Source organism: Mya arenaria, chromosome 15 (genome assembly GCF_026914265.1).
Source record: "Mya arenaria isolate MELC-2E11 chromosome 15, ASM2691426v1".
In the NCBI taxonomy this organism is placed as follows: Eukaryota; Metazoa; Mollusca; class Bivalvia; order Myida; family Myidae; genus Mya; species Mya arenaria.
The window spans coordinates 13,116,065-13,354,556 of NC_069136.1; the positions used below are offsets into that span (position 1 = coordinate 13,116,065).

A 238,492-nucleotide genomic window follows, 5' to 3' on the forward strand; every position below is an offset into this window, starting at 1 on the left:
AAATATTGCCTTCCGACGTAGCATTTATGACGCAATGTATCACGTGGTATACACACACTGTACAAGGAGTGTACGGAATGTCCGAAAGTAAGTTCAAGCATACAGTCTACATACGAGTATGTTTGGCTCTATTATTCAAAGGTGCCGTCCATGCTGTCATCGTCGACCTCGATTACCCTTCTTATGAGCCTGGGGATGGATGCAACCGAGGACAGTGATCCAGTGGATTGTTAACATTTTTCAGTTCATCTACTCATAAATTGTTCAGTTGGTAGAAAGAAATCCATCCAATCAAAGGGCATTAATTCTGTAAAAATCCTGAGCAGAACATGCGGGGTTACTTACTTTTTCAATTTTACGATACAAGTCATTGCAGCCTGTGGGGTTAAAAGCCAGGTAGCGTGGTCATGACACTCAGTAAGTAAGGTGCCAAGCTATTGCATCGGCAGTCTTGCATTCGAGTCACCAAATCAGGCACACTTTTTCTTCCAGGTTTATACTACACTAGTGTCAGAAGTAAAAAGCAGGAGTTCCTGGATGGACCTACAAGGTTAATGCATGGGTAAAACAAGTCACATGTATACTCCCACGTCAGTAAAGCACCATTTTAATGTTTCAGCAGTCATGGGCTCGAACACCACATCGGATGCCTTTTTCTTCCAACTTTACCTTAACGCTAAAAATATCCCAAAACAAAAGTTCTATGGGTTACCTTAAAATAAGCATGACGGCCTGCACTTGTCTACATGTTTTCTCACAAATGCGCGTCTATTTTGCGTTTGACGGTAAACCCAAATTGAGATTAATAAACATGACAGTATGGCCATTTTCAACACGGTGAGAGAAACAATAAAACAAGACATTCTTTTCCAATTAAGATATTTACCTTGGTAGAACAGACTTTCTTAAATTGAAACTTTGATAAAAACAACCCAACAACAGCCAACAACAACAAATCCCCGTCATCGGTTTGTTTACGGACGATCTCGCTTTGAATTTTGATCATCGTATTAAATGACCTGTCTATTTGCGAACGCTCCTCCTCCTCCTTCTCCCCCTCCACCCCCTCCTATTCTCCTCCTCCTCCCCCTCCTCTTTTAGTCATCTCCTCCTCCACCTTCTCATCCACCTCTTCATCCTTTCCCTCCTTCCTCTTCTTCCTCCTCCTCCTCCTCGTCTTCTCCTCCCCTTCTCCCTCTCCCCTTCTCCTCCTCCTCGTCTTCTCCTCCCCTTCTCCCTCTCCCCTTCTCCTCCTCCTTCTACTCCTCTAATTTTCCTTCTACTCCTCTCCTCCTGCTCTTCCTCCACCTCATCCTCTCCTTCTTCTCTTCGCCTCCTCTCATCCTCCTCCTCGTCTTCTTCTCCTCTTCCCCCCCTCCCACTTCTCTTCTTCTCCTCCTTCTACTCCTCTCCTCCTCCTTCTACTCCTCTCCTCCACTTCCTCCTCTCCTCCACCTCCTCCACTCCTCCTCCTGCTCCTCCGCCTCCTCTTACTTTAACGCCATAACCCTATGATGACATCAACGTTCCAACATAATGCATAATAAGAAAATAAAACACAACAACCTTTATACCCTAACTGTTTTGGACCCTAACCACACAATTCAGTTTTTGGCCTCAAGATACAAGAGACATGAATCTTTATCTGAATGAGGAAATATAACGTTACAATAAACATTAGCTCGATAAGCATTATATAACAAAATGTGTTCAGAAGTAAGCTATGAATGATAATAGTTATAATCGAAGCGTAGAATTTCGTTTACAAAGTTAATGAAGAAAATAGGTTGGTAGTGGATAAGTATTAAGCGTTTAATGTAAGGAGGCAAGCATTCTGATAAGTTTATTATTTATACAAAACTAGCATTAGACCAATAGCGGATCTGGGGACAACTAAAATTGTCCAAGTTTACTATTTATTTAAATTTAGGAGAAAAAAAGTAAAATACAAAAATACAACATGCACTATGCACTAATAGGAACTAGAAATGGTGTACCCCTTGACCCCACTGCCAACATTTTAAACAACTTAAGTTAAGGTTCGGAGTGAAAGGCGCAAGTCGGTTCAGACACACATAAACATATACACTCCCCCCAAAGTTATGCACCAGTCAATTGTAACCACGGCCCCCCAGGTCTGGGGAATAGCGGGGACTTTGACTTTCGGTCCAGCCAAGCCCGGGCAAAGTCCACGCCCTGCGGGGACGAACTGCTCGTGAAACCCCCGCCAAATGCCCCCGCACCCAAGGGACTCTAGGTAAGGCCCATTCCCCGCTATATTTGGCGGGAAGACAAAACCACCGCATTCACCCGGCACTGCGGGGCCACCTGGATGGTAAAAACACGGCCCATTTCCCCGGCTATCCCCGGTATACCCCCGGACCTGGGGGGGGGGGGCGTGGTTACAACGGACTGGTGCATTACGCCAACCACCCTGAATCCCTGCAGACGATCATACACAGCGCTTTGTCAACTTTTAAATGAAATGTCAATTGTCAAAGAGTTTATTCGCTATAAATAGAGAATAAACCTCCGATGTAAAACGATACTGTGAGGCAAATCATTACTGTATTGGGTTTGCATTTTATGTTTTTCGCCTTTAAGAGGAATAAGATTACAAAAATCAAAATATTATTAACGAACATAGTTTAAACAAGCAATCCAAGAGGATTTTTTTTATTCTAAAATACATGTCAGTATTTCACATTGTGTCATTTGATGTGGGGACAAAAAAACAGATTTAAATTGACTTATTGTGTCCTTACTGAAAGACCAGTGTTTTTCAACTATAATTGAAACAGGACTTATTCTTTCCAAATGGATTTTCTACTGGTAAGTCCGAAGTTTTGTTACACTATTTATGCATATTTCATCATTAATATTATTTCATATCATTTCAGTGGATATTATTTCTGATATAGGTGTCACCTTCAGCATGTCTAAACACATTCGGAACTATCAAAAACAACCTCGGATGTATGCCGGTTCATCAGTTGAAGTAGTTCGTATAATTTTTAAATAATAGTATTGATTTATAAGACTGTTTAAACGTTAAACTTGTATTACATAGTCTAAACTGATTGTCAGAGATGAATATAAGTGCATAAATAATTACGAATCCCAAGAGTTAACCATAAAGTTTAACTTTTTAATTGAATATACTACGCGATCCACTTGCAGCGCAGTTAAACTGTATAGATTTCTGACATTGTAAACCGTCCATATACAGCCGTGGTTGTTTTCGGTAGTAAATGACCGAGATGTTCCGAATGTGTCTAAACATGGAACAGTAGGTGTATCGGTAGATGATCTTTATATATGGCATCCTGTCTGGAACTATCTGCTGTCAAAAGCCTACTATTACCCATAGTATTTTTTTCGTGAATAAGAAGCGAAGCGACACTGGTTTCTAAAATTTATTTGATTTAAAATGTTTGCGGGGGGGATTGTTTCTCGATATATACATATTAAGTAAACTTTAACGCTTAAGGTGGATGTGTGGGGAAGGGGGAGGGGGTGTCGCCGGGTTCGCTAGTGATAACATGTTAAAGCATATACACATACTCATATATTCACATTGTTCTTGTGTGCTTTTTTTCGAGAGAGAAACACTGACGTACATTTTGCACGAACCTGTCGGCGTTATGACGTCATTGTTTATTTTATTGCTGCACTTCGATTTAGCATTACGAGGTGAAATATATTGCAAGCTGAATCAAATATTTTTGTTTATATGTAGCTTAAATTCATTAAAATTATATTTAATTGACAATACTACTTGAAAAACTACGCCAGAATTTGACTTTGTGACGTCATTTTTATGTATTCTTCTTCGTACTGTGACAATGAGAGAGAGTATCGTGTTATACTTCACAGCTATTTTTGATAAACCACCGATCGACATGAAATAAAATATTACTAATTTTACTATTTCAACCACTACCACTACCACTACCACTACAACTACTACAACTACCACCACCACTACCACAACCACCACTACCACAACCACAACTACCACAACTACCACCACCACTACCACAACAACCACTACCACAACCACCACCAACACTACCACCACAACTACCACCACCACCACCACCACTACCACTACAACTACTACAACTACCACCACCACAACCACCACTACCACCACCACCACCACCACCACTACCACCACCACCATCACCACCACTACCACCACTACAACTACCACCACTACCACCACAACTACCACCACCACCACCACCACCACCACTAAAACTACTACAACTACCACCACTACCACCACAACTACCACCACCACCACCACCACTAACACTACAACTACAACTACTACTACTACTACTACTACTACTACTACTACTACTACTACTACCACTACCACTACCACTACCACCACCACGACCCACCACCACGACCACGACCACTGCCACTGCCACTGCCACTACCACTACCACTACCACTACCACTACTACTACTACTACTACTTTTTTTTGAATTCCAGTTGTTCATGACAATGTGATGACCATTTTTTTTCTTTTTGGAATTGCCAGTTCATGACAACCCGTTTATTTTATTTATTTTATAAAACGAACATAACATAAATATATATAAGTATATATATATCGAAGTGGAAAAATATCATTTAACAATTGAGGTAAATATTAAACATTTTGAAAATGCCTTAACATTAAATTGTAATTTTATTAACAAAATCGTTTAAAAAACGTTTAGAAATGCTTTTATTGTTCAAGTGAGTTTAAAGAACTTTCAAATCATTATATAAATGGTACATAATATTTATCGGTTTGGATCTCCTTTCACAAATAAAGTAGGTCTTATAGATGCAATAGGCAATCTGACTTAAAACAATGTTTACAATATTATACTCTTTTTGGTTGATTTTGTAACCTATTACTATATATCTTAAATTCTTAATTTCTTTCTGTATTCCGCATCTTTTAAAGATATCATGTATAGCATTCCAGAAAGTTGTCAAAAATGGACATTTAATAAAGAAGTGTTCGTAGTCTTCTACTTCATTATAATAAATACATAAAGGGCAATCCTTCAATTTCCAAGTAAATAAATTTAAATTCGTTGCTACAAGATTATGCAATAACTTTATTTTAAATTGTTTTACTTTATTATCCACAATGGACTTATGAACAATATAGTACCAAGAGTTCCAGCAAATATGCTCTTGCAACCGCCGATCCCAATAACCATGAATGTAAGGCTTTTCATAAAATTGCTTTATATATATTTGATATATTTGCTTATTCGTCATATCTTTAAAAGGTTTATTTTGGATACTTATTAGTAATTTTGGATTGACGTTTGTTTTTGTAGATATATCCGATGTAAGAGTTTCATTCCAAGTGTTAGAAATTGCTTGTTTTAAAATATTTACTTCTGCAATCCAATTTTGTTTATTTTTTAGCTTATCAAGAATACAATTAGCGTCTAAGTTGCCCGAATTCGAAAGAATATCGTTTATGTATAGTATGTTGGAATCAATCCAGTTCTTAAATAGAAGACTTTTATTTTTTATTTTTATGAGTTTATTACCCCATATTATTTCTTTTCTAATATTGAAGTAACTTTTGGGTGTTTTCGTTTGATTAACTAGAAGTTGCTTAAACTGAATCCATATTAATAACAAATGCTTATAGAACAGTGTGATTTTGTTTGTTTTAATAGGTAAAGACTTAATGGAGTCTAAATTCATATAAAAAATAAGAAAATTCTTTCCAAATTGGTCTAATATTACTGATGGTATAATTTTCCAATTTGCATCAACTGTATTAGTCAGATTAATCACCCATTTTAATGTCATTGTTTTAGAATAATATTCAAAATCTGGCATCTCTAAACCACCTTCAAGTCTGTTTCCCATAACTGTTTTACGCTTGATTTTATCTTTTTTTCCACTCCAAAGAAATTCAAAAACCATGGAGTTTATAGTCTTTATAATTGAATCAGACGTTAATATATTTTGAGCAAGATATACAAGTTTTGGAAAAAGTAAAGATTTTATAACAGTTATTTTGCCAAAGACAGTTAGATTTCTTTTACTCCAATTATTTATCAATTGTTTACATTTATCTATTTTTTCATTCCAGCTTAAATTTATACATTCATGTTTATCATTTCCAAAATATACTCCAAGTGATTTAACGTATCTTGACGTAAACTTTATGTTATTCATAATATTACTTATATTATTTTTTGATTTGCCAATCCAAAGGCCTTGGGTTTTTTCCCTATTTAGTTTCAGTCCAGAATAATTTCCAAACTGATCGATTATATCAAGAACAATTGGTATTTCATTGTGATTTTTTAAAAAGACAGTTGTGTCATCAGCGAGTTGAGTAACTTTAAGATGTTTCCCTTGAACTTTTATACCTTCATAATTTTCACATTTTCTTAACTGTGTTGATAAGACCTCAGCTACTATAATAAAAAGCAACGCAGAAAGAGGACAACCTTGCCGTACACCACGTTGTAGTCTAAATGAGTTTGTGATCCATCCGTTGTTTGAAATTTTTGATGTTATGTTACAATACAGAGTTTTCACCCAATTAAGAAAGGAGGGTTTAAATCCATATTTATTCAAAATTTCGAACAGGAAAGGCCACTCGACTGTATCAAAAGCTTTTTAAAATGTAAAAATAGAATAGCACCGTCTAAATCAGTTAAATCCGTATAATCAATTATATCATCTATTTGCCTAATGTTAAAACATATATTGCTATTTTTTATGTATCCTTGTTGGTCTTGACTTATGATGCTTGGTAAAACGGATTGAAGTCGTTTTGCTAATACCTTTGCTGCTAACTTATAATCAATATTTAAGAGAGAAATAGGTCGCCAGTTTTCAAGATTTTCTGGGTCTCCTTTTTTATATAATAGCGAAAATACACTTTGTTTTTGAGTAAAAGATAATTCACCTTTTTCATAACTCTCATTTAAGGCTGAAATAACTAGGTCTCCAATTAAATGCCAAAACGTTTGATAAAACTCTACCGTAAGACCATCGAGTCCAGGACTTTTGTTAAGTTTCATATCATTAAGTGCTCTTGTAGCTTCTTCATAAGAAATTTCTCCCTCACAATTATCGGCTAATTTTGAATCCAATGTTAAATCTAATTCGATATCATTTAAATACTGGTTATAATGTTCGTCGTTTTTAAAGTTTGATGTGTATAAATTCTTATAAAATTCGACTTCTGCATTTAGTATATCTTGAGTTATAAGTATTCTGGCCCCATCAATCTTGAGTGAATTAATTACTTTCTTACTTTGACGTGATTTTTCAAGATTTAAGAAATATTTTGAATTACTTTCTCCTTTTTCAATAAAATCTACCTTTGACCATATCTGTGCGCCTATGGCTTTATTTTTTATATATTTCTTTTATTTCTCCTTCAATTAAAATAATACCTGCGGAAATTTCAACATCTGGGTGATTGTCATTCGATTCATATAATATTTTAAGTTCCTTTTCTAATTCATTCAGACGGTTATGGCGAGTTCGCGATTGTTGTTTCGAAAATTCAACTGTTCGATTTCTAATTTCTATTTTACAAATTTCCCATTTTATCTGAGGTTTAATATCTTGTTGAATGATTGTATCTAAAGAAATGCCGATAATAGTTTTGTACTCATTATTTTCAAGGAGAGAATTATTAAATTTCCAATACCCAGGACCTCGTTTATTAGGTATTTTGATTTTCATTGAGATAGCCATATGATCCGTTGTTTTTATGATGGCAGGTCTTATATCTGTGGAATATATTTTGGGTACAAAGTTATGCTCAATTAGCCAGAAATCTATTCTACTTTTCTCAATATCATTTTTACGCCTCCATGTAAATTGTTGTTTCTCTGGATTAAGTAATCTCCAAATATCACACAATTTATGCGTTTTTATTAGATTCGATAGGTTTTTAACTGTATTGATCTCGGTCTTTTGTGACTTGCTTATTCGATCGCTAATTGTTAATGTGTCATTATAATCACCCCCAATAATCTTAATCCTGAACTATTTTCATATATGATATTTGATAATTTGGTATAAAAGTCATTTCTTTCTTTTTTACCATTTGGGGCATATAAGTTCACTAATGTGTATGTATTATCAAATATGTCTAAATTGAGTAAAGTATATCTGCCTTGTATATCGCTTACGTAGTTCAAAATATTTATTTGAAGTTCATTTTTTATCAATATTGAACAACCCTTACTATTCGATTCACCATAACTATTTATAAGAGTCCACCCAATGAATTCATTTTTAATTATTTTGTCGATATTATCAGTAAAATGTGTTTCTTGTAGAAAGGCTATATCTGCTTTTTGGTTCTATAACCATTGAATTAAACGGGCGCGTTTACTACTATCCCTTAAACCTTGAACGTTAAGAGATATAATATGAATGATTCTTTGTCTGTGTTGCATTATATAAGGATATTCCTAAATATAGATGATTTAAGAGAGAGAAAAAAGAAATCGTTCTTTGACAGATTTCTAAACTGAAAAAAGGAAGTAATATGATGTAAGCCCGAAGTACATTCTTATCGTAAACAAATGCGAAAGGATAAGAAGTGCAAAAAGGCACCATACAAACAATTATTTCTAATACACAACAGAAACAAACAATACTTCAAAAAGTGAAGTAGAATTAGTATGTATAGAAATATTGCATTTAGACATCTATCAAAAAACCATCTTGTCAATGGACAAATACGTAGAACACGCTGAAACGTGTATTGTTGTACAAATATAATTATTTCAATAATAATGATACAACAATTAATGCTTGTGAATGCGCCATGCGCCACATTAGTGTATGCTATCGTTTGAAAAATTTCAATTAAGCGTATAGCAACGAACAAGTAAGCGTACAATATAATAATAATGCCCTTATCTAACAAAAGTATAGACGTATAAACATTCATTGCTGTATACTAATGTGGAAGGGATTATTCGCCTCAATAAACAATTGCCACAGTAAACAGACATAGACAGTCACGTAGTATTAGTTACATGTTATACAGTGGTTTAAGTATTGAACCGTATATATATATATATATATATATATATATATATATATATATATATATATATATATATATATATATATATATATATATATATATATATATATATATATATATATATATATATATATATATATATATATATATATATATATATGTAGTACAAAGGTCTTTGTAAACGTACAAGTGTTTAAATTATAAATAGCTTCAACAGGCGTGTTTTTAAATACATGTGAAGTGCGATTATCAAAATAATCACTACTACTACTACTACTACTACTACTACTACTACTACTACTACTACTACTACTACTACTACTACTACCACTACCACTACCACTACCAATACCACTACCACTACCACTCGTACTACCACTCGTACTACCACTATTACTACCACCACCACCACCACCACCACCATCACCACCACCACTACCACTACTACTACTACTACTACTACTACTGCTGCTGCTGCTGCTGCTGCTGCTGCTGCTGCTGCTACTACTACTACTACTACTACTACTACTACTACTACTACTACTACTACTACTACTACTACTACTACTACTACTACTACTACTGCTGCTGCTACTACTACCACTACTACCACTACCACCACCACTACTACTTCTACCACTACCACTTCTATTACCACAACCGCTACTACTACCTCTACTTGTACCACCACCACCACCACCACCACCACCACCACCACCACCACCACTATCACCACTACTACCACTACTACTACCACTACTACTACCAATACTACTTCCACTGCTACGAGCACTACTACAAGCACTACTATTACCACAGCCATTACTACCACTACCATCGCTACTACTACCACTACTTGTACCACCACTACCACGACTACCACCTCCACCACTACCACCACCACCATCCCCACTACCAACACCACCTCCACTACCACCACCACCACTACCACCACCACTACCACCACTACTACCACTACCACCACCACCACAACCACCACTACTACCACCAGCACAACCACTACCGCTACCACCACCACCACCACCGCTACCACCACCACCACCACCACTACTACCACCACCACAACCACCACCGCTACCACCACCACCACCACCACCACTACCACCACTACCACCCCTACCACACCACGTGACAAATTGCGTTATAAAGGCTACATCGGACGACAATACTTTGCTTCATATGATAACTTTAAACTAAGATAACTTGACTATTTCTTCACCATTTTAAATGAAACATAGCGCTGTCTACGCCGCTTACAAAGCCCTGCCTTCGATCTTTAACCAGAGTTTGATTGAGAGTTTAGTTTCTTAAAACACTTCGACAAACCTTTTCAAAACACGGTCGCCTGACAGAACACTGTCAAAATATTATTTTGGAAAAAGGTTTGTTTAAGTGCTTGATGAAACTAATTATCTTATCAAACTCCGGTAATAAAACGAAGGCGGGGCTCTTTAAGCGGCAAAGACTGCCCTTTGTTTCATTTAAATTTGTATAGTAAAAGAAAAGTTGTCTTTGTTTTATGTTTTTATTTTAACATTGTTTTAAGCAAAATGTTGCCTTCCGATATAGCTTTTATGACGTAATTTATCACGTGGTATACACACACTGTAACTGTAACAACTTTAGTAAACAGGCATGGCAAAATACAAAACAATGGAAGCAACAAGTGTTTACTTCATATAGTAGTCTACGGTGTAAGGGAGATAATTATGTACTGGCGTATGCTGTACTGATTATCTCGTACAAAATCAGCCCCAAAGGAAAACCAAATGGTCAAACAAGTCCTATATCATGTCATTTGAAATGTCTGTCTTTATAATATAATTAATGCAACAACCATGGACTAAATTACCCAACCATAAATCACCTTTTACATGTCAAATGTCAACAATAAAGCATTGTCTACGGCTGGAAAAGAAATGAACTACAAGCGAATCAGCCTGATATCTAACAGTGAGAGAGATGTAATACCATGAAAAAAACTCTGGCACTTGGTAAATGTTTTTAATTTTGATTTTAACCTTAACCAGGATCACTTAATTGGCAAAGCCCTTAAGGCCATGAATTTTTATTTTGCAAATGTCAAGAGTATGACTTAAAACCAAAACTATTGTGTCAGTTATTTGACGCATTTGCTGGTTCAATTTTAAATTATTCAGCGGAGGTTTGGGGATACACCGAATCTAAGGAATCTAAAAAAGAATTCATCTTAAGTTTTGTAAATGCTTGCAATGCGACTGTTTACGGCGAATTAGGTAGATACCCGTTATATATTCAAAGATATGTACGTATGTTGTCATATTGATTTAAGGTTGCTACAACTGATCATAATATTATTATTAAAAATGTTAATTCGCAAGCTAAGTATGATTGTGATTGTGGTAAAGGTTGTTGTAATTGAGTGTATATCATTAGAAATATATTAAATGATTTTGGTTTTAGCTGTGTTTATGATGATATTCACAATATTAATGTTAATACATTTATGGCAGTCTTCAAATGTAGAATAAACGATGCGTTTAAACAAGATTGGTATGGTACTTTAGAAGAAGCACAGTGTTAGATATGTATAGAACTTTTAAAACTAGTCTTGAAGTTTGGGGCTTCACAAAATCCATAGAAATTGAGCGTATACATTTGCGTTTCTGTAAACGAATTTTAGGTGTTAAATTGTCTGCAAGTAATGCTGCTATCTATGGTGAATTGGGAAGACGCCCGCTATTCATACATAAATATTATAGAATAATAAAGTACTGGTTTAAGTTGCTGTGTTCAGAGAATTGCATAATGAAAACATCATATGTATGGATCTTGAATGATTTACTGAATAACAAAAATAACTGGTTGACAAATGTGAAAAACTTGTTGTATATATATATGGTTTTGGTGAGGTGTGGGAATAGCCTTATTTAGTTGATAAAGATAATGTTTTACTAAGCTTTAAACAAAGATTATTTGATTGTTATATGCAAAACTGGAGAGATGATATGATGATAAATTCAGTATTAAATGTGTATACGGAAATTAACGTTAGCTTTGAATACGAAATTTATCTTAATAGTAATATTCCCCACTATTTGTTAAAAATATTTACACAAATGAGAATATCATGTCACAGTCTAAGAGTTGAAACTGGGCGATATGAAAGAAATCGCATTGACAGAAATCTAAGATACTGTGAACTATGTGATACTGTAGACATAGCAGATGAGTATCACTTCTTGTGCATTTGTAATAAATATAAAGTTATATGCAAGCGATATTTACCTACATACTATATTGAAAGACCTAACATGATATTTATTTTAGAGTTAATCAACACAAGAAATGAGACACTAATTCTGAAATTAGTGACTTTCATAAATTGTGCGCGTAAAATACGTACTAATTTGCTAACTCAATGATGTGTTGTTGTTGTTTCGTTGATGTTTTGGTATCATGTATGTTTTATAAAAGTAAGACTTAAAACGATGCTAAATGTTTATAAATTGAATATTTGTTATCATCGATACATGTATAATATTTCCTTTGATAATATGTTTTGATGCATGTTCTCCTTAGTAATAGTATATATTTGATGTGTTTGTAATGTATTCTAAATGTAATACTAAATGGTATACTAGTATTGACTATTGTTTATATATATGATCATGTTGATGGATGATGAACTGTATGTTTAAATCCAAATAAACTATTCTATTCTATTCTATTCTATTCTTGAATATGAAAGTTATCTGGACATTTTGCCCAAACGTTTACGATTGTTCTTTTGTAGACAACGACTGTCTGTGCACCAATAATAACCAATTTCTTGTAACGTATTATTTTTGTGTGTGTTATTGTTTTTGTATATATACTCCTTGTACTATATTGTATTAGACTAAGAAAAAGTAGAATATGATAAGATGACTGTCAATTTTAGTATGGTGCACTTCTGTTTAACATGAAAAGTATTTTATTTTTATTTATACAGACAAATTTGTTATTTTTGGCAGAATTGCATTGTCAGAGAGTAACTGACAGCTGAAGTCACCATGTCATATCTTGGTTGGAGAAGCAGGAGAGGAAAAGTGAAAAGCTACAATAACACGGCAGAGCTCTGCTTCAACCTGGGTCTATGTTATCCACCAGATGGTAAACTATTGTTGAAAATAGTTTTTATAAATATGGAAATGTGTAGATCATTGCAGTTATCGAATCTCGCACAAGCTTGATTGTAAACACTTAAACTATTAATTGGATAACTAGTAGGACATTTATGACTTCCTATATGATTTACCGAAAAGCGTGCTAATACGTTTTATGGTAGTTAACATAAGCACAAATATAGAAATTCGGAATTTATAAGACTGACATTATTTATGACGTCAGTGATTTTCTTTATGAAGGAAAAATAATAATGATATTCTTGATGACGATGATAATTAAACTATTGCAGCATGCCAGATTAATGGATTCATTCAGGCGTATAAGGCCAGTGCTAAGATAAATCTAAAAGTTGGGTATTTTAAAGAGGCAACGAATTGCTACACCAAGGCCCTGCAGGGTTACGAGCTCTGTCATAATGACCCTACAGTGGCCATCAAGAGGCATAAGCTACTCTGTAAGAGGTAAAACATACTGTTGCCATGGTTAATGGAATCATTACGGGTGCAACAGGTATTTTTCTCTGTCTATTGGGAAAAGGACCAAGCCCGGTAGTACTTGGAGTGTGGGGAGGGGAAAAGAGCGCTTGAAAGTCTGAAATGGGAATACATTTTCTAGAGTTTACGTGAAAATGTGAGGAAAACTGCATGTTTTGAAAGAAACTTTCAGATAGGGAAACACCATGAACGACCCTGTAATAAAGAGTAAAAAACCTGTACACCTTCTTGTAGCTTTTGCAGATAAGAATATTCCCGGGATGTGTTTTTTTTGTATTATGTAAAAATGTACATGTGTTTTTGCAATAGGTTATAAGATATTTTGACCTGTTAATGTTCTAAAGGTCTTCAGCTTACCTGGGGATGAAAAAGTTCAAGGAATCGCGACGAGATGCAGCCCAGGCAGTAGATCTTTGTCCATCAGACATAAAGGTATAATACAAGATGTCTCCCAGTCAATAGCTGTCTGTCCATCAGTCATAAAGGTATAATATAAGATATCTTCCAGACAATAGATGTCTGTCCATCATGCATCAAGGTTTAATATAATATGTCTCCCAGTCAATAGCTGTCTGTCCAATATGAATCAAGGTTTAATATAGGATGTCTCCCAGACAATAGCTGTCTGTCCATCATGCATCAAGGTTTAATGTAAGATGTCTCCCAGTCAATAGCTGTCTGTCCATCATGCATCAAGGTTTAATATAGGATGTCTCCCAGACAATAGCTGTCTGTCCATCATGCATCAAGGTTTAATGTAAGATGTCTCCCAGTCAATAGCTGTCTGTCCATCATGCATCAAGGTTTAATATAAGATGTCTCCCAGGCAATACCTGTCTGTCCATTATGCATCAAGGTTTAATATAGGATGTCTCCCAGACAATAGCTGTCTGTCCATCATGCATCAAGGTATAATATAAGATGTCTCCCAGTCAATAGCTGTCTGTCCATCATGCATCAAGGTATAATATAAGATGTCTCCCAGGCAATACCTGTCTGTCCATCATGCATCAAGGTATAATATAAGATGTCTCCCAGGCAATACCTGTCTGTCCATTATGCATCAAGGTTTAATATAGGATGTCTCCCAGTCAATAGCTGTCTGTCCATCATGCATCAAGGTATAATATAAGATGACTCCCAGGCAATACCTGTCTGTCCATCATGCATCAAGGTTTAATGTAAGATGTCTCCCAGTCAATAGCTGTCTGTCCATCATGCATCAAGGTATAATATAAGATGTCTCCCAGGCAATACCTGTCTGTCCATTATGCATCAAGGTTTAATATAGGATGTCTCCCAGACAATAGCTGTCTGTCCATCATGCATCAAGGTTTAATGTAAGATGTCTCCCAGTCAATAGCTGTCTGTCCATCATGCATCAAGGTATAATATAAGATGTCTCCCAGGCAATACCTGTCTGTCCATTATGCATCAAGGTTTAAATTAAGATGCCACCCAGACAATAGCTGTCTGTCCATTATGCATCAAGGTATAATATAAGATGCCACCCAAGCAATAGCTGTCTGACCATCAGTCATAAAGATATAATATAAGATGCCACCCAGGCACTAGCTGTCTGTTCATCATTAATCAAGGCGTAATATAAGATGTCACCCAGACAATAGCTGTCTGTCCATCATTAATCAAGGTATGATATAAGATGCCACCCAGGCAATAGCTGTCAGTCCATCATGCATCAAGGTTTAATATAGGATGTCTCCCAGACAATAGCTGTCTGTCCATCATACATCAAGGTTTAATGTAAGATGTCTCCCAGTCAATAGCTGTCTGTCCATCATGCATCAAGGTATAATATAAGATGTCTCCCAGGCAATAGCTGTCTGTCCATCAGTCATAAAGATATAATATAAGATGCCACCCAGACAATAGCTGTCTGTTCATCATTGATCAAGGTACAATATAAGTTGCCACCCAGGCAATAGCTGTTTGACCATCAGTCATAAAGGTATAATATAAGATGCCACCCAGGCAATACCTGTCTGTCCATCATTAATCAAGGTATAATATAAGATGCCACCCAGACAATAGCTGTCTGTCCATTATGCATCAAGGTATAATATAAGATGCCACCCAAGCAATAGCTGTCTGACCATCAGTCATAAAGGTATAATATAAGATGCCACCCAGGCAATAGCTGTCTGTCCATCATTGATCAAGGTACAATATAAGATGCCACCCAGGCAATAGCTGTCTGTCCAATAATCATAAAGGTATAATATAAGAAATCTCCCAGACAATAGCTGTCTGTCAATCATGCATCAAGGATTAATATAATATGTCTCCCAGGCAATACCTGTCTGTCCATCATGAATCAAGGTATAAAATAAGATGCCGCCCAGGCAATAGCTGTCTGTCCATCATTCATCAAGCCTTCAAGGTATAATATAAGATGCCGCCCAGGCAATAGCTGTCCGTCCACCAATCATCAAAGTTTAAAATAAGATGCCGCCCAAGCAGTAGTTTTCTGTCCATCAAGCATCAAGGTATAATATAAGATGCCGTCTATGTTTTATATGGTGTCACACATGCAATAACTGTCTGTCCATCATCCATCAAGGTACCATTCTAACGTTCTTGAATTTAAGTACTGAAACATATTGCTTGTCGTTTTAAATTCGTGTGCATAAAAATTCAAATTGTTCTAGCACTATTGTTGTTAAACATTCAAGAAAAGCGCTTAAAAAGTGAACTATGCTCTTAAAGAAAATACTATGATTTGCCATGTTTGAGTACGTAGTAGCATACTCTCTGGTCTGAATCTGTGAAAATGTGTCTTTTTTCTTGTAAATTATTAGCTTATTAAAATGTTTTGTAAAGTAAAGGTACTTTCATAGAAGGCCAGTTTCTTTAAGGCGTTAGCATGTATTGAGAATATATTCTGGCTGATAAAGTGAATCTTTTAAACATTTTAAAATAATTCCGTCCTTGATGATGATACAAGAAGCATTTTGCTCACAGCTACATTTACAGGTCCATTTTCTCAACTGACCAATCAGCCTAGTGTGGTAGATTTAACATTTATAATAACAGACAAAGAACAACAATGTTAAAAAAAGCTTTGGTGTGGTGAAAACTGGCTCGTAATAGTGATGACACAATGTTAATTTGATGTATTTTACATTACTTCAGGGTTACTGGCGATATAGCGAAGCAGTAAAGGGAGGATATCATGGCGTACAACTTGCCATGCCGTACCTGACAGAAGGTCTGAGACGCGCCCTTGACGTAAACACGGTGAAGCAGAATGATGTTGTCAAATTCATCACAGAGATCTGTGCTCTTATACCGGAGGCCCCTCGTACAGGTTGGAGAACAGCTTGACTGTGTGCTTTTCTCATACAATTTTAGTTTGTTTGGTTTTATTGTGTTGTCAAAGAAAGAGTTGAGGTATTTAAGTTGCGGTATTATAATTCTCTTGGTTGAGATATTGTAAGAGGTTTGGTTGAGGTATTATAAAAGTCTTGGTTGAGATTTTGTTATAGTCTTGGTTGATGCATTGTAATAGTCTTGGTTGAGGTATTGCAATAGTCTTGGTTGATGAATTGTAATAGTCTTGGTTGATGCATTGTTATATTCTTGGTTGAGGTATTGTAATAGTCTTGGTTGAGGTATTGTAATAGTCTTGGTTGATGCATTGTAATAGTCTTGGTTGATGCATTGTAATAGTCTTGGTTGAGATATTGTTATAGTCTTGGTTGAGGTATTGTAATAGTCTTGGTTGAGGTATTGTTATAGTCTTGGTTGATGCATTGTAATAGTCTTGGTTGATGCATTGTAATAGTCTTGGTTGAGATATTGTAATAGTCTTGGTTGAGGTATTGTAATAGTCTTGGTTGATGCATTGTAATAGTCTTGGTTGATGCATTGTAATAGTCTTGGTTGAGGTATTGTAATAGTCTTGGTTGAGGTATTGTAATAGTCTTGGTTGAGGTATTGTAATAGTCTTGGTTGAGGTATTGTTATAGTCTTGGTTGAGGTATTGTTATAGTCTTGGTTGATGCATTGTAATAGTCTTGGTTGAGGTATTGTAATAGTCTTGGTTGATGCATTGTAATAGTCTTGGTTGAGGTATTGTAATAGTCTTGGTTGAGATATTGTAATAGTCTTGGTTGAGGTATTGTTATAGTCTTGGTTGATGCATTGTAATAGTCTTGGTTGATGCATTGTAATAGTCTTGGTTGAGGTATTGTAATAGTCTTGGTTGAGGTATTGTAATATTCTTGGTTAGTGCATTGTAATAGTATTGATTAAGGTGTTGTTATAGTCTTGGTTGATGCATTGTAATATTCTTGGTTGAGGTATTGTAATAGTCTTGGTTGATGCATTATAATAGTCTTGGTTGAGGTATTGTAATAGTCTTGGTTGAAGTATTGTTATAGTCTTGGTTGAGGTATTGTTATAGTCTTAGTTGATGCATTGTAATAGCCTTGGTTGATGCATTGTAATAGTCTTGGTTGAGGTATTGTATTAGTCTTGGTTGAGGTATTGTTATAGTCTTGGTTGAGGCATTGTAATAGCCTTGGTTGATGCATTGTAATAGTCTTGGTTGAGGTATTGTAATAGTCTTGGTTGATGCATTGTAATAGTCTTGGTTGAGGTATTGTTATAGTCTTGGTTGAGGTATTGTTATAGTCTTGGTTGATGCATTGTAATAGTCTTGGTTGATGCATTGTAATAGTCTTGGTTGAGATATTGTTATAGTCTTGGGTGAGGTATTGTAATAGTCTTGGTTGATGAATTGTAATAGTCTTGGTTGATGCATTGTAATATTCTTGGTTGAGGTATTGTAATAGTCTTGGTTGAGGTATTGTAATATTCTTGGTTAGTGCATTGTAATAGTATTGATTAAGGTGTTGTTATAGTCTTGGTTGATGCATTGTAATATTCTTGGTTGAGGTATTGTAATAGTCTTGGTTGATGCATTATAATAGTCTTGGTTGAGGTATTGTAATAGTCTTGGTTGAGGTATTGTTATAGTCTTGGTTGAGGTATTGTTATAGTCTTAGTTGATGCATTGTAATAGTCTTGGTTGAGGTATTGTAATAGTCTTGGTTGAGGTATTGTTATAGTCTTGGTTGAGGTATTGTTATAGTCTTGGTTGAGGCATTGTAATAGCCTTGGTTGATGCATTGTAATAGTCTTGGTTGAGGTATTGTAATAGTCTTAGTTGAGGTATTGTAATTGTCTTGGTTTAGGTATTGTAATAGTCTTGATTGAGGTATTGTAATAGTCTTGGTTGAGGCATTGTAATAGCCTTGGTTGAAGCATTGTAATAGTCTTGGTTGATGCATTGTAATAGTCTTGGTTGAGGTATTGTAATAGTCTTGGTTGAGGTATTGTTATAGTCTTGGTTGAGGTATTGTAATAGTCTTGGTTGAAGTATTGTTATAGTCTTGGTTGAGGCATTGTAATAGTCTTGGTTGATGCATTGTTATAGTCTTGGTTGAGGTATTGTAATAGTCTTGGTTGATGCATTGTAATAGTCTTGGTTGAGGTATTGTAATTGTCTTGGTTTAGGTATTGTAATAGTCTTGATTGAGGTATTGTAATAGTCTTGGTTGAGGCATTGTTATAGCCTTGGTTGAAGCATTGTAATAGTCTTGGTTGATGCATTGTAAAAGTCTTGGTTGAGGTATTGTAATAGTCTTGGTTGAGGTATTGTTATAGTCTTGGTTGAGGTATTGTAATAGTCTTGGTTGAAGTATTGTTATAGTCTTGGTTGAGGCATTGTAATAGTCTTGGTTGATGCATTGTTATAGTCTTGGTTGAGGTATTGTAATAGTCTTGGTTGATGCATTGTAATAGTCTTGGTTGAGGTATTGTAATAGTCTTGGTTGAGATATTGTAATAGTCTTGGTTGAGGTATTGTTAAAGTCTTGGTTGAGGCATTGTAATAGTCTTGGTTGATGCATTGTTATAGTCTTGGTTGAGGTATTGTAATAGTCTTGGTTGATGCATTGTAATAGTCTTGGTTGAGGTATTGTAATAGTCTTGGTTGAGGTATTGTTATAGTCTTGGTTGAGGTATTGTAATAGTCTTGGTTGAAGTATTGTTATAGTCTTGGTTGAGGCATTGTAATAGTCTTGGTTGATGCATTGTTATAGTCTTGGTTGAGGTATTGTAATAGTCTTGGTTGATGCATTGTAATAGTCTTGGTTGAGGTATTGTAATAGTCTTGGTTGAGATATTGTAATAGTCTTGGTTGAGGTATTGTAATAATCTTGGTTGAGGTATTGTAATAGTCTTGGTTGAGGTATTGTAATAGTCTTGGTGGAGGTATTGTTAAAGTCTTGGTTGATGCATTGTAATAGTCTTGGTTGATGCATTGTTTTAGTTTTGGTTGATGCATTGTAATGTTCTTGGTTGAGGTATTGTAATAGTCTTGATGGAGGTATTGTTAAAGTCTTGGTTGAGGTATTGTAATAGTCTTCGTTGATGCATTGTGATAGTCTTGGTTGAGGTATTGTAATAGTCTTGGTTGAGGTATTGTTATACATGTAGTATTGGTTAATGTATTGTAGTAGTCTTGTTTGAAGTATTGTACAAGCCTTGTTTTAAATATTATAATAGTATTGTTCGAAGTATTGTACGAACCTTGTTTAAGGCATTGCCTTGGTTGAGTTATTGTAAGAGCCTTGACATCATTGTTATCATGCAAAAGTTGAGGTACTGTTATACCATTGATTAAGTCACTGTAATGGCATTTGTTGAGGTATTGTAACAGCGCTGTTTGATCTATTGTAAAAGCCTTTGATGAGGTACTGTAAGAGGCGTGGTTGAGATATTGTTAGAACATTGCTTGAAGTATTGAAAGAGCCTTAGTTGAGATGTTGTAAGAGCGTTGGCATTATTGGTGTTGTGCAAAGTTTAAGGTATTGTAAGAGCTTTGGATGAGGTAATGTTTGTAATGTTTGTAAGAGCCCTAGTTGATGTTTTGTAAGACCCTTGGTTTAATTGTTGTTATAAAAATGGTGAGATATTTAAGCGCCTTGGTATTAGTATTGCTAAAGCGTTTGTTGAGGTTTTGTTAATTCCATGGTTTTATTGTTGAAGTGCAAAGGTTGAGGTAGTGTAAAAGCCTTGTCATCATTGTTGTAATGCAATGGTTGAGGTTTTGTAAGAGACTTAGATGAGGTATTGTAAGAGCCTTGGCATCATTGTTGTCATGAACAGATTGAGGTATTGTAAGAGCCTTGGTTGAGAGCCTTGGTTGAGGTAATGTTAGTACCTTGGTGTTAAAGGAATGTACGAAACTTGGTTGATGTATTATAAGAGCCTTGGTTGAGATATTTTATTAGTCTTGATTTGGGTATTGTAAGGTCCTTGAAATTATTATTGTCGTGCAAAGGTTGAGGTATTGTAATAGCCTTGATCGAGTCATTGTAATAACCTTAGTTTAATAGTTGTCATTTGAAGATTGTGGTATTGTGAGAGTTTGGGTTGAGGTAATTTAAATGCCTTGCTTGAGGTATTGAAAAAGCCTTGATTGAGGTCTTGTACTTAAGGTGAAATAAGAACTTTGGTTTTATTGTTGTCGAACAAATATTGAGGTGTTGTATGAGCCATGTCATTTGAAGGTTGTGGTATTTTGAGAGTTTGAAAGATTTGGCAATTGTTTGAGCCTTGGGCGAGGTATTGAAGGAGCCATGTTTGAGGTAATGTGCGAGCCGTAGTTGAGGTATTACCAGAGCTTTGGATGAGGTATTGTAATAGCCTTGGTTAAGGTATTGTAATGGTCTTGGACGAGGTATTGTTAGAGTCTTGGTTGAGATATTGTAATAGCCTTGGTTGAGATATTGTAATAACCTTGGTTGAGATATTGTAAGAGCCTTGGTTGAGATATTGTAATAACCTTGGTTGAGATATTGTAATAACCTTGGTTGAGATATTGTAATAGCCTTGGTTGAGATATTGTAATAACCTTGGTTGAGATATTGTAATAGCCTTGGTTGAGATATTGTAATAACCTTGGTTGAGATATTGTAAGAGCCTTGGTTGAGATATTGTAATAGCCTTAGGTGATGTATTGTTATAGCCTTGGTCGAGCCTATAAAACTCGTTACACTTATTATGAGTAACTATACACTTATGTAGCAGGGGGGGGGGGTGCTATCTAAAAAAATCATGTTTTTCCCTGCAGAGAAAATGAGAAGAATATTGTATGATATGTGCATTCCGGATGAGAAGGACGTCCAAATATGGTATAAAGTTATCGCGAATCTGGCTGCCGGACGTCACTGGAAAGGGCTCGGAATGGTGTATGGCTTTTATAACAAGTATGTATTAGCAAACTATATGTTTTGTAGAATGCTTAAAAATCGCAAGGGTTCCATATTCACAACTTAGGAAATCGATAAGGCGGGCAATCTAAAACTTTTCAATTATAATTTCACCAATTAGACAATGGTGTCGCAATTTTGTACCACACTTACTGGTCAAAACAAAAGCAACAACAACAAAATGGCCTCGTGATAAAAATAAAAATATTTAATATACTACTGTATTATTATGCTTTTTAGGGGGTACTTAAGCCAGAGATTTGATTTTGGTTTCGTTTTACGGGATTTCTCTCAAACATGAGCATAAAGAGGTGGACAAAATACAATGGAGGAAAGTTAGCATCGGGAATAAAAATAAAATGTTGTTTTTCCGAGATTTGTTTTTATTATGACAAAAAAATGGAAATAATTAGTTCTGATATTCTGCATGTGTGTTTTTGCAGCGAGTTGCATGTTATATATTTGATCTATGTTTTAAAAGTTACATATGCTATAATTTTTAAACATTATGAACATAATCTGTCAACTCCATATGACTGTTTAAGACTTCACTGTGATATTATTAACCCGCGGCGGAACTCCGCGACTGATAAAGTTCTACTGTTGGGATAAGCATGAGCATGTACTAAGTATTGTTAAAATAGCTATATAAAATTGAGGAATTTGCCACAAAAAAACGAGGCAAGAAGGCCTTCAACTATGCACTGTGACCTTTCAATGTGGGTTTGACGCCACCATTTTTTTATCCGATTTTTTAAAAATAATAACATAGTGTTTTTCGTCGAAATGTTATGTATTGCACTTGAACAAAAGTTTTCAGTTACATGGGCAAATACGTAAGTCTCTATTCTTTTGGTAAGCTAACTTCATGCAAACGTAACGTTTTAAAGAATAACAATTATTTTCTCGGGAAAGTAACTGAAAAATAAATAAAAATGGCAGAGGAATAACAATTACAGCAAATAGGTGTAGCCATCATAACCGATTTCCATTGTCATTCAAACAAAAATAATTTTAATGGAGATTCTTATCAAACTTTCGGTGGAGTACACTCTTCTAACAGTGCTTCTTATCAAGTTTCCGCGGTGTTTTTAGGAGTTAACTCTTCCGAGGACCGCCGCGATCGTAATTCTTTGGTCGACTAATCAGCTGCCGAGGGCCGAAATATATCCGTAAAAAGCGGACAGACGATAAATTCATTGTTTTGGTCGCTGAGGCGAAAATCCGCGGAGGGAAACGGAAGGTGGTTCTAACACGATGAGTAAACTGTAGCAATATATTTAAACCCAAGAACACCAATAGTGACATATAACTTTTGGTGCTCACTAATTTAAGAAAGGGAAAAGGTTTTTCAGGATGTTATCACAAATAGCTTGATGAATGTGACAGGGAAAGTTGTTGACAACTTATATGCATCATTTCCGCAAGAATACTGTGCAATTTGTGGTAATTGTGAATGTTTTTATAGTAATAATGTTTTTGTATGTAAAAGCAAACCTTCTATTTTTCCACCCACAGCTGCCCATCAAGTCGGATACGCGAACTGGACATTGATTGGATCGGAAGGCAAGATATTCATTCTCGCAATATTTTGTTTTTTATTTGAAGAAATAAGAAATTCTTAAAGCCTTGAATTCATTGATATGTATTTGCGTGCAAAAACTTTAACCTTTACCATTAGTCAATGAAATAGCTGAAAGCGTTGAAAATCTGTAGACGCAATAAGCGTGATTTACGTTATTTACAATTATGTTCACAGGCAATCAAAATCAAATTCAAATATTTTGAGTGGCCCCAAATTGCTTTCGATAAGTGCCTGTGTTTACCTAAGAAAACGTAAAGTAAAGTAATGAATTACTTAAACAATTAGCTAGTTCCATTACAATAACTGATAAATCCTTAGATAGTTTATTCACTATAAGCTTACAGTTCATAAGTAAACATATTTCGAACAATAATAAAGAGAATGAAACATTTCCGGTATGCAAAATGATAATACTTATCTGATACATTTTTCATCAATTTCTATATCAGACAAAAAGTTATTTTCAAAACGATTATCAATTGAATGTGAAAAGATGCAGTCAAATACAATTTTCAACGGAATATACTATTTTCAACAATAGTTAAAAATATTTTTTTCCTTTAACACTAAGCTGCTTTGAAATTGCTTGACGATTTGAAAGTTATTCTGCTTTGGGCCGAAACAGCCTCCCGCCAGTTGCCAGCACTCTGGAATAGTTCGTTTCCTCCACACTGCACGCAAGAGAGATCACAGTGTCCGTACAATGTTACGACATTCCTTGTACACCTTGTTTGGGATACCACTGGGACCTGGAGCTAAGCCTGAACGTGTCTTTTTCACCACATCATAAACCCATCTCCATGTTTGTTCATTCATCTCCAAGAGGATGAATGGGTCCTCCACCGGTTGACTTCTATCACATTCTTCCAGGGTTTCGTTTGAGTGTGAATCAGAATGAGATTTCCGAAGGTGTTATTCAACCTCATCCTAGCTACCATCGAGCTTTTCTGACTTCTCCTCGCTCTACAAACTCCTCGTGAATTTGCATTGGTTTGAGATAAATGCCGTTCTCTTCTTTGCCTTCCCCCACACACTTTACGTCGCACTCAATCTGCTTTAGTTAGTGCCTTTAACTTTGATCTTATCTGTTCTCTAAGACGCACTGTACATTATTTCTCTCCATCATTTGAGTACCTATACCTCTTCCTCAGATACCACAATTCTGCTCTTATCTTCTTCTTTATTACACAGATTCTCCTGCTCGGAAGTAGCGGCATTTTTAGGCGGTTGGGTTTCTTCTCTGGTCCAAAAATCTCTCTTTTCCTAGTGCATATGTAAGTGTAGGTAGTGCATGCAACTTGTTTACAACTGACCCTTTCAGTGCTGACTGCAGGATTAGTCCTCATCGAATCGTGCCCAGCTCATGTCATTCATCTTTGGCCAAGCGATTCTGTGCCTACTTTTATTGGTAGATGGTTGTTTTCTTTCCGTCGCTGAGTGCTATATCGCCTAAGTATTTCCAGGTTATGTGCGCCATGACTCAGGGTCATTCATGACTTTTTTCAGATAATTGACCATTCTCACTGCTATGGAACAAATATTGAAGTGTCTTCTTTAGTAACGATCTGTCTGAAGATTGGTGAGTCTTTTTCATGTTCTTGGCCATCATCTTCCTGCTCCTCAGGAACAGTACCTTGTGAACTGCTCTGTATACTCAAGAAGTCATCTACCGCCTATGATACCCCGACTTTGAATTTCTTACAGCTAGTGAAAATACAGGAGCTGAGAGATCCTCAGAACCGTGGTTGGACCCCACACCAGATAGCTCCCCCTTCTCAACAGGTAAACTTGTGCAGTGCTGACGATTCTCATGTCACACGTGCGTTACAGCCGCTCTTTGTCTGATGGATTTTCAGACCTCGATTGTGCTTACGTACTTTTTCGCATCGACTGGTTTCGCCAGTCAAACCCAACCGTTTGCGTCTGTTCGTTGTCAATGAATCCATCCTGTTTTGCCCTGCATCCCCCTTCCCCTTTTCTGGTGGCCATGGTGATAATTTTCTATTCAATTCTGTTGTAGCTGTCTAGTATATGGTTGTTTTCTCACATATACTGCAAAGATGGGGTGCGAACCAATGTACACCGTTTCCTAGTCTTTCCTAGGTGTCAACTGTCTCTCTAGCGTCACCAAACCTTCTCGGTTGTCATCCAGCCTTTCCTGGAAGTCCCCGTTTTAAGAGCATTGAAATTACATTGATAAGCCCTATTTTAACATTTTTTACATTCATTGTCCATTGTTTAAAAGTGGCATTTTTTCTGTATTTCAGTTGCCGGTCAGTGAGTTTGGGGACCATGCTGTGTGATCTACAGGACATTGCAGTTATTTCATGGGGAGAAAAGTTGGCGACGTATCTGATTGACAATGGGGCTTCTGTGGACGAAATCGGCCAGGAAATGGGCATACCGACTATCCACTTTGTGGTCAAACTGTCATTGAGAATAAGTGAGTGTTTCAAGTATGAAGGCCCCATGGTCTCATTAATTGTTTATTGTGTATTGTACATGTATTTTATGATCGCTTTCAAATTTTTACGCTGAGAATTAATGGTAGTCCTTGCTTAGTGTTCGTCAAGCTCATTTAATATGTGTTTTATTAATATTTGTGCTCCATTGTTATCATTTTGTTTAACCAATATATATTTCACTATAACGACTTTCCGTAAATATATGATATGATATGAACGATGTTGTTACTTGCATATGAATGATTTTCATTTCGCAGAATTTAGAATTAATAAAAAAAACTTGGTGTTCTTTATTTACTGAATATCATTGGATAAATGTTAACATGCAGTGCGTAATGCCAGTTGAGTAGGAACAAAATATTTGAGGCGGAGGATTCGGAATACAAATTGAAATACATTTATCTAAATGTAGCATATATTCGAAAAGGATGATACTGAGTCATTGTAAAGTGGAGCTTTTTACTACCATTTTATAAAATTGATTATATCTCCATGCAGACTCTACACATCTGCTGGATAACGTTCTTGCCAGATTGAGTGGAGACAAACAGAACGCCCAGAACGCGGACGGCAACACAGCTCTCCACATACTTACCATATTGGGCAAGGCCAACACAGACATTGGTGAGATGCATATGTAGGAAAAATCACATCCTCCAGTTCTAGTGCTGTTATTAGACTATTCTTTCCCCTTTTTGGATTTGACTGGGGTTTTTTCAAAGAAATAAAAGTCTGGATATTGTGATAACCTTGTTGGCGTCATAATTTGTCATAGTGCAAAAGCTTGATGTGAACCTCATAACGTTCAAACTGTTTTGATGTGAAGTGGCGAAAAAACGGTAAAATAATTCAGAAAATGCTGCCATAACTTTTTAATTCCATTCCCAAGAAGGCAAATACTGATGTCAATTTTATTGACCATCTAACATTAAAGGGGCTGCACTCCGTATGATGAAATAGCGAAAAATAAAAAAAAATTGTCGAAAAATGACAACTTGGTATCGATGTGTACAATGCATTGAAACTTACTAACTTAAGTACCACATTATTTACAATTTATTTATTTTCTCAGTTTTTTCGTATTTTTCCATTAAAAAAGGTTACCATGTATGTCTACCTAGTAGAATTCATTCCTTATGCGTGATTGGCTAGTCGATGTTATGACGTGATATTACCAAGCTAGGTATATAGTTTAAATATTCCAACAGTTTAGGGAAAGCCTTCGTAGCACAGTGGATACAATACTGCATCGCAATTTTGGCGACCCCGGTTCAAACCCGGTCTCCGACCCGATTTTATTTTACATTTTGGTATTTCTTTTACAATTATGATATCAAAGAGTAAAACATTTTATCAAATAATTGTCTTGATATTCGTTACATAAAAAAACTTTTTTTGATGCCAATCTGGTGTATAGACCCTTTAAGCAAACATTTTCTACAGCCTAATTTGTATTATTGTTGTTATATTATTTGAGTGGTCTAGATGGAACTTGTCCAAATAATGAAAGCCATACAACACATCGACAAATCAGTCTTGGAGTAAGTAAATTGGTGGTTGGGGATGAATCATTCAAACTCTTTTTTTAATAATTAACCAAGAAAAAATGGATTAACATGTAAATGAGCAATCCGCTTCAGCTCTGTTATTACACAAAGATTCATAGTTCTTAACGGCCCCAGACACTCTTGTTTTCCTCAAAATTACTTTTAATTGTTTTTCAGGTTTGATGGTTCTCGAGAGTTTGCTACGCTGTAAGTGCAGTGCCACAATTGTGAACAAGGACATCAAGAAACCGATAGACTATCTAAAGGAGGGGGATAAGGCCTACGCCCTACTCCTCAATACTGAAACAGGTAACTTTTGAGTCAGTGTTAGCCTTTCTCAGTAAGGATTCTTTAGCTATCGGAATCCTGTAAGGTGTTGCATGCTGTGAATGATATAATTATATATAACTTTTGATCTTTTCATACTTTGTATATCTTTTGTGCTTCATGGGCCTGTTTCAATACCGATGTCAATCGATCTTAGTTATTGATTGATTTTTTTTATAAATGTGTGAATCAAACTTAAGCCTTAAATACAATAAATCAACTTGTTGTAAATTGTGACGTTCATTAAAGATTCATTGTTTTTTACTTCTCCTCATATGTTTTGGGGGTGCCACTAAAGTCCTTGAATGACACCAACCCCTGAAAAAAATTTCTTTCAGAATGTATTCATGTAAAATTATAATACTATCGCATGTACATGTGATTAATTAATAGGGACTGGGTTAAGTGGTTGTATTTAATGGGGTGCCCGTTTTTTCGGGGTCTACGACCATTGAATTAAAGAGGAAAAAAGATCGGGTTTGAAAAACAATCGGCCTTATTAGCGGGTTTGTCGTGAACACTTTTATTTTCATTGTTTCTTAATGATCTACATGAAGACTTGCAGTCAAAGCCAACCATAAACGGAATTTCAATCCGACTAAATGAAGACAATGAACTTCCCCAGTTCCTGAAGCTTTTTATTCTGTTATATACAGATGAAACAGTAATAATGGCAGAAACGGCACGTGACCTGCAAAATGCTCTCGATGCCTATTCTAATTACTGCACTGACTTGAATTTACGATCAATACAACAAAATCAAAAATACTATTTTTTTCAAAAGGCCGACAACCAAATCTGTTTTTTCACTAAACAATCAACCGCTTGATATAGTGATACCTAGGTGTGTTGTTTAGTGGAACAGGTTCTTTCTATAAAAACAAAATACATGTTGCATCGCAGGCAACTAGAACAACTTATAGTCTCCTCAGAAACTCTAATAGACTCAAACTACCGATCGATCTTCAAATAGACTTATTCAATAAAACCAATTTTACTTTACGGGGCAGAAATCTGGGGTTACGGGAATCTTGATATTATAGAAAGAGTTCAGCTGAAATTTTTCTCAAATTAAAAAGCTCAACTCCAAATTATATGGTTTATGGCGAAACTGAAACAATACCAGATATAGAAGAGAAAATGATGTTATACTAGGTACGTTTGTGTAATAATAATAATAATAATAATAATAATAATAATAATAATAATAATAATAATAATAACAGTAGTAGTAAACTTTCATCGATGATATATAAATGCATTTACAAAACAGTTCAGACTTTACCTCCATACATAATAAGAACACGATATCAATGGTTCTTCAATATAAAGTCAATACTAACAAAAGATGGATTTATAGGAATATGGGAATATCAACAAGATGTAATTCCTAAATGGCTTGAACTTGCGGTTAAGCGCAAGCTGAAAGATCTATTCTTTCGCGGTACTCCCTTTTTGAAAATGCTAGCAATAGTCAATTTTATAAAATCTTCAAAACGTCATTTGGCTATGAAATGTATCTTCTCAAGTTTAGAACAAGAAACCACAGACTACCAATAGAAACGGGCAATTGGAATAGAATACCAGTCAATGAAAGGAAATGCCAAACATGTAACAAACTAGGGGATGAATTCCATTTTTTATTTGAATGTAACATTTTTGATAACGAGCGTAAGCAGTATATAAAACCATATTTTAACAGACATACAATCATATATAAACTTGAACAATTGGTATGATTTTTTGAACATGTGTGAAATGGTATCTGTTATTCTTAAACAATTTCGTTAAACATTACTGTTCTTATTTATCTTAGACATTTCTGCATATTAGTTGACTCTCCCATTGTACTTTACCCATTTTATAACTCTTAAACTATACCACTGCTTGACTCCAATGATCCATGTGCAATTTATTATGTTAAACGGGACTATCTGGTCTTTCAATATTTGATAGTTGATACACTTGAATGTATGTTATGTCTTTGAATCCTCAATTTGAGCTTCTGAAATGTATTGTGTTTAACAATTACCTCAATTGTTCATGTTGTGCGTGAATTTGAGTGAATAAATGTGTTGACTTTGACTTTGACTTTGAAAACGGGATGGTCGCATATAGGGTTTTTACTGTTCAACAAGTCGGTTTATGTATACTATCGCATGCACATCATTTGGATTTATGTATATTATTGCATGTACTTCCTGTGTATTTATATACGCTTTCGCATTTACTACATGTGTTTTTATGATTTATATATACTCTTGCATTTGCTACATGTGTATTTATGATTTATGTATACTGTTGCATTTACTACTTGTGTATTTATGTTTGATTTTGTATGCACGACATGTTTGTTTTATACTTTCTTCTAACTGTAAAGCACATGTTTTAATGCACACAATGAACAAATAATGAGCATAAACTCTCGGTTTTGTGATATAACGGTAGATAACCATTCTTCTAGGCCATTCATTCACATTTAGGGGTTGAGAATTTCGGGAAAAGTCTTTTTTTCTTGAACCGTTATACTCTATTTTGATCAACCTTATTAACATGACTCGATTGGGAGCCATGCTTCCCCGTTCTGTTGTCGGAGATTTTTGGTCAGAGGTGGTAAACGATGTCAGTAATTTTTTTAGAGTTATTGGCCTTTTTATACTTTTATACTTTGTTTTTCCCTCTCTTCATAATTCCATATGTTCTTTTAGTTATTGCTTCAAACTGCATACACATTTTGACTGTGTTGAGAAGAAATGCTGTGCTAAAGAAACATCAATTCGTGTATGGAAATTAAAGACTTATTACCCTTTTAATTTTTAGCCTTTTTGTTTTTCTCCAAGACTTTATATTTTATTCTTCATATTTTCGGTCACTCTCTTTACACTGATTGAACAAATACTATTGAAGGTTATACTTAATATTTAAAACATGACACACAATTGTATTACTACAGCAACGGTCAACCTAACAGTCAACTCGATTAAAACATTGGTGTGCTTTGAAAACAACTTAAAGGAAAATTTAAATGTTATAGTCCTTATTTCTATAAAGTAGAATTAAAAACCATCTCCCTTGTACTGTTTCCCGCTAACGTCATTCACAGTATGAACTGGTTTTACTACTACCATGTAGGATATAGTCTGATTACAAAAAAATACACATCTGATATTTTCCCCAATGTTTATAAAGAATATCCGTTTAATATAAAGCTTAAATGTAAAATCCACAGCTTGTGGGCACGTGCTCATTTTGAACAATGTTTCAGATGGACAATCGGCTATCAGTTCAGCGGTACAGGAAGAACCTTTTCTTTTGGGATGTGAACAAGTCAATCGTAGTGTCGAAGGTGGCTCTCCCATTCAGGCTGCCACTCTCATCGTCCCGGAAAAGGAGAAATGTAAGGGCTTATGATCACACAGTTTACATGCCAAAAGCGAAATAGTACTAAACATGAAGAATACAAGCTCATAGAAATCTTGTTTTCTCACCATGGTGGTTAAAATTAATAAATCTTGTTTTCACCCATAGATGGTTATAATAAGTAGAATCTTTTTTTCACCCCGTGATGGTTATAACGGAATAAAGCTTCTTTTACTCCCGATGATTGTCATGATAGATATAGGCTTGTTTTCACCCAACGATGGTTCAAACGAGTGAAACCTTTTTTCCCCTAAGGATTGATTTAATGGACGAAAGTAAGTTTTTGCCACATTTACCAGCCTTAAAATCAATAACATAACAATAGGGCGATGAAACATTTGTCTGAGGAAATTGAAGATTGTTTTCCAAAAAAGAATAACATTTTCAGGGAGCCGTTTCTATGAAGCTCTTAGTCGTACATTCAAATGATATAACTGCCGTAGTTTCATCACTTTGCTAAACATTTGCGAGAATTGAAATGAAAATGAACACCAAGTTGAGGAATAAAAAAAATTGTTTTGCTATTTGTACCGTTATACAGATTCAAGATAATTGCTGTTACGACTTAAATCTTTTATTGAAACGGCACCCAGAGTTAGAGAGTACCTTCTTACAGTTCAGAGCTACAGTTGAAATATTTACTTTGTTTTGTCCTGTCAGTGTTCCTCACGAAGCACCAGCGTAAGGGGGACAACTCTTCCTCCAATCTCGAAGAGCTTAATGACAACTCAATGTCAGTTTTCAGTATTGACTCCATTCATTCTCCTGAGAAAGGTGCAAGTGATTGTGCTGGAGATATTGGAAAAATTGGTTTAGCTGGTAAGACAGAGGCTTGTGAAGATGAGTTAGGAAGCGAAGCTAGTGCTCTTAAAGATGAACTGGGAATTGAAGCAAGTGCCTTTAGAAATGAACTGGAAAGCATAAGTGGAGCAAATGTTGTGAAAAAAAAGTCGGAGAATGAACTGAGTGGTAATTCTGGAATATATATTAGAAACGTGTTCAAAGAAAACCCTATTCCTAAAGGAAATGATGTTACCAAACAGAGTGTTGACAGTATTAACACATTTGATGACTCGTCAGATAATGATAGTTTTGTGAGTGCCTTTGAGGAATTAAGCAATGAAGATGAAGGCTTTGAAGTAAATAGCAACATAAATCTTATTAAAAGAAACATTGCTTGTGATAATATTGTTATTAAGACAGATGCAGAACCGGAAAACATAAGTGAAGCAGGTGCCGTTAAAGTTAAATGGGAAGATAAACGGAGTAGAAGTTCTGAAATCGATCATAGAAAAGTGTTTAAAGAAAAACATATTGCTCAAGAGAATGATGCTACGTCTACCGAAGAAAGAGAAGACAGTATTGACACACTTGATGAGTCGTCAGATCAGGACAGTTTTGTAAGTGCGTTTGAGGAAAATGGCAGTGAAGGCACGGAAGTGATTAACAAAGGGAATGTTAATGAGAGTAACATTGCTAGTGATTATATTGTTATTAAAACAGTTGATGCAGTAACGGAAAAGGGAGATCACAGTTTTGCTAAAGAAAAAGCTGTTGATTTTGTCGACAAATCAGAAGTAAAAGACGATAACAAAGATGAAAAACAAGCTGGTGCTGTCAGTGAACGAGAACTAAAGGGAAATGACAGAAATGAAGTTGTAGATGAAGATATAGACGTGGAAGAAGAGCAACTCGTTGAATCTGTTGATGACAATGATGATGATGATGATGATGATGATGATGATGATGATGATGATGATGATGATGTGGATCAGTTTATTATTGATGCTAAGGTAATGGAAAAGTTCCAAAATTTCAATAAAGATTGAATGTATGTAGGCGTTTGTAGATTTAAGTAGCTTCTCTTAGTTTATTTTGTCGTAACATGGTATTTGAATGAAATGATGGTCCAATATACACTTTTGATTTAGTATAATATCTCATTATTCAATCATACCATCCAATTATTATGCCCTCAAATTTGACAACCAGGAGTTGGAAATAAGTAGAGTTGTCTTAGATTTGAAGGGGGAAAACGCTACAAATTAAAGAAGCTTATGGTAGGGTAAATGCCTGTCATGTAAACCAAGCTTTACAAATTTATTATATGCTGTGTATACCCAAGGTATTTGACAACTTGGAATGGGAAGTTGAGTGTACGGCTGAAGTGTGGAAGACGTTGCGAGACCGACGCGTAACCAAGGAGCTGAAACAGCGCATCGTACACAAGATCCAGCTACTGGCTAGCGGGGACTGGCAACCACATTTGTGCAAGAGACTGAAAAATGCGCCTGCCACAATTAACTTGTTTGAGGCAAAATTCAGTAAAGGTTAGTTGGATTTAAATATTTCAATTATAAAACAACTTCTACTGCACAGGATTCAGTTTCTGGTTAACAAGGACTGGTAGTTTCATCTCTGACAGAAACTATAGAACATGCCTCACACACTTAACGTGCTTCAGGCCAAGTTTTTGTGCAATTGGGTTCAGTTAGTGTTATAACTGAAAGGAACGTGCCTCCCACATTAACATTTTTGAGGTCAAGGGTGTAAAGATTGGTTTTATTTAGCAATGAGCTGTTTAGGAAAGTGCCTCCCACATTAACACGTTTGAGGCCAAGGGTGTAAAGGTTGGATAAAGATGGTAATGGACTTAAAAGGAAAGTGCCTCTCACACATACATGTTTGAGGCCAAGGGTGAAAAGGTTTGTTTAAGTTAGTAATGAACTGTAAGGGAAGTGTCTTCCACATGAACATGTTTGGGACCAAGAGTGTAAAAGTTTGTTAAGTTATCAATGAACTGTAAGGAAAGTGCCTACCACATTTACATGTTTGAGGTCAATTCTGTAGGTGGTTAGAGTTAGTAGCTAACTGTAAGCAACGTGCCTTCCACAATCAATATGTTTTAGATTAGTTTGGTTCAGGTGGGTTGAGTAAGTAATAAACTGTAATCTTAAAAATAAACATGCATGGAATTGGTGGAAATATAAACTTAGATTCAAATACGATGAATTGCTTTTATCTCACTTATCTCGTCAAAGGTTAAATTGATTTAGATTAAAGTACCTGATGAGTTGTATTTCAAATCTGTAATGTATGTTAGGAACTGTTTTCTCTTGCTAGTAGGTTCATCTTGAGAATTTAACCTATTTTTTCAGTCTTTATTTATATCCTTTAGGACTAAGAAGTTCAAATTTCAACAATACCTTTCGTCCAAAAATGTTTTTAACAGACAGACTATATACAATTCCAGCCCCAGCTTGTTAAACTTAAGGTATTTCAAGAAAAATGGACCAGATTTTGACGGACATTTCACAAGTGTAGACATTGCAGATTTAACTTATTTCAAGCTTCAAATTTACTCTATTATGTATGTATACAGGAAGAAGAATCATCTGGGAGCTAGCTGTAGCCTTCTCTCCAAGGCTGAGTGAGACAGCAGAGCGTCGTCAACATCCAGAGCAAGAAGAGATAACACAGGCAGTGAAGGGAGGAAGAATCTACTCTGAAATCATCCGGGTCTGGGACATTGTACTGGACCATGACAAAATTTACAGGTATGTCAATGTTTAAGCTTATAGGCAACACATTTAAATTTGCAAAGCTGTTTTGACAAAAGACAGTGATGAAAGTAATGGCGGAAAAAAGTTTGAAAAAGTTCCTCTTATATTGACACTGTTTCTGTTACATTTTAAGTATTTACAATGAGCTAAGTGATATATTAAACAATGATTCACTTTTATGTTCAAGTCATATTACTGTAGGGAACGCCTTAGCAGAGTTATATCCTAGATAAATCGAGCTGCGACGTTGACAGAGTATCAAAGCCTTTTCAAGATATTTCATTATCAGATTGCTTCTGCTGTTGATTTGAGTTTATAAAGGTCTGCCCACGCACCATTGGCTGCATTATGGCTCAGATTACTTTTTAATGCCACTTGTGTACCTGCTTGTGACGTCGCACACAAAATTGAGATTTGTCAAGGCTGTTGGGAAAAACACAAACCATCCTAGTGTTTGGATTGATAAATCAAACGGATCTCCATGCCTTGAATTAAATAAATGATCAGATGTTCAAAGTATTTCAAATAATTAAATGCCCTGCTTATTGAGCATAATAATCAATTGTAAATTTCACTGTTTTTTCTTCCACAAGATTCATTTTCCCTGACGATGTCATATTACCTTATATTGCCTGCTTAACCCTTTATCTCGTGTGAACGCGTTTGCCCACTTCCGCATCGACCCATCTCGCATACAATCACGTTTGGTCGCGTCTATCGATTACTGGATGTAAACGCATTTGACCGCGTTTCAAATGGGTTATTTTGATATTTCAATTTTCAAAGTATCTTATTGTAAACTTAATCCCGGATGTTTATAAATGTAATAGATAACGTCAGTTAAATTCAGTGTTACAATATTAATAAATATTATAATTATTTAAGATTAAATTTTAATTAGAAAACAATAGAAATAGTATGTCGCTGAGAACATAATAGATACATTTCCTAAATTTTATATTCAACAAAGGGTAAATTTTCATCTGGGTAAAAATTTAATATTACACCAGATGTAAAATAGGTCAGTAAAAAAGGTTAGGAAAGTTGTCTCTGAATGACTCGACCGGGCTTGTAATGGTGCATGTTTATAAAATGGTACTCGATCACTGTGCTAGATAACACGGGGTATTCAAGCCAGACTTCTGTGTAATATAAACCGGAACACCAATCGTCTGCTGTATAGCTCACCTGAGCTAAAGATTTATAGCGTGAACTATTGTGATAATGTGATTGTTCGTCGTCAACAATTTCCTTCACACAACTTCTCCTAAACAAATAGAACAATTTCATCCAAACACCACAATAATGCTCCTTAGAAGGCCCTTTTCAAGAATTCGCAATAGCAGTCGTTTCCTGTAGAACTCTGGTTGCCATGGCAACTGAAAGGAACATCTTTTTTTTTTTCTCAGAAACCGCTGTCCGGATTTCAAAATAATTTCACAGAAATGTTCCTTAGGTAACCCTGTATCAAATTCATTAAGTCCAATACGTTAAATAAATTCCCGCCAAGGGGGGCACTTTTCACAAAATGACTATATGGAGAATTTGAAAATAGTTTCCTTATTATCTGCTGGCCCGATTTAAAAAAAAACAACAATTTCACAGAAATGTCCCTTAGGTTAACCTCTATTAAATTCCTTCACCCCCATTGCCAACTTTAGAGAAATCCGCTGAAGTGGAAGTGCCTATAGAGTTATACAGGGAAAATATGGTTAAACAGTTCTCACGACATAATCCTTCAACAGATCAATTTACTTCCTATATATATATGTTAGGATAATTCTTGCCCTCGAAGATGATGGTTCTGTATTAATTGTATGATTTTTACATTTTGGTCCTTTTTAAGAGTTTCATTGGTCATTAAAAGTTACATTGAAATATGAAGGAGCTAAAAATTGTTTTGCTATTTGAAGTTATTATAGACATCCGATCGCTTAGCTTCCAGTGGATAACGATGCAGATTTTTTTCTCTTTCAAATGCACTTTTCGAAATAGTGAATTTTTAAATATCTTTTGGTCCTTTTTGAACATTTATGTAAAATTTGTAAAAAAATCGATACTAATAAATTATATATGATACTCGATTATTCATTAACATTTGTTGCTAAGAAATGTCATATACTGTTTTTGTGTTAAAAAAAGAAAGTCATATATTTAGCAAAAATTATTCCCATTTTTAATTGGAATCACTATTACAGACAGTTAAAACGTAACATTTTTCTATAAAATAATAATGTTTCAAGTTTCATTGGCAAATTTTGAAATACATATGGGCTATGAAACATAATAAATAAGGGTATTTAAAGATAATAATTTACATATCTACATCGAGTCAACATGTTCATTTGTAATGCTGAAGTTCTAATTATTAATGGTAAACATTGTTGTTTACCATTTTGCACTCAACCAAACATGTTTATAAATTTTAATAGCGTAAATATAATTATTTTTATTCGGCAAGAAATTTTTAACATGGAATTTTGTTAGAATATTTTTAGTAACGAGTGGACTAGGTTTTCATAACGTGTCAAAATGCCATTAAATCAACAGACAGAAATGTTTATTGTCTGTCCATTTAATCAACGTGTTGTTATGGAATAAAAGGGTATACCTGTCTTATTGTCAATACAACATTAATGACATTTTAACTTGTATCGTTTAGGACCGGTACTATATGATAGCAACTGCAGTTAACATTTCATTTTAGCTGTTCCTTTCCGAAATTTCACACCCAATTTTATGTTACACTGCTATTACAAAAATTACCAAACTGTTAAAATAAAGTGTGGAAATTGCCCCAATTAAATGTATTGATAAACGATCAATTATAGACTTCAACAAAAAAAAACACGGAATATAATATGTAAAAGAAGTACATGTAAGTTTATCAGGGGTGATTTGATATTTCAGTACTTTATCAACTAACGTTTTCCCTAAAAAAAATCCCTAAAAAACAGCTCTACCTAATTATGGCTAAATCTAAAATCGTCCAATATTTTCTATCGCAACTTATAATAAAAGGACGGGTTAACTTTATGACCCTCATAAATTCTGTATTTCTTATCTGCCTTAATCTTACACTGCGTCCAGTAGATAAATAGGTACTAAACAATCGTATCTTAACGCTACTATTGCACTGAGAGGAGAAATCGATAAAGACCGTCGTTACCCCGATAAGCTCCAAAGTTGGCAATGATGTTCGCAAGGTGGCGGGGCTACCTTTCATTATGTGTCTTTATTGAGAAAAACTTCCATTAGAATCTGCTGGGCTAAGACTAAGCATGGTAAAGGCCTTTGGAAGTTTAATAACTCACATATATTACATATAGAGAATGTGGAGTGCATTAGAAAGAAAATTGACGATGTAATTTTAAATATTGTGTGCCTATCTATGATGATTATGCTGAATTAGAAATGAATAGAGAAGAAATACAATTTTTGATTAACGGTGAATTATTTCGGGAAACTTTGCTAATAGAGATTAGCGGTAAAACTATTTCATATGCTAGTTATAAGTCAAAAGACCGATGTAGACATGAAGAACAATTAACTGATATATTAGAATTACAAAACAATTTGTCAGGAAATAACAAGGAGCGCTTAATAGTTTTAGAGGCTGAGCTACATGAATAAAGAAATAATAAACATAAAGGTTTTGTAATTAGATCAAGAGCAGCATGGATATGAAATGGAGAGAACGCCACCTCATACTTTTGTTATTTAGGAAAGAAAACCATTGCTGACAAACATGCACCATTCATTGAAAAAGATGATTGTTCCTATGTTTTTGAACCAGATGACATTTCGAAAGAAGCTGATAAATTTTATGAAAATCTTTTTAGTAAACAAGAATCTATTGATGTTGATTTAAAGACAGAAATGTGTGATTGTGTGTACAGGATTCTAAACGATCAACAGTCAGATTTCTCAGATAGGTCTCTTATCATATGAGGAAGTGCCATATACCCTAAAATGTATGAACAATGATAACAGTCCTGGGTGTAATGACTTTACAATAAATTTTTACTAAGTGTTTTGGAAATATATTGAGAAATTTGTTGTTAGAGCGAAAAATCAAGCATTTTTCCCTTTCTTTTTTGGAACCATTTCGAATGAACCGTTTATTGGTAAAAAAAAAACAATAATAAAAAAACTTATAGTAATGTAATACATCATATATCACAAAGTGCAATACATTTTAGTGCAATAATAATTCCATTCGTTCAAACACTTAAAATCACATTATTTACAACACATGAGTATATTTTTTCAACCAGTATGTTGTAAAAACAACATCTCTTTGTTGTGTTTGAGTAAGTTATATCCATCATTTATAACAATGCATATTAAACAAATAACGTCGTAAAGCGAAGTCTAAGTACGTTAAACTAAGTCCAATGTCATTGTATTTTGGACAGTTATAAACGAGTATCACAAACCTTAAGTCTAGATTTCTTTGACTCATCGTTTAACACTTCAGCAGGAGTCGGCGGTGACCGTTCCGATGCAATGGGCTTTTTCCCTTTGTTTGGTGTCTCTTGACTATCCGCTACGATAAATACGAAAGCATCGATCGACTTTTGACCTTTAATCGCCTTTTTCTGGATACTGTCCTGAATCGGAATGACTTCTTTGTCTGCTTGAGGGGTGCTCGAAGGGTTACTTCCTTATTCGCATTCGCCCTTCTTTGTGACCAAATTATTGGAAATCAAGGCATCGCCAGTCGTTGTCACAGTCAATTATTTTGAGCCCAGTTTCTAGACATTTTTTACATTTAAGTTCTTTGTTCTACGAATATTGCATAGGATGAAAAGCACGACCCGTATAATGTCGAAAAGCCATAAACTTCGGAAGGGTTGCTGACAGTAAGCTGGATTTCACAATGCACAGTCTATCACCATTCTAACAATTCGTTGGTTTACCCTTGACACGGAGTTTCTCCCGAATGATAGTGATACCCTCTTTATTCTCTGCAACTAGAGATCTTAGAATAACACTATCGTCAACGGAGAGTGGTATATCTTTTACTCTTATTATTCTAACTGTCTGCTGACCGTCTAAGCGATTGGGATTGGTACTTAGCAAATTTATTATTCGCCCCCCCCCGCCTTAATTTTACCCCTTCAGTTACCAGTGAAACTTTATCGTCGATATTTCCAACGTATATTCGTCACATACACCGAACTCTATGTAGCCCTGTAATGTGGGTGCATACAATTACATCAGGCAGTGTTTTATATAACTCCTCATGTTTTAGCCATTCTTGTTTTGTAGGAATCCTTTACCTAACAAACTTGTTTCTCGCATGAAAACAATGGGAGGTCCGCCATATTGTTTACTAATATCATTAACCATAGTATCCATTTTCACTAATTTATGTAATTCATTTTCTAGAAGTATTAAATTAGGAACAATTGTGTGTATTCAATACGAAACTAAGCATAAACAGTTTTTGAAAAATTGGTGACCTGTTACTTTGTTAAATGTTGTATACAAATTAGCTCCAGGTAATATTGCAAATAGGTTGAAAACAGCTTAAGATATTTTAGTTATTAAAAGACCAAACTGGATTTGGTTAAAGGTAATGATATAAGTGAAAACACAAGATTATTGTATGATATAATGAAACTTACTTTGTGATGAAAAGCATATTCCTGGGTTGATTATGCTGATAGATATTGAAAAGGCGTTCGATTCTATATATTTTATGAAATTTAATTTTGGTGAAATGTTTAAAAAATGGATAAGAATATTTTTTTGTACAAAACAGATGTAGCTGTTCAAAGATTGTTCAATTAAATGAATTATTTTCAATTCTGATTTTTTTAAATAGGTAAAGGATGTAGACAGGGTGATCCAATTTCTGCATATTTATTTATTTATTTATTTATTTATTTATTTATTTATTTATTTATTTATATATTTATATATTTATATATTTATTTATTTATTTATTTGTTTATTCTTTGTGCTGAAATTCTTGCTATTAAGATAAAGTTATGTAAAAATGTAAAGGCATACTGGTATGTATTGATGGCGAAGAATTTAAGATTTCACAATTCGCTGACGATACATCATTATTGTAAGATGATACAGAGAAAACAGTAAAGACTGTGGTATATTTGTTGTGCAAATTTTGACAGTTATCTGGATTAAAAGTAAATTATGATAAGACCAATTTAGTTTGGATTGGAACATTAAAATACTCTTCCAGGTCCGTAAAGACAAATTATCATGGGGGATGCCAGATTCAGGTTACTTGGGATATATTTTGATGTAAATCTAGATAAAATGTGTGTGTTAAATTTTGATGAAAAAAATGTTAAAAGTGAAGGAATGTATAGGTTATTGGAAAAGAAGAAAACTTTCTCCTCTAGGCAGACTCACAGTTGTTAAGTCAATCTTATTACCATTGTTTACACATGTTTTAATCAGCCGACCAAGTTCACCAAATGTTTTTGTTAAAACGCTCAATGAGATATTTTTAGAGTTTGTATGGAATGGAAAACCAAAAATAAAGAGCACAGTGTTTGTAAATGACTTAACCGAAGGTGGTATAAATGTGATAGAGATTGCAAGTTATAGTATACTTTACAGATAGAATGGCTTAAAAACTATATATATTTTTAGTGACAGTAATCGATACAAAGTGACGGGTAAAATGTAACATGTAGGTTAGATGTTTAATTGTGGTAAAATATTTAATGAAAATATTTGCCACAGATTATCAAATATGTTTTAGACAGATGTACTTAAAGCTTATATACTATACATAGATAAAGTATGCATGGCAACTGCAAAATGTTTCCTACATATGCCATTATTTTATAACTATTGTTTTATAATTAAAATAATGTTTTTCTGGGCTTTATATAACAAAGAAATACGTTATGTAAAATAATGTATAGCCTTAGAATGTTTAAAATGATGGTAGATCTTAAGTTTATTTTTTGCATTATAATGGTTTTTGTCTGCAATTGAGACCTATTTAAGGAATGTAAATATTGTGATAATTAATATTGACCTCTCGATTTGTAGTAACCCATGTATGCATTGTTATATATGCCATATTTTTAGAAAACAGGATATAAATAGATTTTATTTAAATACAAAACACTTGTTTACAATTGTGATGTTCCTACCAGTCAGCAAAAATGGTTGTTATTGCATGAAAATATGAATTTTAATTGGAAAGTTGTACATAGTTATATATTCAAATGTACAAATGACTTGTATATTCAATGGTTGCAAACACGAGTAGTCCACCGAATATTACCAACCATTTCTTTGTTATATAAAATGAAAATTGTTGACAATAAACTATCCTTTTGTGAAATCTATGAAGAAACGCTTATACATTAATTTTGGAATTGTCATAAAATACAACCTTTGCTCCCAGCATTACTATTAATAGTACGTTAGTATAACTTTGGTCTTGAAATAAAAGAACGTTAAGATAGATTTACTGTTTTTAGAATTAAAAAAAATCATATTTCTTTGTAAAAGGAAAAACATATATTCCAACTGTACCTGGTTTTAAAAACAGTCTTCATTTATCATGGATAATTTTTAGCGATACAAATTTACCAGAAACAAATAAGTGTAATTGGACAAGTCTGATGTAACTACATATCTAGTATTTATGTATTATAATAGTGTGTTTTTACCAAATTTAATCAAATATAATGTTGATATACTTAAATGTTTTTTTTTTTTGTTTTGTATTTTTTCCCTTTATTCTAAATTGGTAAAAAATAGAATTCATGGATATTTTAGAAAAATTATAAATATCTTGATTCATTTTAATGTATGTTACACACGCATAATGTTTTATTTTATGATGTATATTTTTAATTATATATTGTTGAATACATGAAATATCCATGAAACAAATAATTGCTGGCGCGATTATAAAACAATTTTACCGAAACGGTCTTGAGGTTACCCTGTATCAAATTCCTTCACCCCATGTCGATTCATAAAAAATCAGTGCCGCCAGGTGAGGGGCTACTATGCACTATAAGTATATATGAACATCTTCTCTTCAAAAACTATTGGCCCGATTTCAAAATAATTTTACAACCCTCCGTCAAATTCCTTCACCCTATTTTGATTCATAAAAAATGGTTGCCAGGGGTTGGGCTAGTTACCACTATATGTCTAAATAGTAAACTTTGAAAATCTTCTCTTCAGAAACCATTGAGCTTATTTCATTTTTTTCTCACAGAAATGTACCTTGGGAGACAATATATGAAATTGGCTACACCCCATTTGTATTCATAAAATACATGGCCACCTGGGGTGGGGCTAGTTTTCACTATAAATCTAAATAAAAACCTCTTCAGAAACTATTGGCCCGAGATCAATTTTTTTACAGAAATGTTCCTAAGGTGACCCTTTGTCTAATTCCTAAACCCCATTTTAATTAATAAAACAAATGGTTGCTAGGGACGGGGCTAGTAACCAATATAAATGTTTGTCTAAATGGAAAAAAATGAAAATGTTTTCTTTAAAAACCATTGACTTGACTTCAAAATATTACACAAAAATGTTCCTTAGCTTAGCCGACCCTTTCATCATTTTATATATACTTTTTTCTCTTTTAATTTTTTGATTGTTTAACACTCATCGAATATATCATCTTCAGACTCCATGCACTTTTGTGACGAGTTATATAATTCCAGTTTGAATATTTTAAAAGTTATGGTCATTTGTAGCTTTTTAAACAAATACATAATTTTCAAGTTTATAAAACGGGACGTATTATAGATTCACCTGCAGCGTACGGACGAACGGGCGTTTGGGCGGGTGGCGTCCAGAATTTTGTCCGATCAATAACTTTAGAACCCTTGTCCAACCATGGCCAAATTTGGTCAGTATGTGTATGGGCATTATATCTTGGAAAAGATTGATAGCCAGCCATGCCACTCGAAAGTAATCGCCCTAATTATATAAATTACCTAAAATAGGTATTGTCGGATCAATAACTTTAAAAGCTTCGTCCAATCATCGCCAAATTTGTTAAAATGTATACTGGCATAGTAAGATAACCAGCAATTTCGTTTTAGTCACTCATCAGTTATCACCCTTTGATTATAGAAATTATCGAAAATTGGCCATGTAAATAAATTTAAAAGTCTTAAATCAGTCATCACCAATTATTGTCAGAATGTGTATGGACAAGTTTGATTTATTACTGTAGTCACTTTAAAGTAATTGCCTATAATAGATAATTACCTAAAATTGGTATTGACAAATCAGTTATTTTAAAAGCCTTAACAAGTTTGATAACGATCCATTTCGCTCAAGTCAGTCATAAGTTAACACCCTTTGGTTATAGAAATTACCATATCGGATTAATAAATTTAAGACTTTGTCCAAATTTCTTAAGTCAGAATGTATATGAAATATAAATATCTCCGACAGGTTTGATAACAAGCGTGTTGGCTTGAGTTATTATATTATCACCCTTTTATTATTGAAAGTGTCCAAACATGTTCGATTACCTGCAAAATCGATGTTGTCACCCGAGAGGTATTGCCTTTTTAATATAGAAAATGCACAAAATTTTCATTTTCCGAAAAATAATTTTACACGTATTTGTCCAATCATCACCAAAAATAGTCAGAATGTATTGTGGCATAATACCCCGGACGAGTTGAATAACTAGCCAAATTGCTATAGTCACACGAGAGTTATTCCTATTGAATTATAGAAATTGCTTAAAATTGCTCTTTTCCGATCAATACATTTACAAGCATTTGTCAAATCATCACCAGATTTGGTCAGAATATGTTTGGGCATAATACCTCGGAATAAAACTAGCCAAATCGCTGTAGTCACCCGAGAGTTATTGCCCTTTATTTAAAGAAATATATAGAGCACTGTTAAAGTTTAAACGCAATCTAGGATGATCTTGACCTCCTGCTTTTAATCTTGATATGGATATGTTTCTTGTTATGATGGGTAATAAATTTAACATTTATCCTTGGCTCGATCCCAGCACTTTATTGACCGAATGGTGGAATGAAATTATAAAATTTCAAATCAGTGGTACAAATCCATCTTCGAACTGCATTTTAGATGAAATGATCATTTTATATTATTGACATCATTACATAGATAATTTTACTATCTGTAAATAATATATTGACATAAATTAATGTCAGTGATTTAGAAGGTCATGCGGGCATATAGTTTTGCATTTTTCCAATACCCTAAAATACCCTTTACAAATTGAAAGTTTGCTATTAATAATTGATTATCTATCCACTAAATTGGGAATTTGCTGGGACGGATTATCCGGCCAATTAAATTAATTGTAAATGTCACATTTTCCATTAACAGGATTTAGTTTTGCAATTATGTCCTATCAATCTTATCATCCCTAGGAGTGTCAAGCGTAATAAGAAGTCACATCAGAGGGGTGAGGATTGTGTAATACAAAAGAACCTCCGGGGAATGAAGTTCAAGTCCCCAGCTTTAGCCCTTGGGGTGGGAAAACGCTACCCCATGTTGTATGCTGAAAAGGGAGTTTCTGGAGAAGAGGTTCAGAAACAACATCAGGTGAGATTTGTTGAGTCTAAAGTCCTTAGGTTTACTGTATTGCATTCAAAGCGTGACAAACAGTCTCACATTTGGCTAACTTATCAGCGTAAACACTTTCAATTTTGATAAAGTACTTTTTAATGTTTTTTGTAGTGTCTTCAAAAGTGGTATGCATATTGGTCATGGTAAGTCCATGACCCCTTATAAATATGCGATCAGTAGGTTTTGGTGACATTTACCCAACAAATGATGAAAATCCCAACAGGCAACACGCCCATTGCAGAATTCTGGTCTGGAAAGGCTGGGGTCAGATTGTCCTGTGTTGTCCCAGGGGGCAGTGAAACAGTACCAAATTACTGTCTATGCCAAGTAGTAGTTTTCTGAAGAAGTGTGGAAATAATATCAAGATAGTTTTAATGTTAACTTTACAGTCTGCTTAGTCATATGTGTGTTGATGTGGTTGGAGTTTAGATCCGACAGAACCCCATGTTGTATGATGAGTGGGTGTAGAAAAGTTATTAGCGAACTGAAAGTTTAATGAGAGCTTGAAAATCATTACAAATTTTTATTTACTTGCAGACTTACACATATTTAAGCAAAAACACCGCTTCTTCTTATAATAAACTGGACAGATATATCTATTTCAGAAACTGTCATTTTTTCTTCAGGTAATACGGAGCCTTTTCCCACCAGCCAGTTCCAATGACACAGAGCACCACATTCGCAAGTTCTACTCTTTCTCATCCATACTCGTGAGCCACGTGCTTCACAACATAGTGACCAAGGTGGATTTCCCGTTCAAGGTGACCGAACTCGAACAGGCTATTATCAACTTGAGGTCAAGCGCTCCCATATTACTGATAGGCAGGAGTGGCACAGGTGGGTTAAGTAGAACACTGGTTTGATGTACAGTTTCATGTGGTTTAGGTTTAAGAAGAAACGTCGTGGTATAGTGGTGTCGGTGTAATGCAACAGCTCTGACATTGTCAATTACTCATAAACCATTCAAGATTTTCAAAATAATCTTAGTTCATATGTTGCCAGAGATTATATGCAAATGTATAGAAATGCTTTTTAGAACTCATAAATTACAGACGAGTGTTGGCGTTTCTTCTTACCAATTTCTTGATTTCTTTTTCATGTTTTTAATTGATTTAAAAGATGTTTTTATATAGGAAAGCCTAGATAGCATAAATGTTGTTATGCTTAATTTATTTCGTATTTTATGTGCTTTTGGTATAGTTATGTTTGCAAATTCTGAAAGTGAACTACAATGAAGTCTAAATGCTTTGTTTGAATATTGTTATAGATGGAAGATTGTAGTCAATACGAATAAAACTAAAATTATGAAAGTTGATGAGGGTGGACGATTTAGGAGGGGCATGAAGTTTTATTACAGTAATGTTGAAATAGAAATTACGAACAAGTTTCCGTATCTTTGTATTGTGTTAAGCAAAAGTAATCTTTTTCTGATGTTCAAACAACATTAGCTGGCCATGCACTGAAAATTATATTTCAAATGAATTAATATCTCTAAATGTTTATTAGCATATCAGTTAAGCATAGAGTTAATTTATTTGACAAACTTATTCTGCCTACTTAAATTATGCTGGAAAAGTCTAGGGATTTGCTCAATGTTGAACGGGCTCATTTGCAATTCTGTAAATGTCTTCTTGGTGTCAAAAAGACGACACAAAATGTTCTTAGTTTATCAGTAATTTGGAAATGTAGAGTGTTTTTTTTTTTTTGGTTTTAGTGACACAAAGGTTTAAATATAATTTCATATGCAAGATAGATTAGACATGTCCAGTAGGTCTAGGTTTTACCAAAAAAATGTCAGATTTCAACCATTTCTCAACATATTAATTATCATTTAATTTAAAAAGTCAGTGTCGAAACTGCAGCTATATATATATATATATATATATATATATATATATATATATATATATATATATATATATATATGTTTATGTATGTGTTTATGTATATGTAATTGTATATAAAAGATATTATCACTAACAATGACATTCATATGCATTATATATTGTTTATTACTGTTATTATATGTATGTAATAAGTTGTCTGTTTTGTATGAATTTGCATATTCATTTAAACATTTCGCCAATTTGTATGATATTCGGCCATATTGGTCTATGATCTACTGGTAAACACATGTTCTGTTATGTTCTATATGTTGACTCTCTACTGTGTTTGTTCAAATTATGCCCGTTGTGTATAACTGGCCCCGCCCATGGGGCACAAAATTCCATTAGCCTTACATAGGGATTTGTTTTTTAATTTCTTCTCCTCAAGTTTGTTCAAAAAGTGCCCGTACAATTGAAGCTGGCCCGTACCTGGGGGGTCACTATATCCTCAATAGAATTTTATAAAAAAAAATCACAAGCCCAAGACTTTGTATGTATCATCATATGATGGACCTCTACCAAGGTTGTTCAAATAATACCGCTGGGGTCAAGGCTGGATCTACCCCATTTAACCTATTTTTTTTATTCTGAAGCCACAGGAACGGAAATTGGACAATGTGTACAGTTTTGAACAGAAATATCAATGTTGTCCTCGGATGAACCTGACTGTGACTTGTTGACTGACTTTCTTCTTTTACAGATACAGTAATGAAAATGGGACAATGTACACAGTTTTGAAAACAAAGACCAAAAATTTCACTTGTGTAACAGACAGATATAAACGACATTATGTCGTAAACCGAAAGGCCTAGAGCTTAGATATTTGGTGTGTAACAATGTCTAGTGGTATCAAATGTATAACACTTTCACACAGTTGGGCAATTTAGGGTCAATATGGATCTCTTGTTTTCCGTTGGGTTTAAATGCTTTGCAAGGTGCAATTAAATATTTGCCTTTACAGGAAAGACGCTTTGCTGTTTGTACCGCCTGTGGAGCCAGTTTCACGCCTACTGGATGAAGGCACGCGAGGCAGACGCACCGTTACTGCCACGATGTGTAGAGTCTGTAAACCAGTCAGTCTCGGACATACTCTATGATAATCAAGAGGAGGAAAATGATGACGGTACCTTTACATTAAATTAGACCTATTAGGGTCTACTCCCACATTTATTATTGTAGTTTTTACTTTTCAATTTAACTAGAATCAACAGCGTCATTGTGCCCAAACTGCAAAGTGGTGTGGGTTATATTGGAATAAACTTGTCCCGTCCATCCGTCTGTCCGACCGGTCTTGGACATCAAAATAAACATTACCTTAATTACAGTATTTTTATAGTTATTTCTCTTTCATTATTTTTATACTTATTTTATTCCCTGACTCCAATGGGCAGTCTTGTCCGGAGCATAAATTGAGCCCTCTTTGGGGTATTTGCTTCAAACTTGCAACTAACTAGAGTCTGTTCATGCATCGGACCGTAGTCTGCTCTGGCATGTAACTAGAGTTTGCTTTTGCATCTAACTAAAGTCCGCTCTTACATCTAACTAGAGTTTGGTCTTGCATATAACTAGAGTCTGCTCTAGCATCTCACCAGCGTGTGCTCTTGCATATAACTAGAGTATGCTCTAGCATCTAAACAGAGTGTGCTCTAGCATGTAACAAGAGTCTGCTCTTGCATCTAACTAGAGTCCGCTCATGCAGGTAACTAGAGTGTGCTGTTGCATCTAACTAGAGTCTGCTGTAGCATCGAATTAGAGTCTGCTTTTGCATCTAACTAAAGTCCGCTCTTACATCTAACTAAAGTCAGCTCTTGCATCTAACTAGAGTCTGCTCTAGCATCTAACTAGAGTCTACTCTGGCATCTAACTAGAGTGTGCTCTTGCAACTGCCTACATTCTGCTCTTGCATCTAACTAGATTCTGCTCCAAAATCTAGCTACAGTCTGCTCTAGCATCTAACTAGAGTGTGCTCTTGCAACTGACTACATTCTGCTCTAATATCTAACTAGAGTGTGCTCTTGCATCTAACTAGAGTCTGCTCTAGCATCTAACTAGAGTTTGCTCTTGCATCTAACCAGAGTCAGCTTTTGCATCTAACTAGAGTCAGCTCTTGCATCTAACTAGAGTCTACTTTTGCATCTAACTAGAGTCTGCTCTTGCATCGAACTAGAGTATGCTTTTGTATCTAACTAGAGTATGCTCTTGCATCTAACTAGAGCCTGCTCTTGCATCTAACTACAGTCTGCTCTTGCATCTAACTAGAGTATGCTCTTGCATCTAACTAAAGTCAGCTCTTATATCAAACTAGAGTCAGCTCTTGCGTCTAACTAGAGTCAGCTCTTGCATTTAACAAGATTATGCTCTTGCATTTAACTACAGTCTGCTGTAGCATCTGACTCTCGGTTCCTTTTGAAAACTAGCCAGATCCACCCATGCATGACGGTTATGGACCTTAAAATTGTCACAATTTCTAAAATTTAACACAAAAAAGCTTTTATTTATTATCAGATGTTGATTTTGCTTGTACAGTTGATATATGTTAACTAAATCACGGTTCCTTTCGACCAGTTTAATCCCCTCTCCTATGCATGAATGGGTCATAGCCTACTGACATTTATAAAAATAAAAATGACCAAACAACATGCCAGTAGGGCATGCGCCTCCTGTTAATAAATCATTGCTCAAAAGAGTTTATAGTTTCATTTCTGTTTTCTACTTTAGTTTAATTGTAGGTACATTTTTGTTCTTGATTGAACGAACAGGCAACCATAACAGTGTAATATAAGTACTAATTCTTGATTTGGTTTGGTTTTTAGTTATATTTGGTAAAGGTCAATATTAGAGCAAGGATGCTTGCTAATGCGGGATATTGAAAATCATACACCATCTCGGCGAGTATTGTCATTCAATCGGGAATCTACGGTATGCGCCTATCTGTCTTCATTTGTTTATCAATTCAGAACACAGTGGAATTAGAATATAGTTAACTCGATTTCTTTTTTACATTTTGCTTTCTGGTTTGTTGTGGGGTTTTTTTCTGAAAAAAATGCGGGATTTAAAAGTCTATTAATTTCTAAATGTTTTTTTTTTTTTGGGGGGGGGGGGGATTGGGACTGGTATTACAAGAATATACATTTAGCTTTAATTTGCACTTGTAATTTACTTACTTTACTAGCCGTAGCTCTTTCTAACGCTTGCTCTTGCATTATCAGCTGTTATAAAAAGCAAACTATCTTTCAGATTCCAACACAAGCAGATATGAGAGTGAAGGAGCTACGGCAAGAACAAGTACACCGGACCCAGGAGTTGAGCCAGAGGACCAGGAGGGGGAAGAGGACACATTTTATGTCCATCTACACCAGGTAAGAATGTGCCTTTTATATAGGATGATATTTTTATCTAACAGTGATTGGCATAGGTATTGTTGTGACTGAAAAATCTACGTAAAGATATTACTTTTTGGCGTCGGTTGCGACGACAATGTCGGCATCAGTAAAACTTTTGCGGAAAATACTTAAGTACTTATAATCCAATCATGATGACCTTTGGTAACAGTGTTTGTGGGCATAATTTCTCGGTCAAGTCAGATCGATTGGTAAATGCACCAGTAACTCTTAGAATAAACTCAGATTGATGAATTGAGCCTAGTCAGGACATAAGTGCTGAAGAGTCGGTCGTTTTTTTAAGCTGAAGTTCAGAGAATTATTATGTATGCTTATTCCAATTTCTCAGAAATAACACAGCGGGAGATTCTGAACTGCATAGCAAGAAGATGTTCTCTTTGGATGCGATTCTGAACTGCTTCGCAAGAATATCATCTCTATGGTTGATATCCTGAAATGCATAGCAAGAATATCATCTCTATGGTTGATATCCTGAAATGCATAGCAAGAAGATCATCTCTATGGTTGAGATCCTGAACTGCATAGCAAGAGGATCACCTCTTTGATTGAGATCCTGAACTGCATAGCAAGAGGATCATCTCTATGATTGAGATCCTGAACTACATAGCAAGAGGATCACCTCTATGGTTGAGATCCTAAACTGCATAGCAAGAGGATCACCTCTATGGTTGAGATCCTGAACTGCGTAGCAAGAGGATCACCTCTATGGTTGAGATCCTGAACTGCATAGCAAGAAGGATCATCTCTATGGTTGAGATCCTGAACTGCATAGCAAGAGGATCACCTCTATGGTTGAGATCCTGAACTGCATAGCAAGAAGATCATCTCAATGATTGAGATCATGAACTGCGTAGCAAGAGGATCACCTCAATGATTGAGATCCTGAACTGCATAGCAAGAGGATTATCTCTATGGCTGAGATCATGAACAACATAGCAAGAGGATCACCTCTATGGTTGATATCCTGAAATGCATAGCAAGAATATCATCTCTATGGTTGATATACTGAAATGCATAGCAAGAAGATCATCTCTATGGTTGAAATCCTGAACTGCGTAGCAAGAAGATCATCTCCATGGCTGAGATCATGAACAACATAGCAAGGCGGATTATCTCTATGGTTGTGATCCTGAACTACATAGGAAGAATATCATCTCTAGGGTTGAGATCTTGAACTGCATAGCAAGACGGATCATCTCTATGGTTGTAATTCTGAACTGCATAGCAAGAAGCAAGAATCTCTATGGTTAAGATCCTGAACTGCACAGCAAGAAGCAAGAATCTCTATTGATTGATGACTCAATAGAATGGATAAGTATTTTCCATTGACAAGTCTTTGCAAAATGTTCTGAACATATCAACATGTTCATTATTGTTATAGGTCTTCATCACAAAGAATGCTGTCTTATGTAATGAGATGCAGAAAAACTTCAACGAGCTGAGTCATGCTAATGAGTTCATGGTAGAGCACGTGAAGCATGAGGGCGAGGCCCTTCCTTCTAGACTTCAGGTATTAACGAGGCCCTTACAGGGGTGTAACCATTTAGATACTTTCACTTGCTGGACAACATGTACATACTTAATATCTGAAATGCTCAATTTAAATTAAAACATGAAGATTACATGTATTTAAACTCACATTTTAGAAATCCTTAATCCCTTCACAACTTACATCGAAAAAAATACGATGTCAATGTATTTTTGTTGTAATGGAAAACATTAACTGATAAACTTCACAGTTTGCTGAATATTTCAAGAATGTAAAGTACACAAGATTGGTTCTCTTACAGTATCACTCAGTATCAATATTTAACACTGCAGGATGTTACGGACAATGGTTTCCCGATGTTTGTGACGTCTAGACAGCTGCTTCTGATGCTGGACGCGTCCGTGGGACCTCCGTATTTCTTTGACAGGAACAAGGATGGTAGTCTGAAGGTTGGCGGGATTATCTTTCAACTTAGGGGAGTGGGGTCGAGGCTCTTTAAAACGAGAATTTATCTAACAAATAGGGAGTTTTCAATAAACATGAACATGAATTATACATAGTCTCAGATGAGAGCATATAAATTGTATATATACTGAGAAAAACAATTCGTGGTAAGTGGTAAGTGAGAGGCCGATTTTAGTCAATTTTTGTTTCTTCATAATATCAGAATCTGAATTGGTTTTGGCACAACTTAAGGAAAATATTTTCTCGTTGGATGTGAAGACAGCTATGGTAATAATGATATATTTGGGGATGTATATTGTACCTACATACTTGAATCAACATAGATTTTCTGGTCAGTGGGTGTTGTGTACCTGCCTTTTCTGACACATTTCACAGTGACTGGCTTAAAAGTTTTATTGCCATTGACTTGGTAAAAATTGGTCTGAAATATATTGTAATATTGTTTCACATGTAGTTCACCAATACACTAGAAACATCATAGGAATGTTGATCAGCATGGGCTGTGGCATTCCTGACATTTTTTTCTCAAATTTTCACTTGGTCTATCATGAGTTATGGCCATTGACTAAGATGGTCTGGATAATATTGTTTTGCATGTAGATCCAAAAGTAATGCTCCTACACACATGCAGCAGCAAAGGATTTCTGGTTAACATTAAGTGTTGTTCACCTGATATTTCTTTCACAATTCACTTATCAATTCCACAATTCGACATTTAACCACAACTGTGTCCAGGTAATATCTGGATTTATTCGCCACGACTGTGATAACTGTGATTCCACATTTCGACATTTAACCAAAACTCTATTCAGGTTACATCTGGGTGTATTCGTCACGACTGTGATAGCTCTAGTTGCATTTATGTAGGTGGAAATAGCTGGATGGACAGGCCTAGATGGTCCCCTGAGTTTCCTGCCCCTGCTTCATGAGGACTCGGACGCGGAGGAATACCTTGAAGAAGAAGAGGTAGAGGAGATTCGAGGCGGAGCCAGTGGAAAGAAACTTAAGGTTAGCTTTGTATGTTTTATTACAGTAAAATGGAACTGCTTTGAGCTGACGATCAGACAAACGGATTATTCTAGTAATACCCGATTGTTTTCACACTGCTAGATATAAAAGAAGTGACGGAGGTTGCTTGTTTTGTTTTGGAGAAAAAAGAAAAGGTAATGTGCTAGCCTTGTTGTTGAGAATGGTAGCGTTTTGCAATTGGCCGTGGCTTAAAATAGCATAAGATATTCACATGAAACTTGGTACACATGGTACCAGTGCAAATGTTTAGCAAACTCCATACCTATGACTGTAAAAATAGTCAAGACGTTCCATTTATTGACTTGACAAAGAACAGACGAGCATTGATATATGCTTACACTGCTCTTGTTGTATGATGCTGAGGTAAAATTGTATTAAGCGCCATTCTGACGAGAAGAACAGAAAAACTGTATTAGAAGTCCATATACTTCTTACCCCGGAATGATGAGGGTTCTGCCCTTAGAGTGAGACATTAAATGCTTTATACATTGTAACTGTACAGTACAGGTACACGTGTATGGGGTTCTAATGTTCGCGATTAATACTAAAATTGGGATTGGGAACTTTTAACTTCAGACTATTGAACAGTTGAAAATATCGTTTTTTGCTGTGACATTTGCATTTAAAACAGTAAGAAGTACCTTAAATGAATTTAATTGACTTGATAAACAATATCAAAAGGGGTCTTGGACTCTTTAAACTGCTTTGGGCATACATTCCTCATACTCAAACAGACCCACGGCTATTTTTCAGGATTGACAATTATAAGGTGTTAGAACCCCATGGTATAAGATCTGTATGACATGAAATAAGAATTAAAGTTAGGACATCCTGTAAAAGATCTAGCACTAAGTACATAAATAAAACGTGTACAGAGATACTAGTGGTTGTCTTGTTGTGCTTCAAGGTTGATCCTCGCCGGGAGATAACGTATACTGTGTTTGTGGAGGAGATCTGGCCTCGCATCAAGGATAAGGCAATCTACCATCCGTCCCTAGTATGGACAGAGATCATGTCATTCATCAAGGTATGGGGCTAGTCTCTTCAATTATTTTAACTACCATTAATAATATCTGACATGTGTTTCCGATCCGGAAAGAAAAATCCAAACCGAGGGTACCTGCGTTGCCAGGTAAGGAGGCTTGCCTGACTTGGATATTATATTAAATTCACTTATGATTTGATGAGTGTGAAATCATTAAGTCATAAGTGCATTTTCACTCTCAGCAATAATGACTAGTATCATAGAACAAAAGTGACATAGGTGATAATTTGAATTTGCAAAACATAAAATGCTTGAATAGCTTACGGGCAAGCAGTTATTTTAAAAATAATACACATAAATGCAGACATTTATTAAAGATTATTGATGTAAGTTTTCGTGCACACCCGGCGTCCATGCATTTTCTAGTGAATCAAAGTGATTTCCTTGTTTAAATAGCCGAAAAGATATTTGAGTGGAAAGAGAAAATAAAGTAAACGGAAAATTGAAGAAAGCGAATTCTGCAAATCATTGAAAAAAGAATTTCTCTAGACCCTTTTTATGAAGCGTCATATAGAAATTCTCTATGAAGTTTTTTGAAATCGTGCCCCTTGGATTAAAGATGGTCCCGCGCCAGGGGTCATAAGTTTTATGTAGATTTATGTAATATAAACTTTGAAAATCTTCTTGTCTCAAAACACAAGCCCCAGATCTTTGTAGGTAGCATCATATAGTTGTCCTCCCAAGTCTGTTCAAATTAAGCCCATGGGGTAGAAACTGACCATTCACCGGGTTCACAAGTTGCCTATAGATTAATATAAGGCAATCTTTGAACATCTTCCTGTCTGAAACCACTAGGCCGAGATCATTGTCATTTTGTACGTCGCATAATGTAGTGGTCATCTACCAAGTTTGTTCATATTTTGCCTCTGGGGTCACAAGTTTCCTCAATACTTTTATAGGATTAACTATATATATACTATTATCAGAAAATGAAACTTGGTTATTAGAATGACGTAGGTTGTTGTTTGTACTGGTTGGCTGAGCAAAACCGAATCACTTCGGTTAGGGTTGACACATTGTGAGGGAGCTGGGTAAATATGAAAAGTTTATGGATACTTTAAGTTTATGGATACTTTTTATGGGATTGCGTTTTGGGCCTAAAGAGCCAAAGTCGTGATCATTGTAACTAAAAATGAAAGACATCTGGTATTGAATAACTTTCGTTTGGGATGACATTTTGTAACAAAATTGGTATTTAGTAGGGATATAAAAACGAAATTTTTTGGTAATTTTTTCGATCAAATATTCGAATATTCGATAACCAAACCTACTCTTTTAGAAGTTGTAGTTATCTTTTATTATTCGCTATAGTAATAACCGGGTCTCTTGAACCATTCTTTGTCCGTGGAACGATTTCTTAATGTCTATAACACTGCATGTAATGATGCTGTACAGGGATACAGGGAGATATCCTATGCGCATGTATGTTTTAAAACGATGTATTAAATGTTAGTTAAGGTTACTCTATTTGCCCAAAGATAAATATACAGATTGTGGTATGAGATGTTTATATAGTATGACAATATAGGTTATAAAAAAAACTGGGTTATTGATATTAAGCGTAACTTATACAGGAATGGGTTTGGATATGTGTGGGAATAGCAAAATGTTGCCAACCTAAGGTAATATTTTAATAATTATGCTCAAACTTTAAAAGAACAGTCCATACAAAACGTGCAGTCAAGGTGTAGAGTGAATATTAAATTTTAATATCATTGTAACTATAAATATTGTGTTGAATTTGAAAAAAAAATATTACTGCAATAGACGTGAGAAATTTAGACATTTTATGGAAAGACGCCGTAGCTCTTTACATTGCTAAATGATAGAGAAAGGTACACATTATAACATCTCATGAGAATATCGTGTATGTATGTATTATGAAACTGTACTGGAAGATGAATATCTCTTCATGCTAGCATGCCCTTTATATTCTGATATTCTAACGAGATATCTACCTATGTATTATTGTCATTTTCCAAATCTTGAAAAGTTTTATGCTTTGATGTCAAACGAAAATGTGAATCTTATTCGAAACGTTGCCATGTGTCTTTACTTCTCTTTGCTAGAGAGGGACAAATACCTAGAAACTTTCAGATAAATATGACTTTCGATGTGCACTGTTAACTTAAATACGTCAACAGTGTTTAAATTGATTTTGCTGTTTATCTGTTTATGCCATAACTTCATGCATTATGCTTAATTCAAGTTGTATAGTGTGTAATTAGGACCGGAGGCCATAATATGCAAATAAATTAAATGAATTTAATTGTCACAGCCGATACCCTGATTTCTCTAAAATTAGCTCTGAAATTCACAATTTACAGAAAAAACTAACTAACAAAAAGCAATACATTTTGAAGAAACTTAAAAACAAATTCGATTTATTTTAATTCCATTGCGTTCATACTTTTGACAATGCGAAATTATATTGGCGAATATTGTAAATTCGCGGTTGAATGACGTTATGCGCCTACGGAGGGTCGTTCCGTTGAACGATCCACAATACCGTGGAGTTTCGTTCTAATGATTCATTCTCATAAAAAACAAAGGTCTTAAACTTTCACTCAGGTGAGCGATATGGGGTCATCATGGCCCTCTTGTTCTATTAATCGTTACCGCCCACCACTAATGTTAACTATTATGAGCAAATTAAACATTAGACTCCTGCACAATTGTCATCATAAATTAGACAACAATGGTGTGACACAAGGTTTTATCTTATAACTAGCTTTTTAAATAAAAAACAGCAGACGATTGTTGGAGTTTATTCTCCATGGCACTCTTGTTGTATGCATGGCAGTAATTTAAATAACAACAATCTGACACGCACAAATTGAGCTTTAGCATAAAACCGCTGGTGATTTATTGCGGCTTGTGGGAAATAACTTTGAAATATTTATACGAACATCTAGTATCCAGGTTTGACAAGGCAAATTTTGATTTACATGTATTGTAGGGTTCCTTTGAGGCGCTGTCCAAACCCAATGGCTGCCTTGAAAAAGAAGAATATTTCAAACTAGGTCGTAAACGAGCCCAATATTCCTCTGAAGAACAAGACTCCATCTACGCCTACTTCTTGAAATATGAACAATTCAGGAAGCAGAACTCGCTATTTGATGAAACCGACCTGGTTCACGACACGGTCCATCGCCTTTATGTCTTAAAGAGGCGTCCATGGGTTTTCCACCAGATATATGTCGACGAGACTCAGGATTTTACCCAGGCAGAACTGCGTCTGCTCATCACACTGTGTCAGAATCCTAACGACATGTTTCTTACGGGTATGTACTAAGTATTATAATAGTATTGCATAAAATGTGTGATTTCGGTCCGTTATCGTCATGTGTTAAAACGTGAAAACCCGGGCGTTATTGGTAGAAAACGTGCATTATTCAATAAATTCATTTGCCGTTAATGACCGGCTATTTGTTTTACATAAGATGTACCAGGGCCCGTATCATTACAATGGACGCTGCATTTCTAACCGAAAGTGTGTCAACGATGCAATCTTTTGCACAAAAACATATTTCAGCATATATAGCTGCATACATATATTATAGAAATAAATAAAACCACATTTAACTTACATATTTTATTCTGAGTTGTCTTTTCCTGGGAAGCTTAGGTGTGTTTACTAGATACTTTCTTCAGTTGTTTAATGTTTTGATTATTTGATTGCTTTAAAAGCACTAAATTAAGTCTATAACGTTTAACTCCTTCCTACTTGAGTTATATCTGTCGATTTTATTCAGAACAAACGACTTATTTGGATATGATTCCATTACGTCGTAGGTAATGAAATAAGAGTTCAAAGTTTTATTTCTCTGATGCTTAAGATGCTGATAAATTTTATCCGGAACATTTTTTCCGGTTTTAATTAGTTGTCAAAACATATACTGTTAAAGTAGGAATATATCGGTAATTGATTGATTACCCGGTAGGTATTGTGTAAATAATCCAAGTAATCCAGTAAAATTCTAAATAACGCACTTTCAAATCGACTGAACTCTGAAAATAATGTCGTCAAAACAAAAATGTAACTGTCGAGTTATGTTGCGGCCCTTATCGAGCTTAATGTAAAACTATTTCAATGACATCGCTCGTGACGTCACACAAGTACCTGATATGGAGTTTTTTTTAAACTAACTGTTTTTGCATTTTCGTGGCATTAAACAGCTTTTGTAACACAAAAGTTACTCATGGTGTCTGTTTATGCAATAATAGCGATAATACACCTTTTTCTCGGTCATTACCATCTGCAAAGGCCCTTAAAATAGTTCAAAACCTCGTGCTACGCACTCGGGCTGTAAGGCATTTTGCGGGCCTTTGCAGATGGTAACACCCTCAAAAAAGTGTATTAACCCAATATTAAAGCCTTTCTGAATGGTTAGAATAGATTGTTTTCACAAATTTCAGCGAATGTTTTACGATTTTGCCATCTTTGAGATTGTTTTGTCAGGAATTTACGTCCGAGCTGTGGGCGTCACAGTTTCGTTTCTGAACAATAACATGACTATTTGGAATACAGCCTTCTAATCTTATATTGGTTTGGTCAATAGATGATTCCTTTTGATTTTGGGTTTATAAAGGTCAAAGGTCAAGGTCATGGTGATGTTTACTTAAATAAACTATCGGAGTTTTTGTTTTAATCAATAACTTTTGAACGACTCGGTGTATACATTTCTGATTTGGTTTGGAAATTGGAAAGGTAGTAAATACGAGTATGAACAATGATACAAAATTTTAGAATTCATATAAAAAGTTGGCTTTCAACTTTTTGTTATCTTTGATAAAAAAAATAATGTTTAGCTCCTAATAAACACGTATATTTTGTTATGTCCATTTTTGTTTCAGGTGATACTGCCCAAAGTATCATGCGAGGCATCTCATTTCGATTTAGTGATCTTCGGTCGCTCTTCTTTCACGCAAAACACTCAATGGGCAATACTTCAGCTGTTGAGGTCCCAACGCAGGTATTCATATACTGTAAATGCCTGTCACCTTACAAGGGTTCTAGTTTCTTATGTTGTGTCACCATTTCTACATAAAATAAACGCATGTTTCCCTTCAGGTCTACCAGCTTAACACCAACTACCGTTCCCATGCCGGTATTCTCTCCCTGGCAACCAGTATTCTCGAACTCATGGCTGAGTTCTTCCCCGAGTCGTTTGATCGCCTCCAACCAGACCAAGGCTTGTTTTCCGGTCCCCAGCCTATACTACTGGAGTCGTGCAGTTTTGGGGACCTTGCAGTTCTCCTCAGGGGGAATCGGAGGAAGACGTCAGATATCCAGTTCGGGGCCAATCAGGCTGTTTTGGGTTGTTTTTACTTTGCATATATTCATTCCTGATATAGTGTGCATGTACAAATGTTATTATGAAAAATATGTAAAATAGTTCTCAGTTTAACAAAAGTATTCGTGTTTTAACCAGATATTTAATTGGTTAAATTCAAAAATAAATGAAATGAGGTTTCTCGAATCCATACATTCACTAACAACGTTTTTTGAATGTTTTACAGTCAAGTGGTTGTTGTCAGTGTGTGTAAACCACGTGATAAATTACGTCATAAATGCTTCGTCGGAAGGCAACATTTTGATTCGAATGATGACCTAAAACAAAGATAACTTATCTTTTTTTCACCATTTTAAATGAAACAAAGGGGGGGGGACTCAATGCCTCTCCTAGAGCCCCGGAACTTCTCCAAACGTGTTTTCCAAAGTAATGTGTTGACACCGCTCCATCAGGCGACGGTTTTGTGAAAAGGTTTGTCGAAGTGTTTTAAGAAACTAAACCCTCAATAAAACTCTAGTAAAAGATCAAAGACGGAGTTCTGTAAGAGGCGTAGAGTGCGCTTTGTTTCATTTAAAATGGTGAATAAATAGATAAGTTATATTTTTTAAGGTTTTCATTTGAAGCAGAATATTGCCTTCCGACGTAGCATTTATGACTAAATTTATCACGTGGTATACACACACTGTTAGTTAAATGTATGATTGCAGCGGTGAATGATGCAGCTAGCGATTAGATTCACTATTCTAGAACTCGTTATGAGCCTGCTTTACCATTGACCGGTATTAAAGGCGTACAATAAAGGGTGATGCAAACATCTTATTACATTGAAATAAAAAAAATGTTTTGCATCAACCTATTATGTGTGCCTTTAAATCAATGTACAATAATTGTGACAGTGGTATACTAGTATATAACATGTCCAATGTTGTAATGTTAAAGTGGCATACTAGTTATAACACATGTTTCATGTTGTAATGTTACAGTGGCATACTAGTTATAATACATGTTTCCTGTTGTAATGTTACAGTGGCATACTAGTTATAACACATGTTTCATGTTGTAATGTTACAGTGGCATACTAGTTATAATACATGTTTCCTGTTGTAATGTTTCGGTTGCAAACTAGTATACGACATGTTCTATGTTGTAATGTTACAGTGGCAAACTAATGTACGACATATGGTACCGTGGGAAACTAGTGTACGACATTGTCCATGTTGTAATGTTACAGTTGAATACTAGTTTAGTATACGTTCCACATTGTAATGTTACTAGTATAGTACATGTTTCATGTTGTAATGTTACAGTGGCAAACTAGTGCAGTACATGTTCCATGTTGTTATGTTACTGTGGCAACGTTGGGTATTATATGTTCCATGTTGTAATGTTACAATGGAAAACTAGTGTATTATATGGTCCATGTTGTAATGTTACAGTGGTGAATGATGCAGCTAGAGACTCCATACCAGAAGAGCTGAGACTTGGCCTTGTGTTGACCATTTATGAGGCCAAGGGTCTCGAATTTGATGATGTACTACTGTACAACTTTTTCAAAGACTCGGAGGTAATGATGCAATTTGACACATTCACTTTGGTCACGAAATATGGTTTCATTAGCTCAACGCGTCCGTTTTTCAAGATGAATAGTCAGGATTTTGTGATAGTATGTGCGTCATTGGCTTCATCATGCAAAACGTTTACCTTGGCAAAATCTTAGATTAAATATTCATCGGAAACTTGTCAAACATCTTGCCAGAAACAAAACGCACACTCATGGCAAGGCCCATAACTCTGACATTAAGAATTGTTGACTGACACCACTTGTTCTAATGAAAAACAACAGACAAGGGTTCGCATTGATTTTGCGGCGCTCTTAATCTTAAGTTGAAGTGCGTGTTAACATTGCATTTGATTTATTCAAATAGTAAACATTGTATATATTTTAAGCTGTCTAATTAGATCTTGTTTGTATCCGATAAAGATATTTTGAAGCGTATTTTTCCTATAGCACCCAATTAAGAGTGGAGAGTATTTGAAGAGACAACTAAGCCAACAGGCATATCTAGGCTAGATATGTGCATGATATCTTGTGCGAATTTTTGTGTCGCCAGCAAAATATGACAGACACATAGGAATTCATATGTCCGGAGGCCACGTCCGAAACGTGTAGAAGAATTTCCTTTTGGGTTCAGTAGGTCAAAGTCCTGGTGAGCTTTACTAGAAAACTAGCACACCGCACAAAGCTGCGCGTCCGATTTACAGAATTCTAGTGTGTATATCCCATACCTTCCTGTGTACTTTCTCGCCAGGCAAACAAGGAATGGCGAGTGGTTACGGAGTACCTGGAGAGACAGCTAAGCCAGCAGACAAAAACTGGAGCTCGAAATGTGTATGACAATCCTGTGCAGATTGATAAAGGTAGGTTGCAAAGATTCTGCCGAGCTTGCTGATCAGGGCCCTGTTTCATTAAAGGATGTTATTTGTTTTATACAGAATATTAGATTTGTAGGTACTATTTTAATACTTGCACAAATTCGAACAAAAACCATTTCACTTTACGTCTATGATTTTTAATGAAACAGACCCAAGATTGCAACTTTGACTTGCGAATACACAAATGATACTTAGCTTGATAAAACGAGTTGTTGATCAATAAAAGTTAATGTTATTTCTGTGCTAAGAAGTTTTGTGCTTGAATAAAGTAATATTCTCATGTACATGATTGTTTGTAAAGTGCAAAATTTAAACCCAAAGCAATAAAGCCTCCTTATTTAAAGCTAATTAACTATTGTATCACAGGCATCCTGACAACTCAAGACACCATCCAAATAACAACACAATAGAATAAATGAATTCTCTTTTTAACAAGATGCCCAATTAGTGATTGATTCTAATTTTTCGTTATTAATGCATTATAAACACAAGGGTGCAATGTTGCAAATCCATGAAGCGATATAGTACCTTTGCGTTCATACAACGCCTGTGATATGAACAAGGCGGATATTTGAAACGGCCTTTACCGTTAGTCAAATGATGTCATCCTTGTCCAGTCGAACTGCAGCAATGAAATAACCAATGTCATTTGAAACGCTTATCAGTTTATGCAGAATGTACATAAGTTTTTCTATAAAGAAAAAATATGGCAATGTAAATATTCTTTAATCACAGACATCCTAGCAGCCCCAAACAGACCACGGCCCCTGAAGTTTAACCACAACCAACACAAGGTGCTCAACTCTGAGCTGAAGCGCTTGTACACGGCGTTGACACGAGCCCGCGTGAACGTGTGGATATTTGACGAGGACAATGTTAAACGTGCGCCCATGTTTGAGTACTTCAAAGCCCGCAAGCTGGTGAAGGCACTGCAGGTCGAGGAAATTAATGAGAAAAGTGAGTACGGCCAATTATCTAATATATCTGGTTAGCGATGGAATGACCCAGACCTTTTCATTTCATTGCTCGGAAGACAATTCCCGTATCTTAGCTGGTCTGTTCTTGTTTGTAATGGGGGAAAGGTACTGCTGGTGTCATTGTTGACAGTACTGGTACGCAAAAATGTTAATCTTTTTTATAAGCAAAACAGGGTTTGAAGAATAAAATAAAATATAGAATAGTCCAATTTCACGCCGTGAGTAGTGAATGTTTTTTTTTGTATTTATAGATATTAAAGTGAACCCACAGACGGGTAATTTGCTTATTACAAGAATGGAGCATAATGGTAAAATTATAACTGTTATTCACCTGGTGTCGTGGCTGTAGCGCTGGATTTTCAATACATGCTACAAGTGAAATTAGCTCGAAACTCATATTTTTCCTTCTTTTAGTGTCCTAATTTCAATATCTACATGTGAACATCAAGGGTCGGTTTAGTCATGATTATGTGCATGCGCGAGGGACGACGTCACGGAGAGAATTTTCAAATAATTGTGGCGGGAATGTTAAATTTTCAAGCGGAATTTTCAGAAAACTCTATGGAGGGAATATTTTAAATACTCGGCGTTTATTTTGGATGACGTCAGTTTCTGTGGTGGGAATTATGGAGAACATGAGCGCAAAAAAGTAAGGTGACGTTTCGAATTCCTCACTAAGCAATGTGTTTAGTAAAATAGGTATCAATTATTACAACGTTATTTTTTGAACGTCAGTGACATTTTCTAGACACTCAGAATTACCGAACGTATAAAGTGCTGACTTGTATACACGATCTAGGGCTTTACAGAGTCATACTAAACAGTAGTCAATTGGTGACTTAACGATGAAGTTGACACCTGGTAAGTTGTATTACTACTTTATAACTTAATGTCGAAAACCTTTAGTGTTTCTTTGATGATATAACACATTTTATCACTACGTTATTGTGTTATATTCTGACATTTGCTATAGTCGTCTTCGTCTTGGGCAGAGGATCTGATCCTAAATGTCCGCAATCAAGCCCTTGATCGTTTATAAAAATTAGCTCTGTATACGTTTGGTACTTAATAGTGACTAGGAAAATTCACTAACGTTTTAAAAATAACGTCGTAATACGTTGTACCTGTTTTTCTAAAAATATTGCATAGTGGGAATCTCGACAAGTCTTCTACTGTCGTGCACACTTGTTCTCCACATTTCCAACTACAAAAATTGCTGCAGAGTATTTAAAATATTTTCTCCATAGAGATATTTGAAATTTTCTGCAAAAAATATTTGAAAATTCCCTTTAGGACGTCTTCCCTCCCGTAGGCGCATGCTTGAAGTTAAATCGGCCCTTGTACTATTGACATCTCACAAAATGTCTGCGAAAGTTATGCAAATTAAGAGTTAGTTTTCATCAAAACATATTAAGACCATTTGTTATTCAAATCATAAAAACAAAGATGTTGTGGCCAAAGCTTACTGAACGTTATTTAAAATATAATTTAATAACTTATAAAAAAGTTATGTTTTTTAATTTCTCTGAAATTAATATTGTAATTTAATGGATAAAAATAGAAAAAATAAATAGAAATTAAAAGTTGACAGGGTTTATTTTAATAAAAACATTTGTTGGAATTGTGAAAAGCATGGAAAAGATCTAAAACATTACAATAAGACATGTTACCCTCAACGGATTTGAACCCTTAATATTTCGCAGTACAATCCTAAAAGTTATCTATTACACTATATGACCTAAGTATCGTCTGATTTAAGCAGTTCAATAACTAGTTTTATAACAAAACGTACGACACAGGAGTAATATTAACCCATATAATATTTTCCACCTATTACTATTGTTATGACTATGCAAATAAGGTAACCGCATAACCGATACATGTATTCATACGCGCTGTTAAAACACTTAAACAAGCATCAGAAAAGTGTTCTAAAAGAAATCATGTCGGTTTCAACAAACTCAGTTCCAGAATGATGAAGAGAGCTAGGCTTAATCCAAATAAACGACTCTCTCAACCCTTTGTCCAATCAGAAGAGCCAAATAAGGCCATCTTTGCCCTTTTGTTTCTTGTAAATAAAAGTTTTTTTTATGTCGGACTATTTTCCTTCTTGCGGTTGAAGCATCTTTACAAGCCACAATGTAAATTATTCGCACTAGGACACAAAATGGGTATTGAAAAAACTTTGACCTAGATTCAGACCGTAAATGAGAAATGTTATTCATCGAAACTCGCATTCTTGTGTATTTTTTATCAAATTTATCAAACTGGTCTTTAAACAATAAAAACTCGATACAGTCTCTTTTTTATCGTTCTAAAATGAACTTGTTTGATAAATTTGATACAAAAAAAACACTCATTTGAGATCCTCTATATACACTATTAAGAAAGTAAATCTGAAAAGGTAAATATAAAATGACACACTTAACCTATTAAGGAACAGTGGATTTGATAGGCTATCTTTGCAAAGGTTTTGCATTGCGTACTTTGAATTATATACCTTCGTCTGCAGATAGAGTCGGGAACCCTCATCATTGAAGTACTTGGGGTTTACCTTTTATTATTATTATTTGTTTTATAATTGAGTTTCCTCAAGTTACTGCATACTTTGATAAGATTTACCTTTTACGTTTTTACTTTATTTGGGATTGTTGGGATAAGAGTGATATAGTGCACACAAACTGGTTTAAACCCCGAGTAAATTTACATTTTACTGACAGTTCCAAGGCGGTAGTTAACAATCCTTGATAAACATACCTAGTTTTATATATAGGATATACGTACTGTTTTGTTTGTGGAGTTTTGTGCTGTTGTTCCATGTTTATGGTTTGTGATTGTTTATTGTTGTGTTCTATGTCTTTGGCGTTTACCCTGGTCCATCTAACGGGATTTATGTTTAAACTTTCGGCTACTGAGCTTGTTTCAGTAGTTTTTCATATGAATATTGACAAAAAGGTCACAGCTCACGGGTCAAAATTAAACTATAACATGAACATTAGTACATATCGTGTGTTGATATTATTATGGCATTATATAAAAAAACAGATATATCATTTTCGCTTTAGCCTTTAGACATGTTCCATTTGACAATATTCAATCTAAATGACGGAGTGTTAAGTTATTTATGCATTACATGTAGGTGTATTATTTGGGTGATTTAAAATTTGAAGATTTTATGGAATACAGCGAAATTTAATGTGTTTTTCATTATATTTATTGAAGCTAATTTCCTTTCAACATACACTTATTTAAATCTATTATGATATATTTCGATAGTTTTGTTAGCAAACTGCTAAATGAACCTGTTTTCTCACAAAGATTTGCCCATATCACGTTTTTTTCTTGTAGGACTGTCTAAGATAGTGTTTGCTGAGAAGTCTAGCCCGTCAGACTGGCTGAAACGTGGTAAAGACTTTATGCGCCATTCTCTGTATACTGTAGCGGCCAAATGTTTCGCAATGGGTGGGGATCATGGTCAGGAGGCATTAGCCCTCGCCAATGGACAGGCACTTAAGGTAGGTCTTATATCATATAAATTTATAGTGGACTCTCACAGATTGAACGTTTTGACAACTTTTATTTTGTCTTGGAACGAGCCACTTTTTTGCGGAAATGCATGGAAACCAGTTATATAAGACTGCTGACAAAAAATAGATCGCAGATTTTTATATTCACAAATTGATGTTTTATGCATTTTTCTTAAACCGTTAGTAACGCTTTAAGCCATGAAACATTAATTAATCGAATGGAAATATGAAAATCTGCGATCTGATCTTTTGTCAGCAATTTTTTATCATTGGTATGCAGATATTTACGCAAAGAGTTGCTCTTTCCAAGACAAATAATAAAAAACTTTGTAAAAATTGATTATCTGCGAGAGTGAAGCTTTAAACATCGCATTATTAAGTTGGAGCCTTTATGTTTGATAAATGCATTTTTTTTTTTTTTGTTGTGTTTAACAAACCTGTGACAATGATCTCACCGCATGAAAAGTTCCTGAAATAGCTCTGTTGTTAACAAATATTTAAATGGTGACAGAAAATGCTCTATTTTGCCAAAATCGTTAGTAATATTATTAAAAACTCATTTATCTTTGGCTTTTATATACCAAAATCGTTCAAGTTGCTGTTTGATGTTAGTATTATTAAAGTACATATTAAAATAAGTTAGTGTATGTGAATGAGTAACTGAACACTGACAACTAGGTTGAAGTTGTCCAATTATTAATTATTATTAACAGACGTACATGTATATAATGATGTACCTTACCTTTGTTGAACATACATTTAACCTCAACTTATTTGGTCTGGAATGTTAGGCTTATTTGTAGGCTAACATCTACATTATTCTGTACTATAGACTGGCCTGACTTTCTCCCTTGTTGTCTAGATTCATCAATGCTGGCATTTTGCCATTTTGTAATACAGACTCGCCAGCCTTTCACCCTAACTGGCATGTAAACATACTATATTACAGATTGGTTTGAATTTCACTGTTGCTGGCTTCTTAACATTCTTGTCTCAACATTGGCTTGTCTTTCACCCTTGCTGGTATCTATAAAAAATATACTACAGACTGGCTTGAATTTCCACCGTTTAAGCATCTATATATTCTGTATTAAAGATTGGCTTGACTTTCACCCTTCATGGCATCTTCACTTTCATCCTTGCTAGCATCAAGACCTACTTTACAACAGATTGGCTTCAATTTCAATTGTTTTGGCGTCTATGCATTATGTACTACAAATTGGCTTGACTTTCCCATTTTCTTGCATCTTTACCATCACCCTTGTTGGCATCTATACAATATTACAGAATGGCTTGACATCTTTTCACTCTATACCACAGATTGGCTTGACTTTCACTCTTGCTGGCATTTAGGCATCTAGACATTCTAAACCATAGATTGGCTTGACTTTAAGCCTTGCTTGAATTTTTGTAAACCATCTTTACTACAGTACAGATTGTCCTGATTTTCTCCCTTGCTGGCAACTTGACTACAATACTGTAGATTGGCATAACTTTCACCCCTTGCTGGCAAGTGGATTACTATACCATAGATTGGCATTATTGTCACCCCTTACTGACATCTAGACTACACAGTAGCCTACACAGATTGGTTTGACGTTCACCCTTACTGGCATCTAGACTACTATTATACAGATTGGCTTGACTTTAACCCTTACTGGCATATAGACATACCAGTATACAGATTGGCTTGAATTTCAACCTTACTTGCATCTAGACTACTACAATACAGATTAGCTTGACCTTCATCCTTAATGGCATCTAGACTACTATAATACAGATTAGCTTGAAAAGTCAATGAGCTAATGCAGTTGCAGGCAAAGAAAATGAGACACTTGGCAGATTCTGGAAGAGTTTCTGTATGCGGAAGAGCTATGCCTAGAGTGTAACCAGCCTGCAAAGTCTGGCCTCAGTCTCTAACCTAAAACTAAATTTATCCTCCTTACAGGCATCCAAAATGAAGGACAACTCCCGACAAATGCACGATGAGTTTCTATGTGCTGCAGAGCTCTACCTTGAGTGTAACAAGCCTGCGAAAGCTGCCCTCTGTCTACAGAATGCCAAGGAACAGAAACTGGCTGCCGAAATGTTCGAGAAACTGGGACAGGTTTGTGTCCATGTTATCAAGAAAATATCCCTACGGTAGAATTTTCAAGTAGAATCCTTGAATTTAAATGTTTTCTTTAGCGGTACATGTACAAGTATATGGTAGAAAAAAATGATTTAATGCGCTGACGTTGACAGGTTAGGTAATTGACGTTAATAGTTTAACTTGTTATATTCACTCACTTGACAGTTCAATTTACTAAAGTTGATTGTTCAATTCCCTGTCGTTGGCTGTTCAATTCACTGACGTTGATAGTTCAATTCACTGACATTGACAGGTCAATGCATTGACACCTGTTTACAGTTTGAGAAGGCTGCGGAGATCTACCGATGCATAAAGCAGCCTCGTGACAGCAGCCGCTGTTACGAAAAGTTAGGGAACTTCAACAAGGCTCTAGATGTGCTCTCGGAGAATGAAAATTATAACATGGCAATCGATACACTGCGTCGATATAGCATAAACATCGAGGTATTAGAACTTGTATTCTAATTAGCTGGTGTGTTTTTCTTTGATGGAGTGCACAAACTTATCTTTAGATGTATCAAGGTACCCAATGGATGAAGTCTTTGTCAATAATGCTAATTTTGGGTGCCTGGTAACGCCATTTAATAATATTTATATTATTTATATGAAAGGGCAATGCCTGCTGTTTGTTAATATGTATACTCAGTCAATCAAACTACACTACAGGGAAATTCATTGCACTTTTTGTTTTAGTTCTTTATTTTAAGTTCAGTTTGAGATGATCTGACTTATTCTGCCATGTTTGAAGGCTAATTTGTTTTATTTGTAACAGTAGTTTTAGTTCGAAATAGTCTCATATTCACATCCCTTTCAAATGATAAACAAAATAATATGAGGTCACCTTCCAGTAATACATCGACATAAAATAGGTCTGCTATATGGGGGGGGGGGGGGGAATAATTTGAAAATATCTGTATTCATGTTACTTTTTCCTAATGAACAAAATGTCCGATTTTATTGTATGCAATTTCAGGGGTGAAATCATGCTACTTACAATAAGGTACCACTGCTGCTCTACCATGTCCCCCCATGCTACATGTATGTAGGAATTTGTATTGTACAGTCCGTCTGTTCGTGTGTCGCACTTTCTTGCCATCTCCCTATCTGGTAAACCCTATAACAGATTTCCATGAAAGTCGGGTCAAATGCTCACCACATCGAGACATCATGCAGAACCAACATATCAGGCCTATAAGGCTGGCTGATTGTAAAGGTCGTACTTCAAGGTTAAAGGTTCGAGCAATATATTTAGTGTCCGTACCTTATCTCCTAATCGCCATGACGGATTCCCATGAAATTCTATGATAGATTTCCATGAAAGTCGGGTCAAAGTTCACCATATCGAGACTTGGATAAGCCAAATTGTAGGCGTGCCGGCTCAATGTCGAGTTCAAAGGTTTGAGCCAAAGAGCTCAGGTCTGCTTTGTATCTCCAAAACCCATGGGAAGATTCTCATGACATTAAGGCCAAATGTTTCCTTTAGCGAAACGATATGGAGAAACCACATCCGAGGCAACTGATAACCGTCAAGGTCCCAGTTATAGTTAAATTTTATATTTTAATAGTAGAATATTCCCCTCATTGACACAACACTCAAAGTCTTCATCATATCCCCCAAAGTCAAATGTCCACGAACGGAATGAGACAAGCATAGGGGAGGGGATGGGTAATTGTGTAAAAAATGAAATTCCGATTATATTTCAGAATTTGAGACAGATGGGCTTGTCAATACCCCAGCAGCTGATTGAGCCGGAGAACCACTATACAGAAGAAAATCTCAGTCACAGGTTAATATGATAGAACTTTGTTTACTACAGGAATGGTGTCCTACCACTACATTATGCTTTGCAGAAATGTTTTAGAATAGAGGCAATCATAAAAACGGTACAAACTAGCTTTTGGATACAAATACTTTTCATGAAGTAAACGTGAATAAATAAATGTAGAACATATTTGTTGATTTCAGTGTTAGATCGTATTTTATTTCACGAGTGTCATAGAAAACATATTCTATGATCACGATGGCATGAATATACATGACCGAATTACTACGCCGCCATTAATAGAATGAATATATGAAAGGTCAAACGTAATTTATTTATTTTTCTTAGTTAAATAGTTTTTTTTTCATGATACCTGGATATTCAATAATCCCTTACTGTCAGGTTCAAGTCTGATTCGCAAGAAAACGATGAAAAGAGTGATGACCACGCTAGGTTGTTGATTAATTTTGATGTGTGGGTGGGGTAAAATCTGTTAATCTGTTTATTGTTGTGTGGATATTCCAGAAAGTTCGAATAACCTATAACAACGACAAACAGTTCAAAACATCAGTATTATGTTTTAACACTTCAAAACCGCTTTTGAATGAAGCCATTCTCGTCTGAATTGTACCCCCCTTCAATGAAGAAGCAAGGTATGTTGCTTTGAATATGTGGGGTAGTTGGTCGGTAGACTATTGATAACTATTGTATGTTTGGCCATACTATTCTTAAACTGGGTAGGGTGGCTGGTCATGACAAGTCGAATTTTAATATTACTGATTTAACTTATTCACTGCTGTCAGCAGGAAGCATACATGTTTTACTGGAAACTCCTATAATAACATTTAGAATTAGTCCTACTGTCCTCAACCTTGGAACAACGGTTGATCATAACCTTAAATTACCACAAAAACATTAAATGCAAAATGACAAACTGGCTGCCGGTAGGTGTGTATACATGTTTTATAAACATCGTTTGTTTCAAATAAATATACAAGGTCACCATGTAACTGCAGGGCTGCTGAGCTGTACCATAAGTACAACAAAGAAGCCAAGATGATGGAAGCCGTGGAGAAATTCCAGCATGTGGACGACCGTGTGGAGTTCCTTCTTAACCGTGGATACATACTGCAGGCTGCTAAGATAATGGAGTCCAATGGTATGGGATAAGGCCGGAGGGTTATGATGAATAAGCATTCTGGATCTAAACTGTAGAAAACAATGGTTTTGGCATTTTATACAAAACCTACCTGATATCAATTAATAGCAAAGTGGTTTGGAATTTTCTATTGCTTTATAATAACAGCAACAGTCAGTATGTCCTGTTATATTAAGGCGACCTGGATGGAGCTGCGAAGGTGTTACTGATGCACGGTTGGTTGGAGGAGGCCATATTAACGGCCCGGAAAACCTCTGACAAGCATATCATAGCCACGTGCCTGCTCGTCAAATGCCGCCATCTGTCCCACCAACTTCAAAAATCAGACACTGATCTTGCTGCTCTCACCAGCTGCTTCAGCGCGGCAGCACAGGAGGCAGCAGATAAGTTCCAGGTTGATAAATTTGATTTAAAAGCATATACAAAATGTGCACACTTTTAAAATTGACTTAAATAACATGAAGTCGGTCGATAATAACATGCTGACTACCTCAATTATTTGACACGTAACTGTGATGCTTGACATAAGTTTCATAATACCCTGTCAGTATTATCTGTCAGGATATATATTTTGTAGTTTCTTTGGGAACTAGTGTATTTCTGCATACCCAGTATTCGCTAGACGTATTTAACTACCTGACTACCAATATTTAGGGTATTTCTGGCAATCTTAATATGAATTTAATGGTATTGCTTGACATTACCCTTCTATATATTTATATAGTTTCAATTTACTACTTCCCAAACAATTATAACAATTTAGACATTATCTGATCTTAATGACCTACATATTTTAAGCATTTCAGTCTAACATATAATGCATTTGTGAGTTGAAATTACTTAGCATTTTACTTTTGCGAGATTTAGAATCATGCAGATATTCATTAGTATTTCTATTGGATATGTTTTTCATATAATCATTGATGTGATTTTTCCGCGGTTTCGTCGAATTTAACGTATCTGATGGCTCCAGGGACCAATAAAAACATATAAAAGCAATAACTTAACATTTTGTTTCTCTGATTAAACTGCTTTATGCTTCCCTAAACCCCTCCCCAAAATAGTTCAGCCCTTAAGCTGCCATGTCAATCACATCGCTGATAATATAGTTATAATAAATGCAGCCGTTCTGCCAGGATACATGTTTATTATTTTTGCCTAACATTCGTCATGTTTGGGACACTACTTGGTCACCTTAAGGGTTTCACTGACATAGTTGTATGAATAAATATTGTTAGAGATATTAAGGCATCTTTGACTTTTTTTTCAACACCTTAAACTGTTATAGGCTAAATGCCCAAAGATACCAATGATATATATACAAATTGAATTTTAATATCATTGCCTAAACGCCCACGATACCACTGCTCAATATATATATATATATAATTGACAAAATATGCCCATTGAGTTAAAAAAAGTCGTGCAAAAACATGAACTTTGTCATAACTAGATAACCATTCAAGATATCCACATGAATTGTACACATATGTTTGTTACTAGTGAAAGTATGCACATGTGTAGTAATGCCTATAACGCTTGCTAGTGTTAATTGTCAAGTGATGCTCCTTGATAATTTCACATTATGGCGAAGATCTTTAATGAAACAGGCCTCTGGTTTTTACCCAGGAAACATATAACTGAGTGATTCATATCCCCTCATTCAGGTTTGAATGATTAATATATTAATCTTACTAAGCCCACAAACAATCTTTCCCCTAGGCTTGTGGAGACCAGGATGGATTGGGATGTGTGTTGCTTCTACAGGCGGATATGTCCCGTGACGATGACTATATCTGCAAGGCACTCCAGGCTTTCAGGAGAGCTAAGCCGTTTAAAAACATCGCTGGCAGTGTGGCCTGTTGTGACAGGCTGGTAAAAAGGCAACGGTTGACATATGATGAGAACCTGAAGACAGTAATTAAAGGCATTAGACAGATGTTCAAAGTGTGCATAGCTCTGGTAGATCCGCACGCATCAGTCAACTTGGAAAGAGTGAGGAGGATTGAGCAGTTCTATGGCTTACATCCATGCAGCCAGGATAAAGTTGAGATTCACCTTAAAGAAAGGCCGCTGTGTTTGGGTATGTTCAAAACTAAGGCAGATAAAAACAAGAAAAAAATTGAGGTTAAGAAGACTGCTGCCCATGAATCTGTTGTAGAGTATTTACTAAAGCAGACGACTGTGTGGCTGGAACCATTGTGGAACAAGCTGAATGCGAGAAGGAAACAAGTCATGGTATGTAAAAACTTCAGCATGGGTATGAAATGCAAACAGAGTGGAAATGTGGACAACCCATGCAACAAACTGCATAGAGTACAGACAAAAGATGACTTTCAGCGCATGATTGAATTGGATTTGTTGATGATCGAGTATGAGGCGACAGTGCATTCTGGAGCTATAAACTTTCGAAAGAACTGTCCAGTTAAACTGAAACCAGTTGTTGCGGAGTTCATCGGCGATGGGGAGCGAGATTTCAGCTGGAAGTACCGGGCTGTGACGAAACTCTGGGAAGATCTGATGCCCAAAGGAGGTCATCCCACCTTGATAGATTCCAACAGCAAGCAGCTACTGGACTTCATAGTGAGGAATGACAAGGTTCATGGACACTTGAAGAGGTACTTTCATGATAGGTGGATGAAATCGGTCAATGGGGACGTTAGATTGAATTGTTCAGCGGTACGAGAGACGGATGTGTTCTTGGTCTTCCAGATGGGGTTCTATATGTTCAACCTTGACTTTGGCTCAGGACGACTCGAAAGGACACCCGATGCTGAGATGTCAAAACTCGAGAATGAGTTAGACAGAGAAATGTCTGCGAAGAAGGTACTTGCTAAGTTCAAAGGAAACTTGAAATCCTACTCGCTGATGATGGACACAGACAAGAATGGAAGCATAAATGTCCAGTGCATTGCAAGAAGATTTGCCGATGCCTATAAACATTTGATCTTTTATGATCCGTATGAGGCTGTTTTCAAGTTTGGCAAATTTGTGAATCTGCTTCGCGGCAAAATAAATTTAGATTTCCATGACATTGGCCTATACCTCATGTGGATGGAGTTTTATGTCGTCCTGACATTTCTTGTGATTGCCAAGTTCAATTCCATAAATGTTGGAAACTTTTGCTTTGTAGCTCCAAACAACTACATCAGTCTGCTCAAATTCATAGGAGCCACGCTATCCTCAAAAGCAAGCAACAAGTCGACTGTAGAAATTGTACATTCTTGGAAGCCTAGCTACTCCCAAAAAAATGATGGCCGTATGCAGGAGAGGCTGAAGTGTATAGCATTTGCAGTTGCTGGAGTTTGCTTCGGCAAGTTTGAAATGATGAGGATGCTTGTTGAGAGATGTCAAGGAGAGCCGACATTGTATGCATGTATAGAGAGACTTCTGATACTGGCCATGACCTTGGTATGCAACATCGATAAAACCGTGCTAATTGAGAATGAAAGCAGCCTCATGGGGATGATGTGCCATGCAAATTTACCTGCTGATGCCCCTGCAAGAATGCACCGAAGTGTCAGATGCCTGCAAGAATGCAATGGCGTTGCTGATGTTGCAGGTGTACTGATGCACCTTTTGAAGGTCCGGGGAAGAGGAGAAGAGATGCTTGTTTGTTCATGGAAGGGCGAAAGGAATAAAGACCCTCTAGAGACGGTTCCTGTAGCTGCCTCAATGGACCTGTTCCGATCCTCTTTCTTCAAGACAGAGGACACTTTCAATGCAATGCGGCTGCTAAACCAGGCTGAGCAGAAAATCAAGGAAAATGTGGAGGGAATGCCCGAGGCTGATGGGCAACTGACTGAGGAAGAATTGAGGCAAAGTCACCAAGAAAAACAGGATCAGGCACAAAGAGAGCGTGAAATCTGGGCTGCTACAGGTATCGCTAGATGGTACCGTAATATCAGGGATGCACGCATGTCTAAGGATGTGAAGAAGCCGGAGATTCAGGCCATGCTCTCTGCTATTAAAGTTGATGAGACACACTGTGGGGTATGTGGAGTCCTCTATGAAGATATTTTGAAAGAGCGCCTGAAGTTAGAAAGGTCGGTAGTCGTAGGCGATGATTCTGTGTTAAACAAAACAAATGTTGATGGGGCAAGAAAGCAGCGCAGTTTGGAAACAGCACAAAATCCCTGGGAAAAAGAATTAGATGTAAAGCCTATCAGTAAAAAACAGAGGATACAAATGATGGTGGGAATCCATAAGGCACATACGATACAGAATTCTCATTCACAGAAGTGTCAAGAATTCCACAGATTTAAGACAGGCTACAATGAAGTCATAGAACCACAGCTGAAGAAAATTCGAGAATTTGTGTATGACTCTGGTGTTGGACTGGATAAACCACAGTATGTGGAGCAGCATTACAAGAGACACAAAATGGAGATTGAGCGCATGTTACGATTGATACCCCAGATTGAACAGGAAATTCACTTGCAAATCACAAGCCATCATTGGGCGGGAGCTGGTCTTGTAAGGCAAAATCTGACGGAACTTATAACAGACTACCAGACAGTGGAGCCTTTTGTGAAAGATGTTCACGCTAAACTGAAACAGGTAAGTATTATGTTAATGTTTTCATAAATTATAAGTTTTGGTTGTTTTTGTGATTAAATCTTTACATACGCTTGAAATCGTCACAGTCATTGGGTATATATATATATATATATATATATATATATATATATATATGCGTGTGTGTGTGTGTGTGTGTGTGTGTGTGTGTGTGTGTGTGTCCCTTAACTGTGGCTATAAAATAAGTGGCGTTATGTCCCTTGATTTGGTGAGAAAAAGAGGTGATTTTGCTACCTTAAATGTTTCTTTAAAGAATTAACTAAACGTATACGTACATTTACTACACACTTCATGGAATTGCGAGATTGTGTAAAGGCAACGAATATGAAATCAGTGCTTTTTATTTACTTAAAAAGGTGAAATACATAGCATATGTTTTAATTAAACCACGAATTCTCAACTTTACACGTACTCTTCAGGAGGGAGAGTACGATGCCTGCAAAGCAACTACTGGATTGACCAGGCAAGGTCGTGTCAAGTCAGAAAATGACGATGTAGGGGATATAGAAGCTGTTGTGGAGGAGCCGTCTGTGCCCGTCAGGAAACAGACCCGCAAGCAACGCAGAAGAAAAAAACAACGATTCCAAAACCGATAGACCATCGCACCATCCATAATCTTGGCCGAGGAACTGGAATCACATGACTAGTATTTAACTCAAAGGCAAATTTGTGATCGATGGAACATTTTTAATGTTTAATTTCACATTTTGTCTGTTATTTACCCATGGTGGAATACATTTTTGCATTAAAATGAGTTGTTTTATTAGAGCTACATGAATGTATGTGGTGTCATTGACATTATTTCACTATTTGCTTTTAACTTGACTATGAATACAATTGACCAGTCGCCTAGTTGTCATTTAAATTAGTTGACCAATAATAGGAGTATGTGTTTTTGAATAAAGTAGAGCGCATGGTTGCATTATATAACAAACTGCTGCCATGTGATATCAACAAGTTGCAATAATGAACTTGACGCTAAAAAACCCTGAATTTTCATAACTGCTTAACAAATGTTTTACTAGTGAAAGATATCCCTGGGAAAAAAGGCACTTCTTGAGTTAAAGTAGGTCATTAGGGCATAGGGTGTTGTAATCCGATTCTGCTTTGGCAACTGTTTAATTACTTGGACTACTTCAACCAACAGAGTCTAACTGCTGAATTGTGTGTTTTCTGCGCTTTATTCTGACATGAGATCTCAATTTTATACATTATTTTCCATAATTTTTTGTGTGGTTTGCTAGACTATTTAGATTCATGTTTTTTTCAACTGTAGTGAGTTTGTTTTATCAAGGTGAGCTACTGTAATCGGCCTTTGCCCGGTGTCCGTCGTCAAAACCCTCTTCTAAACCGCTTAAACAATTTCAATGAAACTTCGATGGGATGTTCCTTTGGAGATGCCCTTTCAATATCGTTCAAAGAAATGAATTCCGTGCACAACTCCGGTTGCCATGGCAACCGAACCCATTGCAAACGAAAGGAAAAACATAAACAATATTCTTGACAAAAACGTTAAGGTTAGGAATTAGATATTTGGTGTAGTATTGTCTAGGGGCCCTCTTCCAAGATTGTTCAAATTAAGCCTGTTGGGTCAAAACTCCAATATACAACGCCCGTTGGGGTCACCTGATTTACATAAAGATATTTTGGGTAATCTTTTGAAGATACAGCTTTAAAATTTAGACCATGGGTACAGTTTTGAAAGCAAATAGCAATGTTCTCTTCGGATGACCTTATGTGTAGCATTGTCTAACGATACTCTACCAAGTTTAAATAGGAACAGCCTCGAGGGTCATCTGTGTTACATAGGGAATAACGGGAAAAAACCTCTTCTTGTCTAAAACCAAAGGCCTTGCGCTTAGAGAATTGGTGAGTAACAGTGTATTGTGGTAACATAGGATTTAAACATTCACCCTGGTGAGCGATACATGGCCATCATGGCCCATTTGTTAACATGAAGTTCTATGACAGCCATTTGATTTAACACCCATGATGAAGCATTACATATTCAACTTAAAATGATGCTTGTCAAAGTTAAAGTAAATAAATGTTATTTAGACAAAGTAGCGGTATGACAATTATATAATTATGAAAGTGTTAGTCCAAAATCCTTATAGAGCTTACTGTATATTGCATACTTAAGAATTTAGTTGGTTTATATTCATAAATATAAATTGTATTCCCTTCATCGTTTAACAATTTCTTTCCATTTTTATTCGCCTTTTTTTTATAAATTTAAAAGTGCCTTATAGCATATGCTTTATTTTATGCCTAACCATATTGATAGTATGTGCCATTTTCATTCCATTTCATCTGTAGTCCATTTTAATGTTTAAATCATCATTTTTAATACCATGCATTGTGATTTTGGATAAGCAAGTTTTGTGCTGTGGATTGTTTCGAAGTGATAGCTTTGGTGTCATCGTTATAGTAGCATCACCTTTGACCTTGGTAATGACTCAAAAACCGCTCAAGATATTTAGCTGTGACTTGCTACACACTACATTATGACTTTTGTTGTGAATATAACCAAGTTATGACAACCAAATTCTAAATCTGTTAGGCTCCAATTTAAATAACAAACATTCGATGATGTTATATATGATTTTCTACCATTATTTTAAGATCTTTCAATAAAAAATATATTTGTATATTTCGATCTTTTAATAAAATATCTCTAACCACTTGTTTTTCTTGAAATCACATATGATACCATAAAGAAAAATACCATATACATTTTAGATTCAGGTTTTAATATGTGGCCAAAACTTTCAGGATATCGAAGTTGATGGAATTCAGCGTCTCCATATAGCTCATCTAATTGTGAAAACGTCTGACAAAAAAGGTCATTTTTAAAATGAGAAACACTTAATATTTATTCTAAATTATTCTGTATTATAGTTGTTCCTTGTTTTCTTAATGATTGGTTAAGTGTTCATTTTGTTCCTACTTTTGTTGTTTAAAGTTACTCCACAAGCTATTCTCTTTTCACTTTGTTAACCATTTAGCTGTTGTTTAAGTTTCGTTTTGCCTCAAAATTCCTGTTTGAAGTGTATAAGCACTGTCAAAGGCCTAGGTTAAGCCTTCTATAAGTGACCCCCCCCCCGCCCCTCAAATTCGTGTATAATACAAAACTTCTGTGTATTGATCTTTACCTTATCTGCACGGTGCTGCTTATCAGATCTACCATCTGAGTGTCCTGCTGTGAAGATATAGAGGTTTTATTATAGAAATGGACAATACATCCTGTCTTTTAGTTGTTTTTGTTGTTTTCAAATGATAATATTAGTTTTATTACAATGCCTTTGAATAAGAATAAGAGTTATGTTATTTATAATAGCCCATTTATATGATTTAACCATGATGCTTCACAATTTCGATATAACAATGGTGACCATGCATTTAAAATGGATTTAAAATCCATGTTATATAATTATTTAAAAACTTATTACTCTAATTTGTTTACGATTTATTACCAATCGGTTTAATTAATAAATACATTAGCTATGCATATTGTTTATTTGTATAAGTGTGACAATGAGATTATCTACTCCAAAACTGTCAACACTAAATTGTCCTGAGCCAATAAACAAATGCACAGGAAATGGCCTCTACTATGACACCAGTGTATTAAACGGGAGATTTTCATGCCAAACATTCCTTAAAGGCCTAGTTTAATCCTTCTATAAGTGACACACCCCCCCCCCCCCACGCAAAAAAACAACAACAACAAAAACGTGTATTATTCACACTGTCTGTGTATTGATCTTAATCTAAATGCCTAATTGCCTTATCAGATATGCAGTTTGGGAGGTTTTATTATAGAAATGGACCCTAAATGGCCCTGAGCCAATAAACAAATAAACAGTAAATTGGCCCCTACTGTAACATCAGTGCAATTAGTAGGAGATGCATAGCAGGGGATTGTCATGCCAAACATTTCTTAAACTTGACCTTTAAACTAGGCACAACATCCACGACGTGACTCCCGTGTCTTCTTCGTATTTCAAACTTTAAAAACTGTCCAAGAGTTTCAAATCAGACTGGGTACACACGTGCTAGAGATGTCACAAAGTTCTTCATGTGGTGTTATATCTAAAAAGAAACATTATACAGATCTAGATAAACAACATTTAACGGGGTATAATTACACGACAATGAACGCGTCATACACGTAATGTCAAAATACTCGTATATGTGAGGTCACAGTATTCGTATGCCTGTACCTCCGTCTGATCAATCTCCTACGCGGTAATCTCCTCTGACAGTGCCAGTTATTATTTTACTTTGTAATTGGAATAAGCAAAGCATAACTAGATAACCAGTTAGGGCTTAAATCCAGAAATGCATTAATAGATAACTGGCAACACGATTCGTTTCTAGTTAATGAGTTATTACGTTACTTATTAAGTGGAATTCGAAAAAGGTTCATGCAGACATTCCATGAATGTAGGCTATGATTCAAAGGAGACGTTCATGCTGTCATCGTCGACTACGACGCCCTCATTACGACCTTGGAAATGGATGTAGCTGAGGACGGTGAACTCATGTTCTCACAAAGGGACTAGATGGTAATTAGATGGTTCAAATCGGCAAATACAGTATTTCCTTAAAACAAGCAAATATTTGTCAATATAACCTAGTATGATGACAAATATAAACGTCATATTACATGATTAAAAAAATATTTATCGCTGTGTTAGCTTAGTTTACCCGTTTTAAAATAGCGAATAATGATTTCCCAGTGTATAATGGTATACTATCTAGCATGTGAAAGTCACGTGATGAGTGCAGATAAATATACCGACGCTATTTGTAAATTTTCTGGCATTTACGTGGTAGGCAGACACAGTAAATTTCGAATTGTAACATAAAATGCGAAAGATTAAAGATTAACTTGTCCACGAAGTCGCTGAGCTATATTTAGACTAACCCTTCTGTTTAATGGCATGATTGGTATTACGATAGTACATTTATTTTTTATAAAACTGGGGGTTAAAAATGACAAAAACGCTAAGAGAAATCATATGGATGTACATTTTGTTTACATTACTGTGTGGTTTACTTTAGATAAATACATGAAAATTACTGTTATTTCTATACTGCAGTTAAAAGATAATGAAGTTGTGAAAAAATATCTTTTTTTTCATTTTTATGGGGGCATGCTCTCTCAGGATTTTTTTAGGACTTCTCTTAGTTCGTCATTGACGAAACTTCGGGCATGTTAAATCAATATTCGCATTATTACCACTGTATATACATTTTCATAGATCTAAATATTGTTATTAGGACCCAGGGACAAGCTCGGCGGAAAAAAGGTAGGATTAAATTGATTTTCAGCGATTTCTAATGATTGAAAGACAAATGAAATAAGCAAACACTGAGATACACCAGATATATTTAATTTAATTTTATTTTCTGAATTGAAAACAAAAAGTGTCTATGTCCGGAACCGCAATCGCAGAATATACGTGCGGTCTATTGGAATGCTTTTGATGAACAAGCATTAAAGCCGAACGATTAAGACGAGAGTCTATCATGGTTTATCGTGTCTATGTTTTGATTCTTCTTAAAGAAATGAAACTGCGCTCGCATGAACAGGAACCCACAGATATGCTTGAAATTACCTGAAAAACTGCATTAATGTTCGGGACCTTGTTCTTGTCACACATTCCAAATCCTTCTTTGAGTGACACCTTTTTTGTTTCATTAGAGTGTTTCCATCTTATAACTTTGGTTTGAAATTGGCTAATCATAGGAAGTTTGTTTGAAAATGTTGTTTTAAATTTGTATTCAATGCTTCACGTACGGTGATCATGGTTTCAAGGTATCACACATGTTCCCACTTTAACGTCTTAAAATTGTTTATGTGGACGATTATCCCTATGATTTTGTCTGGTTTCCCTGGCAATATATTTATTTGTACAGCTATTCTAACTGACCTGTCACGAATCTTTTCAAAAGAGTCGGATTTTACTCCTACAGGTCTGAGAATATCTGCAAAATTGATAGCTCTAAATTGAGCTCGTAATAATTCACACTCATTGGCTTGCTATGTCACAGACAGTGGTCGTATACATTCAAACATATACAGCTTCCCATTGACCTCAAATAACTGGACGCATCAGGTTCGTTAACAATATCACTCAATGCGTCGTATATATGTTTATATTGAACAGCGTGCTAATATAATCCTTTCTTGATAACCATCTCGTATCCGATAAAACAGGTAGAGTCTGTCCTTTTGAAGTATACTGAAATATGACATACATGTATTCGTTTTCCTCCTCACACTCTGGTAATTCGGCTAAAAGATCGGACTCTGCACTTGTATATTTTATGTGTCTTTTGCGGAGTTGTAAATAAAGAGTAAGTTGTTGAAATGTGTTCATAAAATTACGAATTGATGGAACCTAAATGCGTGATAAGACAACTACTAGATTTAAACAATAAGTCTTACAATGAGTAATGTATTTAGCATGAAGACTGAGGTCATTACTCCGAACGTGAACGCCACTTACTTGGCCACTCATTGTCGATGCACCATCAAACACTTCGGTTTAGGTTCCATTGTTGTTGGCGGCGGCGATGTAAACTTCACAATCTTTGGTGTTATTTTCAGGTATTTAAAAAGTTTTTAATCATATGTGCTTATCCATCCCAAAAAGAAGTTATAATTGCCGTTCTCGCGGACTTGGTCTTTAAAAACAATCTTCCTCTGAGAAGAATTCCTCGTGATGAAAAGTTTATATAAACTTTAACAATGTCCATAAGAACTTGTATGTGTTCGCTTCTTTTATAACGCGCTTCACCTGCTTGTTACGCAAGCGTGCTTTACACTTAGAAACCGGAGCTTTCAGGTTACAGTTTTTATATAGATCCTTCATGTAGCCTAGATTTAAGCATTTCTTAAATGGAACATGCAATAATTTATTAATCAAATTAGTATATGTTGTTGTCTAGGCTATTATAAATGTAAATATGTGAAATTCATGCGGAATCATTTGACCAATACGGATTCCCATTCTATACATAGAGAGTTCTATCAGTGCGCGATAAAAAGGCGTTTCTATAGGGTTTCATACATTGTACAGAGTCCCGACAGTGTTGAATGACAGCAAAGAAGGTGCCTCGGCTTGCCTCATTGTCTGTTGCTTTGGCATTTCTCATAATTAAATGTTACATTGTAGTCGTTTCACGATTTCAGAAGTCGATTTTATTAGTTTTCATTGTATAAGTTTTTCTTTATTTTATTTTACTTATTTGCTCTCCAAATTTTAATAGAGGTGGCGGAGGCCTCCGTGCGCTTCAGTGTGGCTACGGCGCTTTTTATCACATATTCAAAACGAGAATAAGACGATCGATCATACCCGGCGTTTGGTCAACTTTTAATGGGAAGTAACAAATCATAGTTGAAAAGAAGACGAGACGAAGTTTTATACCTTTAAAGGTAATCGCTATAAATAGTACCGAAATCTCTGACGTAAAAGGCATAAGGCAAAGTATTGCTGTATTGGGTTTAAGTTATATGTTTTGATCCTTTAAGAGGAATCAGATAATCAAACACAAAATAATCTTAACAAAAATAATTAAAACAAACAATCCCATAGGAACTCTATATTTAAAAAATACATGTTAGTATTTCACATTCTGTCAGTTGGTGTGGGGACCAAAAACAGTTTCATTTTGACTTATTGGGGCCTTACGGAAAGTCCCGGAGTTTTTTCAACGATTTACTCAAACATGTACTTTTCAATCACAATGGAATTTCTACTGGTAAGTCCTAAGATTTTGTACACTTAATATGCATATGTTATCTTTCAGGTTTTTAACATACATTTTGATTAAGGTAGACGCTTAAACATGGACAAATGTATATCTAAGAATGAGTGATACGAGTGCTTACCAGGAAGTAAGTGCGTTTATTTGTGTCATTATATTCAATCAAGATTGATGATTATTATTATTATTATTATTATTATTATTATTATTATTATTATTATTGTTATAATTATTATTATTATTATTATTATTATTATTATTATTATTATTATTATTATTATTATTATTATTTTATTATTATTATTATTATTATTATTATTATTATTATTATTATTATCATTTTTATTATTATTATTATTATTATTATTATTATTATTATTATTATTATTATTATTATTATTATTATTAGTATTATTAGTATTATTAGTATTAGTATTATGACTATTATTAGTATTATGACTATTATTAGTATTATTAGTTTTATTATTAGAAAATGCAATAAACACGTATGTTAAATTGACACAGCTTTATGCAATAAACAATGATTACTTTTTACTTCTACTTTTACAAATACTGCTGCTGCTGCTGCAACTGCTACTGCTACTGCTACTTCTACTGCTACTGCTACTACTGCTACTGCTAATGCTGCTACTACTACCACTACCACTATTGTTTCTCAACCACCACCACCTACCGAGCAGTCTTTAAACAGACTGCAAATGCATATAAATTTTCCTCTGCACTTCCTTGTCCTTTGATTATTAAAAAGATACATCAAATGGTTGTATTTAAAAACAATAATTTCCTTTTAAAATCATAACGTATGTACAAATGATTCTCTCTGACAACTACTAGAAAAATCACTGAGTTTAAATAATGTCCAGCATTGTTATTCTTCAAAATAAAAAGGATAACTTAACTGATCAAATGTAAATTCACTTAATTTACATCTTTTAAAAGGTCATTAAACGTTTCTTACTAATACGGAGAGTCTTTTCTACACCTACTTCGGTCAACACAATAAAGCAACATAGTTCACATAACTTCTAAAACTGTACGGGGCCATCCTTATACTCTAATTGCTGCATGTTTTCTTATTACCCTAATCAATGTTGCACACAGCGTGAAGCGTTTAGTAACCTATAATTAAGTCTAGTAAAGCCTTTTTAATTTTATGTTATAACAATTGTTACAGACATAACGTGTCGGAGGGGAGGAAATGAAGATAAAAATAAAATCACATTTCTGGATTTTTATTGATTTTATTTGTTGTTCGGAAAAATCCCCCCGCAGAGAAGCAAAAGCTATGATGTATACTTAATAATTTTCGTTTTGAATGTCAGTATGTGCACATTTATTTTCGTTTTACCTGACAAGTTCACTTCATATTTTCACTACTCACTCTTAAAACTTTGTAAATGCATGTTATAATATGTTTCTTATATGAATCATGCTAATATCTCCCCCATTTACCAACATGACGCTAGTTTTCCCTATCAAAAGGCCCCGCCACCATTCTCTTAAAAGTGGAAAAACACACTGGAATTCAATTTTGGTGTCTGTTTTCAACAGTGCAAAGTCAGAAGTATAGTTGCGAAGCGCTCTTGCCAAAAAGCGAATATACAGAGGTGATGTAATCAATATAATAGACGCCGACTGTCAAAATTTGTTTCAAAAATTACTCAAGATTTATTCATTGATTATAACATATACGATTAGAAAAAGAATATAATTAAACTATAATATAATTGAAAATATATTTCCGATGAATGTTGATGTTATAAATATGTTACTTACCCTAAGGAACGACATGTTTATTGAAAGTTTCACGTTGACATATGCGAGAGATATTGTAAACAAGTGATACCGGAAATGCTCTTCAGGAACTAGATATTCGGTTTTTCGGATTACCTCGATTATCGTTAACCATCGGTTATTCGTAAGTTAGAGATTCATCTCTTTACCAGATAGTTCTCTTCCTCATTGTCCGATACCAATTCACCAACCGTGTTATGATTGTTACAGATCAAAGAACTTTTTATCTGTTTGTTCCTTTCTAGACATCGACTTTTTATCCACCAAGAACTTTTGGGGGCAGCCATTTTATCAATGACGGTGCAAATCCGAGATATTTAGACGTACATTTTCACAGCTATTGCAACGTCCGCCGCTTTTAATGATTTGCCGCGATATAGTTTCATTTGGGGAAAAAGAAATCACAATTTTATTTTTATTTTAAAAAATAGTTTTTATTGAGCGGCGGTGATTGTAAAACATAGATTACAAAGCATTAACCACTATCGCATGGTATGTAGGGAAACATGTGGACAAGGATCTATGGATAATATTTTAATGTGTAAGAAAAGTGAATACAATTACTCTCTAACCCTGATAAGCCTTATCAAAAGATGATAGGACTCTTTTTACACCTTTTGGTATTGACAGACTTGAAGTGTCCTTAATACACCCCCACCCCCTTTCAACACTTTTTACCAAATTTCGGTTCAGAGAGAGGAGCGCAGTTAAAAAAGTTATGCCCCTAGGTAACACCTCCTCTAACGTCAAAATCTGGATCCGCACTTTTGGTGTGTAAGCTTGCATAGTGCACAGACAGATTGTAACCCTGGTTAAAGCTAACCTGGTTCTTTAACGTGCACCAGTGTATAGCACTGTCACACGGGACATCCATTTAACGAAGACGATTAGTATTTTTTGTGATGCGACGGAGAATCCAACAATGCGACCCCTGGATTAATAGAAAAGTGTGTCACAAGTCGAAATAAACTGTCTGTCTGTCTGTCTGCCTGTCTGTCAATCTGTCTGTCTGTATGTCTGTCTGTGGAAGATGATTAGATGACTGTCAATTTTAGTATGGTGCACTTATGTTTAACGTAAAAAGTATTTTATTTCTATTTATACAGACAATTTGTTTTTTGGCAGCATAGCAGTGTTTGCTAGTGTGTACCTGACAGTTGAAGTCACCATGTCATATTTTGTTTGGGGAAGCAGGAGAGGAAAAATGAAAAGCTACGATAGAACGGCAGAGCTCTGCTTCAAGCTGGGACTTCATTATCCACCAGATGGTAAACTTTTGTTGAAAATAGTTTTTATAAATATGGAAATGTATAGATCATTGCAGTGATCGAATCTCGCACTAGCTTGATTGTAAAACCTAGTGCAGCTGTTAATTGGACAACTAGTAGGACAGTTATTACTTTCTATTTGATTTACCGAAAATTATGCAAAAACGTCTTAAGGTAACTATCATAAGGCTATATTTTAAAATTGAGAACTTTTAAGACTGTCATTGTTTATGACGTCGGTGATTTTGTTTATGAGAGAAAAAATAATAATGATATTCTTGAAAACGATGATAACTGAACACTTGCAGCGTGCCAAGTGTATGGGTTTATTCAGGCGAATATGGTCAGTGCTCAGAAGAATGTAAAAGCTGGGCATTTGAAAGAGGCTACGAATTGCTACACCAACGCCCTGCTAGGATACGACCTCAGGCATAATGACCCCACAGTGGTCAGCAAGAGGCATAAGCTGCTCTGTAAGAGGTAAATATACTGTTGCCATGTTTAATAAACATATTCAGGGAATATAAAAATCCAGAGTTTACCTGAAAATGTGCGGAAAACTTCAAGTTTCCAAAGAAAAATTCAGATAGGGAGACACCTTAATGAAGAGTAAAAAACCTGTACACCTACTAGTAGCTTTTGCGGATAAGAATACTTCCGCGATGTGTTTTTGTATTATGTAAAATTGTACATATTTTTGTGCAATAGGATATAAGATATTTTGACTTGTTAATGTTCTGAAGGTCTTCAGCTTACCTAGGGATGAGAAAGTTCAAGGACTCGCGACGAGATGCAGCTCAGGCAGTAGATCTTTGTCCATCAGACATAAAGGTATAATATAAGATGTCTCCAAGGCAATAGCTGTCTGTCCATCGTTCATCAACTCATGATATAAGATGCCATCCAGGCAATAGCTGTCTTTCCATCATAAATCAAGGTATAATATAAGATTCAGCCTAGGCAATACCCGTCTGCCCATCAGTCATTAAAGTTTAATATAAGATCCAACCCAAGCAGTAGTTATCTGTCCATCAGTCACCAAGGTTTGATATAAGATGCCGTCCATGTTTTATATGGTGCCACGAATGCCATAACTGTCTATCCATCATTCATCAGGATAAAATCCAGCCTAACTTTCTTGAATATAAGTACTTATAAATTGTCTGCATGTATGTGCATACAAATGCAAATTGTTAAAGCATAACCATTGTTCAACTTTCAAGATAGGCTGAGCTAAGTGAACTTTGCTCTAAAACTATGAATAGTCATGCTTGAGTACGTATTAGCAGCCTCTCTGGTCTGAGTCTGAAAATGTGTCTTTTTCTTATGATTTATTAGCTTATTAAAATATTTTGTAAAGTAAAGGTACTTTCCTACTTTCCTTTCTATAAGGCTTTATCATGTAATGAGAATATATTCAGGGTGAAAAAGTGAGTCTTTTTAACTTTTTAATATAATTGCGTCCTTGATGATAATACGAGAAGCGTTCAAACTGCTCACAGCTACATTTAAAGGTCCAATAATCCAACTGATCATTCAGCCTAATGTGGTAGATTTAACATTTATAATTACAAACAAAGAACAACACTGTTGAAACAATTATTTGGTGTGTTGAGAACTTGCTCGTATTAGTGATAACACAATGTTCAGTTTATGTTTTTTACATTACTTCAGGGTTACTGGCGATTTAGTGAAGCAGTGAAAGGAGGGTATAACGGTGTAGAAACTGCCATGCCGTACCTGGCAAAAGGTCTGAAACTCGCCCTTGACGCAAAAGCGGTGAAGCAGAGTGATGTTGTCAAATTCCTCACAGAGATCTGTACTCTTATACCGGAGTCCTCTTTTACAGGTTGGAGAACAGGTATATTTTGTGCTTTTCTCATATAATTTATTTGGTTTTATTGTATTGTCAAAGAAAGGGTATTTAAGTTTCCTATGTTGTGGTATTGTAGTAGTTTTTGTTGAGGTATTGTAATAGCCTTGGTTGAGGTATTGAACTAGTCTTGTTTGAGGTATTGCAATAGTCTTTGTTGAAGTATTGTTATACATGTAGGTTTGTTTGATGAATTGTAATATTCATGTTTGAAGTATTGTACGAACCTTGTTTAAGGCATTGTAATAGCCTTGGTTGAGTGATTGTAAGGGCCCTGCCATCATTGTTATCATGTCAAAGTTGAGTCACTGTTATACCATAGATTAAGGCACTGAAACAGCTTTGTTTGTATTGTAATAGCCTTTTTGAGGTACTATAAGAGGTTTGATTAGTTGCAGTATTGAAAGCAGCTTAGATGAGATGTTGTTAGAGAGTCGGCATTATTGTTTTTGTGCAAAGGTTGAGGTGTTGTAAGAGCCTTGGATAATGTAATGTAAGTGTCTTTGTAATGTATCGTAAGAACCCTAGTTGATGTTTTGTGAGACCCTTGGTTTTATTGTTTGTTGTAAGACATTTAAGAGCCTTGGTATAGCGTTTGTTGACACTCCAAGGTATAAGTGTTAAAGTGTAAAGGTTGAGGTAATGTAATAGCCTTGGCATCATTTTGTCATGCAATGGTTGAGGTATTGTAAGAGCCTTAGATGAGTTAATGTAAAAGCCATAGCGGAAGTTTGTCATACAATGGTTGCGGTATTGTAAGAGCCTTCGCATCATTTTGTCACACAATGGTTGAGGAATTGTAAGAGACTCAGATGAGATATTGTAAGAGCCTTGGCATCATTTTGTCATACAATAGTTAAGGTATTGTGAGAGACTTAGATGAGGTATTGTAAGAGACTCAGATGAGATATTGTAAGAGCCTTAGCAAAATTTTGTCATACAATAGTTAAGGTATTGTGAGAGACTTAGATGAGGTATTGTAAGAGACTCAGATGGGATATTGTAAGAGCCTTGGCATCATTTTGTCATACAATAGTTGACGTATTGCATGAGACTAAGATGAGATATTGTAAGAGACTCAGATGAGATATTGTAAGAGACTTAGGTGAGATATTGTAAGAGACTCAGGTGAGATATTGTAAGAGACTCAGATGAGATATTGTAAGAGCCTTGGCATCATTTTGTCATACAATAGTTGAGGTATTGTGAGAGACTTAGATGAGATATTGTAAGAGACTCAGATGAGATATTGTAAGAGACTTAGGTGAGATATTGTAAGAGCCTTGGCATCATTTTGTCATACAATAGTTGAGGTATTGCATGAAACTAAGATGAGATATTGTAAGAGACTCAGATGAGATATTGTAAGAGACTTAGGTGAGATATTGTAAGAGCCTTAGCGAAATTTTGTCATACATTAGTTGAGGTATTGTGAGAGACTTAGTTGAGGTATTGTAAGAGACTTAAATGAGGTATTGTCAGAGCCTTGGCATCATTTTGTCATACAATAGTTGAGGTATTGTAAGAGATTTAGTTGAGATATAGTAATAACCTTGAGTGAGCTATTGTAATAGCCTTAGTTTTATAGTTGTCATACGAAGGTTGTTTGTTTGTTTATTTGAGTTTATCAAGGTCTGCCCGCGCCCATTGGCTGCATAATGGTTTGAACCCGCCGTGACGCAATCACGACTTAAATTGTGTTTAAATGCCATAAGTGACATGAGATAGAAGTTACAGCAATTCGCAGTCAAATCCAAACATTTGAAGACTTGAAGAAACAGAGTGAGGTACAAGAGATCCGGGTGCGATACCCTAGCACTTTGCGAAGAGACCTCTTGGTTCGTTAACGTGCTCGTTGTAAAGCACCGATACACGGGATACAACTTTCCTGGGTTGAACCAGTACTGAGTACACCACTTTTCCAAGCATTACCCTATAAATGGTATTATGAGAGCTTTTGTTTAGGTAATTAAAGTTGGGATATTGTAAAAGCATTGATTGTGGTATTATAAGAATCTTGACATTATTGTTGTCATAAAAGGATTGTGGTATTGTTGGAGCCTTGCCGAGGTATTGACAGAGCCATGTTTGAGTGAATGTAAAAGCCTTGGTTGAGTTATTGCATAGCCTTGGTAGAGGTGTTTTAAGGGCCATGGTTGAGATACTGTTGGAGCCATGGTTGAGGTATTGTAATGGCCTTGATTGAGATCTTGCAAAAGCCTTGGTTGAGATGTTGTAATAGCCTTAGTTGATTGTTTTCGTGCAAAGGTTGATGTATTGTAATAGCCTTGGTTGAGATATTGTAATAGCCTTGGTTGAGATATTGTAATAGCCTTGGTTGAGATATTGTAATAGCCTTGGTTGAGATATTGTAATAGCCTTGGTTGAGATATTGTAATAGCCTTGGTTGAGATATTGTAATAGCCTTGGTTGAGATATTGTAATAGCCTTGGTTGAGATATTGTAATAGCCTTGGTTGAGATATTGTAATAGCCTTGGTTGAGATATTGTAATAGCCTTGGTTGAGATATTGTAATAGCCTTGGTTAAGATATTGTAATAACCTTGGTTGAGATATTGTAAGAGCCTTGGTTGAGATATTGTAATAACCTTGGTTGAGATATTGTAATAACCTTGGTTGAGATATTGTAATAGCCTTGGTTGAGATATTGTAATAACCTTGGTTGAGATATTGTAATAGCCTTGGTTGAGATATTGTAATAGCCTTGGTTGAGATATTGTAATAGCCTTGGTTGATATATTGTAATAGCCTTGGTTGAGATATTGTAATAACCTTGGTTGAGATATTGTAATAGCCTTGGTTGAGATATTGTAATAGCCTTGGTTGAGATATTGTAATAGCCTTGGTTGAGATATTGTAATAACCTTGGTTGAGATATTGTAATAGCCTTGGTTGAGATATTGTAATAACCTTGGTTGAGATATTGTAATAGCCTTGGTTGAGATATTGTAATAGCCTTGGTTGATATATTGTAATAGCCTTGGTTGAGATATTGTAATAGCCTTGGTTGAGATATTGTAATAGCCTTGGTTGAGATATTGTAATAGCCTTGGTTGAGATATTGTAATAACCTTGGTTGAGATATTGTAAGAGCCTTGGTTGAGATATTGTAATAACCTTGGTTGAGATATTGTAATAACCTTGGTTGAGATATTGTAATAGCCTTGGTTGAGATATTGTAATAACCTTGGTTGAGATATTGTAATAGCCTTGGTTGAGATATTGTAATAGCCTTGGTTGAGATATTGTAATAGCCTTGGTTGAGATATTGTAATAGCCTTGGTTGAGATATTGTAATAGCCTTGGTTGAGATATTGTAATAGCCTTGGTTGAGATATTGTAATAGCCTTGGTTGAGATATTGTAATAGCCTTGGTTGAGATATTGTAATAGCCTTGGTTGAGATATTGTAATAGCCTTGGTTGAGATATTGTAATAGCCTTGGTTGAGATATTGTAATAGCCTTGGTTGAGATATTGTAATAGCCTTGGTTGAGATATTGTAATAGCCTTGGTTGAGATATTGTAATAGCCTTGGTTGATGTATTGTAATAGCCTTGGTTGAGATATTGTAATAGCCTTGGTTAAGATATTGTAATAGCCTTGGTTGAGATATTGTAATAGCCTTGGTTGAGATATTGTAATAGCCTTGGTTGAGATATTGTAATAGCCTTGGTTGCTGTATTGTAAGAGCCTTGGTTTGTTGTTGTCGAGCAACGGTTTGAGATATTGTAAAAACCTTGGTTGAGATATTGTTATAAACATGGTTGATGTATTGTTAAAGCCTTGGTAAAGTATTTTTGTGCAAAGGTTGAGGTCTGTAAATAGCCTTGGTGTAGGTATTATAATAGTCTATTAAACTCGTTACACTTATTATGAGTGACAATACACTTATGTAGCAGGGTCGGTGCTATCTATTTTTCCCTACAGAGAAAATGAAAAGAATATTGAATGATATGAGCATTCCGGATGAGAAGGACGTCCAAATATGGTATAAAGTGATCGCGAATCTGGCTGCCGGACGTCACTGGAAAGGGCTCGGAATGGTGTTTGGCTTTTATAACAAGTATGTATTAGCAAACTATATATTTTGTAGAATGGTTATTTTTTGCGAGGGTTCGATAGTCATAACTTTTGAAATGAGGAAGGGAATTCAAAACTTTCCTATTATAATTCTACCAATAAAAGCAAAGGTGTCACAATTTTGTACCGTCCTTACTGGTATAAACAAAAACAACAACAAAAAATATTATACTACTCGTCTGGATTTTTCATGGGGGACTTAGACCAGAGATTTGTTTTTAGATTCGTTTTACGGGATTTCTCTCAAAAATGAGCGTTAGGAGGTGAAAAAAAACAACGATGGAAGCGTCGGAAAAAAATAAAACTTTGCTTTTCTCAGATTTAAAGGTTATGAATAGAGTCGTTTTAACACATTATGAACATTTAAGAGATTGTATCATTTCCATATGAATGATAATACATGTTCTGCATAATTGTGAAAAAACTGCTTTTTAGTATTTTTTATGACTTCACTGTTAAATATATGCATACAATCAGCTTTTACGACATTTTAACTGACCTGATTTCCATTAACTAATCAAATATAAAACAAAAGCAAGATTGATTTTCATTAACTATTGTAGAGACCAATTCCGCCTGAAGTAAAGTATATATAATGTAGCATATATGACCGTTTGGTGTGCTTTCACCCTCTGCATCGGAATGAATCCAACATCAACAAATTGAAGGAAGTTAGACATTTAGATTTCTTATAAAAAAGCATTTTATTTTTCCTGGTAATGTCTTAATACAAAGTGAATATGTTTTTGTGTCAAAATAGTCAGTACTTCCCAATCAACAATGTTTTGAGGCTTTGTGGTAATTGCAGCTATTTTATGAAAGATATTTGCATTTTTGTTACCAGGAAATGGATTTAATCCACTATTTTTCATAATATTATAGATAATCTTTCTAATTTGAAAATACATCTTCAAAAACTCTCAAGACATTGTTTATTAGGGTGACTGGGGCATTCCATCACAAAAACATATTTGTGACAAACCTTTCCGAAAAAATGCCAATGTTTATTGGTCCAAACTAAAATGTTCTTTCATAAAATTTGGTCAACTCCTGATTACACTAAAACATGTCACAAATGATGTTTGTTTTACTCCCTAAAAAGATTACTCCTGAAAACTAAATTAAATATGAACTTTAAAGCAATTAAGTTTTTGGCCTTCTCCACCCACTTTTGCATTGTGAAAGGCCCTTAAATCGCCCCGAGTAATATGAAGAGTAGCGACGGAAATCGTCCGAAATTATATTTTTTTTACCCCGCGCCGGCGGCGTAACTCCGAGTCTATTTAATTTCTACTGTTGTGATACGCATGAAGTATTTCTTGTTCAGGAGCTTTCGTTTTTATCTTAAATGAAAAACTACAGTACAGTACATGTTTTTATTTAAAGTTGATGTTTTTAGCCAACATTTTGACACGATTCTGAACCATGACCAATGACGTCATGCGCGTGATTAATAGCTTATAATTATTATAATTATACAATCATTATCATGTATAATTTGTTGTTAAAAACAGCTAGTGTCGATTTGGGGAATTTTCAACAAAACGAGGCAAGAACGCTTTCAAGTATGCGCTAGGAACATTAAAGGTGTGTTTGACCACACCAGTCACTTTGTGATTTTCCGAAAATCTTTAAATAGTAACATACTCTTTTATCGAGTATACTGAATGTAACTAGAACAAATGTTAAGTTTTCAATTGCATGGGCAAATACGTCTCTATTCTTGTGCTAAGCTTACTTTATGCAAACTTAACTGTTTAAAAAATAATAAATATTTTCTCTTGAATGGAACTGAATAATAAATAAAATGGCAGAGGAAAAACAATAACAGCAAATAGGTGTAGCCACCATAACCGATTTCCATTGTCATTCAATCAAAATAAATTTTAACGGCAATTCAAGTTATCAAGTTTTCGCGGTGTTTCTTGGAGTTAACTCCGCTACCGGTGCTTCATATGAAGTTTCCCTGGTGTTTTTAGCAGTTGACTCTTCCGAGGACCGCTGCGATCGTTATTCTTTGGTAAACTTATCGGCTGCCGAGGGCCGAAAATCCATCAATAAAGTGGACAGACGATAAATTCATTGTTATGATCGCTAAAGCGATAATCCGCGGAGGAAACGGAAGGTGGTTCTAACACGATGAGTGAACTGTTGTAATATATTTCACATCGTGTACACGAATAGTGACATATAAATGTTCGTGCTCACTAATTTATCAATCATATTGTTTCAATGAAATCACATCTGTTAGTCTTTGCAGCAGGTTAGAACGCATACATGTATTGAAAAAACAACACAAATTGGTTAAATGTAACCGAAGAACTAATTTAGAATTAAAAGAGAGACATCTCGCGAGTATAGTGACGGCGGTTACACAGTTCTTAATTGGCACTATGTTATAAAAGTAAGAAATATGATATATAATATATGAACTTATATACATGTGATAAATTGTGTTAAAATGCATCTAAAGAAACAATGAGGTTTTTCAGCATGAACTCACAAATAACTTGATGATGAATGTGACAGGGAAAGTTGTTAACAACTGATATAGATTTTTTTCCGCAAGGATACTGTGCAATTTGTGGTAACTGTTAATGTTTCAATAGTATTTAATTCTTTGTATGTACAAATAAACCTTCTTATTTTTCTACCCACAGCTGCCCATCCAGTCGGATAGGCGATCTGAACATGGATTGGACCGGAAGGCAAGATATTCATATTTTAAATTTAGATGGGTTTTATTTGGAAGAATATATGTTACAAGTAATTCTCATAGCCTTGTATTTATGATGCATTTGCGTGCAAAAAACTTACCATAACTCATTAAAAGCACTGAAAGCGTTGAAAGGCTGTAGTCGCGACAAGCCTGATTTTTCATGTACTTATATATATAAACATTGCTCTCGTTTCGCAAGTTTATTGCTAGTGAAAAGAAAATTAAATGAAATCTTTTCCCCACGGTTCCGTAATCAGATTTATTTACGATATTTCGGATTGCTTTTAAATTTCCATAAACGTTGCAATCTTATGAGCGTATTTAAATAAAGTGTTTTTAATTTGCACTATTTTAAACCCCATACTATCATTTAAAAATTGTCGATTTTTAAACCTTTATCTGTTTTCCAAATTGACTGTTATTATTAAACCCCAAAACATCGTATATGGAGATTACATTGTCTCGTCCATTCGTACGTCCTAGGACTTCGAAACAAGTCTACTTTTCTCCATTGCTCCATAAACTTTTGAGGTATTGGCTTCAGACATAATGAACAGATATATCTCATTTATTGTTTTAATTATTGTCCTTAAATTAAGGTCAAACGATTTTTTGTCCGGAGAAAAACTTAAAATGTCTTTGAGTTATTGACTTGAAATGTCATACACAGATATATGTCGTTGAGGAGAAATTCAGTCTTGTAGGTATTGACTAAAATCTTCATAAGCATATATTTATCACAATGAGGAGAAGTACAGTACATAGTTCGATAACTCTTTCAGACATAGTATTCAAATAATTGCCCTTTATTATTTGATATATTAATTCTGGTTTATAGTTTTGCATGTAAGCACACATCTAATATATCAGCAACTATTTGATGTATTGCATTGAAACATTATTCAACGGTTCCCAACCTTCCAACCATCTTGAAAAACCTAGTAGGATAACTGTATTTTGCATATAATGCAAAATAATGGCCCTTTATTATTCAAATTAGAAATTCTTGTGACTGTTTTGCATGTAATCATAGTTAAGTCAATATCTGGCTGCAATATGTTCTTAAGTTGCCTTTTGTGATTTTTTATCCTTTTTTATTTTAGTGCGGAGCATTACTTGAAAAGTAGTTGAGGTATTGACTACAAAATTAAAACAACAACAACATATATAACTCATTTGGATGAAGAGCAGTGCCATAATTCTTGGTGCAGATATTACATCTGTGTCTGCCTTTGTTATTCTGTTTTATTTTCACTTCCCGCAGTAACTTTGCGATTCACATTCAATAGCTCGTGGACGTATAGGCCCAGGGACCTCACACTTGATATTTCTCGTGACCAGCAAATGAAACCTATTGATTTTGGGGTCAGTGAGTCAAAAGTTAAGGTTTTGGTGACATTGAGCTGCAAATCAGTTTCCAATCAATGACTAAAGAAAGCTTTGGGCACCGATCAATGACTGAAAACGGCTTGGGCCTAGGGACTTTAAACTTGACAGGCTGGCCATGGCAAGTAGATGAACCCGATTGATTGTGAGGTCAGACAGTCAATGGTCAAGCTAGATGTGACCTTAAGATAAAAATCTGTTTCCTAACAATAACTAGCACTTTGGCAAAATGACCTTAGACCTTGTTTGCAGGTTGTTTATGACCAGCATGTAAGGTCAGTGGGTCAAAGGTTATGGTCAATAGCTAATGAACACTTGGGCTATGCACCGCATATTTTGAAGTGACTTGGAACACTCACAGGGGCTGATCCCTATTGGTAACAGATACCAGGAGTTTAATATGGTAAACATGATTAAAACATTTACCTAAATGTTTCTCTCAAAAATTATCTAACTCTTTTTTCAATACCTCTTTTCTGTTCAGGATTTCATCATAAAATCAATCCTGGCAAAAAATACCTATAACATTAAGTGATCACATACATACATATCGAATCCAACATGCTCATTAAAAAGTACAACAGGCATGAGTTGACAACCAGTCTATCTTGCAAAGTCTAAACAACTTCGTCTTAAATTTTGCTCATAATTTCTAATGGCTGGCTATCTGTCAATTATTATGTTGTGAAGATACAGATGTTCTGCTTAACATAGACGTCCTCAGCCAAGTGCCCTACTTTCACTGGGTTGTTCGCCCCTTATTTCGATACAACCTTAAGATGACGAGGCAAGAAGTGCAGATCAATCACTACCCCGTCTATGTTAGCTTCCAAGTTGGTTCACTGCCTCGTAGCCATTCTCTGCAGCTCTCCGATGAGAGTGGACGGTGGTCTTTCTGTCTCGTCCCTTGTGTCCGTTCGGGGACTTTGTTAATTTTTTGTGACAGTTATTGTTTCAAAATAGGCAAAACATTCTGAAATATGGCCCCTTTCATATTATTCTTAAAGAGTACTTCTTTAGTTAAGGCTGTTCCAGGCGAAAGGAATTTGGCTGATCGAAATGCCAACGTTTTTAAATTGTGCGAGGGTAGTGGTGATCCAGTGTTCGGTTTGGATGTAAAGGTTATAACGCAGCTTATATTTGGAAAAACGGAGTGGTAGTTTATGACGACAACAAACTTATTGATTGGCAACGGTCGCCTTGACAACGACGCAAACGTGGGCAAATACACTTTCAACGGTCTAAACGGATCAGGCACTGTAGATTATTTGTGCTAAACCGGAACGACTTTGACTTCACACATGACTTCGAAACTTCAGCTCCAAACGAATTTTCAGATCACTGTGCACTCATTTTTACATTGAAGAGCAACATAAATTCAAACGAAAATATTAATGATGATTCCGTGCCAGAAACATATATAAAATACGATGCAAATCAAACAAAACATTTTAAAAACGAAATCAACTGCAAAATTAACGTAATTACACAATTAAGATTAAACTTAGATGATAGGCAAATAGATGAATCAGTGAATAGCTTTACTGAGATAATAAAATCATGTGCGGCTGAATCTTTTGGTAAAATAAAAACACCAAAAAGTAAGGAAAGCAAAACAACCAAACGAGCCAGAAATCCATGGTTCATTGAAGAATGCAACAATGCAAGGAAAGAATATAATACCCATAGAAATAAATTTATTAGAAACACATCCCATGGAAACATAGCTTATATACGGTACAAAAATGATTATAATAAAATAAAAACTAAGTATAAATTAAAATATAGGAGGGACGAGGGAATTAAAATAACTAAACTAGCAAAAAAAGACCCAAAACAGTTTTGGAAATACATTAAAAAACAATATCAGACAAAAAAAGCATCAGAAAAGCCACCGCCAACAAATAATTTATTCGATTATTTCAACTCTACTGAGACGAACCAAACAGAAACAACCAACAAAATGAAAAAACAACAGAAGGAAATATACAAAATGAAACACTCGATAGTCCTTTTTGAATCACAGAACTAAAAAATGCAGTATTTTCACAAAATAATTCAAAAAGCCCAGGGCCTTATCAAATTACTGCAGAAATGTTTAAAGATACGTTTGAAATACTATAACCATTTCTGTTAGATTTATATAATATACTATTGCGCGAAGGAGAATATCCTAAATCTTGAGGGGGGAGGATAGGCATTATTGTTCCAATTTTTAAAGGGGGGAATCCAGACGAAACCAAAATTTATCGTGGCATTACGCTTATAAAAATAATTGCAAAACTATACTCAACTCTATTATCTAATGGATTATCCAAATCGGCAAAGGAAACACACAAGTTTATCGACAATCAATTTGGATTTCAAAAAGGCAAGTCAACAATCGACTGTTTCTTTATTCTACACGCATTAATTACTCAAACGCTTGAAAAAAAGAAGAAATTTTATGTTGCCTTTTTGGACTGGGAGAAAATAATTTACATGGCAAAAACTACTGAAAGAGAATGTTAGTTCAAAGTTAATTAAGGCACTAAAATCAATGTATTTATCACTAAAATCGTGCGTCAAAATAAACCAAAACGAACATACAACGTATATAACTTCAAATATAGGGGTTAAACAAGGGGATCCTGCAAGTAGAATTTTGTGTTTATTTTTTCTCAATGATATAATAGATAGCATAAATGTAGAAAATGAAAACATCATAACACTAGACCAAACAAAATTATTTATGTTACTGTTTTGCCGATGATGCAGTGGTATTCGCCTACTCTCATCAATCGTTACAGAACATACTTACACAAATACAGGATTACTGTGATTTGTAAGGATTAAAACTAAATACAAGCAAAACTAAAATAATGATCTGCACATCTGTTAAACAAACACTCGGACTTTGGTGAATTACTTGTTTAAAATTTTGTTCTATCAAATTGTTAATAACAAAATGTTTTATATAAGCATTCTAGATTTACCTTTAATTGCAAAATAGTTCTCTTCTACAGACTAACAATTATTTATCTTTATGTTCACATTTTATTATTATGTTTCTAGCTAAATTTTACCTGTTTGCTCGTAAACTGTTTGAATGCTATAGACATTATTGCCTAAATGCATTCAAAGTTGTTATTGTTGGTTGTTGTTGTTGTACCTAAATGCAAACATAATTGTTTGAAATTAAATGGCCTCACTATTTTATATCCTTGATGTCGGTGCAGTTTTATTTATTACCCTTAATTTACCAATTAAGCGATTATCAACATGAGATGAGCGCTAATTGTCATATTGTTCTACTGTAGCAAGTGTCATAAACTGCGGACGTACATTACAGATAGCAGTAAATTTGCAGACGATTTAATATCACAATTCCGATTTGTTATAAAAACAAAATCCAAAAAATTAAGAATACGTGCAAGTTGTACTTTTTCCGAAAGACAACTCACCAGCATAACAAATAAAACATTATTCAAAATATCTTATGTTGGCGGTGAACACGTACAATTCTCGTGGCGGGGTTATTGGAAAATTTCCAATTCAGATTTTTTGGTTCATTGTAAAGATTGAGCATAATTTCAAAACAATCATGTACATTCCTCTGTGTATGTTTTATAGCATTGAAACCACTTTTATAAGCCCCAACTTTTTATTAAATGTTCATTGTTCATTTTAGCTTTTCACAATATTCATTTAGTATTTGTACAAGTATTCTTCTGCATTTCAGTTGTCAATCAGTTAGTTTGGGGACCATGCTCTGTGATCTACAGGACATTGCGGTAAAGTCATGGGGAGAAGAGTTGGCCACGTATCTGATTAGAAATGGGGCTTCGGTGGACGAAATCGAACAGAAAAACGGCATTCCGACTGTCCACTTTGTGGTCAAACTGTCATTGAGAATAAGTGGGTGTTTCAAATATGAAGGACCAGTGATATAATCTATTGTTCATTAATGTAATGTACATGTATTTTTTGATCGCTTTCAAATTGTTACGCGAGTATTAATGGTAGTCCTTTCTTAGTGTTTATTTTAATAGCCAAGCTCGGTTTAAATGTGTTTTATAACTATTTGTGCTCCATAGTTATCATTTGGTTTAACCAATATATATTTCACTATGACGAGTTTCCGTGAATTTATGCTATGATATGAAATAAAACGAAAGACTAAATTGAACGAGGTTGTCACTTGCATACGAATGATCCGTATTTCACAGAATTTTGAGTTAAGCAAAAACACATTGTGTTTTCTCTCTTCGGCATATCATAAGATGAATATTAACATGCAGTGTATAATATCAGTTGAAGTAGGAACAAATATTTTGCGACATCGGATTTGGAATACTAGTTAAAATTAATTTATCTTAAATGCGGCATTTATTCGGAAAGAATGATACTGGGACGTTGTTAAATTGTGCTATTAATAATCATTTTGCGAACCTGATCTTCATGCAGACTCTACACATCTGCTGGACATCGTTCTTGCCAGATTGAGTGGTGACAAACAAAATTCCCAGAACGTAGACGGCAACACGGCTCTCCACATACTTACCAAATTCGGCAAGGCCAACACAGACATTGGTGAGATGCAAAAGAAGGAATCATCCATCATGTCCTACCGTTCTAGTGCTGTATTGAGATTATTCTTTCAACTATTTTGATTTGTATGTTTTTCAAAGGAATAAAAGTCTTGGAAATGTTACTTGCAAATTGCTTTTCAGGACTGATGGTTCTCGAGAGTTTGCTACGCTGTAAGTGCAGTGCCACAATTGTGAACAAGGACAACAAGAAACCGATAGACTACCTGAAGGAGGGGGATAAGGCCTACGCTCTACTCTTCAATGCTGAATCAGGTAACTTGATGATTCAGTGTTAGCCTTTCTCAGTAAGAACTATTAGATATCGGAATCCTGTTAGGTGTTGCATGTTGTGACTGATGTGCACCAAGTTGATTTGAAATAAATAAACCAACTTGTTGCAATTTGAGACGTTCATTCAGATTAAAGATGATAGAAGTATTGAATGAAACCAGCCGCTGAAAGAAATTACTTTCAGAATGTATTTATGTAAACTATCAATACTATCGCATGTACTATACGTGAGTTTATGTATACTATTGCAATTCCTACCTGTGGGCTTATGTATACTATTGCAATTACTACCTGTGGGCTTATGTATACTATTGCAATTACTACCTGTATATAAATATGTACACTGTGGGTGTATGTACACTATCACAGGAACTACCTGTGTATTTAATATAGGGATGCAAACGAATATTCGAATATTCGATCAAACGTTTGGTATTCGAATGTCGAAATCGGTATTCGAATATTCGAAAAAAAGTTCAATAAAGAGAATAAAAATCATTTTGCCTATACCACTGTTGGTGTTCGTTTGTCTTGTTTTTCAACGATTGGCCCCTAATGCCAGAGGTGTGAATGTAATGACAATACACAAAACACGTGTCATATGTCATTCAGGGACTTATTGTTGGGTACTATAAGAAGTCCCCCTACTTTTAAAATTACCAGCAAGTAATCGGCTTGTAATCGGCTTTAACACCATTGGCTGCAAATTAAGCTGTGCAACATAGCTCAAATCGCCGTGATGATATGGATGCCATGTGCTACAATAATGTTGTTACATGTGTGTGCTTTAAACTGTTTTCAATGTTTCGATATAATGTTCGTGCTTTGAAATGTAAATGTATAGTGTAGGGTTTTAGGATATATTTCCTCCATTGTTGTAATAGATGAGTCAAATCCACATATATTTCCGTTTTATTATTTAACTAGTTCTCGAATTGTTTCCATACTTATATTTGGTCAATTTAGAGTTCAATCTCAGAACGAGGCTGAACGTCCTACGGAAAGACCCTCCATTGGTGCAAAACGCTGTTTGACTTAGAATCCATCTAATTTCACATTGTTAAAAAAATAATGGCAGGGTAGTTCACATTATTCGATATTGTTGTATGATTGCTTATAATGTATTGCTTATTTCTTAATGAAAATCGAGAATTTCAAAAACACATTTGGGGAAAATCAGGGTTCGCCGTGCATACTGGCTACAACACATTAAGGGATAAAAAATACCCCGGCTATAACTTAAGCGAATGATGATAGAGATTTAAACATCTTCTAAAGTATGTATTTCGGTACTCGAATTTTCGAATATTCGATCGAAAGAATTACCGAATATTCGAATATCAAGTTTGCCATTCGTTTGCATCCCTAGTATTTATATAGTATTGCATGAACTACATATGTATTTATTATTTATGTATACTGTTGCATTTACTGCATGCTTTTTTATGTATGCTGTTGCATGTATGTTGTGTATGTATTGTTTATACTATTGTATGCAATACATTTGTATATTATATTTACTTCATTGTAAAGCACATGTTCGTTTTTAATGCACTTAAATTAAGAATTCATTTATTTTAAAGGAAATTGCACACAATGAACAAGTCATCAGCATAAAGTATCTTTTTGTTATATGATTTAACGGTAGATAACCATTAGCCTAGGCCATTCCTTCTCATTAAGGGGATTAAAACTTTTGGGGGGGAAAATTACTGACCAATGAGACCCAATTTTGATCAATCTTATTAACATGACGTGATTGGGAGCCATGTTTCCCTGGTCAGTTGTCGGAGATGTTTGCTCAGAGATGTCAGTGGAACAACCATTTTATATCTTATTTATGACAAACTGTAATCACTTTTTTGGTAAATTCTATTGTTGAATGACATCCTGGGCCATTAATGCAGCCCTTTTTTCATTTATCAATTGACAAATTATAATCAGTTAAAATATTTATTGATAGTTGAACAAGGCCCAAATTTCACGAACCATCTTTAGTCTCTTAAACAATGATTAAGCTAAGCTTAGTATTTCTGTTCTGATATAATTTGAGTTCTTATCTACGGTTCTTATACAGTAATTGTCCTTTTTATACTTAGTTTTTTTACTTCTCTACTCCATACGTTTTTTATATTGACTTGAAACTACATTCACATACTGACTGTGTTGAGGAGATATGCTGTTCTAAAAAACATCAATTTGCGTTGGAATTTAAAGAGTTATTACCCTTTGATTTTTTTATTTCTCCCGATAACTATTTACTATATTCTTCATGTATTCTTTCACTTTCCTTACACTGATAGAACAAATACTATTTAAGGTTATACTAAATATTCAAAACATGACCCATACTTTATATATTAATACAGCCACGGTAGAACTAACAGTCAACTCAATTAAAACTGTCGTATGCTTTTAGAAACTAAAACATAAAATTTAATTTCTTATTTCTCAAATGTTATAGTCCTTATTTCTATAAAGTAGAATTTAGAACCATGACTTATTTTATGTCTTTTAACTGACATAGTCCGACAAGCAGCAAACATCACTGCCAGTGATACTTATTATTATAAGAAGGTGGTGTGGTGGGGGTATTATTTACGTCCTTTGATGTCTCTAGTTTGAATTCTGAAAATAGAGACATGTTAATTGTGTTCAGGTTTGTGTACAAATAAGCTTGTCACGTCATCAAGCCATTGGCATTTTTTTACTTGTTTGTCTTGGTGATCCCATATAACTTTGGTATGTGAAAGTGTCCTAAAACAAGTTGTTGCAAATTGTTCTTTGTGTTCCAATTTGCAACTTAAGAAGTGAAATGGATTATTTACTTTTCAAGCTAACAAGCTAATGCAGCTTGTTGTTATATTATTTTCAATATAATCTTTACATCATTATCCGCTCAAAACCATTTTAAATGAGGCCAAAATCATATTGGGTTACCAGGTTTTCAAAATTCACATAATTGACAATTAGGAATACGTGTAGTAGTAAACACAACGTATGTAAACAACGTGGCGTCATGGTCTTTTGGTACTAATACTAGAACATCATATGATGGCATGTTTATTGTTCTTGGTACTGAACATCTGATATGATATGAAAATTAAGACCTGTCAACTATATTGTGCTGTGATGCTAAAAGACAAATCATCGAGATAGCAGATGTTGCTAATGTAAACATTCATTGCACGACTGCACTTCGATTATTGCTTAGCAAATCAAACTAATCAACAACAAATGTTATATAAAATTTACTATTAAGTCCCATTTTTGTGTTTTGAGGTATAATTCATAGATAACTACAGCATGTGACAATTTGACTAGCTCCCGCTGACGTCCTTCACATTATAAAAAAGATACTGGTGTTACTGCTACCATGTTGGATATAGTTTGATTGCAAAATGCCGAAAAAATACGGACTTTTCATTTTGTTATTAACCCTAATGTTAATAAAGATAATCCGTTTAACACAAAACTAAAATGTAAAAGCCCAAGTTTGTGTGTTCGTGCTGATTTTCATTATTTTTTCAGATGGACAATCGGCTATCAATTCAGCGGTAGGGTTGACATCTTTTCGTGTGGGATGTGAGCAAATCAATCGTGGTGTTGAGGGTAACACTCCAATTCAGGCTGCCACCCTCATCGTCCCAGAAAAGGAAAAAAGTGAGAGCTTATTGATCACACAGTATACATGCCCAAATCGATACAGTTCTAAATATTAAGAATATAAGCTCATGGAAATCTTGTTTTCACGCCATGGTGGTTAATATTGATAAAAGCTTTGTTTTCACCTCATGACGGCTATAATTGATAACAGTTTTGTTCACCCTATGATGATTATAACGGAGAAAACCTATTTTTTTCAACCCATAATAGTCATGATGGATATAAGCTTGCGATGGTTAAAACGGATAGATCCTGTTTTCACCATATGATGGTTAAAAGGATAAAGCTTTTTTCACTCTGTGATGGTTTTAAATAGTTTTGCATAAAAGGCAGTTTTAACCACATTTACAACTTTAAAATCAATAACCTAGTAATTGGGTATTAAAACTTTTGACATCATTCTTAGGAAATTGAAGCATATATTCCAAGAGTGAAAAGCAGTTCAGAGTTAGAGAGTACCTTCTTACAGTTCAGAGCTACAGTTAAAATGTTAACTTTGTTTTTGACCTGACAGTGTTCCTCCCGAAGCACCAGTGTACGGGGGAAAACTCTTCCTCCAATCTTGAAGAGCTAAATGACAACTCAAGACCAGCAGATAGTAAACTTAACACAAAAACGGTTCAAAAGGTTGTGAACACAGTTGGTGCGAAAGAGAAAATGAGGACAAACATTAAAGATCGGATCAGACTACTTCCTGAAAGCAGACATTCAGTATTCAATATCGAATTTAGACATTCTCCACAGAAAGGTATAAGCGATTGTTCATGGGATAGTGGAAATGTTGGTAAAGTTAGTATGGCTGAGGTTGGTGAAAATGAATTTGGAAGCGAAGCATGGGCTTTTCAAAATGAATTGGGAAGCAAACCGAGTGCCTTTAACGATGAACTGGGGAGCATAGGTGGAGCAAGAGCTGTGAACAAAGCACGAAAAGATGAACTCAGTGGTAGATCTGAAATCGATCTTAGAAAAGTTCTCAAAGAAAAACCTATTGCTCAAGGAAATGTTGCTATGTCTACCAAGGAAAGTGACCAATCTATTGACACATTTGGTGAATCGGCCGATAAGGACAGTTTTGTTGAAATTAGCAGTGCATGCACTGAAGTGATAAACAAAGGGGATGTTCTTAAGCGTAACATTGCTTGTGATAATATCGCTATTAAGCCAGTTGATGCAGTGACGGAGAAAGAAGACCACATCTTTGATAAAGGAAAAAATGGTGATTTTGTCGACAAATCAGAAGAGACAGTAAAAGATGATACCAAACATGAAGAACATGCAGGTGCGCTCAGTGAACACGAACGAACGGGAAATGACATAAATGAAGATGATGCAGATATAGACATGGAAGAAGACCAACTTGTGGTATCTGATGATGACGATGATACTGCTGCTGCTGCTGCTGATGATGATGATGATGGTGTGGGTCAGTTTATCATTGACGTTCAGGTAATGAAACAATAACGAATTTTCAATAAAACTTGTATCTGGATGATTTTAATTGAACTTGCTCACACTATACTGCCATATGCCTTTGCAGATACAAGTAGCTTTCTTAAGTTTATTTAGTCTTAAGATGGTTAATGAATGGAATGGCATCCATATATAGACTTTTGATCTAGTATAATATCTCATCATAAAATCAAACCATCAAACTATTATACTAACACCTTTGACAACTCGGAATGGGAAATTATTGTTCTGTTAAGATGCCTAAAATTATATGAAGAATCACCATTACAAAGTGAACAAGCCTAAAGGAAGAGTTGTAATGTAAACCAACCATTTAAAACCTGTATATGTTTTGTATACCTCAGGTATTTGACAATTTGGAATGGGAAGTTGAGTGTACTGCGGAAGTGTGGAAGACGCTGCGAGATCGACATGTAACCCCAGCGCTGTAACAGCGCATCGTTCACAAGATCCAGCTATTGGCTAGCGGCGACTGGCAACCGAATCTGTGCAAGAAACTAAGAAATGTGCCTGTCACACTTAAACTGTTTGAGGCCAAATTTAGTAAAGGTTAGTTTGAATTAGCTATTTCAAAAATAAACCAGCTTAGCCAGCACAAAATTCTGGCTAGTGGTGACTGTCAGCATCATCTATGAAAGAAACTCAGGAACATGCCGCCCACACTTTAACTGCTTCAGGCCAAGTTTTTGTGCAATAAGGTGGAGTAAGTTAATAACTGTAAGGAACGTGCCTCCAACACATATCCTTTATGATGCCAAGGTATATTTAATTCAAGCCCCAGCTTATAAAACGTAAGATATTTAAAGAAAAATGGACTAAATATTCACAAGTGCAGTGATTGCAGATTTTACTAATGTCAAGGTTGAAATTCATTTTATTTCATATAAACAGCGCGGAGAATCATCTGGGAGCTAGCTGTGGCCTTCTCTCCAAGGCTGAATGAGACAGCTGAGCGGCAAGAGGAGATAACACAGACAGCAAAGGCAGGAAGAATCTACTCTGAAATCATACGGGTTTGGGACATTGTAATGGACCATGACAATATTTACAGGTATGTCAATGTTTAAGATTATAGGCAACACATTATAATTCGCTAAGCTCTTTTGACAAGATTGTTTATTGAAAAACGACAGAGATGAAACACAGTTTTGTTATGGCTGGAAAACGTTGGAAAAAGTCCCTCTTATATTTCCTATGTTTCTGTAATGTTTTAAGTATTAACAATTAGCTTAGTGATATGTTATACAATGATTCACTTTTATGTTCAAATATAATCACTCTAGGTAATGCCAGAGTTATATCCCTGATAAATCCAGCTGCCATTTTGACAGAGTATCAAAGTCTTTTCAGCAATAATGCAACTTACGTACCTGCTTGTGACACCTCATACAAAATGAGTTCTGTGGAGGCAGTCATGCTTTTAAGAAGAACAAAAATTATCCTAGTGTTCGGATTAATAAATCAAACGGATCCCAGTGCCTGGCATTCAATAAGATATCAGATATTCAAATTATTTCAAGCACAATGACTAAGCACACTACCAAATTGTAAACGTCACCGTTTTTTCTTCCACAAGATTTATTTACCCTGACGATGTCACATTACCTTCAATTGCCTGCTTAACCCATATCTCAAGTAAACGCGTTTGTTGCCATTGCCCCTACCGCAGGCAAACGCATATCGCCGCATTGACCCATCCCGCATACAATCACGTTTGGCCGCGTCTATCGATTACTGGATGTAAACGCATTTGACCGCATTATAAATGGATCATTTTAATATTTCAAGTTTCTTATTGTAAACTCAATCCCGGATGTTTATAAAAGTAATAGAAAACGCCAGTCTATTATAGTATTACAACTAATAAAGATTATAACTATTTTAGATTAAATTTTGATTAAAACAATAGAAATATTATTTCCTACGTTTAAATGAAAAGAATTAGAAGGAAATTAATTTCCCTTGTTTATAATGAAATAATCCGCAAGGTGGCGTTTGATAAGCACGAGGAATTCGTGCGAATATGAATGTAAAGGCATTCAGCTTTATGGAACCGATCCGTTTACATCGATTCAATTGATTGTTAAATTTTGCAAGAAAATGTTTATTGTGAAAGGTTTCTGTAACTTTGCAATTTCATCATATGAATGATAAATGTTTTTTTTTCATTTTCATCAAAGAACATAATCATGTAATATACATTTGTATAACTTGATAAACTAGGTATACATACAAATGATATGTTTTCTATGGACCGGGCTATTCATGGTGCATTTTCATGTGGGATCATAAATGTAAAACAGACACCAGATACTCGATCACTTTGCTAAATAATACGGGTTATCATGCCAGATGTCTGTGTATTATACACCGGAACATCATTCGCCGGCTATTTAGCTCACCTGAGCACAATCTTCTTAGCTTTAGCTAATGTGATAAGGTGATTTTCCGTCGTCCGTCGTCAGTTATTCTTTCAACAATTTTGCTCCTAAACCACTTAGACAATTTCAACTTCACATGAATGTTCCTTAGGTGGTCCTTTCCATATTGTTTCAGAACGCTGGTTGCCATGACAACAGAACCAAACAACTTTGAAATCCGCTTTCTCAGAAACCGCTGTTCCGATTTCAAAATAATTTCACAAAAATATTCTTTAGGAAACCCTGTTTCAAATTCCTTCATCCCATTTTAATTCGTAAATCAATGGCCGCCAGGGGATAGGGCTACTTTTCACTATAAGCCTAAATGGAAAACTTTGAAAATTTTCTTCTCGGAATCTGCTGGCCCGATTTCAAAATAATTTCAGATAACAGTGTCGATTCATAAAAAACAATGTCGCCAAGGGCGGGGCTACTTTGCACTATAAGTCTTTATGAAAATCTCTTTAGAAACTATTGGCCCGATTTCAAAAACAAATCACAGGATTTTTCCTATGGTGACCCTATATTAAGTTCCTTCACCCCATATAGGGAAGGTGCTAGTTGTGATTCATAAACCAACAAGACCACCAGGGACGGGGCTAGTTTCACTTTATGTCTCTATGAAAATCTCCTCTAAAGAAACTATAAGCACGATTTCAAAATGATTATACAAAAATGTTCCTATGGTAGTTCCTGCACCCTATGTTGATTCAAAACAAATGTTTGCTAGGGGCGGGGCTAGTTAACAACATATGTCTAAATGGAATACTTCGAAAATCTTCTCTTCAGAAATCATTGACCTGACTTCAAAATATTACACGCAAATGTTCCTAAGCTTAGATGACCCTATCATCATTAAATATATTTTTTTCTTTTAATTATTTTTTTAACAATCATTGAAGATATGAACTCCAGACTTCATCAACTTATTCACAGTAACAATGAGCTCTTCAATGACAAGTTATGTAACTCCAACTTTAAAATTGTAGGAGTTATTGCCCATTGTAGATGTTTTAACAAATATATATTTTCAAGTTTTTAAAACGTATTATGGATTAACATGCGCCGTACATGACAAATGGGCGCTTGAGGGGGGCTGCGTCCAGTATTTTGTCCGATCAATATCTTTTGAAGACTTTATCTAATCATGACTAAATTTAGTCAGAATGTGTATGGGCATTATATCTGGGGCAAAATTGACTAACCAATCATTTCGCTCACGTCACTCGAGATTTATCGCTTATAAATTATAAATATTAACTAAAATAGATATTGTCAGATCTGTGGAAGCCTTTGTCCAATCATCACCAAATAAGTAAGAAGTTTATTGGCATAATAAGTTTGATAACCAGCCATTTCGCTGAAGTCATCAGTAATCAAACTTTGATTATTGAAATTAACTAGAATTGTCCATGTCCGATCAATGAAGTCTTTGTCCAATCATCACCAAATTTTGTCAGAATAAATATGGGCAAATATATTGGACGAGTTTTATTTATCGGTGTAGTCACTCAAGAGTTTTCACCATTCAATGATAGAAAAATAACTAAAATTGGTCTTGCTCAATCAAGAACTTTAAATGCCTTGACAAGTTTGATAATCAGCTTTAGTCACTCATCAGTTATCACACCCTTTGATTATAGAAATTACCTTTTGTTGGCCATGTTCGATCAACAAATTTAAATTTTTGTTCAATCATCACCAAATTTGCCAGAATATGAATGGCCAATATCTAAGACCAATTCGATGACTATTGTCTGGAGTCATTCTAGAGTTATCGCCCTTTAATTATAGAAGGAGTCCACACATCACCAAAATTGCTCAGAACGAGACTGGGCATAATATCTCGGAAATTTTCGATAACCAGCAAAATTGCTGTAGTTACCCGAGAGTTATTGCACTTTTAATAAAGAAAGTGCTTACGTTGTGCAACGAACTTAACACATTTGTCTAATCAACACCAAATATGGTCAGAATGCTTTTTGGCCTAATACCTCGGACAAGTTCCATAACTAGCATAATCGCCAAAGTCATCCGAGAGTTATTGCCCTTCAATTATATAAATATCTAGAGCACCATTAAAGTTTTACTCAGGTGAGCAAAACAGTGTCATCTTGTCAAATCTTTTTTATCTAAATATGGATATGGGTTCTGTATGATGGGTAAAAAATTAAACATTTCGTCACCTTAGTGCAATAACTCAATAACTGCATATAGATATAGAAGCAGATATTGAGTTCTTGCACTAAGGTGACGATTTATCCTTAGCTCGATTGGCAGCACTTTTTGACCGATTGGTTGAATAAAATTATCAATTTTTAAATCAATGGTACAAGTTCATCCTTGAACTGCATTTTCAGATGAAATAAAATCATTTAATATTTTATCGTTGACATCATTTCTTAGATAATTTTATTTTTTTGTAAAAATAATATCACATAAAAACGATTTGGTTTCAATGATTGTCAGTGATTTAGATCTAAAGATCATACCAGTCTTTTATTTTGCACTTTTTCAATACCCGAAAAAATACCTATACAAATTGGATGTTTGCTATTGATAATTGATTATCTATCCACTGACTATGGAATTGACTGGGAGCTCTTATCAGGCCACTTGACTATGTGTTAAAGGGTAATTGGGTATTATGAATTGTAAATGTCACCGTTTCCTCTACAGGGTTCAGATTTGCTGACGACGTCACAATTATGTCCAATCAATATTATCTTCCTTAGGAGTGTCCAGCGTATCAAGAAGTCCCACCAGAGGGGAGAGGATTGTTTAATACAGAAGAACCTCCGGGGAATGAAGTCCAACACCCCAACCTTGTCCCTGGGGGCGGAAAAACGCATCCCCATGCTGTATGCTGAAAAGGAAGTTTCTGAGGAAGAGGTTCAAAAACAACATCAGGTGAGTCTTGCTGAATCTAAGGTCCTTTGATTAAGTCTGTTGCCTTCAAAGCATGTCAAACAGTCACATATCGGCATAAATTTGTCCATTAGCGTTGTCAATGTAAACTGCGTAAACACTTTCAATTCTGATCAAAACCCTTTAAATGTCTTGTTGCAGCGTTTTCAAAAGTGGTATGCACTTTGGTCATGGTAAGTACATGACCCCTAATAATTATGCGATCAGTAGGTTATGGTTACATTTACATTAACAATGATGGGCAATCCAAACAGGCACCAAGCCCAATTACAGAACTCTGGTATTCATGACGGAAAGGTTGGGGTCAAATTGTCCTGTGTTGCCCCAGGGCGCAGTTACACAGTACTAAAATCATTATGTTTGCCAAGTAGTAGTTTTCTGAAGAAGTGTAGAAAGTATATCAGGGTAGTCATAATGCTGAATGTGATCAAAACCTTTATAATGTTTAAGGTTTTGATCAGCTGGGTCATTCTTTAGTGTACGTATGTTGTGAGGATTGGTGTTGCGATCCGACAGGACCCAATGTTGTATGCTGAGAGGGTGTAGTAGAACAATTTTCCAGCTAATTGAAAGTTTTAGAGTTTGAAAATCATCAACAATTTTAATTGCTTGCAGATTTACACATATTTAAAGCAGATAAACTGCACAGATAATTTAATTTCTCAGAAATTAAGGTGTCACATTTCTTCAGGAAATACGGATACTTTTCCCGCCAGCCAGTTCCAACGACACAGAGTACAACATTCTCAAGTTCTACCCTTTCACCTCCATACTGGTCAGCAACGTGCTACAGAATATAGCAACCAAAGTGGATTTCCCGTTCCGCGTGACCGACCGTGAACATACCATTATCAAGATGAAATCGAGGGCTTCCATATTGCTACTAGGCAGGAGTGGCACAGGTGGGTTAAGTAAAACATTGGTTTGGTGTACAGTTTGATGTGGTTTACATTTTAGTTTTTCTGTTTTTCAAAGACAGGTAGGTCATCTGTTTTTTCGAAGAAGAAACGTCGAGGCATTGTGGCGTAGGTGTAATGCATTAGCTTTAACTTTTTCTATAACTGGAGCACATTCGGACAGGCCAAGACAACTCGGATTCATTACTGATTTGGTGAGAGGCAGAGACCTGCTCCTCTAAATATAATAAGTATAATTTTCTGACAGTTTGGTCTTTGATAATATGATATCAGTTGTAACAGTAGGGATGAGAGAATAGTTCATAATCTTGATATCATCGTACACCATGAATATTAGACGATTGTACTGTGATTATGAAATTCATTGTCATCAGTGATAGAACGAGTTTTTTTCTGTTTGTAGCTTTTTGCATATATATTTAAGTCATAAAAGGCATTGCTATACAAACGTGTATTGTCTCTGGCAACATATATACCAACTTTCATGTGAATATCTTAAACCTTTTCAGTTATGGTCGATGTTAAACCTTTGACATGACTCTATTATTACTGGCTTGCCCTGACTACCAAATGAATTGTATTTACCCATGTAAAATGTTGATTAAGAGGGTATTATCAAATGAGATTTGTGTGGCATGGGATTTTGTTAGGTACGTTGGCCTTGATTTCTTACCATTTCTAGCTCACGACCTACTGAAGTTGAGCTATTGTGATTGGTCTATGTCTGGCGTCCGGTGTCCGTATCTCGTCGTTCGTCGTCAATAATTGCTTTGAACAACATCTCCTAAACCGCTTGAACAATTTTGATTAAATTTCCAACAGTGGTGCACTATCAAATTTGTTCGAAGAAATGACCCATGACGAATAAAACTAAAATTATGATATTTGATAAGGGTGGAAAATTTAGGAGGGGTATGACGTTTTATTACAACAATATTGAAATAGAAATTACAAACAAGTTTCCGGACCTTTTGTTTGTGTTTAGCAATGGATGATCGTTTTCTGATGCTCAAACAACGTTGGCTGGTCAAGCATTGAACGCTAAATTTCAAATGAATATACATCAGTATATGTTTACTAGCATATCAGTTAAGCATGGACTTGATTTATTTGACATGTTCTGCCTATTTTAATTATACTGGAGAAATCTGGGGATTTGTTCAAGGCGATAAAGTTGAACGGGTTTGTTTGAACTCGGTAAACGTCTTCTCTGTGTCAAATAGACGTCAGAAAATGATTTTATTTACGGAGTGTTAGGGAGGCTTAGTTAGTTTAAACATTTAAATGAAAGAGTATGAAGGTTCATAACATGCTGAAAACAGATATGGAACAACATCCTAACAAATCCAATCGGTGTTTTCTAACAAAATACCTTTTCTGTAGTCTAAGTCTATATGATGCCTGATTTTATTAAGAAATTGAAATGTTAAGTGTTTTTGTGTGAAACAAAGGTAAAAATCTAATTTCATACAAGATTGGCAAAGTAGATTTTGACAAGTCCAGTAGGGCTTGATTTGACAAAAATGTGTCAGGATTTAGAATTCAACAGTATATCAAGGATTTAGATTCAACAGTATATCAACATATTAGATATGACTATATTTGGAATGTCGGTGTCAAAACTGCGGATATCTTCACATAGATTAAGCATTGAAACGGGTCGATGGAATAAACCGCATTGGACGCCCCCAAATGATGGTATATGCACTGTTTGTTCTTTACTAGAAGATGAATACCACTTTATTGAACATTGTATAATAAACTAAGAGTGATATATATACTTAGGTTTTAAATACAACATACTCACTGTGTGGGAACGGACACCGGATATAGCTCAAAAAGTGATCAATCGATAAGCGTTTGATTTTGACACATGGACAGTTTTCTATCATTTTTTTTTGTATTTTATGGTGATATATTTAACAAAATCGAAGAGTTTTGAATTACTTGATACTGTGCAATATACGACTATGATGAAAATGTGTCTCCTCTTTTGTATAATAGCCCAATTCTCGCCGAAAGTTGCATGATCGCTCACAAATGTTTATTTATGTGGTACGATTTCAAACATAAATCAACAAATTAAAAATAAGAATAAAAACTGAATCGAGCGATTTCATTGTAATTACATAATCTAGTAATGTGTAAAATATCAATATGATATCTTTTGTTGTTAGGGAGATATTCATACCTTTTGATGCCCTGGCAGTGTACTGGGGATAGATGAAGCAAATAAATAACTGCACAGGGGATAGCTATTAAGTGGAATGAGGATAGTAACGATGTATTTATAAAAACGAGACTGTGATAATGATTACGGCTATTTATCTATACGCGAGCTCGAGGGAAATTGTTTGATCTTGTCCATACCGGGTGATGAGAGCAAAACCATTTTGTTGTTCTTTGTATCTGTATGCACTTAAAACTGTTTCATTCATACATATTAGTCAACCATGGTGTGTTTTTCACAAGCATCAATATCTAAATATTTGAAATACGCCGGTAATCTGATGTATTGAGTAACACAAAACATATGGCCGGAGAATTTATGTGGTGTTGGCTATTAATATATATAATATTGCCTTGTAAATCAAGTAGGTACGTTTTAGCAAACAGAAAGTCACCAGTAGGGAATGCGATATTGTGATCAAATTTGGAATACGTAAAGCTTTTTTCTAAGCTTGGATCGATGTTGGTATTACTTAGAACAGAATAATGGTCTCTGCTCGTTCACTTCAGTGACCAACCCTGATATTTACGCAGCTTGCATATATACGTTCATTTAGGAGAGTTTAGGATTGTTAACTAAAGTTTGTTCAATAATTTCTTATCAAATTCTATTCTCACTTTTTGCAGATTATTTGAAAGTTCGAAATAGACATATACATGTATAGTGTATATTAACAGTGTTACAATATTTTTTTGTCCCATTTCACATGTTAACACCAGGACACACATTTCTCATTTTTGAAACTATCCCCAGTACATAATACGGCTATCCCCAGTACAGTACTGTGAACATTTCTAAGGGCATATCTTTAACAGTTACATTGCCATTTCTTACAATAAAAATAGTTGAGCTTATTCTTAAGAAATCCTTCGATTCAGATTTTTTATTTATTCGATATATTTCCTAAAAATAACAATACTTGTCGAAATTCAGTAAGTTTTGAGGTGATCATCTCAGATTTGAAGAAACATTTTACGGGGTCTGCTAAATCGTAAGCACTTTAAAGTATACCATAGGCCAAATTTAGCATTCAGCTATTAGTTTAAACACTTGCTTCATTTGCGGATACGGTAGATAAGCGTAAACACAGAAAGATCTTACCTCTGGTAAATTAAAACAACTGCATAATTGTCTGTTTACTTATCACTTTTTGAGCTATATCCGGTGTCCCTTCCCACACAGTGATCCTAGTGTATAAATTAGTTGAGTTGATCAATACAGAAAATGAAACTATTTTTAAAAATCAGAGTGTGTTTATAAACAAGGCTTTCGAACTTAGAAATATTACATTATATCCAATATAATGATATGTGTGTATATATGTGTATATGTATGTGTTTATGTATATGTATATAAAAGAAATAATCACTTATAATATCATTCATATGTTAAATTGTGGATTCATATTATCATTTGTACGTTATTTGTTGTCTGCATTGTATGAATTTGCATATACATGTAAAAATATGTACACATGTTTTGTACTTGTTTCAATTTTGTATGGTATTCGGCCACATGGGTCTATGATCTTCTGGTAAATAAATATTCTGTTCTGTTCTGTTCTGTATGATGACTCTCTACTGTGTATGCCCATTGGGTATAGCTGGCCCCGCCCCGGGGTTCACAAGTTTCCTTCAGCCTTATATAAGGATTTTTTTTAAATTCTTCTTACCCAGAACCCTTGATATTTCGTATAAGGCATCATATAGTAATCTTATATCAAGTTTGTTAAAAGAGTGTCCATAGTATTAAAGCTGGCCACAACCCAGAGGGTCACTATATATATCTATATATACTTTCCTATGAAAATCTTCTTATCTTAAATCACAAGAGCAAGACATTTGATAGTTGGTATGTAGCATCATATAATGGACCTCTACCAAGGTTGTTCAAATAATGCCCCTGGGGTCAAAGCTGGCCCAACCCATTTTAACTTTTGTTCGGAACCCACCGGATAAAAATTGGACAATGTGTACAGATCTGAAAATGTTATATATCAATGTTGTCCTCGGATGAACCTGACAAAGTCTTTTGACTGACTTTCTTATTTTTGAAGATACAGCAATGTGTACAGTTATGAAAATTAAGATCAATATCGAGGTACACTTGTGTAACATAGAGATATAAAGGAAAACTTGTCGTAGACCGAAAGGCTAAGCGCTAAGATAATTGGTGTGTAACAATGTCTAGTGGTAACAAAAGTATAAAGCTTTCCGACAGGTGAGCGATTTGGGTTAACATGGCATTCTATTTTCTTTTCTTTTTTATTAAAAATGCTTTGCAAAGAGAAATTAAATATTTGCCTTAACAGGAAAGACGACTTGCTGTATATACCGCCTATGGAGCCAGTTAAACGCGTACTTGATGAAGTCACACGAGGCAAACGCACCATTACTGCCCCGATGTGTAGAGTTTGTACCCCCGGAAGTTGTGGAGATACTCTCAGAGGATGAAGAGGAGGAACCTGACAAAGGTACTCTCCACTACTCTTACATTTAACTAGATCTACCAGAGTCGGCTCCCATATGTATCTAATTTTCTCTTACATTTACCAAAGGCGGCTCTTGCATTGAACTGAAGTCTGCTATTTTATTGAAATACAGAACTTTTGAATTTAACTAGAGTCAACATCGTCATTATACTCCCGCTACATATAACCTGTATGAAGTAGAAGTGCTGTGTAGAGAAACATTACTTTGATTATATGATAATTTGTTTATTTTGTTACTTGATTCCAATGGGCAGTCTTGTCCAAAGCATAAATTGAAATGTCTTTGAGGTATTTCAAACTTCATATAAATCTAATGTAGGAGAAGTGCAGAACACATGAACCATAACTCCAGCTGCAGTATTGAATTATTGCCTTTTGTTTATTTTCATATTTATTTTCTGTCTGCAGTATCTCTTGAAAAATCCTTGAGGTATTGCTTTAAACTTCATATACAGATAGATCACGTTGAAATGAAGTATACAGAATCCATGACTTGGGTTGTATTTTTCAGTTATTGTCAATTGTTAATTTGCAGTATTTTTTTCCAGTGAATAATTTGGAAAACTTTTGGGTATTTACTTCAAATTTCATATGCAGATATATCCTATTTATGAGAAGTACAGTGCATATGAACCATTACTCTTGGGGCAAATTTTTTAAGATATTGTCGATTGTTTAATTTAAATCCTTTGTCCTAAGAAAAGTTGATACTGTTTTCTAGAAGACGTGGGATGTGACCGTCTTTGGCTACCCTTGTTCTACTCTTTATTCATTTATTTATTTCAATATATCCTCCGCGTGGGAGATTAGAACACAATGTAATATATATAAGCATGTTTAAATATGTCAGTAGAAAAAGTTAATTCATGCAAGAAGTAGCATGAGAGTAATACATACATGTATACAATGGGTTCAAGTCAAACACATTATTTATGACAAACTAACAGCAATTGTATGATCATACAATATAGACATAATCATCTTACGCAATATATGCACAAATGCCACTGTTTCAGTATTATTTAAACACTATTGAAAGTATTGTATACATTGAACGCATCTTGTACATAACGGAAACTAAGCTTGCATAACAGCAATTGATTATAGTCTTCATTTTGTATGTACTTGCTCCCTAAAACAAAATCTCTGAAAATTGTCGAATCTTTTTTAGCTAAGTCGGATCCGACATGTTGACCAAATACCATGTTTATATCACAATAAAAACTCTCGCGTACAGCTGCTGTACACGGACAAGCAAACACGATATGCTCGGTTTTGTTAAAGAACACGCGTTTGCAAATTAAGCAGACGGAGTGCAGTAAAGAGGGCTTGTCTAGCCACAATTTAGCAATAAAATGCGCAAGTTTTAAGTCCGAGCGATTATTTGCGGACTGCCACACAACACATGGCTCAATTTGTTTATGGAGATTTTTGAATAGTAAAAAATCCCTGTCGCTAATAAGTCTTTCGCGCCATAAAGTAAGTTCTGTCTGTTTCACGGTTTTATGAATAGAGCTTTTCCAGCTCGACTTCGAACGCGCGACATTATGCAATATGAAATCGTTAAGGCTACCTTGCAAGCGGTATTTGTTTACCAAAGCGCATATGTCAGGTATAAAGCCAAGCATTGGATTACTTGTTCGGCGATTAAGAAATGTTATATATTTCCTTATAAAAAGTTGTCGCGTTAAACTATCGGAAGGCAACGTCATTAGCTTTTGCAGAAAAGATAATTTGCGGATCTCGACTAAGCTTATAAGACGATAAAGTCCCACCATTGACTCACACATGTCGGAACGAGTGTATTTATTAAAGCCTTGAATCATTTTAACAACGTAATGTTGAGTCCTATTGATAATATCGAGATCCGTTGGCTTGAGGTTATTCCACAATTCGCTTCCATACAAAATAGTTGGAATAATGACTTTTTTATATATGCTAGTGGCAGTTAATGGACTAAGACCTTCGCCATGTAGTCCATAACCTTTCATAGCATGGAATGAGTTTTTGCCCTTTTGGCACCGTTCTTCAATACGTGTTGTAGACCGCATCCCATACTTAGAGTTAACTAGTATCCCTAAATGAGTGGACGATTCGACGTAACTAAGCGGTTGTCCGGCAAATGTTACTATTAATGGAACTGACAAGCGTTTTGTGGAGAACGACAAGCAACAAGATTTTGTAGTATTGATTTCAAATTTGTGAAGAACTGCATAGTCTTGTACGATATCAAGCATATGCTGAAGACCAGAGGGAGTTAAAGCAACGAGTGTAATGTCATCTGCGAGAGAAGGATTCCCTGCAGCAATTGTACCAACTTTGGCGCCATATCCGGATGTTTCTAATCGATTCAGCAGGTCGTTAATGTGCACTAAATAATAAAAACCTGATAATACGCCGCCTTGGCGGACAGATCTACGTACATTTATAGAGTCAGACGTTGAACCAGACAACCTCACGTATGTTGTAAGGTTTTGGTAACCATTAAGTAGAGTTTTCCATAGCTTCCCTTGAATGCCAAGATCGTGCAATTTCAAAAATAGGGAGTCGTGCCAGACAACATCAAAGGCGCCTTTCATATCTAACTGAGCTACATATACATTACTTCCACTATCGAGATTATGCGTAATTACTTCCTGTAGATTAAAAGCTGCAGTTATACAACTCAGTCCTTTTTGGAATCCTTGTTGTTGTTTATTCGGAAAATTGGAAAATGACATTTTATCAAATCTATTTACGATGACACGCTCGAATATTATGCAAAACGTAGAAATAAGTGAAATCGGCCTGTAGCTACTAGGACTTGACCGTGGCTTGCCATTTCCTTTGTAAATAGGGATGATGTAACTACGTTTCCATGACGCTGGATACTCTTCGTAGCGTACTATATCATTGAACAGAACCTTAAGGGCCATAATAACTGGTTGCCCACCGTATAAAACGTGTTCATTTAAAACCGAGTCTGAACCGGGCGCTTTTTTACGTTTTAATCTTTTAATCGCGATCCTAATTTCATGTTCTGAAATGTCTTTAAATGTAGTGTTATCTGGTAAAGATTCGCGAATCTTTTCATTAATTCTGTCTTTAACTTCGCGCTCAAATTCTGAAAGCGGCACATTATAGCTAACATCAAATACGGAACGGTAAAAACTAGCAAAACCATCCTTTATCATCTCACCCTCGTACTTCACGCCATCAACCTCAAGTTTTGAAACACTGTTAGGGTTTTTATTTTTTAACTTTCTAAGAAGGCGCCAGAATAACTTGTCATCTGTTCCTGCCGCGTTATCGATTTTATCGAAAACATTATGCACATATGTTTCGGCGAGCCTCCGCTGTGTAGCTCTAAAAAGGGATTTTGCTCGCTTAAATCTTTTAAATGAATCATCGCTTGGATTGCGCGGACGACCATTTCGCATCCATTGTAATCGTTCGTGTTTAGCAGTTAGATATAATTGTTTTATTTCATCATTCCAGTAAGTCTTTGGTTTGTGTATCGGGTTGTGTGTTGGTAGATATTTGTCACACGTTGATACTAGTACTGATACAATGGTCTCATTTAATGTATTAACGTCTGGGAGTATGGATAACTCCTCGTTTATAAACGCTTTATCTAACATTGTTAGATACATGCAAATGTCGTCAGGTGTAAGTTTATCCCAAGCGACATGAGTTCGCCTTACATTTGTATCGTTAACGGCATTTCGACTTTGTGTATCTGCCGTAAGGGTCATGACCAATGACAAGTGATCAGACGTAAGTATTTTACTTTCGTCAATGACTTCAAACGATGTAACACGTATATATAAATCGGAGGATACCAACATATGATCTATCATTGTTCGGTTAGTTACGTAGCTATAGTCGTGTGAGTTGCTATATGGGCGAAGGTTAACAGGTATAAGGTTATAGCTTTTTACGATTCTTGTCAATGCCACAGATTTTGGGCTATAGTCGTATAATTTAGCATTAAAATCACCAGCAACTATTACATGGCCCTGGGTACAGTAAAATGAAATAAGCGCTTCTAATTCGCCAATAACTTCACAATAAAATGTTTTGTCGTTTTCAGCCGGTAAATATACACCAAAAATGTACGTTGGTATATCTAGAACATTGCATACCTCGATACCAATTACTCTGTTATTGAGGCACGCATGCACTTGCGATATATTAACAAGCAGTCTCTTACGAAACATGAAAGCGATGCCAGCTCTCCCGCAGGATACTGCATTAGTTTCGCAAGATGTATCATTATGTTCCATAGACAGATAACTAAAATCAGCATGAATACTGTCTAAGAACAGCTTGTTACCAGGCTTTAGCTTGTGCTCAGATATTATAGCGATGTCAACATTGTGCTCGTCAAGCATGCATGAGAGCGAGAAAGCTGACGACATTATACCGCGGACGTTCCATGAGAAAATATTAAGCTGTGTAGGAGCCATAAGCAAAGCTAAGTTGAGACATAGAATACTAAGAAGTAAAGTTTTATTGTTATAATCCATGTTTGATTAGTAACGATCGTCATGCCTGTCGTGTTCGTGGTGATATATATCGGCATCATTTTGTCTATCGTAACGATTGTAGTAATCGTCGGAGTATTCATTCTCATCATAGTCATCGTACCTTTCGTCACGACTGTCGTGATTTTAATTGTATCGAGTCATGCCTTTTGACTGGGATGCTTCAAAATTGTATGAGCGTTGTTTAACACGCCTATTAGTTCTAAGTTTTGCATTATTTTTAATCCTAGATTGTCTTTCTGTCTCCCAATCTGATCTGGTCTTCCAACGTCTAAACACCATGTCAGCCGGCCAAAAATCATCGTTTTCTACGTCTTCGGAACTATCCGAAGGCAAATTAAACCTTATAGATACTGATTCGCTGCCATAAAACATTCTAATGTTTGTCGCTTGAAGCTTTTTTGATTTCATAAAATCAACAACATCCCCGTATGTAACTGAGGAGTCGATATTGCCCAAATAGTAGGCTATTTTACGGCGCTTACGCTGGGCTATGAACCCTGAACTGTCTTTTTCGACGTTGTTTATCACAGAAAGTGATCGCTGCGCTTTGTGAACATTAGTATCGGCAGTGTCGTGATCAATGTTAGAAGTCGCATTACACCTAGATTTAGTTTTCTCGGCATACGTTGCAGTGTTGTAAGTATCATGCCTCGATTGGTTTACATCAGAGAGGCTTTTCGCTTGCGGTTTTAATAACTGCGTTTCGTCTCGGTCTACGCTAGAGATTGATTTCTCGTGTAAAACGTGAACCGTGCTAGTACCATTTGCCGTTAACGGGATGTTTTGTTCATGCAAGTATGCGCTTACAACAGACTGGTCGTTATGACTTTCGTCATAAGACATATTTGTATGAACATCATTGGCTAAGTCAATAGTGTTTTGCTTTTCAGCAACATAAGTGTTATCCGAACGTGCGATTGGGCTGTTACTTAGCGTATCTGATACATTGGCATTTTGGCTAATCAATTGTGATTTAACATCAATAACATTTGCATAAATAACTCGGCACGATTCCTGAATACCGACAGAGGTTTTCTGTAATTCAACTATTTGTTGGCTTACATCCTGCGTAGGCAGGCGTGCGCGTATTCCATTAATTGAGCTTATTAAAATGTCCTGAGAGGAAAACACTTTCGTAAGTCTCTCTTTCACATCGGAGAATAAGTCTGTTGACTTCTTTTGCTGAAACTTCAAGTCATCAACGTCAGCCTGGAGCTTGAGCAATGTGGCTAGGACATCCGGTTCTTTAAGGCAGCCGGAAGCGGTGTGACCGTCATCGGTGTCGACATCTCGTGTGATTGACAATGAGTCATTTAGTAATACGTTTGACGATACAATGTCGTGAATCTCTGAGGTGCGTTCGCCGTCGATAAAGTGTTGTAACACGTAACAGTCAGATGCCAGCTTTGCGAACTTCGAGCTCTTATTTGACGATTTTCTGGACTTCAGGCGACCGGACGGGCACCCAGAAGATCCCCTAACGCGGTCCCATAGGTATTGGCGGTATTGGCTGAGCTGCTGAGTGTCCCTTTTGCAGCGCGCCTCTAGCGTTTTTACATAGTCCTCTCGCGGTAAAGCATAAAGTTCGTCATTAGTTTCTTGAAAGAACTGCTGCCCAGGCGGTATCTGTGACAGCTGAAGTTCATCATCGTCGTCGTTGTCAGACAGTTGACTCTCGGACTTGAGTTTAAGCAATTTTTCGTTAATAATCTGTCTTTCCATCACTGCTTTATGGACGTTTTGGCTAGGCATAGCTCAATCACATAAGTGATGCCCAACGCACCATACTATGTTCAGTTATTACCGTTAATTGGATTGAACGTGAACAGTTTTAACCGAGCGCCGGGTTCAACGAGTCGGTGGTTTCGTTGATTACCAAAGAACAATGCAATTATCAAATGTTACCTCGTAACTTTCCAAATCACAATTATATCCATACGAAAAACACACAGTTCAATTCTGCACTTCAAATGCAACACGTCCATATAAATATTGTAATATTCCGTTCACAAAATATCAAGATATTTTAGCTTATAAGTGCGAGCAGAAACGCTTGCTTCTGTCCGCCGCCATATTTAATCCATTATCCATTATTTCGTACTATAATTTTGACATCTAACAAGGAACATTAAACTGGATTAAACTTATACGGATATAAAACATGTTTACTATAACTGAAACGTGTGCAATATAAGGTGTAAATGAGCTCATGCCTTAATTTCCATCAGAACTAATATATTAGTGTGGAAAGATATTAATGCTAATATTGGGACTTGTTCCTACTAAAGTCTACCCCTGCATCTTATTACAGTCTACTCTTGCATCTAACTAGAGTCTGCTCTTTCATCTAACTATTGTCTGCCCGTGCATATGCTTAAAATCCGCTCTTGCATCGGACTAGAATCAGCTCTTGCATTTAACTTCAGTGTGCTCTTGCATCTGACTACAATCTGCACCTGATTCTAACTACAGTCTACTGTTGCATCTGACTAGATGCATACCTAACTATAGTCTGTTCTTGCATTCGTCTAGAGTCTGCCCCTGAATCTAATTTGAGTCTACTCTTACATTTAACCAGAATCTGCTCTAACATCTAACTAGAGTCTTCTCTTGAGTCTGACTAATGTCTGCTCTTGCATCTGACTAGAGTCTGCTCTTGTATCTGGAATCTGCTCTTGCATCTAACAAGAGTCTACTCTTGCAACTAACTTGAGCCTAACTAGAGTCTGCTCTTGTATCTGACTACAGTCTTCTCTTGCTTCTTACTACAGTCTGCTCTTGTTTCTATCTGGAATCTGCTCTTGCATCTAACTAGAGTCTTCTCTTGCAACTAACTTGAGCCCAACTTCGAGTCTGCTACTGCATCCAACTAGAAACTTACAAGAGTCTTCTCTGGCATTTAACTAGAATCTGATAATTCATCTAACTAGAGTCTGCTGCTGCATCTAACTAGAGACTGCTGCTGCATCTAACTAGAGTCTTCTATGGCATCTAACTAGAATCTACTCTGGCCTCTATCTTGTGTCTGCTCCTGCATCTGACTAGAATCTGTTCTTGCCTCTAACTAGGGCCTGCTGCTGCATCTAAGTAGAATCTGCTCTGGCATCTAGCTAGAGTCTTCCTGGCATCTTACTGGAGTCTGCTCTTGCATCTAACTAGAGTCTGCTCTGCCATCGTACTAGAGTCTGCTATGTATCTTACTGGAATCAGCTCTGGCATCTTATTAGAATCTGCACTGGCATCTTACTCGAATCTGGTATGGCATCTTTCTAGAGTCTGCTATGGCATCTAACTAGAATCTGGTATGGCATATAACTAGAGTCTGCTATGGCATCTTACTAGAATCTGCTATGGCATCTTACTAAAGTCTACTCTGGCATCTCACTGGAATCTTTTTGGCACCGAACTAGTTATTACTAGCACGGCACTGTCATAGCATTTTACTAGAGTAAGCTATTGCATCTAACTAGAGTCTGCTATGACATCTAACTAGAGTCTGCCATGGCATATAACTAGAATCTGATCTGACATCTTACTACAGTCTGCTTTTGCACCTAACTAGAGGCAGCTCTGGCATTAAACTAGAGTGGGCCCTGTCCTCTTACTTCTGTCTGCCCTGGCATCTTACTACAGTCTGCTCTTGGATCTAACTCCAGTCTGCTCTAGCATCTGACTTCAACAGTCTGCTCTAGCATCTGATTTCAACAGTCTGGCATCTTACTACAGTCTGCCCTGGAATCTTACTTCAATCTGCTCTTGGATCTTACTACAGTCTGCTCTTGCATCTGACTACAGTCTGTCCTTGCACCTGACTACAGTCTGATCTGGAATCACACAGACTACTCCTGCATCTTACTACAGTCTGCTCTTGCATCTGACCACAGTCTGCTCTAGCGTCTTACTACAGTCTTCTTCTGCATCAGATTACAGTCTGCTCATGCATCTGACTACAGTCTACTCTTGCATCTGACGACATTCTGACCTGGCATCTTACTACACTCTGCTCCTGCATCTTTCTAAAGTGTGCTCTTGCATCTGACTACAGTCTGCCCTGGTATCTTACTACAGTCTGCTCTTTGATCTGACTACAGTCTGCCCTTGCAACTGACTACAGTCTGATCTGGAATCATACTACAGTCTACTCCTGCATCTGACTACAGTCTACTCTTGCATCTGACGACATTCTGCCATTACATCTTACTACAGTCTGCTCCTGCATCTTTCTAAAGTGTGCACTTGCATCTGACTACAGTCTGCCCTGGTATCTTACTACAGTCTGCTCTTTGATCTGACTACAGTCTGCCCTTGCAACTGACTACAGTCTGCCCTGGCATATTACTACAGTCTGCTTCTGCATCTTACTACAGTCTGTTCTTGCATCTGACTTAAGTCTGCTCTTGCATCTAACTACAGTCTGCTTCTGCATCAGATTACAGTCTGCTCCTGCATATGACTACAGTCTGCTCTTGCATCTGTCAGCAGTTTGTCCTGGCATCTTACTCAGTCTGCTCCTGTATCTTGGCACAGTGTGCTCTTGCATCTGACTACAGTCTGCTCTAGCATCTGACTACAGTCTGCTTCTTCATCTGACTACAGTCTGCTGTTGCATCTTATTACAGTCTGCTGGTAGATCTTATTAGAGGCTGCTCTTGCATCTGACTAGAATATGTTCTTGAATCCAACAAGAGTCTGCTCTTGCATCTTACTAAAGTCTGATATTGACTGTAAACAAAGTTAATATATTCTAGTGATGAGACCTCGGTACATTTTGTAAACTAGCCAGGTCCACCCATGCATGACGATTATGGCCCTTAAAATTGTCAAAATTGCTATAATTTAACTTGAACCCAAAAGGTTTACTTTCCTTAAACATTTGTTAGATGTTGAATTAATCACGGTTTCTTTCAAAAAGCAGCTAGATCCCTCATGCATGTCTGGGTCATAGCCTTTTGAAATTTATCAAATTGAAAATGACCAAAAAATATGCCAGTATGGCATGGGCCTCCCGTTAATGAATCAATGCTCTAAAGAGGTCTGTTTAATTGTAGACACAAACATGCAACTAATACAGCGTAATATAAGTACTATTTAGTAACGGTCAATCCCTGAGCAAGGTTGCTTGTTAATGCCGGATATTGAAAAGCATACTCCCCTCTCAGCGAGTTTTGTCATTCAATCGAGATCTACGCCGATCTGTCTTCGATTGTTTAACAAATAAGAACACAGTGGAATTAAAATCATGTTAACTCGATTTCTTTTTCATTTCATATTGCTTTTTGTGATATTTCAAAGGCTTTCTATTGGGGGGCGGGGGGGGGAGGGGTCTGTAGCTTGGGGAACTAGCTACGTACCGGCTATGGCAGAGAATGGTAAAAAGTTCTGGTATTACCAGAATATACAATTAACTATAATTTGCACATGTATTTAATTCACTTTACTGGACGTAGCTCTTTTGAACGCCTGTTCTTGCATTATCAGGTGATATAAAAAGCAAACTATCATTCAGATTCCAACACAGGAGGATGTGAGAGTGAAGGAGCTACGGCAGGAACAAGTACACCGGACCCTGGAGTTGAGCCAGAGGAACAGGAGGGGGAAGAGGGCACGCTGTATGACCATCTACACCAGGTAAACTTGTGCCTTTTATTTAGGATGCTATTTTTATGTACTTATTATCCAATTATGATGACCCTTCGTAGCATTGTTTGTGGGCATAATGTCTCGGTCAAGTCTGATCGTTTGGTAATTGCATTAGTAGCTCTTAGAATAAACATAGATGGATTGAGCCTAGTCAGGACATACGTCATGAAGATTCGGTCGTTGGTTTAGGCTGAAGTTCAGAGAATTTTAATATTTGCTTATTCCAATTTCTCAGAAATTACAGAGCTATTTGACGGGAGATTCTAAACTGAATAGCAAGAAAGTATTCTCTATGGCTGCGACCCTGAACTGTAAAGCAAGAAGGATTATTTTTATGGTCGAGATCATGAACTGTATAGCAAGAATGATCATCTCTATGGTTGAGATCCTGAACTGTATATCAAGAAGGATCATCTCTTCGGTTGAGGTCTGGAACTGCAAAGCAAGAAAATCATCTCTATGGTTGAGATCATGAACTGCATAGCAAGAGGATCACCTCTATGGTTGAGATCCTGAACTGCATAGCAAGAGGATCACCTCTATGGTAGAGATCCTGAACTGCATAGCAAGAGGATCACCTCTATGGTTGAGATCCTGAACTGCAAAGCAAGAAAATCATCTCTATGGTTGAGATCATGAACTGCATAGCAAGAGGATCACCTCTATGGTTGAGATCCTGAACTGCATAGCAAGAGGATCACCTCTATGGTTGAGATCCTGAACTGCATAGCAAGAGGATCACCTCTATGGTTGAGATCCTGAACTGCATAGCAAGAGGATCACCTTTATGATTGAGATCCTGAACTGCATAGCAAGAGGATCACCTCTATGGTTGAGATCCTGAACTGCATAGCAAGAGGATCACCTCTATGGTTGAGATCCTGAACTGTATATCAAGAAGGATCATCTCTTAGGTTGAGGTCTGGAACTGTAAAGCAAGAAAATCATCTTTATGGTTGAGATCCTGAACTGCATAGCAAGAGGATCACCTCTATGGTTGAGATCCTGAACTGCATAGCAAGAGGATCACCTCTATGGTTGAGATCCTGAACTGTATATCAAGAAGGATCATCTCTTCGGTTGAGGTCTGGAACTGCAAAGCAAAAAAATCATCTTTATGGTTGAGATCCTGAACTGCATAGCAAGAGGATCACCTCTATGGTTGAGATCCAGAACTGCATAGCAAGAGGATCACCTCTATGGTTGAGATCCTGAACTGCATATCAAGAAGAATAATCTCTTCGGTTGAGGTCCGGGACTGCATAGCAAGAAGAATAATCTCTTCGGTTGAGGTCCGGGACTGCAAAGAAAGAAGATCATCTCTATGGTTGAGACCCGGAACTGCATAGCAAGATGAATCATCTCTATGGTTGACATCCTGAACTGCATAGTAAAATGATCATCTATTTGGTTGAGATCATGAACCTGCATTGCAAGAACATCATCACTATGGTTGAGACCCGGAACTGCATAGCAAGATGAATCATCTCTATGGTTGACATCCGGAACTGCATAGCAAAATGATCATCTCTTTGGTTGAGGTCATGAACCTGCATTGCAAGAACATCATCACTATGGTTAAGATCCTGAACTGCATAGCAAAAAGCAAGAATCTCGATGGATTAATGACTCAAATTGAATGGATTTATATTTTCTATTGAAAATCTTTAATATAAATATTGATATTTAAAACATGTTCTGAACATATCAACATGTACTTCATTGTTATAGGTCTTCATCACAAAGAATCCTGTCCTATGTGATGAGGTGCAAAAAAACTTCAACGGGCTAAGTCATGCCACTGCCCTCATGTTAGTGCACGTGCAGCATAAGGATGAGGCCCTTCCTTCCAGACTTCAGGTACTACGAGGCCCTTACATGGTTGTAACCATTAAAAAACGTTCAATGACTGGACAACATGTACATATTTAATTTCTGAAATGCTAAATTAAAATGAAAACATGAACAATGCATGTATCTAAACTCACATTTTAGAAATCCTAAATCACTTAACAACTTACATCGAACTAATTAAGATATCAATTTATTTTTTTATAAAAAAACAACACCGCACTTTCTAAGTTGTAATGGGAATCATTAATTGAACAAGGTTCACAGTTTGTTGAATGTTTTATGAATGAAAAGTACCATTCAGTATCAATTTTAAACACTGCAGGATGTTGCGGACAATGGTTTCCCGATGTTTGTGACGTCCAGACAGCTGCTCCTGATGATTGACGCGTCCGTGGGACCCCCGTATTTCTTTGACAGGAATAAGGATGGTAGTCTGAAGGTTGGCAGGACTATCTCTCATCTTAGGAGAGTGTGATCGAGGCTGTTCAAAACGAGAATTTATCTTACCAAAAGGGAGTTTACAATTAACATGAATAATACATTGTCTCAGATCTAATCAGGTATATAATTATAAATACAGCTTCTCACACATGTGTATTATCTGACAGCATTTAAATTGTATATATACTTAGAAAATATCTAGTGGTAAGTGTGAGGCCGATTTAAGTCATTTTTGTTTCTTCATATACATGGCAATCTGAATGGGTTTTGGCACACATTAAGGAAAATATTTACTTGTTGGGTGTAAAGATAAGTATGGAGTAATGATATATATCTGGGGGATTTATAAGTGTTGCAACTTGAACCTACATACATGGATCAACATAGATATTCAGGTCAGGGGTGTTGAGTACCTGCCTTTTCAGTCACATTTCACTGTGAATTGCTTAACAGTCTTAATGCCCTTTACTTGGTAAACATTGGTCTGAAATATATTGAAATATTGTTTTACACGTATTTCACCAACCCACTCGAATCACATAGGAATGCTGGTCAGCATGGGCTGTGGCACACTTGCAATTTCTTTCAAATTTACATTTTGTCTACCAAGAGTTATGACCATTGACTAGGATGGTCTGGATACTATAGTTTTGCATGTACGTAATTCCAAACATATTGCGCCTACACACATACAACAGCAAAGGATTGTTGGTTAACATTGTTTGTTTCGCACCTGATATTTCTTTCACATTTCACTTATCAATTCTACGATACGACATTATCAAAATTTGTTAATGGTCATTATAATCTTATATCAAAACACAATTGTAGTGTTGCTCATCCCGACTTTTATGGTGACGTTTTAAAGAAAATTCGTAAAGTTAAAATGGTTCCAGCAGATAGTTGGGCAGATAGACTCTATGAATTACTTGGATTGTATTTAAACCGTGGAAATAAAGGCAATATTTTGAAGAGTACTTACCTTCTAATTTTTGAAGATGAATTCCTGAAACAAAATATAGGGTTAAATATAGCATCCTTACATAACTAAGCTTTCAGTCCCAGGTTTTATGAAAATGCTGCTAATTCATGTTATTTTTAAAATCTTTTTTGGCTAACTCGGGGTGTTTTGGCATGTGACATCATTTTCTTCAAATATTTTACATAGGTAATAATTTGTAAGAAAAGATTAGCTAATATATGTCGCTTTTATTTTAATAATGTTTTTCTTATTTGTTCCCTTATTTTTAGTACAATGGTGCTTTTTATTATGAAACTCTATGATCACACAGTTTTAAACCTTTTTATTTTATAAGGCAGACTGTGTGTGATGCTCATAGTTTCAAACAATAACTGCATCGTATCTTTGAAAAGTTTTTGCATTAGGTGCACTGAATTGTATTCCTCCATCTGCAGAGAGATGTGATCTCTAATCATAGAAGTTCTTGGTGTTTACCTTATAAGTTTATTATTATTTGTTTTATTATTAAGTTTCCTCAAGTTAATGGATACTTTGATATAGTTTTCCTTTTACGTTTTTTCTTTATTTAGGATTGTTGGGATAAGAGTTAGGTTTGTGCACTTAAACTGGTTTAAACCCCCAGTAAATTTACATTTTACTGACCGTTCCAAGGCGGTACCTAACAACCTAGTTTTTATATATGTTATGTATGCACTGTGCTGTTTGTGGAGTTTTGTGCTGTTCTTCCATGTTTATTGTTTGTGATTTGTTTTGTTTTTATGTTCTATGTCTTTGGCGTTTATCCAGTGCCATTATGCTGGGTTTATGTTTAAACCTTTTGCTACTGAGCTTGTTATTGTAGTTTTTCGCATTAATATTCAACCACAACTATGTCCAGGTTGCATCTGGGTGTTACTATTCGTCACGACTTTGAGAGCTCTAGTTGAATTTGTGTAGGTGGAAATACCTGGATGGACAGACTTGGATGGTCCCCTGAGTTTCCTGCCCCTGATTCATGGGGACTCGGACGCGGAGGATGAAGCCGAGGAATATATTGAAGAAGAAGAAGTGGTAGAGGAGATTGGAGCTAGTAAAAAGAAAATTAAGGTTAGCTTTGTATGTCTTATTATAGTAAAGTGAAACTGCATCGGATTATTCAAGAAAAATTCAAGATTTGTTTTCGAATTGCTTTATATAAGAGAATTTACAGATCTTGCTTGTTTTGTTTTTGGAACAAAACAAAAAAGGCAGCGTTTTGCAATTGACCGTAGCTCAAAAATGCTTAAAGATATTCACCTGAACAATGGTGCACATGGTACCAGTGCAAATGTAATGTGGCTGAAATAATAGTCAAGTTGTTCCATTTATTGACCTGAAAAAGAACAGACGAGCACTAATATATGTTTGCACTGCTCGTTTTGTATGATGCTGAAGTAAAATTGTATTTAGCGCCACTCTGACGAGAATAACAGGTACACGTGTATAGGGTTCTAATGTTCGGGATTAATCGTTATTGAGGACTTTTATCATCAGACTATTGAACAGTTGAAAATATTGTTTTTTTTCCTCTGACATTTGTACTTAAAACAGTAAGAAGTACCTTAAAATGAATTTAACTAACTTTGAAAACAATATCAAAAGGGTCTAAGCCTTTTTAAAATGCTTTGGGCATAAATTCGTCATACATAAACAGACCCCTGGCTATTTTTCAGGATTGACAAGCTAAGCTGTTGAATCCCTGGTATGAGATTTGTTTGACATGCAATAAGAATGAGAGTGAGGACATCCTGTACAGCGTGTACGTCGATACTTACGGTTGGCTTTTTGTGCTTCCAGGTGGATCCTCGCCGGGAGATAACCTACACTGTGTTTGTGGAGGAGATCTGGCCTTGCATCAAGAAAAAGGCCATCTACCATCCGTCCCTAGTGTGGACAGAGATCATGTCATTCATCAAGGTATGGGAATAGTCACTTTAATTACTTCACTACCATATTAAAATCTTGGATTTATTTTTATGATATGAATAAACAATGTATGAGAGTTTCTTTATTCATTTCGTCTCTCATACATCAGAAATATTGTGTAATAACTAGAATAACTTACAGGTAAATAATCACGTCTGAAAAAACTATTTGCTGAAATACCATACGTGTGCAAAAAATAAAAAAATACCAAACTTAAACTTTTAAGATACTAAACAAGAGTATATGGTAAACGCCAGTTCAGTTGATCCGATTACAATGATATGTTCATAAAAGATGAAATGTCCTTCACACACCCGGCGTCTATGCATTTTTTAGTCAATTAGAGTGAATTCCCTTGTTTAAGTAGGCAAAAACATTTAAGCGGAAAGAGATAATAAATTAAACGGAAAGATCAATAAAGCGAATTCTACAAATCTTTGAAATTCATCTTGCCTAGAACTTTTTTATGAAGTACCATATATTAGTCATGTATCAAGTTTGTTCAAATCGTACCCCTTGGGTCAAAGATGGCCATGCCCCAAGTTCACAAATTTCCTATTTACTTCAAATTCCATATACAGTTAGATCTCATTGATGAGAAGAGAATTGTACAGGACACATAACTCTGTATGCAGTTTTCTTTTATTCATTGTCCTTTGTTAAGTTTCATACTTAATTTATGTCCAGAGCATATATTGAAAAGTCTTTGAGGTATCTACTTTAAACTCCATATACAGATATATGTGATTCAGGAGATGTGCTGTGCCCACAAACCATTATTCTGGGGGCAGTTTTTATTAGTTATTGCCTTTTGTTAATTTTATTCTTATTATGTATCCGTAGCATAACTCAAAAAGCCTGAAGAGTTATTTACTTCAAACTTCATATACAAATATATCTCATTTTTAAGATTTGAAGTGCACAAGAACTGTAACCCCGGGTGCAGTAAGAATTTTATATATTCTTTGTTTAAGTGTTATCCTTTGTTGTAAGGCAAAGCTATTACTGTTCGTAATTCGGTATGTGGCAGGTCGTGACTGCTCTCGGTATATTATTTTATACTTCCCTCCATAACTTAATACGTTTTTGGGGTATGTACTTCAACTGTACAGAAAACATTATTTTGTGTTTGGGCAACTCAATTTAAAACTGAAGTTTGCGTTTGAAAAACTAAAAAGAGAATTTCATGCCTCATTCAACAAAAGTTATAGTCCTTATTTCTATATAGTATTAAGACCATTAATTGAATTTATGTTTCTTCACCGATAGAGGGCATTGAAGAAGTATTCATCACTCCTAGTGATACTTTGTGTAACAAAAAGGTGGTTTAGTGGAGTTATCAATCACATACAGCGATAGCTCTAGTTTTTGAAGCAACTGCAATGAAAGTTAGACCATGTATTCAGTTTTGCAAACACATATCAATATAGACAATAACAGGTGACCTTTTGACCTACTTTCATATCTCCGAAGCTACGGCAATGCAATTTGGACCATGTGTACAGTTTTTAAAACAAATATCAAGCTTAATTTAACATTGTTTAATGGTCTTCATTCCACATTGTTCAAATAATGCCCCTGGTTTTATAATTGGCCACGCCTAAAAGGTCACCTGTGTTGCATATAGATACAAAATCTGTGGTGTGTAACATTGTCTTTTGGTCCTCTACCAAGGTTGTTAAAAATACCCCATGGTATTCCCTTTTCATGGATGATTGTAAGTTATATGTTTTAAAAAATAGTGTATAGGTAAACGCCTGCCATTTTTTATGCAAAGTTTATTTGTCCAAAACAATTACCACCAGGGCAATACTAACCTTTTTTCAAAATAATTTTAAATTCCTTTGGTCAACATCTATCACTTTTGTTCATACTTGTCATGTTTAAAAATACAACAAGCAATAGCTGGGGAACTTAATATTTTCATGAACATGTAGTATTTGGCAAATCTTAATTTCGATGTATTTTAGGGTTCCTTTGAGGCGCTGTCCAAACCCAATGGCTACCTTGAAAAAGAAGAGTATTTCAAACTTGGTCGCAAACGAGCTCCAAATTTCTCCGAAGAACGAGACTCCATCTACTCCTGCTTTTTAAAATACGAACACGTTAGGAAGCAGAACTCGCTATTTGATGAGACCGACCTGGTTCACGACACGTTTTGTCGCCTTTGTGTCTTAAAGAGGCGTCCATGGGTTATTCATCAGATATATGTCGACGAGACTCAGGACTTTACCCAGGCAGAACTGTGTCTGCTCATCAGACTGTGTCAGGACCCTAACGGCATGTTTTTTACAGGTATGTGCTAAGTATTATAATATTAAAGCCTTACTGAATGTTGTGAATATATTTATTTTTTTCACAAAGTTCAGTGAATGTTGTCTGTCTTACGATTTTACCCGAAACATTTTACATCTATGAGATTGCTTTGTCATGCATTGACGTCCAAGTTATCGTCGTCACAGTGTCGTTTCTGAATAATAACCTGACTATTTAATACATAGTCTTCAAATCTTATATGTAGATTGGTTTGGTCAATAGATGATTCCTATTGATTATGGGGTTTATAACGGTCAAGGTCATGGTGATGTTTACTTAAAAAAATCCGAGCTTTTGTTTTTGATCAATAACTTTTGAACGACATGGTGTATAGTTTTTAAAATTTTGTTTAAAAATTGGCAATGGTCAGTAGAAGATGTTAAATCATTTTGAGGTCAAAGTCATGATGAAATCTAGTTAATGTGAACAATGCTTCAACATTTTAGATGACACATAAAATGTTGGCAATCACTATTTTTGCAATACATTTTGCATTTTTTTTGTTTTTTTCTTTGATATAAATCTTATTGAGCTCCTTTGATATGTCCATTTTTGTTACAGGTGATACTGCACAGAGTATCATGCGAGGCATCTCATTTCGATTTAGTGATCTTCGGTCGCTCTTCTTTCACGCAAAAAACTCAATGGGCAAAAAAACTTCAGCTGTTGAGGTCCCAACGCAGGTATTCATATACTGTAACTGTCTGTCACCTTACAAGAATTCAAGTTGTTTATGTTTTGTCATCATTGCGTCATAAATGCCCCATGTTTTCCCTTTAGGTCTACCAGCTTACCCAGAACTACCGTTCCCATGCTGGTATTCTCTCCCTGGCAACCAGTATTGTAGATTTAATGGTTGAGTTCTTTCCCGAGTCGTTTGACCGCCTTCAGCGAGACCAGGCTTCGTTTAAAGGTCCCCAGCCTATACTACTGGAGTCGTGCAGTTTTGGCGACCTTGCTGTTCTCCTCAGGGGGAATCGGAGGAAGACGTCAAACATTGAGTTTGGCGCTCATCAGGCTATTTTGGGTTGGTTTGGCTTTTTTAGGTTTTCCTTCCTGATAAAGTGTTCATGTTAAAATGTTATCGTGAAATGCATGATTGCAATGGTGAATGATGCAGCTAGAGATTAGATTCACTATACTACCACTTTAACAGAGCTCGTTATGAGCCATTTACCAGTATTAAAGACGCACAATAAAGGATGAAACAAACATATTAATGCATTAAAATTAAAAAAAAAATGTTTTGCATCACCTATATTGTGCGCCTTTAATCAATGCCAAATAATTGTTAAAGTGGTATACTAGTATAATACATGTTCCACTTTGTAATGTTACAGTAGTAAACTAGTATATTTTATTTCCATGTTTGAATGTTACAGTGGTGTATGACTATTTTACATGTATCATGTTGAAATGTTACAGTGACATACTAGGACCGTACATGTTCCATGATGTAATATTACAGTGACAATCTAGTGTATTGCATGTTCCATGTTGCAATGTTACAGGGGAAAACAAGTGTATTATATGTTCCATGCTGTAATGTTACAGTGGTGAATGATGCAGCTAGAGACTCCATACCGGAAGAGCTGAGACTTGGCCTTGTGTTGACCATTGATGAGGCCAAGGGTCTCGAATTTGATGATGTACTACTGTACAACTTTTTCAAAGACTCTGAGGTAATGAATCTATTTGACACATTCACTTTGGTCACGAGATATTGTTTTATGAGCTCAACGCGTCCGTTTTTCAAGATAAATAATAAGGATATTGTTTCAGCCTGTGCGTAACTGGCTTCAACATGCAAAACCTTTACCTTGGCAGAACCTTAAAGATTAAATGTTCATGGTATTCTGCTGAAACTTTTAAACATGTTTCCAGAAATAAAACGCACACGCATGGCAAGGGTCATATCTCTGTTTTTAAGAATTGTTGACGGACACCACTTGCTCTACTGAAAAACAACAACAGACAAGTGTTGGTATTGATTTTGTGGCGCTCTTGAGCTTGGGCTGAAGTGCTTGTAAACATTGACATTTGATGTATTCAAAAAGTAAAAATTGCATAGCTTTTAACCTGCCTAACTATATCTTATTTGTTTCCGATAGATATATATTTGAGTGTATTTTCCCTAAAGCAGCCAATTAAGGGTGGAGAGTATTTGGAGAGACAACTAAGCCAAGAGGCATAGATAGAGGCAAGATATAGGCTAGATATGTGCACGATATCTTGAGCGAATTTTTGTGTCGCCAGAACAATATGACAGACACATAGAAATTCTTATGTCCGGAGGCCACGTGACCGGAACGAGTACATGAAACCTATTCATTTTGGGGTCAGTAGGTTAAAGTCCTGATGACCTTTACTAATATAATTGGCACACCGTACAAAACTGAACGTCCGATTCACAGAATTTTAGTGTGTATATCTCATACCTTCATGTACTTTCTCGCCAGGCAATTAAGGAATGGCGAGTTGTAACAGAGTACCTGGATGGACAGCTAAGGCAGCAGACACAAACTGGAGCACGATATGTGTATGACAATCTTGTGCAGATTGATAAAGGTAGTTTGTCAAGATTCTGCCGAGCTTGCTGATCAGGGCCCTGTTTTATTAAATGATCTTATTCTTTTCTTATAGAATATTAGATTTGTAGGTACTATTTTAAGACTTGAACAAGTTCAAACAAACATAGCAAACTAGCAAACATGTGACATTTTGACAATTCCACCTTACGTCTAAGATCTTTAATGAAACAGGCCCAAGTTTGCAATAATGACTTGCGGTTACACAAATGATACTTTACTTGATAAAACGAGTTATTGATGAATATTAGTGAATGCTGTTTCTGTGCTAAGAAGTTTTGTGTTTGAAATAAAATATTCTCATGTACATGATTGTTTGTTTAGTGCAAAATTAAAACCCAATGCAATAAAGCCTCCATATTTAAAGCTATATGACTCTTTTATCACAGGCATACTGACAACTCAAGACACCATCCAAATAACAAAACAATAGAATAAATGAATACTCAGTTTAACAAAATATGCCCAATTAGCACAATCATTAGTTAAATGACGCCACCCTTGTCCAATAGGAGTGCAGCAATGAAATAACCAATGTCATTTTAAACGCAGAATGTTTATGCAGAATATACATAAGTTTTTCTGTATAGAAAACTAGGGCAATGTAAATATTCTTTAATCACAGACATCCTAGAAGCTCCGAACAGACCACGCCCCCTGAACTTTAACCTCAACCAACACAAGGTGCTCAACTCTGAACTGAAGCGCTTGTACACGGCGTTGACACGAGCCCGCGTGAATGTGTGGATATTTGACGAGGACGATGTTAAACGTGCGCCTATGTTTGAGTACTTCAAAGCCCGCAAGCTGGTGACGGCACTGCAGGACGAGGAAATTAATAAGAAAGGTAAGTACGGCCAAATATATAGTATATTTGGTAAGCGGTGGAATGACATAAACCTTTTCATTTGATTGCTAGGCAGAGAATTCCCGTTTTAGTTTAGCTCGCCTGTTGTTGTTTTAAGGGGGTAAAGGTACTGACAGAGCTTGTGTGAAGTACTGGTACGCAAAAATGTTAACCTTGGCCATAATCAAAAAATGGTTTGAAGACTAAAACGAAAGATACTATAGTCCGATTTCACGCCTTGACCACTGAATGTACTTTTGTATTTATAGATATTAAGGTGAATCCATATAACAGGTAATTTGCTTATTACAAAAATAGCCCATAGTGGTAAAATTATAACTGTTATGCACCTGGTGTTATAGTCGTGGCTGTAGCGCTGGATTTTCAATTCGTGTTAATGGGGAAATGAGTTCGAAACTCATTTTTCTTTTTTTTAATGTCCTTATTTGAATACATACATGTAGGCATCAATAGTACAAGGATCGGTTTAGTCACCATTATGCGCATGAGCGAGGGATGATGTCACGTAGGGAATTTTCAAATAATTTTGGCGGGAACGTTTAAATATTTCTGGCGGAATTTTCAGAAAACTCTATGGAGGGAATATTTTAAATACTCGGCGTTCATTTTGGATGACGTCCTTAACTGTGGTGGGAAATATAGAAAATAGGTACAAAGTATTACAACGTTATTTTTAGAACGTCAGTGACCTTTTATAGACATACCGAACGTATAAAGTGCTGACTTGTACACTTGATCAATAGCTTTACAGAGTCATACTAGACAGTAGTCAATTGGTGACTAAACGATGAATTGATTATTTAACACATTTTATCACTACGTTATTATGTTATATTCTGACATTGGCTATAGTCGTCTCCGTCTTAGGCAGAGGATATAATCCTCAATGTCCGCGATCAAGCCCTAGATCGTTTATAAAAATCAGCTCTGTATTCGTTCGGTACTTATGAGTGATTAGGAAAGTTTACTGGCAATAACGTCGTAATACTTTGTACCTGTTTTTCGAAACATATTGCATAGTGGGAGACTCGACAGATCTCCACATTTTCAACTACAAAAACAGTTGTCATCAAAATTTGCTGCGGAGTATTTAGAATATTCTCTCCATAGAGTTATTTAAAATTTTCCGCAAAAAAATATTTGGAAATTCTCGCCAAAATTATTTTAATTTTGCATCTGTGGCCTTATCCCCACGCAGGCGCATGCTTGAAGCTAAATCGGCCCTTGTACTATTGACATCGCACAATTTTAGAGTTAGTAATCATCAAACATGTTAAGACCATTTGTAGTTCAAGTCATTAGTACAAATATGTCGTAACCAAAGCTTACTGAAGGTTATTTAAATATTATAATTTAATTGAAAATATACTTTTTAATTTCTCTGAAATTAATATACTAATTTAATGGATGAACATGAAACAATAAATAGCAATTAAAAATTAAACATTGACCGGGGTATTTGGAATAAAAAACATTTGTTGGAATTGTGAAAAGCATGGAAAAGATCTAAAACATAACAATAAGACATGTTACCCTCAACGGATTCGAACCCTCAATATTTCGCAGTACAGTCCTAAAAGTTATCTATTACACTATATGACCTAAGTATCGTCTGAATTAAGCAGTTTAATAACTAACTTTATAACATAACTTACAGCACAAGAGTGATATAAACCCATATAATATTTTCCACATGTTACTATTGTAATGACTATGAGAATTAGGTAACCGCATCACCGATACATGTATTCATAACTTGTTTAATAAATTTGATACAAAAGAAACACTCATTTGAGATCCTCTATATATACTATAAAGAAAGTAAATCTGAAAAGGTAACTATAAAATGACACACAATGATTCACCTTTTACGTTTTTACTTTATTTGGGGTTGTTGGGATAAGAGTGTGATTGTGCACACAAACTGGTTTAAGAGTCATTATATATTTTGGCAACATTTGCTGTCCTAGGAGTTGCGTTCAAGCACTCTTCTTATTAAGCTTTAATATCTGATTGTGTATGAAACTTTATGTTTTGTTGTACATTTTTACAAAATTACCCTGCCAACTTTATTCTATGTGTGACTGAAATAATAATGCATAAAAAGGTACAATTATTCAATCCCTTCATCAAAAAAAAATGATTTCCAAAATCTGTGCCTAACGTTTATGTCACATTATGTAACAACAAGAGATTTGTTCAAAATAATAACTGATCCTTTCATGACTTAAGCGGTATATCAACCTCCATTTTAGGAGTCATCTTTCCCAAAACATTATTTGACAATTGGCGGATTATTTTAGTAATACAGTGGAGTATTTGATATCTTAAAGGACTTTGAGTAGATGCGTATTTTGTGTGTTTGTCTCTAATGTAACAAATTGATTTGAGTATGAGTATGGCTTATTTGACATTACATCTGTATGTAATGACGAATCAAAGAATATCTGTTGCTTATATCGTAGGTAGAAGATATTGATTTTATTTTGATAAAAACAAGCGAAAAATTCATTCATGTAACATTCACTCATGTAACGGGCATTTTTGTTACAGTAGAGATGCAAAGTGTTACAGGAGAGACACTCAATGCATTAAAATTACGAAAATATAGTTGTGTTCATTAATAGTGTAATAAATGATCACATTGTATAATCAGAACATCAATATATAATTTAATAATCAATTTAAAGATGAAAATGCTAACATTTCAGTTTCTTGCTTCGAAGATCTAATTTTTCTGTTACACGAGAGACCGTTTTGTGTCAGTAGAGACAAAACCTCAATAGTATGCCATATAAGTAAAACATGCGTTTTTTTTTATTGTTTTTTTTATATATTCTATTCATGTTGTTGCATACATTGTAACCTGAATTAGTAAATAAAACGAGTTTTGAGTTGAGTTGAGTAGCTTCATAACTACGTATTTATGATTTTAAAGTTAAATGATCAAAGGTTTAAATGCCATCGGGGAAAACAGTTTTTAGTTACAATATACATTTTGTCAATGCACATGATAATTTATGGAAAATGTGTTTCAGGAGAGACCAACTACTGTTAAAGAATAAGAAATCAACGACCATTTTGATAATTTTAAATGTGATAACATAGAAAATTGAACTTAATTATTTAGTTGTGTCCATTTCATTATAATAGTATATCTTTATTATACATCTTTATTAGAAATCCTCAACATATTAGCAATGCTCGAGCTGGAAATGCTGTTTTGTGTTTTACTGTTACATGAATGAACACATGTTACATGAGTTTAAACATGAATGACTACAAATGCTTTATTTTATTTATCACCATCAAATGGTATTTTTTATTTAGCTAGCAATATATTGTATTGAAATAAAAACGTCCATCGACACGACTACTAAGACCCTTGGGGAAACTCATATTAAACAACACATTAGATATGTTGTCACATAACTATGCCCATGTATGGTTGATGCGGACGGATATTGCCTTCCATCCTGCGGAAGTGTTCTTGCATTTTGTGAAACGTGTTAGAAATGAAAACAGATAACTGGATGGTACGGTTTTGATTGACGGGATTGAAAATAAGAAGAACAGTATAAAAAAAGACCAGTCGACCCCTTCAAGGTTGAGCATGCTTTTCTCTGAAGGGATCTGTTGCGTCTATGACTTTGGTGGCCTCGCACGTTACAAATGGTGGCAGCGGTGGGATGAAGACAACTACCGGACAATCGTCCAATCCTTATATTACTCCAGATTGTGCCAATACAAATGTTCAAATAGAAGTAACAGATATCACTGTTCCAATTGATGGCATCATTGAGACAGTAATACTGGAAACCCCGAATGAAAATGTTCCGATAGAGAGTATAGATAAAATTATCCAATAGAAAGAACAAAGTAGACAGTTCCGTAAAAAACAGCAACGGAACTGTTCCAGACAAACAAACACATGATACTATAAAGATAGACGAAACGAAACTAGATGGCAGGAGTGTGACTATTATAAAAGAAAGCACAAATGAGACTGAATCGTTGAAAAGCACAAATGAGACGGTCCTGAACGAACACAGATGAAACAGATACGATAGAAAGCGCAAATGAGACAGTTCAAATGAAAATAACAAATAAGAGAGTTCTGATAGAATGCAAAAATGAGACTATACCTATAGAAGTAATCAATCATAGTGCTCCAATTGAAAACACCAACAACACTGTTTCAAATGAGATTGTCTCGATAATGTTCCAGATGAGTTACCTCCGACAGATATCTCTATCTATGAGACTACCAAGACACAGTGTGACAGTGATACAATTGAACCTTTTGACATCAGCAACCCTAGGATGTGCATAGGAAAATATGTAATGGTTCTTTACAATAAAACAACTTATCCAGGTATTATTGTGGAAGCTCGTGGAACAAAGATTCTTGTTAGCTGTAAGAAACAAACCGGGAGAAAAGAAGGCAAACATTATCACTTGGCCAAGAGTAAATAAGATCAAGATTGGTATACAATTGACAGTGTTATGGGAATCATTCCTGTCCAAAGCATGTCAAAGGCATTCGCTTTAAAATAATTGAAACAATTTGGTTTGGATGTATGGGTAACTATGAAGCCGCGCCATTACCACAATCGACAGTGTTAAAGGATAGATTCATGGGCTGAAACATTTCAAACTCAGTTATTATAAAAATTATGATACTGTTCGATTTATCTGAAAAATGTGGCCAGTTCTTCAACTTCTGCTAAAAATGAACATATGTAAACTTCTCGCACTTTCGTCGGTGTGAGGAGATTACGTTCGTAAATGTTTAATAAGGGGAAGTTGAAAAACTGGCCAAGTTGTCAGTAATGTGTTAATAACCAGCTTGTCAATTTCTTTGTCACTACTGTAACTGAGATATGAATAGGCTCACATCTCATTCGAAAAACAATACACCAAGAGTTTTAATCTGTAAATGTTATATTCCATTTATCATTATGCAGTCATTTGTTATTTCATGTTCATATAGTTAGACATGAATGTCAAATTGTGTAGGGAACGGTGCCCATAAAGTGTATATATTCACTTTTGTCAATTTATTTGTCACTACTGTAACTGAGATTTGCTTATAATGTAAACGCATTCAAATAGCAGTTTAACTTAGTTAAAGGGTTTTAGTGTTTAAATTGCTATTCAGCATTATGTAATTATTTCCGTTATTTCAATATACATTGAGTTAGACAATAATGTCAAATTGTGTATGCACTCCTGCATGATAACTTTAGTGTCTTTACAGTAAATATAGCCGTCCATCATGTAACGTGTTCACACGAGAGTATTTGTTCTTAATCAAATCATTAATAAAACAGTTAAAGATAAAAAATTTGTCTTGAAATGTCACTCCCACAAAATAAAATTGTCTTTCGTGTAACACAAGTGTCCCTACTGTTACAGGGACAAAATGGTATTGATATTAGTTTTGTGTATACAATATAGGGTGTCCCTATTCATGATTTTTATTATTTTTTATCAAAATGACACGCATTTTTTTTTGTTTATTTTTTTGTTTGTGCTATAAATTGTTTGTTTTCAAAAAGTGAAGTTCATTTGGAGAAATATCAGGATCATTATAATTAAAGTCCATATATCTTATGATTTAAATAGTGAAAAACACTTCACTTTTCATATTTATTAATGATTGCCTGGCTAATCGTATTTGAATAGAAAATATGTGTACAAATGTAGATGTTACAGTTGGGAAAACAAGATGGTACAGTCCTTAACAATTGATCAAATTCTACTGAAACATTAATGAATTGAAAATGCTGTTGATCATTTTAGGCAAAGTATACATCCCCACATAAACCTAAAAGGTTTTTTTTTCAAATTGTTGCCAAAATATATAATAACTCTTAAACCCCGAGTAAATTTACATTTTACTGACCGTTTCAAGTCGGTATTTAACAATCCTTGATAAAAAATACCTAGTTTTATATATAGGATATACGTACTGTGTTGTTTGTGGAGTTTTGTGCTGTTGTTCAATGTTTCTGGTTTATGATTGTTTATTTTTGTGTTATATTGGCGTTTACCCTGGTCCATTTAACGGGGTTTATGTTTAAATTTTCGGCTACTGAGCTTGTGTCTGTAGTTTTTCATATGAATGTTGACAAAAAGGTCACAGCTTACGGGTCGAAATTGAACTATAACATGAAAATTAGTACATATCATGTGTTAAAAGTGAAAATGTTATGACATTATATAAAGAAACAGATATATCATTCGGCTTTAGCCTTTTGACATGTTCCATTTGACAATATTCAATCAAAATGACGTATTGTTAAGTTATTTATTCTTTATCTACATGTTGGTGTATTATTTGGGTGATTTAAAATTTGACGATTTCATGGAATATAGCGTAATTTAATGTGTTTTCATCATAATTATTGACGTTTCAACATACACTTATTTAAATCTATTCTGATATATTTCTATAGTGTTGTTAGCAAACTGCTAATTGAATCTGTTTTCTCACAAAGATTTGCCCATATCACCGTTTTTTTCTTGTAGGACTGTCTGAGACAGTGTTTGCTGGGAAGTCTAGCCCGTCAGACTGGCTGAAGCGTGGTGAAGATTTTATGCGCCATTCACTGTACACTGTAGCGGCCAAATGTTTCGCCATGGGCGGGGATCATGGTCAGGAGGCAATAGCCCTCGCCCATGGACAGGCACTTGAGGTAGGTCTTATATCATATACATATACAAATAGTAGGGTGTTTAATCTGCAATCTCACAGATTGAACGTTTACACAATTATTTTTTTTGTCTTTGAACGAGCCACTTTGGGCGAAAATGCATGGAAACCAGCTATATAAGACTGCTGACAAATAAATAGATCGCAAAAATTGATGTTTTATGCATTTTTCTTAGACCGTTAGTAACGCTTTAAGCCATGAAACATTTATGAATCGCACGAAAATATGAAAATCTGCGATCTGATCTTTTGTCAGCAATCTTTTACCATTGGTATGCAGATTTGCTCTTTCCTAGACAAATAATAAAAAAGTTGTAAAAACGGTATATCTATGAGAGTGCAGCTTATACATTGCATTATTAAGTTGGAACCTTCATGTTTGATAAATGCATTTTTTGAACGAGGGCCCTTTAGGGCCACGTTCATAGTAGGCATATCAGATCGTCACTACAAATCATTTGATGGTAAAGCGGTCAAAAATAGTACGCTCTGTCAATGCTTGAATACACATGACATCTTTAAACTTCAACAAATCTGAATTGATGTATAGTAATGTATACTTGAACTGATATATTTTGCATATTCCTGAAAATGCAGCTTAAAAATCAGAAAATGATGACAATATATATAAACGCAACCGCTCTGAAACGGCGAAAAACTAAATGTATTGTTACAGGTGTAAATCGAGTAGTTACAAGTAGTTACCATATTTGATTAATCGATTCTAAACAATTCTAACATTTCCTAAGAAATGAAAGGATATGAAAACAATAGTTTACTGATCAATAAAGAAATAAACGAGGTGAATGCTTTTTTGAAACCGTATATTAATAAGGCATATTATACCGAATATTCCGCCTATAATGAGCATTGTCAATTCACTTTTCCGATCGTCGCCATTTTGTAAGCACCCTGCCTAAGAGTGTCTCATGGACATCAGCACGACTAAATGTGTATTGTAAGTATTTGATTATCAGATGGTTACTCACGAACGGCTTCACATGTGCTTGGCATGATAGTTATTGAATTTGCTTCATTATTTACACGATACTGGGCGAGTACCTAAATCGGAACAGTACCTAAATATGGAACAGCCATTATAAAAGTGTTTTTCCGATTGAGATCAGTTTATTTACGATTTTAATCAATAAAGATGCTTGCTTCAGATACAAGTTCCAAAGAACACGATTCTCCGGTAAGTATTTCAAATACTGAGACCATTTTAAGTGTTTCATGTTCAATTGTCAATACATGGCTCGCGGAGGAAAGACTTCATGCTTGCCACAATCACAGCATACTGTGACAAATTTTACTGACAAAAATGACAAAAAAAGACAAGCTAGAAATACTATAAATTATTAATTTACTTAAACAAAACATGGATCAACAATTTTAAAAGAATACAGAAAAATATATAACGAATTAAAACTGTTCCATAGTTAGGTACTCCGAGGACGAAAATGGCAGTCTAATAAAGTACTTTTTATGCAGATTGGTAGTATCTTGAAAAATGCCATTTATATCAATCAACTGGTCTTGAATCCTAGTATGCTGATGAAAATTTTTTGTAGTTGTGGTATATGTAACTAAAAATATTTCACAAATAGTGCCGAAAGTGCTCCGATTTAGGTACTCATCCAGTATATTGTTCTTTGTGCAAATATCTGTGTTTACCTGTTGTCAATGTGCGATGTTTATGTTCGTGAATTACATAGAGCGGCCTTAATCATGAACCTGCATGTTCTATTATTTAATTTGTTTAGGTTACGATGAGAAGCTGTGTAGTTCATCTAGTTTAATTTGATGACGTACATTTTGCTTTGTGTACATGTTTTCGTTTGTTTATGCATTCGTGGCGTACACAGTTTTGTGACCTTAGGTGAACTACTACGTAGTGATACCATGAATGTAATTCAGTATTTTTTAGGAAGTTGTGGACAGCTTTTTAGAGGTAGTTTTTGCACACTTCTTAGCATAATTGGTGGACAACTGCTGCAATTAGAACATGGCGACTTTCTGAGCAGGACCCAGTAATAGTCCAAATAATTGTACGTTGACGGATTTTTTAAAGATTTTTTATATGGCAAATCCTTCACGTACAAATTGTTTAGTATCAAAAGTGGGTAGTTGTTCCGATCAGGATTCCGGGTTAAAGCATATAGCGTCTATAAAATATCATAAAAACAAGATATATTACCAGATAATGTTATTTTATATTAGTTCCGTACACAAAAAATAAATATCCAACTTATAATTATGAGTTTGACGGCTTATCTTTATTTCATTCTGTCAAAACATAACGATATATACATGAAGGGCACCTGCAAGGCTTCAGGGCACAGTTTTAAATCGCTCGGAACATTTCGGCCATGGCCGAGTTGTTACGATTGTATAACGAGGTCTATCTCGAAGCTTTGTCGGAGGAGGCCGAGTTATTACGATTGTATCGAGTTGTTCCTCTTCGCATAATTGTTTTCTGTGTCAGTCAACTTTCGTTTTATTGGAAAGGTAAACAACTTGTTTTAATGCATTAAATGCTTGTTTAGTGCAAAATAGCATTTCACTTACATGGTAAAATATGAATATAACTCTTTATGATCAATTTCAACCATAAAATACTTCACTTAAAACAATTTCAATATTTTTAAAACACCCCCGTTTTTTGCACATTCCCGTTTAGACGTTAGGGATTGGAAGAATCCGTATAACACGTCTAGTATTTTAGACTAGACCCAATAACAGGAAATAACAGGAACAGTTTTAACATGCGTATGTAAATATTGATGTATGCACTATGTCTTTAATCGCTTTTTCTTACATAGAAATGATAGATGATTAATTTATCGAGCAAAATTTAAAGGAATTGATTAACATTTTTTTGGTTGATGCGTTCATGATCTACATAGTCTGTGTTCTTTGTCAACAACGGTGACCTACTTACCACATAGTTATATGACTTGCTTTTAATTAAACATTGATCTACCGTGCATGTATGTTATTCATCTGGGTAGTCCCGAGCTAGCATTTTAGTAAGGTTGTGAAAGACTTTTAGATAGGTAGTTGTCTACAATTGAAGTCTGTAAGAATTTAAGGACAACACAATTTTGTACATTTACTTTTAGGGATCATTTTACTGGATGTGCACCACTGTTAATACATATGTATAAAGATATATATGTTCTCACTAGCCGTCGAAGATTTTTTTCTTTCAGTGAATAACTATTGATCCTCATTTTGCACATTGTTGTTATCTTGGAGTTGAACACTGAGTTTGAACTATATATGATATTGGAGTTGAACAAAATATGATCTCGGTGATAAACAATATATCATTTTACAGGGTTCGAATTTAGCACTCGCACACTCGCAAAATGCGAGCCAAAATTGAAAAATGGTAGTTGAATTTAAAGACACTCGCAAAAATTTGCGAGTTCAAAATTTGCAGAAAATATACAATCCTCGAAATAGATATGAACATAATCGGTGATCAATTCCTGCACAATAGATATAAAACTAATTTTAGAAATGCCTACTTTCGTTTTCCGATAATCACACTGAAATTGATGACGTTGATTAACGTTATGCGCACAGGCAGGTACTCGTTACTACGTGGCAGGTACTCGTTACTATGTATTTTTGTAGACTGGGTTTTCGTTTCCATTTTTGGCGGTGGTATTTAGCGATAATCGTATCGAGACATTGTCTATATAAGATGAAAAGCAAAAAGATCAGATTTTTTACGCGTGTTGATTTTAAAATCGCCGACGGCTGATGGCAATGATAAACCAGTTCCAAACAAAGAAGACAAAATGAAATAATCCGTCTGTTCAAACTGTTTCGATGTGGAACAGGGAGTTGAACATTATATTGACCCTCAACACAGATGACGAAAGGGACGTTTTCAAAATATTTTGCACATACCAATTTTTTGGCCTTATCAAGACTTCCTCAGTACGTAATGTCAGTGTTACATATATGATGATATTGTTTAATGTACAATTACATGATCATTCATTAAAACAATTACACTATACCTTAAACCATTGTTTTTCATACAATATATACTTTTTCCGTCCTTAAAAAAATACGAGTGAGTGTCTGGTTTTGCAAATTGTAAATTTTAGCACTCGCAACAATTTGCAAGTATCAAAAAAGGTAAATTCGAACCCTTAATTATGGAGTTGAACTATATATCATCTTGAACAATATATATATATGAACAGTATTGAATGTGGACAATATGGGTGTTGAATGGCTTTCATTCTTGGTCTTGGAGTTGAATGGCTTTCATTCTTGGTCTTGGAGTTGAATGGCTTTCATTCTTGAACTTGGTGTTTAACAGCTTTCATTCTTTAATTTACATGAACAGCTTTTACTCAAGTTCTTGGAGTTGAAAAGGTTTCAGTCTTGCATAAAATGGCTTAAGTGTATAGTTGTATAGGTTAGAAATTTGATATAGGAGTTTTAATTTGCTTCACTGATATAAATCTTTCACTTACCTTTAACTTCGATTAAAATTCCTTATGTTCCAAGTCTTTCCTCTCATTTCTAATATTTTTTTAAAAGACATGTATATTAATCAGCTCTGCACAATGACTTATTTCAGATGTCATCCATAAATGACCTTTTAGATGACAGTGCTACAACAACCTACAATGAACCTGAACGACTGTCTGTTAAGGCTGGGGATGAGGCTAAAATGTTACTAACTCTTGCTGTCTGTGACATGCAACACTGTATACTTACCAACTACTGAACCAATTGAAGTTAAAGAATTCCATCACAAGCATGGCCTTTAAAGGATGTGGTCAGGACATGTTACAATGAATGTCACATTGTTGTGACTCAAAACAACAATCTGCTCCTGGCATCTAGGATAAAGAACCTTGCGAACATGTGGATATGGGACAGTCGCTTGTCAACCCATTCTTTGTTAAAGTGATGCCTCTTCAGACAGCACTTACCTCCCTTGCAGAGAAAAGAGCATCGTGTGCATCTGTTAAGTTCAGGTATGGTTTCAATATTAGATATAGGCTTCATCTTTTGTGAAATTATTCCATTTGGAGTTAAAATCAGTATGGTTAATCTAAAAGAATAATAGTTTTTTTTTATTTATTTTGAAAATGTTTATGTTCATGCATATGATATTACTCAACTGATTCACGCTTATAATAAGTCTGTCTGCCTATCCCGAGTGATATTTTCATGCATTTATCCTTACCTTAGTGCAAGATCTCTATATCTGCTTCTACTTCCTTTTACAGTTAATGAGTTCTTGCACTATGGTGATGATATATATTCAGTCATTAGAAAAAAAATGGTATTTAAATTTTGTTATATTGATTCAATGATTCTAAAATTGTCATGACCTCATTGTAGTGGCTATCATTACCTATGTGTCCTATTCATTGAGTCAATGTGGCTGTGTCTGCTCTTTAACTTTGTCATATATAAATTTTAAGGGTTTCCAGGTAGTTTGGCATATTTTTGATCAGCATGAAATATTGACATGTTGCATGTAATTCAGATACCTACAGCACAAAGGTCAGGTTTTATTTACTATTTATTTCTATAAAATGCTTTAGATTGCATTGCATATTATGTATAAGCATAGTAAACGAATTAATGTCCTGTCTCTGAATGTGTCAAGTACCAGTATCAAGGGATCTTTAATAAATCCAAATTTTGTTTGGCCTATATTGGCTACTTATCATGAGCAATGCCCACATCTCTTCCCTAAGGTCAAGGTAACACTCACATTGTCATAACAAAAGAATCAATTCCGCAAATCTGTTATTTCACTTAATCAATTGCTTTTCTCATCATACTTTAAATACATGTATTTTTCAGTAGTGAATCGGTTCCCACCATTTCACCTTCACATGACATCTCTTATTCATCTAGAACTGTTTGTGTGTGCATGTAACATAGACAACTACTAAGAAATTTCAGCACACAAAATAAACACGAGAAGTTTCTATTAGGTATCCAAATGTTTTTTGATGTAATCACTTCTTAATTCTACCGTGCAATAGTATGCAATGCATATCAATGACTATGAAATCCATGTATGTCGTACATGTACTTCCAGAAAACTGAAGCCTTCAGGAGGTCAACAACACCCTTTGCGGTATTGATGTACTCAGCTTTGATGTACTCGGCTGTGACGTAACATGCCTTCAAGCCACTATCCCGAAGAACATTCAGAAGTTATTAATGGATCATTGCCCTGTTGCCATGGGATGTACCACAAATTGACCTTAAACTTTTCGGATGCCCTGTACATTTCATCAGCCAATTTCGATGTATATCTTACTGAATAATGACAAACAATCCAAGTCTTCATTAACGATGCTTAACTCTTACTCATTCGTATACCACGACTAAACATGCTTGCAATTACACTGTGCCATCTATCATAATATAGCAATACCGCAATGACCCATTAAAATAAAATGTTCTGTTTTCACTGATTTAAGTTTTCATTTTTGTCATTTTTACCAACCAGACCTAACTCTTACACATTTCCATACCAATACTAAAACTCAAGCATACAATTAAACTGCCATTCCATGATCACAGTACAATATCTATACATTTCATTTCCATTTCATGTCAAACTGAAAAATAGGTATAATTTAGCAAAAAAGGTATGTGTTCCAATATAATTTGTCAAACAAAATTGTCACTAGTGTCTTCCTTGCAATTGAAAATAAAACAATAAAATTTACTGTCATCCACTCCAAACATGTACATCACATTAAAACATTCCAGCCTTAGATATAAATTTAGCATTTCATTCAATATTTGTTGACATGTCAAATGCATTCAACTTCAAATAAGTTTGTTACATTATTTCTTGACTGTCTTCTTCAGTCCATGAACTATTAAATTTAATTATTGTGTTCAAAAAAGGACTTCTTACACTGAATGTGGGTCAAAATGTCTGCCTAGCAGTTCACTGTAGCCTTCAGTAAGATACTAGTTTCGTACATGACCAGTTTGTGTATTTCACACTGAAATCATGTATACGGATATGCAATTTTGTTGATTTGGCATGTAAAAATATTTTCACCTGCATCATTCTCATTCTTAAGATAGATAATTTATTCCATAGGTTTTTCACATACATTTTATGCTCAAATATGTCGACGTATTTAAGTTTAATAAATAAATGTCAGGTATGTAAGATTTATTATCTTGACATTGCATTTCTTACAGAACTGGAATTTCTTATTTTATGTTCATGTTTTCCTCGTTTTACAATAGTGCTGGCAGCTTTTGCTTTTATCACGTGTGCAATTTCAATATATATTATAGACTGATTGATAATGCTTACACTTGTATTTTTTGTTAATCTAATTGTTGTTTAGAACTCATCATGCCAGCAGTGCTTATTAACTTATGTGTGCATATTTTTACCAGTTGCTGCTTTAGACTGATACTTTCATTGAACACTGAAAACAAATTGCAACTAAATGTTTCATTCATACATTTATACATGTTCTTTCAGTGTATATGTTGATAATGTTCATACATATAACATGTTCATTTACACATGTGTTTATTGCCAACCTCATCAAAACATGCATAGTTTGCTCACATACATATTTCCAAAACAGACAATTACTGAATGTATTACTACTTTACATTGATGTTGATATGTTAACAAAACATTGTACTACTCGTTTGTACAAAACGCTTTTCATTTGCTGTGTTATTCATTTCCATGTTCTGTCTGCATACAGATGTCATTTTCATATCAATTTTTCAACATTAACATGACGTTCATTTCCATTGTGAAACTTTTCCCTTGGAAACAATCTTAACATCTTGTAGAATAAATGCCAAGATGTGTTAAAAAAGATGACCATATTATGCATACTTACTGCATTAAAATATGCAATGATTTACATTTCATATCAACTCGTGTATCCATATTTCCCCTTCAACTACTTCGAAATAACAAACTTCCAAACCCTAAAATGTTCAAAATATTCTAAATGCATTACTTTTTACAGAAATCTTGTGACAATGATCTAACCTCGTGAAAAGTTCAAATAATAGCTATGTTGTTAACAAATATTTAAATGCTGGCAGAAAATGCTCTATTTTGCCAAAAGCGTTGTTAAAATTATAAAAAATTGATTTATTTCTGGCTTTTATATATAGTTCATGTTGGTATATTTAAGTACAAATTACAATAACTTGATTTGAACAACGTCTTTTCAAACTTTAAATCTGTGAATGAGTCCCTTTCATCTGTGAATAACTGAACACAATCAACTAGGTTGAAGCTGTTCAATTATTACTCAGTATGGTACTAACAGCTGATTGTCAGACCTACATGTATGTAATGATGTATCTTACAAAAGTTGACCATACTTTTTAACCTCAATTTATTTTGTCTAGTGTGTTAGGCTTATTACTAGGCCAATATCTACACGTATTCGTATCAATAGTCCATCATTAATTTAATAATTCGAGGCCTCCATATAGACATAATAACCTAAATTAGGGCGGTCCTTAGCGGATGTTGAATACTCAATGATCTTATACATTTGCATGCATACAAAATAAGAGTTTCAGTATGCGGAAGAGCTCTGCCTTGAGTGTTACCAGCCTGCAAATCGTGGCGTCAGTCTCTAGCCAAAAACTTAATATTCCCACCTTACAGGCATCAAGACTGAAGGACGAACCCCGACAAATGAGGGACAAATTTTTATACGCGGCAGAGCTCTACCTTGGATGTAACAAGCCTGCGAAAGCTGCCGTCTGTCTACAGAATGCCAAGGAACAGGAAATGGCTGCCGAACTGTTCGAGAAACTGGGACAGGTTTGTGTCAATGTTATCAAGAAAATATCCCCATAGTAGAATTGAAATGTAATGAGCAGCAAATGCTTTGGGCTATTGTACTGGTGCAATGATGAGATATATGTCTCTGACCACCACAGGGGTCATTGTAACTGCTTAAATAGTGTCGCTTCTTCCATTAATTTATGGTGTAGGACTATTTTCAAGTAAAATTCGAATGAATACATAATTTAGATGGGGTTTTTTGTGGTACATGTACATGTATATGCTAGGGAAAAAATATGATTTAATGACTGACGTTGACAGTTCAATAAATTGACGTTGATAGTTTAATTCATTGACGTTGGCAGTTTGACTTGTTATATTCACTCCATTCACAGTTCAATTCACTAACGTTCATTGTTCAATTCACTGACTTTGACAGTTCAATTCACTGACTTTGACAGTTCAATTCGCTGACTATAACAGTTCAATTCACTGAAGTTGACAGTTCAATTCACTGATTTTGACAGTTCAATTTACTGATTTTGACAGTTCAATTCACTGACTGACAGTTCAATTCACTTACGTTGACAGTTCAATTCACTGACTTTGAGAGTTCAATTCACTGACTTTGACAGTACAATTCACTAAAGTTGATAATTCAATTCACTGACATTGACAGATCAATTTATTGACACCTGTTTACAGTTTGAGAGGGCTGCAGAGATCTACCGACGCATTAAGCAGCCCCGTAACAGCAGCCGCTGTTACGAAAAGTTAGGGAATTTCAACAAAGCCCTAGATGTGCTCTCGGAGAATGAAAGATATGACATGGCCATCGATACACTGCGTCTATATAACATAAACATCGAGGTATTAGAACTTGTATTCTTATTAGCTTGTTTGTTTTTCTTTGATGGAGTGCACAAACTTATCTATAGATATATCAAGGTACCCAATGTATAAATTCTTTATCAATAATGCTAATTTTGGGTGCCTGGTAACCCCATTTAATATTCATATTTTTGGAAAGGGCAATGCCTGCTGATTTTAAATATGTAAACTAAGTCAATCAAACTACACTACAGATAAAGTCATTGCACTTTGTGTTTTAGTTCTTTATTTTAACAGTTTGAGATGATCTGACATATTCTGCCATGTTTGAAGGCTAAAAAATCTTATTTGTAACAGTATTTTTAGAAAAATAATCTCATGTTCACATCCCTTTCAAATTATAAACAAAATAATATGAGGTCACCTTCCAGTAAAACATCACATACCTAACAAAAAATATGTAGGCTGTATGGGGGGTCTTTAATTTGACAACATTTGTATTCGTGTTACCTTTTTCTAATGAACAAACTGTCCGATTTTATTGTATGCAATTTCAGGGGTGACATAATGCTACTTAGAGTACTTAGAGTACCACTGCTGGTCTACCATGTCTCCCCCATGCTACATGTATGTAGGGGAATTTGTATTGTTTCTTTTTGGGCGGATGCAAGTCCGTATGTTCGTGTGTCACACTTTCTTGCCATCTCCATATCTTGTAAACCCTATACCAGATTTTCATGAAAGTCGGGTCAAATGTTCAACACATCGAGGCAACATGCAGAACCCACATACCAGGCAGGCTGGCTGAATGTTAAGGTCGTATTTCAAGGTTAAAGGTTCGCGCAAAAGATTTCGTGTCCGCACATGTCTCCAAATCGCCATGACGGAATCCTATGAAACTCTATGAAGGATATCCATGAAAGTAGAATCAAAGTTCACCATATCGAGACTTGGAGAAGCCACATTGTAGGCGCGCCGGCTAAATGTCAAGTTCAAAGGTTTGAGCCAAAGAGCTCAGGTCTGCTTTGTATCTAATAAATCCCTGGAAAGATTTTCATGACATTCAGGTAAAATGTTTACTACATCGAAACGATATGGAGAAACCACATTCCAGGCAACTGATAAACGCCAATGTCCCAGTAAAAGGTCAAAGGTTCAAAACAGTGATTTAATGGTGGACCCATATATCATACACAGTGAATACATTTTCATGATTATTTAGTAAAACATTCCCCTCATGGACACAACACTCAAAGTCTTCATCATATCTCCCAATGTCAAATGTCCACGAACGGAATGAGACAAGCATAGGGGAGGGGTTGGATTATTGTCTAAACAATGAATTTCCGATTATATTTCAGAATTTAAGAAAGGAGGGCTTGCCAATACCCCAGCAGCTGATTGCGCCAGAGTACCACTATACAGAGGAAAAACTCAGTCACAGGTAAAAATTATAGTACTTTGTCTACTATAAGAATTTTGTCCTACTACTACATTATGCTTTGCAAAAATGTTTCATAGAATGAAAGCAATTATAAAAAGGGTACAAACTAGCTTTTGGATGAAAATAATTTTATGAACTAAATGTAAATAAATTAATGTAGAACATATTTGTTGATTTCAGTATAAGATCGTATTTTATTTCACGAGTGTCGTAGAAAAACATATTTTCACGATTGAAATTAAATACGATCTTACACTGAAATCATCAAATTTACTGTTTCTTTTATGCTTATTTTCGGAGTTTTAGTAGTTTTTAATTTATATTTGAAATACCCCCTTTTTGAAAAAAACACGCTGCTACCCGTGGGACGCCCCTAAAACAAAATTATAGCTGATGACGTAGCTGTCAATTTTCTATTTCCGGGTCGTGGAGAAAAAAGTCTCAGATATTTATTTCGTTTAGTTTATTATTCACTCGTGTTTCAATGCAAACATTTTATATACATTATTGAATGAACTTTTATTAATGCATATATGTTCTAACATATGACGTTCATGACGAAAGCACTCAAATTAAAAAGGGCATGAATATACATGACCACATTACTACGCCGCCATTAATAGAATGAAAATTTAAAAGGTCAAACGTAATAGCAAAACAATTGCGGATAGTCATTGTATAAAAGTGTTTTTCTAAGTTTAAGAGTGTGTTTCATGATACATGAATATTCAGTATTCCCTCACTATCAGGGACAAGTCTGATTCGCTTGAAAACCTGGTAAAGAGTGACGACCACACGAGGTTGATTGCAAATTTTGAGGTGAGGGTGGGTTAAAACTCCTTAGTTAATCTGTTTATTGTTGTGTGGATTTTCCAGTAAGTTTGGATAACGTATTACAACGACAGCAGTTCAGAACTGTGATTTATCATCCTATTAATGTTTGAGCAGTTGTTTTCATCTGTAGTTTGTTTCTCTAGTTTTTCATATAATAATGGTATGAAAGCAAACGTTAGAACATTTAGCATCAACGTTCAAGAAAACGTTTGAGAAGCAGAATTACCATTTTTCTCATAAACGGTAAAGTGATGGTATTAGTTTTAATTAGATGAAGTTACTACAATGGATTTTAAAAGTTGATATTTTCAACACTTATTTTATTGTTATTTCACTGATAAAACTTTCCATCAAAAAGCATGAAAGAAACGAAATTCCTCAAAATATTTAGTTCGTTTGTTTTTCGAGGAAAAATTGAAGGTATTCTGTTAGCTATGATGTTGTTGTTGTTGGTCTCACTGTCATGCAAAAACTTAAAACTTTGCTATATTGCTAAAACCTCCCACAGTATTCAAGTGAAACTTGGAAACAATGCAACAGCCAACAGGCTTATGCAAAGCAAGGCCTATAACTCTGGCTATCTAATAGTATTATGTTTTAACACTTCAAAACCGTTTTTGAACGAAGCCATCTTCTTCTAAATTATGACCCCTTCAATAAAGAAACAAGGTATGTTGCTTTGAATATGTGGGGTCGTTGGTCGGTAGATCAAACCTTGTATATTGACTGTATGCTTGGCTATACTGTTCTCAAATTAGTTAGGGTGGCTGGTCATGACTAGTCGAAGTTTGATATTACTGATTAAACTTATTCCCTGCTGTCAGGAGGAAGCATACATGTTTTACTGGAAACTTTAACTCATCAACTCCTATAACAACATTTAGAATTAGTCAATAGCTATACCTACTCTCCTCAACCTTGGAACAAAGGTTGATCATAACCTTTAATTACCACACAAACATTGAATGAATAATGACAAACTGGCTGCCGCTAGGTGGGCATACATGTTTTATAAACATGCTGTTTCAAATAAATATACAAGGTCACCATGTAACTGCAGGGCTGCTGAGCTGTACCATAAGTACAAAAATGAAGCCATGATGATGGAAGCCGTGGATAAATTCCAGCATTTGAACGACCGTGTGGAGTTCCTTCTTAACCGTGGATACATACTACAGGCTGCTAAGATAATGGAGGGCAATGGTAAGGGATTAAGCTGGAGGGTCATGATAAATAAACATTCTGGATCTAAAATTTGGAAAACAAAGGTTCTGGCATTTTATACAAAACCTACCTGACATCAATTAATAGCAAAGTGGTTTGGATTTTGCTATTGTTTTATAATAACAGCAACAATTAGGTAAATATGTCCTGTTATATTTAGGCGACCTGGATGGAGCTGCGAAGGTGTTACTGATGCACGGTTGGTTGGAAGAGGCCATATTAACGGCCCGGAAAACCTTTGACAAGCACACCATAGCCACGTGTCTGCTCGCCAAATGCCGCCATCTATCCCACCAACTTAAAAAAACAGACACTGATCATGCTGCTATCACCAGCTGCCTCAACACGACGGCACAGGAGGCTGCAGATAAGTTCCAGGTTGATAGATTTGATTTAAAAGTATATATAAAAAATGTGCATACTTTTAAAATTGACTTAAATAACATGAAGTCGTTCGATAATAATATGCTGACTACCTCAATTATTTGACACGTATCTGTGATGCTTAACACAAGTTTCAGATTTAAGTTATCCGTCAGAATTTCTATTTTGTAGTTTCTTTGGGAACTAGTGTATTTCTGCATGTCCAGTTTCTTTATTCACTAGACGTATTTAATTACCTGACTACCTAGGGTCTTTCTGGCAATCTTAATATGAATTTAATGGTATTGCTTGACATTAGCCTTCTGTATATTTGTGTAGTTTCAATTTACTACTTCCCAAACAATTATAACAATTTAGACATTATCTAATATCAATGACCTACATATTTTAAGCTTTTCAGTCTAACATACAATGCATTTGTGAGTTGAAATTACTTAGAATTTTACTTTTGCGGGATTGAGAAACATGCTGATATTACATTAGTATTACTATTGGACATACAGTGTTTTTCATATAATCAACGATATGATTTGTCCGCGGATTCGTGGAATTTAACGTATCCGATTGCTCTAGGGACCAATACAAACATATAAAAAAGTAATACCTTAAATATTTTTTATCTGATTAAACTGTTTTAAGCGGCTCCTGAACCCCTCCCCAAAATAGCCCTTTAGCTGCCATGTCAACCACATCACTGATAATAAAATTATTATACATGCAGTCGTTCTGCCAGGATACATGTTTGTTATTTTTGCCTCACAGTCGTCATGTTTGGGACACTTCTTTGTAATCTTAAGGGCTTCACTGACATAGTTGTATGCATAAATATTGTTAGAGATATTAAGGCATCCGTGACTTTTCACAACACCAAAACCTGTTATAGGTTAAATGCCCAAAGGTACCAATGATATATATTAGTGATGCAAACCAATGGCAAAATTGATATTCGAATATTCGGTAATACTTTCGATCGAATATTCGAATATTCGATTACCAAAATACTATTTTTAAAGATGTAGTAAACTAGTATTATTATTCGCTTAAGTAATAGTCGGGGTGATTTCACCCTACTTTGTCGTAGCGGCGGACCCTGATTTCCCCAAATGAGACTTTGAAATGCGCAATTTTCAGGAAAAAACACAACAACAATACATTATAAACAGACAAACAACAAAATCGAATAATTTTAATTCCGCAGCCTTTATATTTGTAAAAATGTGAAACTAGATGGATTCCTAGTAAAAAAGCGTTTTGCGCCAACGGAGGGTATTTCCGTAGGACAAGCAGCCTCGTTCTGAGATTGACCTCTAAATTTACTAAATATAACTATGGAAAATCCAAACCAACTCGGGAACTAGTAAAATAATAAAACAAAAACATATCTGGATTTGACTCATCTATTGTTCAAAAATGGAGGAAATATATCCTAAAACGCTAAACTATACATTTCCATTTCAAAGCACGAACATTGTATCAAAACATGGAAAACATGTTAAGCACATATATGTAACAACATTATTAGAGCAAATGGCATTATTGGAGCTATGTTGCACAGCTTAATTTAAGCCAAGACAACACATTGGTGTTAAAGCCGATTCCTAGTCAGTTATTGTAAAAGCAGGGCGACTTTTTACAGTACCCGACGATATGTCCCTAAATGACACATGACGCGTGTTTAGTGTATTGTCATCAGATTCACTTCTCTGGCATTAGGGGACAGTCGTTGTAAAGAGAAAACAAACGAACTTAATAAACAGCAACAGTGTTATAGGCAAAATGTTTTTTATTCTCTTTGTTGAGAATAAGTATTATTACTCTTTTTTTTCGAATATTTGAATACCGATTTTGACATTCGAATACCAAACATTTGATCGAATATTCGAATATTCGTGTGCATCCCTAATATATATACTATTTGAATTTTAATATCATAGCCTTAACGCCCACGGTACCACTGCTCAATATATATATACGAATTTCAATGTCTATTTATACTTTTATGGCGTAGGGGCAAGTATAATATTTTGTCAGAATCAGAGTGGTCTAATGATGTTGATGTCTGCCTCTCGTCCACATTGAGCATGTTCTCTCAAGATGGGCACGAATTTCATTCTTGAAGAATCTTAGACATAACTTCAAAATCTTAAAATCTGCACGAACATCACAGGTTATAGCAAGTTAGTTTATTATAATTTAGCGCATCTGCCTTTTGAGAGAAAGAGGTATCACGTTCTTGTCAGAGCCTTGGTGTCGTTGGCGTAAACGTCGTGTTGTACAAACTTAACCTTGACCATGTGATTCGAATGAAACTTGGCACACATGTTGCAAAAGACTCTACGCACATGTGTAGCAAAGCCTGTCAAGTATGCTTTAATAATTGTCAAATTATGCCCCTTGAGTTAAAAAAGTCGTGCAAAAACCTAAACTTTGTCATGACTTAATAACCATTCAAGATATCCACATGAAACTTTGTACACATGTTACTAGTGAAAGTATGCACATGTGTAGTAAGGCCTATAACGCTGGCTTTCGTTAATTCTCAAGTGACGTTCCTTGATAATTTCACATTGTGGCTTACATCTTTAATAAAACAGGCCTCTGGTTTCTACCCAGGAAACAAATTATTGAGTGATTCATATCCCCTCATTCAGGCTTGAATAGATTAATATATTAAACTTACTAAGCCCCACAATATTCTAACTTTGAATCTCTCCCCCAGGCTTGTGGAGACCAGGATGGATTGGGATGTGTGTTGCTTCTACAGGCGGATATGTTCCGTGACGATTATTATATCTGCAAGGCACTCCAGGCTTTTAGGAAAACTAAACCGTTTGAAAACATCGCTGGCAGTGTGGCCTGTTGTGACTGGCTGGTAAATAGGCAACAGTTGACAGATGATGAGAATCTGAAGACAGTAATTAAAGGCATTGGACAGATGTTCAAAGTGTGCATCGCTCTTGTAGATCCGCACGCATCAGTCAACCTGGAGAGAGTAAGGAGGTTTGAGCAGTTCTATGGCTTACATCCATTCAGCCAGGATAAAGTTGAGATTCATCTTAAAGAAATGCCGCTGTGTTTGGGTATGTTCAAAACTAAGGCAGATAAAAACAAGAAAAAAATTGAGGTTAAGAAGACTGCTGCCCATGAACTTGTTGTAGAGTATTTACTGAAGCAAACGACTGTATGGCTTGAACCATTGTGGAACAAGCTGAATGCGAGAAGGAAACAAGTCATGGTATGTGAAAACTTCAGCATGGGTATGAAATGCAAACAGAGTCGAAATGTGGACAATCCATGCAAAAAACTGCATAGAGTACAGACAGAAGATGAATTCAAACGCATGATTGAAGTGGATTTGTTGCTGATCGAGTATGAGGCGACAGTGCATTCCGGAGCTATAAACTTTCGAAAGTACTGTCCAGTAAAACTGAAACCAGTTGTTGCGGAGTTCATCGGCGATGGTGAGCGAGATTTCAGCTGGAAGTACCGGGCTGTGACAAAACTCTGGGAAGATCTGATGCCCAAGGGAGGTCACCCCACTTTGATAGATTCCAACAGCAAGCAGCTGCTGGACTTCATAGTGAGGAATGACAAGGTTCATGGACACTTGGAGAGGTACTTTCATGATAGGTGGATGAAATCGGTCAATGGGGACTGTAGACTGAAATGTTTAGCGGTACGAGAGACGGATGTGTTCTTGGTCTTCCAGATGGGGTTCTATATGTTTAAGCTTGACTTTGGAGTAGAGAGACTCGAAAGGACACCCGATGCTGAGATGTCAAAACTCGAGAACGAATTGGACAGAGAAATTTCTGCGGAGAAGGGACTTGCTGAGTTCAAAGGAAACATGAAATCCTACTCGCTGATGATGGACACAGACAAGAATGGAAGCATAAATGTCCAGTGCATTGCAAGAAGATTTGCCGATGCCTATAAACATTTGATCTTTTATGATCCGTATGAGGCTGTTTTCAAGTTTGGCAAATTTGTGAATCTGCTTCGCGGCAAAATAAATTTAGATTTCCATGACATTGGCCTATACCTCATGTGGATGGAGTTTTATGTCGTCCTGACATTTCTTGTGATTGCCAAGTTCAATTCCATAAATGTTGGAAACTTTTGCTTTGTAGCTCCAAACAACTACATCAGTCTGCTCAAATTCATAGGAGCCACGCTATCCTCAAAAGCAAGCAACAAGTCGACTGTAGAAATTGTACATTCTTGGAAGCCTAGCTACTCCCAAAAAAATGATGGCCGTATGCAGGAGAGGCTGAAGTGTATAGCATTTGCAGTTGCTGGAGTTTGCTTCGGCAAGTTTGAAATGATGAGGATGCTTGTTGAGAGATGTCAAGGAGAGCCGACATTGTATGCATGTATAGAGAGACTTCTGATACTGGCCATGACCTTGGTATGCAACATCGATAAAACCGTGCTAATTGAGAATGAAAGCAGCCTCATGGGGATGATGTGCCATGCAAATTTACCTGCTGATGCCCCTGAAAGATTGCATAGGAGTGTGAGAGGCCTGCAAGAATGCAATGGCATTTCTGATGTTGCAGATGTACTGATAAACCTTTTGGAAGTCCGGCAGAGAGGAGAAGAGGTCCTTTTTTGTTCATGGAAGGGCGACATGAAGAAAGACCCTCTGGAGACGGTTCCTGTAGCTGCCTCAATCGACCTAGGAGACCTGTTCAGATCCTCTTTCTTCAAGACAGAGGACACTTTCAATGCAATGCAGCTGCTAAATCAGGCTGAGCAGCAAGTCCAGGAAACTATGGAGGGAATGCCCGAGGCTGAGGAGCAACAGACGGAGGAAGAATTGAGGAGAGGTCGGCAAGAAAAACAAGATCAGGCACAAAGAGAGCGTGAAATCTGGGCTGCTACAGCTATCGCTAGGTGGTACCGTAATATTAAGGATGCAAGCATGTCTAAGGATGTGAAGAAACCGGAGATTCAGGCCATGCTGTCAGCTATAAAGATCGATGAGACACACTGTGGGGTATGTGGAGTCTTCTATGAAGATATTTTGGAAGAGCGCCTGAAGTTAGAAAGGTCAGTAGTCGTAGGTGATGAATCTGTGTTGAATAAATCAACTGTTGAGGGGGCAAGTAAGCAGCGCAGTTTGGAAACAGCACAAAATCCCTGGGAAAAAGAGTTAGATGTAAAGCCAATCAGTGGTGAACAGATGGAACACATGATGGCGGGAATCCGTAAAGAACATATGATACAGAATACTCATTCACAGAAGTGTCAAGAATTCCATTGGTTCAAGACATACTATAATGATGTTGTAGAACCACAGCTGAGGAAATTCCGAGAATTCGTATATGACTCTGGTTTTGGTCTGGATAAACCGCAGTATGTGGAGCAGCATTACAAGCAACACAGAATGGAGATTGAGCGCATGTTACGATTGATACCCCTGATTGAAAGGGAGATTCACATGCAGATTACAAGCCATCTTTGGGCCGGGGCGGGTCGCGTTAGGCAAAATCTGACGGAACTTATAACAGACTTCCAGACAGTGGAGCCTTTTGTGAAAGATGTTCAGGCTAAACTGAAACAGGTAAGTATTTTTAATGTTCACATAAATTATAAGCTTTGGTTGTTTTAGTGATTAAATCTTTCCATAGGCTTGCAATCGTCATAGTCATTGGGTGTATTGTAAAGTTTATATATATATACATTTTGTATGACAATTAACTCTGGCTATAGTTTATGTGGAGTAAAATCCATTCGTTGAGTGAGAAAAAGAGGTGATTTTGCTACCTTAAATGATTCTTAAAAGAATTTAATTAACGTATATGTACTACACACTTCATGGAATCGCAAGATTGTGTAGATGCAACGAATATGAAATCAGTGTTGTTGTTTGTTTTATTTACTGGAAAAGGTGAAATGTATAGCATATGTTTTGAATTAAACCACTAATTCTCAGCTTTACATGTACTCTTCACATAGGAGGGAGAGTACCATGCCTGCGAAGCAACTACTGGATTGACCAGGCAAGGTCGTGTCAAGTCAGAAAATGACGACGTAGAGGACATAGAAGCTGTTGTGGAGGAGCCGTCTGTGCCCGTCTGGAAACAGGCCCGCAAGCAACGCATGAGAAAAAAACAACGATTCCAAAACCGATAGTCCATCGAACCATCCATAATCTGGCCGAGAAACTGGAATCACATGACTATTACTTAATTCAAAGGCAAAATTGTGATCGATGGAACATTTTGCATGTTTAATTTCACATCTTTTCTTTTATTTACCTATGGCGGAATGTATTTTAGCATAAAAATGTGTTGTCTCATTTGAGCTTCATGAATGTATGTTATTTCCCTGACATATACTTTCACTATTTCCTTTAACTTAACTTGACTATGAATATAATTGACTAGTCGCCTAGTTGTCATTCAAATTAGTTGACCAATAATATGATTATATTTTTTAAATAAAATAGAGCACATGGTTGCATTATCTAACAAACTTCTGCCATGTGATATCAACAAGTTGCAATAATCAACTTTGCGCCAAACAACCCTGATATAAATAGTCATGCTTAAGGAATGAAAGTGTTACTAGTAAAAGAAATCCCTGGAAAAAAACAAAAGGCACTTCTTGAGTTAAAGTAGGTTATTATGGCGTAGGGTGGTTGTAATCCGATTTTGCTTTGGCAACTGGTCAATTACTTGGACTACTTCAATCAACTGCTAAATTAATCATTGTGTGTGTTCTGCATATTTTTCTTATAATGAGATTTCAATTTTAAATTTTATTGTTTGAAACATTATTTTTCATTAAATTGGTGTGTGGTTTGCTAGACTTTTTAGATTCATGTTTCATTTAACTGTAGTGAGTTTGTTTTATCAAGGTGAGCTTCTGTTATCGGTTTATGAGCGGTGTCCGTCGTCAAAACCCTCTTCTAAACCGCTTATACAATTTCGATGAAACTTCAATGGGATGTTCCTTTGGAGATGCCCTTTCGAAATCGTTCAAAGAAATGAATTCCGTGCACAACTCCGGTTGCCATGGCAACCGAACCCATGGCAAACGAAAGGATAAACATAAAAAATATTCTTGACAAAATCATAAGGCCTAAGGCTTAGATATTTGGTGTGTAGCATTGTTTAGGGGCCCTCTACCAAGATTGTTCAAATTAAGCCTGTTGGGTAAAACCTCAAATAAACCACGCCCGTTAGGGGTCACCTGATTTACATAAAGATATATTGGGTAATATTTTGAAGCTACAGCTTTAAAATTACGACCATGTGGACAGTTTTGAAAGCAAATAGCTATGTTCTCTTCGGATGACCTTGTGTGTAGCATTGTCTAATGATCATCTACCAAGATTTATTAAATTATAACCCTGGGTTCAAATAGGATCCTCCCCGATGGGCACCTCTGTTACATAGAAATGTAAAGAGAGAAAAACTCTTGTCTGAAATCAAAGGCCTTGAGCTAAGAGAATTGGTGTGTAACATTGTATTGTGGTAACAAAGACTTAAAACATTAACTCCGGTGAGCGATTTAGGGCCATTAAGGCCCACTTGTTTACATGAAGTTCTATTACAACCAATTGTTTTAACACCCATAATGAAGCATTACATATTTCATTTAAAATGATGGTTGTCAAAGTTAAAGTAAATTTTAGACAAAGTAGCGGTATAACAATTATATAATTATGAAAGTTTTAGTCTAAAATCCTTATGAAGCTGTTGTATAATGCATATTTAAGTACTTAGTTGATTTAGATCATTAATCTAAATTGTATTCCCTTCATGTTTTAATAATTTCTTTCCATTGTTGTTCGCCATGTTTTTAAAGAAATATATAAAGTGCCTTATAGCATGTGCTTTATTTCATTCCTAACCATAATAATCGTATGTGCCATTTTCATTCCATTTCATCTGGTATAGGTCCATTTTAATGTTTAAATCATCATTGTTTGATTAACAAGTTTTGAGCTGTGGATTTTTTTAAGTGATAGCTTTGGTGTCATCGTTATAGTAACAAAATCTTTGACCTTGCTAATGACTCAAAAACCGCTTAAGATATTCAAATGTGACTTGGTACACACTATATTATGACCTTTGTTGTGAATATAACCAAGTTATGACAACCAAAAGTTGTATCTGTTGGGCTCCAATTTATATAACACTCGTTCGATGACGTTATATCGGATATTCTACCATATGTTTAAGAAATTTCAATAAAATGTTTTATTTGAGTATTTGAATAAAATATCACTAACCTCTTGTATTTCTTGAAATTACATAAGATACCATAAAGATATATACCATACACATTTTATATCACGCATTCAGGTTTTGATTTGTGGCCAGAACTTTCGGTTGTTCGAAGTTGATGGAATTTAGCGTCTCCATATAGCTGATCTAATTATGCAAACGTCTGACAAAAAACATATTTTTTCAGACATTTTCAAAATGAGAAACACTTCATATTTAATCTATATTATTCTGTATAATAGTTGTTCGTTATTTTCTGAATGTTTGGTAAAGTTTTTCATTTTGTTCTTACTTTACTTGTTTAAAGATACTCCACAAGTTGTTCTCTTTTCACTTTGTTAATCATTAAGCTGTTGTTCAGACTTCGTTTTGCCTCAATATTCGTGTTTGAAGTGTATATGCACTGATAAAACAACATCCACGACATGACTCTGGGGTATTCTTCATCTTATTTCTAGCTTGTCTGTTTTGGTGGTATTGTGATAGCCTTTGTGTCGCCCGTGTCGTCTTTGTATTTCAAACTTTAAAAACTGTCCAAGAGATTCAAATCAAACTTGGTACACACGCTGCCAGAGATGTCAGAAATGTCTTCATGTGGTGTTATGCTCAAAAACAACATTATATAGATCATGATCAAACAACGTTAAACGGGGTATAATTACACGACAATGAACGCGTCATACACGTAATGTCAAAATACTCGTTTATGTGAGGTCACAGTATTCGTACGCCTGTACCTCCGTCTGATCAATCTCCTACGCAGTAATGTCCCCGTACAAGCAGAAGAGATCTCTACCAGTAAGTATTTTACTTAGTAAGTGGAAGAAGCAAAGCATAACTAGATAACCAGTTAGGGCTTGAAGCCAGAAATGCATTTATAGATAACTGGCAACACGAACCTTATCTAGTTTATCAGTTATTATGTTACTTATTAAGTGGAATTCGCAAACCATAACTAGATAACCTGTTAGTGTTGTACAGCATGGATAGGTAATATGTAACAGTTCTGTACACTTTAAATCTTGCTTTTATTCTGATGATATTTATCTTACTAAAAATGTATCGCGAATATTTACTAGATAGCTAGATAATTATCCCGAAAATTGAATGGTTAACACCCATATTTCTATTTTAAGGGTATAATTTGGCTAAATGAAGAAAGATACTTAAGCTTTAACGCTAACGATTTTAAGAAATTGGGACCATTGTAATATGCTTTGGGCTTAAGCAGTCGAATATTGTTTTGGGCTTTATCAGTATCAGGTGGTTTTGGGCTGCAGTTTTGCTAGGTTGTTTGAGCTGCACCGATGCTTATTGTTGTGGGATGCAGCCTTGTGAGTTTTGTGGGCTACATCAGTGTTAAGTAAGAGCGCCCAAAATCAGGAATTGAAATGGATAAAACAATATGAAGTATGAGTTCAACCGATGTAATATGTATCACTATTGAACTTGTATTTTAGTTCAAATATATAATAATATTTATATATAGAATTCTTCAGTTTGAAAACATATGGCTAATAACTCAATATTGAGTGTTTTCACCTAGCAGGCTATCAAACGTGCGAAATATTATTATGCCTATAAACACTGCTATTAAATTTGGTAAAGTTATGATGAGAAATTATGGAGTTATGGAGCATACAAGGTAAATTTGGTCAAACTTTGACATCAAAACGGTCATACTACCTTAGTAAAGAGTGTAATGAGGTTGTTGATCAAAGTCAGGCAAAAACATACATTCATAAGCATTTTAACCAAGATTGGTAGATATAAAAAAGAAATGCACAAGTAAGTGAGGAATCCAATGAATTTCATCCATTTTTGACAAATCAAGGGCAATAACTTTTGAGTTATCATTGCGGTAAAGATTTGACCGATGTCGACGCCGAACAACATAAACCATATAGTATGTCATAATACGCAGAGTCATAAATATAAACATTTTTCATTAAATGCCAAAAGTTTGTGTTGAAAATGCATTAAACAAGATGATGAAACTATTATGGCTAACATATGTACGATCGAAATATTTGTTTTCAATACAACTATTTTTCACCCATGAATGATATTTTGATATAAATTCGGGAAACTACTGTGTAATTTGTTTGTCCCCTAAAAAAGGTGTTGTTTTTTTAACTTCAAACATCCGCTAATATTTGACGATGATGCTGTTAATGAATTGATTTCAAAAGTTCAAAAGCAATCTTTTAAATTATAAACGAGGACGAATGTAATGCCATCAGACTGTGTATGACCACAACACGCATTATTGAATCGAAGAGAGTGAACTTAAACAAAACATGTGCTATATCACCACTGATGTTTTGGGCCTAATCAAAGTTCATGTTTTTTTCAATGGATATGCATATCTGGTTCTTATATATGGATATATGCTATTCATATATATATGAATTTAGTTTTTCCGATCAGTATCATTCAGGTCCTAAATCGCCCACTTATCATCAAACCACTGAAATCTGGGCCCAGCAATATACAGGGAGTGTACGATAATGTTCGAAATAAAGTTCAATCAGACATTCCATTGATGTTGGCTATGATTCATCAAGGAGACGTTCATGCTGTTGACCATCGTCGACTACGACGCCCTCCTTACGTACCTGGGGATGGATGCAGCTGAGGACGGTGAACACAAGTACTCACAATGTTAAAGGGACTAGACACCAGACCCCAATATCACGAAAATACTTAAGTCATATATCAAACTCAGTCTCAACACATTTCACCACATAGCATCAAAATTTATTAAAATCATATATGTTTTTATTTACAGTTTTATAAGCACATTCTATCATAGAATATGCTGATAAAAGCCTTTGGTGAAATTCCAAGGGAAATATATTCTACAGCCAAAAATATATTTGAGTACATTTCTGTATTCTTTATAAAATACTCAAGTATATTTTTTTGCTCCAGAACTAGTTTTCCTTGAAATATTGAAAAACTCGTTTTATCAACACATTCTTTAAGAAAATATGTTTTCAAAAAGTATCAAACATGGAAGATTTTGAAGAAAATTATGCTTTTATATGGTGACATGAGTTGAGACTGAGTTTGAGATTTGACTTAAGTATTTTCGTGATATTGGGGCCAGATGGTTAAAAAATCGGTAAATACAGTATTTCCTTAAAACAAGCCTAGAATTGTCAATATAACCTAGTATGATGCCGATAATACATCATATAACATAATGAAAATAATATTTTGTCGCTGTGTAGCTGAATTTACCCGGTTAAAAACAGCGCATAATGGTTTCCCAAATCGGTGCTCAAAAGTCAAGGTCGTGGAGACCTTGAGCTAAAAATCCGATCCCGTTCAATAACTAAAGAACGCTTGTATCCAGGTACCTCAAACTTGGTATACAGGTGAACTGCATCGTCTACCTACCTTTTAGTCATGTTTCAAAAATATCCACAGCGTCTTTGATGGGTTGCATCTAACTTAGTATTCTCGTTCAGTTTGAACGGTTCTACCCATTCGACATACATGCTTGTTTAAATGTTTTCAGATGGACACGCTTCTGTCCGCGTCCTCGTGAGCCGATAGCGGAGTATGCTAGTGTGTTTGGTGCAAGACTTGGACAAAATTATAAAATAGCTACATGTCACGGTCCTTTTAAGGGATTCATTTGTTACTAAGTCGGTAGTGTTATGTTATTGTTTAGTAAAATATCCCTTTCCCAGGAGCTGTAAACATAGGGGGCCATCAAACACAGGGGGTGGGGGTTACCGTAGGCATGGAACCTGGAAATATTTAAGATACAATGTACAGGAACCTTTATTTAAAATCGAGTATGAAGTTTCAATAAACATTAGCTCGATAATCTATTTTGGATAAGCCATGCAAGCAATACATAATAAAATGAAATGTTGGGTAGTACCAGAAAATAAGACACATGTGTACGAATGATAATAATAATAATCGAAGCAAACATTTTGAGTAGTAGAATTGCGTACAAGAAACTAAAAATTAATTGAGGGATTGGTTGGTAGTTGATATGCATTGAAAGATACAAGATACAAGAATCTTTATTTAAGTCGGATATATATGATAACACGAACATAAGCTCAATGAGGGTTTTTTCCGGTAAGCATTTTGTCTCATGATTTTCTTTGTTTGCTCGATAGATTCCGTTTCCCCGATGTCAGTACCCTGTTCATAGGCACAGACTTCGGAATGTATCATGCAGAGCCACATGTTAGGCCTGTTCCTCACGCCATCGGACATTATACAACAATTAATCATAATTCAACGGCAATATTTCCATATACTAGCAAAGCTAAATATTCTCTTGGGTTGTAACAAAAAGAGTTATAAACTTATAGCCCTACAAGATATTTAGCTTTGCTGGTATGTAGAAATATTGTTACTATTGTTGTCGTGGAATCATGATAAGTTGTTACATCTTTCCCAATTTTTTTTGGTCAACTTTTGAAAGTGAAGTAACAAATTACAGCCAATTTACATTTACACCTCTAGTCTAGGTTACAAAACTAGCGCTTTTATATTAAGCATACTGTACACTTATTAATGGGAAGTAACAAATCGTAGAACACAAATTAAAAAAAGGAGCAGTTTTGTACCTTGAATACTACGACACATCTCGGTCATTATCTATCCCGAAGCTTGCCGGAGATGGCCGAGTAGTTACGAGTTTTTAATAGTAATCGTTATAAATAGAACAGGAATATCCGACGTAAATGCCTTTAGGCAAATCATTGCTGTATTGGGTTTACGTAATATGTTTTTCGCCTTAAAGAGGAATAATATTATTAAAAACGAAATAAATTTAACAAAAATAATTAAAATAAACAATCCCAGATGATTTTTATAATTTTAAAACACATGTCAGACATTCACAATGTGTCATTTGGTGAGGGGACCAAAATAATTAGTTTCTGTGGCCTTTGCGGAAAATCCAGGGGTTTTTTCAAATATTAGTAAACATGTGTTTTGCGTTCCAAATGGAATTTCTTCGGGTAAGTCCGACGTTTTGATACATTTAAATGCGTTTTCTATCATTAAACTTATTAAAACCAATTTGTTCCTAGCATAAGCATGTCATTTAACGTGTATATAATTAATTTTGAATATTAAAGCTAACCACCCTTTACATAGCTTTAACATGAACACTATGAGTATGATGAGAATGGGGGTTTCGTGTGATTCACAAGAAGTTAGTGCGTTTTATTGTGTAATCATATATATTCAAGAAAGTGCGTTTTATTGTGTAATCATATATAATCAAGAAAGTGCGTTTTATTGTGTAATCATATATAATCAAGAATTATTATTATTATAAATATATACAGTATGGTACGGGCAGGATTGTTTACATACTGTAAGTGCTCCCTTTTAACTCCTTTCCATTGTGAACCAACTGGCAGGGAACAGTCTAAAATAATAGACGTTCAAAAAGGGATTCTTCTAATCACTAATATAAAGAGTTGCCATGTAAAAATCTGGCTACGTTCAATTGTTTGGACTACAAAAAGAGAATGGATTACCATTGGCTTTATTAACGTTTCTTACAGATTACTGGCAGCACCGTTAGCATATAACATTCATCACTGTTTTGGCCATCGTTATTTAGGATAAAAAAGAATGACTACATCACTACAAGGATGGGCATTGTGGTTTTAAGATAAATATACCAACCAACTTACACATGTGTTACAGGATTGACGTGATCGGAAACCCATCTCCGATATTCCGTTGTAATGCACTCCATTTAAGGCCATATTTAAACCACCACCACCACCACCACCACCACCATCATCATCATCACCACCACCACCACCCCACCACCACCACCACCACCACCATCATCATCATCATCATCATCATCATCATCATCACCACCACCACCACCACCACCAACATCATCAGCATCATCATCATCAGCATCATCATCATCATCATCATCATCATCATCATCATCATCATCATCATCATCATCACCTACACCACCACCACCACCACCACCACCACCACCACCATCATCATCATCATCATCATCATCATCATCATCATCATCATCATCATCATCATCATCATCATCATCATCATCATCACCACCACCACCACCACCACCACCACCACCACCACCACCATCTTCATCATCATCATCATCATCATCATCACCACCACCACCACCACCATCATCATCATCATCATCATCATCATCATCATCATCATCATCACGACCACCATCACCATCATCAACATCATCATCATCATCATCATCATCATCATCATCACCACCACCACCACCACCACCACCACCACCATCATCATCAACATCATCATCATCATTATATTGCCGTTTTCAGTAAAGGTAAAGCTGTCTGTATCATCAATAGTAATATTTTCCCAAATTTTAGAATCTATCTACAATGTGATTTATATAAAGTCACCATGTCACATTTCAGAAAAAGAAAATATTCATAGCTCACAATAACGGCGACAGTGGGCTTGTTGAGCGTTACGTCATCGCACCTTTAAAGAACGTCGACCCGCGTGACGTCGGCTTCACGATTGAGTGCGTCTACGACAAGACCCATTTCTGGCCAGGCAAAACTACTATCGACAAGTAGGCCCCGGAGAAAACGAAATAAATATTGCGTACCCATATCCCATTTTATGAAATTTTCAACATTAAATTTGCTTTTACCATTTAGTTCGGTTAACTAGCGTTTACAGGAGAACCCAGGGGAATCCTATACATGTACATCGTCGTAATGTTAGTTTGTATATGTCGCTGTTAAACATTTCATTTTATGATTACTGATAACTTTCGAAAGAGACCTGGTAAAAACACCCAGTTGGAATGCAAATATATTCTTAGCTATTTCACACCCATTTTCTCTCCAACAGTATCCTAGACGCCGTGCAGCAGTGCGTGCACACGTTCGTGGTAATCACACCGACGTCGATCAACCGTCAGTGGGTCCGTTATGAGACACAACTGGCCCTGGAGCGATCACAGAGCAGCGGGAGGCTGTGTGTAACTCTCATTCTATTGGGTAAGGTTCTTGTCCATCAAACGCCATTCAAAGTTTTATGTCCGAAGCTCCGTAATGTGACACAACTGGCGTCTGATTGATCCCAGCGGAGTAGCAAATGTCTTTGTGTAACTAGTATCTTTCTTGGTAAGATTCTTGTCGATCAAAAGCTTTTCATAGCTTATATTACCCAGTTGTATATGATTATAGTACCCGACAATATATAATCACATATATTGACTTGATTTGACCCTAGTACATTTTGTGAGTGGGTCCATAATAAGACACATCTGGCCTTGGAGCGACCACAGAGTAGCGGGCACCCGTGCGTGACAATGACCATGCTTGTTGATTTTTTCGCTTGTCATGTTATAACTGTCAATAGTGCGGCAAATGGTAACGGACGTCTTAAGTGAATCCGTTATGTGGCACGCTTGGCCCTGGAGCTTCTGGTTAAGCTTTAATGTGTTACCCATTTCAATCGGTAACGTAAGGAACCCAGCGATATGGACTAAAGATGCAACCCAAAGCACAAACATACATTTGACATAAAAAGCGGAATTTTCTCCGCCATACGACGAGCCCGCATGAATAATTGTGTCGTTGCAGGTATCGATCCGAGAGAGGTTCAAGATGTGCATGGGTTTCGGTTCCTGACACGCGCAGTCCTCATGCACGCCGACATGCGCCGTGATGGATGGGATAAACTTCTTCTCCGAAAGATGTTGGACAGAATTAAAGGTACATTCAATATAGATCGACGCTTAGTGGCATTATTCTGATAATCATGCCCCAAATATGTGAACGTTCATGTGTACACCACAGGGCATAACTTTATGAGCGTGTTTTAAAGCCTAATCCACGTCTTCCACTTTTAATTATTCTTTGACCGCTTAAAAACAATGCATGTTTATACAATGGTATGTACATTTTTCTGCGAAAATTTAAAAAAAAAATAAACGTCTATACTGATGATATTAGAAACAATTCATGTAACATTCAAACCTCCATCTGTACCACAGGATATTTATATTCTATGAACATTTTAATCCATCTGTAGTCTTGAGCATTATTAATCTGTAAAAGAACATTTACACCCCTGGTCATTATCCTGTGAATGTTACAGCCAGTGTGCATTTACACCTTTGGGCATTATTCTATGCTACACCTAATGTGCATTTACAGTCCTAGACATTATTCTGTGAATGTTATACCCAATGTGCATTTACACCCCTGGGCATTATTCTGTGAATGTTACAGCCAATGTGCATTTACACCTCTGGGCATTAGTGTGTGAATGTTACAGCCAATGTGCATTTACACCCTTGGGCATTATTCTCTGAATGTTACAGCCAATGTGCATTTACACCCCTAGGCATTATTCTGTGAATGTTACAGCCAATGTACATTTACACCCTTGGGCATTATTCTGTGAATGTTACAGCCTATGTCTATTTACACCCCTGGGCATTTTTCTGTGAATGTTACAGCCTATGTCCATTACACCCCTGGGCATTATTCTGTGAATGTCACAGCCTATGTCCATTTAAACCCCTGGGCATTATTCTGTGAATGTTACAGCCTATGTCCATTTACACCCCTGGGCATTATTCTGTGAATGTTACAGCCTATGTCCATTACACCCCTGGGCATTATTCTGTGAATGTCACAGCCTATGTCCATTTACACCCCTGGGCATTATTCTGGGCATTACTCTGTGAATATTACAGCCAATGTGCATTTAGCCCCTTGGACATCATTCTATGTTACAGCCAATGTACATTTACCCCCTTGGATGTATCATTCTATGTTAACGCCATTGTGTATTTACACCCTAGGGCATTATTCTGTGATTGTTACAATACATCTACACCAAATTACAAAGTCAATTTTCATTATAACTGGTGAACATATGATTAAAAAATAAGCTTCAATTCATGAATCAAAACTGTTAGTATTTCCTCGAAATGGCAAAAAGCTTATTAATAAACAAAATAACTGCATATTTGACTTCAATCGAAGGTGATGGACGGGCGTGGCTTGGGGAGCTGATGGTGACAAGCAACCTCACAAATGGTCAGGTGTGGAGTCACTTTACTGGATACTCCAGAATTGTCCTATCTGGTATGGAACCAGTTTGTTGATTCACTGTGTTTAGTATATTTAGAGCTTTTAAGTAACCTTACCGTAATTCTGCCTTCTTCTAACAAAATGGAGTGAAGTTGAAAGTTTTGAGTGAGATATAGATTTTTTAAATATTTTAAGAAAAACCTGGTATGCAAGGAATTATTGGTAGAAGTTAGTTGTATGTACTTTGTAATTAAAGGAATGAGATACTAAAGAGTTTATCTGAACTTTCATTACTCTCCCTTTGAAGAAGAAGGGCATTTTCATGCAGGTTTGGTTGAATCGTCCATCATTCAATAGACAATTTCTTGTCTGCATCATAACGTGGAAACAATTTTAATCTTGGACAATAACCTGGTTAAAAGAAATTGTTTATGTTTTATATGGTCAGAAATAACAAAAAATCATTTTTGCGTCGCCTGAAAAGACGACATATAGGGGTTACTTTTGTCGGCGCCGGCGTCCCATTTTCGCTTGTCCGGGGTATATCTCCTAAACTATTAGTGGTATCAACTTGAAATTTCAAATTTCATATGTAGATAGATCTCATGGAGGGCAAGTGCAGTGCACAATAACAGTGACTCTTGCTTTCTTAGTTTTAAAGTTATTGCGCTTTGTTATTTTTCATGCTTAAAGTTTTGTCCGGGGCATATCTTGAAGAATTTAAGAGGTATCAACTTGAAACTTCATAGCTAGATAGATCTCATTGAGGGCAAGTGCAGTGCACAAGAACCGTTACTCTTGCTGCCATATTTTTAGAGTTATTGCCCTTTGTTAATTTTCTTGCTTAGGTTTTGTCGGTGGCATATCTCGTAAACTATAGGAGGTATCAACTTGAATCTTATTCCGTAGGTATATCTGATTGAGGGAAAGTGCAGTGCACAATAACAGTGACTCTTGCTTTCTTAGTTTAAAAGTTATTGCGCTTTGTTATTTTTCATGCTTATAGTTTTGTCCGGGGCATATCTTGAAGAATATAAGAGGTATCAACTTGAAACTTCATAGCTAGATAGATCTCATTGAGGGCAAGTGCAGTGCACAAGAACCGTTACTCTTGCTGCCATATTTTTAGAGTTATTGCGCTTTGTTAATTTTCTTGCTTAGGTTTTGTCGGTGGCATATCTCGTAAACTATAGGAGGTATCAACTTGAAACTTATTCCGTAGGTATATCTGATTGAGGGAAAGTGCAGTGCACAAAAACCGTAACTCTTGCATCTATATGTTTAGAGTTATTGCCCTTTCTTAATTTTCATGCTTAAAGTTTTGTCCGGGGCATATCTTGAATAATATAAGAGGTATCAACTTGGAACTTCATAGCTAGATAGATCTCATTGAGGGCAAGTGCAGAGCACAAGAACCGTAACTCTTGCTGCAATATTTTTAGAGTTATTGCCCTTTGTTAATTTTCATGCTTAGGTTTTGTCGGTGGCATATCTCGTAAACTATAGGAGGTATCAACCTGAAACTTATTCCGTAGGTATATCTGATTGAGGGAAAGTGCAGTGCACAAAAAACGTAACTCTTGCATCTATATGTTTAGAGTTATTGCCCTTTGTTAATTTTCAAGCTTAAATTTTGTCCGGGGCATTTCTCGAAAACTATATAAGAGTTATCAACTTGAAACTTTATAGATAGATAGATCTTATTGAAGGGGATCGCAGTGCACAAAAACTGTATATCTTGCTTCCATATTAGAGTTATTTCCCTTTGTTAATTTTCATGTTTAACTTTACCTTGCAAACGTTGTTACCTTCAGTTCAAATGCCACCTACACTTGAAAGTTAAATGGCAACATCATTGTCTATAAATGAATAAAATGCCAATCTAACAGCTATAGTGTCGACTGTAAATAATTCGTCAGGCAACACATCCGACTCGCGGAGTTCTAGTTTATAAAAGGCATACAAATTTAAGAAATGTATTATTAATTTTAAAAACCAGTCTGAGAAAGAAAATGCTCTATTTTGCTGTAATGCATTAGTAATGTTACTGAAAGTATAATGATGTTAGGTTTGGATTTACAAAATATGCTGATATTTTTATAAAAGGACTTAAATAACTGCATTTAAGCGAATTAAAAAATAAGGTTTCACATATAAACCCTGTAAGCAAGTATCCTTTATATCTGCGAATGAAACAATCACATAAATATTCTGCCACTTTAGTACTGAAGGATAGAATCAGGTCCAGCGTTTGGTACAAGGAAAACCCCGATCGGTTTCCTCTAGTTGAGTTCAACATCATCCCCATGAGTGCCAGCCGGGTCGGCAATCTCTCAGTTTGGGATGAAAATATCAAGGTAAAAATCATTGTTTTAAGTTTTTAGCTCATCTTTATTTTGGATTTTTCCCCACGTGATGTCGTTGCCCTGGTGTCATAGGTGTTATAGTGCTTTACCCTTAGATATAACTAAACACAATATTCAAGATATTGAACTGAAACTTGGTACACATGTTTGCCACAGAATATACCCACATACATAGCAAGGCCCATAACTCTGGCTGTATTACTGGATGAGTATTGCCCCTTTTTCAACTGAATATCAACAGATAAGCTGTCGGGTAAGCTCCAGATTGCCCTTGTCCTTTTAAACTTATTTATTTAATGTTATGTTTAAAGAGTTTAACTATAACTTATAAAATATGAAAAAATGCAATAAGCCATAAATAAAATTGTGTTTTGATTTAAATTATGAAGGATTTTGAGGCTAATCACTTCTTTATATAAAGTGTTCGTTCTTTACTTTTTTAGCATTTTCCATCATAACAAGTATCTAATCATACTGTTTCAATTCTCTATAATCATCACCCTTTCTTTTATGAATGCAGTATGTTGGGGACCTGCCTCCTGTATATGCAGAGAGGGGAAGCTTTCGGGAACGACCATACTTTGTCTCCGTCTACATGATAGAAGATGAGGGCAAGGTGGGTTTTGTTATTGTATCTTCACCTTTGTGGACCAATAGATTCTGTTCTGTTTGTTAAGTTAAGATACTGTTTTGTAACGTTTATATAAATCCATTCACAAGGGCATCTGTACAAGTAAAAAGATATAAGAATCTTTATTTAAAGTTGGGTATGCGATAACAAGAAACATTAGCTCATTGAGTTATTTTCTGACATAAATAACAAATCAAAACATGACAATGAGTCGGTGACCTGGATTTTTTTCTTTCATTTGATACAGGAAACATATGGATTTTGCTAAAAGCATTCAATAAGTTAAATATAGAATTAAAATATTTATAAATCAGTTGTTGTACTGGAGCCATATATAATATCATTCTTCTTATTGTCCTTAGACACGCCTTATAGATTCCATTCAGTCTATTGGCCAGTTATTTTTACAGTCCAATTAAATCACTTGGATTCTAAGCTTAAAATTAAGTAAAAATCTACTAGGGATGCAAACGAATGGCAAAATTGATATTCGAATATTCGGTAATTCTTTCGATCGAATATTCGAATATTCGATTACCGAAATACGTATTTTAGAAGATGTATTAAATATTATTATTATTCGCTAAAGCAATAGCCGGGGCGTTTTTTACCCTACTTTGTCATAGCCAGTACGCGCATCGGACCCTGATTTCCCCAAATGAGCCTTTGAAATTCTCCATTTTCAGGAAGAAAAAAGCAAAACATTATAAACAACAAATTGAATGATTCAATTCCGCTGCCTTTTGAAAACAATGTGAAATTAGATGGATTCCTAGTCAAACAGTGTTTTGCGCCTATGGAGGGTCTTTCCGTAGGATAATTAGCCTCGTTCTGAGATTGACCTCTAAATTGACTAAATAAAGATATGGAAACCCCAAACCAACTCGGTTCTAGTAAAATAATTAAACGAAAACATAAGTGTATTGGACTCAGCTATTGTACAACAAGAGAGGAAATATATCCTAAAATCCATTTCAAAGCACGAAAATTGTATCGAAACATGGAAACAGTTTATTTAAAAAGCACATATATGCAACAACATTTTTGTAGCACATGGCATTCATATCATCACTTCCATTTGCGCTTTGTTGTACAGTAGTTGCAGCCAAGACAATACATTGGTGTTAAAGCCGATCCCTAGCTAGTTGTTGTAAAAGTAGGGGGACCTTTTATAGTACCCGGCGTTATGTACCTAAATGACACATGACGCGTGTCTAGTCATCACATTCACACCTCTGGCATAAGGGGCCAATCGTTGTAAAAACAAGACAAACAAACTTTATAAACAACATCAGCGTTGTAGGCAAAATGTGTTTTATTCTCTTTATTGAACTTTTTTCGAATATTCGAATACCGATTTTGACATTCGAATACCAAACGTTTGATCGAATATTCGAATATTCGAATATTCGTTTGCATCCCTAAAATCTACGGTGGTTTAAATTGGATACAGACTTAGTTAAGTCATTTGTTTGATCTCTTTAACACCCACTTAAAAAAGTACTGTGATCTGCTTGACACCCACTAAAGAGAGGACTGTGATCTGCTTAACACCCACTAAAGAAAGCACTGTGATCTGCTTGACACCCACTAAAGATAGGACTGTGATCTGCTTAACACACACTAAAGAAAGCACTGTGATCTGCTTAACACCCACTAAAGAAAGCACTGTGATCTGCTTAACACCCACTAAAGAAAGCACTGTGATCTGCTTAACACCCACTAAAGAAAGCACTGTGATCTGCTTAACGCCCACTAAAGAAAGCACTGTGATCTGCTTAACGCCCACTAAAGAAAGCACTGTGATCTGCTTAACGCCCACTAAAGAAAGCACTGTGATCTGCTTAACACCCACTAAAGAAAGCACTGTGATCTGCTAAACACCCACTAAAGAAAGCACTGTGATCTGCTTAATGCCCACTAAAGAAAGCACTGTGATCTGCTTAACACCCACTAAAGAAAGCACTGTGATCTGTTAAACACCCACTAAAGAAAGCACTGTGATCTGCTTAACGCCCACTAAAGAAAGCACTGTGATCTGCTTAACGCCCACTAAAGAAAGCACTGTGATCTGCTTAACGCCCACTAAAGAAAGCACTGTGATCTGCTTAATGCCCACTAAAGAAAGCACTGTGATCTGCTTAACACCCACTAAAGAAAGCACTGTGATCTGCTTAACACCCACTAAAGAAAGCACTGTGATCTGCTTAACACCCACTAAAGAAAGCACTGTGATCTGCTAAACACCCACTAAAGAAAGCACTGTGATCTGCTTAACGCCCACTAAAGAAAGCACTGTGATCTGCTTAACGCCCACTAAAGAAAGCACTGTGATCTGCTTAACGCCCACTAAAGAAAGCACTGTGATCTGCTTAACGCCCACTAAAGAAAGCACTGTGATCTGCTTAACGCCCACTAAAGAAAGCACTGTGATCTGCTTAACGCCCACTAAAGAAAGGACTGTGATCTGCTTAACACCCACTAAAGAAAGCACTGTGATCTGCTTAACGCCCACTAAAAAAGGACTGTGATCTGCTTAACGCCCACTAAAGAAAGCACTGTGATCTGCTTAACACCCACTAAAGAAAGCACTGTGATCTGCTTAACGCCCACTAAAGAAAGCACTGTGATCTGCTTAACGCCCACTAAAGAAAGCACTGTGATCTGCTTAACGCCCACTAAAGAAAGCACTGTGATCTGCTTAACGCCCACTAAAGAAAGCACTGTGATCTGCTTAACGCCCACTAAAGAAAGCACTGTGATCTGCTTAACGCCCACTAAAGAAAGCACTGTGATCTGCTTAACGCCCACTAAAGAAAGCACTGTGATCTGCTTAACACCCACTTAAGAAAGCACTGTGATCTGCTTAACACCCACTAAAGAAAGCACTGTGATCTCTGCCTAACACCCACTAAAGAAAGGACTGTGCTTAAAAGGGCATTGCCAATATTTATATGAAATAAACAACATTTACTCAACAGCATTGTCCACAGTTGAAAGGCCATATGTGTAAAATGTAAAATCTTATTGTTCTATGGTGTTTCAGGTATTCTACATCGCAGCAGTGGTTCCAAACACAATCACAATACTTAATAAGCTGGAACACCCAGAGGAGCCTCTGTATAAGGGACAGAAAGAGGCCCAGCCACCAAAAATGTCAGCAGGAGAGAGAAAACTACAGGTAATACCTTATTTACATACGTGTACATGTAAATTTAATCTTAAGTTTTTATGTATCAAGTTTTTCATCTTAATGAACATTGATTGTTACAATAACTTAATGCTAAGCTACCGGTAATATTTTGACTGTATAGTAATTTCTATCTCCTCTGTTTTTGGAAGTAAAAAAGTTGAGGTATTTTCACAGCCTGAGTATCATGGTAGGTCTCATGCAAAAACTCGCCATTACTAATGTAACAGTCCGCTGTAGGCTGAGATGTGCGTTCGTAGTAGAACATTCCGTTATAGACAGAAGTATGTTCATAGTATGTATGTTTACTTGGTTGGTAATATGCAAATAAGCAAAGCCCGAGCTCTGTGTGGATTGAGAATTTACTGTATAAAAAGACCAGCGGACCCAATCAGGGTCAAGCATGCTTTTCTCTGAAGGGATCTGTTGGCCTTGTTGGGCTCACACATTGCATTAAAATTAAACTTGGTACCATGATGGTATAAGCCTTCTACTATGCTTCTATATATGCTAATGTCTATATCATGTTTGTTTTTCAGGTTGCCCAGTTCCACATTGGACTCAATCAGCTTGTCAACCATGTCAGCAACCAGGAGTGTAACAACTGTGTCAAGTTCATCTTGTATGATGGTAGGATGTTCACTACACAAATGATCTTTTGACTAGTTGAATAAAAAACATTTTGATTGGTTAGAAGTTATTATTGGTTAAATATATTGACCAATCAATAACTATTTTGGATATCTTTGATAAAACCAAAATCTGTGTTCATACAATTCATGTCAGAAAATAGCTCATTGAGCTAATGTTTCTTGTAAGCATATACCCAACTTTAAATAAAGATTCTTGTATCTTGAATCTTGTCTTATATTCCTTCAGTTAGGGGTTTAATTTATCCTATGCAATGCTTTGAGAGAAAAATTACCTTCCTAGAAAATGAAGTTAGAGAGCACAGTATTTTTGTATGATATTTAGTGAAATAAATAGCACTGTCACTGCTATAAATAAACTATAATTTTGACTCTGACTTCATAAAGACTTTTGGTTAAGCTCTGCCACAAGGTTGCCAGTACTACTTATTCATGTAATTTAAAAGTAATAGGGATTTTTTAACTAAAACTGAGGCCAAACATTGGCCCACAATCTCAAATAGTATCGATCTTTATTCACAAAAAAATTGATTCAAAATTCACAAACTTAACATTAGTCAACATCAACATATATGTATTAATTAAATCTTATTCTCTTTAAATGATTAAAACCAAGGATTTTATTGCTCTGTTTTCTCTTTTAGTAGTAAAAGTAGTACATGTAATTTGAATTCAAAATTAGGCTATGATCACAATTCCAAGAGCCCTAGACTCACTCACAATTTTTATTAAAAAAACAACACAAAAATGTAGACATAAACATGAAACTTTGTATTATTTAAAATGTTTTGTAACTCTGTTGCCATGGCAAAGTCTGTTGTTTTGTGTTTATACAAGGTATATAATTTAGATTTAAACAACTTCCAAAACTATCCCTTAAGAAGGGAATGTTGTAAATATTGCTGGAGTCAAAATTGTTCCAAGCATTTAAAATTCTTTGAAAAAGAAGTGTCAAATCCCCCTACTATTTCACCCACTGCCTATAATGTTATACACCGTTATACCCCTATATGTATCATCTACCCCCCTCCCCCCCTTACAGATGAGAAGGTTGAGATTTGGAAGAGAGGAATTCCTATCCAAGATAATCTCATGTACAAGAAATATCTTAGAAACCCCAAGATGTGCCTGAATACAATACAAATTGAAGCATATTAATCGTTATGTCATTTAAATATGTCTTACAGATGGGAAAAAGAAAGAAGAGAGGATAGCTCTATCACGGTTGATTCTGGACGCTATATACAAGGGATGTCCTGAGGAAAACTTTGAAGGATCCAAGCAGCAACATACTGTATGTATTAGTATATATTATTTGACAGACATTATGCAGACAGTCATGTACATTTCCATCATTCTAAGTTATCGCTAACATCAGTTATGGAAATTAGACTTTTGGATGAACAAGTCTGAATTCTTATACTATTGCTTGGCATCTATTTTTTTTATCAAGCCCTGCTATATAAAATTCAGAATTTGAGCAAGCTCTGAAGACATTTTACCAGTGCAAGGCTTGCATGCTTGTGTTAATTTGGACCACTGTAACATGTGTGAATGCTGTAAAACTGAAGTCAATCACCTTCATTCTGTGAACAAAATGTTATTTCTTACCACAGAGAACATGTCAAAAATGTATTGCAATGTTTCAATTTAAACACCTGTTTTGGATGTTGTACAGAGGTTTCAACCATGTTAATGAGATTGAAACACCTGCCTTGAATGAAGTGCAGAGGTTTTGACCATGTTGTTGAGATTAAAACACCAACCTTACATGTTATACAGAGGTTTTGACCATGTTATTGAGATTAAAACACCAGCCTTACATGTTATACAGAGGTTTTGACCATGTTATTGAGATTAACACACCAGCCTTACATGTAATATAGAGGTTTTGACCATGTTATTGAGATTAAAACACCTGCCTTACATGTTGTACAGAGGTTTTAACTATGTTGTTGAGATTAAAACACCTGCCTTACATGTTGTACAGAGGTTTTAACTATGTTGTTGAGATTAAAACACCAGTCTTACAGGCAGTACAGAGGTTTTGACCATGTTATTGAGATTAAAACACCTACCATACATGTTATAATGAGGTTTTGACCATGTTATTGAGATTAAAAAACCTGACTTACATGTAATACAGAGGTTTTGACCATGTTATTGAGATTAAAACACCTGCCTTACATGTTATATAGAGGTTTTGACCATGTTATTGAGATTAAAAAACCTGTCTTACATGTAATATAGAGGTTTTGACCATGTTATTGAGATTAAAACACCTACCTTACATGTAATATAGAGGTTTTGACCATGTTATTGAGATTAAAACACCTGACTTACATGTAATACAGAGGTTTTGACCATGTTATTGAGATTAAAACACCTGACTTACATGTAATACAGAGGTTTTGACCATGTTATTGAGATTAAAACACCTGACTTACATGTAATACAGAGGTTTTGACCATGTTATTGAGATTAAAACACCTGACTTACATGTAATACAAAGGTTTTGACCATGTTATTGAGATTAAAACACCTGACTTACATGTAATACAGAGGTTTTGACCATGTTATTGAGATTAAAACACCTGACTTACATGTAATACAGAGGTTTTGACCATGTTGATGAGCTGAAAACATGTGCCTTTAATGTAGTATAAAGGATTTGACAATAAGACTGACTGGAGTCAATCTTATTGTTATTTATCAGTAATGTAACACGTTCTATCAATGCTGGTAGGAATTGATTGATTGGTAGGAAGATTTAATGTAAGCAGACTTAAAACATAAATTATGTTTGTTGGTTTTAAATTGTTGTTTGGGGTAATTCTCAACTTGATACTTTTTAAAGAATTAAATAATTTTAAAAACACAACATTTTTTAACACCTGTCCCTTTTGTTTGTCATTTCCTTTATTAATGAGGAGTGAACACAATAAAAAGGTAAGAAATTGTTGTAGATGTTTTTATAAGCTTGCAATCTTTTCTTTACTTTTCAGGTAATAGTCAGTCGGTTAGATGATGTTAAGTATCGTGAATTCTACGAGCGCCCTATTTGGGAGCGTTCTGTGTTAATATCCTTCTGTGAATCAGTCCAATCAGATAATGACACTGCAGAAGAGTTAAAGGAATTTCTAAAAAAGAATAAATTTTTTGTTCACCAATCTTCTGTTGGTAAAACAGAATTTGGTGATTTACAAGACGCAGTTATGAAGTGTAAATGGTTTGTGGTTATTTTGTCAGATGATGCAATACATGATAAAAATTATAAAGTTCTCCAACAGAAGTGGCAAATTGTTTTGCATGAAAGTGTTTTAACGAATGAAGTCAGGGTTATTCCTATTTTGGATGGTATAAATGAAGATTATATATCAGATGACTTACGTGCGTTGACCTACATTAGCAAACAGGAGGCAGGGTACATGAAAAGACTGCTACAAGTCATAAGTTGTAAGTTTGGTTTTCATTATATCATTTTATTGTAAATGTATCTTCGAGAACTAACATTTGTTAGCTTGATTTGTAAATTAATAAGGCCTAAAAAAATAATACATTCGGTTCGGGTTACCCAACCCTGTTTATGAAATAGGCACCGACCCTACCATTTTTATAGTCAGTTGAAAAACTAAAAAAAAAACGACCTCGAATACTTTATACAGAAGATAACTTTAACACCATTCTCCAATGATGAAAATAACATTCTTGTATAAAGCCTTATAAATTTAAAAAAAAAAAAGCCTACCTACTTTTGAGAAGGATGTTACCCTAACCAAACCATTTTTTAGGCCTAATGTTATAGAAAATTTCATTAAAAATTGTATATGTGTCCTAGGAATAGCCTATTACATTATTATATTAAATTGTTTGATTCAACGTAAGATCATAATATATTTCACCGAGTAAGCACCAAAAGTTATATTTCAAGAGTAGTGTAGCCACGAGTGAAATATTTACTTTTGATTTTCACAACTTGAAATATATTGTGATCTAACATTAAAAAAACCCCTATTTTATGCCAGATATTATATGGGAGCGTAACATCATTTTGGAAATAAGGTTGTTGAATTTGTGTATCAGTCCTGTGCGTGTTGATGTTTGATTTTGAAATGAGACCGGACTAAAATTTCAAAACAGTGAAAAATATCAAAATGTTATTTCACTGTTTGAAAGTGAACTATCATTTTTATTTCACTGATATTTCTCTTTAAATCACTGCAAAATATATAATAAACTGCTTTATTTTTTATAATGCATTTCATCCTGGATGGACTGTGGACGCACCTATACTGTACTTATCATTTCAAAATACAAACTATATTATTTTGTGGATGTATATATTTCAAGATAGGTAATTCATTATAACTCAAAATGTCTTTAGTTACATAAGTAATAACAAGACCAACATTTTCTGTGCATGCAATAAAAAAAAATGATAATAACTTCTCCCTTTAGATGGTCCTATCGCTATGGAGACCAGGGTGTCGGCAAAAGATGTCCATCAGGGGCTGGCCTGGGCCTATGTCATTAACTACCTAAAAGTCACCATACAAGGTATCGTCTGCTGCAGTTTCTATGTAAAATATCTGTTTTATAAGCTTGTCTGTTTTTGAAGAAAAATTGTAGAGATATTGTCACACAGCCATGGTGTCATTATTGTAGGCGTCATTGTTGTATTGCGAAAGCAGCGGGGCTAGCTTATCAAAGAATGCTTTGTACGATCACTTTTTTTTTTAATTAATAAACATTAGTTGTATACCCTTTATAGGAAAATGGTATATATGAATGTTTTTGCAAGTAAAACTTACAATTTAAATTGTGTCACTCAATAAATATTAAACTCCAGGTTCCAGGAAGTGGAATACAAGCCTAAGCAAAGACTTTTCCCCTATTTGAATGGTCTTAGATAATTCATGATTCCTGCTCATAAACATTAAACAGAAATTCTTGATCTAACAATATTTTGTCTTATGATTGTTAATAAGATGACCCCAACAACTCCAAAAACCAAAAACTCTAAAAGCATTCAAGAAAATCAAATGAGACCTGATACACATGTTGCTGGAATCAAATTGCACATGTATTGCAAGGTCTTAAACTCTGACTTGAATAATGTTGGGTTATGCCCCTTTTGCAACTGAAAAAAAGTTGACAGTGCTAATGGTAAAAGCAACAATGACTGATGATTCAAAGGGACTTGCTCATGTTTCAGGACCAAATATTTTTTAGGGTAACGCTTCTGTAAACACTAATACTATAATTGTTTACTCTTTGATACCGAAATTATAGAAATACAATTTAAGTATAAAAAACACCTGGTTGTAGTGGAGAGTGAATTCGCGCCTGTACAGCCAAATAAAAATGTTTTTGGGCTTTAACTGATGTTCTGAGTGATGAAGATAAATGGTCCCTTCTGTTCAAAAACATTTCCTCATTTGTCAGAACACCTTCATCGCTTGGAGGAGATACAACGAGATCACCCGCACAGTGTGGTCATGAAGAAACTGTATATTGTGGTTCCCAGCTCTTGTAGCCAGCGGGCCCTCAAATCCCTGGATAAGGATGAAAATGGAAGGTAGTGAGTTAAATATCATGTCTCTGAGACATAAAGGGGCATTTTCTTGATTCGATATAATACTACAGTCAAACCTGGTTGAACGGTCATCTGCTTTAAAGGGCCACCTGCCTTATCGGGCCACTCCAAATTCCCCCCGTGTGTTTTTAATATTTAATGTATGTGCATTAAGCGGCAAACTGTCTAACGCGACCACGGCCAATATTTGTCCCCGTGAAGCCATAAAAACACTAATTATTATGTGCACATTAAACCTGTGCTAAGGGATTATATTTAAGAGAAACAGGTGAATCAAAATTAAAGTGTAGGACTCTTCTTCTAGGAAGATCAAAGGTCATGCTTATACTGAAAAATCTTAAATCTAAAATCAAACAGCATTGTTATCTGGCATTTTTTTTATTTTTGAAGCTCATTTTGCTAGCATATAAATAAATGTTAAAACTCGTTTAACCACATTTTAGAAATTTACATTTTTGAAGTGTGTGTATTATCTCTACCTGCTGCTAATAGTCAGGAGAAAACAGTAATGTTGTCATACTCATTGGAATGGATGTAGCTTTATGTTTGTTAACCTTAATGTCATCAACTATCACAGTACATTACATTCTATTCTTTTCTAATATTTATCTGAAGATGTGCTTTAATTCCAGGGTGATAGACAGTCGTTTCAGACAGATGCAGGAAATGTACATGCACAAAACATCTGTTGGTGGTCAAATTAACAGGCCCTACCAGCTTATCACATATAGACTTCAGGCTGACCTCAAGGTTAGTTGGTAAACAGGCCCTTCCAGAGCTTATCACATATAGACTTTAGGCTGACCTCAAGGTTAGTAGGTAAACAGGCCCAACCAGCTTATCACATATAGACTTTAGGCTGACCTCAAGGTTAGTTGGTAAACAGGCCCTACCAGCTTATCACATATAGACTTTAGGCTGACCTCAAGGTAAGTTGGTAAACGGGCCCTTCCAGCTTATCACATATAGACTTCAGGCTGACCTCAAGGTAAGTTGGTAAACAGGCCCAACCAGCTCATCACATATAGACTTTAGGCTGACCTCAAGGTTAGTTGGTAAACAGGCCCTACCAGCTTATCACATATAGACTTCAGGCTAACCTCAAGGTTAGTTGGTAAACAGGCCCTTCCAGCTTATCACATATAGACTTCAGGCTGACCTCAAGGTAAGTTGGTAAACAGGCCCAACCAGTTTATCACATATAGACTTTAGGCTGACCTCAAGGTTAGTTGGTAAACAGGCCCTACCAGCTTATCACATATAGACTTTAGGCTGACCTCAAGGTTAGTTGGTAAACAGGCCCTTCCATCTTATCACATATGGACTTCAGGCTAACCTCAAGGTAAGTTGGTAAACAGGCCCTTCCAGCTTATCACATATAGACTTCAGGCTGACCTCAAGGTAAGTTGGTAAACAGGCCCAACCAGCTTATCACATATAGACTACAGGCTGACCTCAAGGTTAGTGGGTAAACAGGCCCTTCCAGCTTATCACATATAGACTTCAGGCTGACCTCAAGGTAAGTTGGTAAACAGGCCCTTCCAGCTTATCACATATAGACTTCAGGCTGACCTCAAGGTTAGTGGGTAAACAGGCCCTTTGCATGACATGATTTGGTTAGAAGACAACATGCATATTAAAACACGTTCTTATTAATATGGTGACAATTCATCAGCAGTCAATTGTATAAAATTTTGATAAGATTTTCATTGGTTATTTGTATTCTAGTTTAATCTGAACTTATGATTTCTAGTATTTGATTGGTCAATGGTTATTATTGGATAACTATTGACCAATCAATAAACATCTTTAATACTTAGAAGTAACCAAAGAATTAACCAGTTACATACACGTCACTGCAGGAGTACATCATAGCAGTGGAATACCCAAATGCAGTTGTTTGTCTGCGAGAGATGTCGGAGCTTACCCACCTATCCGGCCTTGACACCAAACAACTTCCTGTGGAGGCGTACAGGTTTAAGGAACTGGCACAGAAGATCATAGATAATAACCCTGATATTGCGAGCCACGCTAGAATGATCTACTATGACGGTATGGGCCTTAGGTTTTATTGTGTTACTATTTAATTTAAAAAAAAAATTATGAAGGTCTGCCAACACCCTATTTTTGTTTGGCTGCATGATGGCTCTTGCTCTGTTGTGATGCCATCATGACTAAAATTTTGTTACAAGTGTCATAAATGACAGGAGACAGAAAAGTCTCCCATTCCCAGTCAAACCAGATATTAGAGGATTTACATGGGCTACAAATCATAAAACATTTCTGGGTTTAAACCAGTACTGAAAAACACTGTTTTCCAGGTACTACCCTTTTAATTCCAAGTGCTGACAAGGAGGCTATTGGTATCACATTTTATGGTATGACCACCAGAAACTGCTTATTTGATGGATAAAGCTTTAAAATTATAGTTTTTACAACTATATTTTCTCCTGATTGGGAAGATCGCTATAAGCTGAATCAAGCTCAAATCCTTTTCATGGGTAGAAGAAAGTACTGGTGCTCTTTATAAACGAAGGAAAAGTTCCCCTGGCAGGGCTCAAGCCCATGAGAACTTGGGTGAGCGGCAGACACCTCTGCCAATAGTCAAGATCACTTGATCAGAAACAGAATAACACAAACACAGAATGATATTTGAAAATTATTGTTTTATAGTATTGTGTGTTGTGAAATAACTCCAATGAAATATTTTACTGTATTTTATTTTCAGACGAGCGTATTACTGTTGTTGAGGCTTTGTTGTCAGTTTTGGAGACAGACATATGACATCAAACAGATTTCTATAATAAAGACATTTTATAAAGTTATATTGACATTATTGGCACATCCATATTGAACGTTACAGAAGAAGACGCTTGCAGGGATGTGATTGACCTGGCAGCCGGAGGACTGAAACATTTTTGGCCATAGGTTTATGGGGCGCTCTTGGGGTCAAAAGCGCACTGCTGTAGAAGAAAAAATTTTTTAGAGGGCTTTCCTGACTTTAAATTTGAAGCAAACTGCTAAATATTAACTTAAACAACTGAAAGCAACCAAATTTTTTTCAGGTAAAAAAAAATAAAAAAATCTTTTCTTTCTTTTTTTTTTGGGGGGGGGGGGGTCTCTGGGGCCATAAGATCCGCGGAATTCCGCGAATCCGCGGACAAATCACATCGCTGGCTTGATGCCAATGACGTTGATGTTTTGCAGGAAGTTAAAGCTTGCATTTTCAGAACGATTCTTCATTACAACAGTTATTGCACTCGTAAATACCCAGGTCCCTTTAACGTTGCAATATTTCATATTACCAAAATGTGATAAGGAATTTAAACAGTATGTTTTCAAACCTCATTTTGGTTTGTTTCAAAAAATGGTTCAATTTTGATATAATGATTGAAGCAAATGATGAACATGGAAATTTATATTTATAGCTGAATGGGATTTTATAATTTATTATGACATTTTGTGGTTTTTATTTAAACATAGGGCCGTAACTGATGTTGGAAAAACATTGGCCCAATCCCTTTGCATGTCTTTTTTACATGAACGCAAGCTTTGTTACATTGTACTGTTTCTGTTCCTTTGTTGTTATCATCATCGTGTTATGTGTAAATGTATCATCATGCAATAAAATATGTTTAAACATTGATGCAATGCATAACAACGAGTGAGCGTGCGACAAAATATAGTAAGAAAGATTTGAAGCTGATGTCACAAACTTATTTAAAAGTTTTACTTGCAACATCAAATAAACATTGCCTAAACTGATGAAGCTTTTAGTTCTAAAATCAACATTTTAACCACTCCAAAAAATTAATTAGAAAATTTTAGCTTGTTGATATGATGGCCCGATTTTTTTCCATACACACATGATGAAGAGCACCAGACAGAATTGAGTATGTCCTTCTATAAATCGTGATGACCCCAAACCCTACCCCCAACGTCCCTTCATACATGTAGTTTTCGAATATTCTCTTGTCTACATCTGTCTGTTGGTAGTTTTTTGGTCCAAAACAAGAAATAAGACAACAATCAATATACTCCATGGAGTTTTATTCAAGCCATGTAAAATCATACATAATTACACAATTGACAATGTTATTGAAAGTACGCTGTTTTCTTGCATAATAATGGGTCACCGCTTTTTTTGTAATTTGCAAAGTTTAGAAGTATAACATAATTGACATGGTCAATTAAAAGTATACATGTTTATAATGATAAACTACTACATTTGAAGGTTGACTACTTATCTATCTGATGCTTGTAAATTCAATAATGTGATTTTTTTCAAAATCAGTCCCTTATTCGACATTAGATTGTTCTCATGTTAATGTGTGGAAATGACCAGCCATGCATTCAGTTAACGCATTTGTGGTGAACATTTACTGTTTGGTTCCCCACTTGCAGTGTATGCACTGTGTTGCAACAGGGATACAAAACAAAATGCTTTGCTTATGTTTTATAAAAACTCGTACTACTGAACGCATTGCTGATCTACGGACTGACAGATGGCCAACCATCTGAAAGACCATCTTTACTACCAACACATGCAATCAGAATAGCCCCCTCCTTTGAAAAGGGCATAATAACTGTACCCTTTTAAGTATTGCATGCCAAAATTTATATCTGCCTCAAAAAATCAGTCGGACATGCTCATAAAAATATCATTTTGATTTATTGTTTCACATCCATGAAATTATTTTGCTTTATATACAACATGTATAAACTTCATACATAAATTGAGGAAAAGTTATTCCTAAACAACAGATACTAGGTAGTTTACTTTTTCTACGGATATTCACAATTTGTACAATTGTCAGACACTAACAGTTTGCTACGGCGACATATTTCATATGTCATCATCAAAACATTAAAGCTTGAAAACCACACAGACCTATCTACCGTAGTTATCATAATACTTTTAACCACATTGGTTTTATTGTTAAACTACACTATGTTACTTACATGAAGTTTTTGAAACATCTATAAAGAAATATTCTACATAATATATTCTCAACCTAATTACATGTATATCAAATACTACTTGCGATCAGCTTGTTCTGAATATTTATTAATTCTGTTGTCTATTAATAAATAAAATCATCCAAACAAGTTATGTTCATTAATTGTTCTTAAAGTTTCTGAATTACGCCTTCATCAGTCGATTCATAATAATCATACACAGATATGACATCAATGTCATACAACTTTGAACTATTTTTTATTTTGCTGCTAAACCTTTATCATTCTGCTACTACCGGTAAACCTTTATCATTCTGCTACTAAAATTTTGAACTTCTGGGCCCTGTTTTAATAAAGATTGTAAGGCTTATAATCTTAACTTTCTTTAACTCTGCTCAAACAGACAGTTACACAGTTCTCATTCACTACATTATAAAACAATGTAATGTGTAAACATGTCAACCAGGGCTTCTAAAATTTTGAAATCACAATCGGTCCACAACGAAGTCAATTAACACAGAGCGAATTTATCGCTCTAGGATGTCCAATGTCTATTTGGGGATGTGTGATTGACAAACAATGTTTGTGTGTTACAATTTCTACATTTTTTTCTCACTATTGGACCGAAATTATAAAAAAAATGGAAAAAATTTGGACATTTTTTACGCATTTGCTGTTACTGAAATTGGTCTGGCTTGGTCATAATTGGTCCAGACCGACAAACTTTCATTTTTTAGAAGCCCTGAACTGTCAACAGTACCAACAACTTTGTCATCATAAATAAAATCAAAACATTTAACACAGACATAAAAGATGGATTTGATAAAAATGGTTGTATACATACAGTGTATATAAATGAACTGTAACATGCCATGAATAAATTAATATTGTTTATGTACAGTACATAAAGTTTCTTATTGAGAACACAGATATCGTTTTTATGACACCATATATGGCAAACTTGGTTTTGTTTAACCTTTATACCCAGTGTATTCAAATTACTTCTAACCCAATGTAATCTAACACATACTGGGAGGATTGTTCAGAAATATTGTTAAAGTTAACAATATTGTTAACGGAATGGTTCTTAGCTTTTAAAGGTGAACTATTTCCTCATGTGTTTATATATTTAGGTAAAGCAAGCACAGTTGAATCAGTCGTTTCAATATTTGTGAAAAGTCCCCCAGATCACATGTACATGTATGGCCATGTAAATTTCAGAGTATTAAAGATTTGAAAGTAAAAGAAACTAGTTAAAAACTTTGTTGATTTAACAATGCTCTGAAAAATCAACCCACTCTTTTGTTCACGTCTACTGACAAAATGTCTGTAAGAAACTATAATTAGTATGAAAGAGATCATGAAGTAAAGATCTTTAACATTAACATTTTAAAGCAAGATCTGCAAATATCAGTAACATTCCAAACTTCCATGTAAAATAATCAATGCAATCAAGCAGCTTTATCAAGTTGGTTTAAACAGTTACGTTGAAACAAGCACTGACTTAGCTGTTTAAAAATATCAGCTCTATAATAAATAACAGGTTTCTTGAATTCTGCACCCTAAAAAGAAGTTAAACATTATTCACTAGGTCTTTCCTGAATATGTGCCCTAATATTTTCCCATACTTAACAAATACTAGGGAAACATTGTACCATCAAAGCTGCACTCTCACGGATCGATAGTTTTAACTTTAATTTTGTCTCAGAATCAGCTGATTTTGGCATCAATTACTTCAATTCAGTCATGTAAGAAACCTCACGACCGAACAGATCTCAATTGTTTGGAAAACTGCCGAAAAACTTTTTCTCTTAAAGCATAAGTAATGCTTTTAGCCATTACCACATCAATATTTGAACCTTAATATGAAAAACTGTGATCTTATTTTTTGTCATCAGTCTAACCCTTAGGCTGCTGATGGCGATTTTAAAGGCTTTGCAAACAGCTTGGAACCAGACCAGACGCCGAGTAACTCGGCGTCTGGTCTGGTTCCAAGCTGTTTGCCACTCAGTCAATATATCCCCAAAGTTTTAAGTAAATTGAAAGAAATTTAGAATAAATCAGCTGACATTTTTGAGCAGACGACAATTTACCCAGCATGCAAAGGGTTAATATAGAACTGGTTTCCAAACATTAACACAAAAATTGGTGTATTTCAAGACAAACAAAATAAAAAATAAAACAAATAAAAAAGTTGACAAAACGGCCAATCTGAGAGAGGGCAGCCTTAAAATGTTTATAAGTCAACTTTCTACAACTGAATAGAAAACACGTATCCATGTACACTTGAGTAGCTTTATGCATAGAACAATATCATTATCAATGTGATAGATGTAAAATAAAACACTAATTAATATACATGTAGGCCATTAAGACATCACAATGTTATAAAACAGTTGAAATATTTTATGTAAAAATGGGGGGAAATTTTAAACTGATAAACATACATGTATTGTTCAGGGGCCGTCTCAATACAAGTTTTAGTCATATCTTCAATTATTTTATATCTAATAACCGTCACAAATGGCAATACCTCATTTTTTTTCATTACCTAACAATCATGTTCATTTAAAATGTTGGCTCAAGTTTATTTCATACAAATATGTAGCAAAATAATGAAACGATGGCACTAAGATAATTCTAATAAACAACTTAAATCGACCAAGTCACTTAAATGGACCAAGATATTTATTGAGATGGCCCCCTGTGCATGAATGTAATTTTTCTGTTGCTAACCACATGGAAGGAAGTTAATGGAAGCCAAAACTAATAAAAATACTACTGGATGTACATAGAAAACACTTCAGACTTTAACATCATGCACTTGAGTACTTACTGGCATTTGAGAAGTTTATGAAATTGCAATGTTGAAAAAAACAATTAAGAACTTCAAATTCATATATTCACAAAACACACCAGTATATTACACTTTGATTGGATTTATGTATGCCAAAATGATGAAACATGATTGGATGATCATTAACAATGTACATTAACAAGGGTGCTGTGTAGCGAACACCAACTCATGTCTTTTTTCCCCATCCGAGCAATGTGCAACAACCATTAAAGCAATAGTTATGGGCCTGGCTAAACATGTGCATATTGACATGAACCTGGCAACTTGTGTACCAAGTTTCATATAAATATATTGAACCTGGCAACTTGTGTACCAAGTTTTAAATGAATATTTTAAACCTGTTAACATGGGTACCAAGTTTCATATGAATATCTTGAACCTGACAACATGTGTTCCATGTTTCAAATGAATATCTTGAACCTGGCAACATGTGTTCCAAGTTTCATATGAAAACCTTGCAAGGTTTTTGAGATATGGCAAAAGTAAGTGTTTGCACAATGCAACAAAAGGACACCAAGAGTATAACAATACCTCAACTTCTTTTCTTTAAAAAAACAGATGAGCACAATATGAAAAATGAGCGAAATGGATAAAACAGATGAATCACAAGCCATTATGATATAATTGACAATATTTGTGTACAATAGAAAAAATGATTTGATTCAAGTGCAGTGCATATAAACTGCACAGCATACATGTACGAGTAAATGTGGTAAGAAAAATTTGATCATTTTTAAGAAGTAACCAGACTCCTTCACTTTCTGTTGACGCCCCATATGTAAGGATTGACGTTTGATCATATGTAATGAGAGCTGATCTTCATAAAACAACTGTCAGATCAGTGTATTACCTAACACGGCGACTTCCACACCTGAAGATGCCATGAAAGCTGATCATCATAGCACTTATACACAAACCTGGAAAGAAAGAAAATCCAGCTATTGTACATAAAAATGCATCACAACATATTTTTTTCAATGTTAACATTTTGAATACACTAAAAACTTATGGGGTAGTTTCTTTTAAATATAATAAATGACCATATCACTTTTTATTTCAATATAGGAGAAAAAGGGTAATAAAATACACTCAAAATGCACTAAAAAGTCGAAAGGTTAAAGCTGCACCCTCTCAGATTGAACATCTTGACAACTTTTTCATTTTTTGTCTTGGATCGAGCCATTTTTTGCGAAAATCCATGGAAACCATTTACATAAGACTGCTGACAAAAAATAAGATCGCAGATTATATATAAGTTCAAAAATTGATGTTTAATGCATTTTTCTTAAACTGTTAGTAAGGGTTTAAGCCATTATTTATTAATTTTCAAACGGAAATATGAAAATCTGTGATCAGATCTTTTTTCAGCAATCTTTTATCATTGGTTTGCAGATATTAACGCAAAAATTTGCTCTTTTCAAGACACAAAATCAAAAGGTTGTAAAAATGGTATATCTGTGAGAGTGCAGCTTTAAGCCCTTAAGTTATGCCCAATCTTATGTCACCTCTGAAACAGCTAAAGGGAATGTTGAACCATATAATTATGCTGTGAAGTCAGTTGGAGCAGAAGTTTTTGTTTCAACCAGAGGTGGGAAAAATGAATTCAACATGACCAGTTACATCAACATCCCTAAACATCCCAGTAACCAACTTTAAATGTAGGCTGAAGATTGATTGTGCACAATATACAAACGGCCAATCAAGCATTTTGTTTCAAAAAGAAATCAAGATTATTTCAAACAGCAAAATTAAGTTTATTGGTTTTACACCAAGTAAACTCATGAAACTCTTTCACACCAGACTGTGACAAACATTTCTGGTGAATATGGCCGGACTTGAAAATCCCACCTGGCATCCCTATGCCAGATGTGGCACCCCCTCGTCAGATGTGGTTACCCCAATGCCAATTCAGTCATAGGCAACAAGGCACATCTTTTATATTTTCTATATTAAAACCTTTATGAAATTAAAAATATGCCATTTCAATACACTGGTATTCTGCACACGCCTTCAAGTCAGATTTACTCTAATATCCTGATCGGAAATACTTATATAAATATAACTAATCTCAACTTACCTAAATATCATCTTGTATTTGGTTAATGCTTCTGACTTTCTTTGGATGCCATTATAAGTGGCACAAGGCTCAGCAGTGGCTTGGCCAGCCGTAAAAATGGGTGCTGAAATAAAAAAAGTGTCAAATATTGGTTCATAGAGCAACACATTATGTAATCATTGCATAATAAAAGACAGAATTTTCACAAGCATACAAAATATTATGTCCGATATGACGCTCGTCTTCAGTGCAATATATAGGCTCTTGACTCAAATGTTACGCCAACATTAAAGGTTTGCATGACAACAATGAGGACAGCAGACATCAGAGAAATAACACCAAGGTCATGACAATTCCTCCAATTTTTCAAATAAAGACTAGATATAGATTGAAAACCCAGTATTACTTAAGTTCACAACCCCACAAGGCTCATTCAGCAGTGTTGATGGATCAGCCTTCCATATAAAGTATAAAAACCATACAAATCGTTCCCTCAAACGAGACCCCCCCCCCCCCCAAAAATCCAAGATCAAGTCTTATACCTTCAGCAGTAGAGATGCATTGGCCCTCTTTTCCACATCCACCTCAAGACACTGGTCTAGGAAATCCTGGAAGACTGGGGATAGTGTGTGTTTCTCCTTGATATCTGGCTTACCATTTGTGGCTATCAGGTACAGTGCCTGCAATATAGGGGATATAATATAATGTATGGAGACACTGGTCTAGGAAATCCTGAAAGACTGGGGACAGTGTGTGCTTCTCCTTGATATCTAGCTTACCATTTGTGGCTATCAGGTACAGGGCCTGGAATATAGCGGGAGGGGGGGGGGGGAGGGATATAAAATTATAAAAGCAACGATGAGAGACAACAAAGTCATACCACAAACAGGAACTGGCGATCCAACACCAGACTGTCAGCGAGACTTCTCAAAGAATTCAATTTTGGAGGAAATAAAGACATTCATGTATTTATCTTTAAATTTCATTTACATGACCATATGGTCCTAAATTTATTTTAACTGTAATTATAAACTAAGCAACACCAAAAATGAGGTGTATATACCCTTATACGTTTTTTTCATAAAGGTAGAGTAGGAACCCCAACTCCCCACTTATGATTTTTACACAAGATCCCATGACTCAAAGATATAAACTACCCAGCATCAGCACAGTGGCACACATACCCTGATGGGGTTCTCATTCAGGTATGGGGGCTCCCCTTCGATCATCTCTATGCACATGATCCCCAAACTCCAGATGTCCACCGTCGGGCCATACTGTTTTCTGCAAAACACACACAATAAATCATATACATTTTGATAATGACTAAATACAATACAAATTATCTTTTATTATGCTCCCATACAAACATCCCTATCTAGTTACTACCTAAGGCTAACAGCTGCGTTTACAGGTGTACTCACACGTCTGGTGCGCGTTCAGGTGAGAATATTGGTGCACTTACATATGTCCTTAAAGGAGCACTTACAGAGTGCTTACAGATGTTCTTACAGGTGCAATAACAGAAGTGCTTAAAGGAGCACTTACAGATGTGCTTCGAATTGAGCTTACAGATCTTCTAAAAGTTGCGCTTACAGGTTGCTTACAGATGTGCTTAGATTGCGCTTACAGGTTGCTTACAGATGTGCTTAGAGTTGAGCTTACAGGTTGCTTACAGATGTGCTTAGAGTTGAGCTTACAGGTTGCTTACTGATGTGCTTAGAGTTGAGCTTACAGGTTGCTTACAGATGTGCTTAGAGTTGAGCTTACAGGTTGCTTACAGATGTGCTTAGAGTTGCGCTTACAGGTTGCTTACAGATGCGCTTAGAGTTGTGCTTACATATGTGCTTAGAGTTGAGCTTACAGGTTGCTTACAGATGTGCTTAGAGTTGCGCTTACAGATGCGCTTAGAGTTGCGCTTACAGGTTGCTTACATATGTGCTTAGAGTTGAGCTTACAGGTTGCTTACAGATGCGCTTAGAGTTGAGCTTACAGGTTGCTTACATATATGCTTAGAGTTGTGCTTACAGATGCGCTTAGAGTTGAGCTTACAGGTTGCTTACATATGTGCTTAGAGTTGAGCTTACATGTTGCTTACATATGTGCTTAGAGTTAAGCTTACAGATGTGCTTAGAGTTGAGCTTATAGGTTGCTTACAGATGTGCTAACAGTTGAGCTTATAGGTGGTTTACAGATGTTCTAAGAGTTGCGCTTACAGGTTGCTTACAGATGTTCTATGAGTTGCGCTTACAAGTTGCTTACAGATGTGCTTAGAGTTGCGCTTACAAGTTGCTAACATATGTGCTTAGAGTTGAGCTTACAGGTTGCTTAGAGTTGCGCTTACAGGTTGCTTACAGGTACATTTACAGATGTTCTTACAGGGGAACATACATATATTCTTACAGGTGCACTAAGGGATGTGTTTAGAGGTGAGCTTACAAGTGTGCATACAGATACACTAACAGGTGCGCTTGTATTGCCATATTTCAATAAAAACTACTGGTAATCTAATGCTAAGTTTACACTATGTTCCCGGTGGCCACAGCAGCCCCGTTTGCCCGAAACATATTGCGCCGTGGGATTTTGGCCATTTTTGTCTCCATAAACAAGTTTTGTTAGGTTGTGCTAGGTTTCCACACATTTTATCAAGTTAACCGTGACAAGCAGTAGGGGCGAAGAAGTGGTTCGTCCAAGGCGCACTAAGGTCAGGGCACAGTCTACCAGGGATGCATGTACGTTGCGTCCCAGTATGATACGTTCTGATGGGATCCCTCATGTTGTTCACGTCTTCATCCAGGTCTGATGCGTTTTCAACGTTTTGTCAAGGCCTCCTATGCATCGAACGCGAACACCGCAGAGCTCTGGATTACGTCTGTGTCCACGGTATAAAGAAAATATCCCAAGCAACAGCAATCACTTGCCGTGAAAAACGTGACAAAACGAAGCACAACGTGACAAAACTGGAAAGGAACTTCAGATTCCAGGGACTACATATGATTCCCCCGCCCCCCTATCGCTGATTTATAAGTTGTGTAACGGCCTATTAAGTACCGTCACGTGTCATTGCTTTTACCCTGTTTTACTACGAGCTACTACGTTTCTCATCCAAACCGTGGCTGCCGTGGCAAATTTTTTGACAGTTAAAAATTCTGGCCCGGCATGCACGGCAATAACGGTCTGTCACGTTTGCATCCGGGCCATGCACGGCAATAACGGTCTGTCACGTTTGCATATCTCGTTCCCTCGCGCTGTCTCACGTTTATCCTGTTTTCTCCACGGTGGTCTAAAACAGGGCTGCCGTGGCCATCGGGAACATAGTGTAAAAATAGCATAACAAGATGTAATCCCTGATCTTGGACCTACCTAGTTACCACCTCAGGTGCCATCCAATACGGAGTCCCCACCATAGTGGAGCGCTTGTTTTGTTCTGGGGACAACTGAGCACAGAAACCAAAGTCAGCTGAAATACACATAAAAATAATGAGACTTCAGATAAGGATAAATATCTTAGCATCTTTAGAAGGAAAGATGGCATGACAACAGAAACCCTTCCAGCATGTTTAATTTAATATTAACTTTACAATTATGGATCTAATTATGGCTTTGTTGCTGTCTTAACTCAAGTTCAAATACAGTATTTCAAAACCAATTATCACCTCAAAACTTAAATTAGTGTGCTATAAAACAAAAAAATATATAACAGGAAAAAAAAAAGTTTAAGAAAAAAATTCAGAAAACATACTGAGTTTGACACCACCGTCCATTCCAAGTAAGATGTTGTCAGACTTGATATCTCTGTGTATCACGTTGTTCTCATGCAGGAACTCCAGGGCTTGCAGACACTGAAACACCACCACACAAAACATGTTCAAATATCTCATCAGAATTGATTGTGGAAAAAGACTGATTTACAGCGAGACTTAAGAGAGAAGAATTCTAAACCATAGATCCATGATATTCGATGTGTTGCCTCTCAGGATCACCTTTCATTGTTAAAACAGATATACAATGAAAACTCCCTACAACGGATGTCGTTGAGACCTCAGGAAATACTGCCAAATTTTGGCCTCTGCTAAAGAAGGTGAAAAAGCCCTAACATTTATCTGTAACAACAGTAATAATCCTACCTCTCTGGCCACAGCCGCTATCTGTCCCTCGTCCATACATGTATCTGTTACAACATCCGTGAGCGAGCCTCCTGCCAAGTACTCCATTACAACCTGTCATATATATATATATTCCAGATAAAACTAAGCACTGTTTGTGAACAAAACTTGTTAACCTATCTTATGTACAATAATGTGAACTTAAGATGCCTGGTGACCTTGGTGACCCCATATTATTGGGGGTTAAGAATTAATATGTAACAATCTTTTTGTGTTCAAGGTCACTGCAACAGTGACATATGACCTACTGACCTCCAAATCAATAGGGGTCATCTGTTGGTCATGACCAACCTCCCCACCCGTATACATAATCCTTCACTAATGGGCCTTCACTAACTTTCAATCTTACAAGGTTCGGTCTACTGACAGACGGACCACATGTGCAAAGCAATATAACCCAGCTTCTTTGAAATTGGGCATAAAAGTAACACCGAACATAACAATAAAAACAAGCCTGAAGAATTGCAAAAAAAAAGGTAAAGTCTTGTATTATTTCCAATGAAATAAAGAAAAAAATTACAGACAGCAGTAACTTAAAATCTACATCTGTATCTATAATGTTTTTTTGGTCATTTATTTTACATATTTGTAATCAGCAAGCACTACCCTATCAAATGTAACCAAAATATGTGGGGTTAACAGGCATTAGATTTAACATTATTGCAAATGGCTTGCTAAAATGACACCCTTATTACTACATAGTTTACCATAAAGCTGCACTCGCACAAATTGACTGTATTGACAACTTTTCTTTTTTTTTGTCTTGGAATGAGCCAATATTTTCGTGTGTGAAAACCAGTGATATAAGACTGTAAGTTATAACTGGTTTCCAGACATTTACTAAAAAATTGGCTCGTTTGAAGACGGAAAATAAAAAAAGTTGTCATAACGGTCAATATGTGAGGCTGAAGCTTTTAGTCAGTCTGATAATGTACACTGATCTATATTCTTATTGTATATGACCAGCCAACTGAAAATGTTTTCCATTTGGAAAGTTCAAGCCTTATTCAAAAGCATTGGCTATTCAATGACCAACATTGTAATATACTAACCCAAAGTTCTTCCCCCACTAAGTAGCTGTCAAGGAAGTTGACAATATTTGGGTTCTGGTGTTCCCGCATCACAAGGATCTCGTTAATGATGAGCTCTTTCTTTGGTTGCTGGGAAAGGTTCATGGCTTTAATGGCCACCTCCCGCCCGGTCGCTACCTCTATAGCTATGTACACTGTTCCTGAGGCCCTGTAATAGAAAATAAAGTCCAGTTGAAAGAATGATAATACAATGAAAATACATAAGAGTATACATTTGTATGATGAGGGGTTGCTCCACTTTGAGGTGCTTGCATATCACACAAGTATGCATGTTGAGTGTAATGAATCTTTATGCACACATCAAGAATTGCTGCATATCAATCGACTTACATAGTATTTTTTTAATCTCATTTCTATGAAGTATTTTTTTAGTTTAAAATAACAATATTACTTTTTCAAAATGCTTTAAATTCGACCAAAAAATTACCTTTCTTTTTTGCGCAGTATTTCAGCAGAACATTTGTTCATGGCAGACAACAGAATCATAAACCACAGTGTGTAATAACAGAAATCTGTCTCAGTCATAGTTTATGTTCAATGTCATACAACATTTTACAGGAAATATAACAGCCACAAAACACAATGAGATACAGAGATCAAGAGGATCATAAATCTCAAATTTCAATGTTTATTTTACAATTTAATGTTTACATTGACCAAGTCAGTGAATTGTAAAATTTTATTTTTTTAACATTTAGATCAGCAAATATTGTTCCTGATTTAGATCACAATGAAACTTCACACACTTTAACCAGCTCAACTGCATTCATACTCAGATAATGACATAAGGCATGCAATTTATTTCTTATATTTACACCGATATTTCATTATTTCTTTCCAAAATTATTTAAAAAAAACATTATTTCATTTAAGAAAACATTGTGTAATTCCTTCTCACCCATTTTTTAAAAAGATCTACCCGACTGTTACCAGAAACAGTTAATCATATGACATCATACTTATATAAATGCAGGAATATATTAATAAGGCCAAAAAAAAATGATTGTTTAGGGTAACCTTCCCAAAATTTCTAGGTAGGGTAGGAAAGGGATTTTTTTTTTTTTTTTTCAAAATCTGTCATAAATTCAGAGTGTTTTCTTGCACATGGCAGTCTTTCCTACATTGCTGTCATTGCCTGACCTTGTTTTATCATATAAACAATAATTCTGATTAAAATCTGCATTTATCCGCCCTTCGTTACTCTATTCGCTAACCAATATTTTTTTTTGCTCAGAAACGGAAAAAAATAGTTAGGGTCGGCGCATTTTTATAGGTAGGGTCGGGTTACCCGAAACAGACATATTTTTTTTTTAGGCCTAAAAAAATAATAATTTCGTTTCGGAGTTTATGCGCTAAATCACTTTTTAACATAAACATTGAAACACTAATGACAGCAATACATTTAACAAATCATAAATTAACATTTTTTGACATGTTGATTTAAGTTTTTTCGTGGCTGACACAATACAAACAATAACTAAATAAACAAATTTCAATTTATATTGGCAATCCAAACATATCCCAAGATATTGCATTCATCGCAAAATATTTGCAATAGTCGAAAGGCCCTTCATTTAAGCATTGGAAAATGGAAGGTGTAAATATTGGTCAATGAAGTGGTTGAATGACAACCAGTATTGTGCAAATTGTAATTTTGTTAAATGACAACCAGCGGCGCATGAATTATGATTGGTGGAATTACAACCAGCATCATGAAATTGTAATTTGATTGAATGACAACCAGAACTGCTTGAATCATTTGGTTGAATGACAACAAGCATCGTGTAAATTGTAATTCTGTTGAATGACAACAGTGTCGTTTGAATTGAAAAACGTAACATACCCTTGACCAATCTTTTCCATCTTTGTGTATTTTCTGTTTGGATCTCCTATAGTGACAATGGTACGTAGTTTCTCTATAATTTCTTCATCGGTCATTTTCTTCTTCTTTGGTCGGTCATTTTTGTTCGCTAACGTGCCATTCGGCTTTTCCTCTTCAATTGGTTTTGTGTACTGGAAAGTAATCAATAATGCTATAAAGTAAGTACTGTATTTCATTTACATAAGATTTCATTTTATTTCATTTATCAGTTCCAATTTCTGAAATCTAATTTTTTATAACTGAAGCAAAATAAACAAGAGCTGTCACAGAGACAGCGCGCTCGACTATTCCGCCGCTTTTCAGTGTAAGGATTGAAAAGTTTTGGCAAAACATGCATGGATCACTGTTAGATTAGAATTCAATGCAATACATGGTGTGTTGAGATATTAACATACATGTGAAATGTGGTTACATGCAAAATTTTAACAAGAATTTCTAATTCTAATAATAAAGGGCCATTATTTTCAAAACACAGTTATCTAACTTGGTTATTCAATTAGGTTGAGTGGTTGAATATCCTTGTATAAAGTCTCAATGCTATCATCAAAAAGTTGCTGAGATATTATCCTACATTTGTGTATGTGTGCTAACATGCAAGACCTTAACCAGAATTTCTAAGTCGCATAATAAAGTGGCAAAAATTATATAATATGAAAGATAGAGTTATCTTACTTGATTAAATTAGAAGGTTAAATGGTTGGGAGCCTGTGTGTAAAGTTTCAATGCAATACATGATGTATTCGCAGACGTATTGACTTAAAAGTGGTTACATGCAAAACCTTAACCAGAATTTCTATGTCGAATAAAAAAGGGGGCATTATTTGAATTTAATGCAAACTAGAGTTATCTAACTTGGTTATTTAAGTAGATTGGATGGTTGAGTACCATTTTATAAAGTCTCAATGCAATACATTAAGTAGTTGCTGAGATATTAACCTATGTGTGCTTACATGCAAAACCTTAACCAGAATTTCTGAGTCGAAAAATAAAGGGCAATTATTTGCATTAAATGCAAACTAGAGTTATCTAACTTGATAAATTAAGTAGGTTGGATGGTTGAGTACCATTGTATCAAGTCTCAATGCAAAACCTCAAGTAGTTGCTGAGATATTAACCTATGTGTTCTTGCACGCAAAACCTTAACCAGAATTTCTAAGTCAAATAATAAAGGCCTATTATTGGCATTAAATGCAGAGTAGAGTTATCAAACTTGGTTAATTTGGTAGGTTGGATGGTTGAGTACCATTGTATAAAGTCTCAATGCAATACCTCAAGTAGTTGCTGAGATATTAACCTATGTGTGCTTGCACGCAAAACCTTAACCAAGTGGTGACGCAGACGCAGACGCCGATGCCGACGCTTGGGTGAGTAGTATAGCTCTCCTTATTCCTTGAATAGTCGAGCTAAAAATCACAAAACCTGTTTGTATGTAATGTACACTGGGTAATTTGAATATAGAAGATGAGTTCCATTTCGTTTTAGTTTGTTCAATGTTTAGATATATTCAATAGACATATATCCAAAGATATTATTTCAGAAATCCAAGAATTTTACAATTTATAGCATTACTTAATGGGCAGGTTGATACGACCTACTATGGATTTGGTTTTATCTGGCCAAGTGGCTATGACTTACTTTGGATTTGGTTTTATCCATGAGGGTGGTTATCCATGATGGTGGCTATGACTTACTATGGATTTGGTTTTATCCATGAGGGTGGTTCTGACTTACTATGGATTTGGTTTTATCCATGAGGGTGGCTATGACTTACTATGGATTTGGTTTTATCCATGAGGGTGGCTCTGACTTACTATGGATTTGGTTTTATCCATGAGGGTGGCTCTGACTTACTTTGGATTTGGTTTTATCCATGAGGGTGGCTATGACTTACTATGGATTTGGTTTTATCCATGAGGGTGGCTATGACTTACTATGGATTTGGTTTTATCCATGATGGTGGCTATGACTTACTATGGATTTGGTTTTATCCATGAGGGTGGCTCTGACTTACTTTGGATTTGGTTTTATCCATGAGGGTGGCTCTGACTTACTATGGATTTGGTTTTATCCATGAGGGTGGCTATGACTTACTATGGATTTGGTTTTATCCATGAGGGTGGCTATGACTTACTATGGATTTGGTTTTATCCATGAGGGTGGCTATGACTTACTATGAATTTGGTTTTATCCATGAGGGTGGCTATGACTTACTATGGATTTGGTTTTATCCATGAGGGTGGCTCTGACTTACTATGAATTTGGTTTTATCCATGAGGGTGGCTATGACTTACTATGGATTTGGTTTTATCCATGAGGGTGGCTATGACTTACTATGGATTTGGTTTTATCCATGAGGGTGGCTCTGACTTACTATGGATTTGGTTTTATCCATGAGGGTGGCTCTGACTTACTATGGATTTGGTTTTATCCATGAGGGTGGCTCTGACTTACTATGGATTTGGTTTTATCCATGAGGGTGGCTCTGACTTACTATGGATTTGGTTTTATCCATGAGGGTGGCTATGACTTACTATGGATTTGGTTTTATCCATGAGGGTGGCTCTGACTTACTATGGATTTGGTTTTATCCATGAGGGTGGCTCTGACTTACTATGGATTTGGTTTTATCCATGAGGGTGGCTCTGACTTACTATGGATTTGGTTTTATCCATGAGGGTGGCTCTGACTTACTATGGATTTGGTTTTATCCATGAGGGTGGCTATGACTTACTATGGATTTGGTTTTATCTGGGCGAGTGGCTATGGGCGGTGGAGGGGGCTCATCTTCCTCTTCTTCAGGAGTGGGCGGGCCTGATGTCTCCACTGGCTTGCATGGGGTCTGCAATACAACATATATGTCTTTTATTTAACTTCAGGAGTTATCATCTGGTGACATATTGCATTTAAAACACTTTGCATTCAATATAGGAGTAATTCAAATTAATATCACTTAAAAGGAGATACTTATAATCTTTTATCGTCTCATTTTTTTTATTACAGTTTGAAGATTGTTTGAAATAAATAAATCATAACAATTTAGTTAAGAAGACAAAAATTGAAAGCTGTAAATCAAAAATAATAAACCAAATGTTAAGGACTTACAGCATAAGCATAAACCATATCCGTTTGGACTTTGTGTAAACCTTATCTTTAGGGCCTTACTCGTAACCCATAGGGACTTCAGGTAAACGATATATTTAGGGACTTACAGGTAAGACGGTGGTTGCATTGTTGTTCAAAGACATCTCGCTCATATTTTCCGACAATGTTGGTCGTAAAGAGTTGGCACCTGAAACATAAAATTGGTACATAATCAGAATTCTTCATAGAACTTGTGCGAGTTAAAGGTACATAATCACAGTTATTAATAGAACTAGTGTGCCTTAAATGACGTTAACACTTAAGTCAATCTTAAAATCATTGTCATTTTTTTTCTACTCGAATAAAGGCTGTTTTCATAAATTCTAGACACTGTTTATAAAATATGTACAGGCATGAAAAATAGTACTTAGATCATAGTATTCATTCCAAGACTATAGTATAGTTAAACCCCATTGGCTCGAACTACCAAGGACCGGTGATATACCTTTAGCCTTGGAAAATTGAGCCAAGCAGGAATGCTTGCGTTCAGTATAAAGAAATCGGTCCTTAACATTCAGATCGAGCCAACAAGGAATTCGAGCCAAGCGAGTTCAAGCCAACTGGTTCAACTGTATATCGATTAGAGGTAACAGAAAGACTTACTAGGGGGTTTAATATTTGTAAGAAATTTAGATTCATCATTCTTCTTGGTTGAAGACTCATAGAAGTTGAGAACATCGAGAACGGTCTGTGGGTTTTTCCGCTGCTCGGATATCGAGATGTCCGACTGGGAGAGCAGACGGGCCCATGACTCTGGCATACCCTGGAACAACAATGGTCTTATATTTCAGACTTTAAGGTGCATTTATTTTAATTTTAATGCATTATCATGGTTAACTTATTTAACTTGAATATGTTTTAACATAAAGTGCAAATAACTTAGGTACAGATAAAAAATATTAGAAATATTTTGATGCTTTTTTACTTGTTAATTTGTGGCCAAATAGCTAACAACTTAAAAACAGCATTTATAAAGGCTTATATTTTTTATCTGTACGCATAATGAAATGCTTTTTTGTTTTATCATTAAAGGTAAATGAGTTAAATATGATGATGCATTACATTAAAAAAATCATTAACATCTGCAGAGGCTACAAGCATTACGAAAGCATTTCAGACACCTATGCCGACCCTCCCAGGCCTGGTTTCGAACATGGACTGCCTCAAACACCTGTGCAGACCCACCAAGGCCTGGATTCAAACATGGACGGCCTTGGTGAGATATGAGAACAACTAAATTGATAAATGGAAAACATTTGATGGTAATCTTAGTGTGGAAAACAGGAAGTTTAAGCCAACTTTTGTTGACATGTTTGAAGTAATAAGCTTTGATAAAGCCGCCATTATGGCTGACAGAGCAGAAATGCCAACACTTGTTTGATGTTGTTTTTGTGGGGGGGGGGGATTGAAAAGGGGCATAACTCAACAATTATTAAAGTAAGAGTTATGTGCCTTGCTAAACATATGCTTATTGTCTCTGGCAACATAATTTTAACAAGTTTCATCTGAAACTTTTGAATGTTTTTTGAGTTATGACCAAGCATAATAGTATCTAGATTATTGTCTTTGAAATACATTTGAGCTAAAAATCAAAATGCATTAATTTGTGCATGCTGAACAAGCAGTTAAAACAGGAAGGAGATTGTTCAACATAGATTATTATCTAACCACAGGCTTAAAATTAACTTCATTAAACACTTAACTTCTTTTCTTTCTTGTTTGAAGTGTATTTAAACATTTCCAACATTAGTTACGCAACATAACTTCCCTCTTAAAATGGTGAAGTGTAACAATTCTTTTGTTTGTGACACAGTTTAAGAAGACACCTCTTAACTTAAAGCAACTGAATTCTTAACTTAAGTAGAAATATTATTCTAAACTCTTCAATTGTGAAACTTCTGATGACAGATAGAAATACATGTAATCTCCCAAATCAGGGCTGGACATTAGGTTGAATAATTACGTTACATATATTGTCTCCCTGTAATTGTTGTTTGTTCAAAAACAGAATATTGTTTAGTACATATTGAGGGTTAATTGCAAGACTCACATATCTCCATATGAAATTAAAGGGATTATGTAAATCTTGCATTGAACTCTTGTAATACAACATCAATCGAAGCTTAAAGGAGTATGTAAAATATGGGTATTTTTAAAACGACTTTTAAAATAATATGATATGAACCAAGATAGCATATGTTTATTTATTCTTCATATTCATAAAACATTTTTAACAATTTCATAACTTCAGTTGATTTCTTCACAGATGTTATTGACCTAGCAGCTGAAGGGCTGAAAACATTTTGGCTTTTGGCGATGGGCTTGGGGGTGGCTTTTGGTCCCCAATGGGATTTTGAGAGTGTGTCTGGCATACTACCGCAGAAAGCAAATCTGGCTTTTAAGAAGCCCTTTTGAGGGCTCTCCTGGAGCATCAGTACTAACAACAAATAACCTTACAACCGAAAGCAACCTGTCACCTATTTTTAAGTAAAAATAAAATTTGTTCCTTAAGATCCTCGGAAATCTGCGAATCCATTGACAATATAAATCCCTGTATTTTATAATGTTCATAGTCATATTAAAAATTACCAGGAAGTGGTGGGTGTTTTTAAATACAAATTTTTGAATTTTTATTAAATTGTACTTATATACAAATAAATAATTTAAGAAAAAAATTAGAAATGATAGCATATGACCAGTGAGATACTAAAATTAGGTTAACAACTGCATTAAGGAAATGCCTTGATATAAATATGTGTCCCAGAACTACTCATTCATTTTAGGGAAAAGCATAATAAAACCTCATTGAATATTTCAGGCTGATCAAAAATTGCAGATAGCCAAGAAACATTCTGCTCTCCGTTAAATTCCTGATCTACTAAGGCCTAAAAAAAAAATACATTTGGTTCGGGTTACCCGACCCTACCTACGGAATAGGCGCCGACCCTACCGTTTTTATAGTCAGTTTGAAAAAAAAATTGAAAAATTAAAAAAAAAAAAAAAAAAAAAAATCTCGTTTTTTTTTTTAAATTGCTTTTTAATATTAAGTTTAAACCTTAAATGCTTATACAGAAGATAGCTTTAACACCATTCTCCAATGATGAAAATTATTTTCTTATATAAAACCTAATAAAAAAAAAAAATAAAAAAAAAAAAAGCCTACCTACCCTACCTATTTTTTTTAAGGATGTAACCCTAACCAAACAATTTTTTTTTTTAGGCCTAAGAAATCACGAATTGGGTCTATCAGTTAATCACAGAATTATCTGATAAATCATGGTTTCAGAACTCTGCCTTTCAGTGCATCTATTTCCATAATTTCTGAGGAATTCTGTCTTTATACTGTTTTTCATTTACAACAAACATGCTTTGATCATTAACATGTCTATAAACCTCAGGAATACAAATGTGTATATTTTGTAAAAACATATGGAACAAGTTTCTCAAACAAGCCACAGATCATATATAAACATGGCAATCTTCTGAGAACCTTGCCAGACATAAAATATGTCTGTTAGGACAAATATAATGACTGATGAGTTTCAGCTAGTAATATCTGTTTTTCCACTGTAAATAATATCGGAAAAGATAGATGTAATGTCCCATATTTACATATACAGCAGTCATCGAAAACAAGTTTTTTTGGATGATCGAACAAGTCTGAATTCTTTTGGTACTAATAATTTGCAAAAATATTCGTAACAAGCACTGCTATGTGAAATTCAGAATTAGAACAAACCCTTAAAATGTTTGACCAGTGCAGGGATGCATGCTTGTGCTAATTTCAACCACTGATACAACTGCAGAATACCTAGGGAGATTTTTATACCATTCTGTTAAAGAATCTAGATAAAACTATAAATTCACAATTATTGTACTAACATGCATTAGGGCGTCTGGTCTTGGAAACAAAATTAAACATGTTGGCCTCACCATTTTACATTTCGGTACAGATAAAATTAACACTTATTAAATTGCATATATATCAGAAACCCTGGTGTTTCACATTTAATAGTCCTGAAACGTATGTTCGAATCAAAACAATACTTTTTCTTAAAAATTCTATCAACCTGGGAAAAATATGTTTATCATGCATTAGGCAAGTAAAGTGTAAAATTTACCAGAAATCTCTACAGCATTTGAATTATCAGGATCAGATTAAGGCAATCAGCTTAATTATGTCATAGAGCCATTAACCCACAGGAGCCGAAAGGCTTATCAGCATGGAATGCTAGTACAAATAAACTGGTTGTGGTGCAAGCTGTTTGTTGTACTGGGCTGCTCTCCCGAGACATCTCATGTTGATACAAGAAAAAAGGATGTTCTCATGCCAGGATTTGAAGAGGGCAGGGTACTAGGTCTGAAAGGGCACTTTCGATGCCCAATGAATGAGCCCAGGGCACTTGCAAGGGTCAATGTTCAATTCATATGTGTGTGTGTTGTAACCATTTTCAATACTTATTGTTTGTTATGAATACCTTAGCTGTTATCTTAACTTCAGTGTTAAAATTAATTATATTTATTATTCATTACTTTTTTTTTTTTAAATCGACAGCTGTCAAACAAATGACAGCAGGGAGTAGTAAAAATACAGCAGAGTGCTGAAAAAGGGCAGCAGTTCATCCCACCCTGCTATTTAGGCCTAGCTGGAGCACCGGATTAGATGCATTCTTCTATTTAATGAATTTTACAATTGAGGCTCTAAATGAGTGATTTTGTCCAGCAGCCATTTGTATAAACCCTTGAAAAGTATCTGCAGCCAACTGCATAAAATGGATTAGTTATCCTCAGGTTATCTTTTTGCTATTTTGCACATAAAAGCAATTTGATTGGTCAACAGAGATTATTGGATAACAAGAGATGTTTGTCAAACATTATGCCCCCCTGAGCGCCATGTTGTCAGGATTATATTATATGGACAATTGAATGAAATATGCATGGACCAAAGTGACAGCTGATTTGTCACTGACATTGGATGCCTTTGAGGCAGTTTTAAGATTATGACCATTCAAAGTGTGAGGATAGAGTGTGTTATGACCATGACTTTGACCTCAAAATTCATAGGAGTCATCAGCTGGTCACCAAAAATCTAAATGTCAAGTTTGAGGGCCATAGGTGCAGGTATTGACAAGTTATCACACAGGCAAGCTTTTTTTGTTCAAGGTCACTGTGACCTTGACCTTTGACCCGATGACCCCTAAACTCATAAGGGGTCATCTACAGGTCAGACACAAGTCCAGGTCAGGTTTGAGTGCCATGGGTGCAGGCATTGTCGAGTTATCACTCGAAACATTTTCGCATTTAAGGTCACTGTGAACTTGACCTTTGACCCATTGACTCCTAAAATCAATAAGGGTCATCTCCTGGTCAGGCCCAACTTCCATGTCAAGTATAATGATCATAGGTTCAGGCATTGTTGAGATATCACTGGAAGATTTGTTAACTTTTTTGAGTTAAAGGTTACTGTAAAACTTGACCTTGGCCCGATGACCCCCAAAGTCAAGAAGGTTCATCTACTGGTCAGGCCCAACCTTCATGTCAAGTTTGAAGACAATAGGTCCAGGAATTGTCGAGTTTGCTCTCAAGATCACTGTGACCTTGGCCTTTGACCCCTAAAGTCAACAGGGGTCATTTTCTGGTCAGGCCCAACCTCAAAGTCAAGATTGATGGCCATGGGTGCAGGCATTGTTGAGTTATCACTCGGACAACCCTTTACCATTTAAGGTCACTGTGACCTTGACCTTTGGCCCAATGACCCCCAAAAACAATAGGGGTCATTTACTGGTCAGGCCCAACCTCCAAGTCATGTATGAGGGCCATCGGTGCAGGCATGGTCGACTTATCACTCCGACAACCTTTTACCATTCAAGGTCACTGTGACCTTTGGCCCAATGATCCCCAAAAACAATAGGGGTCATCTACTGGTCAGACCCAACTTCCATATCAAGTTCGATAACCATAGGTGTAGGCATTGTTGAGATACCACTCGGACAAGCTTTAAAATAATTCACCATTAAAGGTCACTGTGACCTTGACCTTTGACCCGATGAGCCTTAAAATCAATAGGGGGTCATCTACTAGTCAGGCCCAACCTTCATGTCAAGTTTGAGGGCCATTTGTGCAGGCATTGTTGAGTAATCACACAGACAAACTTTTACCATTCAAGGTCACTGTGACCTTGACCTTTGGCCCAATGACCCCAAAAACAATAGAGGTCATCTACTGGTCAGGCCCAACCTCCAAGTCAAGTTTGAGGTCCATGGGTGCAGGCATTGTCGAGTTATCACTCGGACAACCTTTTACCATTCAAGGTCACTGTGACCTTGACCTTTGGCCTGATGACCCCTTAAAACAATAGGGTCATCTACTGGTCAGGCCCAACCTCCATGTCAAGTATGAGGGCTATGGGTGCAGGCATTGTTGAGTTATCACTTGTACAACCTTTCACCATTCAAGGTCACTGTGACCTTGACCTTTTGCCTGATGATCCCCAAAAACATAAGGGGTAATCTACTGGCCAGGCCCATCTTCCATATCTAGTTTGATGACCATAGGTGTAGGCATTGTTGAGTTATCACTTGGACAACCTTTAAAATTATTTTACCATTAAAAGTCACTGTGACTTTGACGTTTGACCCGATGAGCCCAAAAATCATAAGGGTCATCAACTAGTCAGGCCCAACCTTTATGTCAAGATTGATGACCATACGTCCAGGAATTGTTGAGTTATCACTCAGACAAGCTTTGGTCTACCAACGGACCGACCGATCTACCGACCGACATACCGACCAGACATGTACAAAGCAATATACCCCTCTTCTTCGAAGGGGGGCATAAATATTGACCAATCAATAAACATTATAACAAACTTTAACCAAACCAATGACATGACCAAATTTATACAATTGACTGCTTTTGGCACTGTGATTAAAGAGATAAATATTGGATAAATATTGACCAATCAATAATTTTTTGGCTAACTTTATCCTAACCTAAAGAATCAACAAGTTCTATCCAATTTGTGGCTGATTCCTTTTTTTCAATTGACAAATGTTATTAATGGTTTGATTTCAAAATTAGTTCATCAACAAAATTTCATTTGAACCTCACAAAGTGTGTTTCAAAATGGTTTATCTAACAGTGAAAACAATACCTACACTGTTTCATTAGGTATAAAATAAAAACTAATCTCATATATTAAAGATTGCAAGATTTTTTTAAGAACTCATAAGATATCCTGTTAAACATGTTTGTCTGCGGATCCACCGAGAAGCTTATAAACCATTACAATAACTTTACAGTGTGGTTTGCTTAAGCAAAAAAAAAATGGTTTAGTTAGGATTACATCCCTTTTGAAATCAGGTAGGGTAACAAGGTAGGCTTTTATTTGTTTTTTTTGTTATTGTGCTATATGTTAGAATGTTATTGTCATTGGAGAATGATGTTCAAGTTATCTTCTGTATAAAGCTATACAGCATTTAAACTATGTATAAAAACACACACTTAAAAAAGAAAACTTCTCTCTTTTTTTCTCTTTTTCTTACCAACTGACTAGTATAAAAACGGTAGGGTCGGCAACTATTTCGTTGGAAGGGTCAGGTAATGGTAAACCTAAACCAAATATTTATTTTTTAGGCCTTTTTGTTCTTTTCAGCTCTGATAACTGGTGGGAAGAATTTTAATAAACATTTATTTTGCACATTTCATGAAAAGAGCTTATCATAGAATTACTTATATTACTGGAATAATATTGTTCTTGGAAGCAAGTTGAACAGATACAATACAAAGAAAAACATTTGTTGTCTATCAATCTGGGAAAATCTGTAATGCTTGAATCATATGGTAAACAAATCATAAACATTCCAGTATATATGAAAGACTTTTTTATGCAAGGAAATAAATATCTCAAGGGTTTATTGTAAGACTGACGTTAGGCCTTCTATTTTTATATTGAATATGTAAACAAAATACTGACAACATTTCGCCCTAAACAAAATGGAATTCCTTCCTAGAAAACGCAAGAGCTATATTATATAGAGGGAGAGATGGCAGTACTGTGTCAGACTGTATGTACAGTTTCCGCCAATAAACATAGCTTGTATTGAACATGCGGCCCAGAAACATGGCTGTGTTTCAAATCCCAGCCTTTAGTTGCATTACAATTTTGACATGATTAACATCTACAAGATAGGTGAGTCTCTTTAGGTACTTTCAGCTATAAAACAGCATGATCATTCACATGACACTAAATTGGTTTAATGGTACACGCTCATGAACTTTTTCTGAATGACGAAATAAAGTGTGGCAAATCATTAGAAGTGTTTAAACTAAAATATCAAAAGCTGGAACCCCTCAGCAAATGTTGTTATTTGCTCAAATATTGTCTTTGAAGGCCACACTTTTCATTAGCATTAACAACGCTTACAGTTACTAAATTTCATCTTTGTTGTTGCATGATTAGTTGATTGACATTATCACATGATGTTATTAATGAATTGTTGAGAGGTCGAAATATATACCACTTTTGTTAAAGTCCTGGTGGCCTTTGTCAATTAACAGTATTTTTTTTAACTTCTTGACTTTAGCGGCCTGGGCTCACACCCCACTAAAACAAAAAAAAACTTATTTATACTATAACAGTATTTTTTTCCTGCAATTTTGATATTATAAAGTTATAGGTTCAGCATAATGTCAGTTATCATGCAAACAAGCACTATTGGAAAGACCTTCTTAACAATTTATTTAAATGCTGTATTGATCATTGTTTTAAGGATCCCAAAACTGACCATAAATATACCTACATACATACATTATGTATCTTGTACTGCAGTTGGAGTCACAAAGACCTTGAGCTCAATATGAAGTGGGGCCACTTACACATTCAAGCTGAGTGGTGAGATCACTGGATTGAACAATATATAAGTTTACAGGAACACAATGGAGCAAATTCCAGTCTCGTCTATTGTTGTTTTCATTTGAAATCGAGACACTTCTTGTCAATTATTAAAGTCAAACTTATGGGCCTATCAGCTCTGGCAACTTGTGTACCAAGTTTTGATTATGTTGAACGTTTTTTAAGATATGGCCAAGATAAAAGACTCTGCTACGACGACAATGATGATAATACCAAGGCTATGACAATACCTTTTCTTCGGTATATCAGACCAGCTTTAAATACTGTCCTCAATTGGTTATTGACTGAACACCTACCGTGAACTCTCCCGTGAGAGGATCGAAACCCACATGGACTGTGTGCTCAAAGTTGAGCGGGGAGGAGATCACTGGTTTATCTGAGTCTTTTATCTTCGTCATCTTTGTACCTGAAAATATACGATAAAACGTATCAAGTTTAGATAGTGACAACACCACTGAAGTACATAAATACATCATGTTTTTTAAAGCTTTACGGTGATTTAAAGAGATTAATCAGTGGAATAAAATGATATTTCACTAGTTCAAACAGTGAAAATATCAATATATTATCCAACATTTTGAAATTTTAGCCTGCTCTCAAGCCAAAATCAATTTCAGACCGCTGAGACACAAAAAAGGCTGAGACACAAATTTATGAAAACAATTTGGAAAGCTTTCCTGAAAAAACTACATTGAACTTTTATCTCATTTCCTTTTGAGGCAAATCACAAAAAGAAAGTGTTTGCTTTAGTGTGAGATGCAATAAAATTCATCTGTGAACATCTAAAGTAAATATTATACTCATGGGTAGGCCATACATAAAACATAGCTTTTAATGCTGACTTAGTGAAATATATCATGATCTTACGTTGAAACAAATATTACATCTCTATGTAACAGAGTACTACCAGTGGATGCCATCTCTGGTCATTTTTTCTCAGTTGACCATTGGTCATAACTCAACAATTTATTAGAAGAGTAATGGGCCTTGCTACACACGAGTATTGTCACTTGTAACATGTCCACTTAGTTTCGTGTGAATATCTTGAATGAAATAACCTGTTATTGGGGTATGGAAAAGCTTCAAGTTTTGACACAACTTATAGGCTGACATCCTCGGCACCCCAGCATATCATAACCTATATAGATTTTATGCTCAATTAACTGATGTGATATTTACTTTTTCTAGTAGTTCGACGCACTGTTGACTTAACATTTCTTGTAGTCCGACCAAAAAACTGGTAATCTTTGACTACTAGACTACTGTAAGTGTCGAACCCTGGGTTATGATACGCTGGGGTGCCGAGGATGATACATGGACAACAACAACTATACACTAACTTGTTTAAGAATCAAAAGAAGATAAAATTGTCAGCGGTCTTACCAGAGGATCTACGTTTGTGGATAGATGATGACAGTCTACTTAGTGTCTTTGACATTGTAAAATCTAGTAGACTTCAACCCCACAAAATTGATTCATTTTTCATTCCCTTATACACGAATCACCAGACATCAGATATTCATTTCACAACTTTATACACAATCTGATTATTAAACAATATCACTAAATTATCCATGTTCAGTATATGGTCTATCAAATGGGAAATATATTTCCTTATTCCTTAGCTTTCAATGTCACTTGATTTCTTGTAAATATAAAAATGTTCGGTACATTAAATCTGCCAGACTTAAAAGACTATAAAACACATTTTCGTATTTCTTTTAATTCATGGCAGACAATAGAGGAATTCTTACTAATACAATGATTTCTTGTATTGAACACAAATAATTGCCAACAGTCGTTCCCATCACTTGAACTACAATGATAAATGCTTCATATAGTTTGTAGACGTTTGCACTAGTTCATTTTCATAATTGTCTAGTTCCTAAATCACTTCAGATGTATTAGTAATTTGTTCACATGTATTGAAACCTCAATGTTGTGCTTCATTTCAATGTCTATAATACTGACGCACAGACAGACGGACGGACGGATGCACGGACAAATGGGAAGAAAGACACACAGAGAAACAGACAGACAGACAGACAGAGAAACAAATAAACAGACAGAGCGAAAAGCAGATACAGAAAAGGAACAGACACACAGAAAGGGAAACAACTGAGAAAAAAAGACAGACAGAATAAGAAATGAACAGACAGACAGAGGAACAGCCACACGGACAGACGGACAGACAGATAAATATACAGACAGACAGACAGACTGACAAACAGAGACAGACAAACACAGACAGACAGACAGACAGACGGACAGAGGGCAGTCAGAGGAACAGACAGAAGAACAGACAGACAGAGGAACAGACAGACAGATATACAGGCAGACAGAGGAACAGACAAACAGACACACAGACAGATAGAAAATACAAAACATACTTACAAAAAAACTGACAGGCGGAAAAATACATAAAGAAAAGACACACAGTTGGGTTATTTTAACCATGAATGAAAGCTGAGGCTACAAATCATTTGTAGATTATTTGTTTCAGCAAATAAATGATGGTGCAATAAGTCACCCATACTCAGACAAACTTATTGATGTTAAAGTTAACTACATAGCACTTGGGACTGCACATTATGGGTAATTATTGATTCCATATATAAGCATTATAGCGAATGCTAGCTTATGTTTATATTTGATTATAGAAGTTAGGCATCCAGATGTTATGTATAAACACCATCTTCTTTCACATACTGAACATTTTTTTTTTCTAACTTATTTTAATATCATACGCATTTATTTTATTATTGCTAGCCTTAATCAAAATTTAAAAATAACCACAAATCAATTCATAGGAGTGGGACCTTTTAGGAAAGAACATCTGATAACTCTCATTGTGCATTTAGTTTTGTAAATGCATGCGAAACCAATATATTCTATTGATTGCGCAACATGCAGCCCAAGCTCTCTGTATCAGTAAAAAGGCATTTTGTTGGTTTTAGCAGTATAAAATATCAAAACTCAGCTAAAAAGCTCCCCAGCCAAAATCAATTATGCAAAATGTGGTTATTTGTCATAATTTCTGGACTGGAGGAAATTCTACAAAATCGAAATAAACAAGGAATCATTTGTTGCGTGGAGACAGCAAATGTAACAGAAAAACAAGCAATATTACACAAGAATGTTGAGCAACCACTGAAAATGTCAACGTGACCCATAGCCAGATAAATTACTCATATTACATGGCTAATAAATATTGGGTAAAAAAGCTTGTTAAAGTAAGTTATTCCATCATTATTTCATGATCGGGATTTAATTATTATATAAATCCACAAGCTTACTTTAAAAAAATCCGGAACTGGTGTAAGCCAGAAAAGCATTATTCCTGTACAGGGCTTGTGGGCTTGGGTTACAATACTAAAGCCCTCAGAGTTACTGAGGAAAGTGGGGGTTTCGCATGGAGTGGACTTTAATTTCAAACACTGGGCTATGCTTTGTTTTAGTAATCTACCCACTAAAAATGCATGTACACCACACAGACAATTATACTGAAGCCTGTTTCAGTACAGAATTTGTTAACTAACAAAACTTGCAATTAAACCGTGAATCAAATAAAAGACTCTTGATTTGGAACAATGAATACCCCACAGAAAACAATCTGCTGCCCAGATAAAAAAAATATCTGTGGTTCACTCAGTACTGCAGACCAGCGCCAATATTTCCACAAACACCTGGTCTTCTACCAGTCCTGGCAAAGCTAGGTAATTGTTCAAGAATTTTAAAAGGTAGCACCATCATAACAGCTTTTACCATATTCTGAGTGTTTTCATTGTTTATGCTTTAGTTTTCATACCAGAAGTTACCATGCAATAAGTACCATGTGGATAAATAACAGTTAACATTCAATATACCCATGATGTGTATTGCATGATAAGCTTTGCAATTTGGTACAAAACTGTTAATGCACTGACTACCCTCGTGATCGAACAGACAATTTCAAAATTTAACCCTAAAAAGAAGTTTCAAAAGCAATTTCAATGAACTGTGTTGTTGAAACTAATTTTCTTAAAAAATTGGTTCTATTATAATTAATACATTCATTAAGAAATATGAAAATACCATAATTATATCCAAAGGCAAATTAAGAAATACCATCAGTTCATGTATTAATTTCCAAGGTCTCATATCAACAGCTCATAATTATCAATGACAGAGTTGACTGTTCCTTGACTTTTTAAACATCTTGGTAGATTCCAACATTGCTTTTGTGGGGGGTGGGGGGTCTAGTTAATTATAATGGATAAACATAAAAAACTCCTGCAAATAACTTGAGTGTATAAGTCTTATCAAACAAAAACCGTTTGAAGATCTGCTCTCTTGGGTCAGATTCAATTGCAGATATACTTTTTATTGGTAGTTTTTATAGTTAATAACCACTATTTTATACTCTAGCAAAGGAATGTGTTACTAGCAGACCGTCAGAAAATAAGTACAAACACACATACAGAAGCATCTTATCTGAAACCAATGCATACTTGAGCAATTTCTCTCATATAAGATATACCCCTGATAAAACACACCTTCAAAAACCTGCCAGACATATGTGAAACTATAAGCAATATTTACATTCACTTTTAATGGCAGTATAAAACCTAACCTTTCAATATCTTTGGTAAAAACAGCAAAAAAATGCTTTTTCAATCATTTCACCAATGATCAAAGCATTGATAAACTGACTACATCCTGAGGCCAAAGATTAACAGCTTAGAGACAAAAACTGACTACGTCCTTCCTAATGATGCAAAGATTAACAGCTTAGAGACAAAAACTGACTACGTCCTTCCTAATGATGCAAAGATTAACAGCTTAGAGACAAAAACTGACTACGTCCTTCCTAATGATGCAAAGATTAACAGCTTAGAGACAAAACTGACTACGTCCTTCATAATGATGCAAAGATTTACAGCTTAGAGACAAAAACTGACTACGTCCTTCCTAATGATGCATAGATTAACAGCTTAGAGACAAAAAATTACTATGTCTTTCCTAATGATGCAAAGATTAACGCCTAGAGACAAAAACCGACTGATACAAACAAACAAGATCAACACGGAGCAAGAACTAATACCCAATTTTTTCTTAGTTAAATAATGGGCATTACTCAACAATTATTGTAGCCAAAGTCATGGGTACTGGCCTCCGGCCCAATCATTTGTACACCAAATATATATCATTCCAACAGGTATATCTGGTCATTTAAATTCAAAGTAAAGTATGACAATATTAGACAAATATACAGTCTGTAATAACGTAAACACTATCAGCTGGTTTGTCATTTTCAGGTTGCTCTCTACCGTCGATTGTGCTGATAGAGAATCAACGCTTGAAATGCTCATACCACGTGCCCAAGGTATCAAGTTCAATTTGCAGATCTTCCACAGTTTTTGGTTTTTGAGTAAGGCCACAATTAAAAAATTCTTTGTTTGCCCTTTACCGACCCTAAATTTTAGAGGTGGGTCGGTAGGTAGGAAAAATATTTTATTTTTTTCTAGAATTTGATCTTGAACACAAAAACTGGTGTTTGTATGTTTGACCTTTTTTATTTTTTCTGGTGGATGAACCATATTGTTGCAACCATTACATTAATATATGGGAATGCATTTTAATGTTTAAATTATTATTAAATGATATATAGCTTTATATGCATGGTTCACCTCATTTCTGTATTTATCCACCTTGTCGTGTGTTGTAATATATATTTGTAAGCTTGACTGTACTTCAATATATAAATGTATGCTGTATTGATATGCTTTACTGTACATGCAGGACACTTTGCTTTAACCCCACATTGCACTAACTTCTTGCATGATTGTAGATCTAGACACAAATGTGTAATATTGGCATTTCTGGATGTGGTTTTTCAATCTTTTCACTGCTAGTCATTTTACACCCCATACATTATCATACTAGAAGAGTGCAAGACAGTCCCAAGTCTGTAGAAAAGGGGGAGGGAGGCATGTTTTAACTATATATGCAAAATGAATTAATTTTGATAGAACTCGTGTTGTTACATTGTTGTTCTGATCATTGATATCACTTTCTCTTTTTATATTGTAAGTAACATACTTCAAAGAACAGTCAAAGGTATTGAGCACCGAAATACTTTCAGAAATGTCTGGATGGAAACTTTCGACATCGGTGCTGTTTTTGCAAACGGAAATTGTAACGGAATCCGTTTTTTGTAATGTTACGTTTGCCTCATTCATGAAGTCTGATAATACATCTTCCCATGTGTTAGTGGACTCGAAAGAACTTATTTTATTTTTCGCAATTTGATTTAATTTACCATCAATATTAATAAAAACACTGTAACAAAATGTTAATATGGACGCCATGATGATGAACTGTTTTCTAGACGCTTGCAAATCGTTCACAAAACGTACAACAAGCGCTTCTTTTGTCTTGATTGATTTAAAGAACCCAACGATTGAGCGGAAAGAAAATAAACTAAACTAACGGCGAAAAAACAGCAAAAACAAATCGTGACTGCAAAATTGAAAAAAATAATATTCTCACAAATTTTGCAATAAAATATTTTGGGTCGGCGGCTTTTTTTTCGGGTCGGTCGGTAAAGGGCAAACAAACTTAATTTTAATTTAGGCCTAATGACCAAGATTTGCAGTTTTTTGCTCGACATAAAGCCGACAACAGTATCGCCAGTAACAAGACAAGGCTACTTTTTCCTCTAAACACAGACAAGCTAACAAATGGCAAACAAAAACACACAAGTAACAAGATAACACACTTTTTAATTGAAATCCGCTTATAAGACGACCCCCCTAACTTTGCCCATGAAATCTGGTGTTTTTGTCTTGACTCCTTTATAAGACGGGGTCGTTTTTTAAAGCAAATCCAGCACTTGAAATACTCCAAGTCTGTGAAAATGTTAAAGCTAAACAGTCAATTATCAACTAAATTTGTTCATTTGCTTGGGATTATTGATTTTTATTTTCCGATGGTATGGTATGTTTGAACCAGCCTAGACGCAATTTTGGGAGTGGGTTCATATGTTCATACGTATTTGATTGACCTATTTAAATACAAACCATTGCAGTGCATCTTTGATCTTTACACAACTCCTGCTGTGACATCACAAATTGTACTGCAGCCGACAAACAGAACACATTCCATTACATGTGTTAATGAGTTAAATTTTCGCAGGTGTTTGTTTGGATTGCAGTTGATGGGACTTTAATTTTAAGAAATAAATAACCATTGATAATAGCAGATAAATAAATGGAACGATTAATGAAATGTGTATTGAAATCAGCCAGTTACATGTATGTGCATGATATATGCAAAACCTTATGGTAAGGAAAAAGCAAGTTTTTATTTACGACATAGAAAAAATAAAAATTCATTTTTTAAAATATTTTTAGTCAAAATATTTTAATTTTAAAGGTAGCAAATTATGTCTCCTGTGAAAAACAACGTGTTTGGACCGATAACAAGCGTTATATTGGGTGTTCATCGTAGCGAAACAAAGCAGATGGTCGTCTTAATTCGATGGGTGTGATCGTGTCACTTTTATTGGGGTGTCATCAACAGATAATAAATAAGTCAGTTGAATAAATAATGGGGTAAAAACATTAAACACAATAATGAATCAAATTCAATATGTTGAATATTCCTGATTATGACTATTCTTTATGAAATTCTTATAGACTCGCCTATAAGACGGGCCCCCTTCTTAAGGTAAAAAATCGGGACCAAACTTCCCCGTCTTATAGTCGGAAACACGGTATATCATCAATCAATAAATAATGGGGTAAAAACATTAAACAAAATATTGAATCAAATTTATCACATTTGAAATTGTTGGGGGTTTAAACAAATTTAAGTGCGTGCAGACGTCAAAATATTGTATGAACAAGAAGAACACCTCAAATATTTGAAATAATATCGCACTGTATTTCAAAATCATACAACAAATTAAAATGACCTCCTCACAATAGCGTTGTGTCTGAAATTATATTACAAAATTTTAAAAGACTTTCACACATTTTTAAATCTAACTTGTACATATCATTTTACCACTTACTTTTAGGTGTTTTCTTTTTGTATTTGTCATCTGGCTCTTTTGGCAGTGGTTTGTTTTCTTGTGGAACATTGGCACTGAAAAACGAATGCATTCCAAAATATAAAATAAGAATATTATATAATACACTAATACAAGTTCAACACATCTCTTATTTAAAGCTTGGTGAGTGCCAACAACACCAAAGCTACAACAAAACTAATATTTTCCCAACTGAGGATACAATCATCAGTATTTATTCCAATTATATAATTCATGTGCCAAATCCCATAAAACTGTCTCTTGGGCAATAGTTAACAGGCTATGGTTAACAATCCACAATATAAATAATTTTGAAAACCATGATATTATCAGTGGCGATGGAATTTTTAGAGAAACTGACTCTGGATCAAAGGGCACGGGGCTCAATCCGGGAATGGTTAATGATTCTTAATCACATGATAAGAATTTTTTTGGGAAAACTATTCATATTGTTCGTCGCTAACTGCTCAACATAGCTTGGCCTAATGTTAAAAGTTCATCTTTGCAACATAATAAAAATCTTATCTTTATTATACTTAAAATTGACCAGGAATGGCTGATGACTAAATGTTCGTAATTCATATCATAATTCAATATAAATAAGGCCAAACCAAAATTGTTTGTTTCCTTTATTCCAACATACCTAAGTTTTTCCATCCAATCTATTTTTTTGCAACCTGACATTATTCTAATTCATATTTGTTTTCCTTTCCTATATGTTTTTTGGGTAGCTTTTTCAGATGGAAAGAATCCTAAATGTATTGTTTAGAACACTCTAGTTAACATTAATCCAGACCAAATGGCACATTATAAAGTTTGGCCATGCTATTCATACACAACTGTAAATAAATCAATAGATAAAAAAATTATGATCGACATAACATATCATATCATTTAGGGGCAGTGAAATTGGAAACAATTTATTTTTTGTTGGCCTAATATTAAAAACTGTAAACAATGAATATATATATATATATATATATATATATATATAAGGGTTAAAAACTTTGAAAGATTTTAAAATCAATAACAAAACCAGCAATATTTTTTGGAACATTTCTGATTTATTTTGGGAAAATCACGTTTATTTTTCACTATTTAGGAAATATGGATTTTTTCCAGAAAAATGGTCACTTTTTTCAATGAGAAATGCTTCCATTTATTGATACGCGTACCAAAAAAAGAAGGGAACAAACGTAGAAAACTAACCTTGTGCTGGTAAGACGAACAGGAGGTGCAGGAGGTTTATCTGCGTCTTCAAAATCCGACATTGTTCACCTTAACAAAATATAAACATTCTCTTGAAATCTGTAACATTACACACAGTTAACAATGCATTGCCAGCTTTAAGAAATATCACTGTCATTTAGTCATCATGACTTACATGAAAGTCGTGAAAGTAACAATACTGAAAGTAACAATACTTGAAAGTAACAATACTGAAAGTAACAATACTGTATTATGTGTAAGGAAAGTAAAGATTTTTGCATGTAATGACCCGGTCACTAGTGTCAGGTTAAAAAAAAAAAAGAGAGAAAATCTTGGTAAAAATACATTTACTTGCCGTTAAGATTTCCTATAAAATAAATGATTAAAATCCCATGAAGAAATGAAGTCACAAAAAGCATTAAGATATGTGTTTAAATAAGTGTAAATATCAGACAATTTTTGTGGTTAAATATAAGGTGTGCCTTACCCACTCAACTATTTAGACTATTATTAACAACTCCTCTCACAAAAAATGCTGACAAAAATATGTTCAGAAATAAATACTGTATTATGTTCAGTCGTATCAATAACGATGAAACATATATTTGTATTGATCTATTATTACAAATCAGTGAGTAATCATTAAAGACAATGGGACCGATGACTAATGCCATTTCTTAGAACTCTCAGACTGGTTATTATTTCAATGAGCGTCTGTCAAACAATGATCGTCCGATTGATAAATTGGAAAGATTAGCTTTAATTTCGTATAAAATAGTGCTGTGACAATAAGAACTGCTCGTTCGTGACTGATATACATACTGAATGACGCAGGAAAAACTATCCGGAAGCCACTTGAAGATAACTTAAAGTACCATTACTTTAAAAACTTTGTCCGATTTTCTGACAAGTTGAAATCTCGCGAGATTGAGGGATTGTCTCAAAACATTTTAAAGGTTACATCAAACCATAGTTTCAATCACATTAGCGAATCAATGTATCACTCAGTGAGCTCCCCTAGCAAGTGCCTAAAATATATTAATGGAAACGCCTTTAGATAGTTTATTACATTTCGTCATTATTATCTCAAGAAATCACTTTACTCAAAACTGAGTATTTTTTGCGTTGTGGAAAGAAACAAAGCATACGCAGCAGTCGGAAAAGCCTGTCACAGATAAAACAGCAATTTACACTTCGAATACAAACATAGAAGAATAGTGACCAGTTGGGTTAAAATGCCTTGGGTGACTAGGGCCTATTGGAGACGTCGACTCGTCAGACGTCGAGGGTGGGCTGACTACCTTTGGTGAAAGCCGGTTTCCAAGAACTATGTCTGCTGTATAGAATCCGTATAGGTGATTTTCTTGATAAAAGATAAATAAAATGCTGGCTGTGTCATATTGGTCAAAAGTTGAAGGTGTACGTGAGGGAGAAGGTTGTATATCGCCGTGAATTTTTATAATTGTTTAGCTTTAAATATTGTTGCACGTGCTGAATTTCGTCGGCGCATGTTGTGCCGTTTCCCACTCAAACTCTGTCAATATATTGCAGACACTACTTATCCTTGAGGTAACCTCAGCCTGAGTATGAACAGTCGAAACTTGATATGTCGAACTATGTTATCTCGATGTTCTGATTATGTCGAACTTTGTTAGAGTGTGTTGGATAAAGTTAGACATGTTTTGCATTATTGATTGACCTCGTCGTGACGGCATCACAGCTTAGTGTTTTGTTTTTAAATTACATTAGTGACATGGGATAGAATTTTCAACAATTATCAGTCACATCGAGATACTAGCAGAGTTTAGGAACCAGAATGTGATCCAAGGAGGTCCGGGTGCACCCTAGCTCTCTTTTAAGGTACCTCTTAGGTTTATTTCATGTGACCGGTGTATAGCCCCGATACGTAGTATACTACATTTCTTGGTACAGACAGTACTGAGTTCACCAATATTCCAAGGATTATTGTCTTATGCCGAGCACCAGGCAAGGAAACTCGCCGCACTGGTACATTTTTAACATTTTTCGGTTTGACGATGTCCAGGATTGAACTAGGGACCTTCGGCATCCGAGTCGGACAGTCTAGCGAGGCGTTTCCCTGATTAAAGTGACACTCTTATTCAAAATCAAGACATACACATGTATAACAAACATAAATTTTGACTGATAAACCTTTAACTGCTTACTTAATAATGCATTTATGGAAAATGGTAATTACTGATAACAAGATAGGAACCGTGTGTTTAATGGCCGAAAGCGGAAAAAATATTAAATGATTGGTGAGTGCTAAAAGATAAACTGTGGTCTACTTTAGCCTCATAAGGTAGAAATAACGTGTTTTATGCACATTTCTTTCAAATTAAACTTGGTATCCTTCATAAGAACCATTGTTTTCGACATTAATAAATCATTTTTGGAATATTAAAACAATAGTATTAATTGTGGTTGATCTTATTTGGGAGTAAGAGTGCATTTTTAAAGTAGCGCTGTAATGTATTCATTAAATGTCACTTGCGCTAAAAGGTACAGCAAATAAGCAGCGTGTTTGCGCAACTACGCAATTAAAATAGTAGCAAATGAAATTATTTTAATATCGACGAGTAACAAAACAAAAGTTATGAAAAGCAGCATAAGCAAATAGTTTCAAAATGAATGCGTAATGAATCAAAATAAGCATGGGGTACTTACAGGCGAGTGCTCCGATAAGATTGTTATTCATTTTGTTTTTTTGGAGCATATCGTGCACAGGAAGAATGTAACTCTCATTAGAGTTACCCTGGTTCATTAACGTGCACCAGTGTATAGCACTGTCACACTGGACCCTCACTTAACGTCCATCCTGGAAGACGATAAGTATTGGTTATTAGTTTCGAACCTGCAACCCCTGGATTGACAAGTGTGTTACCGGTAGACGACGGATCCGCACCAGAACCCTGCCCATCTGTCAAGAAACACTGTTCCAGTCTATTTATACTAGTGTCTGGTATATCCAGATCTTATGTACCAGCAATTTATAAGGACCGTTAGCGATGGCGGCTTTACTGTGTTGGTTAGCGAGTTTGCACCATTATTTGTGGGTCGATGAACTTAGCCGATACTTTGTTGTTCCCTCTTGCTATGTACAGTTATTTTTTTAATAATATAGTGTGACATGGCGTATCGTGCTTAATCACAAATGGTTATAAAAAAACAACAACAAACAAACAAGATCTGTCACAGACACGTGACAAATGTCCCCCGATGTGGCCAAGCCAAAATGATAGCCATTGGTATAATATGAAAGTCGCTCGGATTTGAGGGTAGTACTCGGAAAAAAATAAATACTCAGTTCTTGTTTGAAGCGGGTACCGAATATATTTAGTTTTTTTCTTGATCTGTTTTGTAGCGGTTGTACTGAAAGTTATAGTAACTAATGCTAAGTACATCTCGTTGACACGATGTTGCGCATTGTTTTCAATCGGAACACCTCGGCCACCATCCAACAAAATTGACCGAAGCTTGCCGGAGATGGCCGAGTTGAATCACTGTGATTTTGTGTACTGGGGGAAACGGTGGAGTGCCCGGATAAAATTCACTTGTCCAACTTTGTGGACATCGACCAAAGCCACATACGCCAAGGTTGGAAATCGAAATTCATAAGGGAAGTGAAGGCAAAAAAATGTTTTATTTTAAACATTTTCATATAGCTACTCAAACCTAGTCCCGACAGTCAAATTGGATATTCTTAGTCGAACCATGCATCGCACATTTGAAACTACTGGTGGCCATCTTTGACGCCATTTTGATTATCTCGAGTTGGCCAAGGGTGGTGCGAGGTATTATATATTTTGAGAGTCTACGCTAAAGTTATATGCAAAAACAATTTCTATATACCGCGATGCAAGGTTTAACACTTCCGATGCCAGTCAGACGAGTTGAATTTTCAAGCTAAAACATGATATGGAAACCGTAGGGACAAACTCAGGATTAATATTAATGGTATAAATAAAGCTAAACAAGTTTAACGACTGGTCACAATTTATTTTAACGAAAGCCATTATCATAATATGACACTTTTTACATTGACAATAAATAATATATAAACAATATAACAACAGTTTGCATCTGATACAGACTGTAAAATTTAACCAAAGATGCTGCTGTATTTCTTGTGTGCAGTAAGTCAACGTACATTGTCTCAAGTCTGCGATTAAACATACGCTCACCAAACAGATACAAGTGAATGTCAAGCTCGGCTTCCTGTAAAATTCTACGGAACTGTTCCTTGGTAATACGGATTTCCGATAAAACATCATACTCATTACCTTTTTGACTTTGTTTGACTTTCATTGAAAATGTGTGATTAAACAACAGGTCTGATTCCCAATCTCGCTCATAGATTCCAAAATAACTGAAATCGTTTAAATTCAATTTTGCTGATTTTAACCATTTAAAAGCCCGAGTTTTCTTCATATTATCGTCATGAAGGCTATAGTAGCAGCCTGTGTCTTGAATATTAGCCAGCATTCGAGTCTGTCTGTTTGTCGCCAGGTTATAGGGGCACGCCATAAATTCGTCCAAGGTTACATTATACCATTTGTCGGTGAGAAAACATGGACGCATATACTGCCACGGTACATGCCCGTATGACGTACACCCTGTAATGAAAAGATGGGTAATTAGCTATACAATCGCTTGAAAAACAGCATTCCACATTTAAGTATCACGTATGGTATTGGTATAGTAAAAATAAATTTAGAAACCAGAGGCGGATTCAGGATTCGACGTTAGACGGGGGGGGGGGGGTAACTTAGGGGGCCTAACCTTTTAACTTGCACCGCTCCCTCAAAACCGAAATTTATTTGGTTTAACTTCTGGCAGGGGGGTTTGGGATACTTCCCCAGGAAAATTTTAACAATTTCTAGTCCGAAATAATGCATTTTTGGGGCGTATTTTATTACTTTTTTCTCCTATGTTGATACATGGCAAATTGCGTTAAACTTTTAGTTTATATTTTGCCATCAGTATTATCACAACGGGACAAAATACGCTGGTCAATCAGCATCCCGTGTCATAACTGAGAGGAATTGTGAATTAAAGACTGTACATGCGCGGGATTACACTTTTACACACGAATGGTTAATGTCTCCGGAAATAACTAGTTTTTTTTCCAAATTCCCAAGCTTTGTTCCAAAAAACACATCAAATAACCTGAGGCCATTTTAAATATACAACACGCTTTGCACTCAAGGTCACCAACTTTTCCCGCATGGCTTATTATTACTTTAAACAAATGATCATTTCATTTTCGTTGTAAATATGCAATTCGTTTTCGTATATTTGTTTTCTAGTTTTAATTGTTTGGTTCTAACGTTTGTATATTTCATATAAAAGAAAACCCATTATGAACGCTACTTTAACGTAACTGTTATTCAAGATTGATTTCTGGTTAATTACACAGGAATTATTTACGGCACCGAAAACCCGAGTTATTGAGATTATTATTTAAGAGCGCTTAATTTCAATCCCAAGGGCCGCGGGTCGGATGCAGCTGTTTCTGTACCGTGTTGTCAAAAAAAAAACGTTCAAATAAATAACGTGCGGTATAAGTGAAAAGCGTTTTGTAACGTATCCGTACGGTTGTTATAAAACGGTTACGCCCATTCTACCAGTTAATATTCCAATATGGTTTTTAATGTAATATGGTATTTAAAGAAAACAAAGTAACACTCATGGAACAATATGACTAATTCAGTATACAACCCATCATAGGATACCCATGACTGACGCATAACGTAACCTTGATGAATGGCGAGTAACCAATCGGAACACCTCGACCATTCAGTACCTACGAATTTTCGTTTGAAAATGGCCGAGGTGTTCCGATTGGAGAGTAATGGAATGGGTCATTCGTGGGTATCAAACGAGGCATACAACAATCTGTGAATCGATATGAGTTCCCCTTACTTACCAAGTTGGGCGTTTTGCCAACCTCCTTTGGTTTTCTGGTGGAGCCACTCGCTGACATAACGCTCTATGGGATCCCGCAAATAAGTAGTCTTCAAGTACCTGGAAATCGACAATTGGCAGTACAATTTACGTATTTTTTTTAAATTAAATTGTTTGCATATCTACTTTTTTCAGCCAAAATCTCAAAATATTTGCAAAACGTTCAAGTTGATCAACAAAAAGGTTCTACCCAGCTCACCACAGACGAAATTATTTGGAGTTTGTGATATATCCCCTAAAAATCTCTACAAAAATGAACTCTCTCTATTTGCGGACTATTACGAAAACCCCGTACCTCAGAGCCCATCTTAAAACGGGATATTTTTAAGATTATATAGGTCAGTGTAAGATCATCAATTAGCCCCTGTGTTATGCAAACATGAAAAGGCAAAACTATCAGAAGCATTATTCGTTATATTCATAGTTGTTAATGTTCAGTGTTGAGAGAATTTGTGTCAAGTTATTTTGATTTTTTTTCGGAATAAAAGAGCAAAAAGAAAAGTGCAAATTGGACAAGAATCAGTCACAGCCGAATCCAGTACAGAAGAATGGGGAATTTATAGGAATATGCTTCAGACAAACAATGTATACGAATGCACATATTTTTTCCACATCACTCACCTCAGCTAGCAACTAACCTTCTTTTCCTAGACTTTCCCTCGATGTAGTTGAGATCAGCCTCCATGCACTGTTGTAGCTGCGTCCAGTCCGCATTCTGTCCGCACCCCCTCACCGGACAGTAGGGATCACCCTCTAGATACGCCCATACATGACTACTGAAATACGATAAGAAACGATCAGTTTACTTAGCAAGATAGATAATACATGCCAAGGCAAGAAGACCAATTAGACACCAACGTTGTAGGCATGGCGCCATTGTAGTTTTACGAACTACTTTTACCATTCAGAAGCTCGTCGTATGAAGAATATGGCCGAGGTGTTCCGACTACTGTTTAAGGTAATAGAAGTTCTCATCATAAAGACGTCTGTCTGAGGTAATACACACTGTCATCGTAAAGACTACTGCCTGAGTTAATAGACGCTGGCATCGTAAAGACTACTGCCTGAGGTAATAGACACTCTCATCGTAAAGACTACTGCCTGAGTTAATAGACGCTGGCATCGTAAAGACTACTGTCTAAGATAATATACACTGTCATAGTAGAGATTACTGTCTAAGGTAATATACACTGTCACCGTTAAGATTACTGCCTGAGGTTATAGACGCTGTCATCGTAAAGACTTCTGTCTAAGGTAATATACACTGTCATGGTAAAGACTACTGTCTAAGGTAATATACACTGTCATGGTAAAGATTGCTGTCTAAGGTAATAGACGCTGTCATCGTAAAGACTATTGTCTAAGGTAATAGACGCTGTCATCGTTAAGACTACTGTCTAAGGTAATAGACGCTGCCATCGTGAAGAGAACTGGCTAAGGTAATAGACGATGTCATCGTAAAGACTACTGGCTAAGGTAATAGACGCTGTCATGGTAAAGATTGCTGTCTAAGGTAATAGACGATGTCATCGTAAAGACTACTGTCTAAGGTAATATACACTGTCATGGTAAAGATTGCTGTCTAAGGTATTAGACGCTGTCATCGTAAAGACTACTGTCTAAGGTAATATACACTGTCATGGTAAAGATTACTGTCTAAGGTAATATACACTGTCATGGTAAAGATTGCTGTCTAAGGTAATAGACGCTGTCATCGTAAAGACTATTGTCTAAGGTAATAGACGCTGTCATCGTAAAGACTACTGTCTAAGGTAATATACACTGTCATGGTAAAGACACCTGTCTAAGGTAATATACACTGCCATCGTAAAGATTGCTGTCTAAGGTAATAGACGCTGTCATCGTAAAGACTACTGTTTAAGGTAATAGACGCTGTCATCGTTAAGACTACTGTCTAAGGTAATATACACTGCCATCGTAAAGGTTACTGTCTAAGGTAATAGACGCTGTCCCCATAAACAAGTTTTGTTAGGTTGTGCTAAGTTTCCTCACGTTTTATCAAGGTAACCGTGACAAGCCGTAGGGGCGAAAAAGTGATTCGTCCAAGGCGCACTAAGGTCCGGGCGCGGTCTACCAGGAATGCATGTACGTTGCGTCCCGGTCCGATACGTTCTGATGGGATCCCTCACGTTGTTCACGTCTTCATCCAGGTCTGATGCGTTTTCCACGTTTTGTCAAGGCCTCCTATGCATCGAACGCGAACACCGCAGAGCTTTGGATTACGTTTGTGTCCACGGTATAAAGAAAATCCCCCAAGCAACAGCAATCACTGTATCAAAATACTTCGACAAGTAAACATGAATTCCCAAGATGAAGAAGATTTTGTGTTTTCACCGCAAATGAAACGTAACGAAACGGCTATCGTCCACCCTAGCTTGCCGTGAAAACCGTGACAAAACGAAGCACAACGTGACAAAACTGGAAAGGAACTTCAGATGCCGGGGATTACATGATTCCCGCCTCCCTACGGACGATTTATAAGTTGTGTCACGGCCTATTACGTACTGTCACGAACTGTCACGTACTGTCACGTGTCATTGCGTTTACCCCGTTTTACTACGACCTACTACGTTTCTAATCCACACCGTGGCTGCCGTGGTAAATTTTTTGACAGTTTAAAATTCTGGCCCGGCATGCACGGCAATAACGGTCTGTCACGTTTGCATATCTCGTTCCCCCGCGCTGTCTCACGTTTATCCCGTTTTCTCCACGGTGGTCTGAAAGGGGCTGCCGTGGCCACCGGGAACATAGTGTAAACGTAGCAGGTAATATACACTGCCATCGTAAAGACTACTGTCTAAGGTAATATACACTGTCATGGTAAAGACTACTGTCTAAGGTAATATACACTGCCATCGTAAAGATTACTGTCTAAGGTAATAGACGCTGTCATCGTAAAGATTACTGTCTAAGGTAATAGACACACTCATCGTAAAGACTATATTCTAGGGTAATAGACACTGTAATCGTATAGACTACTGTCTAAGGTAATAGACACACTCATCGGTAAGACTACTGTCTAAGGTAATAGACACACTCATCGTAAAGACTTCTGTCTAAGGTAATAGACACTGTAATCGTATAGACTACTGTCTAAGGTAATATACAACTGTCTAAGGTAATAGACAAACTCATCGTTAAGACTACTGTCTAAGGTAATATACACTCATTGTAAGGACTACTGTCTAGGGTAATAGACGCTGCCATCGTTACGACTACTTCCAAAGATAATATACACTATTATCGTAAAAAAACTACTGTATAAGGTAATAGACACTGTAATCGTATAGACTACTGTCTAAGGTAATATACACTCATCGTAAGGACTACTGTCTAAGGTAATAGACACTGTCATAGTAAAGACAACCGTCTAAGGTAATATACGCTCTCATAGTAAAGACTAATGTCTACGGTAATAGACACTGTAATAGTTAAGAAACCTGTCTAAAGTTATAGATGCTCTCATAGTGAAGACTACCGCCTACGGTAATAGACACCGTATTAGTTAAGAAAACAGTCTAATGTAATAGACGCTTTCGTAGTAAAGACTATTGTCTAAGGTAATAGACATTGCCATTGTATAGACTACTATCTAAGGTAATAGACGCGTTCATAGTAAAGACTATTGTCTAAGGTAATAGACATTGCCATTGTATAGACTACTATCTAAAGTAATAGACGCGTTCATGGTAAGGACAATCATCTAAGGTAATAGACGCTGTCTTGGTAAAGATTGCCATTTAAGATAATAGACAATTTCATAGTAAAGACTTCTTTTTAAGGTAATAAAGACTTTAATCGTATAGTCTACTATCTAATGTAATAGACTATGGAATCGTAAAGACTACTTTCTAAGGCAATAGACGATGTCATCGTTAAGTTTCTTACCTTGCACAAAGACATGGTGATGAGCTGCTTTGTTCACATGGTGCGCCAACACTTTGAGCTAATTTTCCATTGAACTCTTCCGCCCCTGTTAGCTGTATATTCACAGGAACTATAACGTCATTTGTTACATTAAATTTTGTTGGAGGCTTTGGAACTGTGGTGGTATCAGTTTCGTATGGAGCCTTGTAGCCCATTAGGTATTTTCTCAAAATCTCCGGCGTCTCCGTGTTATAGTATTTCTGTTGGAAAATATCTCTTGCAAATTGCGAATCCCTCTTAGCTAAAACCTTCAGTTCACTCAATGTATATGTATTTATATATTTCTGTTCTATGGCAGGCATTGTTTTAATAACCGATTCCATTTCCTTAGCCATTTGTTTAAAAAGTCTGGTAGTTTTGACTCTGTCGTTTACATCTTTAAGTTTCCGTAAAGCAGCATCACTCTC

General features: G+C 35.6%; 4 protein-coding genes across 9 annotated transcripts; 3 read left to right on the top strand and 1 right to left on the bottom strand.

Annotated features, from left to right (window-relative positions):
- Positions 1-2,578: 2,578 nt before the first annotated feature.
- Positions 2,579-80,151, top strand: LOC128220479 (TPR and ankyrin repeat-containing protein 1-like). Of its 2 annotated transcripts, XM_052928888.1 has the most exons (36): positions 2,579-2,832; positions 13,082-13,220; positions 13,525-13,696; positions 14,074-14,161; positions 16,883-17,057; positions 21,894-22,029; positions 23,551-23,598; positions 25,885-26,060; positions 26,581-26,706; positions 27,807-27,938; positions 31,222-31,353; positions 32,037-33,169; positions 33,502-33,706; positions 34,759-34,933; positions 45,331-45,505; positions 46,156-46,366; positions 48,377-48,538; positions 50,653-50,774; positions 52,198-52,326; positions 52,638-52,754; positions 53,638-53,778; positions 54,707-54,826; positions 57,804-58,128; positions 59,702-59,820; positions 59,919-60,165; positions 61,578-61,705; positions 62,451-62,559; positions 63,310-63,531; positions 66,900-67,066; positions 69,027-69,185; positions 69,489-69,653; positions 70,914-70,996; positions 71,989-72,131; positions 72,308-72,525; positions 73,854-76,691; positions 77,129-80,151. In XM_052928888.1, exons 2-36 carry the CDS (start codon positions 13,121-13,123, stop codon positions 77,303-77,305), a joined length of 9,075 nt encoding a protein of 3,024 aa, XP_052784848.1. In that variant the 5' UTR covers positions 2,579-2,832; positions 13,082-13,120; the 3' UTR covers positions 77,306-80,151. The 2 variants fall into 2 exon arrangements, with proteins under 2 accessions (XP_052784848.1, XP_052784849.1); XM_052928889.1 differs by lacking the exons at positions 2,579-2,832; positions 13,525-13,696 and having other exon boundaries at positions 13,092-13,220; positions 77,129-80,150.
- Positions 80,152-84,288: 4,137 nt separating this feature from the next.
- LOC128219120 (TPR and ankyrin repeat-containing protein 1-like) lies at positions 84,289-166,844 on the top strand. The gene is given in 36 exon segments (XM_052926941.1): positions 84,289-84,485; positions 87,432-87,574; positions 87,883-88,054; positions 88,318-88,405; positions 89,249-89,435; positions 93,397-93,532; positions 96,210-96,257; positions 101,376-101,551; positions 102,101-102,226; positions 102,367-102,498; positions 106,048-106,179; positions 106,697-107,628; positions 107,997-108,201; positions 108,544-108,703; positions 112,808-112,982; positions 113,692-113,902; positions 118,459-118,620; positions 128,674-128,795; positions 130,539-130,667; positions 130,984-131,100; positions 133,021-133,170; positions 133,900-134,019; positions 135,999-136,323; positions 136,906-137,027; positions 137,125-137,371; positions 137,899-138,026; positions 138,804-138,912; positions 139,558-139,779; positions 146,335-146,501; positions 155,196-155,354; positions 156,024-156,188; positions 157,511-157,593; positions 159,488-159,630; positions 159,812-160,029; positions 162,755-165,601; positions 165,997-166,844. Coding segments are annotated over 35 exon segments (8,892 nt in total). The 5' UTR covers positions 84,289-84,485; positions 87,432-87,474; the 3' UTR covers positions 166,174-166,844.
- Positions 166,845-173,130: 6,286 nt separating this feature from the next.
- On the top strand, positions 173,131-193,565 carry LOC128219915 (uncharacterized). 3 transcript variants are annotated; one of them, XM_052928082.1, is made up of 16 exons: positions 173,131-173,272; positions 174,725-174,885; positions 175,170-175,318; positions 175,907-176,038; positions 177,320-177,421; positions 179,591-179,724; positions 180,254-180,349; positions 183,411-183,545; positions 184,094-184,184; positions 185,392-185,498; positions 187,210-187,660; positions 188,663-188,761; positions 189,650-189,782; positions 190,433-190,550; positions 191,663-191,852; positions 192,529-193,565. In XM_052928082.1, exons 1-16 carry the CDS (start codon positions 173,240-173,242, stop codon positions 192,582-192,584), a joined length of 2,187 nt encoding a protein of 728 aa, XP_052784042.1. In that variant the 5' UTR covers positions 173,131-173,239; the 3' UTR covers positions 192,585-193,565. The 3 variants fall into 3 exon arrangements, with proteins under 3 accessions (XP_052784042.1, XP_052784043.1, XP_052784041.1); XM_052928081.1 differs by lacking the exon at positions 173,131-173,272 and adding an exon at positions 173,314-173,469; XM_052928083.1 differs by lacking the exons at positions 173,131-173,272; positions 191,663-191,852; positions 192,529-193,565 and adding an exon at positions 173,312-173,469 and having other exon boundaries at positions 189,650-189,785.
- Positions 193,566-196,326: 2,761 nt separating this feature from the next.
- Positions 196,327-229,089, bottom strand: LOC128219916 (serine/threonine-protein kinase PAK 3-like). Of its 3 annotated transcripts, none has more exons than XM_052928084.1 (16): positions 228,972-229,089; positions 228,150-228,218; positions 226,923-226,996; positions 219,163-219,272; positions 210,556-210,715; positions 210,021-210,100; positions 209,543-209,650; positions 206,773-206,942; positions 204,891-205,077; positions 203,800-203,892; positions 203,415-203,514; positions 203,036-203,132; positions 200,857-200,956; positions 200,215-200,352; positions 199,694-199,796; positions 196,327-198,533 (listed from the first exon to the last, which is right to left on the bottom strand). In XM_052928084.1, the coding sequence occupies exons 2-15, from the start codon at positions 228,209-228,211 to the stop codon at positions 199,716-199,718; spliced, it is 1,560 nt and encodes a 519-aa protein (XP_052784044.1). In that variant the 5' UTR covers positions 228,212-228,218; positions 228,972-229,089; the 3' UTR covers positions 196,327-198,533; positions 199,694-199,715. The 3 variants fall into 3 exon arrangements, with proteins under 3 accessions (XP_052784044.1, XP_052784046.1, XP_052784047.1); XM_052928086.1 differs by lacking the exon at positions 228,972-229,089 and adding an exon at positions 228,637-228,812; XM_052928087.1 differs by lacking the exons at positions 226,923-226,996; positions 228,150-228,218; positions 228,972-229,089 and adding an exon at positions 220,250-220,686.
- Between the last annotated feature and the right edge of the window lie 9,403 nt (positions 229,090-238,492).

Excerpts from the sequence above, each read along its gene's own strand:
- LOC128220479 (XM_052928888.1), top strand. The coding sequence starts at position 13,121 with ATGTCATATCTTGGTTGGAGAAGCAGGAGAGGAAAAGTGAAAAGCTAC. Across the intron at positions 33,707-34,758 it reads TGAGGCAAAATTCAGTAAAG|GAAGAAGAATCATCTGGGAG; the intron begins GTTAGTTGGATT and ends GTATGTATACAG. Across the intron at positions 72,526-73,853 it reads AGGCAGCAGATAAGTTCCAG|GCTTGTGGAGACCAGGATGG; the intron begins GTTGATAAATTT and ends TCTTTCCCCTAG.
- LOC128219915 (XM_052928081.1), top strand. The coding sequence starts at position 173,419 with ATGAACACTATGAGTATGATGAGAATGGGGGTTTCGTGTGATTCACAA. Across the intron at positions 176,039-177,319 it reads GATGTTGGACAGAATTAAAG|GTGATGGACGGGCGTGGCTT; the intron begins GTACATTCAATA and ends CTTCAATCGAAG. Across the intron at positions 183,546-184,093 it reads CAGGAGAGAGAAAACTACAG|GTTGCCCAGTTCCACATTGG; the intron begins GTAATACCTTAT and ends TTTGTTTTTCAG.
- LOC128219916 (XM_052928084.1), bottom strand. The coding sequence starts at position 228,211 with ATGTCGGATTTTGAAGACGCAGATAAACCTCCTGCACCTCCTGTTCGT. Across the intron at positions 210,716-219,162 it reads CTCTCACGGGAGAGTTCACG|GGTATGCCAGAGTCATGGGC; the intron begins GTAGGTGTTCAG and ends TTGTTGTTCCAG. Across the intron at positions 199,797-200,214 it reads ATGCATCTCTACTGCTGAAG|CACCCATTTTTACGGCTGGC; the intron begins GTATAAGACTTG and ends TTTTTATTTCAG.